Here is a 243,942-nt window from a genome sequence, read left to right on the forward strand (position 1 = left end):
AACATTATATGAAGTGGTCAAAACATTATATGAAGTGCTCACAACATTATATGAAGTGCTCACAACATTATACGTTTTTTGTTGTATGATGAGATCATTCGGTAAACTTCGTTTTTTAGCGGAAATTACCGAATCCATAATAATTGGTAAATTACGGTAATGCCCAGCAAACAAATTTAAACAGTTATTAAAGTCATGTTATCATAAGGCAGTATACAATATTTAAAACTGATTGAAATAAGTAAGGAAAAGATGAAACTAAGAGGTGAATGATTGAAGTAGTTCTGTTCGTCGTAAGAAATACGAATGGCAAAATGTAATTTTGAATTAAATAATAAAATGTTTATTTAATGAAATATCGAAGGAAAATTTGTATGATATATAATTCCTCGAGTTCATTTCCTACTGAAGAACTTTAGCAGGTAGGTGCCACTTTATAGTCCGTACTCAGTTTTAAAAAGCTTAATTACCTTTTTAAAACACTCAGCTTTCTATAACACATAAATGCCATATTACGCTAGAATGATAGAGTCATTTTTGGCATCGATTTTCAGAATTTGGCATTTTTACATGAATAAGTATCTAACAGATATGGAAAATGCAGTTTAAAGCATTTCATTGTGTGTTTAATATTAACTTTACATCAATTATTCCATTTTTTACAAGCTTTTTAGCACGCCAAGTAGTTTGTCTTCTAAGTATGATCAGCAGTCTTATATAGAAATATAAACTTTCATAAGAAAAATTTACCCTTTCAAGACCCAGTTTAACATCTTCATTTAAAGTTATCATCTCTTATGAAAACTGAGTTTGTGGGGATGAATAAAACGTTTACTACGTTTGTTCGTCAGTTTGCACGGTTAATATATATAAAAAAAGTGGTATGCTTGCCAATGAAACAACTTTCCACAAGAGACAAAATGACATCACAGAAATTAACAACTAAACGGCCACAGTACGGCCTTCGACAATGAGCAAAGCCCATACCGCATAGTCAGCTATAGAAGGCCCCGAAATGATAAACGTAAACATTCCTAATTTACAAACAAACGATCGAAAAACTAACATGTATATAACACATTAACAAACGACAACCACTGAAATAAAGGCTCCTCCTGACTTGGGACAGCCACATATATATATACAGAATGTGCGGCGGGTTGTAACATGTTAGCGGGATACCAACCCTCCCTCTAACCTGGGACATTGGCGTAACAGAACAACATAAGAACGAACTATGAAAAACAGTTGTAAAAGGCTTAACTCATCAGATGTGTACAAATATAATAAATACATCTAACAAGAAAATAGAGTGGACGTGGGCGGGTACTTGTATATCCCAACAACAAAAAGACACTATAAGTACTGATCTGAGAGTACTCGCAGTTACTGACAGCTAGTTCAAAGCCACTAACAACTAATAAAAGAAAACATGCATCTAAGTTTTGCATTTAGGTAAAGATTGAAACAAACTGTGAGTAAAAAAGAATGATTTACTATTATTGGATAATAACGATTGCCCATGAAAAAAGAGTCATTTTCAATGCTCTTCAACTTTGTACTTGTTTGGATTTATAAATATTTTGATATGAGCGTCACTGATGAGTCTTGTGTAGACGAAACGAGCATCTGGCGTACTAAATTATAATCCTGGTACCTTTGATAACTACTTGACCTAAATTAATTCTGGTTAAGGTCCATTAAGATACAAAATATAATCAACTACAAGTCATAGAAGTATAATATATTTTAGATCGCACTTCTTTGATAACAATGGACCTCGAAAAAAGATTAAAATTTGTGTTTAGGTCCAGATGATAGCAACAACACATAAAAGAGGAATGCTATTTGTTGCTGAGCACTTCTTTGATTTTATTTTAAGTCCACACAATTTATTTTGTAACAGAAGCACAAAAAAAACGATACTCGTTATTATGTCAATATATAATTGTTATATAATTATATTAATGGAAACTTTCTAGTATTGTTTTACTGTGAATTCTTCTCGTTGTTGTTATTGGCGTTCTAATTCTTCTCCCATACAAGCTTGTCTATAGTCTGGGGATTTCTGTTATTTTTGCTACTAATTTTTTTCCATATCCCATGTTAGAATCAATGTAAAAGGTTGAAAATTTCATATCTGAATATTTTTTTCGTTATCTGGAAAGTTACTTTTGACGATGCATCTTGATTGTTTCTGTGGGGCTTCTTTCTCATGGATATGGATCACTCAAGGGGGAAAAAATGGAAAATTGTCGAAACTGATTTGACTTTTATGTATAGCATAGTCCAAATTATATTCTTAAAAGAATTTAAATTCACAAACTTGTTATTTTGCACCAAACATTGCTGTGACATGCCTTTTTAAAATATGATTGAAAATCGTAAATGTTTAAGTAAAATTCTATTTGCAATTGCTGACCAACATTGATAAAAAAAAAATGCAATGAACAGTATACTTCTGACAGATATCATAGTCAAATTTGGTTCTCCTTGAAAAATACTGGGTCATAACATATCTTAATTACAATCCCGAGTAATCTGAATATATTTATTCAGAAATGCACAATATATGACGTGTATAAATCTACATGTTTAAATACGACTGCAAGAAAAAATGAAAGAGAAAAAATTGGTCGTATATTGCTATCACGTCGTCGTCGTCAGCGTCGCCGAAGACAGATGTTTTCCGGATAATAACTTTTGTTTAAGTAAATAGAAATCAATCAAATTTTAACACAAGGTTTATAACCACTAAAGAAAGGTTTGAATTGATTTGGGGGGGGGGGGGCTATGGTCTTAACTGTTTAGGCATTAGGAGCCAAAAAGGGGGTCGAAATAAACATTTTTGTAGTTTCCAGTCATTAAGTGTATGAATCTCTCTGAAATTATACCACAAGTTTCCAAACTACAAAAGGGATGGTTATGATTTGCTCGGAGGGTAGGTGGGGGAGGTGTTATGGCTCAAACCGTTTAGGAATTAGAGGCAAAAAAAGAGGGAAAAACAAGGGTTTCTTGGTTAATGGTCAATTAAGACAATTTGAAACCAGTGTAAGGAAGGTAATCCAAACATATTAAGGTAATCCAGACATGTTTGATTACCTCCCTTACACTGCTTTGAAATTATGTGTAAAGATTTTTTTTTCCCATATCAGATTTCAGAAATTAAAAAGAAAAAAAGTGGGGGATACATTTTTCTTTTCTTGAGGTTGGGGTCAGTATGCAACAGCATAGAATATTGCACAAAACAACAAAAAAAGGAGGGTATTTTTTTTAATTTTTTGAGGGGGTGGTGAAATTCGCAACAGCGTAGTGCAAAAGCAAAAAATTAAGTATAAATTCAAATTATATAACCAATTTTTAGTTCTTTGACTACAGTTATTTTGTGTCAGAAACCTATTATGTGTCAAATATTTAATTACATTCCAAATTCAGACCTGAATCAAGCGTGAATAGTGTGTCCATTTTTGTCCGAACGGTTCAGGGTTGGACCTCTGCGGTCGTTTCCAACTGCGTTCGGCGAAGCAATTTGATAAAGACTTAAATATAATTTTATATACATATTGAGTTGTGAATATGGTGAAACTGATCCTCAAATAAGTTTAAACTGCCCTGGTGTGGAATAAATTTGTGTTAAATTGATCATACTTCTTAATTTACTTATTTCAATCAGTTTCATATATTGTATACTGCCTTAATGATAACATAATATAATAATAACTGTTGAAATTTGTTTGTTGGGCATTAATTTACCGTAATCTACCAATTATGGATTCGGCAATTTCCGCTAAAAACCGAAGTTTACCGAATGATCTCATCATACATCAATCTCATCATACATCAATCTCATCATACATCAATCTCATCATACAACAAAAAACGTATAATGTTGTGATCACTTCATATATTGTTGTGAGCACTTCATATAATGTTGTGAGCACTTCATATAATGTTGTTACCACTGCATATAATGTTTGGACCACTGCGTATAATGTTGTGAGCACTTAATATAATGTTGTGAGCACTTAATATAATGTTGTGAGCACTGCATATAATGGTGTGAGCACTGCATATAATGGTGTGAGCACTGCATATAATGTTGTGAGCACTGCATATAATGTTGTGAACACTTAATATAATGTTGTGAGCACTTAATATAATGTTGTGAGCACTTAATATAATGGTGTGAGCACTGCATATAATGGTGTGAGCACTGCATATAATGATGTGAGCACTGCATATAATGATGTGAGCACTGCATATAATGTTGTGAGCACTTAATATAATGTAGTGAGCACTTAATATAATGTTGTGAGCATTTTATATAATGTTGTGAGCACTGCATATAATGGTGTGAGCACTGCATATAATGTTGTGAGCACTGAATATAATGCTGATCATTATCATATGGCAGTCATGGCGTTTCATAGTTTGAAAATCAAAAGTTTCGATCTTACTGCAAAATTGGAAATAAATTTGGTTCACGATTTTATAGTTTTGGTAAGAATGGACATCTGATCGATACTGCTAGACAAAAATAGTCCAAAGAGTGATAAACAGAACAAGAAAAAAGTCTTATTTTGGTCTAGAACGTAGTATAATTTATGAGTCTCGAACTAATTCGGCAGGCCCTTTCTTTCCAAGGAATATTCTGGAGGAGTGTCTCTGCTGATAATTCTACAATGCTTTTGTTTGGACCGACTGCGTAATTTTTTTTTTTTTTATTTTTTTTTTTTGTGAGTTCCTATTTTCGATGCTCTTTAAGTTCCATTCAAATAAAGATATTTTATCCGGTGCTCACCAGTTTGAAACACGTGCGCACGACTTTCAAAATGATGCATATAGCATTTGAATCGTGCGTATGACATTTTGAATTCAGTTCACGACTCTAAAACTTGTGTCCACTTCTTTAAAAAATGATGCATACGCCTTTTGAAAATTTGCGTAAGACCTTTTAAAAAGTTTGAAAGTCGTGCTATGAGCTTCGAAGTCGTGTGAACAAGTTTAGATATATCGTACACACGAGTATAAAAGTCATGCGGGACAATGTAAAGTTGTGTGTGCATTATTTTTCAAATTGGTTAGCACCCTATGTAATCTCCGGCAAACAAAAAAGGTTGTATACATATCTCTTTGAAGACTCTGTTCTTACTTAATACTCATTTGAAAACAAATCATAGATGAACTTTGTGTTTGACCACTATACTGCAGCTGCCATAAAATCACAATTATCTTATGCATTATATTCCTAATTAACACGACAAACTGCAAACAATTCGTTTATACTCCAAAAAAATGTTCGATTTCTGATATAAAAATAAAAAGATATGTTATGATTGCCAACGAGACAATTAATTTTTCACAGAAGACTAAATTGCCAACATTACCAACACCACCGCATAGTTAGATATAAAAGGTCGAAAAAATAAAAATGTAAAACAGTTCAAACGAGAAAACTAACGGTATGATTTAGGTACAATACAATGAACTAAAACCTAATATAACATAAAGCAACAAACAACAAACATCGAATAATAATATGCTCATATAGATCAGTTGTCTGATGAATGCGCTTACAAATATTTGAACCTCGTGATAATATTAATTGAAAAGAATATAATGTTAAGATTTTATTTTCTAGATGTGTGCGTTCATAATCACTTATAGTCGTAACAATGTTTTACTATATAGTTGACTTGTACCAGTGTTTTTATATATAATAGTGGTAGTATAGAATGTCTCTTATTGACCTATCATGGTGCTTATTACTTTTTACATTTGTTTATTTCTCCAGTTTTCATTTGTTTCTTTTGTTCTTGTCTTTTCTTTATGCATTTTCAATGATTTGTTTTTATAATAATCGAAGTTGTCAAATTTTCTCTATAGCCTACAAACCTAGGACCAGCATAGGAGAGCAAACGTTCATTGATTTCCCATTTTAAGTATAAAGTCTATCTAAGTAACGTTTTGTTAACATATTTAAACGGAATATATGTGGACAAAACGTTACTAAGTGTTTAAATGTATCAACATATGTCAAAACTCTTCCTCTTCCTGGTTTCTGTTTGCGCATTGTCATATTTTATACATGCTTCACATTACAAAAGGAAAAAATTGAACACCATACTTACAATGTCTGGAAACAATATAAGACACTTACCTCATGTAAAAGCCAACGTATAATAGCAATGTTTGAACGCACTTAACTATCTTCAGTTCCTATTTAACCAACAAATACTGTGATAAGTATAATTACGGACGAATGTTTGGTTAAACATGCGTTGCTTATGCATTATTACTATTTAAGCAAACAAATTGGAATATTAATAGACGCTTGTTTTGAATATGCATTTACAAAATCTTTTGTGACTATTTCCTTTCTCAAAAGACAATTTACATGTTTTTACCATTTACATATGAACACTTTAGTCAGTGATGAACATGAACATTAGTTTACTCTTATAAAGCAATGATTTTCTTTTACGAAGCTATCCTTTTCCTTTATACAATAATATAATACTCTATATATTACCAGAGAATGTACTGACAGGTACATGTACGCAAATAAAATACGTTTTGTAACTACCCTTTATTTCTATATTTTTGTAGCACCAAGTGTTTTTTACCGTTCAAAAATAAAGCCATCACAATTATTTATGAATAAACGTTATTTTAGTGAAAAAGTCATCTTCGAGTTCTTTTGAAGTGTAAACATCGGTACGATATTTTTAAATCAGTTCTTGACCTCATGTATAATTTAAAAATTTTAGCTCCACTTTGACTTTGATTTATATTTCGAGACACTGTATGGTTATACTATATATGGACATAAACTCTGCTCTATTCTTACCCAACACTTTGAGCCGGATTGTTATCGTGCTAGGTCACAAAGTAACAGCCCATAGAATACATGTCACTCATTCAGCGTACTTACTAGAAAATTTGCAAATATATTTTTTCAAGTCTTTAATTGGACCCGGTCTACACTGAAGGCGAGAACTCTACCATAAGACCAAAGAGGTAGAGGAGAGATTTAGAGCATTTGTGGGTTTTTGTATAAGAAAAAAAAAGTTAGGGTTCACTTGATGAACCTATTTATTTATTCATGTTTTGTAAAAGCAATACAGAAAAAAAAAATTGATTAAAAAAGTTCTATGAAATAATCAAAATGCTTGAATTTCAATTATTTTACTGTTTTAGTACACGCTTAGCATACTAAATTGGCCTATCTATGAGTATAAATTGTGTGCCACAGAGCGATTGCTATAATCATATGAGTCTTTCTTAAGCAAATAATATTATATATAATTTATTTACTAACTGGTAATGTGCAGTTATCTTAAAAGTTTACTATATTTACTGTTAAGTTTGAGACACAAGTTTTGTATACTTCAAGACAATGAAATAAATGATCTTCAATATATTTTCTACAGTGTTGAAAGTTATTTTACATAGTATTTTATTTGGCCTTTCATAGCCGACTAAACTGTATTGATTGTTATCATTGTTGAAAGCTATAAATATATACTACCATTTCATTTTAACTCTCGTGGATAGTTGTATTATTGTCAATCATACCACATCTCCTTATTTTTATATGTTTATTTCATAAGTTTACACAAACATTGTACTCAGACAGACGATGCACTTCATCTGTAAAACAAATCGAAATATGAAGCTATTTTAAGCTTTTTGTTCTGATTTAAAAATATATTAATACACCATCAACATTGTTTCCAAATTTGGTCCCATTTTATTATTCGTCAAATTCAATAATATAAAACCTTGTACAAAATCAGACACAACCAATCAGCTGCACGTTCGGTAAATCTGTCGTTTAAATGTGTATATAAAAGGAAAATAAACTAAAAAAACGACTAAATTGGGGATGACTATGTTGCTGTTGCTATATATTTCATCATTCTTACTGTTACCGTCACATTGTCATCAGATACAGGAGGAAAAGTTTACAATATGGCAAGGGTATCAATTCAACAATACGATGGTTCTAGATCTCCCGTTACTAGGGAGAAACATGATTGACTGTGTATTTAAATGTCTCAGAAGTCAGCCTTGTAAAGCAGTGAGTTATAACGACTTATCTAAGACGTGTGACTTTCATGGAACAGAACATTCAACTTTAGTAATTACAAATGTTACAGATGAAAACCAGTATTTGGTAATTCCAAAAGGTAAGCAATAGTAACTTCAGTAAAAGTACAATCTGAATAAAATATGATATACTATAACAGTGTTGTGTACTCAGATATAAAGTCAGATTTGGTGTAATTCCAAAAGGTAAGCAATAGTAACTTCAGTAAAAGTACAATCTGAATAAAATATGATATACTATAACAGTGTTGTGTTCTCAGATATAAAGTCAGATTTGGTATTCAAAGGAGAACATTGGAAATATAATTTTATATATTTTAAAGACAATATTTGACAAATGTTTGTTCTTTAGTTTTTATTTAAATACTTGCATTTTCAGATTAATCGATATTTGATTTTGGTGCATTTAAATGTACATGATACAAGCTAGAAATTCTTTAAAATGTTTTAATAGGTCTCTAAATGCGCTAGTTTTATTGTTTCATTGTTTAAAGAAATTATAACTTTTGGAAAGCACTTACTTGAGCTTTTAAGAGGGGGGCAAGGGGGGTCCCAATAACAGCAAAACAGCAAATTGATTTGGCGTATAACAGATAACAAGGAATTAAAATGGACAAAAACAGATAACAGTAAATGAAATATTAAGTCGGGTCATTGACAGATCTAGTATTTCTTATTACGGGTTTAAACCTTTGTAATGTATTCCATTTTCTATGAACATGTTCTTAAAATTATGTATCTAGAATGTGTTTACTACTCAGTATATTTTTATACGCTCGTTTACGGGACGTATTATGGAATACTGTTGTCCGTCTGTCGTCAACATGTCAAACATTAACTCCAACACTCTTTAACCAATTTGCATAAAACTTTGGAAAAATGTTTATATTTTTGACGTGAGCTCCCCTTCGTTTTTTTTTTTTTATATAAATTTCAGATTTAAAGTTTTTGAGTAATGGGGTTTTATTTAATAAAAATGGTGTTTTTTTCAGTTTTCTGATAATATCTCAAAAATCCTTTCACAAATTTGCACGGAATTTTGGTGAATTGTTTATATCTATTGACATGAATTTTTATAAATTTTAGATTTTACGTTATAGCTATTGTTGTAAGCGCCCTTTCTATTTTCATTAATTTTAGATTTTATGTTATTGAGTTGAGGGGTTCTATTCATTAAAAAAGGTGGTATTTTCCAGTTTTCGGACAATAACTAAAAAATGTTTCAGCAGTTCTCATGAAACTTTGGTGTATTGTTTATATATATTGACTGAAGCTCTCTTTAAATTTTTATAAATATCTGATATGATCGACATAAGGAAGTTATCGAATATTTCAAAAAGGGCAACGGGTGTATCATGCGCTCATGGCGTAGCTGTTTATTTGTTATAGAATACTTTTTTTCAGCATTTATTTTAAACAGTTATAGAGACTCACACATGTTTATAATTTACATAGTGTGTAATAAAATTGAGAATGGAAATGAGGAATATGTCAAAGAGAAAAAAATGGTATCTAGTAAAAATTCAAGGGCAGTGATGGTATCAAAAGCAGGTCCAATTGACATATAGTTCTTGTGTTTGTTGCTACTAAAAAATGACCTAAAAGAGGTCTTAACGCCTTTAATATTAAAATAATTCGAAAAATTATTCAGGAATAACTTTATGTTTTGATTTATATTATTGATACAAATCAAAACATCGTGTTATTCCTGATTAGTTTTTCTAATTACTTTATTTAGGTGTTGAGAAACTTTTGTGACCCCACAGTTTAAGTGTCTTTAACAAGTACATAGTGAGCAGCGGTCGTTACAGACAAACGTTCACCTAATCGGCCCCAGTCAATGGGATAAATTAAGGTCGTCAATCAATGGCCACAGCTACACTGTTTTGAATATGATTCTAGTTAAGTAGGGGAACAATGGCTTGAAGACAACATAAATCTTTGTTTGTAATGAGCTATGTGCAATTTCGGAACCCAGTACATGGTTGGAACTTTCATTGTACAATGTGTTTGTATGGTTCTGCTTGAAAAGAATCACAGAGCTGAGTCAATGTACCATACTAAATAAAAGGTTAACTGTTTGTAAGGACCTAGTCCTTAATTGAGATTCTTGTCAGATATTCCTGGCCATATGTTTTCCTTTTTGTCATATTAAGAATTGTTCTGATTTAATATGTTGGTACGGGAAACAAGGAACATTATACTCATACAAACAAATAAGATATTTCTAAATGCATGTTCCAAAAAATGGAATTTATAACAAAGGATAATCTTAAGATATACTGGAATTGTCCTGGACCTCACTTCTGTGATGGGTATATGTTAATGGAATCCTTCTCCGAATACGGGACCAACTTATTATTAGTGGTAGACCCCAATGTCCAATGATCTTCAATTTCTACCGAAAATTTGCTGGAAAAAAATACTAACATTCCAATTTTCAATAACAGTAAACAGCAAATACATTATCACAATAACAGATAACAAAAAAACCAAAAGCCCAATAACAGCTAACAAAGAATAAGACAATAACAGCTAACAGCAAATATATTTTCAGAATAACAGATAACAAAGAATTAAATTGCCCCATAACAGCATAACAGTTAAACCCCTTGCCCCCCTTCTTTTAATAAACCAGATTGCAATGCTAACTTAGATTACTTGCTACACCGTTTTAGCTGGATCAACTTTTATTTACCTATTTGAAGTTATTTTCTTTCAGAACAATAGGTCATTCTCTATGAGAAACAACCCGGACGATTCCATGTTTCAATGAAATATGCTTCAAGTCATGAAATGATAACCTGTGTGAGGATTTTCAAAATCTTATTGATTCATATCCAATAGATAATCATACTGTGACCTACATGTATTGGTATTCAAAACAATACGTTAAACCATTTTCTTTTTATTATGTTTAACAACAACTGGTCTTCTCCAGTATTCGACAATTTAAGTATGTTTTAGAACAACTCGATTTTCGGTCTACTACTCTAAAAATCGTCACAAATATAAAAAAAAATATACTTTACAACAAAGCCAGTGTAAATATAAAAATTAAAAAAAATGTCGACCTTTTTTTCATATCTCTTGATTTTTCTCGAACTTCATGGCCCAAAACGATATATTTATATGCCATATGCTTGTTAAAACATTATATGAACATCACTCTGTAGTACAGTACACATACAGACCACACGTTTAACTCTTTATCTTTATATTCTCTCATTATTTTGTCGTATGTCAAAATATGAAAGTTAAACAAAATCCCTTTAAAAGTCGGCACAAAATAACAATCCAGATAGATTAAGATAACATCGAATAGTTATCTAACCATATAGTATTCCAATCGAGTTCATCACCCTTTCATTTTTGTTCGGTAAGTGAAACAAATAAAGTGTATATTAACCATACTTATTTGTAATGTTATTGACAAGTTATGAATAGCAATGCAAATAGTGCATTCCAAAGGAAGGGTAAACTATTTTGTTTTCGTGAAGCTTATTCGCTTATCAATTTGACCGACTAAACTGTAAAGAATGTTTTCATTGTTGAGAGCCGTACGGTTGTATTTAATTTTTAGATTTACTTTCTTTGAACTCTGGTGGATATTTGTGGTATAGGCAATTATACCACATCTCCAGCAGTAGTTTCATCTACATATTCTGTGTGAGTAATTTGGACAGAAACTGGAAATAAACTATAGAATGAATATCACTTTTATAGACGTGTCTACAGCAACAACGGTTGCTGTAGAATCCGGAACAACTGACGGGACACATGAATCAAATATGTCAACCACAAAACAAACAACAAAAGCTGCTACAGAGATTGATGACACATCGACCTTCACAAATAAAATCACCAGCAAGGAAACGAAACAAGTCACATCTTCTACCTCAACAGGAAAAACTACAATACTAACAACAGAAGCGACGACAATTCCGTCACAACAAATGAACTGGACAGTTCTTGGAGGTACTACACATATAGGAATCGAATATAATTCATTAAATTTAAAGATAGAAACCAAAAACGAATCCAGATTAGTCTGTTTCTTATATTGTCTTCTGTAAAGAAATTTAAATGTTTCTAATCTTGTCTTCTGTAAAGAAATTAAAATGAGGGTCGATTGAGAAAAATAATTTTACGATAAATGAGATTACTTTGATGTCGTGCATTTTAAGTTTTTAACCATAAAATTTGTTTATGAAACAAAATTTTAGCATCACCTGCATATGTTATACTTTGTACACATCCCCTGGTTGAAACGTATTCTAGAAATAGCATTTGATGTAATGATAACTGCGTATTTCTTTCTCTCGGAGCTTATATTATTCATATTTTTAATAACATGAATTCTTGCAAAAAAAACCATTAAAGATACACAGAAAGAGCATTGAACGTCATTTTCATGATACATTACATGTGTAATATAGAAATTAAGGACTTTCACTCAGACAATACGTTATATAATAAAATAAATACTTCGTCCTCGGTCAATATAGTCTGAACAGGTCCATTTTGATCTCTTCGAAAGTTCATAATTGATAAATAATACATCATTGCATATTATTGATCAACAAAAAAAGTTTCTAAAGGAAGATAATTTCGTAATCAAATATAAACTACCACCACACTTAAAAATTAGGAATCTTGGAAATTGAAGCTCTGTTTTTTATTTTCTTTCTGATGTCAACGCGAAAAAAGAATGAATTTATCTTCACCTCACCACATACAATAATACCATAAGCATCATAGCAATCAACAGTAACAGTTTAGTTTTTTCTCCAAGATATCTATAGATATTTCTGAATATCAGATAGCTTTGCTTACAATTAAACCTTTACAAAGAAAACTAAAAATTAACCAACAGCAACCCAATTAAACATTTGGGTGAACAACAGATGCTACAGAAAGGTCAGCTGCCCCAGTTCTTCTTCTAATATTTGTCACTTCTGTTTGATAAGTCCGCCTGTAACAACTGACTAGAATATATCTGTTGTCTTAAGGATGTACACCTCTGAGGAACCAAAAATTTCTAGAATTAAACTTTTTTTCTTAACCTGATTTTTGGGTTTATAAGACTCTAACAAAATGATTGGTGAATTCTGTGTAAGTAATTTGGACAGAAACTGGTAATAAACTATAGAATGAATATCACTTTTATAGACGTGTCTATAGCAACAACGGTTGCTGTAGAATCCGGAACAACTGACGGGACACATGAATCAGATATGTCAACCACAAAACAAACAACAAAAGCTGCTACAGAGATTGATGACACATCGACCGTCACAAATAGAATCACCAGCAAGGAAACGAAACAAGTCACATCTTCTACCTCAACAGGAAAAACTACAATACTAACAACAGAAGCGACGACAATTCCGTCACAACAAATGAACTGGACAGTTCTTGGAGGTACTACACATATAGGAATCGAATATAATTCATTAAATTTAAAGATAGAAACCAAAAACGAATCCAGAGTAGTCTGTTTCTTATATTGTCTTCTGTAAAGAAATTTAAATGTTTCTCATCTTGTCGTCTGTAAAAAAATTTAAATAAGGGTCGATTGAGAAAATAATTTTACGATAAATGAGATTACTTTGATGTCGTGCATTTTAAGTTTTTAACCATTAAATTTGTTTATGAAACAAAATTTTAGCATCACCTGCATACGTAATACTTTGTACACATCCCCTGGTTGAAACGTATTCTAGAAATAGCATTTGATGTAATGATAACTGCGTATTTCTTTCTCTCGGAGCTTATATTATTCATATTTTTAATAACATGAATTCTTGCAAAAAAAACATTTAAGATACACAGAAAGAGCATTGAACGTCATTTTCATGATACATTACATATGTAATATAGAAATTAAGGACTTTCACTCAGACAATACGTTATATAAGAAATAAATACTTCGTCCTCGGTCAATATAGTCTGAACAGGTCCATTTTGATCTCGTCAAAAGTTCATAATTGATAAATAATACATCAGTGCATATTATTGATCAACAAAAAAAGTTTCTAAAGGAAGATAATTTCGTAATCAAATATAAACTACCAACACACTTAAAAATTAGGAATCTTGGAAATTGAAGCTCTGTTTTTTATTTTCTTTCTGATGTCAACGCGAAAAAAGAATGAATTTATCTTCACCTTACCACATACAATAATACCATAAGCATCATAGCAATCAACAGTAACAGTTTAGTTTTTTCTCCAAGATATCTATAGATATTTCTGAATATCAGATAGCTTTGCTTACAATTAAACCTTTACAAAGAAAACTAAAAATTAACCAACAGCAACCCAATTAAACATTTGGGTGAACAACAGATGCTACAGAAAGGTCAGCTGCCCCAGTTCTTCTTCTAATATTTGTCACTTCTGTTTGATGATAAGTTCGCCTGTAACAACTGACTAGAATATATCTGTTGTCTTAAGGATGTACACCTCTGAGGAACCAAAAATTTCTAGAATTAAACTTTTTTTCTTAACCTGATTTTTGGGTTTATAAGACTCTAACAAAATGATTGGTGAATTCTGTGTAAGTAATTTGGACAGAAACTGGTAATAAACTATAGAATGAATATCACTTTTATAGACGTGTCTACAGCAACAACGGTTGCTGTAGAATCCGGAACAACTGACGGGACACATGAATCAAATATGTCAACCACAAAACAAACAACAAAAGCTGCTACAGAGATTGATGACACATCGACCGTCACAAATAGAATCACCAGCAAGGAAACGAAACAAGTCACATCTTCTACCTCAACAGGAAAAACTACAATACTAACAACAGAAGCGACGACAATTCCGCCACAACAAATGAACTGGACAGTTCTTGGAGGTACTACACATATAGGAATCGAATATAATTCATTAAATTTAAAGATAGCAACCAAAAACGAATCCAGATTAGTCTGTTTCTTATATTGTCTTCTGTAAAGAAATTTAAATGTTTCTTATCTTGTCTTCTGTAAAGAAATTTAAATGAGGGTCGATTGAGAAAAATAATTTTACGATAAATGAGATTACTTTGATGTCGTGCATTTTAAGTTTTTAACCATTAAATTTGTTTATGAAACAAAATTTTAGCATCACCTGCATACGTAATACTTTGTACACATCCCCTGGTTGAAACGTATTCTAGAAATAGCATTTGATGTAATGATAACTGCGTATTTCTTTCTCTCGGAGCTTATATTATTCATATTTTTAATAACATGAATTCTTGCAAAAAAACCATTAAAGATACACACAGAAAGAGCATTGAACGTCATTTTCCTGATACATTACATATGTTATATAGAAATTAAGGACTTTCACTCAGACAATACGTTATATAAGAAATAAATACTTCGTCCTCGGTCAATATAGTCTGAACAGGTCCATTTTCATCTCGTCAAAAGTTCATAATTGATAACTAATACATCATTGCATATTATTGATCAACAAAAAAAGTTTCTAAAGGAAAATAATTTCGTAATCGAATATAAACTACCACCACACTTAAAAATTAGGAATGTTGGAAATTGAAGCTCTGTTTTTTATTTTCTTTCTGATGTCAACGCGAAAAAAGAATGAATTTATCTTCACCTCACCACATACAATAATACCATAAGCATCATAGCAATCAACAGTAAGAGTTTAGGTTTTTTCTCCAAGATATCTATAGCTATTTCCGAATATCAGAAAGCTTTGCTTACAATTAAACCTTTACAAAGAAAACTAAAAATTAACCAACAGCAACCCAATTAAACATTTGGGTGAACAACAGATGCTACAGAAAGGTCAGCTGCCCCTGTTCTACTTCTAATATTTGTCACTTCTGTTTGATGATAAGTCCGCCTGTAACAACTGACTAGAATATATCTGTTGTCTTAAGGATGTACACCTCTGAGGAACCAAAAATTTCTAGAATTAAACTTTTTTTCTTAACCTGATTTTTGGGTTTATAAGACTCTAACAAAATGATTGGTGAATTCTGTGTAAGTAATTTGGACAGAAACTGGTAATAAACTATAGAATGAATATCACTTTTATAGACGTGTCTATAGCAACAACGGTTGCTGTAGAATCCGGAACAACTGACGGGACACATGAATCAGATACAACCACAAAACAAACAACAAAAGCTGCTACAGAGATTGATGACACATCGACCGTCACAAATAGAATCACCAGCAAGGAAACGAAACAAGTCACATCTTCTACCTCAACAGGAAAAACTACAATACTAACAACAGAAGCGACGACAATTCCGCCACAACAAAAGAACTGGACAGTTCTTGGAGGTACTACACATATAGGAATCGAATATAATTCATTAAATTTAAAGATAGAAACCAAAAACGAATCCAGATTAGTCTGTTTCTTATATTGTCTTCTGTAAAGAAATTTAAATGTTCTTATCTTGTCTTCTGTAAAGAAATTTAAATGTTTCTTATCTTGTCTTCTGTAAAGAAATTTAAATGAGGGTCGATTGAGAAAAATAATTTTACGATAAATGAGATTACTTTGATGTCGTGCATTTTAAGTTTTTAACCATTAAATTTGTTTATGAAACAAAATTTTAGCATCACCTGCATACGTAATACTTTGTACACATCCCCTGGTTGAAACGTATTCTAGAAATAGCATTTGATGTAATGATAACTGCGTATGTCTTTCTCTCGGAGCTTATATTATTCATATTTTTAATAACATGAATTCTTGCAAAAAATCCATTAAAGATACACAGAAAGAGCATTGAACGTCATTTTCCTGATACATTACATATGTAATATAGAAATTAAGGACTTTCACTCAGACAATACGTTATATAAGAAATAAATACTTCGTCCTCGGTCAATATAGTCTGAACAGGTCCATTTTGATCTCGTCAAAAGTTCATAATTGATAAATAATACATCATTGTATATTATTGATCAACAAAAAAAGTTTCTAAAGGAAAATAATTTCGTAATCGAATATAAACTACCACCACACTTGAAAATTAGGAATGTTGGAAATTGAAGCTCTGTTTTTTATTTTCTTTCTAATGTCAACGCGAAAAAAGAATGAATTTATCTTCACCTCACCACATACAATAATACCATAAGCATCACAGCAATCAACAGTAAGAGTTTAGGTTTTTTCTCCAAGATATCTATAGCTATTTCCGAATATCAGAAAGCTTTGCTTACAATTAAACCTTTACAAAGAAAACTAAAAATTAACCAACAGCAACCCAATTAAACATTTGGGTGAACAACAGATGCTACAGAAAGGTCAGCTGCCCCTGTTCTACTTCTAATATTTGTCACTTCTGTTTGATGATAAGTCCGCCTGTAACAACTGACTAGAATATATCTGTTGTCTTAAGGATGTACACCTCTGAGGAACCAAAAATTTTTAGAATTAAACTTTTTTTCTTAACCTGATTTTTGGGTTTATAAGACTCTAACAAAATGATTGGTGAATTCTGTGTAAGTAATTTGGACAGAAACTGGTAATAAACTATAGAATGAATATCACTTTTATAGACGTGTCTATAGCAACAACGGTTGCTGTAGAATCCGGAACAACTGACGGGACACATGAATCAGATACAACCACAAAACAAACAACAAAAGCTGCTACAGAGATTGATGACACATCGACCGTCACAAATAGAATCACCAGCAAGGAAACGAAACAAGTCACATCTTCTACCTCAACAGGAAAAAATACAATACTAACAACAGAAGCGACGACAATTCCGCCACAACAAAAGAACTGGACAGTTCTTGGAGGTACTACACATATAGGAATCGAATATAATTCATTAAATTTAAAGATAGAAACCAAAAACGAATCCAGATTAGTCTGTTTCTTATATTGTCTTCTGTAAAGAAATTTAAATGTTCTTATCTTGTCTTCTGTAAAGAAATTTAAATGTTTCTTATCTTGTCTTCTGTAAAGAAATTTAAATGAGGGTCGATTGAGAAAAATAATTTTACGATAAATGAGATTACTTTGATGTCGTGCATTTTAAGTTTTTAACCATTAAATTTGTTTATGAAACAAAATTTTAGCATCACCTGCATACGTAATACTTTGTACACATCCCCTGGTTGAAACGTATTCTAGAAATAGCATTTGATGTAATGATAACTGCGTATGTCTTTCTCTCGGAGCTTATATTATTCATATTTTTAATAACATGAATTCTTGCAAAAAAACCATTAAAGATACACAGAAAGAGCATTGAACGTCATTTTCCTGATACATTACATATGTAATATAGAAATTAAGGACTTTCACTCAGACAATACGTTATATAAGAAATAAATACTTCGTCCTCGGTCAATATAGTCTGAACAGGTCCATTTTGATCTCGTCAAAAGTTCATAATTGATAAATAATACATCATTGCATATTATTGATCAACAAAAAAAGTTTCTAAAGTAAGATAATTTCGTAATCGAATATAAACTACCACCACACTTGAAAATTAGGAATCTTGGAAATTGAAGCTCCGTTTTTTATTTTCTTTCTGATGTCAACGCGAAAAGAGAATGAATTTATCTTCACTTTACCACATACAATAATACCATAAGCATCATAGCAATCAACAGTAAGAGTTTAGGTTTTTTCTCCAAGATATCTATAGCTATTTCCGAATATCAGATAGCTTTGCTTACAATTAAACCTTTACAAAGAAAACTAAAAATTAACCAACAGCAACCCAATTAAACATTTGGGTGAACAACAGATGCTACAGAAAGGTCAGCTGCCCCTGTTCTACTTCTAATATTTGTCACTTCTGTTTGATGATAAGTCCGCCTGTAACAACTGACTAGAATATATCTGTTGTCTTAAGGATGTACACCTCTGAGGAGCCAAAAATTTCTAGCATTAAACTTTTTTTTTTGATTTTTGGGTTTATAAGACTCTAACAAAATAATTGGGGAAGAAAAAACATATGGTGGTTCACTTCTTTTTTTGCTACGGCCCTTTGAAAATGCCCAATTTTGATGATTTTCCCATTTTTCATCGATTTTTACCTATTTTTGGGCTATTATCGTGAAAAAAAATCACAGTTCCACAATTAAACTTTTTTTATACTTTCTATAAAAATGAAGTGGACCAATCTGAATAAATTTTACTTAAAAAAACTTTAGGTAGGTGTTTATATAAGAAAGTTTTATCATATTTTAACGCTTTTTTGTGTAAAATTTACCATGCTGTCAATTTTGTACTTTTGTGATTTTTTTCAGTTTTAAGAACAAAATGCATATTATTTCAACTTTTTTGTATCCTTAACCTATTTTCTCAAAGTTTTGGCTAAAAATACCTTACTCATTGGTCGTAAAATTTGAAAACTGGATTACTCATTACCATTCATTGTAAATACACAATTTTTTTCACAGAGGTATGTTTGATTATAATATTTTTAAAATTCATTGATATTTTCCACTTGTATCACATGTTTTGGAAATAATTCAACGAGATTTCAACGAGACTGAACGAGACTGAAAAGTCAGAAGAATACATCCTTAAACACAGATTTAACACAGTTTAAATCATAAGTGATTCACTGGTTTATTTTCTAACAAGAGAGGTCCGTAGAGATTGCAAAAAACATAGATATGAAAATTGAGAATAGCACACCATTAACCACATAAAAGTAAAACAAGGTACTGAGAAAAAAGGGCCGGTAAGAGAATCTCCATTGAAAAGTACTCCTAGTAATTCATTCTTGTATCTGTATGCATGTGTAAATCATCCTACAACAGCTAGCTATTGATGTGATCAATTAATTAGTTATCATTATCAGAAATCAAATTAAACCCCTAAATGTATTTATTCATGCAGCGGATGATTGTTACTTGACAACTAGTTCAGAATATAGTGGTACGATCAGCTACACAGTCAATGGAATTCCATGTCAGTTCTGGAACACTAATACTCCACATATTAAAGGCTTTCTACCTGTAGGCGAAACATCACACGATACAAACTATTGTAGAGAATCAACTAATTATGATAAATCTTTAATAGGAGGTTTATCATAACAATATAGAGTCAAGATTCGACTGATTCGGTTTTTTTTTGATAAATTATTTCAACTGATGAACTTTTGTCTAGTGGATACACTTAAAACCCAGGCCAAAAACAAGGAGACAAATAAGTCTGGTCGTTTCCAGATTCTAATTATTCATGTTGGACCTGCATTATTTGATGCGGACACATAATTTCATTGAAATAGTTATTCAACAATCAAAATAAACTTGTACTTGAGAATACCTTTGTTTGCATACTATTTGATTTTTAAAAGGTTTGTCCAATTAATTTTAACAATGATAAAATAAAGAACAAGACAAGATAGTGTGAATACTATCTATTTTCTCCTTACAGCGGCTGATTGTTACGTGACAACTAGTACAGAATATAGTGGTACGATCAGCTACACTGTCAATGGAATTCCATGTCAGTACTGGAACAGTGATATTCCACATACTAGACAATTTAATCCTTTAGACACAACAGCGTACGACACAAACTATTGTAGAGAATCATCTAATCGTGAAGGTGGTCCAGGTTGTTACACTTCTGATCCAGCTGTCCAGTGGGAATATTGTTTTATTGTGAAATGCAAGTAACTTATTTTTTCTCTTTAAAATGCTAATGAAAAAAATAGCATACTACGCAGATATAATTATATATAATTCTATGATGCAGATTATTGTACAAAATGTATATTTTGCGCCTGTCCCAAGTCAGGAGCCTCTGGCCTTTGTTAGTCTTGTATTATTTTAATTTTAGTTTCTTGTGTACAATTTGGAAATAAGTATGGCGTTCATTATCACTGGACTAGCATATATTTGTTTAGGGGCCAGCTGAAGGACGCCTCCGGGTGCGGGAATTTCTCGCTACATTGAAGACCTGTTGGTGACCCTCTGCTGTTGTTTTTTATTTGGTCGGGTTGTTGTCTCTTTGACACATTCCCCATTTCCATTCTCAATTTTATATTGATTTTTTGTATTTATTAGAGAATTGTTTTTACGTATTTTTGCGAAATTTTATTATTCTCTATTTCATGTGCATTAAAATAACGTATAGGTATATTTCAATAGTTGAACATAACATGATCACACATTAACTTATTTTCCCATGTATATTTCAACTATATGATATAAACCTATGGATGAAAACGTTATCATATAGTTTTCGAAAAAAAATATATTGTTTTCTGTTTACGTAATTCACGAATATTTATATCTATAATAATAAAATTACGAGGTCCAATTTGTCAGCCGTCATCACGTAAAAACGACGTATCAAAGAATTCAACTTTATATATAACTAATATAGTACAAAGGTGTAGATTAAAAATTGCACCACTCCAGGCCCTTTTGTTTTCCACGTAATTAATATTGCCAATAATTAAGAAGTTCCGGGTCGAGTCCGATATCGATATCAATAGTATATTCACCTGTTACCTATTACCTTATCTGTACGTTCAGCATCTGACAGGCGCACCAACGAACGGTGTATTCAGGATTAATATACTATATACACGGGTAATAGTCACAGGGTTGACACTACTAAATTGTCGAATTGTTACCTATTATAGTATTTTAATCAGTAAGACTTTCTAAGATAACAATACGAATACTAAAAATCTGGACTAAAAATAAGGCGTATAGGTACAGTTTTCAATTTGTTAGCGGGCATGACGTAAAACAGCGAATCAAAGAATTCAACTTTATTTATAACTAATATAGGACCAGATATAGGACAATGCTGTTGATTCAAAAATACTCCATTCCAGGACCTTTTGTTTTCCAAATAATTAATATTACCAATAATTGATAAGTTCCAGTTCGACGGGTTCAAACAGAAAGATTTGAAAGCAGAGAAAACTGTGTATCTTATAATCGGCGCGATATCACGGGTGTGTTCTAGTATAATTTATTGTTCAGAAATGAAACTAACCAACACATATTTTGTATTGTCAGGTGATGCTTGTGGTGTAGATGAACGACTCCCTGTAGTACCGATTGGAACAAAGTCTCACTTCCTCCCCAGTAAATTCATCGGGATGGTGTTCACATGTGATACACTAACACCAGGAACTTCTGTAGATCATTGTCCCGTGTCGCAGTGTGGTTCAGATGACCAGTGGACTACTGACTATTCTGTTTCATGCACAGGTACTTTTGATATTTAAAGGGGCACTAGCTTCGAGATATATCAAAATTTGAAATATGATTTGATTGGTGTTCAATAAATGAAAGTGAAAAAGTGAAAAATATTCGCTTAAAGTAGCCAGTATGGTTAAATTTTGTCAAAATTGTTAACGAAATATGCATATAACATTATGTGCAAACACCGATAACGTTATGTACATACAACTATATCATTATGTGCAAAGCCTTCTAACGTTAAAAGCAAACACCTATTACATCAAGGGGACATAAGCTGTCAAACAGTTCTACGGAATCCCTTTATGGCCATGTTAATTTACCTTTAACAATGTAGAATAACAAATTATTAATTTGAGATAATAGATTATCAATTTGATATAACAGATTTTCAATTTGATATAACAAAGTATTAATACACCTTATCGCTATCGGGAAAAACAGTCATTTATACAACTTCCTGTTTGGATCAGGCCGCCGAAAATAGAGGTCATCAGTAGTGAGCTGAGGGAGGAAAAACCTTAGAAAGCGATCATCATGAAACTTTGATAGAGTATAATCCACTTTTTTCTAAATTAAAATTGAAGTAAAAAAAATGTTTTGTTTGAAGTATTTACGGTAGTTTAAACAGGTCTCATTAAAAGTAACATGCATGGAGAAATGTTTAAACAGGGTCCCAGATAGCTTCAACTGGATGAAAAAGTTTTGTAATTTTAGAACTTATCCGGAATGGAATAAATAGCGATTAGGTGTATTTGATTTAATTGATTATTAATTTGATATAACAAATATTAAAACTTCTTCTGCTACTAACAAATATTAAAACTTCTTCTGCTACGCTCGGATATAAAGTATATATGCAAAACGAAAATTAAACTCTTTATCGAAAAAAAAGAAGATGTACTTAGTTCTACTGCTCTAAACGAAAGGTGTGTTCGATTCCATATATACTAATCTTATTATATCTTGTGTATAAAGTAGTGAACAATATGTTATTTTAAAAGAAAGAACACCAATATATTTTTTTTTGTAATTATAATTTGAATCTATGTCTGTGCATATAATTTAGTTACATTAGTAAATTACCAAATATATTATGCTTCGTAAAACATTAGTGCTCACCACATGTGCTTTATCCTTTTTTATAATCCATATATATACATAGGCAGAGATATACATATATAAATTTACAGTGATTGTATGCTTCTAAAAATAGATTAGCATCCTGTAATTATACTGAGGAGATGAGTAGATGATCATTTCTGTACACTAAAAAGAATACTTCGTGTATTGTATCAGAGATCCTTGTTTAATTCCTACGACAAGGTAACACCTCCCGAAACGAAAGCTTATTTTTATAAGCTAGAGTTAGAGGAGGGGATAAGGTCTCTGCGCTATGCTAGGCGGTGTTTTCGTAGAAGTTAGAAATAAAAAGTACAGGTTCCAGCCCCGGCGCCGGGGAGGAAGTTACGAATCAAATCTACTCTAACATCGTTAGGATGATTTTCTAGGCACTTTATACATATTCTAACGCCTGGTATTTCTTAATCATAAGAAATCGGATGGACAAGGTATAACTTGCAGTTGTCACTACACATAGGCAGAGATATACATATATAAATTTACAGTGATTGTATGCTTCTAAAAATAGATTAGCATCCTGTAATTATACTGAAGAGATGAGTAGATGATCATTTCTGTACACTAAAAAGAATACTTCGTGTATTGTATCAGAGATCCTTGTTTAATTACTACGACAAGGTAACACCTCCCGAAACGAAAGCTTATTTTTATAAGCTAGAGTTAGAGGAGGGGATAAGGTCTCTGCGCAATGCTAGGCGGTGTTGTCGTAGAAGTTAGAAATAAAAAGTACAGGTTCCAGCCCCGGCGCCGGGGAGGAAGTTACGAATCAAATCTACTCTAACATCGTTAGGTTGATTTTCTAGGCACAACTCGTCTAAACATCAACCCAATCTGTAAATTTGCTTTCGCAAATTTTTGGTTCTTCCCTCGCCGGGATTCGAACCCATGCTACTGTGATATCGTGACACCAAATCGCCTGCACTGCAGCCGTCCCGCTAGACCACACGACCACCTGGGCTCTCAAAAAAAGAGCTTTCGCTGGCCGTGTGTTACCTTTCCTCGTCAGTTTTAATCTAGGGGCGTACTACAGTACATGATATATAAGGCATGAAGATGTTATTGTTACAGATCAGCTAAATTATCTATAGTAAAGGATCCTACAAATTAATGTAATATACAGTCACAGAAAATAATTATATTTATAAGTACGTCTGAGTCAGTGACAACTCTACAACACATGTATCCATCGGATTGCCATCAATAATATATTAAAGAATAATTTTAATTTCTGTTCAATCACATCAAAATTCTTCAATTCAAACTATAACTTATTTTCGCAATCAAATTTTAAAGTTTTTCCAGTTTTAATCAACACATGTTTGTTCAGTGAACCGGATATACGATAGTGATGTTATACAGTGATGCTTATCAGGGACCGGTAACAAGGAGCATTCTTATGTCGTTCGAACGTCTAACGAGCGTCTTAAGATTTAAGAGTGTAACAAGACCCAACCTCAGACCTATCTTAGAATGATTGACAGCTCTTAACGTTTTGAAAACGTGAATGATTTAAGAACGATTCTTAAGTCTACCTTTAAGCGATCTTACTAATTCCGGTAACACAAACTCATTCTTAAATTTTTGTCAGTTATTAAGTGTTCTTAAAACAAACTTAGCGACTTAGAAGTGTACTAAGAACAATTCGCTTCTCTTGGTATTTTTTGTAAGAGTGGTCCCGACTACTCTTAGCTGCACATAAACTTGTTAATAATAGAACAACAAGTTGCTTTTTAAAAAAAAACCTAAGAACGTTTTTATTCTAATTATTAATTCAATTGGATAAGGAATTATATATCAGTGTTATCTTCGCCATGTGTGTTGAGGATTAAATTTTCTTTTTATTGTAAATCTTTACAATTTTGGAATGTTGAGAGACTGAGTGTCAAATATAAAGCAAGGAGAAAAAATAAAGATTACCAGACGTATAATTTCTTCAAGAATAATAATAATTCAAAACATGTACCTTCTTCCAAAAATTCATAAAATTAATCTAGAAATTAGAAACGAGGCATTGCGAACTGGTCAGGTAGCTGGACACATTGATGTTCGTTACAAACCACGAGAAATACTTACTTGATCTATTAATCATAAAATCGTTATTGAAGAGGCATAACTTTATAGTTCCCCAATGCACTGATGTTTACCGTTATTGTGCCCTACAACTTTTTCTTCCTCTCGTTTGTTACTGTACAGTATCTGTGAGTTTTCCCAGGAGGATATGATTTTATTATTTTCAACCTCATCGACTAGTGTCTCTTACTCATCAGATTAAAGTTTGGTTTCATTGGCTTGGTGGGCTGTCTCCCGATCGATATTTTATTCTGAGCCATGCTATTATGAGCAGTTATCAAAGGTACCAGGATTATAATTTAGTACGCCAGACGCGAGTTTCGTCTACATAAAACCCATCAGTGACGCCATCATATCAAAATATTTATAAAGACAAACAAGTACAAAGTTCAAGAGCATTGAGGATCCAAAATTCCAAAAAGTTGTGCCAAAAACGGGTAAGGTAACGTATGCCTGGGATAAAAAAAATCCTTAGTTTTTCGAAAAATTAAAAGTTTTGTAAACAGGAAATTTATAAAAATGACAACATTATTGATATTCATGTCAACACCAAAGTGTTGACTACTGGGCTGGTGATACCCTCGGGGACGGAACGGAACGTCCACCAGCAGTGGCATCGACCCAGTGGTGTGAATAGTTATCAAAGGTACCAGGATTATAATTTAGTACGCCAGACGCGCGTTTCGTCTACATAAACCCATCAGTGACGCCATCATATCAAAATATTTATAAAGCCAAACAAGTACAAAGTTCAAGAGCATTGAGGATCCAAAATTCCAAAAAGTTGTGCCAAAAACGGGTAAGGTAACCTATGCCTGGGATAAAAAAAATACTTAGTTTTTCGAAAAATTAAAAGTTTTGTAAACAGGAAATTTATAAAAATGACAACATTATTGATATTCATGTCAACACCAAAGTGTTGACTACTGGGCTGGTGATACCCTTGGGGACAAAACGTCCACCAGCAGTGGCATCGACCCAGTGGTGTGAATAGTTATCAAAGGTACCAGGATTATAATTTAGTACGCCAGAAGCGCGTTTCGTCTACATAAGATCAAAATATTTATAAAGACAAACAAGTACAAAGTTGAAGAGCATTTAGAATTGTTATAGAAAGCAAGGTGAAAATTGTGACCGTTTTCATTTTTAAATCAAGAGTTCTAAATGATGAAGTTGCAATCATTACTTCCTCAGAATTCAGATTTTTTTTGTGATTTTACTATTTGTTAGAAGGCTTCAGACAACAATTAATCCCCTTTGGTAGTGGTTTAGTTCCCATTTATTATGAGGCATTTCTTCCTATTCTGTCTACTGTTTGCTTTGAAATTTTTACTATTCAAGTGCACGTGTTCCTATAAGTTGCATATATATTTTACAATAAGTAAAAAAATGTGGGGAAAATATAGTTGAAAGTGAAATAATTAAGTGATTTGGCCGAAATGAAAGTAGAATAGAAAATTCAAATTAGCCTTCGTAATTTTTTCAAGATTCAAATCCTACCATTGTGATATTATTATATATTTTAATAGGGCTCTCAAAAGAAAAGAAAGAAACAAACCTTGATGGATTGTCCTGGGACAATCATATTTTACTAGAATAATAATTTTCTGTAAGCAGTTAAATTTATTTCATGTTTGAAGCGGTGCTGACTGCAAATTTAAATTCCAGTTGATTTTTTTATCAAAAATGCATTGAAGCAAGAATTATTTTCCTCAAGTTAAATGGGTAGTTGATTGTTGTGCGCATTTTATCGTTTATAAAACGTTTGTATGATTCATTTAAGGCCATTCTAATTTCTTTGCGAGGAAACGAACACGGAGACACCGGAAAATTATTAAGAACTCGTAACCTGAAAACTATGTCGATGCTTAAGGGGGAAATAAGATCGATCTAAGAACAACCTGAGGGAGCTTTGATTTACACTCATTGAAAAATTGAAACATTGAAACATTTTATTTCACTAAAGGCCTCACATGAGGCTCTTTGAATGATCTTATGATTATCTTATCTTCCCCTTAATTCAATACTTACGATCTCTCTTAATAAAATTTCTTGTTACCGGCCCCAGGTGTGAAAATCAATTGTATTGGTTATTCAAATATAATTATGTATGTAAAACTATTGTATAAACTCATTTGATATTTTCCCTGGTCAAATGAGGCTGTTAAAATACAGGGCCCCTAAGTATGCCACCTGGGCAACTTGCGTATTTATATATCAAGGAATGATTGAATAAAATATTTGTTATCGTTAAAAAAAAATTGATATAACAAATTATTAATTTGATATAACAAATTATCAATTTGATATGATAAAACAAATAATCAATTTAATATGATATAACAAATTATCAATTTGATATATCAAATTGTGAATTTGTCTACCGATAGTATTATTTTATTTTATTTTCTGGTACATTAAAAGATTGCGGAACCCAATCTTTCTTGTTTATCTGACATTCAGTGACAAATATCTAATGCAAATTCAAAACTCAAGTTACAGGTTTAATGTTTTCATAACCCACCCTCCTCCCCTTTTCACTTTATTTGGCATAGTTTTTGGGAACTACTTCCTCAATTTCGTATATATGTGACCTTGTGGCTTAGAACGAACAAATATAAGAGAGAAAAGGGGGCGTATTTAATCAATTTCTATTGCATATTTTAAAGTCAAAACGAATAGAAAAGTTTTATTTAGACATTGGTGTTTCTAGAAACATAGGAACATGCAAGGATAAAAAAAATCTTCACCCCTCTTAAAAAAAACCGGGCATGTTGTTTTATTAATTTTGATAGGAATATAAAAGGATTTACTAAACATCCTTCAATTCATCATTGCATTTGCAAAATTGTTTCAAAATATCTTTTTTTGATTTTGAAAATTTTCATTAAAAATAGAGAAACATGCGCGAGATTATGAAGGATTAAGGACTTTTAATTTATGTTGAACAAATCACACGTGTATAATCTGAGCAGCTTAATAACGTTTAGGTCTATATCTCTTAAATAAACTCATCATAGATACCAGGACTAAATTTTGTATATACGCTAGACGCGCGTTTTGTCTACAAAAGACTCATCAGTGACGCTCGAATCCAAAAAAGTTAAAAAGGCCAAAAAAAGTACGAAGTTGAAGAGCATTGAGGACCAAAATTCCTAAAAATTTTGCCAAATCCAGCTAAGGTAATCTATGCCTGAGGTAGTTAACAGTTTAAGCGTTTCTACGGAAGCCTTTCAGGGCAATGCTAATTTACTTTTTACAATTTGATGTAACAAATTTTAAATTTGATATTATGAATTATGAATTTGACATAACAGATTATTGAAATGATATATCAAATTATCAAATTGTTAATTTGATATAAGGAATTATTAATTTGATATTACAAATTATTAATTTGATATTATAAATTATTAATTTCATATTACAAATTATTAATTTCATATAACGAATTATCTATTTGATATAACAAATTATCCATTTGATAAAACAGATCATAATTATTTGATATAAAAGATCATAATTATTTGATACAAAAATTTATTAATTTGTTATAACAAAAAAGGAAATTTGATATGTCAAATTACTTATGCATGGATTGGGGTTATCCCCCTTCTCTATTTGACATAACGGATATAAAAGTGAAACGCTTAACCTGTTAAGAGATATATGCACAAATGAATTTAGCTTATGCTTCAGTGAATTTAGCTAATGCTTCAGTGAATTTAGCTTAAGCTAAAATGAATTTTTGCATTGCTAAATATCTAAAATTATCATTCTATATATACAACGTTTGACAGATTATACTCGTGTAGTCTTTTTTTTTTTTACAGAAATTGAAAGTCAACAATCTTCAAAAACTCACGCATGTTACTTTATTTTTAATAAAAAAAATCCAAATCAATAATATATGTTGAAAAACATTTTTTTTAAGACAAATGCAGTGATGAATTGAAGGATGGTTAATTAATCCTTTCATGTTCTTATTAAATTAATAAAGCAACATGCAAGTGTTAAGAACTGGAGGGTTATAGGTTTCATAAAAAAAATGATGCTAATCATTAATATAACAATTTAAAAAAGTAGGACTTAAACTTTCCCCTTGTCTTACACCTCTAATAATTGGAAAAAATAAAGAGTGTTCATTACTAATCTTCAGTGCAGACTGGGATAAGCTATACATATTTTTCAAAATAGTATACAATTTCACACCAACGTCATCACTTATCAATTTATACAACTGGTCATTATTTCAAACAGAGTCGAAAGCAAATCTAAAACAACTTTATTAATTTTGCTAACTTTGTTAGTTGTTAATGTCTAAGTCATTTTGGTCTTTTGTGGATAGTTGTCTCATTGGCAATCCTACCACATCTTCTTTTTTATATTGTCTTATTTTTTTCTTAATATTTGGTGACAAGAGTTTTTAAAATAAATATGCTATCAGACGTTCTATGATTTGAACAAAATCCAAATTGATGACTGGGGAACTTATATTCGCAATGCTTTATTAATTAGTCTTTTATTTAAATAGAGCTATATACTTTTGATATACAGTTTAAAATAGAAATACTTCTATAATTGCATATGTCTTCTTTATCTCCAGACTTATAGATGAAAACAATAAAAGCTTTCCTCGCGCTGTTGGGGAAAATTCCAGCTGATAAAATAACATTATGAAGTTTAACTATGGCTGTAACTGTTACAATGCTACCACATTTTATAATTCCATTAGATATTAAGTCAGGTCCAGTGCTTTTCCCTGATTTCAATAAATTTATACAGTTCTTTATGCCCGCGTCACACTGTCTTGATTTTTATATACGATGGACACCGGAATGCGAAAATTGTAAGTTCGTACGAAGTTGGTCCCGATCTCGTTAAAATACCAAAAAGTGACCGAAGCAAGTACGATGAATAACGAAGTCTATACGATGGTGCCGAATGTATATACGATAGCAAACGATGGACATACGAATGTTAACCGAAGACGGGTATTTAAGCTTCATATCTCAGCCGAAGTCTACACGATGGATCACGAAGGCTAAACGATGGATTACGAAGGCTACACGATGGATTATGATAATGGCGCGACGGCCATACGATGTCTAGTAGACGATGCATTTAAATTATATGACAAAGGCATCACGCGTTATAAATTGTTTGATCAATATTGAATATATATTACATTGTACATTTAATTTCTGGTTTAATCATAAATCATATCTAAAGACAATATTAAAGGTATTTCCAGTTACTGAATGTTTTGGTTGATTTCTAAAAAAATAGTTTATGTATCAAATATGCATATATTCAATTTACCATTTTCTGCATGTGTCATATACAAACATAGTGTCCATATTTGTCCCCAATATGTTACATACGAGGGGATGCTACGCTCGGTATTGCCTTGTTTGAACTGTATAATGTGTGCACTATAGTACGGTGGCTTTGTGAAAAAATGTGCACATACTGCTACAAGCATGAAATTTGGCATAGACCTTCCTCAACTATTTCTCTTTCATTTCAGATAGGGAGGCATTTGAAAAAATATGTCTCACTTCCGGTAAAATTCAAAATGGCGGACTTCATACTTATATTAGCCCAATTTCAAACAAAGGCTAGTATGTGAAAAGGTGTTATTATCATGCTACTATCATAATATTTGGTACAAACCTTTGTTTTGTACTACTTTTGGATATATGATATACATACGATGTCTTCAAAAAACCTACTTCCGGTAAAATCCAACATGGCAGATATAGTACTAGAATAAGCTTATTTTTAGGGAGGGTAAATGAACTGTGTTTTAAAGTATTGGTACTATCAGTATATTGTGCAGGAACCTTTCTTTGGTGCTTCTCATGGATACAATGTATAAGACATATGTCTTTAAAACCCTTTCTTCCGGTGAAATCCAATATGGTGGACATAAAAATATTGACAGTTTTTCATTTTGATATTCAACTTTTTTCAAAATATAAATAAAATGTTTTTTTTAGCTGGTCATTAAACTTTTGGCTTCAAGTCATCCTCAAAACCATTAATTCTATTCTGCTTCATATTTTTAAATACAAAATAAACATTCCGGTAAAAAAAAAAACAATATGGCGTAAATAACAAGGATGAGTCCATATATCTTCCATGTAGAGTTTTGGATAGATTGATTAAAACAAAATAAAATCACTGAAGTTCTTAAACATCTTTAGAATGACTTATTTATGGCCGCAAATACATGTTTATTCACAATCGGAAATTTTATTTTCCAAATTTACAGAGTTCGTGGTATTGTTTCTTATATCTTTAATGTACAAGCTCCGGATAAGATGAAGAGGCCTCACAAAGAGTTGTCCAAACGGGTTCCCATGGATCATATTTTCCCCTTCACCATTCATAAGAGATTGACTAGTTAGCATAGGAACCAATACCAAGCTTGTTACTCATTAGCACCCGCCATGGTATATTGCACGTTTTACTTGCTGAAAAAGACTAGACCGAGTCGTGGGAATAGCCTCAATAAGTATTTCCTCTTCCAAAAACACATTTTTCTTGCTTCGTTAATCCCATCTGATAAGTTTGTTCGATCTCACAACAAAGTCACGTATCGTTCTATCAATGACACAGAACATCCTGAGCAATTGTTGCCACAACTACCTTTTCCTCAAAATTCTATTGAGCAAGCTGTTGCGAATGAAAACTTAAAAGTTCTTTCTTATTGTCGTAATCTTGTTTTGACTCTGGATTCGTCTGTGTATTCCCTTTCCCCTAAATGTAGCTCTTGCTTCTTATAACAAATGCTCATGACATTCTATCTTACTTACCTCGAGATGTATTTCAAGTTTATCACAATATTCACATTATGAGACGACAATAGAATCATGGTGCATGTGTCTGATGCAATGAAACACGAACTTGCACCTGGCAATGAGTGATTACACACACTTATTGTGATCCATGTCTTTACCAGTTGATATATGGTTCTCTGATTGCTTGAAAAGGAAAAAAAGACTGCGTGGGAGACATTGATGGCAGTTGAAGATGTGACTTTGGCATAATGAATGATGATTGATCAGCCTAAATCACCGAGTTTTAACTGTAATCTCACACAAACTTATCAGATGGGGTAAACACGGTTAACGAATCAAGAACATAACTATTTCCGCAAAAGGGAATACTAATTGAGGGTATTCTCTCAACTTGGTCTAGTTTTTTCTGGCATGTAAAACGTGCAATATAATAAAGGCAGGTGTTTAGGGAGACGAGCTTGGAACTGACTCGGTTCAGGCGCTAATGGATGGCGAAGGGACAAAGAGGATAACTCTTTCTAAGGCCTCATTATTTTGTCAGAAGCTTGTACATTGTGGATGTACTGGGGAATGCGGTTCAAGCATAACCCGTACCTAGGCCTACAAATTTTGGAAGACCTCAAATGGACCACCCACATATTAAACGTGGCAAATGCCAATTCAACACTAGGCTTTCAAAGAAGAAACATGAAATACTGCCAACAAGATTGCAAAAAAAAAGCTTACATTGATCATCAATGGAATATGGAGCCATAGCATGGGACCCCTACACGGTAACAAACATAAATAAGCTAGAAATGATTCATCGTCAAGCGGCAAGATTTATCACCATAGATTACAAGTTAAGAGAGGACGGATGTGTCTCCAATATGCTTGCCCAACTGGAACTACAAGACCTCAAGACAATTGCAAGACGAACAAGCTAGAAGTTGATATTTATGTACAAAGTGGTTTAGGGGCTGATTCCCGCTATTGAACCAGAAAAATTTCTCACAAAAGCACGTCCTAAGAGAAACGTAATTGCCAAGAAGTTCGAAGAATACCACGCAACAAATATTGTGGAAAAGCAAGAAAAGAATCACTCTAAGTGTTTTGACATTCCACTAAGCAAAACACCACAATACTCAAACTCATTCTTTGTAAAGACAGCGATCGCGTCGAATCAGCTAGACGACACTGTAGTGCGCGCATCAAGCGTAGAAAGCGTCAAATCAACTCTTACGCCTCGTCAATAAATAGGCGGCGCACTCTCAAACCGTTATATTAAAGCCAGAATTGGTATCGACAACGTATTCATAGAGATACAGATACATAGGATGTCGCGGTCGTTGTTAATGTGGAATATCGGGTCTCCCGTTCACTGCTTTGCTTGCATGTGGTGGTGACTGTGACTAAACATGTATTTTAAGCAAAATAGTAGTAATTTGAAAAAATGTTTTAATACTTCAGTAATTTTATTTTGTTTTAACCAATCTATCTTAAACTTAAATCCAAGATATTGATTGAGGACTCATTTTTGAAATTTACACCATATTGGTTTTTTTTTTACCGGAAGTGTGATTTAAACATTTACAACAGAATAAAATTAGTGGTTTTGAGGATAACTAGAAGCCAATATTTTAATGACAAGCAAAACAAAAGAACAAACAAAAACATTTTCTTTACATTTTGAAAAAAAGTCAAATATTAAAATAGAAAATTGATATTTCTATGTCCGCCATTCTGAATATTACTGGAAGTAAGGTTTTTAAAGAGATATGTCTTATACATTGTATCCATGAGAAGCACAAAAGAAAGGTTCCTGTCCAATGTAATGATAGTACCAATACATTAAAACACATTTCAATTACCCTCCCTAAAAATAAGCTTATTCTAGTACTATATACGCCATGTTGGAATTTACCGGAAGTAGGGTTTTGAAGACATTTTATTATATCATATATCCAAAAGTAGTATATAACAAAGGTTGGTACCAAATATTATGTTCGTAGCATGATAATAACACCTTTTCACATACTAGCCTTCGATATAGGACTGATTTAAGTATGATGTTCGCCATTTTGGATTTTACCGGAAGTGAGACATTTTTTTCAATTGCCTCCCTATCTGAAATAAAAGAGTAATAGTTGAGGAAGGTCTATGCCAAATTTCATGCTTGTAGCAGGATGTGCACAATTCGTCTGAAATATGCTTGTAGCTGCCGGACTACTAGTCTGAATAATCACCCATAAATATGCCCATGTTTACTGATCTATCTTAAAAGTAAGGTAATGGGTTCGTTGATCCCTTTTATTCAATAAGAGCTTTTTCCAGGAGAATATCATAATAATTTAGACAAAAGCAAGGATGTGGGAAAAGCAACAAATGCGGCAAAATATGACATATAGAAAACAAAATGGTTATGAAGTAAACATTCGTGTGACAACAACGATTACATAAAAAATCAGAATAATGAAGAAAAAGTTGGTTTCCATATATACGTGTACCTGCAGTGTTGGTGTACGAGGCGCGTTTATGATTTTCATTATATTACTTGATATGAAAAATTGACAAACAATAATATTTTACTTGTAAAAGTAAATCATGAGCCTGTAATAGCTACTCTTCTTGTTCCAGTTGAATTAATAGAAACAACGCTGTCGCCTTTAATTTTCTCATAGAATCATATGATATGAGCTCCATGTTTTGTCAACGTCTTTCTTAACTGTCGTATTAGGCTGACCATTGCATATCGCGCATGGCACTTTACATATATTTTAGCGCGAAAATTAACTTACATTTAGCTGGATTTATTGCCGTCGTAGTTCCATCTTGTCGCCTTCGTATTTTTATTCGATGGCAACACGACGGGATTACGAACACTCAATATCGGACGCACCTTCGGGGATTTTTTAACATGTTAAAAAATTTAGAACCCTTCCCGAAGTTGTCCCCGAAGGCTAGAAAAAAGTGTCCGATGGTTCTACGATGGTTAAAGATGGCACTACGAATGGATACGATCAGTCCCGATTTTGAAAATTTCCATAATCGTGTTGCCATCGGCGTAAAAATCGGGACAGTGTGACGCGGGCATTACTGCTGACATTGAAAATAGACTTCAGTACAAATATTATGTTCTAAACTACTCTCAAGCATATTTAAATCTTTTCTAACTTTTTCTTTGAAAGAGTTATCATATTTTCTGCTATACCAAGATTTTGAAAATGTTCTTCATAGTTTTTTTCAGTTAATATTTGAACAATCATCCTGTTTAGTGTATTCATTTTTAATTTTTTAATGAGTTCCCAATATTTGTTGGTGTCATTTTCTTGAAATTTGTTAATGTTTCATATAAGTTCTTTTTAAATATGATTTTCTTTCTTTTTTTAAAGTATTTTAGCATGTGTAAAAAAATTACATTTAAGCTTAATCATCCGTGTTTTTTTGTCTATGGGATGTTTGCATAATTTTTCAATAGATGCAAAATCTAAAGAAAAATAAATCAGGATACTGTTATTTCATGTGATGTTCAGTTTGTTAAAAACACCCTTTCTTAAAGTCATTTATTTTGTTATTAAAATTATTTGACACATTTTGTGCTTTTTTATTCATAACTAAGAATGATCATAAGCAGAGCTGTGTATCTTGTTTTAAAACGAAGTTTGAGAAATATATATTGTTATTGAATTTAACCGCTTACAACTGTTTGCCTCTTGGTTAATTTTATACATTATATTTTAAGTAACAATGACTCTTCATTTCATTTTGTATTGTTTCTTTCGATTCGTTCCAATTACTTCCGTTTCGCACTTTACATGTACCCCTCTCTTCACCCCTTTTAGTTTTTATTATTAGGAGAAAACAACTTTACAAGTATATCATTTAAGATATTCATATAATAAAGGACACGTTTAAAACTATTGCCTTATTCGGTCCAATATATTAAAAATTTTGGAATTTTAATATTTAAAACTTTAATCAAAATTCCCAAAAAACTAATATTTGAAAACTGTTAAAATTTTGAATTGATAAGTGTTACATGGACCGAAATTCTTTATTACCCGTTGTATGTAAAAATAAAAAACCTTCACAAATATATCATATAATATATTCATATAACAAAAGACGCGTTTAAAACTTGACTTGCTTTATTCAGTCCTATTTAATAAAGAGTTAAGACCATCACAATTTACGTTACGTAACGACCATCATGCTCGAATTTTTGAATGACTATTTTACGAAAATTTGAATGTTTATGTGTATCAAATTTCGTTTCAATATCAACGTATATGTGACAAGCGGTTTGGCTCAAATGACCCTTTTACTGCACGAAAATCGGAAAAGAAAAACTGATATCCAGAGTTGACTCCCATTTTCGGATGGTCGTCACTTTAAACTACGACCATCCGCTCACCAACAGTGAACACTGTTATAGTCATTTGATGTAATGTAAACATGTTCAGCATTTTTGATCAGCACGAAATGCTTAACCTAGAAGAGAATAATACAATATATGTACATGACAGCATGAAATCACAATCATGTGTACACCTGGGGTGGTGTTCTCGAAGCTATCTTAGGATTAGGACGTGTCCTAAGTCTATCTTATGACAAGTCTTTGTCGTAAGTCGTGTTCCCGAAGCTCTCTTAACTTATGATATATCTCATTTTTCGTCCTAACTTTAGGACACCCAATAAGGTGTCTTAAGAGCATCCTATCTTCATCCTAGTGTAATAAAGTTTGGATTTCACTTTTTGCTCATTATTTTACGTGAAAATGAACATGAAATGAAACGCACCATCGGTTATTAACTAGTATATAAAGAAATTGTGCATGATTTTAAACTTTAAACCTCGTGTTTCACGATACGATTACACTACAAATTTAATTATCATTTCAAAACAAATTGTTTTCCAGTTTAAATAACAATCTTTTTATTATATAATTACATTGGTAATTATGCATTTAATTCTGTACATGTTATTATAAAATTCGTAAACAATTTTATTAAATAATTTCGTCATTAATAAATGTTTTATCAAAAAATATCTTTCACGATTTAAAGTTTCGACTTAGGATATGTTTAGGACGTCCAAACATAAGATTCGTCTGAGATAGCTTCGAGACACAACTTAAGAGTGTCCTAAGTTGATCTTAAGTCCATCCTAAAATTGGTCTAAGATGTGTCTTAGGACGAATCTTAGGATACTTTCGAGAACACCACCCCTGTTCTCGAAAGTATCCATAGATTCGTCCTAAGTCATAGATAAGACCAATTTTAGCATCGACTTAGGATCGACTTAGGACACTCTTAAGTTGTGTCTCGAAGCTATCTCAGACACATCTTATGTTAAGACGGCCTAAAATATTCTATGTGCGAAATTCTAAATAGTTAAAGTAATTGTTTGATAAAACATTTTGTTAAAGACGAAACAATATGATAAAATTGTTTACGAAATTGTAATAACATGTATTTAATCAAATGCAAGATTTCAAATGTAATTATAAAATAATATCAAAAAGGATCGTGATTTAAACTGGAAAACAATTTGTTCTGAAATGAGAATATTGAATTCGTAGTGTCATCGTATCGTAAAACACGAAGTTCAAAGTTTAAAATCATGCACAATTTCTGTATACGAGTTATAATTACACCTTATGTAAGAATCCTGGGTTTTGATTGGTTGATAGCCAGTATATTTTTCACCAATTCACTGTTATCAAACGAATATCGTTCATTTTTTAACTCCGCCGGGGTATTTGCCAAAAGGATTTGCCTTTTTTACCCTCTCTGCCGTGGTATTTGCCAAAAAATACTCTATCCGACTGGACGCGTGTAACGTCACGATCATCAATGCGTTTTAGAACATTAACATTCGGTGTAATTAAACAGATATATTATGTTCTTGAGGGGTATTTGCGAAAAATACCAGTCTTGAGAATGAATTTCCCTCGCCTTACGGCTCGTGAAATTTAACATTCTCGCGACTGGTATTTTTCGCAAATACCCCTCCTTAGCATGATATATCTGTTTAATAACTCATGATGCGTTTCATTTCATGTTCATCTTCACGTCAAAAATTGAGAAAAAAACATGCAAAAAGTTAGGATGAAGATATGATGATCTTAAGACACCTAATTAGGTGTCCTAAAGTTAGGACGAACAATGTGATATATCCTAAGTTAAGAGAGCTTTGAGAACACGACTTAGGACAAAGACTTGTCGTAAGATGGTCTTAGGACACGTCCTAATCCTAAGATAGCTTCGAGAACACCACCCTGGATTGTTGATTCGGCAATGAAACATTTGTATGAATGTTCACAGGACATTTGTCTAGAAATAAAATGGAAGCTGTTTAAAATACATATGCATTCGCACCAACGGTACATGATCTTCAACTTTTTCTACAAGAAGCGGATAAAAGGCTATAAAAACACTTCCTTTTTTTAATGTAAAAACTAGCAATAATTTTGGATTTCTGGAAAATTGATTAGAAATGTATGATTAAAACTATCACAGGAAATTTTAGTGAAAGTAACTTGAACCTTACCAATACGCTAAAAATTGGTTTTATTGTATAAGACATTGCAAACCAATTTTGGCCGTGTCAATGAAAGTATCCTAGGATATGTCCTAAGATATGCCTTAGGACATTATTTAGGATGATATTAGGACGTGTCTGAGACATATCTTAGGATGTAAAACAAAAATTATCTTAGGACAGTCGTAACTATGATGGTCCTAAGACCATCCTAACACATTTATTCAATTGAAAAAAATATGTAGGGAATTCAATGACATATATTTCATTCACTATATGTGTTAAGGCAGAAAGACTCTTTTATGGAAAACAATTTATGCAAAAAAAAAGTTTTAACGTAATACTTGTAATTAACGTTATTATACACGACAAAAAAATATAAATGAATTGTATACGACAACAAAACTAAATAGTCACACAACTTTGTTTATAAATGAGATATTCGATTCGTGATGGAATTTATGTTAGTATGTAAATTGTTTTGTCTTTGGGTCCACTCGATTTCATTACATGTATTGAATAAGGATTAAGAAAAAGGAAGTAATTTCCCCCCACATTTGAATTAACATAGCACCGTTTGGTTAAGTGCAAAAAATGTTACTCGTGATGATAGTATTTTTTAAGCAAAAAGGACAGCCCCATTTATTCCATATAAATGTATGAGCGTAACGATATGACATCGTCAAACATACTTTTTTGGAGATTTTCTCTTGATGTCCATTTCATATAGAGTTGTGTACAGAAAAGCAATTTTAGTTAATAGTAAAGCATTTCACCAAATGACTTGTTCGCAATATCTCAATGTAAGTTCTAGCACAACCACACAAATGTCTTGTAATATGCTTATCATTCCCAAAACTCAAACTAAATACTATGAACGCTTTTATTTTTATATCTGGAAGTATTTTAAATAACAAATTTGTCTACAAATTGAAAATAATGTAACACAATTGAATCTTTAAGAAATATTGAAAAATTTTGTTTAATTATTTTATTTTTTATAACATTATACTAGTTTATTATTTTATTAGTATTTTTATTAATGAATTTATGCCATATTTGTTGTTTTTATTTCGTTTTAGGACATCGTAACTTTTAGGACTATCTTAAGACACCTATTTATATATCCTAACTTTAGGACCAAATTTAGGACATATCTTATTTTAGGACACCTTCGTTAACCCCTGACTTAGGACTAAGACGTGTCCTAAGACCGTCCTAAGACATGTCCTAGTCCTAGGACAGCTTCGTTGACACGGCCCCTGAGGTTTTGATGAGACATGGGGAACATATAAGTCCAAATTTGTTTAAAATCAACTGTATCCCTAATGGTGTTTGATCGGCTTAGATTAATATAATAGATCGTAGTAAACACAACTGTTATTTTATGTTGATGATGTTTTATTACACAAAGGATGTATAAACATACTAAAATTAATAACATATTGTAGTGTACAAAATAATATACACATGCAAAGTTTTGTTTGCATGTCACCTTTAATGGAAATAAAATTAATAAACGGAGTAAAATAAGAGTTATACGCTAAATTGTTGTTGTTCTTTTTATTTATGACAGATGAAGATTGTTACACTGATAGCTCTAAATATAAAGGAAAAGTCACCTGTACGGTTGGTGGTATTACATGCGATGTTTGGACTAAATTTGGAGCAATGCCAGCAAGTCATCGAGATAAGAGAACAAACTATTGTAGAGATCCTGACAACACAGGAACTCCTTGGTGTTATACTACAGATCCTGATGTACGCTGGGACTACTGTCCCGTACCAAAATGTGAATAGTTTATATATATATATATATATATAAATATATATTTATATTGTACATTTTAAATTATGTTTGCTGTTATATTAGTTTTGTTTTTACAAATGAGTATATTATTTTGTATATATTTAGAAAGAAAAACTCACTTCTGATACATTGTTTATTGCAAATTATTGTATTATTCGATTCATTAAAAAGAAATAATGATTAATAACTTATTAAAGGGATCATTTCAGTTCAAGTGGGTTTTTTGTCTTTAATTAGTTATGTATCGTTTTAAGGGTGCATACGGTCCACGTGGTTTTTGTTTTTTTTTTCTTTTGTCGTCTTAATCGATTTGTTTGATTTCAGCATCGGTGAACCTCTGGGTTTTTTTGTAAACTGCGAATGCTTGTAATTTGGTACACTAGACCTGCATTTCGTTCACAAAAGACTCGAATCAAAATGGTCGAAAAGTCAATACACTAGCGAAGTTAAAAAGCATTTAAACAGAAAATTCCTAACATTGATATAACTCAAACAACTAAAAACTACTAGTTACATGAGAACACATTTGCATAGTAATTTTGCAAATTCAACATTTTAACATACTTATGAGAAACTGACCAATCACAACATGCACCACAAAGCATTACCGGCTTGAACAGGTTTAACACCGACAACACTATTATTTATGCGGAGTCAACAGAAGGGTTGCAAAAGGCTCTGAATAATGGTTCTTATTTTGACCTATTCCTCGGAAATATGGGGGTTTGAAAATAAAAATAATACTGACAAATTACATCTACAGTTCTGTTAGCGCATTTTGGGGGTGCGATCTTCTACGCCAAATTTTATCAGTCAGGATTCTACTTCGTCAAAATGATCTCCCCATTACGCCAGTCTATTTTCACAAGCCATTGTAGGGATGACGCGCTGACAATTTTGCTCTTGAAAACCGATAAATCTATCCACATAGCACCATTACGATCCTTATATGTCAGTTGTATTTTGAATGACAAATGTATCTACTAGCTAATGAGCATCAGTTTATGATCTTGTTTGCATTAATTCAACTTAAAACTATTGTCTGATCGGTTGTCAGGCGGAATTTTCGAAAATTCTTAAACATTTAAAAAAATTATAATTAAATATTTTGTAAAAGGGCAGACTAAAATTTTTCAGTGGTTAAAGATTATAAACCCTAAGTATCACGCACAAACCAAAAAATGTATTTTCGAAGATATGCATTTTCATCATCCAACTTAAAAGACTGTCGTTAAGTACTTTTAGTAAAACAATAGCTATTCGAACACACCTACTCTGTTTTTGTGATTCAATAGGTAGGTATTTCACTCGACCCATATATTTCATCTTTTCGTACTGTGATTTTTTTAATGTTATAAAGTCAACCTGTAGCTTTGATATATAAAAATGATAGAATCTGAAGCGAGATGATGTATCAAATACTCTTGCTTTGTACGTTTTAAAGAATAAACAGTAACCTCAAACACGCCCTAATATAAAAAGGTGCACTCGATTTTCGCTTTTCGATACACTTGTTACCCATTTTTTAAAATTTTTTCTTGAGTCACATAATGGAAGGGCAGACACGAAAATTACTGAACTAATAGATTGATATGTTCATCGTCCGTGGTATTTTTTTTTTAATCGGAGGTTATGCATTTTCTACATCCAACTTGATAGATACCCATGTCGTCGACTTGATATCTAACTGTCCTGCATAACTTTGTAATAGATAAATTGAAAACTTATGCAAATGGTGTTTTTAAAATAATTCGTAATTGAGAAGAAAATTGTCGTTTTATTTGTTTCTATTAACTTTTAAAGTTTTTGTTACTATAGTAAACATTACAGTACGCATTTATCGCCTTCTATAACAAAGAGCATCGATTCTTTTGTTCGATTTCAACTGGGTTTCCGCCTGTTATGGTGTATGGAGAACTTAGAAGATTTCAACTTGAACTGCAGATCAAGTTAAAAATGGTATGTTTTTGGCACATGCTTGCAACAGATGATACAATGTTGTCGGGTAAACTGTACAAAATACTTTGGTACATGCATTAGCATGAAGGTTGTGATTTCAAATGGTTTAACTATGTAAAATCTGTGTTTAATGACTGTGGCTTTTGTGAAATATATAATATTCCGGAGCAAGTTGATTATAATTATATTAAAACTGATGTGAGGCAGCGTCTCCAGGACCAGTTTATTCAAAAATGGTTTTCTGATATAAACAACTCATCAAGGGGGGATTTTATTTGCACTTTAAAGAAGAGTTTTGCTTAGAACCATATCAGTAGTATAGTGCGAGGAGTATGAGCCCTATCAAGGTGGACGTCGGACGCGAGACGTTATAGTTTGACCTGCTCGCGGACGTGAACACTATATTTGGGCCTTCGCGCGGACATCGGGCCACTAACTCCATATTTGGACCTGAAATCGGGACGCGAGACGTTATAGTTAGACATGCGCGCATACACTTACGCTACATTTGGGCCTCAGCACGGATATCAGAGTTGGACTTGACATGGGGATGCATATCTAAGGATATGACTCACACGAACACCTTATTTGGGTGCAGAGGCTATAGTTGGGCTTAGGCGCGGACGCTATACCTAAATATTGGACCAAGCTACCCTCCAAGGTGGACGTTACGTCACACCCTTAAAAGTGGTGTTCGGATAAATCTCTCTCATACTTCCAGATACCAGATCTGGTTCAGGACTTGAGACCTGCTACATATTCATGTAGGTGGTTTAAGATTCTTTTCTTTTCCTGTTTTATTGTCTATTTCTTTCTTTCTTTATTTTTTTGTATCATAATTTTTTTTTTTGTATTTAACCAAATACGGCTACGAGTCTGCTGTCATTCTTAATCAAGTCAGTGGATGAAAAGGTGCTGATAATGTCCTTCATCTCCAGTTCTCGACATCTCAATTTGACGTATTAATACAATACAAGCCACAGGTATTTGAATCATTGGGTTGAATTTGATTGCCAACCACACAGTATTCCGGTCCATTCACGATGAGTACATTTCTAAAATAGCGTTGGTACGTTTCCGGGTATCGTCCTAAGGAGTCGAAAAATTCGGGTGGACCCGATGCGGGAAAATGAAAAGCCACCCAATGACTCACTCCCCTTTTGGTCACAGTTGTCCGTATTGACTACAAACGTTCTAGGCCTGTCGCTCACATAGCTAGGCAAGTCTTCTGCACAGCACACGGTCACGGACAATCCGCTCAAAGCATCCTCTACATCTTTCCCGGTCATCGGAAGAGCAATGCTGTTTTTCTTCCCACACCCTTGCTGACTATGGGTTTCCAATCCGCGAAGGTGAGCAAACACTACTCCACAATCCCGACAGGCGATGAGATCTTCTCGTCTTTCAGCATCGTCCTACGATGCGTCTGTTGTCTCGTCGGCCATGTCTTCGTCTGACGAGACCGAACTTTCGTCTTCGGAGAGATGGGTGTCCTCCTTCTTTTCATCATGTGTCTCTCCTTGACCGATCTGCAAGACCTCTGTGCGTAATCTGGAGGCTTCCGGGTTTCTAGCTTTTAGGTCAACCAGAAGGTACCCGAAAGGTGTCCTCGTTGCCTCTTCGAATTTCCGGAGAAAGAAGTCCCCTCGAGAAGGATACATATGTCGGCCCAGCGTCATGATGGGTTGACGATCAATGGGGTTATTAAAGAGAACGAGGTAATGACAGTTTCGTCTCTGGGTGGGGTCTTTGCCAAAGTATAAATTCTGATTCAAAACGACGACCGATAAATTTCTATGGTGACTCCCTTCCGTAAACAAATCATTTATTCTGGAGTCTTTGGCCGAGGTCGACATGAGATCATCTAATAGGATCATGTTTCGAATGTTGGGATCGAAAAAATCGTCCCATTCGAGATCAAAAGGAATTCCACGAATGAATTCAACGCGTAGAAGCACTGTTCGTTGTATTTCCTCGTAAAGAAGTTGCCACCTTTTATACAACCAAACAATTCTTTCTGGACTGGGACTACACAGTCTTTTTATGTGTTGAAGCACATCTTTCATAAAATGAGTTTTTCCGCAGGAGGTGGGACCGGACACGATCATGGTAAAAGGGTGTCTAAACACGAAAGCCTCCTGCTGCTGCTGCTGCTTTTGCTGCTGTTGCTGCTGTTGCTGCTGCTTTTGCTGCTGCTGCTGCTGAATAACATCTGGCTGGTATAGTGACTCAAGGGAAAAATGCTTACTTCTCATATGTCTTTGAAGATCGTGCGGCCACACATATACTTTACGGCAAATATTGAAATTAAACATACTCGTAATGTCCTAAATATGAATGTGTAGTTTCCTCTTATAGATTCTTCCTACGAAAATGTAGCAAGAGAAATACGTGGTCATCTTTTAGACGACATATTTGCAAATGATCGTCTCTCAACACAAATTCGATGTGATACAATTCATTCCTGGTGACCGGAAAATAGATTGGTTTCTCAAACGTCACGTCCGTTATATCTTCATTCAATAACCGTATCGACTGAAGAATAGGGAGAGCCGTTTCCCTCACGTACGACTGGTGCACAAAATCGGAACAGAAATACATACGTCTCGTTGCGACTTCTAATTCCGGTATGAACAACACCTCCAATAATGCACATTCCCACGATCCATCTAACGTATAGCGTTTGGGCAGTCGCACTTTGAAATTGCCACCTACATTGTTTGCAAACGTTGAAAGCGAGTCTTCGCTATTAATAAATAAACAAAACTGGTCCATAATATTCATTTCATTTTAACCTTTAGTCTCTCTCTTATAGCTTTATTCAACCCAACCCCGTAGTTAAGAAATAAACGTAAAAAGTAGTTGGTTGCTGAACGTCCAGTGGCAAATATTTCATGCAATTTAACAATAAATACAATAGGTATAGGTCTTGTGATAAAGCGAGGGAAATTTGGACTACCGGTAAATGAGGATACACTGGATAGAGACAAATCGTTTTGTGGATAAATATATTAGTACAGTAGACGAATTTATATAGCTTCTATACGATTGAAAAAAAATATAAATACAACTTTTATGGTTTCTGTACTCGTCCTGACCTATCTCTCTTCCTTAACATTTTGTTATCTTCAACACAGTTTTATTTATAGAGGAATATATAGACATAGAAATTGTTTGATTGGACCGTATGCTAAGAGCCGCCTACCTACAGAGCCAGTATCGTCTCATTTAAACAGGTTCAAACCGGTTCTGGTTTCTCTGCACAGACATAATTCCTTCACGTGCACAACAACTAAAAGTATAAGTAGAGAGAAATCTTACAGCATAGGCCTACTTTTCATATTTGTTTGTATTCTTTTTTTCTTTTTTCTTTTTTATTTAAGCAGCCCTTAGTTCTTTATTCCTCATAGTTTAGCAGCCGTATAATTTATTTCTCTATTCCATACAGATTAACAATTTTTCCCTATTTTTTTTTATAAAAAAGAATTATCATCTTTCTTTATTCTTTATTTCTTTATTTGTTTGTCCATTATTCTCTATTTTTAAGTCTCCCAAACAAAGTTTGGAGACATTGTTTTTGCTCAGTTCTTATTATTATGGCACCCTAAACGGAGTTTGGGTGACATATTGTTATTCTACGTTTCTTTTTGTTTTTTTTATCTTTATTATTTTTCTTCCACACTTTTTTGTCCAGTCTGGAACTCTAATATAAATGGACCAAAGAAGATGGAACTATACCATAATGTTAACCACCATGTGAGAGGGGGAGGACAGGGTTAAGGGAGAAAGGGGGTGGGAGAAAGAAGAGGAAGGCTGGGAGAAAGGAGAAAAAGTTGGAGAAAGGAGAAAAAATAAAATATCTCTCCTTTTAAAAAATGATCTAATAATTTCAAGAAAAAACATCTCAAAAGGAGATGTTTTATTCTAATGGGAGAAAGGAGAACGGGGGTAGGAGAAAGGAGAAGAGGGGTGGGAGAAGGGAGAAGGGTACCCCCTGTCCTCCCCCTCATGTGAAGATTTGCTTTTTGGGGTTGGCACTTTCAAGATGTCCGCCGTTACCATGGAAACGGAACAACTGTGAAAAAAATCACTTTTTGGTTTTGGGGAATAATTTGGAGATGCTTCAACTCAGAATCCTTATATTTTAACACAATGTAGGTGCCAGCCATATACAGGTGTTGGATGATTTTGGTACTTATTGGAACTACTATGTTGCCATGGAAACAACACCAAAATTTTCAAAAATATCAAAATGCTCCAAACTTTATGAAACTTCACAGTAACGATGAGCAACATTGGCAGATGAAGCTTTTGGAGTTGGAATTTCCAAAATGGCTTTTGTTACCATGGAAACTGCAAAACATTTCAAAAAAATAAAAATGCTGCAAACTGGATGAAACTTTACAGAAATGGTAACTGGCATTGGCAGAGTTCCATTTTAAAGTTGGAATTTTCAAAATGGCCGCCGTAACCATGGAAAAAGCAAAAATGTCCAAATTATCAAAATGCTGCAAACTTAATGAAACTTTTCAAAAATGATAATTTGCATGTGTAGATACACTCTTTGACTTTGGAATTTTCTAAATGGCTGCCGCTCGCCTGGCAATTGGGGAAGGGTGCCATCCGCTATTGCTTGCAATGGCAAATCTAGTTTTTATTCTTCTTCTTCTTCTTTTTCTTCCGCCACTTTTAAAAATGAACTTGTACGCAGCGTTTCTCCAAAACCGCTTGTCAGATTTACTTAGGGGTTCATAGAATGTTAGACTAATATGTCTAGGTGAGCCATCAATCTTTCGTTTGTGCATTTGGGTTTATTAAGGGGTATTTTTTGGGGGGGGGAGCAGAAAGAAGGGAGGGGTTTACTGTAGAACCCATGGGATTTTTCTTTTATAAATTTTTCAAATGATTATAACTTGAAAACTGTAAGTGATAAACACACGCAATCTTCAGAAATGATCATAGGCCAATAAAACAAATCACATGAAATATAGGGTGAGTCCCTGGGGGGAGGGGTCATCCCCATGCCCTTCAATTTGAGAATATGCTATTATCTTGTAAACAGTCAAGATTCCCACCCCTAAACCATATATATTCTTGAATAGGACGACAAAACAAATCAAACGTAATTAAAGGGAAGTCCTTAAGGGTCACCCCCACCCCGTTCAATTTGAGAATGTACTATTATCTTGTAAACGGTCCAGATCACCACCCCTAAACCATATATATTCTTGAATGGGACGATAAAACAAATCAAATGAAATTAAATGGAAGTCCCCGGGGGTCACCCCCACCCCGTTCAATTTTAGATGGTGCTATTATCTTGTAAACGGTCCAGATCCCCACCCCTAAACCATATATATTCTTGTATGGGACAATAAAACAAATGAAATGAAATAAAAGGAAAGTCCCTAGGGGTCACCCCACCCCCTCTTGTTTGAAATCTTGTAAACGGTCAACATCCCCACCCCTAAACTATATATATTCTTGTAAGGGACAATAAAACTAATCAAATGAAATTAAATGGAAGTTCCTGGGGGTCACCCCCACCCCGTTCAATTTGAGAATGTACTATTATCTTGTAAACGGTCCAGATCCCCACCCCTAAACCATATATATTCTTGTAGGGGACAATAAAACAAATGAAATGAGATAAAAGGGAAGTCCTGAGGGGGTCATCCCACCCCTCTTGTTTGAAAACTTGTAAACGGTCAACATCCCCACCCCTAAACCATATAGATTCTTGTAGGGGACAATAAAACAAATAAAATGATATAAAAGGGAAGTCCCTAGGGGGTCACCCCACCCCACTCTTGTATGAAAACTTGTTAATGGTCAACATCCCCACCCCTAAACCATATATATTCTTGTATGGGACAATAAAACAAATCAAATGAAATGTAGGTAAAGTCCCTGGAAGCCACCACCACCCCCTCCTGTTTGAATAAATGTAAATGGTGGAGATCCCCACCAATAAGCCATATATATTCTTGTATGGGACAAAAAATCAAATAAAATCAAATCAACATGGGACCATATGAATGGCGAGTTATAGGAGCTTTGTTTGGGAGACTTCGTAACAGCATCCTGTTACAATTACTTCTTGTTATTTATATTCTTTATTTATTTATGCCCATTATTATAAACTCCATTAAAACCTCGTATATAAATATAGATAGATTAAATACATTATCCGTGTATTTTTAAAGATAAAAATCAATGACGGCCGTTGACTTTACAATTATATAGATAGGATATAAATGGGAAACAAATTTTAATGACCAGATGTGGATTTTAGTTAATCATTTGGGGTGAAATTTTAATGATACTAGAACACACCGGTGATATCAAGGGTCCGTGACTGAATTAAAGTATATAACTATGCGCAAGCCTTATTTTATTATTAGTATTGTCATCTGATAAAGTCATGTCGATTATAAGATACACAGTTTTTCTCTGCTTTCAAGTCTTTCTGTTTGAACCCGTTGAACTGGAACTTATCAGTTATTGGTAATATTTATTATTTGGAAAACAAAAGGTCCTGGAATGGAGTATTTTTTAATCAACAGCATTGTCCTATATAAGTTATAAATAAAGTTGAATTCTTTACTTTGCTGTTTTACGTCATGCCCACTAACAAATTGAAAACTGTACCTATACGCCTTATTTTTAGTCCAGATTTTTAGTATTCGTATTGTTATTTTAGAAAGTCTTACTGATTAAAATACTACAATAAGTAACAATCTGACAATTTAGTATTGTCAACCCTGTGGTTATGACCCGTGTATATAGCACATTAGTCCTGAATACAACGTTTGGTGGTGCGCCTGTCAGATGCGGAACGTACAGATAAGGTAATAGGGAAACGGTACCATTTATTCTGCCATAGGCGACAATATTAACATTTTCTAAGTTTACAACTTTTTAAGATAAAAACTTGGATAAAACAGTTATATGTTGTGTTAGTACTTTATTATTGTGTTTTAAAAATTAAAGCCAAATAGTATCATGACCAACTTCCAACGGAGCTTGTTTATGTTATCCATGCCCACCGTCATTTTGCACCAAATTTATGAAATTTTGCAAGTCTTTTCGAATAATTCTCTAGAAAATATTTCAATAGGTTTTAAAATTTATATTGTAAATATACACACTGCAGTTATTCATAGATAAATAAAAAAATATATTGTACCCTTACATCCAATCACAGCGCTCCTAATTTGACTTCCTTCACCTGCCTTGGGTACACAAAAGGCCAACCTAATGCTGGGAAAATTAAATACTACCGTTTTCCCTATACTGTGACATAAAGATATAAAGAATTCTTATGACATTATGATTGCAATACCGGGCTATTATGAAAACCTTGGCTATAATAAATACTTGTATGTCCCAATACTTAAAGAAACATAGATCATTTTATGTCCCCACCCCCACATGCTGGTTTGCCTCATTCTCTACTTCTTTCAGAAAAGCCTAAATAAACAACCTGTATCCAATCATATCTTATCTTATTCAAAAAGAATGATAAATAGTTCCATTTAAACAGATAAAATGGACAGTTCCATTCAATTTGTATTCATTTTATCAAAAATTTACAACAAATGCACAAATTCAAGATTTTTCATACTAATCTCCATTCCATGCTTTAGTATATGCCATATTGTGGTTAAAAATTTCAGAGCTTGTTATAAAATCTACTATTCTGTCTTGAGATGATGAAAACAAAGATATTAGACACTTTAAACATTAAATATGCAAACTACTCAGCTGTAAAGTTGCATTTGTTGCCTGTATTAATCAATGAAAAAGCTGAATTATGTCCCTTGGGAGTATTAATTTCCACCAAAAGTCAATTCAAACAGTAGGAAATGAAAAATTATTTATGTCTGATATAATAAAAGAAAGAAACTACAAAATGAAGCACTTTTGAAATATTTGCTGCATGAATCATCAAGAATGTGAACAATTCTTTACACAGGAGAGCATAAATTCTATGTAAATTTAGCCTCAAGTGGGCCTCTTTTTTTCTAAGATGAACAATTCTAACACTGAAAATGCTTCCAATGTGACCAAATATTGCCTAATTCCATAAACAGTACAAACTAAACCAGACAATTTCCCATTTTAATAGATTATGTTTACAGAAATACCCAAGTGATACATTTAGGGAATTACGCAGCAAAAAAGGCAAACATTTCAGTAAAAAATATTTGTCGCGACTTGAATTCTGGTGTTTCCAATTGAAAAAATCATTGCGAAAGGTGAAATCAAATACAAAAGTACTATAATATGGTGCATTTTACACAATATAGTTAGTATTGACATCCTAGAATAAAGTTTTATATCATTACCAATCAATTTGACCTATCATGATGACTCAGCACTTTTCTCAACACAGTATTGTTCTCAGTGAAAAATTTCTATTCTTTGTGATAAAAATCAAATCTACTAATCAAAAGCTTCAAAATAGTATAAAAGAATTGAAGTCTTAGTGACTTTGATTTCCCTTGCTATCTTCAGTATAGGGAAAACGGTACTATTTATTCTGCCATAGGCGACAATATTAACATTTTCTAAATTTACAACTTTTTAAGATAAAAACTTGGATAAAACAGTTATATGTTGTGTTAGTACTTTATTATTGTGTTTTAAAAATTAAAGCCAAATAGTATCATGACCAACTTCCAACGGAGCTTGTTTATGTTATCCATGCCCACCGTCATTTTGCACCAAATTTATGAAATTTTGCAAGTCTTTTCGAATAATTCTCTAGAAAATATTTCAATAGGTTTTAAAATTTATATTGTAAATATACACACTGCAGTTATTCATAGATAAATAAAAAATATATTGTACCCTTACATCCTTCTTCTTCTTCTTCTGTGTATTAGCCTCCTTTAAGTAGGAGCACCTCCGAATGGAGTATATACCCTTAATGTCTTATTAAAATTTGTAAACACATTAAAAATATGTACAGCACATGCATATAAAAGAAAGAAAGTGTTTTTTTTTTTACATGGCCTATATACAGGGACTTGGGTGTTTTTAAAACTATCTCATCTCATGTTTATGTTAAAAATCTGTTATTATTGCTTTATATAAGTCTAGAATAAAAGTAAACCATTTATTGTTAAGCGATAAAATTAAGTAAAATATGATCAAATGCGCTAAAAACTGGTTAAATCCGTTGTAATATATTAAGACATATAAGTAGCAATTTCATACTAATGTAAAATACCTAATGGATTTGGTGAATCTTACATTTATATAGACCTTATAATAGTAAAATTGTACAATTTAAAATAATAAAAGATAATTTTTTTTTGTTTTTTTTTTAATTAAGGTGGTTTGGGATGTTAACTGTGAAGATATTTCCTTTAACATATATATATCTTATATTCACTTTATTTAAATATTGCAGACTGCAATTTGCAGTAATTATAAAATAAAATAAAATAATTTGGCATCAATAGTGATTTTTAAATGAGATTAAAATAGATTTTAAAATATATGCACTTAATATTGTTTCTTTTCTTTGTTTGTACATTATGTACATTTATATATTTTTTTTGCATTATATACTTTATTTTTCATATTTCACACTCGGTGCCGGGCTTAATGTCTATATGTATCATATTAAGGCACTACATTCTGTTGACTGAATTTCCTCATATTGTCCTGATCCATGAATACTGTTTATTATGGAATTATTCATATACTTATCATTCTGTCTATTCTTATTCATTCTTTTTTTCCAGAACTTTCAATCTGTCCATATGTAGCTGAAAAATCAAGTTTCTTGTTTTGTTTTCAATCACGTTCACTAATTTATTAGAGTTGTTGAGTACTTCTTTATATTTTGTACAGTCTACTATTAATTGAGAGATTGCTGCCTTGTTTTTAAAGACATTGTTCCAATTTTCTGCAGTAATCTCATAGGTGATGATTTCTCTTATTTCTGACAAGTACTTTTCTCTTGTTGTACTTAGTATTGGACAAGTTGTTAGGAAATGTGTCACATCCTCAATACCACTGTAACAAAGTTGACAAGTTGCTTCCACATTGTAATGTGTGAATTTGTGTTTATCCACTTGTAGTATATATGTCCCAGTCATTACTCTTGCTTTTATGATTGCCTTTCGTAGTTCGAATCGTGGAAGCTGTTTAATATTCCAGACTTGATGTGGTTTGTTTGGTTCTAGATTGCTTGTATTAAGGAATGCTAGGCTTGATTTGTTTTCTGCATCAGCTAAGATCTTTTCATTCCAAAATTTATCCACTTTTGTCTTGATAGAATTTTTCCAATGCTCTTTCTTTGGTATGTTATTTTGTAATTGGGTGATGCTTGGTAGCCCATACATTTCTAGTATATTCCTTATTCTTGTAAAAAAGCTCTTATTGTTGTCAAAATTTGTAGTTACTTGTCTGGTTAGTATTCGATGTATTTTATCATTTCCACAGTTTAACAGAGATAAAAGGAGAGATAGACATCTTTTGTGTATTTCTGCCTCTATCGGTAAGGCTCCTAGTAAAAGCAAGACTGCTGCGTTAGATGTTCTTTCTGGTAGGGATTGTATATGCCTGAGATTTTTCCTGTGGAATTTTTCAAGTTGCTCAATATTAGCCTTTGGCATGGGTAATACTTCGAGTCCATATATAAGCCTTGGTATAACATATGTTTTATAGATACTGTATGATGTTGGAGGATCTAAACCATTTGTTCCATGGACTCCTGACCCCATTAGAGCATATTTCGTCCTTCTCGCAATTTGTATTCTTTCTTGTATATTGACTTGGCATTCATTCTTTTCAGCTCTTATAATACCTAAATGTACACCTGATTCTGCGATATTTATTTCATTTCCACCTATATTCCACTTAAAGTTGCTTTTTGTCTTTGAGCAGTCAATAATTTGTGTTTTCATTGGATGTATAGTATAATGATGTTCATTGGCATATCTGCTGAGGACATTTAACATTATCTGAAGCTCATTTTCATTGTTAGAGATAAATGCTATGTCATCAGCACATGTTGGAGTGCCTGCATATATATTTCCTAGGTGATATCCAAGAGCATTTTCTTCTAATTCCACAAGTAAGTCCTGGACAAAAACTTTGTAAAGATGAGTGGACAGTATTCCTCCTTGTCTTACACCTTGTTTGATGTTGAATGGGGTACTGATACCGTCTAGCCATTTCACTTTTGATGTCAAGTCATTATAGAGTTCTGTAAGTATCTTCCAATATACTGGATGTATATCCTGATCTATCATCTTGTCCATAAGAATGTAATGCTGAACTACATCAAATGCAGATTTCACGTCCAAAATATTAATAAAGAAATTTTCGGATCCTTTTTTTTCCTCATACCTGGCTTCTGATATAATTAGACTTGCCATTATTGGTGATAAACCTTTTGTGAAGCCAAACTGGAGGTCTGTTTTAGATTCTAAATTCAGCTTGGTTAGGAATGAGTACTCAAAAGTTTTTCCTGTAACTGGTGTAACTGTTATGCCTCTATAATTGCCTAATTCAGTGGAATCTTTATCTTTTTTAAGCACTGGAGTGAGTATACCAGATTTGAATGAGGTTGGAACTTTCCTATATACATGTAATAAGATGTTGTTAAATATTGATTTTAAAGCTGGTGTTATAGTTTCTTTTGCATTTTTTAAATATTCTGCTGTGAGTCCATATTCATCCGGACTCTTTTTGGTGTTAAGACAATCTATCGCTTTCTCTATTTCTAATTCTGTAAACAATTCTGGGATATCTGTACATTCATGTAGGGCCTCTTGTATGCAGCTTTGTCTAACTTTACATAAATTCAGATAGTTACAGTCGTACTGTTCTTCTTTTGGTATGCTTAGGTCTTCATAGTACTGTGCAAAACCTTTTCTTTGCTCTTCTGGTAGGAACATGTATTCACCTTTGATTTTGATGCAATTTGTTGTTGTACGGTTGTTATTTCTACCTCTGTTTATTAGCCTATAAAATAGCTGTGTGTTGGGATTGTCTATTATTTGCTGATAAAGTTTTTGTCTGTCCACTGCTTGCTCTGCTCTAAGTTTGCTTCTTAACTTTTTTTTCCTTCTTTAACTCAATTGCTAAGACATGATCTTTTGTTTTTCCAACACTCTGCCATTTCTTGTATATTTCTCTACATGCATTTAAAATTATAAGCACTTCAGGAGAGGCTTTCCATTTTGGACCCTTTGTTTGCAACAATTTAGTTGGAATTGTTTTTTCCCTGCTTTAGTCATTGCTTCCATTAACATGTCTAACTGTATGTTTACATCCTTTTCAGTCTCTATGGAGGTTATACTGTTTTGAATGATACTATTATAACCCTTTTTGTCAATTTGTTCCCATTGCATTTTGTACTTTGCTTTATTGTTCTGTTGGTTTGATTTTCTGATTTTTGTCATTTGAGAGGCTATTTCCATTTTAACAATTGTGTGTGCTGAGGTGTTTGCACAACCTTTTTCTTCTATTTTATAGTCCATTACCAAATTTTCATCTTGAACCAGAATGTAATCGATTTGGGATGAGGAGTTGCCTGCATGATGGAAGAATGTTTGAGTGTTTACTAATTCTACTCCAGTTGTCAGGTTCATGTTCTTGGCAAATTTCCTAAGCATTTTGTCATGTTTGTTAGTTCTTGAAGTTTGTAGTGTTCCATTTAAATCTCCAGCTAATACAATTTTGTGCGTATTTTCGTATTTTTGTATTATATCGAATATAATGTCCAAACATTCTGTATATTCTGAAAGAGAGTCAGAATTATGTGTTGGCATATATGCATTGATCAGGCAGATATCCTTAGTTGCTGTTATAATAATTGCTATTATCCTTTCGTTTCCGTCCTTCAGTTTCTTGATTTTACTTGACCACTGAGAGGGCCACAGAACAGATACCCCTCCTCTTCCTTTTGGCAATTTAAAACTATCCAATGGGTCGTTTGTATCGTAACACCTTGTATGATCCTCCATTTTTGGGAGTAGTATCTTTATTTCTTTCTTTTGAAAATCCCATAAAAAATGCTAATGTAGACATATTATTGTTTCCGAAAGATCTAACGTGTGGAGATATGCAATATTGGTCTTCAGTCCTTCAATATTACATGTTATAATGTTGATGTTTTTATCACATGTTCTTTGTCTGTTGTTTTGTGGTGGTTTATTTCCGGGGGCCATCCTCTTAGGCTGTTGAGACGAAAATGGTACTCCTTTGTATTCATGCCTAATTTCTGATCTTCTTCCTGAGTCGTCATGCTGTTTTCATGAATTTCCCTATTCGATATGGGCTTGCTATTGGCTTCTCTTATATTTTCCTCCTCTGTTTGTGTACTAATTTGTTTCTCTTTTCCTTTTTCCTGATCACTTAGTCTTTCATTTCTTATTGGAGATGATTTCTTGTTCTGATCATAGAAATTGTTATAAGAAGACGTTTCATTAAGAGTTTGATGTTGCTGGCAGTTTCCTTTTTTGTGGTCAGTTTTTGAATTTTGCTGGTAGCTATTTGTTTTATCATCCTTCAATTGGTCATTAGGATTTCGTACGAATTCTTCTCTCATGGTATTGTTATGTGGAACAGGTTCTTGCTGTATTAACTGCTGCGGTTTTATCCGTATTTCATCTCTGTTCTGTGACATATGATGAGGGATTTGTTGTCTGTTGATAGTGACTGGTCTGCTGTATTTAGGAGGATGAGGCAGGGTGGCATGTGTATTCTGCGTTGTAGCATTCATTGCACTGAGGGGATTGCAGGTTCCTGTTGGTATTCCATACATTATGGGGAGATGATATGCTGATGGTATATTCATTTGCCTTTGCAATGTCAGTGGGTTTGGTGTTATATGCATAGAACTGTGTGTAGGATTTAGATGCACATTCTGTCCTAGATTTGGTGGTATATGCATGAAGTTTTGTGATGGATTGGGTGATATATATACATGCCTGTTTGCACTGGATTTGGTGGTAAATGCATGTAGTGCTGCGATGTATTTGGTGTTATATGATGCACAACTCCTGGTATACCTTGTGGTATATGCATAAAGTGCTGCATTGGGGTTGGTGGTATCTGAGGTACAATTCCTGGTATGCCTTGTGGTAAATGTGTATAGTGCTGCATTGGGTTTGATGGTATATGAGGTACAGCTCCTGGCACACTTTGTTGAATTCCAAATGGGTGTGGGCTGTAGTTCCTTATTTGTAATGCCATCTGTGTAGTTATAGCTGTTTGCATGCACATATTCTGGATCATTTGGTTTCTATTGTTTTCAGACGGTTTTCCATTATCATCTCTTTCATTTGACTTTGCAATTGTTGACATGCATGTTGAGTATTACTTTGTTCATTTGTCTCTGTGGTGCCGTGAACTGATGGTTGTTCATTAATCTTGTTTTCCCCTCTTTGAAAACAATTGTGTCCAGCACTGTCTTCATATGTTTGATCTCATTTTCTAAATTCAGTATTCTCGTTTTTTGAGCTGTTATTATTTCTTCCTTGTCATTCTTGTTTTTAGTTCCTTTATGGTTTTTCTTTACTCCTTGTTGCGTAGGGGTTATCCCATGTCCTTGTTTTGATGGGTTTCCATTTGGTATACATGGCATAGTTAAATTAGTGTCTATTCTCTCTTTTATTCTTTGCTCATTCTTTTCTGATTCTTGATTTTTATTGTTTTTTATACCAGTTGGCATGATTGGTATGCATGTTTTAAGTTCTGTTTCTTCCATATCTTCAGGTTCTATTTCTCTTTCATATCTTCAGGTTCTATTTCTCTTTCATTTTCACCCTGATATTCAGTATGTTGCCTCTCATTTTGTTTCTCTTCTGTACTGTAGACTTCATCTTCCTGTACCATTGGTTCAGATTCCACTAGATTCCTTGCATCATAGAGAATATCATCGTTACAAAGGGTACATATATAGTCTTTGTGTATAAATTCTTTTTCTCCAGTTTTACTAGTAAGGTTTTCACATTGGAAGTGATACCAATAATCACATCTATCACATCCTATTCCCTCCTCTACGTATTTGTTGCAACATGGACATATAAAATTGTCAGGTGTATTATTTGTATCTGTTTTCAACGGAGAACTACTTGCCTTGTTTATTTCCTTTATATTTTGATTATTCTTAATCGTTTCCAGTATAGCTTGGTTTGTATCAACATTGTTTATTTCCTTTACTTTAAGTGGGGAAACGTATTCCTCTTCACAGATTATTTCCTTTACCTGATTTTCATTTTTATTCTCTTCCTGTTTTATAGCTCTATGTATGGTATTTGAGGAGGAACTTTTTAGCTGAGATAAATATGAGTGAATGCTGTTGTTAAGAATGTTGATGTCTCTATATTTGGTTCTCAATTTCTCACAAATTTGGTCAAATATATTGTTGATAAAAATATCAATCCTGCTTCCATTTACATTGATTTTACAGGTTGTATGATATAAGTTGATTGTAAATTTTAATAGACTACCAGCATCTCCGTTCAGTTTTTTGTTATACACTTTATAGCATGAATCCACTGTTAACCCTGATTTTTCTATTCCATCCTGGATTGGTGAGGTTACTAAGGTCTCGGTTATTTCGGGTCTTTGTAAAATGCTTAGTATTTCATTTTTCATCGTTTCATATGCTCCAGTGCTTAGTTCTATTACAAAAAAAAATCCTGGTTTTAGTTCAAATCTCAGATGTTCTTTTTGACATGCGTTAATTTTTTTCTGAATAGCGCTTTCCCTATCTAGCGTATATGATCTTGAAGTAATTTTACTTGGACGAAGATCTCCAGTGGAAAGGTTCTTTCTGAATTTCTGTACCTGCATCTTGTACACCTTTAATAATAATAGCCAGGGAGTAGTTTTATGTTATATGACTGAAAGTATTTGTATCTTTTAGAAAGAGAATTTTATTGCTAGCAGACAACCTATGGTATAGCGCGGACAGCTCACACTGACCTGTTGTCCTACTAGCAGAGTCGAAATAATATTTCAATGGTATAGCGCGGACAACCCACACTAACCTTATATAGTACCGGATTTGATAGGCACACTGAATTAACCTGTGGTATAGCGCGGACAACCCACACTAACCTGTTATCCTGTGTGATGTCTCAAATTATCAGTCTAATACATCCAAGTACTCCCTAACTATTATTATTGATGTCGGTATCGTTGTCTTCTTTATCTTTAGCCCAACAGTCTCTCGTTATCTGTCTGGTCAGTTTCATAAGCCAGGCCTTTGTAAGGTGTATGTTTGGGTGAATTCCGTCTTGTAGCAGGCTTAGGTTGTAGAGTCTTCTGCTTTTGGTTTCACCGTGTCTATTACTGGTTGTTTCTCTTTGATACGTGCGTTGTTGTCTGGTTGATGTTCTGTATAAATCGATGTTGAAGTTTGGTGAAAAGTGTTGGTTTTCTTGGTTGATGTTCCTTATTGCTTTATCAACCTCAAGTAGTTGATGTTCTAGTTGATGATCTTGATCACGGAATGTTTCTGGATTTTTGTGCTTATGCGCTTTATTCCATGCCTCAATTGAGAAATATGGTATTTCAACTATTGTTGCTTGACTTCCTGGTGATAGCCCCTTCAGTATTTGTATTATTTCTTTGTAACTTTTAACTAAGTGCTCAACCAGTTCTTCTGTATTTTGATATTTAAGCGTTATGTATTTGGTTTTTCTGTCAAAGGCAGTAAAATCACATGTCCCTATTATAATATATAACCAAATATTGCCTGTTATAAGTTGCACTTCTGTATCAAGGTTTTGCTTCAACCAGTCTAACGCTTGAACGCCTGTTCGGCCTCCTCTACACCACCAATGTATTTCAGAGTGCAATGGGAGGGATGCTTGTTGTCGTAGTCTCCCACCTATACTGTTCCCTATAACTATCGGTCTGAATTCCCTCGGTGTTGTGGGAATTTGGATAGGCCTTTTATAGGACTTCTTTAATTTTGCCAACGACATACACTCTGCTTCTTACTTTTCTTTTATTTATATATAGAGATATATGTATATCTAATGAAGGGTTTATTCACCCAACACACGAGTCTGATTTAAATGTAGCTGTTTAAACTATAAATACAGAAAATTCAATGTGAATGTAATTTCTATTTTATTTTGTTTGGATATTTCAATTATAATATAAAGAAATATGTAATGAAATGATTTACCTCAATTAATTAATCACTCTTAATCAAGAAATAAGTTTATATTACCAGAAGGTTAGTTAAAAAAAAGAAAAAGAAAAAGAATCCGGCCAGGTAAAAAAAAAAAATTTCGGATGTCAGATAAAAATGGCGGGTAATCTGAAAATGTTTACGACGAACACCAAATCTTAACTTTAAGGTTTTATATTTTACAATAGTGGACCAATGTGAATGTGAAATATGTGCTGTACAATATTATATACAATGTGTAACTTAGTGATGCCAAATATTAACAAAAACAAAATATTCTCTCTCTGCTAAATCTTCACTTCCACACTTCTTTCTTCACTTCAAGCACTTCCCATGACATTGACAAATTCGTCCCTCCAATCACAGCGCTTCTAATTTGACTTCCTTCACCTGCCTTGGGTACACAAAAGGCCAACCTAATGCTGGGAAAATTAAATACTACCGTTTTCCCTAATAGGTAACAGGTGAATATACTATTGGTATCGGTAGCGGACTCGACCCGGAACTTCTTAATTATTGGCAATATTAATTACGTGGAAAACAAAAGGGCCTGGAGTGGTGTCATTTTTAATCTACACCTTTGTACTATATTTTATATATAAAGTTGAATTCTGTGATTCGTCGTTTTTACGTGATGACGGCTGACAAATTATAAGATACACAGTTTTTCTCTGCTTTCAAGTCTTTCTGTTTGAACCCGTTGAACTGGAACTTATCAGTTATTGGTAATATTTATTATTTGGAAAACAAAAGGTCCTGGAATGGAGTATTTTTTAATCAACAGCATTGTCCTATATAAGTTATAAATAAAGTTGAATTCTTTGCTTTGCTGTTTTACGTCATGCCCACTAACAAATTGAAAACTGTACCTATACGCCTTATTTTTAGTATTCGTATTGTTATCTTAGAAAGTCTTACTATGTAAAATACTACAATAGGTAACAATTTGACAATTTAGTAGTGTCAACCCTGTGGTTATGACCCGTGTATATAGCATATTAGTCCTGAATACAACGTTTGGTGGTGCGCCTGTCAGATGCGGAACGTACAGATAAGGTAATAGGTAGCAAGTGAATATACTATTGGTATCGGTAGCGGACTCGACCCGGAACTTCTTAATTATTGGCAATATTAATTACGTGGAAAACAAAAGGGCCTGGAGTGGTGTAATTTTTAATCTACACCTTTGTACTATATTAGTTGGGTGTCATCCTGGTTTGCCCACTTTTAATTACATGTATATGTAAACATAGAGGGAATTGTTGTTTTAACAATTATAGTTTATTTCTGAATTATAGTCATATTTTTTACCTTATATTTTACCTGTAAAATTTAAAAAGAATATTATATTCTGCTATTAAATCAAGGAAAATGTGCAAAAAAATTCTATATTTAATATATATTTGGCAGGATAATGTATTTTATTAAAAAAAATAGGGAAAATGTGTACTAAAATGAATAAATATTTCAATTTATCAACAAATATTTTTAATTATTGGTACATTCTGAAAAAAAGGTGAAAAGTAAAATAATGGAACTAAAGATTAAATAGAATAAATCTCATTTAAATATCTTTAAATTTACTCAACTTATTTTTTTTTTAAATTTCAATACAATACAATGTTTCAAAATTAAGTAAAATATAAAATTATCCAATAAAATTTAACAACTAGAATATAAATGCAACTGTTCAGTAGCCATTGATCAACAACACCAGTTACAGCTGCAACCAGAAACACTATCTATTGACTACGAGACAGCAACCAACAACGCAACACAAGACAGTACATGTATGTCCAGGGGTAACCGTGAAAGGCTGCTTCTTCCACTTCACCCAGTGTATATGGCGAAAGGCACAGAAATATGGACTACAGTCCTATTATAAAGAAAATGAAGACAATACTTAACTGATACGACGAGCCGCAGTACTACTGGTACCTCTTGTTCCACCCCACCTTGTTGACGATGTTTGGCTAAACACTTTAGAAGACATTAGAGAAACTGAAAACATACCCGCTACAAGTTCATTTACAGATTACGTGACAGAGTTTTGGGTTGAAAACTACCATTTTCTATGGAACCACTTTTACACAGAAGGACCCCGCACCATGCACAAATCACCTGGAAGGATGGCACAACAAACATAAGAAGCGACTCAAACACGCCCACCCAAACATCTACGAGATCATTGAGCTACTGAAGAAGACAAAAGCACTAACAGAATGCAACATTATCCAGTATGCAGCCGGAGGAACCCGCTCACCTTAAAGACGACCATACAGAGTTATAGACACCAGACTCATATACAGATACCAACAAGGACCCATCAACGTGGTAGATTACTCTGACGCAACATTCCATCTTCTCCATTTGAACTGAACAATGAAGTGAATTATTGTTAATTGTGACTTTGCAAATATATTAAATGTTTTGTTACTTTTGATGTATATATAAAAGATTGTATTTCTCATCATTTTACATGTAGTGCCCTTATTTACTTTTCTGTGCTTAATTGATTTCCTTATGCAATGCATTTATAAAATTAATTAATTTATTAAATAAAGTTTGCAAAAGAGTACTCAGTGTATAAATGAAAATCATTCAGAAACAAATGAACACAAAGACACTTTTATAAGTCAATATCATTTTTTTTGTTATTTGCTGTATATGTATGTTGAATTAATTGATTTAATTGATATTAAATTACTGAGAAAAAATATTTGATTTTTTTATAATTTGCTATACAATAAAACAACCTGAATATTTGCAAAACACTTACAAACTATTTACCTAAGTTGGAACAGACTATACAATTGTATGCTCATTAAACCTTTTGTCTTTTTTGTTTTCATAACTAATAGATAATTGGTAGAATTAAAAGTGGGCAAACCAGGAGTAAACCATTAGTTGAATGTAGGACAGAAAGTCACAGGACAAAAAGTCACAGACAAAAAGTCACGGACAAAAAGTCACAGGACAAAAAGTCACAATTCATTTTTTCTGACTATTTTCTTTGAATAAAAAACGCTTATTTCTACAAAAATATTATTGTATTTCTCTTGAACTATTGTATAAAATCTAACTTTGTAAACAAAATTTATCAAAAAATATATCAAAGTAAATCAAATAACTGTTATAAAAACAAAATGTCAAAGTGGATTGGCACTTAAATGGCTTCATGGTGCCAAGAAATCTTTCTTTTGCATGATTAAAATTAAATAAACCTTCATTTTTTCAAGTATAAAGACACATTTCTTAAGCTTTAATATGAATATATGTATTAAAAAGTAAATATTTCAAGATATTTCTCTTCTATATTCAAACAATTGTCAACATATTATTTGTGACTTTTTGTCCTGTGACTTTCTGTCCGTTTACCTATTAGTTATATATAAAGTTGAATTCTGTGATTCGTCGTTTTTACGTGATGACGGCTGACAAATTGGACCTCGTAATTTTAGTATTATAGATGATATTGAACATAAGTGGTTCAAAATGATTTGGAAAGCAATACTACTGAATATTTACGGCTTATAAGATAAGTAATCTAAAAACTAAAGATAATTACTTTATATGACAGACGATATTTTTATAGTTGTTGTCCGTTAATTAAAAACAGACAAAACACTGTACACCTGTAAACATGTTATTGAAAGAAAGTGTATTTATAAAGATACTTATTTTAATCACCATTTGAATCTGTGCTTTATCTCTTAATCTAATTTTTTGAGGTGTCATTTTAATCAGGGCCATATGATATTAATTAAGTGGTTGAAAGAAATCGAAAAGCAATACTACTGAATGTTTGACTATTAATAAGATAAGCAATCAAAAAAAAATAAAAATAAAAAGATAAATATTTTATGAATTGATATCAAACATTTGAATCCAATTATCTTTACACGTGCATCTATTTATAGTACCGCCTACTAGATTGATTGACAGTTTATTAACGATGTTGGGACGAACTATTCTAATTTCGTCAATATCAGTTATGCATGACTAAAATATAAGTTTTATTACAACAACTGTATTTGGTCTCGAATTAAACATGCAACCAAAAACTGTAATGGAAAAAATTTAAAATGTAACAACTGTGGTGGTAAACATCAGGCAATAGATAAATCATGCCCCAAATATATATTCCAAAAACAGGTGTTGGAAAATATGTATAGTTACAAAATGTCATTTGACCAAGCTAAACAAAAGGCACAGCAAAAATGTGAAACCATACCTAAAATAATTAACTCTCCAGTGTCAGAGGATGAAACCATACCTAAGATTATTAGTACATCAAATGTCACACCTGGTAAATCATACGCTGACAGTGTTAAATCAAAAGTAATTAACAATGACACGGATGTAATTAGCGATAATGAAGCCACTATGTCACCGGTAGATAATCCGGAAATAAGCGTAGATAAAAATTTAAATATTGAAACAGGGAATACACAAATAGAAGATCAAACACCCAGTATTCCTAATAAAGATAGAAAAAATATTTCAGGGATCCGCAAAACTATAATTGAACCACCTAGTCAAGACGTAAGTGATTTAAAAAAAACTGGGAAAACCTAATCACAGAGATACGGAATATAGCGGACAAACAAGGGGATATCTCTGTTCCCATCATGAGACTCTTTCAAAGTTTTATCAGAGAGCAATTTAGAAAAGAATTAACGGTTGACGTCATTTAAAGAAATTATAAGCAACAATCAATCTAAATAATTAAATAACCGTAATGGGGCTACACATTTTACAGTGGAATGCGCGATCACTTTATGCGAACGCAAATTCCCTCAAACATTACTTAGACACACATAATAACCCAGAAATTATTTGTGTTCAAGAAACTCGTTTTAAAGATAATAGGTACATAAAACTACAAGGCTACCACCCACCAATCATTCGAAATAGAAAGATACCGATTCAACCTAAAGGTAAAAATAAAAAAGAAACCTCAAATAGGAGGAGGAGTAGCAATTTATGTTTCGATTCAAGTTAATTTTTCACAACTTAATTTTAATACTGATAACATAGAAGTAGTAGGCGTATCTGTAAACTGTCAAAATAATAAGATAAATATAGTTAATGTGTATAGACCCCCTAATCAAGATATTAAATTTGATGAATATCAAGAAGTTTTGCATAACTTATCAGATAATATAGTGCTACTTGGAGATTTTAATAGTAACTGTAGATCCTCGATGTGGGGGTCTAGCACAACAGATAGCAATGGTAACATAATTGAAAAAGTCATAGACCAAAATAACATGATAATTTTAAACGACGGTACAGGAACATATCAAACTGTAACAGGCAACCGAACACAAATAGATCTAACATAGTCTCCGCATCGTTAGCCAATGACAGTCAATGGTCAGTTTTAGATGAGCAACTAGGTTCTGATCACTTCCCAGTACTCACCGTATTAAATGCAAAACCGGTTAAAAATAAAGTATGCACTCCACAAAGATGGATGTACGATAAAGCCGACTGGCACAGGTTCACTACTCTCTGTAAAGAAATAAATATAGATAATATAAAACATGACGATATTGAAATCTTTAATCAAAATCTTTGTGAAGTGGTGACTAAAATCGCAGATGAAACAATCCCAAAAACTAGTGGTACTATACATACAAGAAAACACTGTCCCTGGTGGAACGATGATTGTACAAATGCCAAAAAAAATAAACGTCATAAACATAGAGTATATGATAAATCAAAATCTGAAGAAAATCATGAATTATATAAAACTGCAGTCAAGGAGTTTAAACGTGTCACAGATAAGGCAAAAACTGACTACTGGCAAAATTTCTGTGATACACTAAATTATAAAACTAATGTAAAAACAGTTTGGAACACAGTTGAAGGTCTTAAAGGGGCAAAATCATCCACCCTACCTACACTTATTAATGACACCAAACAAGCGGTATCTAATGTAGATAAAGCAAACATGCTCGCCGGAACTTTTGCAGAAGCATCTAGTGATAGTAACTTAAATCCCAAATTCAGAACTCATAAATTAAAAACCGAAATAGAAAATCTGATTAATAGGGATGATGATGAGCAACATAATAGGTCAAAGTTTAATATACCATTCAGCAAAAACGAACTTTATAAGGTGCTTAAGACCAAAAAGACAACTGCGCCCGGTGATGACCGTATAACATATGAAATGTTCAAACATATGCCTGAAAGTATGATCGATATTATGTTACAATTAATAAATAAAGTGTGGGTAACTGGTCAACTTCCCCACAGCTGGAAACATGCAACTGTAATTCCAATATTAAAACCTAATAAAAATAAATCGGACCCTAAATCCTACAGACCGATTTCTCTTACATCAAATTTTTGTAAACTAATGGAAAGCATGGTTAATGTTAGACTTAAACATCTTCTAAATCAAATGAGAGTGGGTGCATACGTCAACGAGAAAGCAATCAAATTGTTTGGCAAACGTCAATGAGAAAGCAATCAAATGAGATTTGATGTGTATGTCATCGAAAAAGCAATCAAATGAGATGTGTTGTATCTGTCATCATATGATGAGGGATGAGGTAACTACGAGGCAACGCTAAAATTTGCTCTGTTAGAAAAGAACGTTTTTACGTGAAAAACACTTCTTAAAAATCAGAAAACCAGGTCAGTTATTTAACTATTTATAGTATATCGTTGTGTTTACGCTACAAGTTCCAGATTGTGCTAAAACGAACGTAATATTGAAAATACATGAACAACGATTTTCTACTTTTCTATGAAGCCATTGTTTAATTGTTGTACCGTGGTAACGTCTTAGCGACGTAGGAATAACTTTTGAAAATTTAGATTTCCTCTCTATTGAATATTCAATATTTTAAACTTGAGTGAAAATAAGAATAACTACTAAAATGTCAGAAGCGCCTGATCTAACCATTGAACTGTTTGAGCTGTTAACAAAAATAGATAACCGATTAACCGTGATCGAAGCCCGAACTGATAGAATAGAAAATATCGAAACAGCGCTAGGTCAGTTAACTAGGAAAGTCGATACAATGAAAAGTGACATTATCGAACTAAAAACGAAAACCACTGATCTGGAGAAAAATGCCGATTTTATAAGTAACAAATATGAAGAATTACGTGGTGAAAATTCTGCTCAAGATAACAAAATTAGACAGTTGCAGAAAGATGTATTGGATATACGAGATGCTGAAAATAATACAACAGATTTAAAAGAGAAAATACTAGATCTACAATGCAGGTCTATGAGGAACAATTTGGTATTTACAGGTCTGGAAGAGTCTGCAGAAGAAAACACCAAACAAGTGCTGCATAAATTTATTAGGGAAGAACTCAGTATAAGAAAAGAAATTCAACTTGGAACCGTTCATCGATTTGGACAAAAAGATAACAATGGCAGGCACAGACCTATTGTGGCGAGCTTTATTTTTTACGAAGATCTACAAACCATATTATATTCCGGACCAAAACTAAAAAATAAACCAAACTTTGGCATAAATACTCAGTTCCCAAGAGAGATCGAAGAGAGAAGAAAAAAATTGTACCCCGTGATGAAAGAGGCAAAGAAAAAAGGAAAAAGAGCATACATGATAAAAGATAAGCTGTTTATCGAAGGAAATCTTTTTAAACCGGAAATTAAGAAACAACCACCTGGTGAACAAAAAACCCAACAGTCGACTTCCCTCTCAGGAACAACACAAACAGATAACAGGAAATCACAAAAACGAGCAAGACATGGGTCAGAAGCAGAATCATAGGGGCACGAAGAAGGAGTAGCTGATGAAAATGAAAAAAGATGTAATTGTGTGTCTATAAACAATAGTTTTTGTAAATTAAATATTCTTAGTTTAAATGTCTGCGGCATAAAGAAACGACTACAATATCCTGAATTTATAGAATTAATCAATCGTTATGATATAATATGTCTCCAAGAAAGTAAAACTGACAATTGTGATGAAATTTCCGTACCTGGCTATATCAGTAAAATGAAAAACAGACACGATATGACATTTAGAAAATCTGGTGGACTTATGGTTCGTTATAAAGAAAAATTATGCGATCATATAAAATTCCTATCGAGTGATAGTACTAATGTTATATGGTTTGAAATCTCATCTTCATATACTAAACTTGATGCTGAAATAGTCATTGGGTCTGTTTATATTCCACCGGAAAACACAAAATATAGTTCACCCGACGCCTTTCGCGAAATCGAAACTGATATTCTAAAATTTTCAACTAAATGCAAATATATGTGCTTAAATGGCGATTTCAACAGTAGAACATCGACTGATGCTGATTTTATCCCAACTGATGGAAATGATATTTCTGACATTCTGAATTTACCGGAAATCGCAGAAAACGACACCTATAAATTCGAAATCTACAACATACCGATAGCAAGAAATAATAAAGATAAAACAAAAAATAATTATGGGAAACTATTACTTGATTTATGCAAATTTACAAATATGTCTATTATAAACGGCCGCATAGGAGAAAATATGGCGGGGGAACGGACGAGCAAAAATGCTGCAGTTGTTGATTATTTCATAGGGTCGCTAGATTTTATTAACATTATCTCAAATTCGAAAGTTTTAGATTTTAGTTGTTTATATTCCGATATCCACAGCCCTATAGATATAGATGTCGACATAAATAAATGTACATGTGAATATGGATCTGTGCCGATTAATTCGATGAGCGGAGAGAAAATAAAGAAATGGGATATAAACAAGAAAGAAGATTTTATTTTAAATTTAGACAGAGAAAAGATTTCTGAATTAGAAAACTATCTTGAAGAAACCAAATCTTTTCCTGCTGATTCGAACATTTTTAACAAAGCTGTAGAAAATATTATGAACATATTTGTTACTTCTGCAAAGAAAACATTCGGAACATTAAAAAACAAGTCAAAGAACGAAAATACCCCTCAGAGTACAAGATCACAAGATAAAAAACCATGGTTTAACATAGATTGTAGAATTGCTAGGAAAAATGCGAGAAAATACAGAAGAAAATATAAATTAAACAAATCCATTGTAAACCAAGAATATAAAAAACGCAGTGAAAGACAATTACAAAAATACCATGAACAGAAATATAAAAAAGTATAGGAAAAATGTGCGGAATGATATGAAAAATATGAAAACCACGAACTCAAAAGAGTACTGGAAAATTCTAAATGGAGGCTCTAGGGAGAAACAACCAAATATTTCAATTGAAAAACTTTATGATTTCTTCAAAAATTTAAATCAAGGAAATATAGAAGAAGAACAAGAGCTAAACCACGAAGAGATTGAAAGAAATATCGAAAATAATTTATTAAATGAAATGATTACGCCCGATGAAATAATAAAAAATATAAAAAACTTGAAAAATAACAAGGCAAGCGGTGATGACCTGATTATAAACGAATTCTTCAAAGCTACGTGTGCTTCAACAGAAATCATTAATATCTTTGTAAAGTTATTCAATCTTATATTTGATACAGGAATCATACCAGACAGTTGGTTATCTGGAAATATACACCCTTTATTTAAAAATAAAGGAAATCAACAAGATCCGCAAAATTATAGACCTAGCACTATTCTTAGCTGTTTTGGAAAACTTTTTACGTCCATCCTAAATGAACGATTAACGAAATATTTCGAGAACTTTTCAATAATACATAACAATCAAAGTGGCTTTAGGAAAAAATATTCAACAACAGATAACATATTTATATTACAAAGTCTCTTCGACCTAGCTAGATCGCAAAAGAAAAAGTTATTTTGTGTTTTTATTGATTTTGCCAAAGCGTTCGACACAGTTTGGAGAAACGGCCTATGGTTTAAGATGGCATTGAATCACATTGATGGAAAAATGCATACAGTAATACATAGTATGTACAACAATATAAAATCAAGAGTTATATACAATAATCAAAAATCTGATTTTTTCCCATGTAACACTGGAGTTAGACAAGGGGAAAATCTTTCCCCTCTATTATTCTCTTTATATATATCAATGACCTCACTGATTTTTTGCTATCACATAATGTGAAAGGTTTGTCATCAATATCGAACTCCCTTGAAACTAGCCTCAATATCTATTTAAAGCTGTTCATTTTATTATATGCCGATGATACTGTTCTAATGTCAGAAACAAAGGAAGACCTTCAAATGCAATTAAATTGCTTCAGTGAATATTGTGATACTTGGAAACTTAAAGTAAATACATCTAAGACTAAAGTTTTAGTTTTCTCTAAAGGAAGACAGCCTAATAATATTAATTTCATTTATGAAGAAAATGAAATTGAAATAGTGAAAGAATGTAACTACTTGGACTATTGTTAACAAGATCCGGATCCTTCAATACAGCAAAGAAAAGACTATCAGAAAAAGCAACAAAAGCTATGTACAACGTTATTAAAAAAGGGAGGCAGTGTAATTTATCAATTGAATGCCAATTAGAGTTATTTGACAAACTGGTGAAACCAATTCTTCTATACGGATGTGAAGTATGGGGATTTGGAAAAAATGACATTATTGAACAAGTTCATCTCAAATTTTTAAAGCATTTACTACACCTCAAGAGATCTACCCCAAGTATGATTGTGTACGGTGAAACTGGACGTTACCCATTGGAAATAAGCATTAAATGCCGAATGATAACATATTGGTGCAGGCTGCTTATAGATGAAAACAAGTTATCATCAATATTATACAAATTTGTATATTCCCGATATCACACAAACAATGATGATATTTTATGGATAAAGAACATTAAAAATATATTGGACAATGCCGGATTTTCAAACTTATTTTATAAAATACAGACCTCACCAAATGGTTACCAAAAAGTATCAAACTTAGATTAATTGACCAGTTTAAACAAATTTGGAACTCAGCTATTCAGAACACATCAAAATGCATTACATATAGGCTCTTTAAGGAACATTTTGAATTTGAGAATTATTTCAACATCATAAATGACCGAGATATATATACACTTTGTAAATTCCGAACATCGAATCATTCACTGCCAATAGAAAAGGGGAGATGGTATAACATTGAAAGAAGTGATAGAAGATGTTCAATATGTACAAAAAGAGATATCGGAGACGAATACCACTATATTTTTGTTTGCCCGGCTTTACAAGATGAAAGAAGAAGATTTATTCCAAATGGACTAATAACAAGACATAACATTTTTACATTCAACAAACTGTTTAATTCAAAAAAACCAAAGACACTAAGAAACCTCTGCAATTTTATAAGATGTATTAATAGTAAGCTCACTCCTTCTTAACAACCATAATTTATTTAACATACTTATAGAAAGTATTTCTTTATACAATTTTAGCTTTTACATTTGACTATACAAGTCTATATATATATTCTTTTATATGTTATCTCATGCGAAATTTTGAATTTTATGCATTTTTAATGCATTTTTTATTTTTATGTATACTATTTCTTTTTAACTTCTCTGTAACCTTTGTACTTGCATGGTTTTATGAGAATAAACTATCTAACGGAGAAAAATGTAATAAATGAAACACAAAGTGGGTTCCGTGAAGGTCGCTCCACATTAGACCACTTACTGCGACTTGAGACAGACATTAAAAAAGCTAAAGTACGTAAACAATTTCTATTAGCCATATTTCTCGATATTGAAAAGGCATTTGACTTAGTATGGCGTTATGGTCTACTAAAACAGTGCAAAGATTACGGTATAAATGGAAGGTTATTTAACTTTATAAAAGACTTTCTGCAAGATAGAAAAATTCAAGTAAAAGTAAATCAAGAATCCTCAGACGAATATGATCTTAACAATGGTATCCCGCAAGGTAGTGTCATCAGTCCCACATTATTTAACATCATGATTAATGATCTAGTAGGTCTGGCAAAAAAAACCGCAGTAATGTCACAATTTGCTGACGACAGTGCTATGTGGTACCGAGGTGGAAATATTAAACATTTAACAAAGAAAATGCAAGAAACCCTTAATAACATAAGTGCATGGTCTAAAAAATGGGGTTTTAAAATATCTAAAACCAAAACAATAGGAGTAATATTTGGAGATCGTCATGTTTATTCAGTTAACCTAATGCTAGATAACCAACCAATCAAATTCCAGAATCATGTCAAATTTCTCGGTCTCATATTTGATAGAAAGCTAACTTGGAATAAACACGTAAACTACTTACAAGAAAGATCTAAAGCAATATTAAACGTTCTAAGGTATGTTCAAGCAAACAACTATGGCATGGGTACTGATTCTCTTCTCATGCTATATAAATCACTTCTTAGATCGGTTCTTGACTATGGTTGTCAAGCGTTTAATTCAGCATCTATAACTGTAAAATCTAAATTAGATATAATACAAGCTAAAGGTCTTCGCATAGTGTTAGGGGCCCATAAATCGACCCCGTTAGAAACAATACTAGCCGAGTCTGGCGAAATGCCATTACAACTAAGAAGGGACCACCTTTCTCTTAAATATTATGCTCGTACTAAACAAAATCCACCTAATCCAGCCAATCAATTAGTAGATGACTGTATTGAATATCAAATTTATAATCATAAATGGAATGAACATAACATACCTTATGGATTCAGAGTCCAAAATCTACTTAAAGATAACGAACTAGACAAAATAAAGTTGGTTACTAAAAATATTCAAGACCCACCACCAATGGATATAGGTCAAGCAAAAACATCCAGTTACATAAAAAACAGCCTCAGTAAAAAAAGAAAATCCGCATATCATTAAGACTAAAGCGTTAGAGTACATCGATTATGCATATAAAATCATTTAAAAATTTACACCGATGGCTCAAAAGACCCAGCTTCGGGTAAAACTGGATATGCCTTTCTAATACCATCAAAGTTGATTGCAAGCTATAAACGAACGTCGGACAATCTTTCCGTTTACACCACAGAAATGACGGCCATTTATCAATCATTAAGTGGGTGTTCTCCGATCAACAGTCAGGGCAAAAAGTTGTTATTCTAACTGATTCATATAGTGCAATCCAATCTATAAAAAATAATGCATCAAGTAGATCCGTTATCCTAGAACCAATTCAAATACTGGCTTGTCGTCTAAAACAAAAAATTATAGAAGTAACCATAGAATGGATACCAGCGCATGTTGGTATCCTAGGTAATGAACAGGTTGACAAACTAGCTAAATTAGCGCTAAGTAATGATAAGATTGACCTTAACTTGAGTCTTAGTGCAAACAAATTCATTGCAATAACAACAGCATTATATAAGAAAAAGTGGCAAGCTAGATGGGATAACACATGCTCCCTATGGAGTCGTTCTATAAATTATATATAAATATACTAAATAAATAAATGATTTGGAAAATACATTGAAGGTGTAAAAAGTCATGAGAATTCCGAATAGATTCTAATGTTCCCGTTGAACATAACAGAAAATACATTGTAACCGCAAGTCTCCGAATTAAAAGGTAAAGTAGGTCAAAGACGCTAAAATTATTTTATAACATTAAACATTTTAGCATCGACGGTAAAGGAAGCTATAAGGTATTTATCTTCTCATTTTAATTATTTTGATAAGGAAACTAGATAAAAATAAAGCATCGTATAGATTTTTAAAACAAACCGAAGTATACAGTATATCGAACATCCTTTTATTTAATTCAGTCATTTTGTTTTCTTTTTTCCCCCTTTACTCATCCCTTATTTACGTAAATATGTCTAGATAGTGGTGGATCCAGAACTTTTCCTAAGGGGGGCCCGCTTCAGTCATGCTTCAATGATTCCCTATATAATCAACCAAATTTTTCCCACGAAGGATCCCCCCCCCCTGGATCCGCTCTTGGTTCCATCTTGGTTCTATTCTAGATCATTCTAATGTTCCCGTTGAACGTAACAGAAAATAACCGCAAGTCTCCGAATAAAAAGGTAAAGTAGGTCAAAGACGCTAAAATTATTTTATAACATTAAACATTTTAGCATCGACGGTACGTAAAGGAAGCTATAAGGTATTTATTTTCTCATTTTAATTATTTTGATAAGAAAACTAGATAAAAATAAAGCATCGTATATATTTTTAAAACAAACCGAAGTATAATACAGTACATCGAACATCTTTTTATTTAATTCAGTCATGCTGTTTTCTTTTTTTTTCCTTTACTCATCCCTTATTTACGTAAATATGTCTAGACAGTGGCGGATCCAGAACTTTTCCTAAGGGGGCCCGCTTCATTCATGCTTCAATGATTCCCTATATAATCAACCAAATTTCCCCCACAAAGGGTTTGGGGGGCGCCCCCTGGATCCACCTATGCTAGAAGTTTTAAAACCACCCAATTAGGACATGTTGTTTATATGGCTAACGATATGTGCATCTAGCCACTTGACCAGTTGACGACTTGCATATATATTTGATTGCACATTTATTATCAAGTTCGACTGAATTTATTTAATGGATTTTTAATAATGTCAGATTTGAAAGAAATACATGTGAAGTATATGTTAGAAATCTTTTTGTTCAAAACAGAATGTTAAAAGACATATAAAGGAAAGTTATGATCAATAAGTTGGTAAGCTTTAATTAGTTGGAAAAAAAGTTATAAATATAATAAAATGTATAATTATGTACAATAAATTGGCAAATTTGATACTCATGCAGTCGTTGTGAAGGGCATGCATATAATCATTCGGCCAAAAAGAAAGAAATCAAGATTAAGATTGAATATTATTTTTATGATAAAATTAATTGTACATGTGTTAATGACAGTGCTAGTGGGATATGTATCACCAGCACAATAGTAAGAACTTCTGTGTTGGCGCCATGATTTAGGAACATAAAGAGTTACACTAGTCCGTCTGTCCCGAATGTCCCATAAAAACGGGTTCTGCTCTTCTTACTTTAGTTTGCCTCAATCAAATACTTCAAAACCTAAACACAATATATAAAAGGAGCTGATGCATGAGTGCCAATGAGAACTCTCCACAAGAGACTAAATGACACAGACATTAACAATTATACAATGTAGCCTAGGTCACCAACACGGTCTTCAACAATGGGCAAGGTTCATACCGCAAAGTCAGCTTTTAAAGGCACCGACATGACAATGTAAAACAATTCAAACGAGAAAACAAACGGTATAAGTTATGTACAAAAAATAAACGAAAAACAAAATAGGCACGTGCATATAAAATAAGGCGGGGTTAAACATGTTAGCGGGATCCCAACCCTCCCCCGTATGTGGCATGAGTGCCAATAAGAACTCTCCACAAAAGACCAGATCACACAAACACTAAAAACTATGGGTCATATGCAGCTTTCAACAATGAGCAAAGTCAATACCGCATATAGTTATCAATAAAAGGCACTGAAATGACATTGTAAAACAATATTCAAACGAGAAAATAAACGAACAAATTTATGTAAAAAAAATGAACGAAAAACAAGTATGTAACACATAAAAAACGACATTCATTGAATTACAGGCTCCTGACTTACCACAAGCACATACATACCGAATAAGGCGGGGTTGAACATGTAAGCGGGATCCCCACCTCAACACAAAATCAAATTTGAAATTTTTAAGTGTCACTTTTACCGTTCAAGAGTTATCATGTCCCTTTAAAAAATATAAGAAGTGCTGACTATTTTGTTTCCTTTGTCTTAAATAAGGATCAATAAGTCTGACTCAATCAAATGTTATGAACCTTATACGCGATTCACATTACCCCATAACACAGATCTGTGAAGCTCAATATTGGGTCACGATGGCGTCACTGTTCATGTTTGTTTTATATGTAAAAAGTTGTGGTACGATTACCAATGATACAAATGTCAACCCGGAGCCTTGAGATAGGAAAACTGCTAAATCTATTGTTTCTGTTCTTTAACTTTAATTTGCCTCAGCCAAATGTTTTGAAACTTATTCACAATGCTTATGGTCACAAAACGGTCAAAATTACGCGAATCCTGCATCTATATGTGGAAGTTTACTCATTTTTTTCACAAGCAGGGGCATCTGTGATTAATAGACATATTCTACATTTACTTCAGTAATCAGCTTATTTTCTTCCATTGAATTCTTTTTTTAAATAAACTGAACTTGCACATTTTTTTTCAGGATCTCGGTGCAGTTTGGTAACAGACAGTGATATCAAGTTAAATGTGACCAACTTAACAAAGTGTTTCACTAGATTGAGCTCTCTGTCTATTAAAGTGTACTTTAATGGTTCTTAGCATTGAGTTCAGTTTATTGATATGCGTATACCTTCTGTGTGAATTTTTATGATGTAAAAGCAGACTATTCATACCTACATGTCCATGAAATGAAATCTAAGGTAAAATGATTGAAACATTTTGCATTATCTATCACAGCTGGCAGAACATGATGCTACTGAAGCAGTAAATTTTCTTAATTGATATTCACGGAAATTAAAGGATTTAGTTTCATCTGAACCAAACATTCTAAAAAATTGAGAATGGAAATGTGGAATGTGTAAAAGAGACAGTAACAATGTCAAAAGAGCAGAAAGCAGTCAAAGGCCATTTATGAGTCCTCATAGCTGACTATGCGGTATGGGCTTTGCTCATTGGTGAAGGCCGTACGGGGACCTATAGTTGTTAAAGTCTGTGTTATTTTAGTCTTTTGTGGATAGTTGTCTCATTGGCAACCATACCACATCTTCTTTTTTATATCTTCAACAAAGCGAGAAAATCCCTCTTCCAGAGGCGGGCTTCAGATGGCCCTTAACAAAATGTGTACCAGTTCAAACTTCAAATTATAAAATCAACTTACAATTAAAAATATACAAGACTAACAAAAACCAGAGACTCCTGACTTGACTTCAAGGTAATCATACCAAGAGACACATCCAATATGCAAAGGTCAAGAGTCAAAAAGTCATAGTCTGGTCAAGAGATTCTTGTGAAAAAAAAAGGATTTTGATAAAAGGGTCATTGTGGTACACTAAACTAACAATATATCTTATGTATCTAATATATCTTAGAAGATGTGGTACGAATGCCAATCATACAGTTAATTCTCCATTTAATTCAAACAAAATATACAAGTTTTACATTGAGGACAAAGGTCAAGCTCACATGAAGTTTCTCGTGCCAATAGACTCATATAGAAAACCTAGGGCAGAGACAGAAACACAAGACATATAATAACTAAACTCAATTGAATGGAAATTGTATTGCAGGTCACTACAATTGCCTTCAACAAAGAATATAAACTCTCGCAACAAAGCAAGATTAACCCCGGGCCCGTCTTTCACTAAAGTTTGAGCAGGATTCTTTGCAACGATTATCTTAACACATATAATTGAGAATCGAGTCGTGCAGTTATGTCAAGAAATTAAAACGGTAAGATTAAACATTAAAACAGTAAAAACTAGCCTAAGGGTTTACCATTAATTTTTAACCCAACCATATGATAGTACTATGGTAAACTTATGGATACACATGATACAGTCATGAAATTGAATATTTGAAATAGTACGACCAGAACAATACAAGACAGAGTTGTAAACAAAAGAAAGTAATGATGCATATCGAATTTTAATTCCAATGCACAAATTAGGAACCGTAGTTTTCATTCAATTTATTTATCTAAAATGTACGCTTGGGTTAAACAATGGAAATTAACACTGTATATTTATATAAACGATCAATCTTGTAATACAGTAAATAAAAAACCCAACTTTTATCAAGGTAATCGTTATCATGCAAAAACAATAACTAGACTTAGGTTGGGCACTACTTTATTACCTGGTCAACTAGGCCAGTACATACGCAACGTCTCTCCATTATGTAATACATGCGGCATTAAAGAGGATATAGAACACGTACTAGTAAACTGTATTAATCATTCACAATCGAGACAAAATTTACAATCAAACTTGGATAAGGTTCAAATACAAAATATTAATACCAAAATATTACTAGATCCTCCTAAAGATAAACAGCAATATGTCTGGTCGTGCTTGGTTCAATATTTAACAGAAATTGATTACCATAAATTTATATAAGTATATAAAAAAAATAAAATAGTAATTAAATAATAACTAAAATACACTGCAAGAGTTATCCGGGTCAGTGACTCAGAAATGGAGTCAGGCCATAACCGGCAATTAAAATTCAATTTCCGCTCCAGAAACAGTACGTACTAAAGAAAAGATCGTTAAGAAGACCAACTACACTGCAAGAGTTATCCGGGGTCAGTGACTCAGAAATGGAGTCAGGCCATAACCGGCAGTACAGAAGGCCCTTCAAGACGACTTAACAAATCATCATTAAATAGACAATACACACTGCAAGAGTTATCCGGGTCAGTGACTCAGAAATGGATTCAGGCCGTAACCGGCAGTAATAATTAAACTTTTACCACAAAAACAGTACGTACTGAAGAAAAGATCGTTAAGAAGACCAACTACACTGCAAGAGTTATCCGGTGTCAGTGACTCAGAAATGGAGTCAGGCTTTAACCGGCAGTACAGAAGGCTATTCAAGATGGCTCAACAAAACTTCGTTAAGAAGACCAACTACACTGCAAGAGTTATCCGGGGTCAGTGACTCAGAAATGGAGTAATGCCATAACCGGCAGTACAGAAGGCTCTTCAAGACGAATTAAAATCCAAATAAATAATAATATATTAAAAAAAAAAAAAAATCTCAGCAAATGAAATAATTTAACATAATTAAAATTAGTTAAAATATATGTAGGGATAAGTTAGTTAAACTATTGAAATTATGCTAACTAAACAAGAACTCACGATAACCTTTGGCTTTTTTTATTTTTTCCAAATTCGCGGCACCCAAATTATTTTTGTTTCTAATTTTGGTCCTTATTTAAATTGTTCATTTCATTGAGCCGCAAGTCAAATCTAAGACTTAAAAAATGGTACTTCGCAAGATCTGGTTTGCGCTAACCCAGTTTTAATTAGTGTGGGGCGCTGTCTTCCTGCGGATAGCGTTCCAGTGTACTAGCACTATAAAGTCCTGCAACTACGGTAGGCTAGCACAAAGCAGTAAAAATTTACATACACCCTTTGGTTTTATATTTATTTTATTTTATTTTATTTTACCTATCATTTTTTTTAGTACATACAAAACAACTCACTAATTATTTTTGCAAAACTCACATACACAAATTTAGGCTTATTTCGGTTTATACAAAATATTTGGCATATAAATTCACATACACAATTTGGCATATCAAAATTATCCGCTCTTTACTTGGCTGCTGGTGTACCAGGACAACGTTGCTGCCGTTCACTGCTGTTTGCTTAGCCTAGCTTTCCTCCTGTTCCTACTTCTGATGGCACCATGTTTATTAAATATTTATTAATTTATTTTTTTTATTTATTTTTATTTTTTATTAAACAAAATTATCTTATATTAATTTATTATATTTATTTTTATATTCTTTTCTTTATTTATTTACGTATCTAAAATTATTTTTTTTAATTTATTTATTTATTCAAATTTTTGTTTATTTAAAATTTTTATTAAACTTATTATCATTCTAAATTATTTCAATTACCACATGGTAAAAATTAAATTATTTAATGCCCAAAAAGGCGCAAGCCAGGGCCGACCGTGCAAGGGCTGTATAGCCAATCAAGGTCGTTAAAAACTTCCATTTGTTGTCATGCATCATCACGTCTCAGCCATTACAGCTGAACGGACGTGCTGGCCAGCGCTCCTTTACCCGCTATCTTCGACGAGGGTTTACGGTTAGATGATCAACGACTTACTACTTTTAAGATGACAGAAACCAATCCATGCCGTACAGATAGACGTAGTAGTTGTCGTACCCGCGTTAACATGCACTCCAAAACCATTGTATCATGGGGAGTGTTATGCCGATTAACGTCCGAGGGCTGTATCATAGGCGTTGGGTGTTACGACCTTCATTTCACTGCCTCACGGCTTTGGTCCTGATAACGCTTCCTGTCATCTTTAGAACTACTGTTGTGATCCGAGCATATAATTAATAATATAAGAACAATATATATGAAACTCACCAGGGTTTATTCAGGTGATACAGCAATTATACATAAAATACAGTAATACTAGAAATAATCAATGCAATCAATAATGTCAATACATGTGGTTAAGGTGAAGAGTTCGGAATCTGTGTTCTACGTCACGGATACATGATAAGGCACATATAAAACATGGACTGGTTCAGTACTGTATATTGGTGTTCAGCACCACAATCGCCCCATCTCAGTAGAACCAGACCAGGGGTAAATGAAACGACTAGAAATAACGCACTGTCTGTGAAAAGTAATCCATATACATGAAATAACGTCGGAATAAACGAGGTTTCATATTACACACATTTTCATACATAAATCCATACTTTAAAGTTCTATATTCCTTCTACATACAATTTAAGTAATTGAGTTTATGAAATACGCAAACTTAACAGTCATAATCCAATACGATAGGATATACACAGTGAAAATACGCAAAATAAACGGTCATAAGAATAAAACATGTCTCTTCCTCTTCTGCAACATAATTCAATTCGAAATAATAGATAGTTTCTGTTCGACACTATTCTCTTCGATTAGGCGATTGGAAGAATTTCAAAGCATTGTCATTTACGGTCCACATAGAATACAGTTCACGGTATAATCTTAAAACTCACACTTCAAACCACGGATAGTTTACTGGACAGCATTCGAACGGAAGTTCTTGATGCTACAATTGGTTTTAAACGAAAGTGTAAAGTTTTTTTCCTAAAAAATGTACATTGTAATCAATTGTAATTTCCATTGTATGTCGGTGCGCCAAAGAAACTACCAAAGCCTCTTGAACTTCACAGCTCCTGCAGGTCGTTTCCCAATACGTTTGCAATTGCTTCTTTAAGTCATGGCGCTTCATCTTGACCTGTGTTACTAATCCACACGCAAAACCCTGATGTGGTCGACTGCTATATGAAGTGATGAATTTAAGGTCAATTGCTGCTGAAATATATGCAGTAAAAGAGGATTCTGTGGGACCTGGGGCCCCTGAAGATCTCTGTTGGAAGACGTCCTTTCCATGTATCTTACGGTTATCAGATGTGTGCACCAAGTCCAATACTGCAGTGCACGCTTTCAAAATATTAAGTCTAGTTTCGGTCATAGATATCATACACCGTTCTAAATGCGTAGTGAAATGGTAGTGTTTGTGACAAAGTTGCAACTAACTGGTTGAGGTCTAATTCCCTTTATAATACATGTTCACGGTTTACAGGAGTGTTTAAAATGCATGATCTGCTTAGTAAAGATATAGCAGCAGTGTCAATTATATTCTGGACTGATATATAATTTACTGCAAATATCAGACCACGTATACCTACAGTCTCAACAACGAGCTCTTGTAGGCTCTCTTTCTCGAGGGTCAGAAGTGAGCCTAATGGCCTGACCCTGTCTTGTTTAAATATTGATCTTCTGGTGTATGCGAGGACGAGGTCCTCTGGAAAGATGGTGATATGTTGGGCTGCTCTTCATAAGGGTTAGGTCTTCTTTTGGGTGACGGAAAACGTGAATTCTGAGGACTCCGGAAATTTGATTGTGACAATGGTTGGGTTGTAGATATGTTACTCCTTCTATCTTTTAATATCTGACCAATGATAGACACTAAGTCTTCAATATTAGATTTTAAAGATCCATCTTCTTTATCAAACCTCTGATTGTATTGCAAGGCCGAGGGCCTCTGCGGAGAATGATCAGAATTACCAACATCAGAAAAGGTAACTTGTCGTTGGGTATATAACTGAGAATAAGACTTCCGGGCTCCATAAATGGCTTTCTGATTAGCTAATGAAGACTTGATCCATTTCAGTGATTCGTTTATAGTCCTTGGATTTTTCTCTATAACGATCCGGGCTGCCTCCTTCTCCTGACATCCACGCAGGAACGCCTCAGTACTTATTTGATCAATGATGTCATTGTTGCTTCGGTAATACCCATCCATTGTCAAGAAATGAACTCGCTCTGCGTATTCCTCTAACTCTCTCCGTCCAACTGCCTGATGTACTGTAGCTGTCTTCTTGCTGCAGAAGCTTCCTCCTTCTTACTAAATCGCCTTTTCATATATTTCCGCAAATCGTCATATCTTGATATATGCGATCGTCGGGCATATTCAAGTGCAACTTCAGACAAGCAATCTAGAAAACGGCACGTTTTCTTTGCGTCATCCCAGTTACGGCGATTTGCAGTTCTTTCAAACTGGTAGACAAAAGCTTCCCAAGATAGATTACCAGAACCAGTAAAGACTGGCATCTTCGGCAGTTGTGGACTTTTGCTTCGTTCTCTAGCATGGGACTCCTTCCAACGGGATGATTCCCTGTCTATCGATTCATCACTTGATGAAGAGGATTCCCTCTTGCAGCGCTTTCTGCCCCTGTCTCTGTGCCTTTCGTGTGTAGCTTCACTTTTAGTCTGATCAGAAGTGTTGTTCACAGACTGTACATGGGAAGGCATAACTACTGGAGTATTCAAATGTACTGGGATTGAAGGAATGTTTGAAGTGTCTTTATTTGATCCTGGATGGAAAACTGCAGTAGACGGTACAGTCGATCCGTTATTTTGTTGTGCTCCCGGTGGTGGCACACTGTAAGACCAAAATGGTGGCATGTTAGGTATCGCGGAACCTTGAACTATGATTGGGTTATAAAATGACGATGGGGCCAAAGGCCCCTGTCCAGTGTAACCCTGCGATACATTGTTATGTATTTCATGAGTTGAAGTATTCGAAGGGGAGGCCAAAGGCCCCTGTCCATCTTTAGACTGATTGTCAAATTGTACATGCTGAATGAAGCTTGGTTCAGACTTCATTTCCAAAGTTGACTGAACGGGCACCATGTTAGAAGTAACCAAAGAGGGAGCCGATGGCCCCTGTTCAACATGGATTTCAGTGTTGGGTTTCACATGGTTTAGGTAAGCCGCTTCAGTTGCAGTACTTACTTTCAGAGTGGACGCTGCAGATGCATACATATCGTCCTGTAGACTTGTGTTGGTAGTGAATGACTCACCTAAACTAGAAAGTGCAGTTGGTTTACTAATTGGTGACACCTTGGAAAAGTCTGGATATGTTGCTGAACTAGCTGGGGTACTAAATGTTTTGGGTTTAGTTCCAAATTGTTCCTCAGCCTGCTGGTTTTTCTGGGCTATCAAAGTATCAATTGTCGCGCCAAAAGCACCAAGTTTCTTCTCTGATTGTTCAGCCTGTTCATGATGATTATCCTGCAATAATGGCAGTGGGTTTTTAAACTGAATGGTTGACCCCATTAATTGAGTTTGCTCCATTTTAGTCATGCGAGCACATAAATCATCAAACGTCTCCGTCATGTTGTCAATTTGGGAGGCTTTCTTGTCTACCTCATGGAGTCCTGATGTGACATAAGCAATATCCTGCTTGAGTTCCTGTCTACTTTCTGCTATCTCATTGTGCAGTTTCTGGTATAGGAATAGCATGCCAGGTTCAATGAAATATTTCTTTAGCGTTGATTTTGGCACACCAGTAATGCCGGACACTGCATTCAAGTCTATGAAATGTGAGGCATCTCTAACCTCAAGTATCTGTATGGCCATTTCATTGTCTATACCCTCAACTGATTGAAGTTGATCCAAGGTGGCATCCATAAGTATAATAAGTTTTGACATTTTAAAAATTTGGTTAAATTGTATGGTTTGTTATGGTTGTTATTTCAAACTGCTAGTAAACTGTTTCGTTAGTATGTTGTCTATGCTTTATTTGTGCACGAAACGGTGCTTGTCATCAACCACGATGCCTGTACTGTAGTTGTGCACGAAACGGTGTTTGTCATCAACCACGTGCCTGTACTGTAGTTGTGCACGAAACGGTGTTTGTCATCAACCACGTTGCCTGTACTGTAATTGTGCACGAAACGGTGTTTGTAGTAAACCACGATGCCTGTACTGTAGTTTTGTCAGAGCATGCGCAGAAATCCAACTTCCGTCCTGCTTAATTTGGACAAGATACAGCTAATGGCTATTCAAAATGGCGACTCACTAAAACGAGAAACTAGACAAGCATAAATTTCAAACAGTGAATATGATGTGTAGTACTGCCTGAAAAAGTACTAAAACTTTCCAAAATTGATGGAGGTTTTAATTTAAAATATAGCCTGGCTATAATTTGCAATAATTGAAAGCAAATGGTGTGAAACGTACCGTGCAGAGCGGTTGTTTCAAAATTAACAGATTCGAGCTGTCGACGACGCCAATGTTGTGATCCGAGCATATAATTAATAATATAAGAACAATATATATGAAACTCACCAGGGTTTATTCAGGTGATACAGCAATTATACATAAAATACAGTAATAATAGAAATAATCAATGCAATCAATAATGTCAATACATGTGGTTAAGGTGAAGAGTTCGAAATATGTGTGCTACGTCACGGATACATGATAAGGCAAATTTAAAACATGGACTGGTTCAGTAGTGTATATTGGTGTTCAGCACCACACTACGTCCACGATTCATCTACCAGTACTCCCATCATCGATGCTAGCGGGCTGCCAAGCTGACCAAACTGACCCTGAAACAGCCGTTAGTGAAGAATTAACAACAAAATAGTCAACAAACCAAACACAACTCACCAAAACCAAGATGGCGGCCAACATATTGCGTCCTCCACTACTTGTTCCTGACCCACGGCATCAAAATATGTTAAAGCTCACCAAACGCCTTCCGGCATCGAGCCGACCGTGCGAGGGCTGAAAAGCCAGTCAAGGTCGTTAAACACTTCCATATATATATTCTTACAGTTGTTAAAAGCATGTCTTAGTAGTAACTATTTTAAGAGGTAAAATTTTCTTCTTCAAAATTATTACAGACTTATTATTAAGGGGTTGAATTGAAAGGGTTAGTGTTTAGCTAATTAAAATTCGCGTCCGTTTTGGAGGGTATACCGTACACTTTTAAGGGTGTAACGTAACGTCCACCTTGGAGGGTAGCTTGGTCCAATATTTAGGTATAGCGTCCGCGCTTAAGCCCAACTATAGCCTCTGCACCCAAATAAGGTGTTCGTGTGAGTCATATCCTTAGATATGCATCCCCATGTCAAGCCCAACTCTGATGTCCGGGCTGAGGCCAAAATGTAGCGTAAGTGTATGCGCGCATGTCTAACTATAACGTCTCGCGTCCCTATTTCAGGTCCAAATATGGAGTTAGTGGCCCGATGTCCGCGCGAAGGCCCAAATATAGTGTTCGCGTCCGCGCGCAGGTCAAACTATAACGTCTCGCGTCCGACGTCCACCTTTATAGGGCTCATACTCCTCATATCTGTTAAAATTTAAGGCGGGGTCATAGAGTAAATATATATTAATTAAGGGTATGTAATACAAAGTTTCCCATTGAAACAGGAAGATGGAGAAATGTACCACGAAATGAGAGAATTTGTCCACTTTCTAAAGCTGTTCGTGGGATGTGTACCACTATATATAAATGTACCAATTCTGAAGTTAAAGATTTAAGGGGGAAGTTCATACCTCCATATTATTTAAAATATCGAAATGTTAAAAAAGTACTGGGCATGCTTAAATATTGTAATAATAATGTGCTGTCTAAGCTGTCAATTTTTATTCAAAAGGTAGAAAAGATGCTTGTCTAATTCAAAATTGCAATAAACAAAGATTTATTTCTGAAGATGTATAATTTTAAAATGTATATCAGTAACTGTATGTATTATGAAATATCTTGTGATTTATATTGTGTATAATATTCTCCTGTTACCGTCTTCTGTGGCTAAGTTTTCTTTAATAAACTATGAAACTAAACATCATTTCAAAATAAAGTAAAATCACAAAAATACTGAACTCAGAGGAAAATCAAATAGGAAAGTCCCTAATCACATGGTCCAAGGACACAGTTTTTTTTTATTTTTTATTGATCTTTTTGGTGTTCAAGCTACAGTGCATACATACATACATACATTTTTACAATATATAAGTGATTGACATATGGCATAGTCATACTATTGATATTTTACGAATAAGACATAGTAAAAACAAATACAAGTAAATGATGTGAATAATCGGTATATGATACAAGTAAAAGATACTTTGGAATACATTAAATATACATGATCATATCGAGAATAAAATTTAATTAATAATTTCCATAAATTCCCCCCATCTGTCGACAAATGACTCGTGCTTGTCTTTAGAAAGATATAAATATTCTAATATCTCCAGACGTCTTTTCAAAAATTTGAGAAAAGATTGCACAGATATAAACAATCTATCTAATTGTGTGTACTTTACATAATGAATGTAATATTTTGCCTGTAAAATACAATAGTTTAACACTAAGTTATCAGAATTCAATATACCAAAAATGACACTGTCTTTATTTAAAAAAAATTTTACTCCAAAAACTAAATGCCACCAATTAGAAAATTCTCTCCAAAATCGTTTTATTTCTATACATTCAAAAAATTTATGCTCTATAGTTTCTATTTCTTTACAACTTGCACACTCATTAGTTAAAGAAAGTTTATATTTTTCAAGGAGATAATTATGTGAGACTATTCTGTGTAACACTTTATATTGAAAAGCTTGTAGTTTGCTTTCAATAGTACATTTAAAAGCTAGTGAATAAATATTGTTCCACTTTTCGTCACTAATTTCTATATTAAAACTTTCTTCCCACCTTTGTTGTGAAATAGGAGAAACACTTACCCGATCGATAAAAAGTGAATATACATCTTTAGTATATAATTTGCTAATAGGCATTTTTTTATTCTCATGCTCAAAAACGAATCCAAAAGAGTTGCTCTTAGGTGACATGTGTTGTTGTAATAACAAATCTTTCCAGTCACGTGGTATAGCAAGTTTAATAGAAAGAATGTCTACAAAAGTAACATTCAAATTATATTTTTTGTTAATAGCGTCATGAGACAAAAATTCGCCTTTATCATCTACAATATCATTAATGAACCTTATGCCTTTCGTGTACCAAGATCTGTAAAAAATACTCGTTCTGTTAACCTTGATAAACGGATTGAACCAAATAAATTCTTTTCTAACATGAAATGCATTTAACGGGATGAAAATACCCTTGAAACGTTTCCAAGCAGATAGCACTTCTATATAAAAAAGAGGTGCTTTTAAATTTAAAAACTCAAATTCACATCTGCTCATAAATAAGTCCTCTAAATCAAAAAGGGAGAAGAATGCTTTGGAAACATGTTTCCATTTAGAGTCATGTTCTGACAAAAATCGTTTTACCCACATGATACGAAAGGATAACAGCTGTACTTCAAAATTTGGTGCTTTCAGTCCCCCCTCGCTAGGAGACTTTTGAATAACTTCCGATTTAACTTTCGGAGTACTATCATTCCATAAAAAGTTATTAATGTCCCTTTGTATTTTAATTACATAAGATCTTGGTACATGTGTAGATGAAATGACATAAATAAGCTTCGATATTGCAAGTGATTTAAGAATTACGATTTTACCGATCAAGGAAAGGTTTCTGATCTTCCACATTTTAATGATTGATTCCATTTTTTCTATGCATGTATCTAAGTTAGAACAAACCATTTCATCAAAAGCGTTAAATTTTAAACCTAAGGTTTTAAAACCATCTGTCCATTTAATAGGAAGGGAACCTTCTTTGTTAAATTTATTTCTTCCAATCCATGTTGCTTCGGTTTTCGAAAAATTGACTTTTAACCCTGAACACTTCTCAAAATCATTAAAGGAATCTAATAAAATTTGCGCAGAAAATACATCTTTCAAAAAACAAGTGGTATCATCAGCCAACTGTGAAATTTTTATTTCAGTATCCCCAATTTTTATACCTGATATATGGTTGTTCTTACGAATATTTATTGCCAGCAGTTCAACGGCCAAAATAAATAAAAAAGGAGACAAAGGACACCCTTGTCGAACACCTCTCTCAATTTTGAACGGACTAGAACTAAATCCATTATTAACGACAAGACTAGATATATTTGAGTATAAAGTTAAGACCCATTTCCGGAACTTGCTACCAAAATTAAAACAAGCCAATGCTTTTTGAATAAATTTCCATTCTAGCGTATCAAACGCCTTTTCGAAATCGACTAGTAATATAAGCCCTGGATAATTTTTTAAAGTAGTAAACAATATAATATCAGCAATTAGTCGTAGATTTTCACCAATATATCTACCAGCCACATATCCTGTCTGATCCGGATCTATAAGTTTCGGAAGAAATAATTTCATTCTTTCCGCAATAACTTTGGCTAATAATTTGTAATCAAAATTTAAGAGAGAAAGAGGTCGCCAGTTCGACAAGAGTGTTCTATCTTTATCTTTCTTTGGAATAAGAGTCAAAATACCCCGTCTTTGGTCTATTGAGAGAGTTCCGGTCTCGAAGGAATATTCATAGCTTTCCAAAACATATTTTTTTACATCAATCCAGAAAAATTTGTAAAACTCAGCGGTAAGCCCATCTGTACCAGGGCTTTTATTATTTTTAAATGTTTTTAAAACTTTAACGCACTCAGATTCTGAAATATCTGCATCGCATATATCCTTTTCCAGATCTGTTAGCTTAGGAATAAAATTTAAATCAAAAAAGTTAGAATCACCTGAATATTTATCAGGGTCTTCTTTTGATGAGTACAGATTTTCGTAGAAATTTCTCTCTTCGTTTAGAATTTTTTCTTGTGACAATATTTCAATGTCGTTTACAACTAATTTGTTAATACATTTATTTTTATAATTACGTTTTTCTAATGATAAGAAATATTTTGAATTTCTTTCATTGCCTTCGCAGTGCTCGGCATGTGATCGTATAATAGCCCCTCTTGTTTGATTATTTACTATTTGCTCTAAATCTTCTTTAACAATATCTAATTCAATTAAAAGTGTATTTATATCTTTATCTAAATATGTACGAGAGAGATTTTTCTGAATTTCGTCTTGTCGTTTTTTTAAACTGGACTCTCTTTCCCGCAATTTCATGTTTTTATATTTGGAATATTTGACGGTTGCGCCCCTTATTTCACTTTTAATGGTATCCCATTTTAAATTTTTATTTTCTAAATTTTGATATTTATCATCACATTCTGATAAAGTATTTTTGACTATATCCACATAATCTTTGTCTGTCAATAAGCCCGAGTTGAATTTCCAGAAACCGGGACCTCTCTCACTAAAGTTTTCGCCTGACAGTGTCAACTTGATAAGACTATGATCAGATTTTATAGACGGAACAATGGATGTTTTTGTAACACTGCTTGACAAAAAATTCGATATCAACCAAAAATCTAAACGACATTGTATAAGCGGGGTTCTTTGACGCCAAGTATATAATCTAGAGTCAACATTTTTTGTCCTCCAAATATCACATAAGTCAAACTCTTCTATAAAATCTTCTAATTTACTCGTATATTTGACAGGTGTGTTATATTTTGAACCACCCATTTTGTCTAAAGATGGATTTAGTATCGTATTAAAATCTCCACCCAAAACGAGATTTTGTTCTAACTTTTCATTTAATAAAATTTTTAATTTTTCAATATATTCAATTTGGTCATTTTCAAAGTTTTTGGTCGGTGCATAATAATTCACAAAAACAAAATCTGTGTTATCAATTTCAACAGTTAGAATGAGATACCTTCCGTTTTCATCTGCAATTTTTTCCTTTAATATATAATCTGTTGAGCTGTTAAACAAAATAGCAACACCTTTAGAGTTATCGTCCTTTGTTTTTCGTTGTAATATAGTCCCTAGTGTAAACAGTGTATAACTTGCATGTTTTACTTGATACACTTTCCCAATATATTTCTTGATATTTAATAAATGCATGAACTATCAAGTACGGGGGTGTATCTACATGTTAAAAAAAATGGGTGCTGGCTGAATCTTTATGGTAAGTAGTGATTTGGTCCAGTTCAAAAAGGTCAAATTTTATCGCGTCTGAAGCTGTCAAACTGAATTTTACACCCCCTTAACACAGAATTGTCAATGTTTTGAGTTAGAGCTGGTAGAAGTTTCTATAATTTTGATATAATTTGTCTCACTGCTAGTACACTACACTGTAAAACTCTTTTTGAGAAAGAGCAGGTGCGATTTTTTTAATTTGAATTTATTACATCAGGAGACCAACTGTAACAACCCGACAATACCACAGATACAGGTTTTCCAGAGTCAGCACTTCAACGGATGCCTATAAATACAATTTCATTCCAAGAACCATTGTTGACTGGAACCAACTACCTGAATGAACCATCCAAGCTCCCACAACAGTCGCCTTCCGGGTCTGTGTGTGGCAGTTCCTGGCGTAACTATTGATACCCGATTTTAACCCTGTACAGTTGTTGCAAACATCACATAATTAGTTCTTTCCACTTTTCTGTGGAAAGACCTATTGTTTTTCTTCTGATTATTAGGTCTTTCCACTTTTCTGTGGAAAGACCTATTGTTTTTCTTCTGACTATTTTTTTTTTCTTCCGCCTAATTTTGTTCTTGCGATAAATATTTGTTTCGCAATATGTCGCATAGATATTTGGTATATGATATTGAACAGTTTATGCGCTTTTGAAATTAACCCTGCGTAACCGAATATTTTTCTTTGTAGGAGTTATCTCCCCAAACTCTGTTTTTCTTGTGATCACGACTCCTTCACAACCGTAAAAGATTACGACAAATTTATTTTATAAAATTGCTCGTTATATCCTTCGCATGATTTGTCCAATTTCGACCGAAGCAATATGAACGCTCCATATGAGAGTTATTTCCCCTTTTGTATTTGAAATTTTGAAATGTATTTTAAACTGGAACACCATAAGTGATAGAGACCTAGGATATTTTGATTTGAGGTCCTTGGTCCAAAAAAATGAAAATTAGGTCAAGGTCAAAGGTCAAGGTCATATTCTAACTTTTGAATTAGGCTTATTTCCACTCATTTCCAAAAACCGTATAAGATATCGACAAATTAATTTGACTAAATTGTTAGTTGCAACATGTCGTAACTTAATAATTTTAGTTGAAAGGGTGCGTAGACAATGAATGGGAGTTTTTGTCCCTATCATATCTAAAATTATGTGTAAAGTGATATAACTTATTAACCATACATATTAGAGACCTAGGGTCTTTTGATTTGAGATCCTCAATTTGTGACCTTGAAATTGAGGTCAAGGTCATAGGTTAATTTGACGTTCTAGATTTTGACCTTTGCTTTAAATTCATATCTATACATAATCAAGCCATATGAACTGACATTTTAGACTGATTTTTAATATTTTAATATCAAAATAGATATTAACTGGTGGAAAGACCTTCAATTGTTCTCTGAACAATTGGTTTTTTTTTTTTTTTTTTCTTCTGCCTAATTTTGTTCTTGCGATAAATTTTTGTTTCGCAACTACTTCGTAATGAAGATGATGATGACTGACACTTGTACAAAGATTTGCGCCCTTTCCAGTAGTTGATGAACATTATACTATGATGGTGACGGAAATAAAACAGGAACTATTTATACTGAAATATTGAACTTATGATTCGAATGAACTACTTGTAAATATATCCAGATATTGGACTAGATGAATGTGATGAACTTATTATATTATGATATTGGACTTATAGAACTTTATAAACTTGGATATGTGGTGATGGTTACCGCAAACCTCAAAATAGCTATTAAAACAACCTACAGGAAGAAAAATACCGTATTTTATTGAACTTTCGTTCCATAAGTATGGGAGGCATAATATGTAACACAATTGTGTTTCATATCATTAATTATTATTATTATTACCGGAGTATTAATTAGGAAATTCATTAAAAAGGAATTAATTACAGCATAACCGAACAATTCAATGACATGTACCCTTTGGACACTTAATAACGATCTGTACGAATATTATAAACATATAACCTGCAGCCAATAAATGACCATGTATACTGTGAAATAACATGTATCCTTCAGGGGTTAATTGCATAGTTTGACATATAACCACAGACTAGAATTATTCAACATGCAGTGCAATACGTAACCGGCCATCAGCTAGGGGCCAATGTTTATGGACCACTGGACTATATAAGATCCAGATTTGGACTTGGACAAAAAGGACAGATTGGTACCGGAGATTCCGCCAAGGTCTCCCCCCTCGTGGGTAGGCTGGAACATATGCGCTTAATATCCAAACGTATTTCATCAGGATTGAAACTATACGATCACGTGCCCGTGTGAGATATTGAACATTCGAACAATTTAACTTTAAAGACAGTTTGTGAACATTTGAACATTTGAACTTTAGAATCTTTCTTGACTTTGTAATTACGTAATGAAATATATTTATCCATTAATGACTTCGTCACATCCTCAATCTGGAGCGAGAGTCGCGCTGGACCCTGGACCTACCTGAAATAAAATAAAAACTTTCCAAACTAAACATGAAACTTCTCCGGTAACATAATAATATAGACCCTTTACAAAAACAAACAAACAAACAAACAAACAAACACCCCACCCCACCCCCAATCAATCATTTTTAAAAGGGGGAAAGACCGTCTACAATTGATTTTTGAAAGCAATTGATTTATATTTTTATTTGTTTTTGTTCCTGTAAATACACAAAGTTTGGTATTTATAACTTGGCGTGTACTGGTTGACACACGCGCACAGTATATTTGCGTTATGGAATATCCGACTGCAGATTAACCACATAGAAGTAGAAGTAGGTCACCGTACGGCCTTCAAAAACGAGCAAAGCCCATACCGCATACTCAGCTTTAAAAGGTCCCGAAATGTAAAACATTCAAACATATTCTATGTTAACCACCGACGGAAGGTATAGACAAATACTGGTGATAGACGGTATATACATGTAGGAGCACTATATTGTATGTTAACCACCGACAGTCGGTATAGACAAATACTGTTGATAAACGGTATATAGGAGCACTATACTGTATGTTAACTACCGACAGTAGGTATAGACAAATACTGTTGATAGACGGTATATAGGAGCACTATATTGTATGTTAACTACCAACAGTAGGTATAGACAAATACTGTTGATAGACGGTATATAGGAGCACTATATTGTATGTTAACCACTGACGGTAGGTATAGACAAACACTGGTGATAGACGGTATATACATGTAGGAGCACTATTTTCCTCTACCTACCGTCGGTTTTTTACATACAATACAGTACTCCTATATACCGTATATCAACAGTATTTTCCTATACCTACCGTCGGTGGTTAACATGCAATACAGTACTCCTATATGCCGTATATCAACAGTATTTGTCTATACCTACCGTCGGTGGTTAACATGCAATATAGTCCTCCTATATACTGTCTATCAACAGTATTTGTCTATACCTACCATTGGTGGTTAACATGCCATACAGTACTCCTATATATCGTCTATCAACAGTATTTGTCTATACCTACCGTCGGTGGTTAACATGCAATACAGTACTCCTATATACCGTATATCAACAGTACCTGTCTATACCTACCATCGGTGGTTAACAAGCAATACATTACTCCTATATACCGTCTATCAATACTATTTTTCTCTACCTACCGTCGGTGGTTAACATATAATACAGTGCACCAATATACCGTCTGTCAACATTATTTTTCTATACCTACCATCGGTGGTTAACATGCAATATAGTGCTCCTATATACCGTCTATCAACACTATGTTTCTAACCTGTTTCTATACCTACCGTCGGTGGTTAACATGCAATACAGTGCACCTATATACCATATATCAACAGTATTTTTCTATACCTACCGTCGGTGGTTAACATACAATACAGTCCTCCTATATACTGTCTATCAACACTATTTTCCTCTACCTACCGTCGGTTTTTTACATACAATACAGTACTCCTATATACCGTATATCAACAGTATAATTTCCTATACCTACCGTCGGTGGTTAACATGCAATACAGTACTCCTATATGCCGTATATCAACAGTATTTTTCTATACCTACCGTCGGTGGTTAACATGCAATACAGTACTTCTATATACCGTCTATCAACAGTATTTGTCTATACTTACCGTCGATGGTTAAAATATAATACAGTACTCCTATATACCGTATATCAACAGTATTTGTCTATACCTACCGTCGGTGGTTAACATACAATATAGTGCTCCTATATACCGTCTATCAAGAGTTTTAGTCTATACCTACTGTTGGTAGTTAACATACAATATAGTGCTCCTATATACCGTCTATCAACAGTATTTGTCTATACCTACCGTCGGTCGTTAACATGCAATATAGTCCTCCTATATACTGTCAATCAACAGTATTTGTCTATATCTACCGTTGCTGGTTAACATGCCATACAGTACTCCTATATACCGTATATCAACAGTATTTTCCTATACCTACCGTCGGTGGTTAACATGCAATACAGTACTCCTATATGCCGTATATCAACAGTATTTGTCTATACCTACCGTCGGTGGTTAACATGCAATATAGTCCTCCTATATACTGTCTATCAACAGTATTTGTCTATACCTACCGTTGGTGGTTAACATGCCATACAGTACTCCTATATATCGTCTATCAACAGTATTTGTCTGTACCTACCGTCGGTGGTTAACATGCAATACAGTACTCCTATATACCGTATATCAACAGTACCTGTCTATACCTACCATCGGTGGTTAACAAGCAATACAGTACTCCTATATACCGTCTATCAATACTATTTTTCTCTACCTACCGTCGGTGGTTAACATATAATACAGTGCACCAATATACCGTCTGTCAACATTATTTTTCTATACCTACCATCGGTGGTTAACATGCAATATAGTGCTCCTATATACCGTCTATCAACACTATGTTTCTAACCTGTTTCTATACCTACCGTCGGTGGTTAACATGCAATACAGTGCACCTATATACCATATATCAACAGTATTTGTCTATACCTACCGTCGGTGGTTAACATGCAATATAGTGCTCCTATATACCGTCTATCAACAGTATTTGTCTATACCTACCATTTGGTGGTTAACATACAATACAGTTCTTCTATATACCGTCCATCAACATTATTTTTCTATACCTACCGTCGGTGGTTAACATACAATACAGTCCTCCTATATACTGTCTATCAACACTATTTTCCTCTACCTACCGTCGGTTTTTTACATACAATACAGTACTCCTATATACCGTATATCAACAGTATAATTTCCTATACCTACCGTCGGTGGTTGACATGCAATACAGTACTCCTATATGCCGTATATCAACAGTATTTTTCTATACCTACCGTCGGTGGTTAACATGCAATACAGTACTTCTATATACCGTCTATCAACAGTATTTGTCTATACTTACCGTCGGTGGTTAAAATATAATACAGTACTCCTATATACCGTATATCAACAGTATTTGTCTATACCTACCGTCGGTGGTTAACATACAATATAGTGCTCCTATATACCGTCTATCAAGAGTTTTCGTCTATACCTACTGTTGGTAGTTAACATACAATATAGTGCTCCTATATACCGTCTATCAACAGTATTTGTCTATACCTACCGTCGGTCGTTAACATGCAATATAGTCCTCCTATATACTGTCAATCAACAGTATTTGTCTATATCTACCGTTGCTGGTTAACATGCCATACAGTACTCCTATCTATCGTCTATCAACAGTATTTGTCTGTACCTACCGTCGGTGGTTAACATACAAAACAGTACTCCTATATACCGTATATCAACAGTACCTGTCTATACCTACCATCGGTGGTTAACAAGCAATACGGTACTCCTATATACGGTATACCGTCTATCAATACTATTTTTCTCTACCTACCGTCTGTGGTTAACATATAATATAGTGCACCTATATACCGTCTGTCAACATTATTTTTCTATACCTACCATCAGTGATTAACATGCTATATAGTGCTCCTATATACCGTCTATCAACACTATGTTTCTAACCTGTTTCTATACCTACCGTCGGTGGTTAACATGCAATACAGTGCACATATATACCGTATATCAACAGTATTTGTCTATACCTACCGTTGGTGGTTAACATGCAATATAGTGCTCCTATATACCGTCTATCAACAGTATTTGTCTATACCTACCGTCGGTGGTTAACATACAATATAATCCTTCTATATACCGTCTATCAACACTATGTTTCTATACCTACTGTCGGTGGTTAAGATATAATACAGTTCTCCTATATACCGTAAATCAACAGTATTTGTCTATACCTACCGTCGGTGTTTAACATACAATACAGTCCTTCTATATGCCGTCTATCTGTACTATTTTTCTCTACCTACCGTCGTTGGTTAACATATAATACAGTGCACCTATATACCGTATATCAACAGTTTTTGTCTATACCTACCGTCGGTGGATAACATATAATATAGTGCACCTATATACCGGATATCAACAGTATTTGTCTATACCTACCGTCGGTGGTTAACATGACATATAGTACTCCGATATACCGTATATCAACAGTACCTGTCTAGACCTACCATCGGTGGTTTACAAGCAAAACAGTACTCCTATATACCGTATATCAATAGCATTTGTCTGTTCCTACCGTCGATGATTAACATACAATACAGTCCTTCTATATACTGTCTATCAACACTATTTTTCTCTACCTACCGTCGGTTTTTAACATACAATACAGTACTCCTATATACCGTATATCAACAGTATTTGTCTATACCTACCGTCGGTGGTTAACATGCTATACAGTACTCCTATATGCCGTATATCAACAGTATTTTTCTATACCTACCGTCGGTGGTTAACATGCAATACAGTACGTCTATATACCGTATATCAGCAGTATTTGTCGATACCTCCCGTCGGTGGTTAAAATATAATACAGTACTCCTATATACCGTATATCAACAGTATTTGTCTATACCTACCGTCGGTGGGTACCATACAATATACTCCTCCTTGATACCGTCTATCGACAGTACCTGTCTATACCTACCATCGGTGGTTAACAAGCAATATAGTTATCTTATATACCGTATAACAACAGTATTTGTCTGTACCTACCGTCGGTGTTTAACATACAATACAGTCCTTCTATATACCGTCTATCAACACTATTTTTCTCTACCTACCATCGTTTTTTTTACATACAATACAGTACTCCTATATACCGTAAATAAACAGTATTTTTCTATACCTACCGTCGATGGTTAACATGCAATACAGTACTTCTATATACCGTATATCAGCAGTATTTGTCTATACCTACCGTCGGTGGTTAAAATATAATACAGTGCACCTATATACCGTATATCAACATTATTTGTCTATACCTACCGTCGGTGGTTAACATACAATACAGTCCTTCTATATACCGTCGTTCAATACTATTTTTCTCTACCTACCGTCGGTGGTTAACATATAATACAGTGCACCTATATACCGTATATCAACACTATTTTTCTATACCTACCGTCGGTGGTTAACATGACATATAGTACTCCTATATACCGTATATCAACAGTATCTGTCTATACCTACCATTGCTGATTAACAAGCAATACAGTACTCCTATATGATACCGTATATCAACAGTATTTGTCTATACCTATCGTCGGTGGTTAACATATAATACAGTACTCATATATACCGTATATCAACAGTATTTGTCTATACCTACCGTCGGTGGGTAACATACAATATAGTGCTCCTTTATAACGTCTATCGACAATACCTGTGTATACCTACCATCGGTGGTTAACAAGCAATACAGTACTCCTATATACCGTATATCAACAGTATCTGTCTATACATACCATCGGTGGTTAACAAGCAATACAGTACTCCTATATGATACCGTATATCAACAGTATTTGTCTATACCTACCGTCGGTGGTTAATATATAATACAGTACTCCTATATACCGTATAACAACAGTATTTGTCTGTACCTACTGTCGGTGTTTAACATGCAATACAGTCCTTCTATATACCGTCTATCAATACTATTTTTCTCTACCTACCGTCGGTGGTTAACATGCAATACAGTGCATCTATATACCGTATATCAACAGTATTTGTCTATACCTACCGTCGGTGGTTAACATACAATACAGTCCTTCTATATACCGTCTATCAATACTATTTTTCTCTACCTACCGTCGGTGGTTAACATATAATACAGTGGACCTATTTACCGTATATCAACACTATTTTTCTATACCTACCGTCGGTGGTTAACATGACATTTAGTACTCCTATATACCGTATATCAACAGTATCTGTCTATTCCTACCATCGGTGGTTAACATATAATACAGTACTCCTATATACCGTATAACAACATTTTTTGTCTATACCTACCGTCGGTGTGTAACATACAATATAGTGCTCCTTTTTAACGTCTATCGACAATAACTGTCTATACCTACCATCGGTGGTTAACAAGCAATACAGTACTCCTATATACCGTATAACAGCAGTATTTGTCTGTACCTACCGTCGGTGTTAAACATACAATACAGTCCTTCTATATACCGTCTATCAATACTATTTTTCTCTACCTACCGTCGGTGGTTAACATATAATACAGTGCACCTATATACCGTCTATCAACACTATTTTTCTATAACTACCGTCGGTGGTTAACATGACATATAGTACTCCTATATACCGTATATCAACAGTACCTGTCTATACCTACCATCGGTGGTTAACAAGCAATACAGTACTCCTATATACCGTATATCAACAGTATTTGTCTATACCTACCGTCGGTGGTTAACGTTTAATATAGTGCTCCTACAAAATGTATATACTGGCTATTAAAATTATGTGTCTATACATACTGTCGGTGGTTAACATACAATAAAGTGCTCCTATAAACCGTCTATCAACAGTTTTCATTTATACCTACCGTCGATGGTTAATATAACGTATTATATGGTCCGTATTATATAGTGCTCATGTATACCGTCTGTCAAAAGTATCTGAATTTACCTACCGTTGGTGGTTAACATACAATATAGTGCTCCTAAATACCGTCTATTAACAGTATTTCTTTACTAGAACACACCCGCGAAATCGCGGGCATTCATAGCGTGGTTGAAATTATGTATAAAGTGTTGTAGGAAGAATTTTGTAAAAGATTTAAAGACTTGAGAATTTCAGGAAAAGTATCAAAAGTCATAGGTACTTCGGGACAGGAAAATTAATTTTTTTATCCCTCCTCCTTTATTTCCAAAATTCCCTTTTTTGTTTTCTAATAATTTCATTATGAACATACATTTAGTATATTATAAACATTCTAGTCAGGAGCCTGTAATGCAGTGGCTGTCGTTTGTTTATGTGTTGCATATTTATTTTTCGTTCATTTTTTGTACATAAATAAGGCCGTTAGTTTTCTCGTTTGAATTGTTTTACATTGTCATTTCGGGGCCTTTTATAGCTGACAATGCGGTATGGGCTTTGCTAATTTTTTAAGGTCGTACGGTGACCTATAGTTGTTAATTTCTGTGTCATTTTGGTCTCTTGTGGAGAGCTGTCTCATTGGCAATCTTACCACATCTTCTTATTTTTGTGATCAATGATTTTTTGTAAAAGATTTAATGACTGGAGAATTTCAGAAAGGTATCAAAAGTCATAGGTATTTTGGGACAGGACAATTGCTTTTCTAGCCCGGGTCCTCATTTTTTTTTCACCCAAAATTCCCATTTTTTTTTTTTAATTTCTATTGATTTTTTATTACACATGAATAATTTTAGCGCTATTAATATATGTATATTATGTACAGTGTCATCCATGACTATAAATAAAGTGGATTTGCTTTTTACTTTCATTTCTATTCATTTATACATTATACAGACCCTGTCATTAATAAACTCCGTGACAGCCGTGGATAGTAAACTTGAAAATGATATCAGATAGAAAATTCACTCTATTTGTAGTATATGTATGTTCAAAGTATACAGAAAAACGCAAACCGGAAGTATAATTTGATTTAAAATTTCGTCCAATGACGGAAAGAATATCCGGATGCCTTTGGGTGTCAGACCACCAATTAAAAATCCCTATCTGTTCAACCAAATTTTGCAATTTTCACAGCTTTCTAAATATTTTACCTTAAGTTTAACTTCAAGGAAACCAGGTATATCCTGAATTGTACATGTATCACCTTCCTACATGCCAATTTTCAACCAATGTTTAAAGTCTTGTAACAAATTTCTGATTTTGAAAAGACAGGTACTACCAAAATAACTCCCGGTTTTCTGGAAATCTTAAATTAGTGTACTATGTAGCGCATTAATCCTGAATTTTTAATGCAAACTCATAGACAAGTGAATTTTGGCTCAAATGGTCTAAATATATTTCCCTTTCACCAAAAGTTTCATTTCTGCAAATTTGTTGATTAGTTTAAGTAAACAATGACATCAAAAGCACTATTTTGTGTCAAAGTAGGACTACTTTTACATACGTTCTAAATTGGAGGGAGTAATTGGTGGTCTGACACCTTTTGTGTCAGACCACCAATTAAAAATCCCTATCTGTTCAACCAAATTTTGCAATTTTCACAGCTTTCTAAATATTTTACCTTAAGTTTAACTTCATAGAAACCAGGTATATCCTTTATTGTACATGTATCAGCTTTCTACATGGCAATTTTTACCATACCTTTAAAGCCTTCTAACAAAATAACTGACCATCAAACAGAGGTACTCCAAAACAAAAACCTGGTTTTCTGGAAATCTAAAATTAGTATACTATGGAGCGCATTAATCCTCAATTTTTAATGCAAACTCATAGACAAGTAAATTTTGGCTCAAAATGATCTAGATATATTTCTCTTTCACAAAAAGTTTCATTTCTGCAAATTTGTTGGTTAGTTTAAGTAAACAAGGACATCAAAAGCACTATTTTGTGTCAGAGTAGGGCTACTTTTACATACGTTCTAAATCGGAGGGAGTAATTGGTGGTCTGACACCTTTTTTTCTCGTTTTTCTCCCAAAATAACTCAATCTGAATAATCTATGAATGGATGACAAATGCGACTTTGCACTGTACACATGGGACACAGAGGCATGATGATTGATTTATTGTGGAAAGAAGAGAAGCGACACACAAAATGAGGTCTTCTCGTTTAATAGTATAGATACCTATCGTCGGTGGTTAACGTAAAATATAGTGCTCCTTTATATACCGTCTTTCAATAGTATTTCTTTATACCTACTGTCGGTGGTTAACAAAGAATTTAGTGCTCCTATATACCGTCTATCAACAGTTTTTTGTCTATACCTACCGTCTGTGGTTAACCTACACTATAGTGCTCCTATATACCGTCTATCAACCATATTTGTCTATACCTACCGGCGACTGTTATCAAAACAAACTATGTTCAATCGGCAGTCCAAAGTTTCGTATCTATACTTCACTCTGAATGACCGATGACATTTATTTGACCAGTAACATTCCCTATTGTATTCATTATTTAGTTTTATCCCTGAACTTGTCTGAAATATTTTCGGCTGTACTGATGGCAAACAACAATCAATCAATTTCTTAAAGTACTTCTTAATCTAAATAATATATTATTTTTTTAATCTAACCAGTAATATGTGATCGGTGAATGTACGTATGACAATTACGCCAATTTTGAAAAAGCATATTTTTTTTCATTTGCGCACATTGACATTTTTTAATTTGCGCCAAATTGATTCGAAAGGTTAGGTCTGATAAATTTAGATGATAAAATTAAACTTTTTAAACCAAGCGCAGCAGTTCAATGAACACAAGCTACAATATAGATAAATGTGTATACGGGTCATTTTCAAAAAATGTCGAATTTTGAAATTGAAAAAATTTATTAAAAGTTACTTATCCAAACAACCCTCTACATAAGCAAATCAAAACAAACAGTACTTTAAGAGATGCAATCTTAATGATGTCATACAAGAATATCTTGAAACATTTTGTGATCGGTGGTACAATATTTTAAAATTGAGAAAGGAAATGGTGAATATGTCAAAGCGACAACCACCCGACCATAGAGCAAACAACAGCCGAAGGCAACCAATGGGTCTTCAATGTAGCGAGAATTCCCGCACCCGTAGGTGTCCTTCAGCTGGCCCCTAAAATATGCATAATAGTACAGTGATAATGGACGTCATACTAAACTCCGAATTATACACAAGAAACTAAAATTTAAAATCATACAAGACTAACAAAGGCCAGAGGCTCCTGACTTGGGACAGGCGCAAAATTGCGGCGGGGTTAAACATGTTTATGAGATCTCAACCCTCCCCCTATACCTCTAGCCAATGTAGAAAAGTAAAAGAATAACAATACGCACATTAAAATTCAGTTCAAGAGAAGTCCGAGTCTGATGTCAAAAGATGTAACAAAAGAAAATAAATAAAATGACAATAATACATAAATAACAACAGACTACTAGCAGTTAACTGACATGCCAGCTCCAGACCTCAAATAAACTGATTGAAAGATTATGTCTTCATCATATGAATATCAGGTACAATCCCTCCCGTTAGGGGTTTAGTATCATACTATCATAAAATATATGAGAAGAACATAACCCGTGTCATGCCAACAACTGTTTTTTTAGAAATAAATGTGTTTAGTTCCGATGCAAAGACCCTATCAGTGAATCAATGTTAAAGCCAAAATATGCAATCTTTAATGACCTGACAACAGTATCGTAACTATATCCCCTTTTAATAAGTCTATTTAAAGGTTTTGTTAGTTTCTGAGGAGAATACTGACATTTTTGTGCTTTATAAAGAATATTTCCATAAAATTTTGGATGTGAAATACCTGAACGTATAAGATGTCTGCATGTTGAGTTATATTTACGAATTATTTCCTTATACCGGTGATAAAATTTAGTAAATGTTTTGACCAGTTTGTGATATCGAAAACCCTGGTGTAATAATTTTTCAGTAATACATAAATTTCTCTCGCTAAAATCTAATACATTGTTACATACACGAGCGAATCGTACAAGTTGAGATATATAAACACCATAAGATGGTGACAAGGGAACGTCACCATCTAAAAATGGATAATTAACAATAGGAAATGAAAAATCATCTCTTTTATCATAAATTTTTGTATTAAGCTTCCCGTTTATGATATAGATATCAAGATCGAAGAAAGGGCAGTGGTCATTGTTATCGTTAGCTTTATTTAAAGTAAGTTCTACAGGATAAATTTCTTTAGTATACATACTGAAGTCGTCATTATTTAGAGCCAATATATCATCCAAATATCTAAAAGTATTGTTAAATTTTTGTATCAAATGTTGTTTTGATGGGTCTTTGCTAATTTTAGTCATAAATTGTAACTCATAACAATACAAAAACAGGTCCGCAATAAGTGGTGCACAGTTAGTCCCCATTGGAATTCCAATAACTTGACGATATACGGAATCTCCAAAGCGAACAAAAATGTTATCAAGTAAAAATTCAAGTGCATAAATAGTATCAAAGCATGTCCAATTGACATAGTTCTTTTGTTTATTGCTACTAAAAAATGATCTAAAAGAGTTTGAACATATGTACTCGCATTCCGACTTTTTAAATGCCCAGTTAATTAGGGATGTGAATTTTTTCTTAATAAGAATATGAGGCAAAGTGGTATATAGGGTAGAAAAATCAAAACTTTGAACAGATTCAAAATCACCAATATATGCATGCAATTTATCAAGTACTTCCAACGAGTTTTTGACACTCCAAAAGTAATTAATTCCACTATTTTCAAAGGCCTTATTTGAACAATTTATTATCAGGTTTTTTATTGTACCAAGTGTACTAGTAAGTAAAACAGACAATTTAGTAGTTGAACAATGGCTGGAAGATGAAATAAATCTATATTTGTAAGGTTTTTTGTGCAGCTTCGGAAGCCAGTACATAGTTGGGACTTTCATTGTGTTTGGTTCTGCTTGTAAAGAAGTAGCTAAAAGTTTATGTTTGTTACAGATGTCGTTTTCAGAAAATGAAGTCAGTTGGAATGTTGGTGAATTCGTGATTTCCTTTTGCAGAACCTCTATATAAAATTTACGTCAAACAATAATGATATTATTAGCAGCTTTATCAGCCGGGACAAAAACAAATTCCTTGGCTAGTTCTGTTAGTTTATTTTTGATACGCGAAATAGGGTTTTTATAGTTTTTGTTGAGGGTAAAATGTTCTTTAAAATGTTGTATTCGAATATCAACTATCTTCATTACTGAATTAAAAAAAGAGTCCAAAGATTTTTTGTCAGCTTTTTCCCGTTTTACCCATTTCAAACAGTAGGCGCGGAGTGAGTCGTTGATGATATTACGACACTCATTCCAGTTAATAGTTGACGGGGGACGATATTTAGGTCCTTTACTGAGGAATGATTTTAACTCTCGGTCGCGAACGATGTTAAGGTCTCCTGTTATAACATGGGAAATTGGTCCATAGGTGTATTCTGAATTACTGCAATTACACGACATAGGTGTATTTTCAGTGATATTTACATCTTTACACAATTGGCTATAATTAAACACATATTTTCGGGTAGATTTCTTGTAAATATAACAAATGAGAGGGAGTTCAGTATTATCAAAATATCCAGGAATTTGGTCTTTAACAGAATGGTCGTTAAAAATACCGGCAATATTTACAAAATCAAAACCTTTATTGACATACTTTATTTTAATAAAATGTTTTTTATGATCTTCAGGGCGATCAATTTTTGGAAACAGTTTAGAATAACAATATGCCATTATAATTTGGACAATTTCATACTTAGGACTGTAATATGAAATTGTGTTGCAATCCTCTAAAATTTTATTTAATTTATTTATAGGTAAAGAACAAAGCTTGGTTAACAGATAATGTCTGCCGTTGTTTTTTGAAATGGAAATTAGGTCCGAAATATTTGTATGGTTGGTCCGAAATTTTCTTTGATTGCGATTTTTTCTGCGTCCATGAGAACGATTTTTACGAACAGTTTTAGAAACTATATCCAAAATGTTAACAGAATCGGTTCTTGATATATTGCCAATTCCCATGATATTATCATTAAGACCGAGAGGGTAGACTGTCTGTAATTTTTTAATCCAATTTAATTCATTTATTTTTCGTGATCGTACAAACTTGGAATGAGATTCACCAGGCTGCTTATTTACTACTTCTAAAGGTTGAACTGTTAAATATTTAATAGGATGACTGTGCTTCTTAAGATGTTGATAAATGATACTTTTGAATTTATTGGGTCTTTTAAAACGATACAGGTGTTCTTGCGTGCGTTTAGATAAATATCGCCCAGTTTCACCTACGTACTGAATACCGCATCCCGGTTTGTTTCATGTGAGTAAATAAATAATACTGTTTGTTTTTCAAGTAATATCAGTTTCAAAATTTAGAGAAAATGTGCGACCATTAAATGTGGACCTTACTGTATTGTTGGTGGAAAGACGGGGACACGTAAGTCATTTTTTGGCATGACACTTATCGATAGAAGGGTAATTGTCTACCCTGTTACCATTTTCAAAAGAAATTTTGGGTTATTAAGAAAAGGTTTAGATAAAATGTTAAGCTTGTTTTACGTTACCAATTAGATGGTTTTCAAGAGAATAAACTTCTATATATATATTCATTCTGTAAAATAATAGATTATTTGCCAATTTTCTAGGTTGTACTGAAAAATGGCTCTAAAAATTGGTTTTCAAAGGTTGTAAAAATTACTACCAGTAATGCAAGTCTAAGATAGCAATTTATATTGTTCGGCCTTTTTTCACCCTTTCAAATAAACCCAACATCAAGTAAATCACTCCTAAGTTAATTTACTTTTCTCTTTATTTCGTTGGTAACAGGAACGTACGTTTCTGATATATCACTATATAAAAGTCTATGCTGTTACCTTTTTGTCTATCCTGTTACCGATATCAGTATTGCACCTGCAAATGCTTAATTGGGAAGTTTAAGGCGTTATAACCTGTAGATGAGTTCAAACAATGAAATATTTCATTCGTTTTCCACCTACATGTTAAGATAAAAAATGTAACGACGTGTTTGTCTATAATTGTCTATCCTGTTACTATAACCATAGCAACCACAGTAACAGGATAGACATAACAGGATAGACAAATTTCTTCGTTTTTGATTGCTGTTGTGAAATAACTACTCCCTTTGGTGAAGTGATTATGGTTTTCTATTGTGAATTTGGTTTCCAACACGTTATTGCACTTTTTACAACCATACTGTTGTGTAATTAATCAAAATGGTTGGTAACAGCATAGACATGAAAAAAAGTACGCTCTATTTTTTTCACTAAATGTCTTGAAATTTCTTTTCTGTACACTGTCGTTCAAGAAACGAAGCGTTTTAAATGTAAAGATTACTTTGCATTTTTGAAATCAACACTGACTGATTCAATATTCATAGGGAGAATAATTTAACGACTGATTTAAGTAGCGGTAACAGGATAGACATGAACCTCCTGTACGCTGATTGAATTTAGTTTGTAGATAATATGTTACATACAGTGATAAAGAAGCTACGATTTTTCATTAGAATTATAATTAACGTTTTTAAAAAGTCCCTTTTGCAGATATCAAGGCGATCAGAAAATTGGAAAAAAATCATTTGAAATGTGTTTCTGACAATGTACGCACACAAATTCCCCTAAAATCGGACTTAAATGCAGTTTAATCTTATCAAAATAAATGTAAGGTGTGTTTATTATTAATGTTCTGAATCACAAATCCGACAAGCTTTCATTTAAACCATTACAACTGAAATTTCCATTAGAAATAAAAATTATAGTATGGGTGTACTGAAAATTCGACATTTTTTGAAAATGACCCATATAGACACATGTTGAGCTCATGGGTATCATCATTTAATCACACTTCTGGTACCCGAACATTTACTTTCATATATGGAACCGATGCCATAAAGAAAAAAACAGGCATTAACTTGTAAAAATGATAATCAGATCTCTCAACGTGGCAGCAAATGTATCATAACATGAAAAGTTTTTTTTTAATAAAAAAGGGGATGCTTTATTGTAGGGAAGATATCACAAGGTTGCAGTTCAACAGAAGTGTTGCATGACAATACTCAGTTAAAAAGATTTGTGCATATGCAAATGTGCTTTTTATGTCAAACTGTTACAATCTTATTTTACAAAGTGCTACTTCAAGTGTGATGTACACAGTTTTAAAACTTTTGCAATAAACTTATCCTGCTTTAATCCCCTCCTCCTCCCCGTCACGTGTGAGCAAGTGGCAGGTGGCAAAAGGCCAGAAGGAATATTTTTGTTATTATATAAATAAATTCTATACATTTTATATGCCTCATGACTTGTGTCTACCTGTTAATTTGTGCAAATGAAGAAAATACATTTGGCGCAAAGAAATAAAAAAAAAATAGGCGCTAATTAAGTGAAGATTGGCGCAAATGGAAAAAGCCGAAGCAAATATAATCTTTTCTCGTATCAGATCAAATTGGTGTTTTCTTTCTTTTTTCGTTCAGTTTCATCTAGTCCATTTGTTCATTTGACTCTGCCTCCATCACGACTAGGTTGCATTTTAATTTATGATGTAAAGTCGTTCAGGTTTTTGTTTTATTATATAAAAAAAAGATATGGCATGATTGCCAGTGAGACAACTCTCTAAAAGAGACAAAGTGACACCGGAATTAACTATAAAAAAAAACCTTTAACAGATCACGGTACGCTCACGGTACAGATGTCTGTAAATTCAGAAATTAATGCGAGGTTTTTATTATTGCGACAATAATTAAGGTATCCGGTCGTTCCGGCCCCAAACCGATCCGGCCCCAAGTCAATCCGGCTCAAAGTCGATCCGGCCCAAGTCGATCCGGCCCACGTCGATCCGTCCCCAAGTCGATCCGGCCCCATAATAAAGGTGTCTTCTCATTTATCCAACTTTTTAAAATAAGGCATTTTCATTTAGCCAACTTTTTATTTTTATTAATTATTGGGTTGTTTGTTTTGTAATAATATGGTGTCTTTATAAAATTTGACAGTAAATTTGTTCCTGTGTGTTTTTATATTATCTAAAAAATATTATATAAAAAATAGGCGATAGTAAACTTGTTACATTTTATTTTTAAATAAAAATTAGTTTATATTGAATAATAAATAAATGTTTCATCAGTTATACAGAAGAAACCCACAAATCAGACGCTTTTGATTTTGTTTATATATTTACATATATCTACTAAAACACACCCGCGAAATCGTTTAAATCTGCGAAAATAAAGTGTATTTGCTTTTTACTATCAATTCTTTGTTCACTAATCAATCCACGGTGGTCATTGATATATCATATAGATCCTCTCTATTTAATATACTTAGTGACGGTCACCTGATGAATTTTTGTAAAAGATTTTATGACTGGGAAATTTCAGAAAAGGTATCAAAAGTTATAGGTACTTTGGGACAGGACCATTGTTTTTCTAGCCCTGCTCCTGCTTTTTTTCCCCAAAAAGCACATTTTTTTTCTATTAATTTCAATAATGTAAGCGTTTATCTGTATATTATGAACATTCATTACTAGAAATAAACTTACAATGTAGAGAGTCTTATAACAACAACATGACAACATATTTGTAACGTTCGGAGGACGTGTTTTTCAACAGACTGTCGGCATCCCAATGGAAACAAACTGTGCCCCTCTACTTGCCGACTTGTTTCTTTATTATTATGAGGCTGACTTCATGCAGGAACTTCTTAGGAAGAAAGATAAGAAGTTAGCAAGATCCGTTAACTCTACTTTCCGCTATATAGATGACGTTCTTTCACTAAACAATTCAAAATTTGGTGACTATGTGGAACGCATCTATCCCATCGAATTGGAGATAAGGGATACTACAGATACAGTTAAGTCGGCTTCATATCTTGACTTACATCTAGAAATTGACAATCAGGGTCGGTTGAAAACAAAACTTTACGACAAAAGAGATGATTTCAGCTTTCCAATTGTGAACTTTCCATTTCTAAGTAGCAACATTCCAGCAGCACCTGCATACGGGGTATATATCTCCCAATTGATACGATATTCCCGTGCTTGCATTTCCTATCATGATTTTCTTGATAGAGGGTTACTGCTCACAAGGAAGCTATTAAACCAAGAGTTCCAAATGGTGAAGTTGAAATCATCCCTTCGTAAATTTTACGGACGCCATCATCATCATCATCATCATCATCATCATCATCATCATCATCATCAAATCATCATCATCATCATCATCATCATCATCATCATCATCATCATCATCATCATCATCATCATCATCATCATCATCATCATCATCATCATCATCATCATCATCATCATCATCATCATCATCATCATCATCATCATCATCATCATCATCATCATCATCATCATCATCATCATCATCATCATCATCATCATCATCATCATCATCATCATCATCTTCAAGAACGGTGAAATCAGGTTGAGCATCAGATGAATTAGCTTTTGATTTCTTCCATCTATATTTTCTATTATTGTAATTTCTATGTTTTCTCTTCATACTGAAATTTAGAAGAAAAAAAACAATTTTACTTACTGATGTTTTGTAACATTACGAAGTTTATCTCTGATTTATATACTTGTTACCTATGTAAATGACAAATTGGTGCCATTCATAGCAATGAAACAGAATCCACATGATATATGCGACCATTATTTGATAAAATTAATATTACTTTGATATTACACTTTTTGAAACCATTTCTATCAATTTTCAGATTCCATTGTCTAAACTTGTTCATGTGTTGTCTCCATATATTCTAGCCACCAATCTTGAGTCTATCCCTTTATTCAGATAACACCCCATATAGCAATTAAATTATGCTTGTAATGTCATTCATAACTCTTAACAGACCAATTAACAGACCGAGTTTTATACATCCGACCCATTAACAGACCACATTTTTATCAAAAATTGATTTATGTCACCAAAATACAGTTTTTCGTGTAGATTTTTCACATATTGATGTTAATATGGTAAACAAACATAATGCCTGTCTTTTTTTCGATGTTCAAAATATTGCATGCAAGTAAACTCAACCAACTTGTCATTTTTGTGTACATTTTGTGTGTGTAAAATGTGTATAAATTTACTGATGAGTAACTCGCCTTTTCATTTTATAGATCGTTTATTGAAGCTAGAAAAAAAATAATTACACCACTGGATTCAGTATTCCAAATCGTTTTGTCAGACATGAATAGTTTTTATGATATAAATATAATTAAAAAGTTATACAATGAAACATACTGACCTTGCAATGATTTTCTCGATAACACCTGATTAACAGACTTTAGCCAACCCGATTAACAGACCAACCGCCGATATAGCCGCATACTCAATATAGATTAACCGACCAAACTCTCGGTTAGCCGAGTATCGGCCGTGAAAAAGTGTCCGATCGATGATGGTGACAACAGGTCAGTGAAGTATTGGAGTACCAATTAACGAACTATTTTAAATCCATACGAAAATTAGTGTTATTGTGTCTGGTTGTATTGCAGTTTCTACATTTTTAAATTATGAAGTTATTTTCCATGATAACTTTTACTTTGAATTTCATGGCGATTTTTATTTTATTCAGTTCACACACAGAATAGCTAAATAAATATTTACAGTCCAACGGACCTATAAAATTTAACGCATAATAATGACTTGATTAATTAAATTATTAGTCTATAATTGGTTTGTTTATTCAACAGTTGGCTGATGATTGTGAACTAAGGTAATGCCACTCGTAATCACTTAATTCAATCCAATGCTGATTAATTAAAGTTACGTAATCTGTTTTTCAACAAGGTCTTTATAGTTTGATCTTCTGGTTCTTCTTATTTTGACAATATTTTGAATAGTGCATGTAGTGTGTGGATAAAAAAAAAGTCATATGAGTATCCATTATTCTTTATTGCAAGAAAACAACAAAACAATGACATTTAATGCACGTTTTCACTCTCTAAAATATAATATCAGCACTCTTTTATAGAAAGGATTCGGCAAATCAAACAACATTTCTCAATTTTAGAAATTTTAAGAACTTAAAAAGAAAACTAAAGTTTATATGTATCAGCTTGGGGATCGGCATGTTTAATGTTGATGCCTGAATTCTTTTATATACGTTTTAATATAATTATACCCAATAATCTTGAAAACTTGTAATAAAGACATAATCAACCTAGTTGTTTTATACTTATCTAAAGAACATATTTTTCAAAGGCCTTTTTTACTTTTTTTACCGTACACCTTTAACATTATAATAAAAATAATAAACATTTCTGAATTACAATTAATATATATTTCTTTTTATTCCTTAGTAATAATTTTTTTATTGGGGCCGGATCGACTTTACATATATGGGCCGGATCGACGTGGGGCCGGATCGACGTGGGACGGATCGACTTGGGCCGGATCGACGTGGGGCCGGATCGACCCGAAAGCATAATTAAGACTCGCATTTTGAAATATTAAGTTTGAATTGATCAGGATTTTTTCTTAATCGTTGTAATCAAAATCTCATTACAGGCTATAATGACACTAATCGCATTAAATATTTAACAATTGCACGCAACAAATTTACATTCAATGACTATGAATTTGATGTATATTTGACAACATCAGTTCGTAAAAGTTGCAAAAAAATCTATAATTAGTGTATTATTCTCCCAAGTTCATTTGAAAAGATATAATTCCTCTATACAAATGGCAAAATCTTCCATAAAATATCCAGTAAGTTGGATAAACGTTTACCAAATCATCCCAATACAGTTTGTTTTATATATTCACTTTGCTATTCCGTTCGTGCTGTGGAGGTTAAAAGTATGATATTTTCGCTAATATAAACAAACACGTCTGTTCAGCCATAACTTTTAATAACAACTCAAAGAACCCACGGCGACGTCACTGAAGTCGCCAACGTCGCCAATGGTAATGTACAAACTTAGGAACGTCGTAATCCAGCGGTAATCTCGACACGTGCACAGTGATATAGTTCATTTTGCGTCATCCCATATTCTAACAAAGGGAGATTATCTCAGCATCACCGTTACATTAGTAATAGCTATGGTACAGAAAATAGTTAGCTCGAACTGTATGATCCTGTGTGAATAAACATTAAACAGTATCAAAACAATTAGTGCATTATAATATCACCAAATAGGCATGCAAAAAAGAATCAATAGGCAAAATATGCTTGTCTACCGTCTAATTTTAATTGCTAATATTTACTGTATTGTACATAGCTAAATTACATTCAATTCAATTCAATTTTATTTATTTTTTAATTTTCAGCAGAAAACAGTATTTCTAACAATTAAATTGAATTAATTTGATATGACGTTGACACACGGTAATCACTCTCATGTTTTTATTTACATCGCTGTCAATCATCCGGTAAAGATGAATATTCGTTACTAACCTCGGTAGTTAACGTCCCTCGATGGTTAACTTTAAGTGCCTACATAAAAACAAGCACGCTCAAATCAAAATATAAAAATATGTGAGTAAAAGTTAACATGACAAGCAAAATTAACAACCTTTGATCTCGAATGTATTGGTAATAAATTGATGTATTTTTATGGGATAGCTCCTTCCATAATCCAAATGATATCAGATAATTATTTTTTATAAGATAAACCCTTCCGACCTCACTTAAATCTGAGACTGTGTTATAATAGTCTCAGCTAAAATCTAATGCCAAACGCTAGAAGTACAAATGTAATACAGGTACACCTTTCTTTGATCATGGCTTTCAAATGTCTAAATTTAAGTGTTCCCGTACATTTTTTGCCTTTATAAGACAATTAAAATGCTTTTGTAAAACTAGTTCTATTTTCCCTTTTTTTTTTAAACAAAACATAAATAAATCATAAGAGTGTATATCATTTTATTCCGAAAACTAAATTTAATTCCCATACTTTAACCGGTTCATTTTTTAGTTTAGTTACTTATTTGAATTCAAATAAAATAATAGCATCAAATATAATATAATTAAATAATTCCACGGCGATTCACTTGTATTTGTCAAAACCTTGAAAATCAATGTATTTTAAATTTGTGTATTAAACGGGACCTCCTGTCTTGTAATCCACTGATCCGAATAGACAGTCGCACCTGGCACGGAGTGCCCTAGAGGCCAAGCTTATTACCAATCTGCAAATAACATTTTACCTTCACAAGTATTGTCGGAGAATAATACACACATCGCATCAACCTAGTAATAACGTAGATAGTAAAAGGTCAATAAGCGTAAACCTATATATTGTCTTAAAACAGTTTAAAGTTATATACTTCAATTTATTCACTTTATCAGTATGAAAGCATTGATAGCATTGGCTACTATGTTGATATTTTAACAAGTTTTCTTTTTTCTTTTAACATCATAAACTCCCTATGTAAATTACACCCATGTAAGCATCTATTATATAGGTAATTTTATTGTCACTTGCATGAATAGGAAAAACACATCATTGACACATGTAAATAAGATAAGCATATGATAATAAACCAGTTAAAAAGCAATATCTGTATATATAACTTTAAAAGACACAACAAAACCAAAAAGTACATATAATAACAAACATACACATAATTTGCTGTACATAGTTGTAAAGAAACAAAAACAAAAAAAATTATCCACAAAATTACCCTCATATATACTCTAATATCATTAGAGGTGTTCCTGTCTATAGGAAGCTCATACAAAGAAGAAGAAAGCATATATTAAAGCAAAATAATAATAATAAAAATTTCTTGTGCTGTCTACAAAAATAAATCGAAATATTTAGGGAAATATAGAAAAATTATCTCTTGAATGTGTCCAACTGCACGTCTGTGCGTTTTATTTTCTTATTATCGGATGGTTATTAGATATAGCATTAGTCATCGGCGCGCTTACGATTACGTTAAAATATAGTTAAAAACCAATAAAATTGAGAATGGAAATGGGGAATGTGTCAAAGAGACAACAACCCGACCAAATAAAAATCAACAGCAGAGGGTCACCAACAGGTCTTCAATGTAGCGAAATATTCCCGCACCCGGAGGCGTCCTTCAGCCCCTAAACAAATATATACTAGTCCAGTGATAATAAACGCCATACTAATTTCCAAATTGCACACAAGAAACTAAAATTAAAATAATGCAAGACTAACAAAGGCCAGAGGCTCCTGACTTGGGACAGGCGCAAAAATGCGGCGGGGTTAAACATGTTTGTGAGATCTCAACCCTCCCCCTATACCTATAACCAATGTAGAAAAGTAAACGCATAACAATACGCACATTAAAATTCAGTTCAAGAGAAGTCCGAGTCTGATGTCAGAAGATGTAACCAAAGAAAATAAACAAAATGACAATAATACATAAATAACAACAGACTACTAGCAGTAAACTGACATGCCAGCTCCAGACTTCAATTAAACTGACTGAAAGATTATGATTTCATCATATGAACATCAGGCACAATCCTTCCCGTTAGGGGTTTAGTATCATACCATCATAACATATATGAGAAGAACATAACCCGTGTCATGCCAACAACTGTTTTTAGAATAAATGTGTTTAGTTCCGATGCAAAGACCTTATCAGTGACTCAATATTAACGCCAAAATAAGCAATCTTTAATGACTTGACAACTGTAACAGTATCGTAATTATATCCCACAATATTTTATAGATTCTTGCACCACACAGTTTGACCTCCAAAACTGTGTCTCAGATTTTTCCTATTGTATTTCATTCTCTCATAAATCTTCAATGAACTTTGCAGAATCAATTCATAAGAGAACACTAAATTCAATTGGGTATAAAATTTGTTCTATTGATGTTTTTGGAAATCTGAGACACAGTTTTGGAGGTCAAGCTGTGTTGTACACGAATCTATAAAATATTTTGGGATGCTATGAAGAACAAAGACGCTAAATTCATTCAAGTGTGAACATCACAATATAGCAACTAATTACATAATAATTAATTATGTAATAATTATGTCATAATGAAATTATCACAATTTGAAAGATTAATCTTTCTTCTTTCTTTTGGTACCTCATTTGTAAAATATAAAGAAGGATGAAATGAATACATCAGTTTAAAGTTGTCTGATTGGGAGTGAAAAAATCTTTGTATTGTGCTATCTTAATAAGTCTATTCAAAGGTTTTGTAAGTTTCTGAGGTGAATACTGACACCTTTGTGCTTTATAAAGAATATTTCCATAAAAAATTGGATGTGAAATACCTGAACGTATTAGAAGTCTGCATGTTGAGCTATATTTACGAATGATGTCTTTATACCGATGATAAAATTTAGTAAATGTTTTGACTAGTTTGTGATATCGAAAACCCTGGTGTAATAATTTAGACTTTTAATGATTGTATTTTAAATCCCGGCATGTAAAACCCAGGAGAAAACGTCACGACCTACAGAAAGTAGTTAATATTTTTTCATTAATTATTGAATTTCTCCTTTATTACGGCACGTATAGCGATAAAACTTTGTAAATATATATATTATGTCATAATGAATATATTTAAACCATAAGTAAAAAATCGAAATTTCAGATATTTCTCAAAATTCGGATTTGTGATAGTATTTTCCTTTCGACAGAAATACATAACATTTTTGTTTTATAAGACTAACACAAGCTAGCTGTCTTTTTGTGAAATTCTTTGTAATTTCTTTTCAACATTAGTATCCTATAAATTTATGTATTTTGTTTTTAGAAATAACTCATATTCATCAAATGTTCGTGAATTTAGAAAAAAAAAAAGTTCATTTTTGCTGTATATTTTTTTCAAATTTAAAAGTATTGCGTTTCAAATCATGATTTTCCTATGGATTATCTTATTTACAAATGACGACTCAGTGTATGTTCCAATCGTCTTTAACACAATCCCATCCTCTGTTTCCTTGAATGGTTCCTACTGATAACACTTATTACCGGGTTTGTGCCCACTAGTTATTAAAGGTACCAGGATTATAATTTAGTACGCCAGACGCGCGTTTCGTCTACATTAGACTCATCAGTGACGCTCATATCAAAATATTTATAAAGCCTAACAAATACAAAGTTGAAGAGCATTGAGGATCCAAAATTCCAAAAAGTTATGCCAAATACGATGGACGCCATATTTGCAGCAGGATCTGTTAACCCTCCTTAGCATATGAGATAACCCCCGTTTTTATGCAGTTCAGTCTTTAGTTTTCTATGTTGGGTTTTGTAAACTGTTGTTGTTCTTTTTTTCACTAAGACATTGGCAGTTTATTTTCGATAATGAATTCCTTTGTTATCTGTTTCCTGTTTTGTATAAATCAGACTGGCCTTCTCAGACAACACACAATGTCATTTGTGCGCGTGGGTTGAGACGCAAACACATATTGTGTATAGTAATTTTTTCAAACATGAGGGTGCACGTACATTACACTTTTACGTACATTTGTTATTTTTCAATTATATCTGCACGACAGATGTTATCGTATGTGTGTCTGGTTGGAGGAAAAGGAGTTTTCATTGGACGGGCGGTATATGAAGCACAATCTGCTAGCCCTGCGAGATCACCTCGCCTGAGAGTGAGGCTCGTGTTGCTAAGTTTTCAGTTTTCTGTCTTGGGTTTGTGTCTTTGACTAGTTTTTAGTTTGAACATATTTTATTTGCTCAAAGCGAAAAAGGATCAGACACAAGTAAAACATACTTATAAAGTCTTCTCCACAATACAATATATATAACAATACAAATTGAACGTGAGCATGCATCATATAATATAAACAACATAAATATAACTTATCTATACTGAAAAAAGTAGAGGGAATGAGGAAAGAACGACAGAGATTAGGTTGATGATGATAATGATGATGATGTGTGTTTTACCTATGTTGATACTATACTACGAGGAATCGTTTTGATCTCTTTATAAAATTGAATACTTGTTTAACAATTTGCATATTTTGATCATAGGAAAGAGTGTCTTTTCCAAAAACCAGTAGTGTTAAGTCCAAATCGCAGCCTTCGGGAAGCCAGCTGAGACCATTAAACAGAATAGCCCTTTCATTTAGATAGAAAGGACAATCAAAGAAAAAATGGTGCATGTCCTCAATATCCAAACCACATTTACATGTTGGATCAGATATAATGTTAGCTCTAAACAAGTCACAATTCAAGAACGATGCCGAACATCTAAATTGGGTTAATATTATGTTCAATTTTCTTGGACCATATAAATAATGTTTTAAGTTAGATTGATTCTCATTTCGAATGTCGTAGTGTTTTATTTCTACTTTGAATTTTGATAACGAGTCTACATTTCGAACTGATATGTTCAAATTATTCCAAGTTTTACATATTACATAGTTTTTACTCTATAAGAAAACAGTAAAATCACAAAAAAACGGAACTCCGAGGAAAATTCAAAAAGGCAAGTCCCTAATCATATGGCAAAATCAAAAGCTCAAACATCAAACAAAAGGATAACAACTCTCTTATTCTTGACTTGGTACAGGCGTTTTCTTTTTGATAGAACTAATTTAAGAAAAAGATCGATATTTAACATTATTTGGAAGTTCTTTAAAATTTTCTATAATCCACATATGTTAATACCACAACGTGAGTAAACATTTTCATCCTCTTACACGGTGGACAGAATTTTGTTTAATCTAATTCCTTGGTCGAAAATGCAGATGAGCCGGCAATGTACTGTTGTTTGTACGGAATTTTGTGAAGCTTATCCAATACAAACAAGGTAAGTCTTCCGATTTGTTGTTCAGTGCTATGTTCATTGAAATTATGAAGGACTTGTGATTCGTCAAAATCTCATCCTTGACACTCGATATGTCTTTGTATGTGGAATTACCTGAGTGTTCATTTATTCCTATTCTTTTACAAGACACTCGTAGTAGTTCGATTTACATACAAAGACAATATTATTTGAAGCTTTGTCCACAGGAACAACAACATACTTATCGTGAAGAGATGTTAGACATTTCACGGCAACTTTGTCTCCGAAAACGAACTTTGCTCGATCATTCACACAGTTTTTCAAATTATGAATACGACGTTTTACCAAAAAAATACGACGTTTTACCAGAGAACATAATGTTTTAACCCATTCTGACACAGTGTCCAGTTCAACTTCTTCTCGTTTAACCCGTGCTCTGGTGTAGTCCTCATGGGAATCCATAATAATTTTGAAGTTGTGGTTCCAATTAATGTGTTGGAGTTCTCTGAACTTAGGACTATGTGAAATCACCTTTTGGAAATTTCATGTGGAATTATGTTTGGTTCCCAGTAATTACATGGCCAGTGGGGCTGTAATTATAAGCCTAATGCCAGAGGGTGTTTTATGTATTGTTCTAAATGAAGGCCGTACGATGCTTGTTTATAATTACATATTTTGGGTGCAATATTGGTGCAAAAAAAAACCGCTTCTTCCAGTGGAACGATAATATTTCCTTAGCCTTAGTGGTAATAATAGCTTTTAAGAACTTGGGCACTTTCTAACACTACCACTGAACCAACATACACTGCAAACTGAAGTACTTTCCTTATGAAATTGTCAGAAATTGTCATAAATAAATTTGAATATGTATGTTGATCGCTTACTTTTTCTGTTATAAACATAAGGCCACTGGTGTTTTGATGTCTTTTATCAGGCAGTGTATAAAGAATTAAAAAACAAATTCATTTTCACCTGTTTGTTAACTGATATATTTTTCTATACCGGATTTATTCCTTAGATTGGGAATATATGGTCAGTAGAATGTGTAGTCATGTCCACTTACAAAAAAACAACCTTTTCCCCGGTAAAATAAATACTTCTGTTTCACCTGCCAACTTGAGACTGTGAATCAGAAGTTAATACATAATCCATAAAGCCATGTTACGACCTCATCATCGTTTAGGACAGTGTTCAAAACATTCAGAATAATAGGACTAAAAAGTCGTCAATTATCTAAAATAGATAAGAAGCAGTGTCGTCAGGTCATTTGAAAACAATCTTGATTGATGTTTAAGTAAATGTATGAACATTGTCGATATTCGATTATCATTGTCTGAAAATGATTAAGAACTACATATATGGGTACAAGATACACCTATCTTAGAATAGGAAACAAGCTCCAAGTACTCGCAACGAGTGTTGTGTTCGTGTCGCCACAAAGCAGCCAACAATGTTGTGGTGGGTTTATGTTCGTCTTGACTGACACGCAACCAAAAATGTGAGGTGGTATGACGTAAACATTACTCGTAAGTTCTAAAAAATTAATTCATATATCAATATGCATTGCGGTCAGCGCGCTCCGCAAAGACTCATCTATCAATCAATCTTGTCATTATCACATCTAAGCATAATGCTTCTTTTGAAAATTTAAAAGTCCGAACTATGTTATTATTACCTACATTACACAAGAGTCCCTTAAACTATCGTTTCATCTCGACCTCATATAAGTGTTCTACAACTAATGTTTTTAAAACAGTTAAGAACATATCAATAACGTTTTGTAAAAAGCATATGACAATCGTTGAATTAACATTGTAAAGAGTGTCAAAAATTCTGTTGATGTTTTAGATTTAGTTTAAACATATTTTATTTGCCAAAGTAGCAAAAGGGATTGGACACAAGTTATAACAACATTAGAGACGTCCTCTCCCAATATAAATATAAACACAAAATACATTAGATAATGACGAAAAAACACAGTAAGAATGCATGTATTTACATACTACAAACGAAAATTAGAAATGAAAATTAAAAAAAAAATACAATATAATAAGGAATAATAATGAAACAACTGGACTGGAGTGAAAGGTTGTAAAGTAGAAATTTAGAATGTGTATTGATTGTTTTAAATCTTTGTGTTATTCTCATATAAGACTGTACGGACTCAAAAATGTCTTTGTTTTGCTGAAAAGAAAGGTCACCGTCACCAGCTAATAGAAGCTCAATGGATATAGCATATCTTTCTAATTTTGAAAACAGTATTTCTCTTGCTTCGTTGTGAAAAGCACACTCTATAAAATAGTGTATACTATCATCAACAGGCTGGCCAAAGCTGCATGCGGGACTGGGTTTAATATTAACACGATGTAAATCTGAATTTAGAGAACTGCACATATTTCTCAAACGTGTATGAATGATATTAAGTTTTCTATCCCCACAACTAAAAAAGGAAGGTGGCTGTATCCATTTAGACTTCATCTTTCGTTTGAAAATATTTATGTGGTAGAGTGTTTAGCATTAATATTTATTTTCTTTTAGAATAATTAATATTAATTAGTAGCTTTATTATATGTATATTAAGAGTTCATCAATTCTTCTATTCTCTTATTTCTTCTTAGTACAGTTCTACTCTATTTTTCTGGTTCATGAGTCAGTCAGTCATGTGTCATATTATCTTGTCTACTATTGGTCACAGTCATTGAGTTCATAGTTTTTTGCCACTCTTTTTGATATACCTTGAGAGAAAGCTTTACATGTAGCAGCCATATTTAAAATAGTTATATAGTTTATATTCTGGACACTTATTCCATATTAATCAGGTCAGTTACTAATATTTCTAAGTCTTTAATATTTGCACAGTATTCCTTTAGTTTGAATCTGAGAGAAAATGTATTTTGAATAAGTCAGAATGATTGTGCATGAATGATAGATATTTTATTTATGGCTGCTACATGTAAAGCTTTCTCTCAAGGTATATCAAAAAGAGTGGCAAAAAACTATGAACTCAATGACTGTGACCAATAGTAGACAAGATAATTCGCCACAAGAACCCTGATGGTTCAATATCTAAATCTGATGGTAATATAGATGACTTTGTTTGCTGCGTGATAGCAGATGTGGAGTGGTAAGGTAGTTCTTTGGTTGTCATAGCTTTGATGGATATCTGACTGTTTGGTGGTATAATGACTCTTTCATATTCAGCTGATTTAACTAATGCTAATCTGTTTTTCATCTTTTTAAGTTCTTTTTCTCTCAATAGTATACATCTAAACGAAGAATACCAGGGTGTTGTTAAATCTGATGTCTGAAGAAATCGGTTGCCAAATCTATCTTTGTAATCATCCATGATGGTTGTCAGTATATTTGTTCCCAACAGAACTGGAACTTTGGAGTGATACGGACTATCAGGTACAACAAGTAGTATGGTTGGATAATGCTGATCGGTTTCTTTCAGTTGAATGTTGGCCTCAATATATCCATGGTACGGTAATGAATTTCCATCTGCGCATTCAATGCTGATAATCTGTTCTAAAGGTTTGAGTGGTGTGTCAGTAAAGTGTTGAGTGTAGAATTCATGAGCTATTGTTGAAACAGTGGATCCTGTATCTAGAAGAGAAGAAGTTTCAATGCCATTGATGATAATTTTTGATTCTGTTGGTTGTCCACAAAGTCCTGGTGGTATTGTTGATTTGCATAAATTCTGTTGTATAGGGCTTTGTATGTTCATGTCGATCGGCTGCCCCTTGTCGATGACATCATCTAGTTTAAAGGTTTGCCGTTGACATCAGTGTTGGCTCGGCATCCTCTGGCAATGTGCGAGTCTCTTCCACAACGGTAGCATGTAATCGGTTGAGTAGACTGATGTTGATTCTGACCAAAACCTCTGCCATTACCTCTACCATAACCTCTGCCATAACCTCTTCCATAACCTCTATCATAACCTCTATTTCCTCTACCACCTCTATTATATCCTCTACCTCTAAACTGATTAAAAGTCTCTTGGCACGGTTGTGGTTGTGTGTCTTGTTGTTGTTGATTTGATTGATCTTCAAATTGTTGCTTATTATGTTGTCTAGATTCTAAGTGTTCAAGTCGTGTGTTTATCTGCTTCAGTGTTGTAACAAGTTCAGATTCCTCCTCTTTCTCATTCATGTCATTAGCAATGGCCTGTTTTGATGTTGCTTTCACCTTTGGTAGTTCATCCAGATTATGTTCTTTCTCAATCTTTCTCAAAGCTACACGCAAATGATCAAATGTCTTAAAGCGTTCCTTCTCATAGTGGCTAATATGCTTTATATCTGGTCTAAGTCCTTTCCAAAGCATGTCATGCATCATGGTATCTGCTTGTGGCTTACTGACTTTCCCTGAATGGATGGCTTTATCAAGTATTCCTTCCAAGCGACAACTCCATGCTGAAACATCCTCGGTTTCCTTCTGCTTTGCATTGTAGAAGTCACCCATGATAGTTTCTAGTTCATCTACATTGCCAAAAACGCTTTCCATCTTGCTCATGATCTCAGTTAATGATGCATCTGTTCCTAAACGCATTGCTACTAATCCTGCTTCCCCACGCAAAGCTCTACGTATGGCTTGGATAATAGCTTCCTCTGAGTGGATCTTATCCTTCATGAGTCCAAGTACTTCATATTTCCAAAGTTCGTATGTTGTTTCACCTCCTTTCTTTTCACCACTACCAGAGAAAAGGTTGATTGTAGGCGGCTGAGTATAATGGGATGACGTTGTTGTTGATGGTTCCTTCTTAATAGGTTGCGTCTGTTTTCCCATCTGTAGTGTTTCTAATGCGTAAGCCTCAATCCATTGTTGTAATGCCTCAGGTGTATCGGCCTTTGGTTTTATATTCATTTCCTTTAAGGTGTCGACAAGCTGTTGATATTCCTCATCGGCCATGATGTCAAAATATGAATGAATGTATAATAAGATATCCTATATCTACAAGAAATATAATAAATATTAGCACCTACAAAAAAAACAAAGTATCTACAATAAATAAAGAAAATATGAGTATCCTACAAGAAATAGCAAATGAATGTTAATCACCTACAATAAAGAATGTGATTAAATTCCTAAAATGAATATCAAATGTATATATTACGTACCTAAAATTAATATGATACTAGAATTAATTACCTACAATGAATAAGAAATAATATTAAATACCTTCAATGAATACAAGAATTTGTTAAGTACCTTCAATGAATACAAAAATTATATTAAGTACCTTCAATGAATACAAAGTAAAGATAATGAATAGCTGAAATCAATACAAATGTATTTGACAAACCTATATAAATCTATCTGGTAAATCTATATAAATTTATCTCATACTCAAAATTAGTCAAAGTGAAAACAAATATCTGGTAAGCATATCCTGAAACACAATGCAATATGATATAACTATATGTATCGCTAGCAATCTAATATATATACTATATGAACAGCACTGAAAATTAAAGTAAAGATTAGTTCAAGTCCAAATATGAAACAAAATATCAAAATCTGAAATTTAATAATAATTAATAGATCTGAAATATCAAAGTTAAGTATTAAATCTGGTACCAAGTAACTAAACAACTGTAAAAGAAGTTATGTGTAATGATTAAATACAAGTATCAAAATACAGGGAAAAAAATAAAGTCAACTATCTAATAGTAATCTGAAATTATAAAGTACAATTAATTCCAAAAAAAAAATAATAACCTAAGTACGATAAACACAATATGCAAAGAAAGACAACTCAATAATAGTGCAGATTATCTACCCTGATGAAAAGTAATAAATAAGTATACACAAGTATGAATATATATGAATATGACACAAGTACTATATATAAATAAATATGAACAAAACTAAAGTAAAGATTAGTTCATCAATAGATTAAAGTAAAGTAGATAGAATATAAAGTAAAGTTAAAGTACAAGTATAAGTATACGATAAACTAGCTCTTTTCTGTAAGAATACAACCAATACTATTTAAGTGTATATTATAATTATATGAATTCAATTAAACTCAATTATAAACCAAGTCAGGATTAATTACTACATATGTCCAATTGTATTACGCTACTCATTCATAGATTTATGAATGAACTACAATTTCTTACTATAATGTTTACATGTAATAATTGACATACAGGTAACTACTATTCACGAGACACAAACAATACATATACTGAACTAAAATTAAATAGACAAACACAGACAATACAGTTAACTAAAAATACATGTAACACTGATCTTACCATGTATATGGTACAAAGGTCTATCTCCTATTTGGAAACATCACCAGATTAATATAATGTGAGGATATTCTGGTCCTGTTAAAATACAAATATAACCTACATAAGTCTAATGAACTAACTATATCAGCATAGCATTTATATAAACAATAAGTAAAATGTTCAGCAAACATTACTTTGGACCTTTTATAATAATAAAATAACTGTACCAATACATGTATCATTAATATATCTTTGATATATTATTTCTCTGAGTTCATGGAAATACTTCTTTAAAATAAAATATCTATCATTCATGCACAATCATTCTGACTTATTCAAAATACATTTTCTCTCAGATTCAAACTAAAGGAATACTGTGCAAATATTAAAGACTTAGAAATATTAGTAACTGACCTGATTAATATGGAATAAGTGTCCAGAATATAAACTATATAACTATTTTAAATATGGCTGCTACATGTAAAGCTTTCTCTCAAGGTATATCAAAAAGAGTGGCAAAAAACTATGAACTCAATGACTGTGACCAATAGTAGACAAGATAATATGACACATGACTGACTGACTCATGAACCAGAAAAATAGAGTAGAACTGTACTAAGAAGAAATAAGAGAATAGAAGAATTGATGAACTCTTAATATACATATAATAAAGCTACTAATTAATATTAATTATTCTAAAAGAAAACAGATATTAATGCTAAACACTCTACCACATTTATATTTTTGGACGTACGTATGTCGGGGTTAAGGCTATTCCATTCAATAGTAGTGGATGGGAAAAAGGATTTTCTAGTTATGTCTTGTCTATAACCGGGTACTACATAATTATTACTGTTTCGCAAATCGTAGGTAGATACTTGACCAACAAGCGGGGGCATTAAATCACAGAGATGATCAGGGGCAGTCCCATTATGTAAAGAATAGAACATATTGAGCTTTCAGGACTTTCTTCTGTCCACAAGCAATTGCCAGCCAGTTTCAAAATCTATAGCTTCCCGACTAGAAAACACGGGCAACCTCCCTGCTTCTAACTGAACATGTTCTAAATTGTCGGCTTCTTGTTGAGTACAACCATCCCATAACTCACATGCATATTCCATAATGGGTCTTATAATAGTTAAATAAGATAATTTCTATTCAATATATATTTCAATTTTTTAAGAACATTTAATCTTGTGCTTGCACACTTTAAAATGTTTTCTATATGTGTATGGAATTTACCATTGGAATCAAAAGTAATCCCTAAGTGTTTATGACAGGAGACAAATTCTACTGATTGGTTTTGAAATCCTATTTCAATATCATCTGGGGAAGTACGGCAAGACCATACTGAAATTTGTTCTAAATCGCCATTTAAGACATCCTCTATAGTGTAAGGGTTATTGCTAGAATAAGAAAGAGATGTATCATCAGCAAACAATCGAGTTAGACTTGTCAAATTATCAGCTATGTCATTTACATAAATAAGAAATAGTAGGGGACCGAATACAGAGCCTTGCGGAACTCCTGCATTAGTATTACTAAAAGTTGAATAGGCATTTGAAACAAAAACGCTTTGTTTTCTATTTGAAATATAACTTTCAAACCATTTATACAGATTTCCATCAATACCTTACGCTTTTAGTTTTATTAAGAGGCCACTATGCCATACCCTATCAAAAGCTTTCGAGATAGCACATAATATAAGAGATGTTATACAGCGATCATCAAGTGACATGCATATCCTATAGTAAATTTCTATTAGCTGGTGAACGGTAGAATGACCTGGAATAAAACCTGATTGAAATTTGTATAATATTGTTTGCTATTAAGTGATTAAATACATTTTTGAACACAATTCTTTCAAAAACTTTACCCACTGCTGATAATAATGAGATTGGTCTATAATTGGAAATCAGTGATTTGTCTCCGGTGTTTTAGATTATTTACGTGTTTATGATTCGGTGGACACTTTTGACTTTTTGAAAATATATCTGTTAAAACTTAAATGTACGGAGCCCCTCAAGTGCCAAAGATGAAATTTAGAATATTTGTGCGCGCGACTTTAAATCTTGTGCGCGCGACTTTAAATCTTGTGCGCACAACTTTAAATCTTGTGCGCACAAATTTTAATCTTGTGCGCAACATTTTTAAACTTGTGCGCACAACTTTAAATTTTGAGCGCACAACTTTAAATTTTGAGCGCACAACTTTAAATTTTGAGCGCACAACTTTTAAACTTGTGTGAACAACTTTTAAACTCGTGTGCACACAACTTTTAATCTTGTGCACACAATTTTTAATCTTGTGCGCACAACTTTTTAAAACTTGTGCGCACAACTTTTTAAAACTTGTACGCACAACTTTTTATAACTAGTGCGCACAACTTTTAAAAACTTGTACGCACAACTTTTTATAACTTGTTCGCACAACTTTTTAAATCTTGTGCGCACAACTTTAAATCTTGAGCGCACAACTTTTAAACTTGAGCGCACAACTTTAAATCTTTAATGGTTCAATTGCAAGTTATATTTGAAGAAGCAATGTTTGGTTAGGTAAAACCGGATATTATGGATCATATCCTTTTAGTACCGGACTCCATGTGAGAATGAAGCTTTGTTATGTGCTTTGGAAAACTGTGCAGAGATCGACAAAATAAACCTTGCAGATTTTTTTGATAGCTACTCTTGTAAAAAATGGGAAAACCTGACAATTGCAACCTTTTACTCATAAAGGAAATTCCACATTAAGAACTAGTTCAGCAACAAAAGTACATTGTTCGGACTTGGGAACCTTGATCAATCCAACGAAACAACAACAGCTTTACAATACGGAAAAAGCGACTGAAAAGAACGTATTGGGAAGCCTTATATTTCTTGAAAACATTTCTTCTGCTGATAGAGATGCCATACAGTACTTGAGAAAGTACATCAAAGAAATAGTCCAGGCCAAATTAAAATTGTTTTTATGCTTTTGTACAGTGTCTGACTTAATATTAAAAGACCTAGCAGATATCCCATTCAGTTTGTTTTACAAGACGATCTTGTTCATGTGGGCAACTTTTGGAAGTAACAAAGAGCTACGAAAATTATCCCTCATTTAGAACAGAATTTAACGGTTTCTTATCGATGATATTTGGATAATGGACATCATTTAAAAATTGAAGTCTTGATGGATACATGTTTGCTTGCATATCAAAAGTTATTTTTTTATTTTTTTTTTATTTATGTTGATCATAATTAACTCTTTTTATTCATAGCCTAGTTAATTTGTACCAGAAACAGTTACACGTAGTTAAATTCATTATGTGAAGAAAATCATTAAAAAAACTACCCTCAACTTTGATGTATGTCTATAATGATACGAGACTATGTTAGGGTTTTTGATTGCATGATTACATGATAACAAGGGCATTTTGAAGCTGATTATTTTATCATAATGTGTTATTTTTAATGAACGATTGGTTGAGTTAATTCATTGGTGTGATAGTTTTATAACTCAAGGAAATGGTTTAATGACTACCAACGCACACCAATGAGTAATTATATGATTACAGACACACACCCCTACACAGAGATTCGATAAATCTACATCTGTGTAAAGTAGTTTGGGCGATAAGGATCAATTTTGGGGGCCTTTTATAGCTGACTATGCGGTATTAGCTTTGATCATTGTTGAAGACCGTACAGTGACTTATAGTTGTTAATTTCTGTGTCATTTGATCTCTTGTGGAGAGATGTCTCATTGGCAATCATACCACATCTTCTTTTTTATTATTAATGTGCTGGTTAGTTTTGTGAGCTAAGAAGGGTGCGTAGCTATTATATTCCGACAGTCCACAAGTCCGACTTCCCCATTTGTCAAACAGTCTATTTTTCCGACACCTCCTTTTATAGTCTACAGTAAAACAAAATGACCAAAAAGACTGTTTTTGGCTCATTAACCCCTTCTTGTTCTTCCAGAAATATTTTGACACGTAAACACATTGTGTCTATTTCATTTTTATCTTTAAATGAAAGTGAAGGAGAAGGAATATGCAGTAATGTCAAAAAGACAACATGCATCCCCTAGGAAACTAGACATCTGGAGTTCACACTTGATCTCCAATAAAGTTGGAAACCATTTACCATATGACGAGCCTTAAAACATCTCCTGCAAAATATACAAGTGGATAAATTGGCATACATAGCAATTAATCTGAAAAAATGTCGAGCAACAACATTATCTAAAGAGACAATCACATGTCAATAACCACAAATTTCTGACTTGGCACAGACGAAAATTATTTGCGGAAGAGTGAAAATAGTTTGTTCAAGGGTTTCATGTAAAAACAAAACAAACCAAAAAACGCACGAACACTCAGAAACAGTAGAAATTAACCGGAATGTACTAGTATTCAATTCCTCCAAAAGTACTCTAACATCAATTGATAGTACCGAAAGACAAGCAAACTCAATATTTACAATGAATGCTCGAAGTTCAGGACGCAAATACTGATAAAGTACTGCAAATTTAGAAATTATTGCGACGATTTTATTGTATTATAAATGCGAATAATGCAACAAGATGTTCGTCGCATTTATAAAAACTCGTATTTTGATTTTATCAGTAACTATTTCAAATAACATTTACTGAAATTGCAATAAAAATATTAACTGCAAATGTTGGATATGCACGCATTGATTTCTAAATTTCAGTTCTTAACAATAGATATAAGAACATGTGGTATATGGGTCAATGAGACAACTCTCCATTCAAGTCACAGTTTGTTAAAGTAAACCATTATAGACAAAGTACGGTCTTCAACACCGAGCCTTGGCTCACACCGAACAGCAAGCTTTAAAGGGCTCCAAAAATGACTAGTGTAAAACCATTCGAACGGGAAAATAAACGGTATAATCTATTAAAAAAAAATGAGAAACGAGAAACACTAATGAACCACATCAACAAGCGACAACTTCTGAACATCAGATTCCTGACTGAGGACAGGTCCAAGAAAATGCAGCGGGTTTACACGTTTAAATAGGTACCAACCTTGACCCTTATCTGAAACAATAGTGTAACATCACAACATAGAAAGACACACTATAAATGGCTGAACTCAATCAAAAGACATATTAACACTAGTGAACATACACTAAACTAATAAATTTGATATATGATACAATGTAAATACAAAATCAATAAAATAAAATAAGGGGTGAATAAATAAAGGCAACAGTAGTATACCACTGTGAGATGTTAAACAAGATAAAAAAAAAAACAATAACCTTGAACAAAAAGCCGCCATATATAATAATATACACAGGTAAATGAAAATAATTTTGTGGTAAGGTATACAAGCCGATATAACAATTGTGCATATATCAGTCGCAAAACTTTAATATTTATTTCGTATTCAGCATCAAAGACGATGACATTCTCTTAACGGCCTTTTTCATACAATACCTCATATATGCCAGTTTATATAGAGAACGTTACAGACATCTTCACATGCTTATTATTTATTTTTACAGATTTAACATGTTATATTAAAATTAAGGACTAAAAAAATATTATCTCGACATACGTTGTTATATATATATATATATATATATATGGACCTGCTAAATCAAAATATAAACTTCGGACTACGTTCTTTGCCGATATAGCTTCCAGCAGGTACATATAACAACGAATTGACCTCGTCAGAAGTCCATAATTGATAAGTAATTGATGGCATTAATATTTAAGGTCGAGGTTGAAGGCTGTTGATCATTATACAACAGATTAATATTTTTCAACATCAAAGGAAAAGGTAAAAGAAATGACACTGTCTGTGAAGCTTAATGCAAAATATATGCTGGTTCTAGAGACCTAGAGGATTTTAATAGCTTTTCTCCAATTAGAGCCTATTTCAATCTTAGGACTTCAACTGCTTGCAGCTCAGAAAAGATATAATTTATTCATAATATATATTCATATACTACGTGTATACTTCGTTTGAGATTCTACTTTGCGGGCTAGAGGTATAGGGGGAGGGTTGAGATATCACAAAACATGTTTAACCCCGCCGCATTTTTACGTTTGTCCCAAGTCAGGAGCCTCTGACCTTTGTTAGTCTTATATGGGATTTTAATTTTAGTTCATTTATATGTTTTGGAGTTTAGCGTGGCGTCCATTTTCACTGAAGTATTAAACAATTTTATTAAGGGGCCTGCTGAGGACCACCTCCGGGTGCGAGATTTTCTCGCTGCATTGAAGACCATTGGTGACCTTCGGCTGTTTTCTGCTCTTTGGTTAGGTTGTTGTCTCTTTGACATATTCCCCATTTCCATTCTCAATTTTAGTCATTCAAGATTTGACTGCATTATCAATGGTGGTTCTAAAGCATATTTTAAAGCTTTTTTTTTACATTAACGAATATTCTAAGCTTTTTACTCATAGATGCTGGTCCAGAAGATTACTAGGCATTGATTTATATAAATTTGAATATGTATGTTCTATTCATGCTTCATGCAAAACATGACTGCCTCATCATTGCTGGCTCGTGTGAAAATATTTTGCATTTGTCCAAAATAGAGTCTTCTATCCTTTTGATGTTTCGTGCAAAATATGACTACATTGCTACTGTTGGTTCATAAAAACAAGACTTTTAAAAAAGATCAAATTAAAGGTAATGTTAAACTTTGGACCCCAGTTGCTTGGACCCCTTCGAACCCGGACCTTCATTAATACAAACTTCTAACATCATGCTTTCTGATGAGTCAGATACTATGACTGCCTTAATTACTACTGCTTGTTCATAAGTTTTTTTAATTTTAAGTTAACCTCAAGTTCTTAGACCCCACAGGCCTATTGACCACCCCTAGAGAAAAAGCCACGAATTCCCTGCGATATACATTGTACCAAGGATCATCCCTAACAAGTTTGGTCCGAATTGGCCCAGTGGTTTCAGAGGAAAAAATTAAAATGTGAATTGGGGACGGGCGGACGACTGGCGCTTAGTTTAAACATATTTATTTATAGTGGATTGGAAAATAAGTTATTACAACTTATATTAATCCCTTTCCACTTTGCCGTTGAGTTTGCTGCTTTAGCCTGCTCTTTTTCGAAATCTACATGGTTGTCTTTTACGTGCAAGAGATCAGCCATTTATCGTACCCTTCCGACGGACTATCATCGTTTCTCAAGACCATACTCGCAAATGGTGTCTAGGGAGAGCCCAAAATTCTGTTCCTGAAATTTTCTCCCCGGAACGGGGATCGAACCAGGAACCTTTGTGTTAGTATTCCGATGCGCTAACCAATACACCACGGCTCTCACGACTGGCGCTTATTGATGACAATAGCTCACATGATCCTACGGCTAACAGCTTTAATATTCAAATAAGCTACAATGTCAGAAAATGTAGTATAATATGTCTATCCCTAGGATTTATTCCCAAAATAATATAAGTAAAAATCAGGTCCATCCTTTTTTTAATTAACTGGTAAATACAAGCAAGTATATATATATATATATATATGACTAACAGTTATGTTGACAGTTTAAAAAGTCAGGTTTACTAAAGTTGTGAGCACAAGTTTACAAAAGTTGTGCGCACAAAATTAAAAATTGTGCACATAAGATTAAAAGTTGTGTGCACAAGATTTAAAGTTATGCACACAAGTTTTAAAAAGTTGTGCACAAGTTTCTAAAAGTTGTGCGCACAAGTTTACAAAGGTTTTGCGCACAAGTTCAAAAAAGTTGTACACAAGTTTCTAAAAGTTGTGCGCACAAGTTTACAAAAGCAGTGCGGACAAGATTGAAAGTTGTGCGCACAAGATTAAAAAAGTTGTGCGGACATGTTCAAAAAAGTTGTGCGATCAAGTTTCTAAAAGTTGTGCGCACAAGATTTAAAGTCGCGCGCACAAATATTTTTAATTTCATCTTTGGCACTTAAGGGGCTCCGTTAAAATGAACCCTTGTTTTAATCAAATATACAAATATGCAAAATTATCTCGATATGTTAAATACCCATTGGTGGCCTTGTGTTGTTTTGTGTTCTTTGGTCGGGTTGTTGTCCCTTTTAAGTCATATGAAACGTCAAATTAAAACAAACATATGCATATGTATGGAACGCCATAGCTGTCTTATGTGGAACTATGATATTACGTTATGTTGTTTTACTATTACTTGATGATATTTTGTCTTTACTTCATATGGTTTTGACATTACGTAATGATGTTTCGATCTTACACAATATGGTTTCGTATTGACTTAATGTAGTTTTGTCATTACTCGATGTGGTTTCACCATTATCTAATGTGGTTGTGTCATTAGTCAATGAGGTTTTAACATTACTTGATGTGAATGTGACTTAACGTTATGTAGTTGTTTCATTACATGATGTGGTTTTGTTATTTCGTAATGATGATTTGCCTATTCTTTATATGGTTTTAACATTACGTAATGATAGTTCAAAATTTGACGATTTTACACTACATAATGTGTTCGTTTCATTCTTTGATGTGGTCTTGTCATTCTTTGATGTGGTTAATCCATTACTTGATGAGGTAAAACCAAGTGACAAATTCGGAAAACCCTGTTCTAATTTTAGATAGATTTCTATATGTCGTTTGTTTTATGAAGGGCGTAAAAGGGGGTATCTGCACGGAAGAACGTGAAATAAAATTGACATTTCACGATGAACGAATAATTAAAAATTTCTTGCACGTTGATCTTTTTATCGATTTCACGAAACACGGCGAAAACGAACCTTTTTCACGGCTGCACGTGAAATAAAAATGGCATCACATTGCACGAAAATAACCCTCTACCACAACTATCAATTCAGCTAGAGTTCGAGTGGTTGTTCAGAGTTATTTGGAAAAAAATGGGGAACGGCAGACAATAATAAGAAAAAGTACTATAACGTCTACAGTATTTCGGACATAATTGGGATATCCACAAACCACTTGGTCCTGCTGTTTTTTCCCCTTAGTTCTCAAATGGAAACAGTATTATAATAAATATGTAAAATATTCCGCGGAACCCTGTGTCTCGCCTGATATTGCTGCTGTCATTTTAAAAGCGTAATACTGACCGGCTGTATATTTATAGGTAAAAAAACAAATTTTTTTTTTTTTTTTCTGTAGAAGCTTTTTCTTGATATTGAGGGAAAACACCTATACTAGTTTTGAAGGAGGTTTACACATTTATTATGTCAAAACAGTTTAATTCGGTTATATTTAACTAAAAAAAGACTGTATGGTTCTCAACAATGAGCAAAACACGTACCCCGTAGTAAGCTATAAAAGGTCCGGAAATAGAAAAAAAAATGTAAAAACTAGAAAGCTAACGATCTAAACGATGGACACGCCGACGCCGCTGTTGACGTTTTGTTGTGTCCTACTGGCGCTACATTGGTGCCGCAGGCTCGACACAAATCAAAGACGTACTTTATTGTTAACACTAATTGAAAAAAAAAATTGGAATATCTGTTTCACATGTGAAGACGGATATGTTCTTGTTGTCGTTACCATAATACCGTCATCTTGTGCGCAACATTTTTAAACTTGTGCGCACAACTTTAAATTTTGAGCGCACAACTTTAAATTTTGAGCGCACAACTTTTAAACTTGTGTGCACAACTTTTAAACTCGTGTGCACACAACTTTCAATCTTGTGCACACAATTTTTAATCTTGTGCGCACAACTTTTTAAAACTTGTGCGCACAACTTTTTAAAACTTGTACGCACAGCTTTTTATAACTTGTGCGCACAACTTTTAAAAACTTGTACGCACAACTTTTTATAACTTGTTCGCACAACTTTTTAAATCTTGTGCGCACAACTTTAAATCTTGAGCGCACAACTTTTAAACTTGAGCGCACAACTTTTAAACTTGTGCACACAATTTTTAATCTTGTGCGCACACCTTTTTTAAACTTGTGCGCACAACTTTAAATCTTTTATGGTTCAATTGCAAGTTATATTTGAAGAAGCAATTTTTGGTTAGGTAAAACCGGATATTATGGATCATATCCTTTTAGTACCGTACTCCATGTGAGAATGAAGCTTTGTTATGTGCTTTGGAAAACTGTGCAGAGATCGACAAAATAAACCTTGCAAATGTTTTTGATAGCTACTCTTGTAAAAAATGGGAAAACCTGACAATTGCAACCTTTTACTCATAAAGGAAATTCCACATTAAGAACTAGTTCAGCAACAAAAGTACATTGTTCGGACTTGGGAACCTTGATCAATCCAACGAAACAACAACAGCTTTACAATACGGAAAAAACGACTGAAAAGAACGTATTTGGAAGCCTTATATTTCTTGAAAACATTTCTTCTGCTGATAGAGATGCCATACAGTACTTGAGAAAGTACATCAAAGAAATAGTCCAGGCCAAATTAAAATTGTTTTTATGCTTTTGTACAGTGTCTGACTTAATATTAAAAGACCTAGCAGATATCCCATTCAGTTTGTTTTACAAGACGATCTTGTTCATGTGGGTATCTTTTGGAAGTAACAAAGAGCTACGAAAATTATCCCTCATTTAGAACAGAATTTAACGGTTTCTTATCGATGATATTTGGATAATGGACATCATTTAAAAATTGAAGTCTTGATGGATACATGTTTGCTTGCATATCAAAAGTTATTTTTTTATTTTTTTTATTTATGTTGATCATAATTAACTCTTTTTATTCATAGCCTAGTTAATTTGTACCAGAAACAGTTACACGTAGTTAAATTCATTATGTGAAGAAAATCATTAAAAAAACTACCCTCAACTTTGATGTATGTCTATAATGATACGAGACTATGTTAGGGTTTTTGATTGCATGATTATATGATAACAAGGGCATTTTGAAGCTGATTATTTTATCATAATGTGTTATTTTTAATGAACGATTGGTTGAGTTAATTCATTGGTGTGATAGTTTTATAACTCAAGGAAATGGTTTAATGACTACCAACGCACACCAATGAGTAATTATATGATTACAGACACACACCCCTACACAGAGATTCGATAAATCTACATCTGTGTAAAGTAGTTTGGGCGATAAGGATCAATTTTGGGGGCCTTTTATAGCTGACTATGCGGTATTAGCTTTGATCATTGTTGAAGACCGTACAGTGACTTATAGTTGTTAATTTCTGTGTCATTTGATCTCTTGTGGAGAGATGTCTCATTGGCAATCATACCACATCTTCTTTTTTATTATTAATGTGCTGGTTAGTTTTGTGAGCTAAAAAGGGTGCGTAGCTATTATATTCCGACAGTCCACAAGTCCGACTTCCCCATTTGTCAAACAGTCTATTTTTCCGACACCTCCTTTTATAGTCTACAGTAAAAAAAAAATGACCAAAAAGACTGTTTTTGGCTCATTAACCCCTTCTTGTTCTTCCAGAAATATTTTGACACGTAAACACATTGTGTCTATTTCATTTTTATCTTTAAATGAAAGTGAAGGAGAAGGAATATGCAGTAATGTCAAAAAGACAACATGCATCCCCTAGGAAACTAGACATCTGGAGTTCACACTTGATCTCCAATAAAGTTGGAAACCATTTACCATATGACGAGCCTTAAAACATCTCCTGCAAAATATACAAGTGGATAAATTGGCATACATAGCAATTAATCTGAAAAAATGTCGAGCAACAACATTATCTAAAGAGACAATCACATGTCAATAACCACAAATTTCTGACTTGGCACAGACGAAAATTATTTGCGGAAGAGTGAAAATAGTTTGTTCAAAGGTTTCATGTAAAAACAAAACAAACCAAAAAACGCACGAACACTCAGAAACAGTAGAAATTAACCGGAATGTACTAGTATGCAATTCCTCCAAAAGTACTCTAACATCAATTGATAGTACCGAAAGACAAGCAAACTCAATATTAACAATTAATGCTCGAAGTTCAGGACGCAAATACTGATAAAGTACTGCAAATTTAGAAATTATTGCGACGATTTTATTGTATTATAAATGCGAATAATGCAACAAGATGTTCGTCGCATTTATAAAAACTCGTATTTTGATTTTATCAGTAACTATTTCAAATAACATTTACTGAAATTGCAATAAAAATATTAACTGCAAATGTTGGATAGTTATCAAGGAATCGCAAAAAAAAAAATGCACGCATTGATTTCTAAATTTCAGTTCTTAACAATAGATATAAGAACATGTGGCATATGGGTCAATGAGACAACTCTCCATTCAAGTCGCAGTTTGTTAAAGTAAACCATTATAGACAAAGTACGGTCTTCAACACCGAGCCTTGGCTCACACCGAACAGCAAGCGTTAAAGGGCTCCAAAAATGACTAGTGTAAAACCATTCGAACGGGAAAATAAACGGTATAATCTATTAAAAAAAAACGAGAAACGAGAAACACTAATGAACCACATCAACAAGCGACAACTTCTGAACATCAGATTCCTGACTGAGGACAGGTCCAAGAAAATGCAGCGGGTTTACACGTTTAAATAGGTACCAACCTTGACCCTTATCTGAAACAATAGTGTAACATCACAACATAGAAAGACACACTATAAATGGCTGAACTCAATCAAAAGACATATTAACACTAGTGAACATACACTAAACTAATAAATTTGATATATGATACAATGTAAATACAAAATCAATAAAATAAAATAAGGGGTGAATAAATAAAGGCAACAGTAGTATACCACTGTGAGATGTTAAACAAGATAAAAAAAAAACAATAACCTTGAACAAAAAGCCGCCATATATAATAATATACACAGGTAAATGAAAATAATTTTGTGGTAAGGTATACAAGCCGATATAACAATTGTGCATATATCAGTCGCAAAACTTTAATATTTATTTCGTATTCATCAAAGACGATGACATTCTCTTAACGGCCTTTTTCATACAATGCCTCATATATGCCAGTTTATATAGAGAACGTTACAGACATCTTCACATGCTTATTATTTATTTTTACAGATTTAACATGTAATATTAAAATTAAGGACTAAAAAAATATTATCTCGACATACGTTGTTATATATATGTATATATATATGGACCTGCTAAATCAAAATATAAACTTCGGACTACGTTCTTTGCCGATATAGCTTCCAGCAGGTACATATAACAACGAATTGACCTCGTCAGAAGTCCATAATTGATAAGTAATTGATGGCATTAATATTTAAGGTCGAGGTTGAAGGCTGTTGATCATTATACAACAGATTAATATTTTTCAACATCAAAGGAAAAGGTAAAAGAAATGACACTGTCTGTGAAGCTTAATGCAAAATATATGCTGGTTCTAGAGACCTAGAGGATTTTAATAGCTTTTCTCCAATTAGAGCCTATTTCAATCTTAGGACTTCAACTGCTTGCAGCTCATAAAAGATATAATGTATTCATAATATATATTCATATACTACGTATCTTCTTCGTTTGAGATTCTACTTTGCGGGCTAGAGGTATAGGGGGAGGGTTGAGATATCACAAAACATGTTTAACCCCGCCGCATTTTTACGTTTGTCCCAAGTCAGGAGCCTCTGACCTTTGTTAGTCTTATATGGGATTTTAATTTTAGTTCATTTATATGTTTTGGAGTTTAGCGTGGCGTCCATTTTCACTGAAGTATTAAACAATTTTATTAAGGGGCCTGCTGAGGACCACCTCCGGGTGCGAGATTTTCTCGCTGCATTGAAGACCATTGATGACCTTCGGCTGTTTTCTGCTCTTTGGTTAGGTTGTTGTCTCTTTGACATATTCCCCATTTCCATTCTCAATTTTAGTCATTCAAGATTTGACTGCATTATCAATGGTGGTTCTAAAGCATATTTTTAAAGCTTTTTTTTTTACATTAACGAGTATTCTAAGCTTTTTACTCATAGATGCTGGTCCAGAAGATTACTAGGCATTGATTTATATAAATTTGAATATGTATGTTCTATTCATGCTTCATGCAAAACATGACTGCCTCATCATTGCTGGCTCGTGTGAAAATATTTTGCATTTGTCCAAAATAGAGTCTTCTATCCTTTTGATGTTTCGTGCAAAATATGACTACATTGCTACTGTTGGTTCATAAAAACAAGACTTTTAAAAAAAATCAAATTAAAGGTAATGTTAAACTTTGGACCCCAGTTGCTTGGACCCCTTCGAACCCGGACCTTCATTAATACAAACTTCTAACATCATGCTTTCTGATGAGTCAGATACTATGACTGCCTTAATTACTACTGCTTGTTCATAAGTTTTTTTTAATTTTAAGTTAACCTCAAGTTCTTAGACCCCACAGGCCTATTGACCACCCCTAGAGAAAAAGCCACGAATTCCCTGCTATATACATTGTACCAAGGATCATCCCTAACAAGTTTGGTCCGAATTGGCCCAGTGGTTTCAGAGGAAAAAATTAAAATGTGAATTGGGGACGGGCGGACGACTGGCGCTTAGTTTAAACATATTTATTTATAGTGGATTGGAAAATAAGTTATTACAACTTATATTAATCCCTTTCCACTTTGCCGTTGGGTTTGCTGCTTTAGCCTGCTCTTTTTCGAAATCTACATGGTTGTCTTTTACGTGCAAGAGATCAGCCATTTATCGTACCCTTCCGACGGACTATCATCGTTTCTCAAGACCATACTCGCAAATGGTGTCTAGGGAGAGCCCAAAATTCTGTTCCTGAAATTTTCTCCCCGGAACGGGGATCGAACCAGGAACCTTTGTGTTAGTATTCCGATGCGCTAACCAATACACCACGGCTCTCACGACTGGCGCTTATTGATGACAATAGCTCACATGATCCTACGGCTAACAGCTTTAATATTCAAATAAGCTACAATGTCAGAAAATGTAGTATAATATGTCTATCCCTATGATTTATTCCCAAAATAATATAAGTAAAAATCAGGTCCATCCTTTTTTTAATTAACTGGTAAATACAAGCAAGTATATATATATATATATATATTACTAACAGTTATGTGGACAGTTTAAAAAGTCAGGTTTACTAAAGTTGTGAGCACAAGTTAACAAAAGTTGTGCGCACAAAATTAAAAATTGTGCACATAAGATTAAAAGTTGTGTGCACAAGATTTAAAGTTATGCACACAAGTTTTAAAAAGTTGTGCACAAGTTTCTAAAAGTTGTGCGCACAAGTTTACAAAGGTTTTGCGCACAAGTTCAAAAAAGTTGTACACAAGTTTTTAAAAGTTGTGCGCACAAGTTTACAAAAGCAGTGCGGACAAGATTGAAAGTTGTGCGCACAAGATTAAAAAAGTTGTGCGGACAAGTTCAAAAAAGTTGTGCGAACAAGTTTCTAAAAGTTGTGCGCACAAGATTTAAAGTCGCGCGCACAAATATTTTTAATTTCATCTTTGGCACTTAAGGGGCTCCGTTAAAATGAACCCTTGTTTAATCAAATATACAAATATGCAAAATTATCTCGATATGTTAAATACCCATTGGTGGCCTTGTGTTGTTTTGTGTTCTTTGGTCGGGTTGTTGTCCCTTTTAAGTCATATGAAACGTCAAATTAAAACAAACATATGCATATGTATGGAACGCCATAGCTGTCTTATGTGGAACTATGATATTACGTTATGTTGTTTACTATTACTTGATGATATTTTGTCTTTACTTCATATGGTTTTGACATTACGTAATGATGTTTCGATCTTACACAATATGGTTTCGTATTGACTTAATGTAGTTTTGTCATTACTCGATGTGGTTTCACCATTATCTAATGTGGTTGTGTCATTAGTCAATGAGGTTTTAACATTACTTGATGTGAATGTGACTTAACGTTATGTAGTTGTTTCATTACATGATGTGGTTTTGTTATTTCGTAATGATGATTTGCCTATTCTTTATATGGTTTTAACATTACGTAATGATATTTCAAAATTTGACGATTTTACACTACATAATGTGTTCGTTTCATTCTTTGATGTGGTCTTGTCATTCTTTGATGTGGTTAACCCATTACTTGATGAGGTAAAACCAAGTGACAAATTCGGAAAACCCTGTTCTAATTTTAGATAGATTTCTATATGTCGTTTGTTTTATGAAGGGCGTAAAAGGGGGTATCTGCACGGAAGAACGTGAAATAAAATTGACATTTCACGATGAACGAACAATTAAAAATTTCTTGCACGTTGATCTTTTTATCGATTTCACGAAACACGGCGAAAACGAACCTTTTTCACGGCTGCACGTGAAATAAAAATGGCATCACATTGCACGAAAATAACCCTCTACCACAACTATCAATTCAGCTAGAGTTCGAGTGGTTGTTCAGAGTTATTTGGAAAAAAATGGGGAACGGCAGACAATAATAAGAAAAAGTACTATAACGTCTACAGTATTTCGGACATAATTGGGATATCCACAAACCACTTGGTCCTGCTGTTTTTTCCCCTTAGTTCTCAAATGGAAACAGTATTATAATAAATATGTAAAATATTCCGCGGAACCCTGTGTCTCGCCTGATATTGCTGCTGTCATTTTAAAAGCGTAATACTGACCGGCTGTATATTTATAGGTAAAAAAACAAAATTTTTTTTCTGTAGAAGCTTTTTCTTGATATTGAAGGAAAACACCTATACTAGTTTTGAAGGAGGTTTACAAATTTATTATGTCAAAACAGTTTAATTCGGTAATATTTAACTAAAAAAAAGACTGTATGGTTCTCAACAATGAGCAAAACACGTACCCCGTAGTAAGCTATAAAAGGTCCGGAAATAGAAAAAAAATGTAAAAACTAGAAAGCTAACGATCTAAACGATGGACACGCCGACGCCGCTGTCGACGGTTTGTTGTGTCCCACTGGCGCTACATTGGTGCCGCAAGCTCGACACAAATCAAAGACGTACTTTATTGTTAACACTAATTGAAAAAAAAATTGGAATATCTGTTTCACATGTGAAGACGGATATGTTCTTGTTGTCGTTACCATAATACCGTCATCTTTTTCCCGAAAGTGAACTACCAAATAAAACCAAATCACTGTGTTTGTACTTTTACAAATAACACGACGGTTGCCACATGTTGAGCAGAATCTCCTTACCTTTCTAGGGCACCTGAGATCACCCCGATGGATTTATATTACCAAATCATACCGATCTATTGAGTAAGCCAATTGAAACTGTTTTGTATGCCCCCGCAACTGAAAGTTGTGGGGCATATTGTTTTACCCCCTGTCAGTCCATCCGTCCGTCCCATTATGGGAACATAGTTATTCCGCATAACTCCTCCAACAGTTTGAATATTAGGAAGTTTTCTCTTTATATATATTGAAGGTGTGCATGTGGTCAGGGTTTTGATTTTTATTAATATTTGCTCTTTTGGTAGATGAAACTTGAACTTGGTCATTTTTGTGGTAAAAACGGTTAAATGTTATAGTCATTTCAAAATAACACTTTGCATCTGTGGGGGCATCAATTGTGTCTTCCAGACACAATAATATCTCAAAGAAAGTCCTACATTGACTTTTTTATAATACAGTTACTTTTGAGTGGAGTGCAGGGTCATCACTATGTCTAATTTACATTATTTTCACATGTTGTGCTGTTACACTACTGTAGCAGTCCGATGTAAGGTTAGGATATAGCGCTAACATACATGTTAAACTCCGCCAGGTGCACTTTTTTTTATGTACCTGTCCCAAGTCAGTAGCATGAAGTTCAATTGTTGTCGTTGTATCATGTGTGTTATATTTGATTTTTGTAGATTGTTTATTTATAGATTAAAATGTTATTTTTTTTCAAATTTTCCCATAATGTCCTTTTGTAGCTGACTTTATGGTGTGTTGAAGGCTGTACGGTTGCTATATCTGATTTATTACATCCACTGCATTTAAACTCTGATTTATAGTTGTCTCATTGGCAATAACATTAAATTTAACTTTATTTCAACTTCTATGTTGCGTTTTGTATACCGTAACATTGTTTATCTTCTCTACGCATACCCCAGAGCACTCTTCTCGGAAGCCCGAACAAAAGCTCTTGTTCCGCGATAGAAAATTTAAATACGAACTCAGATAAGATAGCTCGAATTTCAACTCGAAATCTTAGTTAATCTAAATGAGACTAAAATTCGTATCTTACTCAAACTCTACATCATAAAGTGACTCAAATTCAAAGTAGTAACTAGAACTCTACCTTTGAATGTGACTCAAACTCGAAGTTCAACTCGAAACTCAAAGACAGCTATGGCGTTCCATATATGGGCGTTTTTCAATAAAAGCGTTCCTTTCAGACCTAAAAAAAAATGGAAAATCAACTAGTCTAAAATTTATTTTCAAGAGTTATTTTGAATACTTCTATTATAGACCTGTTTGTAAACAAAAAGTGCAATCTTAAACATCTTTAAAATGATATTATTTTCATAATTTGTGTACTGTTTCGTAGGGGACTTTTGTCCCCTACGAAACTGCTTTTAAAAACACATATTTTTGCAATTTTAAATGTTTCCTATAGACATTCCAGTTTGTTTACTTTATATACTAGAAAAATCTCATTTTTTTCTGAATTGGAGAACCATTTTTTATCGATAAAGATTAGACAGTACTTCACATATGAAGGTACAACTCATGTTACGTAGTGGACATTTTGATGCGTTTCGTAGTTGACAAAACCGTTTCGTAGTGGACAAAAAGTTTCGTAGTTGACATCAACCCTATTCTATGTTAATAAAAACATAATAAAAATTACATGAAACTAACCTTTGTTATTTGCTTTGCACGAATATAATTGAAAAAAGAGTAAAAAAAGACTGCATGGTAGTGGTAGTGTCCACTACGAAACGTTTTTCTCCCAAACTTGTTTCGTAGGGGACCGTTTCGTAGGGGACGTATTCACATGTTTTATTTTTTTCTCACAACCCCTATATTGCAATAGTAACAAGACTGACTGTATTCATCAAAGCGTTATCAAGCTGTACACTGATATTTTTTTCATAATTTTAAAACCAGTTACTGAAGGAGATTTGACCCGTTTCGTAGTGGACATTTACAAAAATACGGTATCACTCTGGTCCATTTGATGTGCTCAATTTTTCTTACCAACAGTTTAATTGCCGTTATAAAAGCATCACTTCTTTTGTAAGACCCTTATGTTTATATCTCTTGCAAACACAAAATTACATTGATTTTATAAAACTGTTTATAAGCAAGTTTTAATGGCTTCGTTTCGTAATGGACATTGTGTTAGGGACACACCTTCTAAAATAAAAAAATCCTATGTTAAAAGCTGTTTATTAAAATATGTTGGCTCTAAACATACTTTTGAATTATTAAAGAACTTATATTAAGTAAAATTTATGTTTATTTTTTTACAATATTTTAGAGTATGAATGTTGAACAGGCGGTCTAGGGACATGCCATTTTGGTTGTTTTGGACCATTCAGGAATCAATATCTTATCAATCCCTCTAAAAAATAAACTGTTTCTTTGCTTAAAAATGTTATATCTAATTCAGTGTACTGACTGCACAAAAAAATTACTTGCAAAGATCAAACACATTTTTTTAAAGTGGCTAGGACAAGAAAGTACGTTTTTATTGAAAAACGCCCATATATGTTTTTTTATAACAAAATGGTTAGTTATAATTATTAAAATTATGTACATATACTTTTTTCTGAAGAAAATTCTTTAGTTTGTTCACATTTAGAAGAAGTTTACTTTTTTTTTAATTGCTTGCTTCCAGGAAGCAATACACCTTATCGCTATTTGTCCGCCATTACTGGATATCACACAGGTTCCCGTAAAATTTTGACGTCACAATACAAAATATCTGACGCCACAATGGATAAGTGATTGTTGTATGCGTCAAAGGTTCAAGCGGCCGGGTCAGCTGGGATTATCGATAAGTTGTATTCGCCGACATATTTCCGTATTCAAAGTGACCAGATTGAAAAAAATACACGTCCTCAATATTCATGCTTCTTTGTTGATTGTTTACTATAAGGTGACAATCGGTAAACTGCGGCTTCAAAACACGACAATTAATTAGCGGCCATATTTTTAATTCATAACAGACAGAGAAAAAAAACAAATTGACGTTTATACTATATTTTTGCGTTAAAAATGATAAAATCATGCACAGAAAACTACGCTGATGATATAAACATACATTGGTTCAAGATCAAAAAAATCAAAATCATGCAAGTAGAAATATGAAACAGATTTTTGATAACTCACAGTTGTAGAATAACAAATTGTCCAAGTACATATACGTACTAATACCAAAAATCCATATAAATTGCAAAAATCTCAGAAAATCACAGAGCGAAGAAAAGTTCGTCCATTACAGGTCACGTGATTAACATCTAGATTTGGAGAACCTGATATCATCCCCATTTATTATTATTAAGTCTTCTATGTTGTCTTTTGTGAAGTCTTGTTCCTTTTTTGGATATTTTTTTTGGCGTGGAATTGTCAGTTTGTTTTAGTCTTTATAGTTTGAATATTCCTCTAATATCTTTCGACTCCCTTTTATATCTTGTTATGTGGTATTGGTTTGCTCATTGTTAAAGGCCGTGCAGTAACCATTTATTGTAAACCTTCAAAGTTATTTGGTCTTTGGAGTAGTTTTCTTGTCATTGCCAATAACCTTGTGAACTTTTTTCTATCTGAAACGGTCTTTTTCAAACTAATTCACCGCGGTTTATTCAGTACAGCTCAATCGCTTACAGTCAATCAAGATCTATGTTCAGACTTATTATTTGCTTGTATACATCAGCAAACTAAATATTTAAACAGGTGCTGCACAGTACTGAATTGACTGCACGCGAATTGTAAGAACAGTTCTCAGATTTTTGCAGTAGATATTTCTGAAAATTAACAAAAATACTGAACATCACTTTGAATACATTTTTTTCTGAATTTTCAGGTGATGTTTAGATCAAAATAACCATTTCAGATCAAAATTCGTTTACTAGTGAATAACACCACCCTTTTTTTGTAAAATACATATGCATGGCTTGAAAATGTTATATTGTTACATATTTTGAGTATAAAGTAAACTTATTAGCAAATGTTCAAATAAATACTGCTTCTTTTACACAACTACGCCAACTATGCTTAATTTTAATCTGGCAAATTATTTTTCAATTTTGTTTCTTTTAAAAACGGTGACCTACTTCTAACAAATATATGTAATACAAAACAGATATGATATAAATTAATGTTATAACGTGAAATATATTTTTTTATATCTGAGATTACTAGTACCTTTTTAAAATTATCGATATATAACATTGCTTTATGAAAGAAATTTCACTGTTCTTTTTTACCTCTGACATCTGTCATCATAGGTAAATGTCACTGAAAGTGCATATGTATTGTCTTTTAATAAATAAAAAAAAAGATAAAAGCATCTATGAATACATCACCTAATTATATTTTACTTATTTTCTTTGATTTTTACAACGTTGAAGTAACGATTGTGGATGTTTAACCCTACATTTATAAGTCAATAAACTATAATTGTAGTAGGTGATGGGTTAATATGTATAAAAAATAGTTAAGTTCTTTAAAAACTTTGATATTGTTGGTAACTTTTAAATGAATAAAGTGCTATTTGTTCATGTTTCCATAAAGCTTTTAAAGTAATTTATTACAAAGAATGTTGTTAAATGGTTTTCTTTTGTATGTTTACGTTTATGTGATAGACGACAATGCTGGAACAGAAACCCGGAAAAGGAAATGTTTTTATAAATTTTTAAACGGAATATACATGGACAAAGCTGTACTTATTAGCCATTATTTATCTTATATATATACGTTAAATTAAATGAGTACAAGAAATCGATGAAAATTTTATCTTCTATGTTGGTCCTAGATTCGCAAGCTATAAAAAAATTAATGACTCGACCAAATTGACCAACGAAAAGACGAAAACACAGTTGTTATCTTCTAGAAAATTTGATTGTTTTTCATTGTTTTGTAATCGTATGGTCAATTCGTTTTCGCTTTTGTCTTTTCAGAATACCGAACAATCCTACTGAATATACAATGTGGATTCGATCAATTTTAACAATAATGAATTTATAATTATGTCAATTTATCGACATAGTTTCTTTCCATTTTCTGAAATTATTTACAAACCAAACACTGTTTTGGGGGTTAAAGTACACATTTAAAGAAGGGTTTAAGCATATTGTAGAGTAGAAATCTAGGGTACATGTATTTTATTGTGACGTGCTACAGACATGTAAGTCTAGTACATAGACATGTAAGATATTTTGATTTATGTTTTTTTAATTGGTATAAATAAAGCACATTGTTTAATATTCTGTATTTTTATGAAAGTCTTATTATGTAGGAAACTACGGAGTCCTGCTAGGGACATTCAAAGAAAAACAAATATATTGTGCGCACAACTTAAATAAATTGTGCGCACAAAATAATATATTGTGCGCACAATTTAAATATATTGTGCGCACAACTTAAATATATTGTGTGCACAAAATAATATAGTTTGCGTTAAATTCTTTGACCTTACACATGGTACGGATCTTCAATGTCTCCTTTTTAAAGTGACAGAATGGAGAAATGCATAAGGTTTTCTTTTGAAATAGGTCTAGAATACATGGCAATATTCATCACTGCATTTGTATCAACTCCTGACAGGAATACTGAAGAAATTACGTTTATTTCGTCTGACACTTGGTTTACCAACAAATGCGTTGGAAGCCTCCACTTTATATCAGAGTTTATTGGAACGGTTTGAAACAAACTTGGCAAAAGAGCGAGGAAACTATCGAACTTCTGTAGACTTTGATACTATGGCTTTACCTGTTTTCTTGTAACAAATATAAAAACTAGAGGCTCTCAAGAGCCTGTGTCGCTCACCTTGGTCTATGTGCATATTAAACAATGGACACAGATAAATTCATGACCAAATTGTGTTTTGGTGATCATGATGTGTTTGTAGATCTTACTTTACTGGACATTCTACTTGCTATAATTTTCTCTATCTATAATGCACTTGGCCCAGTAATTACAGTGGAAAATATGTTCTTATCGATTTTTGGAAAAGATTACTAAGATTTAAGAAAAATGGTTAAAATTGACTATAAAGGGCATTAACTCCTAAAGGGGTCAACTGACAATTTTGGTCATGTTGACTTATTTGTAGATCTTAACTTGCTTAACATTATTCCTGTTTACAGTTTATCTCTATCTATTATAATATTCAAGATAATAACCAAAAACTGCAAAATTTCCTTAAAATTACTAGTTCTGGGGCACCAACCCAACAACAGGTTGTCTGTTTTGTCTGAAAATTTAAGGGCACATAGATCTTGACCTGAGAAACAATTTATCCCCTGTCAGATTTGCTCTAGATGCTTTGATTTCAGAGATATAAGCCAAAATCTACATTTCGCCCATATGTACTATTTTTAGCCATAGCGGCCATCTTGGTTGGTTGGCAGGGTCACGCCTCACATTTTTAAAACTAGATACCCAAATGATGATTGTGGCCAAGTTTGGTTAAATTTGGCACAACAGTTTCAGAGGAGAAGATTTTCTAAAAGAATACTAAAATTTTAGAAAAATGGTTAAAAATTGACTATAAAGGGCAATAACTCCTTAATGGGTCAACTGACAATTTTTGTTCTGTTGACTTATTTGTAGATCTTACTTTGATGAACATTATTGCTGTTTACAGTTTATCTCTATCTATAATAATATTCAAGATAATAAGCAAAAACTGCAAAATTTCCTTAAAATTACTAATTCAGGGGCAGCAACCCAACAACAGGTTGTCCAATTTGTCTGAAAATTTCAGGGCAGATAGATCCTGATCTAATAGATTATTTTACGCCATATCCGATTTGCTCTAAATGCTTTGGTTTTTAGAGTTATAAGCCAAAATCTACATTTTACCCATATGTTCTATTTTTAGCCATGGCGGCCATCTTGGTTAGTTGGCAGGGTCACGCCACACATTTTTTAAACTAGATACCCCAATGATGATTGTGGCCAAGTTTGGATTAATTTGGCCAAGTAGTTTCAGAGAAGAAGATTTTTGTAAAAGATTACTAAGATTTACGAACTAGAGGCTCTAAAGAGCCTGTGTCGCTCACCTTGGTATATATATGTGAATATTAAACACAAGAAACAGATGGATTCATGACAAAATTGTGTTTTGGTGATGGTGATGTGTTTCTACATCTTACGTTACTGAACATTCTTGCTGCTTACAATTATCTCTATCTGTAATGAACTTGGCCCAATGAAAATTGTTAAAAATTGACTATAAAGGACATTAACTCCTTAGGGGGTCAATTGACCATTTCAGTCATTTGACTTATTTGTAAATTTTGCTTTGCTGAACATTATTGCTTTTTACAGGTTATCTCTATCTATGATAGTATTTAAGATAATAACCAAAAACAGCAAAATTTCCTCAAAATTACCAATTTAGGGGCAGTAACCCAACAACGGGTTGTCCAATTCATCTGAAAATTTTAGGGCAGATAGATCTTGACCTGAGAAACAATTTTTCCCTCATGTCAGATTTGCTCTAAATGCTTTGGTTTTTGAGTTATAAGCCAAAAACTGCATTTTACCCCTATGTTCTATTTTTAGCCATGGCGGCCATCTTGGTTGGTTGGCCGGGTCACCGGACACATTTTTTAAACTAGATTCTCCAATGATGATTGTGGCCAAGTTTTGTTTAATTTGGCTCTGCTGTTTCAGAGGAAAAGATTTTTGTAAAAGTTAACGACGACGGACGACGACGGACGACGACAGACGACGGACGACGACGGACGACGGACGCAAAGTGATGGGAAAAGCTCACTTGGCCCTTCGGGCTAGGTGAGCTAAAAAGTACTTTTAATTTTTCACTTATGCATTATACTTTATGTCTAATAATCTCAAGATTTTGTTTATGTTGATTGACTGTTACTCAATTCACGACTTTGATTTTATTACCCTGTTCGACGATAGAGATGGTCATTATATTTAAAAGTCTTTACTTCCGTTCATTCGTCCGTCTCTGTTTATTGTGAATGTTTTGGTTATAGTTCATGATGAAGTTTTAGTGTCACCAACTTCAATGAATTATGTGGTTTCTTAAAAGGTATCATTGTAAAAGTGTAGAGTAAGTCAAATCCACTGAAAACTGAAGACACGTACAAGTTGTTTTTTTTTTTTTTTTTTTTTTTTTTTTATTAAAGATGACTATGTTTGATCATGATTCAGTACGGTTTTGACCCAAAATGTACTGTTCGTTATTGAAATGTGACGGTGTGTTCAGTCTAAGAAATTCAACATGAAGTTGTGATCAAATAAAGATAAAACTGGGTACATATATAAAACAGAAGATGCAATATGAATGCCAATGAGACAGCTCTCCATCCAAGTCGTAATTTATTAAAAGTTAACAATTATTGGTTATAATACGGTCTTCATCACGGAGAGTTGGCTCACACCAAACAGCAAACTATAAAAGACCCAAAATGACTATAATAAAACGATAAACAGATATGAACCCCACCAATAAACGACAATCACTGAATAACAAGCTCCCGACATAGAACAGTATGCTTATTAGGTCTTTCCACTTTTCTGTGAAAAGACCTATTGTTTTTCTTCTGATTATTTTTTTTTCTTCTGCCTAATTTTGTTCTTGCGATAAATATTTGTTTCGCAATATGTCGCTTAGATATTTGGTATATAATATCGAACAGTTTATGCGCTTTTGAAATTTACCCTGCGTAACCGAATACTTTTCTTTGTAGGAGTTATCTCCCCAAACACTGTTTTCCTTGTGTCCACAACTCCTTCGCAACCGTAAAAGATTACGACAAATTTATTTTTTAAAATTGCTCGTTATATCCTTCGCATGATTTGTCCAATTTTGACCGAAGCAATATGAACGCTCCATATGAGAGTTATTTCCCCTTTTGTATTTGAAATTTTGAAATGTATTTTAAACTGGAACACCACAAGTGATAGAGACCTAGGATCTTTTGATTTGAGGTTCTTGGTCCAAAAAAATGAAAATTAGGTCAAGGTCCAAGGTCAAGGTCATATTCTAATTTTTGAATTTGTCTTATTTTCACTCATTTTTATTAACCTTATAAGATATCGACAAATTATTTTGTATAAATTGTTAGTTGCGACATGTGGTAACTAAATAATTTTAGTTGAAAGGGTGCATAAACAATGAATGGGAGTTTTCGTCCCTATCATATCTTAAATTATATGTAAAGTGATATAACTTATTAACCATACATATTAGAGACCTAGGGTCTTTTGATTTGAGATCCTCAGTTTATGACCTTGAAATTGAGGTCAAGGTCATAGGTTAATTTGACGTTCTAGATTTTGACCTTTGCTTTAAATTCATATCTATACATCATAAAGCCATATGAACTGACATTTTAGACTGATTTTTTATATGTTCATATCAAAATAGATATTAACTGGTGGAAAGACCTTCAATTGTTCTCTGAACAATTGGTTTTTAATTTTTTTTCATTTTCTTCCGCCTAATTTTGTCCTTGCGAAAAATATTTGTTTCACAATATGTCGCTTAGATATTTGATATATGATATCGAACAGTTTATGCACATTTGAAATTTACCCTGCGTTACCGAATACTTTTTTTTGTAGGAGTTATCTCCCCCAACACTGTTTTCCTTGTGTCCACAACTCCTTCGCAACCGTAAAAGATTACGACAAATTTATTTTACAAAATTGCTCGTTATATCCTTCGCATGATTTGTCTTATTTTGATGGAAGCGTTATGAACGCTCCATATGAGAGTTATTTCCCCTTATGCATTTGATATAAGTGATATGCATTTCTATCTTGTAAACCATAAGTGATAGACACCTAGGATCTTTGGTTTGAGGTCCTTGGTCCAAAAAAATGAAATTAAGGTAAAGGTCAATTGTCAAGGTCATATTCTTATTTTTTGAATTTGGCTTATTTCCAATCATTTCCAGAAACCATATAAGATATCGACAAATTATTTTTCTAAATTATTAATTGCGACATGTCGTAACACGTAAATTTTGATTGCAAGGGTACGTTGAACGTAAATGTGAGTTTTCTCCCCTCTTGTATTTAAAAATACGCGTATGGTGATATAACTGATTAACAAAAGATAATTAAGACCTATGGTCTTTTGATTTGAGGTCCTTGGTTTATGACCTTGAAATTGATCTCAAGGTCATAGGCTAATTGGACGTTCTAGATTTTGACCTATGCTGCAAATTCATATAAATACATCAGAAAGCCAGGAACTAACCTTTTAAACTGATTTTTCCTATTTCAATATCAAAATAGATCTTTACTAGTGGAAAGACCTTCAATTGTTCTCTGAACAATTGGTTTTTAATTATGATTTAATTTTTTAAGCGTTGTATACAAATGTTTCAGGTCAAGTTATAGTTTCATTCTGATTAATAGAAGAGAGGACAAGAGGTCACTTATAGTATCTATTTTTGATCGATTTCATTATAAAGTATGTTGTTCGTATTCATTATGAAACTGAAATGTTACAAAAAAAATTAGAAATAGTCAATGAAATTTCTCAGTGGAATATTTTGCAAACAAAGGCAACAATTATGATTTTTTTTTTCGAAATATGGTCCGTTTTGGGGAATCATTTATTCAAAACCTTGTGGCCCGACTGTTCGCGATCGATGTGATTGCCAAAGAGACAACTATATATATATACATATACACCATAGCTCATACAAATACGGGTTATATTCTTCTCATATATTTTTCTGATGGTATGATATTCAACCCCTAACGGGAAGGATTGTGCTTGATATTCATATGATTAAAACATAATCTTTCAATCAGTTTAATTGAGGTGTGGAGCTGGCATGTCAGTAACTGCTTGTAGTCCTTCTTATTTTATGTATCATTGTCATTTTGTTAAGTTTCATTTGTTACCTATTCTGACAACGGACACGGGCTTCTTTACTGTCGGTATTGCTGTGTGTGTGGGTTTTTTTTATCTGCATTGGCTAGAGGTATAAAAGGAGGGTTGAGATCTCACAAAACATGTTTAACTCCGCCGCATTTTTGTGCCTGTCCAAGGTCAGGAGCCTCTTGCCTTTGTTGGTTTTGTATGATTTTTAATTTAAGTTTCTTGTATATACTTTGGATAGATAAAGGAAGAGGTGGTATGAGTGCAAATGAGACAACTCTCCATTTAAGTCACAATTTATAAAAGTAAACCATAATTATAGGTCAAGGTACGGTCTTCAACACATAGCTTAGGCTCACAACGAACAGCAAGCTATAAAAGGTCCTTTCAAACGGCAAAACCAACGGTCTAATTTATATAAAAAACGAGAAACGAGAAACAACTATAAAGTTTAGTATGACGTCCATTATCACTGAACTAGTCCATATTTTTGTTTATAGGCCAGCTGAAGCACGCATTTGGGTGCGGGATTTTTTCTTGCTGTATTGAAGAATCAAATGTATCTGAGAAACAAACCTTATATGATTTGCGCGCCTTATAATTTTTTTGTACATTAAATACAGTTCAACTATACCTTGGTCATCGTATCTGAAAAATAGACTAATTCTGAGATATTTAACATTAACCAATAAACCATGAAAACAAAGTCAAGGTCAGATGATAGCAACCAGCCAAATATATATACATTACAATCATTCCATAAAACAAATACAGTTAATTTATGCCTTATAGTATCTGAAAAACAGACCAAACAAGAATCCAATAACATGGACCAATGAACCATGAATATAAAATCAAGTTCAGATTAATATAATTGCAAGATAGACAATTTCACCATACAAACATTCCATACCCCAAATATATATCTAACTACATGCTTATAGTATCCCAGAAATATGTACCAAAACACAAACATTTTACTTTGCCGGACCACTTAACCCTGAAAATGATGTCAAGGTCAGTTGACACCTGTGAAGTGGACATTTAGACATTAAAATCGTTCCATACAACCAAATATAGAAGAACTATTGTATTTGGTATCTGACATTTTGTCTAAACCACGAACACATAACACGAACACGTAAAATGAGGTCATGGTCAAGTGAAAACTGTTTTCCTAATTTTGGGAGCACACCACATTATTTTAGTGCGTACATTATATTATATTGTGCGCACAATATGTTTACGTTGTGCGCACAATATATTTAAGTTGTGCGCACAATATATTATTTTGTGCGCACAATATATTATTTTGTGCGCTCAATATATTATTTTGTGCGTAATATATATTTTAGCTGTGCACACAACATATTTAAGGAAAGGAATGAGATTTGTTTGAGAAATACGAGAACACATAATGATAAATCTATTAGTTGAATATAACTTTGATGATTATTATATACCTGGTTTTGGTTTCCCCATCATACAAAATCCACAAGATTGTCTACATATTCTTTGAGCTTCTACATTGTTCTGATTAAATGTTGATTCTTCAGCAACAAGCATAGCACAGTCATCCAACAAATCATAGCAACTTTCTGTGAACAAATGTAATCAAGATCGATTACATAGCTTATAGCAAAACACTCATCTTGAACTAATGAATACTACTTCTAAACATCTTATAGTCGTGGAGATATCACTACTATTCCTTTTTAGAATTACATTTTTTCTGATTAAACTCTTTTCATATTACAAAATGTTTAAACTTGTTTAAAAGTGTGGAAACATTTACTTCAAATGTAAAAAATATCAATGTCTCTAAAAAATACCATTAGTTTTTTGTTCATTTAAATGAATATTCTAACAAACAGATGTATTGCTGTATCAAATTGTTTATTTCAAGAAAAAAATAGACCGATTATTTTAGCCATTTATAGTCCGAAATTATTTTGTCAAAACTTTATTTCTATAAAGTCTCATCTATTCATATATTGTTTTTAATATTTACAGTATTGAAATGATTAAAACTTCTGATAAACGCCATACTTAAATTAAATAATTAACTGCACTTTCTCAACCACGATTAAATTTTACATAATGCATCTTTCTGCTCTATAATATATATTTGTTTCCTCTTTACACAAGATAATCATTGATTTCAAATTTCATAATAATTTCTATGATTTCAGTTGAAATAAGTCAAAAAGACCATCTTTTAACCATGTAACATCAGATTCCTCATAGTTGATTTGATTATGCTTTTAAAAGTCGAAAACGATTTTGTTTTCCCCATTTTTTTTTCTTCATCTATTTATGTTTATGGATGTTACCTAAACTACATGGATCACAATAATTTCTGTTACAATCTTCATAGTGAGTATAACACCATGGTTTTGTTCCACTTCCTGGATTTCTACAGTAATTGTCAACTAAATCATCGTCCAAATCACTAAATATAATATAAGAAGTACATAAGTAATTAACACTCATTATGTGTTGGTGAATACATATACACTTCAAGAACAATATTTAGGATATAGAAAAATTAGATACAAAATAATAAGAAATCAAAAGCTATTCTGTAATTCTTATATATTACAGTTTTAACAAAGCGCAATATGTGCAAAACTAAACAATGAAAATTTAATTTTTTCAATTGAGTTTTCAAATTAGCAAGTCTACTAAACAAAATTAGTCTTTAAACGACAGTGAAAACTAAACAAAGTACCAATACGTTTACAAGAATCAAAACATGAATCTTCATGATTTGTTCAAGAAAAAAAAACTTAAAGGTATAAGAAGATTGGTTATCAATGCCATTTTCCAATTTTATAATTTAAAGAGAATGTATGGGAAATTGGTTAAAAGAGATTAGATTTAGTGTTACTTATAATGGACGACCGAAACATAGAGTATTACCCAGAATCAAATGCGTGATGAGGACAGTTTTGTACTCTTGTCCAAGGTAAACATGATTCAAACGTTCTTGTGACATTGACAGTGCCGCGGTAATCATCGCCTTTACCAGTGTAGCACATGTCTTCGTCTGTTATAAGAAAGAGAGGATGATTAAAAATCATGTCTTTGTAAAGATCTTCGTAAGTTTCCATCCGGCCTATGTCGTTCTGCCATGAGTAGTTTAACTATTTCAAAAGCTGTGTGTGTTAATTGACACTTGTCTGATAAAGTTAGAAGTTTGGGATATTTTGTAGATCTAAAAATGTTCATATGCATAAATTGTAACATATTGTAATAATGTTCATATTAGGTTTTAATTATCGTACAACGAGTTGACTTGCATACCGCATTCAAGGGAAGAAAAAATTGCATTGCGATAGCGGTGTATGACGTATTAGCGATGTCCTTTTTAGATATTTATTCCTTGTAATTCAAGACAATTAATTTCATGTGTCAGTTTGATTGATTTAATTTGGTTAGTTGTGTTGTTCTCTAATAATGTATGTTTACATAGATATAGCTGCTAGATTCTTATTATTATCATATTCGATTTGTACGGCATAACTCGTTGTTTGCTGTGACTATGAAACTATATCATAATATAAAAATTGGATTTCGCCTTTCATTTCATAACAAAACTTGTTTAAGATCTTTTTAGTTCCTTTGAAAGATTTTACTAAGTATGTTCTTAACATGTTCTAATGTACTTCAATTTTATTCTATTTATGAACAACTTATTCATCATTATCAGGGACCGAAATCTATTTTAAATCTAATCGATATTTAAATGCAAAATATAGAATATACTTACCAGTAATCAATGACACAGAAGCTTTAAAACCATTTCCTGTTCCTGTTAACCCGGAAGATAATGTTAGACCAATATAATTAACTTCTGAGATAATAACAGAGCTAAACCTTCGTCCACAATAGCTACAAAACATTTTCGCAAAATAAATTGTATCTTTATTTATGGATGCGTTATTCAAATATACGTTGCTTCCAATATTGTTCGATCTCATTTTCAACAAGACAGTAGACTTCCGGATTTTATTATATATCAGAATTAACTTGCTAACACGGAAACAAAATGTAAGAAGAAAAACTATTTTGAGATTTACTGCACAAGTTGGTTGAGTAAACATAACTTTATGTTAACATTTTGCTTTTTGTATCAAAATGTTTAATCTATTTAATTTCTGTAAGAAGTGATTCAAATGTAGTCCAAAACATTTCGCATAAAATAAAACGTCTCATACAAAACAAAACACAATAAAAAAACACATTTTGCTAAAAACAATATTTACTTGACTCCTGGATGACCTGGTAGTGTAAACCGTACTTCTAATGAATCCTCGCATATGGGAAATGAACTTTCACTATCAAAAGTGGACTCAATGTCAAATTTATCAAATGCCAGCTTCAATTTGGTATTTTCAGGACTCTGAAAGTAAAAATATGTTAACCCATTCTACTTACAGTTTATTTGCTATAGAACGGTTTATTAAACATGTTTATCATTGAGCTCTGCAGCTTACCTCTTGTAGGTACACAGTTCATCTTTTCTTTTTTTTTTTTCAAATATAAACCAATATGAACAATTCTGACAATGCTACTCCTTTTTATCCAGGTGGATGGTTGAGAAAAAAATCGGTATTTTTGTGAAAAGAATGTTTTCAATTATTTGATATAAGCATGTTATAATTGTTAGACAATTCAGAAATTTCACATACAAACGAACGTGTACTTGGAGTTCTCTTAGAGTCAATTCAATATCACGTGAAATAACTGCTAGTATGTACAATAATTACTACTGTTAAACATACCTTTTTACGTATGTATGTTATGATATACAATTAACTTAATACTAAACTGTCATCATAGTTCTCATAATTTTCTACAGTTGTGTAAGTTAAAAGTTTTATCTTTATTGTCCAGCTACATTGTTGCTTAAAATTACAAGCTTGTGGAAAGTTTGGAGAACTTATGATGGCCTTCGGGTTCTTCTCTGAAATCGTGAATATGCCACCGCAATCTAAAATGTGATATAAATGATTAAACCCGTCATATGACTATATCTGTATTATAAGTCAGTAATTTTCACGCCCATTATATCACCTGTCTTTTTTGACATGATGTTATAGGGGTTATTTTAGTGTTGTTGTGGTTATTTTGGTATTGTTTTTGTTTTAAGAAACTTGTTCGTTTCTGTTCTTTTTATTGAACAATTTAAATGAACAATGTATATTTTTGTAAAATAGACATGGCACCATCCTATGAATAAAGGCTGTATCATTAACTTTTAATAAAGGATGTATCATTAACTATTAATAAAGGATGTATCATTAACTATTACTAAAGGTTGTGTCATCAATTTTTGATAAAGGCTGTATCATCAACTATTTTTATGTTTATATAAATGAATATTTTCATTAACCATACTTATCATATATTTGATAGTATGGAAAAACAAAAGTAAGTAACAAAATGCAAAACATAAAGGTTATGAGTAGTACTATAATTTTCTATATCTTTATTTCTGTCATTATCTTAACTTTGTTGCATTCTTATTAAAAGAAAACACTATTTTTATATACAGAACTAAAGATATAAAAGCATACCGTAATTAATTGGCCAGTAGTAGCAAACATTGATAAAAACGGACGTTTTCCTTGCTATTCGGGAATTAGGTGCTAGCCCAGCAATTAGGACTCTGCTGCTACCCTTCAGCATGAACCATTGCTTTTCTGCTTTCATATCTTAAATTGAAGAATTAATATATAAAAAATCACAAACAAGCACACATTGTTAAACAAACAAAAATAAATTCAAACTAGAAAGATGACAAATCGTGTGTTGCTACACTTTGCTATACTTGAGGGACTGCGAAATTTTGACATTCAAATAGTGGCAAAAAGCTGTTTGTTTGTAAAATTTTCTTCTTTTAACATTATGTTGCTCGTTGAAACATTAAACATCACCTACCTTCGTTACAGGTGTAAACCGGATTGTATTTGTTTACCCTATAAGATTCATTTTTTAATAAAATGAATGTGTGGTCGAAATTATACACCTTCCTTTACCATTTGCACGTACAACAATGCATGTTAGTAAAACTTGATGATGCAATTAAAAAAAAAAGCATTTGGTTATAATCAGAGTGGTCTAACATACATGATCCGTTTATGCTCTGTAAAAGTAGTTTTTTATTCGTTTAAGCAAATGTAAACTAGTGCATTCCTTATACGATATTTTAAATTTCTACCAACAATTTAACAAAAGCCAAACAAGATTACACAATTATATAATGCAAAAACGCAAAGAATAAGCACCACTACTACCTCTACCAAATCGGAACATATTTCATCTAAATGACATATATAAAAGTCATATACTAATATTATAAAAAGATTCTGAGAAACAATCAATAAAGTAACCTTTGACCTCTTGACATTCACTATCTGTAGGAAATAATGTGAATGGTTCTTTAGTCGGGAGATATACTGGATCTTTCCAACTCCCATCCTCTCTACAACAGAAATGCCATATCATGGAATCACCCGTAAACTTTCCGTCCGGTATTGGTTTCTTAATTATCTCCACATCGCCATTGCCAAACTTTATGAATCCCTCAGTGAATCCTTTAATAAATGTTACACAACTATGTTTTAAAAAGATGGTTTCTGTCGTTTTTAACGTTTTTTGCATACTTTTATTTATGTTTAATACTACTTCTTAATATGTAAATTATGTACTGATAATTGAAGATGAAGGTATGCGTGAATGTGTCAGCAACCCAATGGAATGATATACGAGAAAAGACGCTTAGGTCTACTGTCAGCTTTAAATTATTTGTTAATAAAACTCTTCAGTCGGAAGCTAATGTCGATTAATATTAGCACAGAATGGCATATTCACCGTTCGTCAATGTTCTGAGGTAAAAGGAAAATAATTTTAATCTCACAATGATTTCTTTATTCATGTGAACATCAATGGTATTCAACTGTTTTTAACTAATTGAATGTTTCTGGTGCATAAAGTCTAAATAAGGGTTAATTTTCATTAACATTATGATGTGAAATATGATAATATTGCTTTCCTAACATTTCTTTTTAAATTTCAACTCAAAATACATGATACAGCTATATTAAGGTGTCGATAAGGTCCTAATATGATCCCTTCTTTCAGCTGAAAATTTCAATTAGATGTCTAGACCATTTTCATTTTGAATCATAGCAAAAAAGATATACTCGCTTTGAAACGGGTCTCTTCGTTGAACATGTATGATTGAGCGATTGTGTTTCGATTTTTTTTTTTCATTACGAAACCATATGATGTCGCAATTTTTTTATGTCTATCTAGATTCGATGAAGGCAGGTTTGCTTCCACCAAATACTATGGCCAGAAAAATACAGAAAATATGTCAATAAAATCATGTTTGTTATAAGAAAATATAATTTGATTTCAATCTTAGTTTGTCAAACCCTAAGATTAACGTTTATTCAGCCAAAATATAATTGAAATCCGGACAATTTTGTGAACTTACACCTATATTTCGATTAATATTTGCTATGTGGTTAGAAATGTAACGCTCTATGTGAACTGATTTTTTGTCCGTTGATCAACTTGATTTTTTTTTATCATCTTGACACAATGAACTTGATAATTGTGAAAATATCGGGCCATAACTTAACTAACTTATCTTTATAAATTTGAATGTCTGTACAAAAAAACATAACTCAACGTAAATGGCGGGGAAAATACTGACAAAAATATCATTCTTATGATATTTTGAACAACGGTATTTTTGGCATGGGTTTCGTAACCTCATTTAGTGTTCTTATGCAACTTTGTTTGAACAATAATTTGGACCAAATACAAGCCTTGATAGTTTGTGTCCAGGGAACAAATCGGATACAACTCCAGTAATGGAATCTACTTTTAGCTCTTATCTTTGACATTACGTTAGACTCTACAATAATATTTATGACATGATCATTTTTATAAATTAACTGCAAAAGTATAAATTATTCGAAATACTAAGGATTTTCTTATCCCAGGTAGTCAGGATTTTACTTCGTCAGAATTATCTCCCTATTACGCCAGTTCATTTTCACAATTGTAGAAAAGGAAGCCATTGTAGAGATGACGCGCTACCAATTTTGCTCTTGGAAACCGATAAATTTATCCAAATTGCACCATTACGATCCTTATATGTCAGTTGTATTTTAAAAGACAAATGTATCAACTGGCTATTGAGCATCAGTTAATGATATTGTCTGCATTGATTCAACTTAAAACTATTGTCTGATCGGTTTTCAGGGGGAATTTTCGAAAATTCATAAAAATTTTAAAAAATTCTAATTAAAAATTTCGTGGAAGGGCAGACTAGATTTTTTTAGTGTATAAAGACTATAAACCCTAGTTTTCACACACAAAAAATTAAATTTTTTCAAAGATATGCATTTTCATCATACAACTTGAAAGACTGTCGTCAAGTACTTTCAGTAAAAAAATAGCTATTCGAACACACCTTCTCTGTTTTTGTGACTCATTAGATAGGTATTTCACTTGACCCATATATTTCAACTTTTAGTACTGTTATTTTTTTGTGTTGTAAAGTCAATCTGTAGCTTTGATATATAAAAATGATAGAATTTGATGCGATGCGATGTATGAAATATTCTTACTTTGTACAATATCAAGACAAAATATTCAACTCAAACACGCCCTAACATAAAAAGGTGCACTCGATTTTCTCTTTTCGATACAATTGCTACCCATTTTTTGGATTTTTTTCTTGAGTCACATAATAGTAGGGCAGACAAATTTTTGAACTAATAGATTGATATGTTTTCCGTCCGTGCTAATTTTTTCAAAAAAATCGGAGGTTATGCATTTTCTTCATCAAACTAAAAGATACCCATGTCGTCGACTTGACAGTAGGAAACCAGGTTGAAATAGAACAAAAGAATCGAAGAAGAAGGCGATAAATGTTTTACTGTATTGTTTACTATAGTGACAAAATTTTTAAAAGTTAATAGAAACAAACAAAACTGCAATTTTCTTCTCAATAACGAGGTGTTTTATTTGAAAAACACCATTTGCATAAGTTTTCAATTTTTCTAGTACACAATTAAGCAGAACAATTAGATGTCAAGTCGACGACATGGGTATCTTTCAAGTTGGATGACGAAAATGCATAATCTTCGATTTTTTTGAAAAAATTACCACGGACGGAAAACATATCAATCTATTAGTTCAGTAATTTTCGTGTCTGCCCTTCCATTATGTGACTGAAGAAAAAATTCCAAAAAATAGGTAACAATTGTATCGAAAAGAGAAAATCGAGAGCACCTTTTTATGTTAGGGCGTGTTTGAGTTGAGTATTTCGTCTTGGTATCGTACAAAGTAAGAATATTTCATACATCGTCTCGCTTCAGATTCTTTCATTTTTATATATTAAAGCTACAGGTTGACTTTATAACACAAAAAAATCACAGTACTAAAAGATGAAATATATGGGTCAAGTGAAATACCTATCTAATGAGTCACAAAAACAGAGAAGGTGTGTTCGAATAGCTATTTTTTTACTGAAAGTACTTGACGACAGTCTTACAAGTTGGATGATGAAAATGCATATCTTCGAAAAATTCTAATTTTTTGTGAGTGATAACTATGGTTTATAGTCTTCAACCACTAAAAAAATCTAGTCTGCCCTTCCACGAAATATTTAATTAGATTTTTTTTAAATGTTTATGATTTTTCAAAAATTCCACCTGACAACCGATCAGACAATAGTCTTAAGTTGAATCAATGCAGACAAGATCATTAACTAATGCTCATCAGCTAGCTGATACATTTGTCTTTTAAAATATAACTGACATATAAGGATCGTATTGGTGCAATGTGGATAAATTTATCGGTTTCCAAGAGCAAAATTGGTAGCGCGTCATCCCTACAATGGCTTCCATTTCTACGATTGTGAAAATGAACTGGCGTAATGGGGAGATAATTTTGACGAAGTAGGATCCTGACTGTTGAAATCTAATTGTTCTGCTTAAATATGTACTAGACAAATTGAAAACTTATGCAAATGGTGTTTTTAAAATAAAACACCTCGTTATTGAGAAGAAAATTGAAATTTTGTTTGTTTCTATTAACTTTTAAAAAGTTTGTCACTATAGTAAACAATACAGTACACATGTATTGCGTTCTCTAACAAAGAGCTTCGATTCTTTTGTTCTATTTCAACCGGGTTTCCGACTGCAGGCATAGATAACCTGAATCGTATTTGGCACAACCTTTAGGAATTTTGGGTCATCAGTGTTCTTCAACTTTTTTCTTTGTTTAGCTATCTAACTATTCTAATCTGAGTGTAACTAGTGAGTCTTGTGTAGACGAAACACGCGTCTGGTGTATTAAATTATACGCCTGGTACCTTTGATAACTATTAGATCTATGTCAATATGAAAAATACCATAAAACAAATAACGGTAAACAAAAATAAATGAAATCATCCGGTTTTTTATCAACAAAAGGAAAGATTCTCTGATTGTTTTTATGTAATATAAAAGAAAAAAGAAACAATGTTTTTTTTTATTTTCGATTTGCCCCAAAATTGTTCCTTTTATTAGAAGTTTTGAACAGCCTTGCTCCCTTACACAAATTGTGAAAATTTTATTCGTTTATATTTTCATTCTAATATTTCAAAGATTAATGACAATCGTTTAATTCCAATACTATGTTCGTTAAGCTTTTTTTATTTTTTTTGTATTTGCGATTATCTGTCTACAATCGATGAATCGTTTCCAAACAAAAATAAGTTAAAATAAAATTAAAAACTTGTTATAAATAAGGCCGTTGGTTTGGTTTTTTTTCAATTTATTCCTATTTTCATGTCAGGGTCTTCTATAGCCGACTATACGGTATTGGTTTATCTCATTGTTAAAGGTCATAAGGTTGCCTTTAATTGATTGAATCCACTTTATTTAAACTTTGGTGGATAGTTGTCTCATTGGGAACCATACCACATCTACTTATATTAAAATTAGTTATTAGGGGTTTTTTTGGTAGCAGAAAAGTTTCGATAAAAATAATAATAATGAATTTAAAATTTACATGTATCTAAAATATCATTAATTTAAAATCCATGACATAAATGCGACCATTCAGTAATACATTGAAGTAGTTCCGTGTTGAAACCAACATACTAACTGAAGAACTAATAAATAGAAAGACGCAATCGGTGTGTTTATACGAAAAATCCCATTCACCTTAGAATTTTGTATGTATGTATGTATTCATATTTGTACAGATTTAATTTGGGATAATGAATAACAATTTTTTGAACTAATGTCTAACAGTTGAAAACAAATACGTAACATAGTGTTGTAAATAAAGGCAACAGTAGTATACCGCTGTTCAAAACTCGTAAATCCATGGGCAAAAAAACAAATCGGGGTAACAAACTTTAATTGAGGGAAACGCATTAAATATAAGAGAAAAATAACAACAACACAACATTAAAATGTAACACACACAGAAAAAGACTAAGTATTAGACAAAATCCGATGAGAATAACAAATATGACATCAATACATCAATACATGAATTTTGGATAGAAAAGTACCGTGACACGTCTTATAGTAATGTGAATTCACACTCAAATATAAGAGAAAACAAACGACACAACGGAAACAACGTTAAAATGTAACACACACAGAAACGAACTATAATATAACAATGGCCATATTCCTGGCTTGGTACAGGACATTTGTTAAAAAAAGAAAAAAATGGTGGGTTGAACCTAGTTTTGTAGCACCAGTTTTTAAAATTTAATACGCCAGAAGTTCGTTTCGTCCACACAAGATTTACTAGTGACGCCTAGATACAAAAGTTCGATAGTCAAAACAAGTACAAAACTGTACAGCACTGAGGATCAAAAGTTCACAAAGGTTGTGCCAAATTCGGCTAGGGTTTTCTGCTTTGGATAAAAACATCCTTATTATTTAGAACAATTTATGCTTTTGCAAACAGTAAATTTTAAAAAATGACTATATAAAAGATATACATGATAAAACTGAAGTATTACAGAAAACAAAACCCGGATACATTACATAAACCAACACAAAAAATAGACATACCCGAGTTGTTCAAGGCCTCAACGCAAAAAGTGAAAAAAGTGACGTCACATACGGACACAAAAATTACGTCACATTTGAAATTCTAAAACAGCACACAAAAAATGACGTCACATTTGAATGACTAAAACTATTTCTCAAAAATAAGATAGAATTAAGATTGATTTAAGATTATATTTGAACAAAATACTGAGATTACATTTAATAACAATGTCCAGTTTATTTTGAATCTAATTGCAAACGTAAAACATCGTACAAATTACATTGAACAAAATCAAATCTAATAGATAAAGGCAGTGATTAATTTTCTTTACCATAACACATGAAAATAATAGAAAAGACGCCAAGACATTTGACAAAATCCGATGAGAATTCCAAATATAACATCAAAACTAAATACATGAATTAGGGAAGGAAAGTACCGTAACACGTCTTATAGTAATGCGAATTCACACTCAGCAAAACAGTCACAATCGGGAATAAGTCACGTTTGGTAATTAAAAGATTAGACGACGTAATGACAAACCATAATCTACTATGTGGTAAAAATGTCCTAAGCTAGTTTGATCAAAGACACATCGTATGGATCCACCAATTCGTGATGGTGTCCATAAAATTTACGGAGTTTCAATTTTAATCTGTCCTCCTCATAACTTTGTTGGAGCAGTTTCTGCGTAAGGAGCACACTCCTGTATGTGAAGTCCGTATAGTGTAAACAAGTACGAGAATAACGTATCAATTGTGATATGTAAACACCATACCATTGTAAGCCACCATATATCTGTGTAAAAAAAAAGATTATCTCCAGCTGTCCATGTGGCAATGAATGTATTGAATGAAATTTACATATTTGACATTTTAATTGGCGATTCACTTCATAGGAAAAGGTGAGAAAAGAAAACATGATTTATATTCCATGCTGGTGAACCAAAACGTATTAACATATGTATAAGTGATCGTACATTTTCAGATGTCGCTGACTGGTAGCGGGTGAATAAAAAGGGAATCTCGTCACACTTTCAACAGGATAGTATACAGCGAAATATTATTTGAATTGTTAAGCTTGAAAATGAAATAAATAAATTACATAATTTTTTTATGTGTACCGTATCGAAGACTGATGTTCTTCTGAAATACCATTTTTGAAGCATATAATAGACACCCTCCCCCATAATAGATACAATAAATTAACGTCCTACCATATTTGATTTTAAAAATCAATTTAAATCGCTATTTTCTATTTACTATGTTTTTTATTGTATTAATTGAGGGAGAAAAAAACAGTTTAAATAAATTTTTTACACTTTTTTGTTGGATTTGACCTTTTTTTCGTAATTGAAAGATGAACCAGAAATACAGCTTTGAATGAAGAAATTTAAAAAATAAAAATTGTATTTATGATTATATACTCTTTACATGTTAAAGCAGGTCTCACAATTGTCATAAATTTAACATGTTTAAGCAATGACAAAAACAACACTAGTAAATAATTTGTTATTATGAATATTTTAATTGCAGTCCTTCTCTCAAATCTATGCAATTATGGTAATAATCACTTTTTGTTAAAAATACTTCAATATATTGAATAAAATGTTTCAAAAGAACAATCAATTCTCGTATGCTTAAAAAAATACAGATTAAAGATCACTGTTTGTGGAGGTTTCATTTCCAGGGTATCACTAACCCAGTAGTCAGCACTTCAGTGTTGGCGTGTAAATCATTGATTTTACCATTTTCTGAAATTTCTGTTTATAAAATGGTGAATTACTTGAAATTAAGGGTATTTTGTACACTAAGCATCGATTGCACAAACCGTATTTAATTTTCATAATTTTTGTTTCAACTTCGTATATGATTCTGCCTTCAAACTGTGTTGATTCGAACGGCACTAATGAGTCTTATGAAAACAAAACGTCCGTGATCCTAACGAATGATAAGTCTTGTACAAGCCGCAGTGTTATATACAAACTGAAGATTAGATAATGTTATTTTTGTTTTAAAGATTCCTCGATTTCGCTCAAATTGTTTAACATATCGTTTGGAAATTTGGTCAAACTTTTACCAAATGCAGACCACTTTTTCATTCACTTAATTTTGTAAATCAAAAATTGAAAAATAATAGATTTATTGCATGATTCTGTCAGACGTAAGCGATACAATATTTGGATTTTGGGAAAGATATCAGATAAAGATCTCCAAGTTTCTTGCTTTTTTTTTTGGAAAACTTGAGAGAAAATGTAAAAAAGAAAAACGCCCCCTTTTATTATCATTTTAGCAACAAATATACATCGCCCAATCAATTTGACACAGGACGTTTTACTATCAGACAAATATAGATGTTTGATAAGGATTTAATCAATTACGTATGTATGTCATATTTTTATAAAGTAACAGGGAAACTCTTTCTATTTGGAAAACCAAATATGACCACGACTTTCATTTTCAGCTCATTACTACAAATTTAGCTATAGTACTTTAACGATATTTTCTTATTGTAAATTCAGTATTGTTCAGAAATGTTGCTTATGGTCAATTCAGTACTATTCGGTAGTTTTATAGACATACAGATAAAAAAAAACCTGCAAAACGTCCTTAACATAAACTTAACAGATTAAACCTGGCTTAATAAAAAGGTGTACAGCTGTTCACATCAAAATGACAGTTGCAGTTCATGATTGTTTAACTAGTGGTTTGAACGTAGGAATAGGTTAATTGCAAAACAGAACCGATAATTAATTATCAGTACTAGTGTTAGTAATTTAAAAAAAATAATGTACTAAAATATATCACTTCGAAACTACCTACAGACCTAAATTTGAGCGAATTTAAAAATGACAAACATTGCGTTTGCGTGAAGAAATTGTATTTCATTTGTGCAAAAAATCTGTTATTTACCTGAGTATTTAAAACAACTAAATTCATAACTTTACGGGTATATTTTTCCCAGGAGGGGGAGCTATCTCGTTATTTGTTGCCTTTAATTTATTAAAGATACCAAGCTTATAACTGAAAGTATCACAAACGACCATGGACATAAAACCGTGAAAGTGTAATATCTTTTTACCAATATCGACAATTGCTTAATTATGGATTTTGGCACTTGAAGTCATGCTGTTATTATAATGCTAGAAAGATATAAACCCCGTATACCACTTCTATTTTTTGAGAATGTGTATCATTGTAACACTAGTTTTAAGTGTTCATAAATGATTTTTGTTTTCAATGCACGTAACTCACACCCCAAACACAATGACATTCCCATAATAGGGGAGTATCAATCTGTGCTTAAGGGCATACGATACAGTTACAGGGGAGGTAATGGCATTGCTAACGTCAAATATTATTTTCCGACGTCAAACTGTGACATATCGGGAAAAGGTGCATTTTTCGACTGATTATTATATTTAAACGTGTTTAACTTGAAAACGAGTTCATGGACCCCTCTTTTTTAAGAATAGTTTTACCAATTTTCCTGAAAACGTAAATATTGCAATTTAAAAAAAAAGATAAATGTACAGGAAAAATTGACGTTTTTTTTCTACATTCATGAAAATTTGATAAATCTGAGTTATTTGTAAAAATAAGATGCATAAATTTATAGGCCATTTGTATGAAACAGAAGTTACAAATAATTTAGCAAAACACAGCTTGTTATCATCTTTTAAAACAAATAAAGTTATGTATTTCTGTCGAAGGAAAATACGTCTAAAAATCCTAATTTTGAGTAAATATCTAAAATTTCGACCTCATTTTACTCCAAAAGTAAAACATGAATGTATATTTTTTATTCCATATTTCATTAAATCAGGTAAAATAGTTATCAAAGGTACCAGGATTATAATTTAGTACGCCAGACGCGCGTTTCGTATACATAAGACTCATCAGTGACGCTCATATCAAAATATTTATAAAGCCAAACAAGTTAAAAGTTGAAGAGCATTGAGGATCCAAAATTCCAAAAAGTTATGCCAAATACGGCTAAGGGAAATTCATCAGAAGAGAAAATGCTGAAGACACCTGGAAACAGCACCAGATCATTATGTATTGCATCTAATAAAAAGAAACAAACTGAGATTTGGATAGTTCCACTTCAAGGTAAAAATATCTATCTCTTTTGAAATGAAATTTAAAAAAAATATTGTAGCACTGTAGTTAATTAATGAAGATACTATTACGTGTATTTCTGTATTGGCCTTGTTATTGGTCCTCGGTCAGCTGTATTGGCCTTCGGCTTCGCCTCAGACCAATACAGAAATACTCACGTAATAATATCATAATATTGAATCTATAGACGACTTTCCTTTATAATTATATCGTTAAGTCACAATATTGTAACCGACCATAAACTAAATGAAGATATGAATTAGCAATAGGTTATTAAATATGTCATATTCCTAAGAATATCATTGTTTACCTGGTTAGAAGTAGACTACGAAAATTAATATTTTCTCATTATATTTTTTATCACCAATCTAGTTGAAAATTTACAAGAAGAGAGCGATTCGTAATGTGTTTTTATGATCACCCAAAACAATGTCTGTCCTATAGACTGATGAAACCTTACTTAGTAAAACTTAATAAGTTGGTCTTATGTTTCCCAAGCACTCGCTTTAAATCAACTCAAATAAACATAATGCATGATAAGTTTAAGTAAGGCATATGACTTGTGATATTTTGGATTAGGTACGTTTCAATTGTTTTTCGTATATATTTTAATGTTAATTTGTAAAAATGCTGATTTTGTAAAATCTCTAAAACATTTAAGTGTTGTATAATAACTGGACGGAATAGATGATTAGAAAAATCCCTGACTTTGACCTGAGAGTTGATTTAGAAGTTTTTATTCCTTATGATTCACTACTTAGATTAAGAAGGTTTTATTCCTCATGATTCACTACTTAAATTTAGGATATCTTTTATAATAGAATCCGTTTATTTACATAATTCAATTCCAAGCTTTTGTTTCAAGATATCTTGACTACAAATTCACTGTTATATTTATAGGAAACAAATCTATTTTTTTAAAAGATAAAAAATATTTATAGGAAACAAATATATATTTTTTTTTTGTAAAGATAAAAAAAAATAGATTTTTCTTCGGAAACAATTACTTGTTTGGATATAAAAACTGTAAACAGTAATTAAAATATAGATATACTTTGTTAGAAAACGAGGCCCCGGTTTTAATTCTTGTTGTAGATGATTACTAAGAAGCTGCATATGATTAGTAGGCTCGTATTTTTTCTTTGTCATATCTTTTCAAGAACACAATCGGCAAATATTTGTAACTTCGCACGTACACTGTCATTATAACAAATCGTTAAGTATAAGTATCTTTGATGAGTTTACTTTCTATAGTATCGATGACATAAAGACGCACATACAAATATTCTTGTTCTGATATTTTAATCATTTCCGAAACTTTTGTCTTATCATAATGGTGAAAACCATTGTACTACAAGTCATCTATACTCTGACACTTATGATGTTGGTCAATTCTCTACATCACGAAGATTATTTCAATGTTATGCCAGGCCTACCCCCTGGAAATGAATATTTGATAGGCGTCGAATATACAAAGAGTAGTATACGTTGCGCCTCTTTGTGTGGAATAAGCTCTACCTGTGTAACGGCAGTTCTCAATACTACAACAATGATGTGTGGGTTGTATCGTCAATCTCAGCCTACTTCTGCAAACAGTACTTTATCTCAAGATGCAGTTCTGATTCTACAAAAAGGTAAATTTTGAACATGTACATCAACATTGATTCTCTCTGTAGAAGACCGATGTTTTAACTTCACATTGCAAAATATCAAAAAAAGGTTATTATAAAAAGCAATAGAAATACAATTATTAATTCCTATTTGTTATGTGATTTTGGAATTCTTCATTCACTATTTGTATGCATCATTTATGGGCATTATGTTTTCTGTTTTCCGTTCGTCCGTTCGTCCATTCGTTCGTTCGTCCATGCGTCCGATCGACTGTCATGCTTCATGTTAAAGTTTAAGGTTAAAGTTTTTGGTCGAGGTAGTTTTTGATGAAGTTGAAGTCTAATTAACTTGAAACTTATACACATGTTTCCTATGATATGTTTGTTTCTAATTTTAATACCAAATTAGAGAAACTCCTCCCACTTCCCCCATTTTCACGGTCAACTGAACATAGAAAATGATAGTGCGGATGGGGCATCCGTGTACTCGGGACACATTCTTGTAATTATATTTTTTTATAAATTGAAATAAAAATTTCAAATGAATATACTTAGGAGATTGGTCATTGATCGGGGATACATTGCCGAAATTTTTAGTTCAAATTTACTATAAAATGTTTGCGAATGAAACAACGGGTTTCTCCTTTGCATAATGTATTTCAAACAAAAACATACCACAAACGACAATTTCACATTTTGTGCCAAGAGCCAACCAATTATTTTACTCAAGTTTTAGGTGCACTGAATTGTTGTTTCTCGAAGTTTACAAGTAATCGACAGACCTGTGTATTTAAAACTGTCACAGGGTGTTAATGTTATATAAATAATAAACAATCCTATCAGGAGCAAAACATGTATTTTCATAAACATTGAATACTTAACTATAAAGTTATTCTATTAGTCTTTGATGAAAATATTAGCCTAGTAGGACGGTCTATCTAGCCACCTCTATTCGCGATGCAACGATGAACGTTCGGCAACAACTGTACGAGTCACGATGGTTATACTATTGTTGCCTTTATTTATACCTCGTGGCATAGAACAATTTAAACATGTATTATTAACCAACTAAATGCCTTATTACCAAAAGTGACTGTTTATTATTGCGAACCCTATGATAGTTTTCCATAGATTCACCTGCAAGTTACCTGTCGATTTAAACTTTTGTAAGTTCTATTGTCCCATCTTACAAATACAACAGGTATTGTTCTCTGTATAGTTTATTCACCAGGACCTTTAAATTTCTTCTAGGAGAAATATATCACTCATTGATTAATTTACCTGACCAAAAAATTATCTGTTTTTTTATTGAAATACTTCTATAAACTCACATAAACTGTATGCAATATTGTATTTATTCAATATATCATTAATATATTTTCAATCTGTTCAATATAAAATCTGATTTAATAATAAAAAGTTTATTTTAGACACATTTTTTAGTATTTTCCAATGAATTTGCATGTTTTTTTTTTTTTGTTAATTTATAGACTATGTTTATGAAGACTTTAATTTAAAAATAATAATATTCAAGTTTTTATTTATCAAACACACAAAAATATTTATTGAATATTTGATCAGAAATCAACTTTTAATTTTTAAATCATTATTAATATTGAACACATTAAAAACGAGTTTTTGGTATTGAATAAATACAACACCACATGCAGTTTTGTGAGTCCTTTCTTAGTATTGGTATAAGTAATTTTTCATCATTGACAGTTCAATATTTTGTTCAGGTAAATTAATCAATGAGTGATAGATTTCTCCTAGAAGAAATTTAAAGGTCCTGGTGAATAAACTATACAGAGAACAATACCTGTTGTATTTGTTCAATGGGACAATAGAACTGCCAAAAGTTTAAATCGACAGGTAACTTGCAGGTGAATCTATGGAAAACTATCATAGGATTCGCTATAAAAATTATATATTTTCTGTAATGGCCCTGTTTTTCTGTAATGGCCCTGTTTTTTTCTCTGTAATGGCCCTGTTTTTCTGTAATGGCCCTGTTTTTTCTGTAATTGCCCTGTTTTTCTGTAATGGCCCTGTACTAATGCCCAGTTTGTCTGTATTAAGCCCTGTTTGGGTTTTTGATAAAGTTAATAAAACTAAGTTGTAAAGAGTATAATACCTTTTTGTATTTTATTTAATTTAGTAACCAGCAACCAACATTAAAGAACCATATAAAGGGATCACTGTTCATCCTGTTTTTCAACACATATCTCTTTCAACTTAATATCTTGGATATTTGGTATATTTAAAGCTTTATAATGGTGAAGTACAAATTATTTTGTTCAAACTAAACTGTCATTAAAAGAGTAAGACAGTACATCAAGTTAGCAGCAACACATTACAGATTCCTCGACCATTTTTACAGACCTTGGACATATAACAGGGCCATTATAAAAACATCCATTCATTAATACCATAATAATAACTTGTATTTTATATGGTCTTGTTTTCTTATTATAACGTTTTTGTTTATTTGTAACATTTATTTGTTAGAAATTCAAACATAAATTAAGGTGACTCGATTTTTGTTGGAACTTTCTTTACTGTATAAAATGTATACAAAACGATATGTGAAATTTCAAATATCCAGTCATATGTAGGGCATTTATAAGTGCGAGATGAAAACGTTACCACTCACAATTGTGAAATGAAGATAGTACTTTGATAGCTCTTTGTTATCTGAGATAAATACATTACAGCTATTTCCTAATGCATTGTTTGTATAAGTGTTTGCTTAAACTGTATCAAAATATTTTAGCAAACATAAGTCAAAACAAAGCTAGCAAGCCAATACCTTTAAAGTACAATCATCAGAAATTTAGCGATAATGAATTTTTATTAGATGGCGGATTTAGACCGAAACCAAAAACTTTGATTTTTCGGTGACGAGGATTTGCCTTACTTTCTAAGGCATATGTATTCAATAATGGTGTGTCATATGATAGGATATATGTTATCCTACATATAGATCTGTGCAAATAAAAAAGAAAAAGAAAAAAAAAGAGAAAATAGAATTTACTGTATTAACAATAACTGCTATTTTTAAGGATATTTTTTCATATATTTCCTCAGACTTTCACTCAAAAAGTATGCATATGTTGTGTACAAGTTGTAATGTTGTACAAATTATAATTTGTACAGAATTTTTGTACAAGTTATCAGTGTTTTATGACCTGCTGAATAAAATTGGATGATGCAGGCATACAGTCTTTTGCTCCACATATTTCTGTCGATTTTTCACAACTTCATGATACAGTCTAATACTGAGCATTGATACAAAAACATTATAAGACCTCACACAGATTATGTATAGATATGAATATGGTATAAGGAAAAAAACAAAATTAGAATTTAAACCATTCAGGTATTCCCATTTCCAGTTTGATCGCAAGGAAAATAGCACTAAATGTTAGGTTGACGTATATTTTTTTGAATTTAAAACATAACACTGGTACATTTTTATAAGTTAAACTTGTATCACCTGTTGCAAGAAGGTAGGTGTAAAAAATCTTATAACTTGTACAAAAACCCTGTACAAATTATAATTTGTAAAAACTTAAATCTTGTAAACAACACATACATAATATGCCAATCTGATGTCATACATTTGTAAGAGATTCCGCTGATTTAATAACTAATTTCCTTCTGTGAAAATGCATCATCGCATATGCAATAGAAATGAATTGCCCTACACTGAAAATTCAACTCAAGTATTAGTATTCGACAGTAATCATGAATTGCAAAACGATAAAAGCATAGTGGAATTTAATTCAATATCAACAAGCTAAACGACAAAAACCCGTGTTAAGTTATAAAACATCAATAATTTGGTAAAGAGGTACATTGTTGTGCAAATGAAACTTAACTGATGCTTTTGAAACTGTTGTACGCTCTGTTCGTGGACTATTTTCAATATCTCAATATCGTTTCTACGCTGTTACATATGCAAGATATGCAGGTTACATGCACTACAGCTACTGCAATATAGTATGGACAAAATGCTCCACGACCACGGCCTCTACCTCCTGGTCCAAGGTCGTATTTCCGTTAGCAGATAGTATCTGCAGGGAACAGTCATACATCTTAACGAACAGATTCTGCGCTAACCGTCGATCTTCTTTCCAGGTTTCGAAAAACGACAGGTCGCTCAGGTCTGTGATAGGACGACGAATTTCTCCAACTCCCAAAAACTAATTATATCATATGATCTTATAAGTCATTGTAAATCATTTAAGACTGTGTGAACTTTCAGGCTGAAGCTATTCATATAATTCCTTTTAAAAGAACGGCATCCCTTCCGTACGATCAGCCGTAACTTGCAGTTGTTTACTCACGTTGTCAACAGACGACAACAGAACTGTTACCATGACCCAGATACATAAGCGATATATCCCAAGAATATAACAGGAAACCAGTTTTACATCAGTAAAACGTTGTTATTTCTCTTAGTATCGGGATCTACCTAAGGGCATACGATACAGTTACAGGGGAGGTTATGACGTTGCTAACGTAAATTGTTATTTTCGCGACGTCAAACTATAACTTATCGGGAAAAGATTCAGTTTTCGAGTGAATTTTATCATTCAAACTTATTTAACTTGAAAACGAGTTTATGGACCCCTCTAATTTAAAATGCCATTTGGTTTGATTACGCGAGAAGATTATGTGTGCCAATTTTCATGAAAACGTAAATATATAGTGCAATTTTTTTTAATTTGAAAAATATACAGCAAAAAATTATGTTTTTTCTACATTCATGAACATTTGATAAATATGAGTTTTATCCGATTAAAAATTTATGAACTTTTAGAATACTTATAAAATACAGAAATTACAAATTATTTAACCAAATACAATTTGTGTTTATCTTTTTAAACAAAAAAGTTATGTCTTTCTTTCGGCCACAAATCCGAATTTTGAGCAAATATATAAAATTTCGACCTCATTTTACTCAAAAAGTAGCACATGAAGGTATATTTGTTATTAAATATTTGATTTAATCAGGTAAAAAATAGTCCATACGGATATTTTTATCAACATGTAGATACGTAAGGGTTTATACGATTCAAGCGGTTTCTTGTTTATTTTTTATTTTTTGTCGTATTTATTGATTTGTTTGATTTTAAACTCGGTGAACCACTGTTATTGTTATATTTTTTCACTGCACAGGATTATAATTAGGTACATAAAACCTGCATGTTGTCTACATAAGACTCGAATCAAAATGGTCGAAAAGCCAAAACAAAAGCGAAGTTGAAAAGCATTAAAACATAAAATTCCTTATATTTCTGCCAAATAATTCTAAAACAAACTTTGCCCAGTGGTTTGGAATTTTGGGTCCTCAATACTCTTAAACTTTGTACTTGTTTGGCTTTATAACTATTTGATCTACCGCCACTGATGAGTCTTATGTAGACGAAACGCGCGTCTGGCGTATTCAACTATAATCCTGGTACCTTTGGTAACTTTTTACACCACTGGGTCGATGCCACTGCTGGTGGACGTTTCGTCCACGATGGTATCACCAGCCCAGTAGTCAGCACTTCGGTGTTGACATGAATATCAATTATATGGTCATTTTTATAAATTTCCTGTTTACAAAACAGCGCAGAACATATCAATAACGGTTTGTAAAAAGCAAAATCGAGAATTAACATTGTATAGAGTTTTAATTATTTTTTTGACAATGACGGTGTGTTTAACATTGAAATGGTTACTTATGCTTCTAGTGCTCCTATCGGCATTTGACATGTCAATTACTTGTCAACGTTCAGTCACAGATAACTAACGCCTTGCCATATTTCACAATGACTTGATGGAGATGAAATTTTACCTGTACGCGAGACAGGAGGAAGATTATTTAAAGGCATCGAAACAGTGTATTTGAAAAAGTGCAAATGACCTTTATTAAAACGTTGCTTCGCGTGTTTATCAGAATTAAAATATGTTATGGTTATGAATTTTCTTAGTGTATGTTATAGGCAATTCATAACACCAAACATAAATATATTAAGGTGGTGCTTCGCTTTTGGCGGACTGTATATTATTTTATTCACATACGTGACCATTTCAATTTGACATATGCATTATTTGCAGTCTGTTATCGGTATATATAATCCTTTGTAAAAACTTCTATAGACATTCTTTACCTTTTCTATTAATATTCATTTTACTGAGATTTAGCCAAACGTTTTCCCAATTTATATACTCGCTATATAAAAAAAATCCATTTTTTAATGCACTAATTAGGGGTCTCAGTTATGTTTATGTTTTATTAAAGATATTTTGATGTCAAATCTTTAATTTTAAGGCTTTTATATCGGTATACATATTGATTTTGTTATTAATACTGTTATGCACATTTGCGGTCCGACAATCTGTCGATACCTATATTTTGGCATTGAACAATATGACGTTTTTGGTAAATGTAAATGAGTCCAATTAATTTTTATACACTTTGAACTAGCTTTCATTAGCTGCAAGTACTCTCAGATATGTACCTTTTTTCTTTTGTGTTATTGTTTGTTGTTAGAATTTGCTAATCTTTCGTTCGCATTTTAACGGACGCCTCTACGAATTGGTTGACCGTTATTGTTTAACTGTTTCACAGATGACAATGAATATGATTCCGTCTTGTTTTTCCTTGAATGTGACCTATCTAGTTTTGCGTATCACCGGGTTAGGGATACACATAAGCAACACAACGTGTTTAACCTCCTTTCGTTTTTGTTTTTATATTGCAGTGGCATTGTCAGTTTTTTTGTTTTTTTTTCGTCTTTATAGTTTGAATATTCCTCTAATATCTTTCGACTCCCTTTTATATCTTGTTATGCGGTATTGGTTTTTCTCATTGTTTAAGGTCGTGCAGTAACCATTTGTTGTAAACCTTCATCCCTATGTTGTCTTTAGAGTAGTTTTCTTGTCAATGCCAATAACCTAGTAAACTTTTTTTTCGATCTGAAACGGTCTTTTTAAAACTTATTCAACGTGGTTTATTCAGTACAGTACAATCGCCTGCAGTCAATCAAGATCAATGTTCAGAATTATAATTTGCTTGCACACATCAACATACTTAATTTTTAACAGGTGCTGCACAGTACTGAATTGACTGCACGCGAATTGTCAGAACAGTTCTCAGATTCTCGCAATAGATAATTATAGATAGATTGACAAAAATACTGAACATCATTTTGCTTTCATTTTTTTCAGAATTTTCAGATGATGTTTAGATCAAAATAAGCATTTCAGATCAAAATTGGTTTGCTAGTGAATAAAACCATTTTTTTTTTAAATAAAAGTGCATGGCTCTGAAAATGTTATATTGTTACGTATAAAGTAAACTTTAAAGTTCTAAACTTATTAACAAATGTTCATATAAATATTGCTTGTTTACTATTTTGAGTTGAGCGTCACTGATCAGTCTTATGTAGACGAAACGTGCGTCTGGCGTATAAAATTATAATCCTGGTACTTTTGATAACTATTTACACCACTGGGTCGATGTCACTGCTGGTGGACGTTTCGTCCCCGAGGGTATCACTAGCCCAGTAGTCAGCACTTCGGTATTGACATGAATATCAATTATATGGTCATTTGTATAAATTTTTTGTTTACAAAACCTTGAATTTTTCGAAAAACTAAGGATTTTCTTACCCCAGGAATAGATTACCTTAGCCGTATTTGGCACAACTTTTTGGAATTTTGGATCCTCAATGCTCTTCAACTTTGTATTGATTTGGCTTTTTAACTATTTTGAGTTGAGCGTCACTTATGAGTCTTATGTAGACGAAACGTGCGTCTGGCGTATAAAATTATAATCCTGGTACTTTTGATAACTATTTACACAACTTCGCAAAATATGCTAATTTTTAACCATTTATTCAATTATGCTTCCTTAAAAATATCAGTCAATTTAAACGCATTTACATGAAGTCAGCTCAAAATTTCGAAACGATATCGACATTACAAGCAATCACAAATGTCGTTTTATTTTATGAAAAAAAAGAAAAAAATCGAGGTATATGAACTTATGAAAAACTTTTTTTTACTTTTTCTTTAATAGTCGTTTTTAAATTTCTATTCAAAACGGTCTGAAATACTTCTAACAAATGCATGTAATACAAAACAGATATGATATACATTAATGTGGTAAAGTGTATTATATTTTTATGTATCTGAGATCACTAGTACCGTTGTAAAATTATCGAGATATAACATTGCTTTATGAAAGAAATTTCAATGTATGTTTTTACCTCTGACTTCCGTAATCATCATAGGTAAATATCACTAAAAGTGCATATGTATTGTCTATTAATAAAGAAAAAAGATAAAAGCATATATGAATACATTACATAATAATATTTTACTTATTTGCTTTGATTTTAAAACGTTGGAGTAACGATTGTGGATGTTTAACCTTACATTTATAAGTCAATAAACTATAATTGCAGTAAGTGATGGGTTAATATATACAAAAAATAGTTAAGTTCTTTAAAATCTTTGATATTGCTGGTAACTTTTAAATGAATAAAGTGCTATTTGTTCATGTTTCCATAAAGCTTTTGAAGTAATATATCACAAAAGATGGTGTTTAATGTTATATTTTCGTATGTTGAAGCTTATGGTTATACGACAATGCTGAAACAGAAACCAGGAAAAGGAAGTGTTATTTGTTCATGTTTCCATAAAGCTTTCAAAGTAATTTCTTACAAAGAATGGTTTTAAATGTTTTCCTTTTGTATGTTAAAGCATGTGCAATTGACGACAATGCTGAAACAGAAACCCGGAAAAGGAAGTGTTTGTATACATCTTCAAACGAAATATACATGGACAAATAGTTACTTAATTAGTAGCCATTGTATATCTTATATATATGTAGGACTCTAAAATGCGATGGTACTCTAAAGTGCGATGGTCACGCTAAAGTGCGATGGTCTACGCTAAAGTACGATGGTGTCTCACGCTAAAGTACAATGGTTGTTTGTTTGCTAAAGTGCAATGGTATAGCACACTTAAGTGCGATGGAACAAAAGAGAAAGGTTCAAGGGCACTAATTAAAAAAAAATCTTTTTTGCAAAATCTAGTTTGCTAGGATATAACATATAATGCGATAGGCTTTTACTTTACCGGTAGTTCATGTGACTGTTTCTAAATATAGAAGATGACCTAGCAATTATTGCTTAAAAGGTAATTTAGGTGTCACAAAATACTATATTTCCTTTAAATGAATCTTAAACAATTCGATCGTACTGGATTTATTGTTGGTTGATAAACGTCCAGTTACAAATAGTTCATGTATGTTCAGGACGAGGGGCGTATTGGAAAATTGATGTAGCTTGCCGTTTACACCGCCGATTAATGTAAACACATCCCCTTGTCAGTTTCAAATACAAAATTTGGTAATTGTTAGAAAAGATAAAATTTATTTGTACATGCTTCAGTTCAAATGCGAGAGAAAGGGGTTGCTGTTCGAGCTTTCCCCTTTTTCGTAGCGAGTATTAAAACATGTATTTTACTATAATGTACACACTGATATTTTAATGGGCAATTTATGATTTACGCTAGAAAACGTGTACCTTAATTTTACCGACGTTTATACTTTTCAATAAAATCAACAATATTTTAACGTTTTAACATTAATATGCATCTTTTCGCTTCCATTTTTTATTTCATCTTCCAGCATGTTTCATTCTTTGTTTATATAAAGGACTGTTAACGTCATAACCCAACTACGTTTAGTACGTCATTACTTTGGCGGCCCATCTCACTTTAGCGTATGGAAGCATCGCACTTTAGCGTAGACCATCGCACTTTAGCGTGACCATCGTACTTTAGCGACCCCAATGCACTTAAGAGTCCTACATATATACATTAAATTAAATGAGTATAAGTAATCGATGAAAATTTTATCTTCTATTTTGGTCTCAGATTCGCCAGCTATAGAAAATATTGACGTCTCGACTAACGAATAGAACCCATATTAAATTAGCGACAGCAAGAGGGATATCAATGTATTTATGTATGTTGAAAAACCATGGGTAAATACTAAAAACTATGGCCAACATATATACTACCAATAGTCCTGAAAGCAAAACACAGACCACAAAACATTGAACTCTACAGAATGACAGGGAATGACTGCAGTCTTTGGTTCTTTAGTAATAACCGTCATGACCAATTCTAAACAAGAACCTCAATCCACAAATTGAATATTACTTTTTTCTTTAGTTAGAAAGGTAATTTGGCTGCATTTATTGTAACTAACGAAGTAATCGTGAAAATAAGAATACCATATTCATTCTCAAAAAGGAATTGGAAGTGATACCAGGTTGTACTTTTAAAAATAGATCATATACATTGGCTAGAGATATAGGGGAGGGGTAAGATCTAAAACAACCTGTTTAACACCGTCACTCTTTTAGCGCATGTCCAAATTCAGGAGCTTTCTTGTCATTGCCAATATCATAGTGAACTTTTTGCTATCTGAAACGGTCTTTTTGGCAAACCTTTTAGGAATTTTGGTCCTCAATGCTCTTCAACTTCATACTTTATTTGGCATTTTTAACTTTTTTAGATTCGAGCGTCACTGATGAGTCTTTTGTAGACGAAATGCGCGTCCTGGCGTTTATACAAAATTTAGTCCTGGTATCTATGATGAGTTTATTTACAACCACTGGGTCGATGCCACTGCTGGTGAAGATTTATTTCCCCGAGGGTATCACCAGCCCAGGAGTCAGCACTTTTTGTGCTGACATGAATTATCATTGATATGGTTACGTTTATAAATTAACTGTTTACAAAATATTGAATTTTGAAATACTAAGGCTTTTCTACCTTAGGCATAGATTATCTTAGCTGAATTTGGCAAAACTTTTAGGAATTTTGGTCCTCAATGCTCTTCAACTTCATACTTTATTTAGCCTTTTTAACTTTTTTGGATTCGAGCGTCACTGATGATTCTTTTGTAGACGAAACGCGCGTCCTGGCGTATATACAAAATTTAGTCCTGGTATCTATGATGAGTTTATTTTCAAACTAATTCACCGCGGTTTATTCAGTACAGTTCAGTCAGTTTTTTCGGTAGATATTTCTGAAAATTAACAACAACAAAAATGAACATGACTTTGATTACATTTTTTTAGAATTTTCAGATGATGTTTACATCAAAATAAGCATTTCATGTCAAAATTGGTTTACTAAGGAATGAAACCATCTTTTAAAAAAAAATAAAAGTGTATGGCTACGAAAATGTTTTATTGTTACGTATAAAGTAAATTTTAATGTTTCTAAACTTATTAGAAAATGTTCATATAAATACTGCTTGTTTTACACAACTACGCAAAATATGCCAATTTTAATTATTTATTCATTTATGCTTCCTTAATAATATCAAAGTCAATTTAAACGCATTTACATGAAGTCAACTCAAAATCTCGAACAGATATCGACATTACAAGCAATCGCAAATGCATGGCCGACACACGGCTAACCGAGAGATTGGTCTGTTAATCTATATTGAGTATGCGGCTATATGGGCGATTGGTCTGTTAATCGGGTTGGTTATACGTCTGTTAAGAGTAAAACGCTTAAATTAATGTTAAACTGTATTAAATATACAGATTTTTGGCATGTTATAAGAACCAAATCAAAAAAAGAAAAGTGTCTGACAAAATGAAATCTATCATAGAACATTTTGCACTTGTAAAAACATTTCATAGTCTCGGCAGTTTTCAGTAAAACTAAAATGCGTCGCGCAAGCATGTAGTATTAATGCTTATACGCATAGCAATTTTTTTAATAAAAGGCGAAACAAACAAATTTAGATATCATTTAAAGGACAAAAAATAGTACTGTGGTTCTAAAAAAAAAATTAACATTAATAAATATTTTATAATTGTAAAATAACGTGAATAATACCATGTTTTAGTGAAAATTATTGGAATAAAGTCTGTTAATGGGTTGGACAATTGAAATTGTGTCAGTTAAGGGGGTTCGCGGGTCTAAATCAATTATATAGGATTTCTCTATATTTTTCTATAAATGAACTTTATCTTATAGTTAATAGAAAAATAAAATAGAAAAGTGGGGTCACCGTTCATTTGCGCTCACAATCTGCCTTCGAAAGTATCATACATTTTTGTAAAGGTGTTTTTTTTTCTGTTGAAGTAATAGGAGAAATAAAGGTAATATCGAAATAAAAAAAATTATTACAGAAATCGCTAAAATTTTACAACAAATGTGAAGTTGTACAAAAATGTGATATAAGTATTAACAAAATTGTGAAAATGGCAAATATTTACATGGGTTTCATATGTGAAATTGTACTAAAAGGTTATATTTGGAAAGAAATTGTGAAATTAACATATGTTTACATATCAATCTTTATAATGTATATAGCTGTAATTCATGTTCATATACTCTTTAATATTGATCAAATGGTGTGTATATGTTTTATACCTATGATACATGTCGTAATACATCAGCTGTTCATTGTTTATATTATAAACATAGTAACTCGGTTTTTACCGGAGCTATATTTAGTAACACGAACTCCACTATCAATTAACGATAAACAGAACAAGACAATTTTCTGTCTAAACATTACATCACTGATGAGATACCTGAAAATCAATAAACAATATAATACGATAAAACAAAATAATTACTTACCTGAAGAGTACGTATATTGCCCGGCAGTCTGTATTTTGCCGCAACAGCGTACTTTTATATCAGAAAAACAATGGGCTAAGTCTAATCCACCTATAGATAGATACTGTATAGCACACGCCTTTTTGCATTGTATTGAATTGAACGAACCATTTACATTAAGTCGTAAGACTAGTAACACTATAAATGGAATTAAATTTTCCACCTTTAAATCGAATCGAGTACACCTTGTCGATAAAGCATATACTTGCGAATTTTTTTCCATTCAAACACATATATTCAATTCGGAATTATTAAACTATCATGCATTAATTCCTACACTAGCAAATTATCCAAACAGAATTACACCGTGTTTTAAAAAACACATAACATACACGAGGTTCAATACCGGAACAATTGGTTTAAGGTCACACCAGCTGAAAGGTACCTGTTATTATTATTTAGGTTGTAAAAATATGTGTAACAACTATATATTATCTAAAATAATCAATATGTATTTCAAATGTGTAGCAATTAAGTGTTATAAAATAGTTATTTCATGTAGTACGTTTAAATCAAAGAATATTTATAATGTATTTACTATTATAAACTATGACATTTACAAATACAATTAATCTATGTAGTCTGAATGTTAACGGAATTAATTCACGGGAAAAAAGAAATAGGGTTATAGAATGGGTTACGGCTCAAAAAAGCGTTATAACTTTTTTACAAGAAACTCATTTTGATGAAATTATTGAAAGAGAAATAAATAGTAAAACGGAATATGATACTTTTTGTAGTCATGGTACTTCGGCTAGTAGGGGTGTAGCTATTTTAATTAAGAAATCACTGAGCTACGAACTAATTAATAAATTCATTGATAGCGATGGAAGATTTGTACTTATCAATGTGCAAATAAATAATTCAATTTTTACATTTATTAGTATATATGCACCTAACTGTAAAACATCTAGAAATTCTTTTTTCAAAAGAGTCAGTGATAATTTGAAAGAACAGGGTCTAGGTATACCAATACTTGGAGGCGATTTTAATGAGACACTTAACCCAATTGATAGAAAATCTAAACGTCCATGTAAATTTACGCAACCCGTACACGGTTTAAAAAAATTGATAAAAACTAACAAACTGTCAGATGTTTGGAGAAACTTAAATAAATGTAAACAGCAATTCACATGGAGAAGAAGAGACCAATCACAAGCTAGTAGGATTGACATGATCTTCATGGGGTCAGATTTTTTACCACTTGTAGAATTTTGTAAAATTAAACCGGCTGTTATTCGGTCCACTGATCATCAAAGTGAATTTTTAAATTTAAACCAGGGGTATCAGAAAGGGGCAATGGGTATTGGAAAATTAATAATTCAGTTTTGCAAGATAAAGATTACCACGAACTGATTAATAATTTGATAGATACATATGTTTTCGAAAAAGAAACCCTAGATTGTAGATTATTATGGGATGGTTTTAAAATCGCGGTAAGGGAAGTAACAACAAATTATTGTAAAAATAAAGCAAAGTTAAACAAGGGGTGAAGACTTACTTTGGAAAAAGACCTGGAAGAAAAAATTAAAATAAGAGACGAGACGCACATAGATGATAATGAAATAGAAAAAGAAATAAATGATATTGAAGAAGAGCTAGGTAAAATATACGAAGAAAAGGCGAAAGGAGCTCAAGTGAGATCTAGAGAAAAATGGGTAGAGTTTGGGGAAAAAAATAATTCTTATTTTCTTGGGTTAGAAAAAAGAAGACAAGTAACAAAATCTATAAGTAAGTTAAAGGGAGATAATGGGGAAATAATTTCGGATCAAGAGAAGCTCCTTAATAAAATAAAAGATTATTATAAAAATTTGTATAATCAAAATAGTTTAAACAAAGATTTAACTGAAACATATATCAGTGAAACAAAATTAGAAAACAAAGTTAATGAAAATGATAAACTTTTATGTGATGGAAAAGTTACACTGGAGGAATGCACACATGGTATATATAAAATGAAATTAAATAAATCTCCAGGTCTTGATGGACTTACGGTAGAATTTTATAGAATGTTTTGGAATAAACTTAAATCATTACTTGTAAATGTCTTAAATACAGGATACGATAGAAACAGTCTTTCATATTCACAACGTACTAGTATATTAACTTTGATATTCAAAAAGGGGGACCCTTTACTTTTGGAAAACTATCGTCCAATATCTCTTTTAAATATAGATTTTAAAATTTTGTCATATGTTCTTGCTCAACGTTTAAAAAAAGTACTTCCAAAAATAATAAATGAGGATCAAACTGGTTATGTTAAAAATAGATTTATTGGGTTTAATCTAAGACAAATCCAAGATGTTATAGACTATGCAGAAACATACAAAATTGAGGGGGCAATTGTTTTTATAGATTTCACGAAAGCCTTTGGTTCGTTAGAATGGGACTTTATGCTTGGAACTTTGAAACATTTTGGTTTTAATGAATCATTTATTAAGTGGGCTAAAACTATGTATACAGACGTTCAAACATGTGTCATGAATAATGGGTGGGTATCAGAAAATTTCAAAAATTCACGGGGAATTCGACAATGCTGTCCTTTATCAGCTTTATTGTTTGTTTTGGCGGTTGAAATTATGGCTCTAAAATTAAGAAATAGCAAAGAGGTAAAAGGAATCACTGTTAAATTAGATGAAAGAAGTCATAGTATAAAGATCTCGCAATTAGCAGATGACACAACCTTATTTTGTAAAGATAGACACGATGTAGTATCTGCAATGAATGTAATAGAAATTTTTGGCTCGTTTTCAGGTTTATTGATAAATAGAAATAAAACAGAAGGATTATGGATTGGGAAGTTGAAATCATGTAAAGATAAAATAGCCGGCATTAATTGGGGAGATAAACCAATCAAAGCTTTAGGGGTGTTTTTTGGCCATGATAAAGAGGAATGCAAAAAATTAAATTGGGATTGCAAAATAGAAAAAAATGATTAAAATGTTCAAGACGTGGGAAAAAAGAAATCTTTCAATTTTAGGGAAAATACTTATTATAAAAACACTTATCTTGCCTTTATTTACATTCTTGGGAAGCGTTTGCATAATTCCCGAAAATTATATTAAAGAACTAGAAACACGAAGCTTTAAATATATTTGGGATGGGAAGCCTGACAAAGTAAAAAGAAATCTGATAATACGTCCATATGAAAAAGGGGGCTTACAAATGGTTGATTTTAAAAGTTATTTTTTGTCGCTAAAGGCATCATGGGTATATAGACTTGTTAATGGTAAAATTGCCAATTGGAAGCTTATACCTTTTAAATATCTAAAAGTGTCAAATAATATTTTGTTTATATTCAACATGAATTTAAATGATATAAAACATATAGAATACTTCAAATATGTTCCCGAATTTTATAGGGAAGTAATAAAGGCTTGGATTTTGACTGGGGGTGGGCAAACAAAACAACCAGCCACATATTTTGATATAAGAAAGCAAATAATATGGGGAAATAAATTCATTACATTTCATAATGAACCAATCATCTTTGAAAACTGGATAAAGAGTGATATAATATACTTAAATGACATTCCTGACGAAACTATGTTAATATCAGAAAATAATATTTTAAAAGAATTAAAGAGTAAGGTAAACTGGATTGCTGAATTTCATAAATTGAAACAATCTATTCCACATAATTGGATTCATATTGTTAAAAAAGAAAATTCTGTTAAAAGTACAGTAAATGTCCAGAGAAATAAGATCACATGGAAAAATCGTTATTTTGAGACTACATGTTTTTCAAATAAAATGTTATATGATTCACTAGTGAGCAATATAAACGAACCATCAATAGGGATAAACAAGTGGCTTAAAGTTTTATCAATGAAAGAAGCTCCAAATATGAGGTCATTGTATAATTTTATTTTTAAACTTTTAACTGAAAATAAATTAAAAATTTTCAGATGGAAATTGCTACAATTTATTGTACCAACAAAAAAGCTTCTATCACAATGGAAAATAACTAACAATAATATGTGTAATTTTTGTAACCTAGAAGAAGACTATAATCATTATTTTTTTAAGTGTTCTTATTTGACAAGATTTTGGCAACAAATAGATGACCTCCTTATAAGATGTAATATAGATTTTGTGATAAAACTACAACACCTAATATTTGGGTACAAAATCACAGACAACAAGTATTTCTCCATCAATTTTTTAATTACAATACTTAGTTTTTCTATATATAAGACATACTATGTATCTGAACAGAAAACAAAAAATATAGATGTCTACAGAATTTTTGTGAATGAATTTAATAAGAGAGTAGACACAAATAGAGATAAGATAATAAGTCCAATGTTATTAAAAATTAAAAATAACATAACATATGAATAATTTTATAGTAATGTTATTTTACAGTAATTGTATCTATATAGCTAATAAAATGTATAAATGTATATCTAATCAGCTGATTATTCCCTGGGTAGTCAGTGGAGTGTAACAGGGTACATCAAGAGAAGCTTGGAATCTTGATAGTTTTTGTAACAAGCAATTTTTGATGAATAAAATTATTATGTTGTTAAAAAAAAATTTTTACAATAATTTAGTTTAAGTACAGCTTATATGGAAATTATATTAAAAAAGATAGGTCACCGATGAGTTGAAAAAGATATTTCAATTTTAGAGCCAAAAAATGGCATTTTTCAATCAAAGGGAGATAATTTGGAACTTTTTCAATGATGTATACATTTAGAAAGTCATCTTGAGCCAACACGAATTGATTGTTTTGAATGATTTTTGTACCATATGATAAAGTAACAACTGCAAAAGGAAATAAATAAAATTTGTAATGAAAAACAAATGTTTGATTTTTTTCTGAAATTTTTATACCCTCGAGCCTCCTTAAGAGTTATTTAGCCACGACAATAATTTTGCTACCTTTATATTTTCCCCTTGAAAAATTTAAGAATGAGATGTTACTGAGTAAACAAAAATGACAATACGGTGCCACAGTATCCTAGAAAGAACATTTTTATTTTGACTTTCTTTGCATTTTATTGAAGGGTGTGTCACTTCAATATAGCGTGATATGGATTGGCCTCTAGAATATGCATGAATTTTTTATTGACGTTTTCAATCAGCCTTAATTTTTGTGTCTGTTCGAAGTAGCACGTTCTCAATTCCGACTGAAAGTGTCTTTCTAATACAACACAGGGTACATATAACGTGTTCTCGTTCATATATGAACATGGTATTTGTCACTGGACGTTAAACCCTGATTCGTCAGCATCATCCAATTTGTTCTTTTCTTCTATTACTTAATCATATGTTGTTTACAAATCACTCTTAAGGAGTAAACGGAAAGGAGCGAATGCAGCTACATTTGGTTATTTTAAGTTTCAATTTATTTTATTCCGTTTTGTTCCTTTCTACATAAGTGCAGAGGAGAACTACAGTTGTCTATGGTAGCCGGTGAAGTCCATTTCGCCTTTTCGCGATTTCGGCTTTCATATTTTATAGGGCGAAAACGCGAAATCGCGAAGTCGAAAACGAGAAATCGGTTTCGCGTTTTTGCGTTTTCGACTTCGCAAAAAATTTCGCGTTTTCGCCATATAGAATATGTAAGGCGAAAACGCTAAAACGCAAAATGGCATTAACCTGCCACCATAGTTGTCCGCATGTAAACTTCTAGATTTTGTCACCAATATAAGTACATCGCAATCCGTTATTGTTTCAACAGCCATCGGTGTTTCATGTGTGTGTTCTTAAACAAGTATTATTTTTCTCTCGTTTTAGCAATGTACATGTATCACTCTCTACTGTCCTTAAATATATTATTCTATATTCTGCGTTTCCATCCAGATTCTCGTGTATACTAGAGGGTCCGGATTGGGGGTATTGTTTATTTCTGTATTCTTTAAATTGTTATGTCATTTTTCTTTACATTTTATTTATCTTACTCATTATTCTTTCTTTATTTGTCATATTTTGTCATCCCAATATATTTTACTTACTGATGTTAAGTTACATTACGACGTTGATCTCTGATTTATATACTGGTTACCAATGTAGATGACAAATTTGTGTCATTCATGACAATTAAACAGAATCAACATGATATATGCGATCATTCTTGGATGAAATTAATATTACTTTAATATTACACTTTTTGAAACCATTTTTATCAATTTTCAATTTCATGTGTTGTTTCCGTATATGTTATGTTTCATTGCTCATGTGTTGTTTTCGTATATTGTAGCCGCTCGTCTTGAGCCTTCTCATTTGATCCGATAACACCCCGTATATCAATTAAATTATACTTTTATTGTCATTTCATAACTCTTAACAGACCAATTAACAGACCGGGTTTTATACATCCGACCCATTAACAGACCAGGTTTTAAATAAAGATTGATTTATGTCACCAAAATACAGATTTTCGTGTAGATTTTTCACACAATGATATCAATATGGTTAACAAACATAATGCCTTTCTTTATTTGATGTTCAAAATATTGAATACAAGTAAATTTAACCAATGTGTCATTTTGTTTACATTTTATGTGTGTGAAATGTGTATAAATTTATTGATGAGTAACCCGCCTTTTCATTTTATAGATCGTACATCGAAGCTAGAAAAATAATAATTACACCACTGATTCAGTGCATTGAACTGTTTTGTTAGACATGAATACTTTTTATGATGGAAATATATTTAGAAAGTTATACAATGAAACATGCTGAACTTTCAATGATTTTCTCGATAACACCTGATTAACAGACTTTAGCCAACCCGATTAACAGACCAACCGCCGATATAGCCGCATACTCAATATAGATTAACCGACCAATCTCTCGGTTAGCCGTAGTGTATTTTATGATAAGAAAGAAGAACATCGAGGTAAATGAACTCATGAAAAACATTTTTTTTTACTTTTTCTTTAATACTCGTTTTTAAATTTCTTTTAAGAACGGTCTGACATCCTTCTAACAAATACGTGTAATACAAAACAGATATGATATAAATTGATGTGGTAACGTGAAATATATTTTATGTATCTGAGATTACTATTACCTCTTTTAAAATAATCGAGATATAACATTACTTTATAAAAGAAATTTCACTATTCTTTTTCACCTCTGACATCCGTAAATGTCACCAAAGTGCATATGTATTGTCTTTTCATAAAGAAAAAAGATAAAAAGCCTCTTTAAATACATCACCTAAGGATATTTTACTTGTTTGCTTTGATTTTGAAACGTTGAAGTAACGATTGCGGATGTTTAACCCTACATTTATAAGTCAATAAACTATAATTAAAGTAAGTGATGGGTTAATAGGTATAAAAAATAGTTAAGTTCTTTAAAAACTTTGATATTGTTGGTAACTTTTAAATGAACAAAGTGCTATTTGTTCATGTTTCCATAAAGCTTTTGAAGTAATTTATTCTAAAAAATGGTGTTAAATGTTTTCCTTTTGTATGTTTACATTTATGCGATAGACGACAATGCTGAAACAGAAACCCGGAAAAGGAAGTGTTTTTATACATTTTCAAAAGGAATATACATGAACAAAGCTGTTCTTATTAGCCATTATATATCTTAGATATATATATACGTTAAATTAAATGAATACAAGTAATCGATGAAAATTTTATCTTTTATGTTGGTTCTAGATTCGCCAGCTATAAAAAGAAATTGACGACTAGACCAAATTGACCAACGAAAAGACGAAAACACAGTTTAATAAGGGATTATACCAGTTTATATATCCATGATTGCAGTATAATGGATAAACGTTCTACTTCAAAGTTATCTTATTTCTAGAAATTGTAACGGTTATAACAGACTGTTGTCTTTTGATTGTTTTTCATTGTTTTGTAATAGTATGGTCAGTCGTTTTCGCTTTTGTCTTTTCAGAATACCAAACAATCCTACTGAATATACAATGTGGGTTCGCACAATTTTATCAATAATGAATTTATTATTCTGCCAATTTCTCGATATAGTCTCTTTCCATTTTCTAAAAAATTTTACAAACCAAACACTGTTTTGGGGGTTAAAGTACACATTTAAAGACGGGTTTAAGCATATCATTATATTATAAGAAAAAGATATATTTGAGTACTTTTGATCAATTTGCGTTTACTCAACATTGTTATCGAAAAGCGTCTCTGGTTAAAAGTGTTTTTATAAAATCATCAAAATGACGATTTATTTTTAGAATATAGTTTTGTTATGATAAGCAATTAGTTGACGTTCATGTAAGAAATAATTATGATCCGAATGAATATTCTTACGGAACCATTTTATGCAACAACAAAAAGAGAATAAGATGCTTAGCTGCGTTTCGATACAACACACCAAAGAGTAAATACAATTATGGCAAACATACAACCGATAGTCCTGAAAGCAAAACACAGACTACAAAACATTGAACTCTACAGAATGATAAGGAATGACTACAGTCTGTGGTTCTATAGTGATACCCGTCACGAATAACTTTAAACGAGAAGCTCAATCCACAAATTGATTACATTTTTTTTTCTAGTTATAAAGGTATTTTTTCTGCATTTATTGTAACCAACGAAGTAACCGTGCAAATGATAATACCACATGAACTGATAGGACTGCTTTATACCTTCACTGAAAAAGGAATTGGAAGTGATACCTGGTTAGCATAGGTTGTAGACACCGTTAGCCGAAGGGAAAATAATGAATAATCATTGTCACCTAATTCGATAATAATGATAGCTGTTGATTTTCTGCAATAATTTTGGTCTTATTTGCCACATAATCCAAAATTTTCCTTAAATACAATTAAACAATGTAAATCAGCACTTTGATATAGTTTTCATATTGATATATATACAAATTGGATCGTCACTTTTATTCTGCATATTAACTGTTTTAATATTACAGCACTTTGCTACTCTGTTTCAAACAGACTTCTGGTTATCAAAATATTTGGAATCTTGTTTAAACAAAATAGAAAATGTTGAAGTAACTTAAGATTCACAAGCAGAATATAGATATTTAGAAAGACGTATAGTTTAGCCAACACAATGACAGAAATGAAACCGATTTTTTTATAAAATAAACTTCACTTACAAACAGCAATGATCTTTTGCGTATCGGAACAAATTCCACAAAAATCTTACGCCGTACAATTCTTTAATAAGAGCCAGCAATTCTAAATCTAATTTACAAATTTATTCCAGTGTAATATACCTAAATTCATATTGCATATCTAGAAACCAACATGCGGTGGCAACCAGTTATTCAGTTATTATACTAACCCTACCTGAGTTGCCGTATGAAAAAAGAACCGTCATTGAACATTAATATTTGATGCCGTTTAAGTTACCTACGCTCTTGAAGGACTAAAGATCTCATGTGATTTTGTTTCGTTATAGGACGGAAACCTACTCACAAATATAGTTTAAACAAAGGATATATTTATTACTGTTGCAAAAATGTTGATGAAACATTGAAATATTTGTACATCAGAGCAAAGAATGATAATTTTGAACTGATTAATGACAATCATAAAATATATTGTAATCTATTTATATCAAAGTCTGATAATCTATTCAACCTTATAATATAAAATTTATCGCAAAAGTTCTCTAAAGTCAAAAGATAGAACTTTCCTTTTAAAATAATCAATATATTTTATGATTTTCATGAGACTAGTTCAGGTTCTCATTATTTGCACTGATTTTACAAACATTGATGCAAAATTTGGTCCTTGTCTTAATATTCTCTAAAACCAATAGTTTCTTATATAAAATCACACTATGCTTTCATTGGATATTGGACTTAAGGTACTTAACTAATGAACTAAACCAATCAGCATTACGTTTGGTACGTATGTCCTAGGAAGTGTGTATATTATAGAACACAGAATTGAAATCCATAGCATAAATTAAGGATGGCTATGTTGCTTCACATTTTACCATGCTTTCTTATAATGTCACACTGTTACCAAATACAAGAGGAACAGTTTACAGTATGGCAAGGCTATCGCTTAAATAACACCGTGATTGTAGAACTTTCGGTGGAAGTACAAAACATAAATTACTGTGCATCAAAATGTGTTAGAAGTCCACATTGTAATGCAGCAAGTTATAACGACTTATCTAAAGCATGTGAACTTCATAGAACAATTTATTCAACTATTTTTATTACAAATGACACGGACGAAAACCAATATTTGGCCATTCCGAAAGGTAAGCTAAAGTATTCTCAGTAAAACTACAATCTGTTTAAAATTTGTAATTTGTAATACTATGTTCAGATATAATATAAAGTTAGATTCTTTAAATACCATACGAAAATAAATATTTGAAACAATATAACAATTATACGAATAATACGGTATATGGAAAATGTTGTTTTTTTACAACTTTTTCTATCAAAGTAACGCACCATTCTCGGTTTGATGGTTATTAATTTAAATAGGCATGATGAATATTTTTATCGATCAACCTAAGAAAGCTCTTCAACCTAAATTGTATTTTGAAGCTTCATATGTATTTTCGCTCTCAACTTATTTTTTATGAATCAAACTGTTTTACATCCTTAATTCACGTGACAGTAAAAGATGCAAGATTTATAATACTTGTCTCTGCAATTATAGCATGCTATCTTCTTACAAACGGTGTATTTCAAACCATTTGTTTTCTTAAAATTCACAATGTTGCCTTATATGTTGAATAATTAAAAAAAACATCTTTAAAATAGATTTTTTCATAAGAAAAACGTTAGCACTTGAATATGTTTTCTATCAATATAAATATTTAACAATGCATAGGAAGATAGCAAAACCACATTTTAAATCTTAATTCGAAAATTACCAGACAATATAAAAAAAGAAGATGTGGTATGATTGCCAATGAGACAACTGTCCACAAAAGATCAAAATGACACAGACATTATCAACTTTAGGTCACCGTACGGCCTTCAACAATGAGCAAAGCCAATACTGCATAATCAGCTATAATAGGCCCGATAAGACAATGTAAAACAATTCAAACGAGAAAACTGACGGCCTTTTTTATGTAAAAAAAAATGAACGAAAAACAAATATGTAACACATAAACAAACGACAACCACTGAATTACAGGCTCCTGACTTGAGACAGACACATACACAAATAACGTGGCGGGGTTAAACATGTTAGCGGGATCCCAACCCTCCCCCTAACCTGGGACAGTGGTATAACAGTACAACATAAGAACGAACTATAAAAATCAGTTGAAAAAGGCTTAACTCATCAGATGGACAAAAATACAAGTGGATGTGGCCGGGTACTTATACATCCCGACACAAAAAGACACAATTAACAGATCTGAGAGTACTCGCAGTTATCTGACAGCTAGGTCAAAACCACTAACAACGAATAAAAAAAATCATGCATCTAAGACTAAACTATCAACAAAAAATGTAGTTTAAGTAGGCAGTTTTCTCCACCACGTACTACAAGACAAATTAAAGTTAAGCAACAATAACTCCATTATTATTCCAGGATGAACTCGCCACTGTTCAATTTATCAAGCAATATTAAATGAAATGGACAATATTCTGAATTATGTTGTGGGATAGGTCAACGCTAACGTGTGAAGATAAATTGAAGAAAGTAAAAAACTATACATTATATTAAATTACTTAGTGGAGTATATTTGTATGTCTATTCTTAAAGGGATAATTAGCGATTTTTCACTTTTCATCTTATTATGTTCATAATACCATAAAAAACATATTCACCCAGTTTTATTTTGATATGAAATCTAATAAAGAAGAAAATTGGGAATTATTAATTTTATTTTTTGAAACTTCCTGACTTATGTGACGTAGTTTAAGTCTTTGATGCATGCCGGGAGTGAACATATCTCATTTAAGTCTTGTTCGTTAACCATCTAATTACGCGATTTAAAGCGCATCGACGACTTTTGGTGTAGCTATTAACCAACGAAAAATAAGTGATAGCCATGCAACTTTTAAAATTAGATCGTGTGGATATTTTAAAACGAATTTTAATAATAAAATTAATTCATACATAGAACATTTTTATGATTTGTTTTGTACAAATACTTTAAACAAACATATGAAATTGACATGATCAATAGTGTATTAAAAATACATGTTTGTATTCTGACGTTTTTGCTTCATTACAGCAAACATTTTCACTTGCTTGTACGGTGGAAATAAAATGTGTATTGTTTTGTGACACCTAAAGAATGTTGAATGCGTAGGTTAACTCAAGGTAATTAAAAGATTAGCATTATGTAATTCTAATCCTTTGATCCTCATTCAGTGAAATCTATGCGTCACGGTTCACTGGCATTCAGGTGTAAACAACATAATTGTAAACGGGACTCCGACAAAATTTCAGACACATGAATGTAAAAAAAAAAATTAAAATTAATTAACGGGAATAATAAGATCGCATAATAACTGGATAGCTGTTGTATATTTTTATATTTTGCATAAGATCACTTTTTAATGAATTATGACTTTTGATTACTTTAGTAACGATAAAACACTGAATTATTTTAATTGAAGAATTTATAAATAAAAATAGCCTTCTAAACACGAGTTTATGAACTAAAAATTGTACTATTTCAAATAAGGATCGGCAGCCTTAAATATTTCAAACAGATCATTAACAATGCAATTATATATTTTAGTCCATCCAAAGTGATCTTTAATTACCTATTTAGAAATTAATGTGCTCATCAAAATATTTTAAATCTGACTTCAGATATTTAAAAAGAAAAATGTTTAAAAAAATTGACAGGAAATTAAAGGATCTAATTGGAATGGAATCGACAAATTACGAACAGATATGCTTTTCAAGTGTGAAAAACATCAACAAAATTTATACATAATCGGGAATGTCCTTCTTAAAATACTCTTCGTCTAACACCGTAACTATATATAATACTTTAGCTATTTGACCAACGATGTATAAAAAAAGACAACGAATTTAATGTTATCCTTCCCTATTTTTTAATGTAATTATAAGTCTGTTTCAACTGGCAAGAATACCACTAAAGCGGACAAGCAGTTTCTTTAAATTGCTGTCATTGAATATCTAGAGAGAAAATAAATCCCGAAATTGATTTGAAACTTTGATACTCTATAGTTTTCCCGGAAAATATTCACATCCCTCGGTATAAGTGTACTTCCAGTGGCGTATATATTACATGCATTTTGGAACAATTGTGACGAAGACGAATTTCGTCCTTTTTTCGAGAACAATCTAATTGAATTATAAATGTCCATAACTTCGATGAGCCAAATAAAGTTATATATCGACCTGTGTTTAAATCTCTTCTTCTTCTCCTTCTTCGTTTCGTATACAATAATCTATCGACATTTGATGATTACTTACTGTTGGCATACGTGGACTTTTCATTTTACAAAACTTTTACCCCAATTTACGCAAAATATATTATTCTTTCTTATGTTCTATGTATAAATGTATATATTTTAATTTGCGCTATAGTTCCGTAACTTATAATCCAGGCGTATATACGAATGGTCGACAAGTGCGTACCTTTTTTTAAATCAATATATTTCTGGTATGTTCCAATCTGTCCTTCACCATTGACAACGAGTATATATTACATTTTACCAAATTTACTCTTGGATTTTTTATTTTATTTCATCAGATCTGTTGTTTTTTTTGGTATTATTTATATTTTTATAAATAATTTTCTTTTAACCAGAAATGTTATTCATAAACAAGCGGATATGTTTAGTAATGACTATATATTATATCACTTTCGGACACGCAAGATAGAGATGTATATTATACACCTAATAGTTCAAAATGGAAAGTTATAAGTTATCGGCCGTGTACACTTATCAATACACTAAGAAGTGAAACGATGCATGAATTTGCAAACTCGACAGGAAATCGCTTGAATACCTGAACGTGTCACCTCACACCCCCTACAACACCTTTGGGAGTAATACCTTTAGCCATGCGGGTGATCAGTGGAGCGAAGATCCTAATTTATTTGAATAAAGTTTATTACATAAAAGAATTATGAACTAATTAGATTGCCGAAAACAATTAAAGTTTCACGGAAGACTTATTTATGATTTGAAATTTTGACTTTTTCACTAATTCCTATATTATCAGTCTTAAAATAACAGATCATGGTTATTAAAAAAAAAAGAAAATTTTCCGTATCAAGTTAACTAGTCGGATAAAACAACCGTACGATTGACGAGATATCGACACGCAATTACGACTACATCGGGTTACTGTAGTTCTGGTCCTTAGACATATCGCGACTGCAAATCGGACAAGGTGACAAAATGGCCGACCGGAGAGAATTGATACTCTAAATTTAAAATCGATGGTGATCTCTTATCTAGCAGAATAAAACTTTAATACCTATGAATTTGAGCATTTTTATACAGAATAAACATAATATCAATTTTTGATTTTTTTGCGAAGTTTCCCTTTAATAAACTGATAAGGGAAAAGAAATATCATAACATAAAATGGTATTAACTTTACCTCATTAGATGCGAGTTTGAACAAATAATATAAAAAAAGAATTATGTGGTATGGCAAGTAAGAAAACTCTCCAAAATGACGTAAAAGGTAAATAAATGTATCTTAAGAAATGAAAATATTTAGAAATCCGTAACCTCCTTCAACACTTTATTTTCTTCCTTCCGTTTACTATAATGTGTTTTATGTAGTCTGTATGTGTTTGAATGTCCCTCTGATATCTTTCGCCTCTTTTTTTATGAGTTGTATAACTGTAAATTACGAAGAGTATAACCATACCTAGTAAGTAAATCAGAGCTTTGATTAATTCCTGCATTGCAAGCGATTTTCGTTTTACCTATGCGTATTTCATGGCTATCAATATCCGCGGTTTAGAAAATACCAGGAAACTATTAATTGACTAACATTCCGCCAATAAAGGTATTCTCTATGGTCGGGTGGTTGTCGCTTTGACATATTCACCATTTCCTTTCTCAATTTTATTCAATTATTTGATTTTTTTCAGATATATATACCACAACGAATTTTGCTGAGACTGTACAATTTGAAACAACTGAAGATAAATCTCTATCCACAGCCCAAGAAACAGCATTAGAGACTTCTACTATTATTTCACAACAAAAGAACTGGACAATACTAGGAGGTACTTCCTATACAAAATTTTACCATTAGATTCACCAATTATTGCGTCATCGAAAAATGATATACATGTTTCTTTGTTGGACTCATTCCTTCTATTTTGTTCTGCTAGTATTGTTTCTTTATTTCTTTACAGGTTATCAAGCTTATGCTTCTCATAGAACAAATTTAAAAAAAAATGCTTTATATATATAGTGGTGGAAGTATTTGTAACATCCATTAAGTATGACTATGAAATCTAATCATTGTTGGTAGATATGAATTTTCTATGTTTGTGTCTATGTAGGTACACCACTATGAAGTAAACGTATAATTGTATTTTTGTCCATCTGATGAGTTAAGCCTTTTTCAACTGATTTTTATAGTTCGTTCTTATGTTGTACTGTTATACCACTGTCCCAGGTTAGGGGAGGGTTGGGATCCCGCAAACATGTTTAACCCCGCCACATTATTTATGTATGTGCCTGTCCCAAGTCAGGAGCCTGTAATTCAGTGGTTGTCGTTTGTTTATGTGTTACATATTTGTTTTTCGTTCATTTTTTTACATAAATAAGGCCGTTAGTTTTCTCGTTTGGATTGTTTTACATTGTCTTATCCAGGCCTATTATAGCTGACTATGCGGTATGGGCTTTGCTCATTTTTGAAGGCCGTACGGTGACCTATAGTTGTTAATGTCTGTGTCGTTTTGGTCTTTTGTGGATAGTTGTCTCACTGGCAATCATACCACATCTTCTTTTTTGTATTGTTTGTATATGGGAATATTATATGATTGTGCTTATGTAAGCATATAGTATAATTCTGTAACTGCTTTCGTAAAAGATCATAGACGTGTAAGAAGTTTAGTAGTATATATAATGAAGGATGTTTAAATGGATAAATGAGTCCGGTAGAAATAAGGTCATGAAATCGTAAGCTTCATTTAGCAAAATCATCACATTATCTGCATATTACAGCACATTGCAGTAGCTTAAAGGGGAGTTCATATTCATGGATGTTCTTCCATAAGTCCAAAATTGTAAGTTTATTATATCTTGTTTAGTTTAATTTATTTAATTATAGTGGATTGGGAAACAAGTTTTGCAACTTATATTAATCCCTTTCCACTTTGCGGGTGCGAGTGGTGCCTTGTAGAGGCATTAGCCTACTCTTTTTCGAAATCTACAAGGGTGTCTAAAACGTGCAAGAGATATGGCTCTTTCTTAACACGGGTCAGCCATTTATCGTCCCCTTCCGACGGACTATCATCGTTTCCTCAAGACCATACTCGCAAAATATATCTTGTTTCTAACTAAGAAAATGTATATATTTATTTCTACAACCACGCCGACATCATTTATTTATTTTACACAGTTGGAGATACACAACATTGCGATTCAAAATTAAAATATACGGCGAAAATAAATAGTGTGAACAATATTTATTTGCCTCTTTCAGCGAAAGATTGCTATTGGACAACTAGTTCGGAATATAGTGGTACAATCAGTTATACAACCGGTGGTATCCAGTGTCAGTACTGGAACACAGATAGTCCACACTACAGACAGTATTTACCTTTAGACACAACAGCACATGACACAAACTATTGCAGAGAGACCAATCATTACGAAGGTTGTCCTGGTTGTTACACTTCTGATCCAGCTGTAAACTGGGATTATTGTTACATCGTGAAATGTAAGTAAATCTAAATTTGTAATTTTGAAATATAAAAGCATTAAGTATAATTACAATAATATTTTAACAGATTAGGATTATATCAAAATATTTATAAAGCCAAACAAGTACGAAGTTGAAGAGCATTGAGGATCCAAAATTCCAAAAAGTTGTGCTAAATACGGCTAAGGTAATCTATTCCTGGGATAAGAAAATCCTTAGGTTTTACAAATATTTAAAGTTTTATATTCAGGAAATTTATAAAAATGACCACATAATTGATATTCATGTCAACACCGAAGTGCTGACTACTGGGCTGGTGATACCCTCGGGGACGAAACGTCCACCAGCAGTGGCATCGACCCAGTGGTGTAAATAGTTATCAAAGGTACCAGAATTATAATTTAGTAATAACTGAGACATTATAGAAAATTGATTGTTATTTTAAGAGGTTTGTTATTACTAACATTCTGAAGAATCTAAAAAAAATGTCTTATTATTTTTAGCCAACTTTGAGACACATTGTGAAAGTATTAATTCTAGACCAATTACATGGCGAATACGTTATCTTTGCAAGTTCCAACTTTGGGATATAATAAAATGACTGTAGTATTTGTCGGAAAGAGTAAGTGTTGAATTCATAGCGTCTCACTGTTAACAACATTTTTGAATATAAAATTATTGTGATTTAAAGTGATTTAAAACAACACATTTTTTGAATAAACAGGTGATGCCTGCAATGTGGATGAAAGACTCCCTGTGGTACCGACTGACACAACATACCTCTTCCACGTTGGGAAATTCATCGGAATGGTGTTCACATGCGATACACTGTCACCAGGAACTTCTGTAGATCATTGTCCCGTGTCTCAATGTGGTTCGGATGATCAGTGGACGACTGGTTATAGTGTTTCATGCACAGGTACGCTTGATATATAAGTGGAATTATTTTGCCTAACAATCAGTCAGAGATAAAACAGATTTTTTTCCAATCATACATTAAATCTTATACACTGAACTTAACCAATACTAAACTTTACTCCTACCTTGAATAAAACATTAGATAAACATTTTAGAAAATTCACTGCACACTGTTCAATGAGACAAGTGTGCGCCATATATATAATTCGATTTACTAGAGTTTTATGAAAAATTAACCTCAGTTTCACATAGAAATTAAGCCTATACCATATTGACAAATAACAATCACACGATTTAGATACAAAAGTATAATATTTGACATGTCTGTCCAATCATATGTCAAGACTTAAAATATTCCAAATTGTGTCAGTTTTTGGACGAAAGATACCAGAGGGACAGTCAAACTTATTGATCGAAAATAAAATGATAACACCATGGATAACAAAGAGGAAAACAGACAAATAATAGTACACAACAGACAAAAAAGAAACTAAAGAATAAGCTATACAAACCCACCAAAACATGGGGGGATATCAGGTGTTCAGGAAGAGTAAAAAAACCTGCTTCACATGAGGCACCTGTCATGTTGCATATGCTATTACAAACCCGGTAAATAATCTTATTTAAATGCAATATTGAATCGTTCATGGTTTAATATATAAAAAGTGTCTAGTAAGATTGTATATGAAAGACTGAACTGTGATTTTTCTTTTTTATGAAGATGAAGATTGTTACACTGATAGCACTACATATCAAGGAAAAGTCACCTGTACGGTTACTGGTATAACATGCGATTTCTGGACTTTGAAAGGGGCAATGCCAGCAGGTCCAGATAAGAATACAAATTATTGTAGAGATCCCGACAATACAGGAGCTCCTTGGTGTTATGCTACTGATCCAAATGTAGTCTGGGAATTCTGTCCCGTACCAAAATGCTAAAAAATATTCAAACTAAGCTTTCTGTTAAATTAATTTCGTTAATATATTTATTTGGTAAGATTTTTTTTCTTATAGCAAACTTTAAAGGCTGTTGAATTTTATTGGCTTCAATTATTTAATAAGAAGTCATGGTACAATAAAGAAATATAACATTAGCCTTTTTCTACTTATTTATAGCTTGTTCTAATACTGCGCTGTTACAGGTTGCACTTATGTAAATATAGACACTGCAATTTTATCACAGAAAAAAGTAAAATCACAAAAATACTGAACTCAGAGGTAAATTAAATCGGAAGATCCCTAATCACATGGAAAATCAAATGATAAAACACATCACAAACGAATGACAACAACTTTCATATATTTACCACTTTGATGAACTTGTTCCACCTTTATTTTGAAGTTTCTCTTTTATATACCGTTCTTTTATAGGTCACATTTACTACCTTTTTTGCAATTGTCAAAACATCAGGTTATACTACCTATTTTCTTAAGAATTGACCGCTATCCTACTACATTTATACTGGGAACATTCCCAAGTTGTGTTTCTATTAGATGAAACATTGATATCGTATCTGAGAACAAGCAGGTAAAAAAATTATCAATGAGTATCAAATATGTCATGAGAAAATGCGTGGTATGGACATCAATTAACAAAGAGCAACCTTAACCCCTTCATATAATATGTGTGTCTGTTCAACGTCATGAACGTGATTTTCAGTTATTTTCGTTGGTTGATGTCGTTTATTGTTAGGCCGTTAGCTTTTTTTCTGGAATGTTCTTCATTTTGTCAAAACGAAGCTTTTATACTGTGGACTCATTTATTTTCATTGGTACCAATTTTCCTGGATTGAGGAAAACTGAAAATTTGGTGGTTATGCCAAAGACTTCTTACAAGCCAATGTAAAATTTGTTGCACTTTTGAATTCATGATTAACCTGCACCAATGAAATCCATGAAAATTGGTATCCAACGAATATAACTGATTCCACAGTAGTTCAATTTGCCGTGTTGGTTAATACTAAAAAGATAAATGTATAATGTTTCCAATAAGTTTATTATTCTAAGATCGCCGTCATTTAAACTGTCTGATTCCGGCACTTATTGTAAATCTTTATCAGGACATCATTATTTTCTATACTATAGATATATAAAGACACCAGTAGTATACCGCTGTTCAAAACTCATAAATCTATGGACAAAAAAACAAAATCGGGGAAACAAACTAAAACTGAGGGAAACGCATTAAATATTAGAGGAGAACAACGACACAACATTAAAATGTAACACACACAGCAACGGACTAAGCATTAGACAACATCCGATCAGAATAACCAATATAACATCAAAACCAAATACATAGAATTTGGGATAGAAAAGTACCGTGACACGTCTTATAGTTAAGTGAATTCACACTCAAAAATAGGAGAAAACAAACGACACAACGGAAACACAACGTAAAAATGTTACACACACAGAAACGAACTATGATATAACAATGGCCATTTTCCTGACTTGGTACAGGACATTTTTAAAGGAAAAAATGGTGGGTTGAACCTGGTTTTGTGGCATGTCAAACCTCGCACTTTGATTGCACCGTTAAATATAACATTAAAATGACAACATAATAATACAGGACTACAATACAAATAAATAGCAGAACGTATTAGGCATAGAAAGACATGAATAAAAGATAACAAAAGTCATCAGGTTTAAAATTCATTACGTCAAAAACGCGCCTCGTCCAAACAAGACTTACCAGTGACGCCCAGATATAAAAGTTCGAAAGTCAAAAAAAGGGGGACAAAGTTGTACAGCTCTGAGGATCAAAAGTTGATCTATACTATAGATATATGTGTCATCCTGATTCAAAAGAACATTTATTTAGAAAGAGTGGATCACAACCACTGAGGGAAAAATAAGTATTTCTGATCAAGTAATTTTGAGTCTATCAAATATCCTCGTACATGACAGGACTAAACAATGTAAAGATGAAAAATAGCTGTCATAGAACGCTATGAAGAAACTGCTTGCATATTCAAACTAAATAAGTCGGGGAGGGGATGGGGTTGGGTGGAATGACAACACCATGGTTAAAAAGGACAAACAGACAAACAATAGTACTCAAAACACAAAATAAAAAACTAACGGCTATGCAACATAAACCGTACTAAAACTTGGGTGACCTTACGTTTTTATTTTGATAGATTTCCTCCCACAATCCGTTACGAATGTAAGACATAAAAACCAACAGTTTTGACAACAACCTAAAATTGGGTCACATGTTTTTGCTAAATTATACATGTTCTTTTTGACAATTGACACTAAAAAAGCCTTGATGAACACAAAAAATCATTTCATGCAAAAATTTTCTAAAGATTTTTTCCGTATATGACACTTGAATTTTGTGTCTTGGACATGTTTCGTTTCATCACTCGTGACAATAACTATCACGTATAGCGGTATACTACTGTTGCCTTTATTTATATATAACCGCCATATCCAGACTAAGAAAACTTATCTATAAATAAAACATAAGACGCTGCAATGATTTAATGAAATTAACATAATTTACTTATATACAAAACATAATATTCATAGTATCTACAAGACATAGGCTCGTAGTGAAATTATTTTACAATCTTTGTCCTTGTCATTTTTCACAGAAAACACATCACCAATATTCCATTCCGAAGACTTCTTAATTTTTGCTTTGATTTCCTTTTGATTTCCAAAATCACCGTATGTGTACCTTGTTACACATTTGTCAAACGTTATTCCCCCTTTGTTGTCCTTTGGCAGAAAGAATCCTACCATATCACCTTTCTTAACAGCAATTTGCTCCTCAACTGGAACATCTACTGATCTTGAACGATGATTTCCCGTACTGGCTATGACATTTTGTCCAATTAATTTATACCTAAAACATACTGGGATATTAAATCATAACACAATACATAAAAAGCTGTAAGAGAGCAACAATGATTCAACGGAAGTTAAAGACAAACGCACACATTACTACAAAAGACGAAAACACAAAGACACATCTGAATTTAATCATATAGCATTTGAAAATGCATTTGTTTCGCTATTACATGCATATTTTAAACTTAATGACAATGCCAAATTTCGGTAGCGATTTATTCTGCATAAAATGCAACCAAAATCATTCCATTTAATATTTGACATTTGTCATTTTGTTATGTAGAAAACTGTGGTTTAAACTTGGTTTTATAACCATCTGAAACAGACATTATAGGTAAAAATGTCAAAAGCAGGGTACATCAAACAACTTTGTGTTTTTAATCTGTCCGTTTATGGTTGTGGTTTTTTTTTTTTTTTGTTATCTCATTTTTTTTTATATTAAACGGGATCTTTTCCAAAACAATTTCTATAGATACAATTCGTTATTTTAGATCGCAAATTCAGGAAATTTAACCAGGAGACTAAACTATCAACATGATCAAACACTAAGTTATGTTACTTAGCAATGTATCGACATCGAAGAAAACATAAAATTACCATTTAAATAATATCTGATGAATAGGTTCAATTTGTGAATCATCCATATAAGAAACATGGTTTAAATTCATTCAGGCAAAGCTGACTTACGTATTTGACTGTTCAGTTTAGGTCCCTTTTGATAATATCACTCCTGAAGCATTTTTACATTCTCCTGACGCAAGTTAATCTAAAATTGTGAATTGCATGCCCAAAATGCTTTTCGTTTCTATATTAGAATTTTAATCGATAGAAAGATTAAGTTTTAATATATTACATTTGCTCAAAGCAAAACAGGATCAGACAACTTTGACCTATAATGGTTTACTTTTAGGAATTGTGATTTGATGAAAAATGTCTCATTTGCACTAATACCACATCTTCTTATATATATATATATATATATTACATATATGTATAGATTATCACATGCCTTTTTCCATATTGGCCATGGTATCATCCCGAGACAACTATATCGGCCTCTAAGCTTTAGCCGAGGTCCGATATGGGTCGAGGGATGATACCCGGACCAATATTGAAAATACATGTTATAATCCTTTTATCAAATATTTAAGTTCTGCAGAAAAGAGAAAAAAGTCTATCATAACAATTTTATGAAAAATAAAAGGTAAAACCTTAAACATTTTATCACAATCGTGTTGTTAAGGATGCAATGACGTGACGTCATTTGGAATCAGTGCACAATATTCAATAACCTTTTTTTTTGCCCCCGGCAATTTTGGGGTTATTACATATGTAAAACCCGACGCATTCGTAACAAATATAGGATAAAGATAAATATATGATGGTAAATCGATTTCAGCTTTATGTAATACTGTTGTATTGTGTAATATAACCATACAAAAAAAGCATATCCTGTAATTTCACTTACTTATCACGTTTACTGGTAGGTCGCCATACTTGTAAAGCTACTTCACCATTATACACACTATAGAATTCCCATGTTACTAGCTTTCCAGACCTATGAATTCGTAATGCGTCATTATCTGCAGTATATGCCATCCCTTCCCTACCATCTAATGTTCTCTGACGTATCTCTATTCTGTTGTTTGATGAAGGGACTAAATCTTTATCTGGCATAAATATTATTACTGAACTTAATGTAATGAAAATTTCTTTATAAAAAGGTAGATATCCTTGTTGAATTACTGAACTAGTATGTGCTATTTCTCGTTTGGATTGTTTTACATTTTCCATATCGGTGCATTTTGCTCATCGTTGAAAGCCGATCATTGACCAAAGTTTTATGTCATTTTGTCTCTGTTGAAGGGTTGTCATATAAAAATCATACCACATCCTAATCTATGATTTTGCAACCCTTATGTTACTTCTTCTACAACTACTTTATAATACATAAGGTTTCATACTACCAAGCTTGAAACTAAGAAAGTGATTATCGTGAATGTAAAACTTAACAGAATAGCTTTTTGTGTGTTACATTTTAATGTGGTGTATCTGTTGTGTCGTAATTCTCCTCTTATACTTGATGCATTTCCCTCAGTTTATGTTTGTCACCCGGATTTTTTTTTTCTCAATCGATTTATGAATTTCAAACAGCGATATACTACTGTTGCCTTTAGTCTTCAAATATATGAAATCACGGCTTAAATTTCAAGCGATTCTGTTTACATAGGTTAAAAAATCCGTAAATTAGGATATAAATGTTCGGCTACTTTATTTATATTAGTATGAGGATTTTTCCAAAAAGTAAATACTAAAAATAAGTTAACTTGTATGCATTTTTTTGTTAAATCATTCTATGCATTCCTCATTATGATAACATAACGTGAAAACAAAAGAAAACATTTTCTCTAATGTGATTATAATCAATCGAACACATATGTATTTTCCCAATTAAATATTTTCACGAAAAAATATCTTTTCTCTCCAGTTACTCCTGAAATTTAAACTGGGAAATAAAAAAAACGACACATCTTACCTATACAAACCGGTTCATTTCCTGTGAACTCTTTATTAAGTAAGCAGGCCCGTCTAAGATTTCCATTGTCAAGAACGAATCCGTGTTTACATTTGTATTCTATCATTGTACCCGGATGGAGATCCTTTACCTTATTTAACAGTTCCACGTTCTTTGGTGTTGGCGGCAAAGGGCATTTCACGACTAGGAAAATAATAACACAAAATGTACAACATAATCATTCAACCTATAATATAATGTTTCCTGGTCAAAACGTCATTTCATTTTAGAGATTTTAGAACAGTACAGGAACACAGAGATTTAATGTAACGTCTAAGATCAATTAGTTTGCATCTTCGTGTGAGTGTCATATGTAGTTGATAACAGCATATTTACTATATTTACCATATACTCTATTAAGTCTTTTTAACACTGTGATAAAGAAAACGACACATCTTATTATTCAGAAGATGCCACCATTATAATTTCCTAGAATATTAAGTTTTATGTTTTATTATAAAAAAATTAAACTGAGTCAATACTTTTTATCTAGAAGGTGTTTTGTATGATGTGCCTTATAATTAAGCAATGATTAATGATTAACAGGAATTCCTTGTAATTACGTGGTAGACAATATACAATGCCTCAAATGTTTGAAAGTATAACAAGATATACCCTTCTATTTTTCTTTGATCCTTGTGTAGGACACTAACAAGTGTTACTTTTGTTCTTTAAGGCATATAATGATAGGTTATGAAGAATTAAGAAATACTTTTTTACACATTTGCAAAGGCTTAGATGGTGTTGCGTTTTTTTATAGCAAGTTTAAACTGTCTTTTTAAATGAAATATAAAGTATAGTTACCTGATCCGTCATTACAGAGATTACAAGATTTTGGACAAACGTGCCATGCAAAGTCTTGATGTGCTCCACATGCTCCAGGATCTTCTCTGATAAATTCCTCACAGTCATCTCTAGCATCATTACATACTGTTCTATCTATAGATTAGAGTACAGTCAAATATATTCCGACAAAATCTCCATTTGTATAAGGGGCGGTAAGAAAAGTTATTATTATATTCGTTAGTGGTTTTTCAGAGGTCCTACTTTACATTTGAAATAAACTCAGCAAAGATACCAGGATTGAAATTTTGTTCTTGCGCAAGATGCGTGTTTCGTCTACAAAAGATGCTTGAATAAAAGTTAAAAACCCCAAATAAAGTACGACGTTGAAGAGCATTGAGGACCAAATATTTCTAAACGTTTTCCCAAATACAGTTAAGGTAATCTATTCCTGAGGAAGAAAAGCCTTAGTATTTCAAAAATATTCAAATTTTTAGAAACATCTCATTTATAATGATGACCAAATCAATGGTAATTCATGTTAATACCCAGGTGCTAACTACTTGGCTTGTGAAATACTAGGGGAATACAAACTCCAACAGCAGAGGCATCGACCCAGGGGTTGTATATAAACTAATCATAGATTCCAATATATGATACCGAATATTGCTTTAAATTCTATGAAAAAGTAATCAAATATTATATAGCAAACCTGATGGAGACATTTTACAGATAACAGATAGATATTGGACACTGTTACAAGAGATCCCCTTCCACTGCCCGATTTTATCCACATATCCACAACCTTTGTCGTTTCCTAAACAAAAATAAAACAATAAAGAAATTCATCGAACAGTTTCTATTTGAAATTATTAAAACCATTGTGTTCAATATAATTGAATATTATAATTCGACTATGAGCTGTTTCCCTGACAATTAGAAAATATTTAATTTTTTAATAGACTGAATATTATAGTTCGAAATGAGCAGATTTTTTCTGATAATTAGAATACTTCATTTTATAATAGACTTAATATTTAAAATATTTTGGACTAGGAATATATGAATGGCATTATATTTGATAAATGTTCTTAGTTATCTGTCAATATAGATAGTTTTTATTCTTATTAATTGATGTAAGCTCTGAAAAGAATGATAAAAAGCATAACAATATGAATTAAAATTTATTCACCTGAAACCCATTTGTTGAAGGTAACAGTCGTACCATCCTCTAGCCAAACAGAATCTCCTAAACTGTCATCAAACCGTAAACCAAGCCAGAAGGGCCGAACATCAGTTCTGAACAAAAAATTAATCTAGAAGCTTATACATTTCACACATTAATTTCAGTTTGTTGCTCGTTTATCCTGGAATCAACATTATTTATGATCATTCCTGTTCATGAGAAAAACAAAATAAGGTAATAAATCAAAACGGGTTTGTTTTCTCGAGTTATATATACTGGTTAACAAATTAAATACTAGTCAAGGTAAAATTTGGGAGAATGAATTCCTACCTCAAATCCCCATATGAAATATACTGGCCCCATATATATCGTAAAAGGTCACCAGCACATTATGTAACGAGTTACCTTACCGATTATTTAAATATGTGATATTGAGACTAGTCGTTTATGACAGTGACCAAGCCTTCAATATCGTTAGTATTATGAAACTACTTCCATTGGTATAGACAAAAACAAAAATAGTGACTATAACTAACATAACCGTGTACGACGAGAAAATACTCTTTCGACTGTAGGGGTCATTTGGATCTGATGATTTTACGTTCAATCTTCTTACGTTATAAGGTTATTAGTTAATTCAATTGCTTTTTTATATATTTTTCTTGCAGTCTAGTCGGATCTTCTCGCTTTTGTAATAGATTATTAATTAACATGAGGTTCCCTTTATAGCACCTGAGATAACACCAAGTTGATGGTAGTGTTGCTTAGTGATAGTCTATAGTTTTCTATTGTGTTTTGGGTACAATTGTTTGTTTGTTTGTTTGTTTGTCTGTTTGTCTGTCTGTTTGTCTGTCTGTTTGTCTGTCTGTTTGTCTGTCTGTTTGTCTTTGGTAAGACAATTTTCGGTAAATGAGTTTGAATGTCCCTTTGTTATCTTTCTCCCCTCATTTTTAACAATTAAATATTTTTGTGAAAATGTGCAGTAAAAAGTAAAACATAAAAATATTGAACTCAGAGAGAAAATTTCAAAACGGAAAGTCTGTAATTAAATGGCAAAATCAAAAGCTAAAACACGTCAAACGAATGTATAACAACTGCCATATTCCTGACTTGGTACAAGTATTTCTTATGCAGATTTTTTTTGTGAAAATCTTTCAAGATCGGTTCCATGCAGCAATATTTTCTAGTCATACATGTTTTGTAAGATGATGTATTAATATACGATACAATTCAAATTCTATTTTAAGACTTTCGATCAGCGGTATACTACTATTGCCTTTATTTATACACATAAACTACGTACAAATAAGAGCTCAACACTATATTCTATAAGCAACTACTGTCTACTTTGTTCACATGTTGATGATTAATGTCTCTACAGTTATGATGGAGTCCAAAATATTGGAAAATCCAAAACTTAAAACAAAAAATACTCAAAAAGTAGCTTCTGTTTCAACTCTCGTTCACTGTCATCTAAATTGTTATTAGACAATGAACGTAACACCTTAGTTGTATCAAATCTTCGCTGAGTGTAAGATCAGCATTAAGGTAGCACAATACAAAGATTTTTCATCCCCAATCAGACATCTTTAAACTAATGTGATTCCACTCATCTTTCTTTAAATTTTATAAATGAGGTACCAAAAGAAAGAAGAAGGATTAATCTTTCAAATTGTGATAATTTCATTATGACATAATTATTAAATAATTAATTGTTATGTAATTAGTTGCCATTCTGTGATGTCCATACTTGAATGAATTTAGCTTCTTTGTTCTTCATAGCACCCTAAAATTTGTTATAGATTCTTGCACAACACATTTTGACCTCCAAAACTGTGTCTCAGATTTTTCCTATTGTATTTCATTCTCTCATAAATCTTCAATGAAGTTGGCAACATCAATTCATTAGAGACCACTAAGTTCAATTGGGTATAAAATTTGTTCTATTGATGTTTTTGGAAATCTGAGACACAGTTTTGGAGGTCAAGCTGTGTTGTACAAGAATCTATAAAATATTTTGGGATGCTATGAAAAACAAAGACGCTAAATTCATTCAAGTGTGGACATCACAATATAGCGACTAATTACATAATAATTAATTATGTAATAATTATGTCATAATGAAATTTTCACAATTTGAAAGATTAATCTTTCTTCTTTCTTTTGGTACCTCATTTATAAAATATAAAGAAGGATGAAATGAATTACATCAGTTTAAAGTTGTCTGATTGGGAGTGAAAAAATCTTTGTATTGTGCTACCTTAAGGTAACAAAACAAATATCGCTGATTAATTTGCACTAAAAGGGCATCCAAAACTCATAAGTCAAAGAGAAACTGACAACGAAATGGCAAAATAAAACAGATGAAAAGCGTACAAGTCATAAAAATACTTCACAGAAAATAAGACGTAGAAACCCTATCAGAAAAGGGATGATCTCTAGTGTTCTGGATGCGGGAAAGGTTGGTAAATTCTGCATTATATGCAGCATCTGTCATATTGATCATGAAGAGTACTTATACAGTGATCAATATCATTCAGTGATCAATATCATTCAGTGATCAATATCATTCAGTGGAGCCATAATCAAAGAAAAAGAGGAATAAAACATATCTTTGTCACCTTTCAGGCATATATTCAATACCATCAATCAACTTAGGAAAGCGTGCGTAAAACTTTCGATTGGATATTTTGAAAATAATTGAATACATGATAGAGAAACGCAAGTTCCAGAATATTGTATCAATTGGGAGATATCTACTCCATACTGTAATGAATCAACTCAGGTTTATGAAGACATGTTATTATTGTTATGAGAATCATTATATATTTCATACGGTAGTCAATATGTATAGGCTTCCTGCTCCATTTGTGAAAATCATATTTATTATTGCAAGTATAAGATCTGAATGAACTAATTTTTCATTATGATAAAAGAAAAGAAAAAAATTACCGAACTCTGAGGAAAATTCTAAACGGAATTAGCAATTGGCAAAATCAAAATCTCAAACACATCAAACGGAAAGCAACTGTCATATTCCTGACTTGGTACAGGCAATATGAATGAGGCATTACGGCGGCATTATCAACGCTTTCACTATAAGGACTGCAACTTTAACATTGGAAATCTTGATTCAATTGTTTTTTTTATAGTCAGCAACAAAATATTAGGGTCGATGTTGATATACAAAGGAATCATTTGGATTACAGTTTCATATTTTTTTTGTTTTTTTGTAAATAAACTCATCATAGATACCAGGACTAAATTTTATATATAATGTATTTATTATCAAAAAACTATATATGAATAATTATAGTAATTAAGTCCATAGAACATCAGCAAAATCGAGACAAATACACAAATTTGATATTTCAAATCATTCAATAAACGTATGATATAAATAATTATAATGTTAAAAAAGGTAAGAAAATCATATTTATTTAGATCTTTTTCTTTAATCAGTTTGTAATTTGTTGAGTGATAAAAACAAAATTGAAACGACAACTTTTATTCCACAAATTGTCCCATGTTTTACTTTAAATAATACTTCCTTAACCAGGAGGTTCAGTAATCTAATTTATATATAAAGAAGACATGATTATGATCTTTGTGAGCTTGGTAATACAATTCCATACAAATTTGATAGTTAATATAAGTAATTGAATCGTGAGACGATTTTCTATGAAGGTTTTAACATTCAAGGTTAATCTAGAAAATCTCTTCCGACCATGAATTTATCAAATGTGATTTTCATATTCTTTTTAATTATTAATTACATCAGAAAAACGAAAGAGAGCGAATGCTTGGTCAAATGTGTTAGGTGTTAAATACAAAAATACATTACGTTTACGATCAAAATTAACTCAATTACTTTCCTTTAGTTTCTTACTTTCCTTTAATTGACATATTGTATTTCAATGATGTATACTCTGTATCAATCTGTTTTTTTAAATACAATATATAAATGAATTTGGTATAATTAGATACGTAAACAAAGGAAACAATGATGTGCATTTATAAAACTACTATCAATGGCATGTTTAACGATGTTGGTTACTATTCAGAGTTTCGTTAAGTCTGTCACTTTGAAATACCGAAATTCGGTACGATCAGTTTAACACTAGACAACTGTAATCAATCATCAATACCCGCAAAATTACATCTTAAGTAACTGTGCAGAAAAACAATTCAGGATACTGTAAGGGAGGTAAAATAAAAGCAACAGTTGTGTACCGGTATTCAAAAGTCATAAAGCGGTTGAGAGAAACACATAAACTATAAGAGGAAGACAAAGGAACAACAGAAATAAACATCAACATACATAGAAATGGACTATTTGATAACAAGTGCAATAATCGTGGAAACTGTCATGTGAAACATGTAGGTATTGAACAGGCGATAGTCATTACTGTTGAATGCCGCTATAACAAGATTGTCCTTGCGACAAATAACAACGCTGTCTACATGCTACAGTATCATAAACTGAAATCGTCCACTAATTTGATGATCACCAGAAATGAATTTCACACTTTTAGCAGAGACTGCATAGGACTATATCAGCCCAAGATGACCCAAGAAGTGTTAGGTCACGCATAACTACTAAGTACTATAACCTAATCTAAACATAGGTAAATCAACGTCAATGTGGTTATTTTGGAGACATGGAGGGTCTGTACTTTAATCAACTTGCACCGAATTTGGTGGAGTAAAGAATCAAGTTTTCCTATACAAAAAAATACTAGTATTCCACGTACAGACAGAAGCCTATATTTTGGGCACTAAAAATGGTGATCAAAATAGATACTGAATTAACGTCATTGTAAATTGATCATCATTATCGTTTTTGCAATGTAAAACAAATACATTCCTGTTTAAAATCATTTTCACTACAACAAACTTAATTGAAAACAATTCTGTGTATCTTTTTTAAGTGGATTATGTATTTGGAAGAATCATATAAAAATCCTAACATGTTTTCTAAGATGCATATTTAGCAATATACGAAAAAACAATGCAAATGATTATATGTCACCATTTCAAAATAGACACTTTTGGTAGATAAATATTGAAATTTCTAAAATTCTTACCTTAATCGTAATAAAAATTTGAATTCATCTTCATCTTTTATTGATGTCATTACAGCTGAATGACGTTTACAAATCTCGTTAGAAAGTGTCATGTTCTCATATGTGTCAAACCATCGGTAACATTTCCTTTGAAAAGGAAACCAACCATTTGGACATCCTAAAAAAATAGTATAAAAATTTGGAGAGTGACAGTTAGTGGAAAATTAGACTAAAACTTAATAAAATAACGCTTCTGTTTGAAGCAATCACATAGTTCAATCATTTTTTTTTTACCAACGACGCATTATTAAAAGTCATTTTGAAAGAGGAAAGCACTTATCACAAGCAACATAGTAAAGCAGAAAGACACGATTCATGAAAACACTGAACAGAAACAGAACAAAGAGTAAAGAAAATCTCGAATTACAAACCGTGGTTGGACACTATATATTTTTGATGACAGTCAATCAAAAAAGTCGTAAAATTTTCAAAACAAAACCCAACAAATTTACCTAAAGAATTCTAATCATTCTTTTTATCCTTCCTGATTGAAGATCTTATTTGTCCGCCAATGTGACACGACACCCTTCAAGAGACAATGGACCCACTTGTGGATTATTATTTTTTAATGTTTTGTAGAAGCTAATATTTTGTCTTCTTGTCGTTTATTTTTTTCCATGATGTTGTCCTGTCAGTTTGTATTCGACGTATGATTTAAGGAACAATAAATGTATGTTATATTGTTAGATCATTTAGACCAGTTATTAAATCATTGCAATAGTTGATAGAATATACATGTTAATCAAACCATTTCACACCAGAACTACACCTTTATCATAAACTCATACCATAAAGTTAAAAAAAAACTATAATGGTATGATTCTTTATAATAGTCAGATAATTTCTGTTCACTACATGTGAACGTGAGAAGTTATATATCTAAAGTAAACAACGATCGAAATTAGCGTTATTTTAAATCGAACATTACGTGTATCCTGTAGTTTACAAAATGTTTATTTCGGTAACTTAAATTACAAGGACGAATTACTGCATATATCAAATTTTTTTTTACATTATTGAAATTCATTACCGATCACTTTGGAGAAGTAAATTTATCTGGGTAAATTTAATAGAAGAATTTGTTTTGTTCTATTATAAAACAACTGCATATATATATATATACTAAAGAAATGCTGATATAAACTCTTACTTCCACAAACAAAATTTTCGCCAGACCAACTTCCATCTGCCAAACATATTCTTCTCTCAATTTCTATGCCTGTTTTACATTTGAATGTGACGACATCTCCGACTTTGTAACGTCTCCTAATACGTTCTGTACTAATAGCATCATATAACATAGGTGGGGAACGGCATTTTATTTTTGAGACTGAAAAAAACCCACAGTGCATCACATTTAAAATAGCATACATATACATGTATATGTTAATTTTCTTATCGTCCAACTGTTGGTTTTCTATAACGTTTTTGGTTCATCAAATCAAAATCGCTGTCTTTTGAGTGTGTATTATAGGATGGAATCAAGGTACAAAAGTTCTTAATATTCATATCCGAATCGAAATAAATCTATAATGCCATGCTTTATGCCCATTTTTACATGGCTAGGCATTATATTTGTGAATATTTTACAACTCGCTAACGCTTGGCATTAATATATATTGAGAGAAGTATAATGCTACCCATGTTAAAATGAGCACAAAGCATGGCATGAATTAATTATTTCTTATATGATTTTATTGGTCATTTTTGTTATTCATTTATAAAAAAAAATATATCTTAGAAATGTGCTAAAATTATTACTATTAATCTAGGGTTGCATTCGTAAAATAATTTCTCATTTTAGATTTCATATATTTTCAATAGAGTAAAAAAAGACACTCTTCATTTTTCCCCAGTTTGGACATGATAAAAATAGAAAAAAGGAGAGATCTTTTTTTTGTGTGTGTTTTCAAGGATGGGAGAGTGAGGCGTGTATTTAAACGTATGCCATTGAGAAATCACCAAACGCAGCATACTCGATTTAAAAACTTGAAATTATGTTTGTGAAGCTTCGTTTTTTGATAAAAAAAAAATTACCCACGATTTTTGTTTTCTAGAATGGATGTTTAACTATCAATATTTATATTACTCGATAAAAACTGCGACAGAAATATTAACTTTTAGAAGCTTAGATTATCAATAACAAAAGGAAGTTCCTTTGGTGGTCATGATTTCCAAAATAAAACAACATGACGAAATTTATAATAGTCATCAAAGTCATATAACATTTAAATGTTTATCGTTGTACTTCGTAGTTCTGATTGGATGGTTTTTATTGAAAACTATCAAATCAGAACCACGAAATATATGAAATACACGAGGAGTCAAAAAGCAGTTGTTGTAAGATTCCGTTATTCTTTCAAAATTTGATTCAAAAGGAAAGTGTTTTAAAAAAGACGGATCAAACTATCTAACTACTACAAACACTAGAATGTGTACTCGTACCTGATACGCATGCATTTACCTATATTAATTATAGTGTTTTCTTGCAATGAAGCAGCAATGTTTAGTGTAACAAGTATTGACACAAACAAAGGTTATTTTATCGTAAAAACTTCATAAATTTATCAAAACGTTAGATTTTTCATTTTCTTAACAATGATCACTATTTTATATAGCATTAAAAATGAATAACTTGAAATCTACAGAAATAGATTAACTAATAGGCAGACGGCTTTAACATTGACATTAAATCAATGTTGCGTTTTGTTGTTGAAAATCCAATACAATTTGTTATGATTGTAAAATTGACACTTATGTAAAGAATAGATTTTTGAAGACATATTTTAATCGTTTTAAACAATAAATATTGTTTTAATGCATTTGGACTCTGTAATACAGTATTGATGTGGGGGAATTATGGATGAAAAATAAACACGTCTTCTTATAGATTCCTTATGATGAAGGCATGCATTATTCAATATGTGATGTAAAATAAATTACACATGTAACAACATTAATCAACAACTGCCGTGGAAAGAAAAAAGATAATTATATATATATAAGTGAGTCTATTGTTTGGAAAATATAAAACAAATTTAGATATGTTTTTAAACAGTTAAAATATCCATTTGGCCTCATTTTTCATCCATAAATTGACCTGTAATAAGATATTGCAGTATATTAATATCAATTTAACAATGTCCACTCATCATGTCTTAACGCAATTCAGACAATGTAGGAGTCAACGATTTTTTAGTGTTTTTTTTTTTTTTTTTTTAAAGATGTTGTTTAGTCATTTTTGATTTTTGAAACCTAACAAGGAAAGGAATGAGATTTGTTTTAGAATCTTCGAGAAGGACGCATAATGATACATCTATTAGTTGAATATAACTTTGATGATTATTATATACCTGGTTTTGGTTTGCCCATCATACAAAATCCACAAGATTGTCTACATATTCGTTGAGCTTCTACATTGTTCTGACAAAATGTTGGTTCTTCAGCAACAAGCATAGCACAGTCATCCAACAAATCATAGCAACTTTCTGTGAACAAATGTAATCAAGATCGATTACATAGCTTATAGCAAAACACTCATCTTGAACTAATGTATACTTCTTCTAAACATCTTATAGTCGTGGAGATATCACTACTATTCCTTTTTAGAATTACATTTTTTCTGAGTAAACTCTTTTCATATTACAAAATGTTTAAACTTGTTTAAAAGTGTGGAAACATTTACTTCAAACGTAAAAAACTATCAATGTCTCTAAAATAAAAACCATTAGTTTTTTGTTCATTTAAATGAATATTCTAACAAACAGATGTATTGCTGTATCAAATTGTTTATTTCAAGAAAAAAATAGACCGATTATTTTTAGCCATTTATAGTCCGAAATTATTTTGTCATAACTTTATTTCTATAAAGTCTCATCTATCCATATATTGTTTTTAATATTTACAGTATTAAAATGATTAAAACTTCTGATAAACGCCATACTTAAATTAAATAATTAACTGCACTTTCTACACCACGATTAAATTTTACATAATGCATCTTTCTGCTCTATAATATATATTTGTTTCCTCTTTAACCAAGATAATCATTGATTTCAAATTTCATAATGATTTCTATGATTTCAGTTGAAATAAGTAAAAAAGACAATCTTTTAACCATGTAACATCAGATTTCTCATAGTTGATTTAATTATGTTTTTAAAAGTCGGAAACGATTTTGTTTTCCCCAATTTTTTTTTCATCTATTTATGTTTATGGATGTTACCTAAACCACATGGATCACAATAATTTCTGTTACAATCTTCATAGTGAGTATAACACCATGGTTTTGTTTCCACTTCCTGGATTTCTACAGTAATCGTCAACTAAATCATCGTCCAAATCACTAAATATAATATAAGAAGTACATAAGTAATTAACACTCATTATGTGTTGGTGATTACATATACACTTCAAGAACAATATTTAGGACATAGAAAAATTAGATACAAAATAATAAGAAAGCAAAAGCTATTCTATAATTCTTATATATTGCAGTTTTAACAAGGCGCAATATGTGCAAAACTAAACAATGAAAATTTAATTTTTTCAATTGAGTTTTCAAATTAGCAAGTCTACTAAACAAAATTAGTCTTTAAACGACAGTGAAAACTAAACAAAGTACCAATACGTTTATAAGAATCAAAACATGAATCTTCATGATTTGTTCAAGAAAAAAAAACTTAAAGGTATAAGAAGATTGGTTATCAATGCCATTTTCCAATTTTATAATTTAAAGAGAATGTAACGGAAAAAGAGAATAGATTTAGTATTAATTATAATGGACGACCGAAACATAGAGTATTACCCAGAATCAAATGCGTGATGAGGGCAGTTTTGAACTCTTGTCCAAGGTAAACATGATTCAAACGTTCTTGTGACATTGACATTTTCGCGGTAATCATCGCCTTTACCAGTGTAGCACATGTATTCATCTGTTATAAGAAAGAGAGGATGATTAAAAATCATGTCCTTGTAAAGATCTTCGTAAGTTTCCATCCGGCCTATGTCGTTCTGTCCTGAGTAGTTTAACTATTTCAAAAGCTGTGTGTGTTAATTGACAGATTTTACTAAGTGTGTTCTTAACATGTTCTAATGTACTTCAATTTTATTCTATTTATGAGCAACTTATTCATCATTATCAGTGACCGAAATCTATTTTAAATCTAATCGATATTTCAATGCAAAATATAGAATATACCTACCAGTAATCAATGACCCAGAAGCTTTAAAACCATTTCCTGTTCCTGTTAACCCGGAAGATAATGTTAGTCCAATATAATTAACTTCTGAGATAATAACAGAGCTAAACCTTCGTCCACAATAGCTACAAAACATTTTCGCAAAATAAATTGTATCTCTATTTATGGATGCGTTATTCAAATATACGTTGCTTCCAATATTGTTCGATCTCATTTTCAACAAGACAGTAGACTTCCGGATTTTATTATTTATCAGAATTAACTTGCTAACACGGAAACAAAATGTGAGAAGAAAAACTATTTTGAGATTTACTGCACAAGTTGGTTGAGTAAACATAACTTTATGTTAACATTTTGCTTTTTGTATCAAAATGTTTAATCTATTTAATATCTGTAAGAAGTGATTCAAATGTAGTTCAAAACATTTTGCATAAAATAAAACGTCTCATACAAAACAAAACACAATCAAAAACATATGTTGCTAAAAACAATATTTACTTGACTCCTGGATGACCTGGTAGTGTAAACCGTACTTCTAATGAATCCTCGCATATGGGAAATGAACTTTCACCATCAACAGTGGACTCAATGTCAAATTTATCAAATGCCAGCTTCATTTTGGTATTTTCAGGACTCTGAAAGTAAAATTACGTTAACCCATTATCATTTTTCTTTGAAAATAAGATATATATTAGAATGAAAAGAACAATCTCTAAAATTGTTTTGAATAAAGAAACATATTTCACAAATTTAGATCGAGAGGTATTTTATTCTACTTACAGTGTATGTGCTATAGAACAGTTTATTAAACATGTTTATCATTGAGCTCTGCAGCTTACCTCTTATAGGTACACAGTTCATCTTTTCTTTTTTTTGTTCAAATATAAACCAATATGAACAATTCTGACAATTCTACTCCTTTTTATCCAGGTGGATGGTTGATAAAAAAAATCGGTATTTTTGTGAAAAGAATGTTTTCAATTATTTGATATAAGCATGTTATAATTGTAAGACAATTCAGAAATTTCACATACAAACGAACGTGTACTTGGAGTTCTCTTAGAGTCAATTCAATATCACGTGAAATAACTGCTAGTATGTACAATAATTACTACGGTTAAACATACCTTTTTACGTATTTATGTTATGATATACAATTAACTTAATACTAAACTGTCATCATAGTTCTCATAATTTTCTACAGTTGTGTAAGTTATAAGTTTTACCTTTATTGTCCAGCTACATTGTTGCTTAAACTTACAAGCTTGTGGAAAGTTTGGAGAACTTATGATGGCCTTCGGGTTCTTCTCTGAAATCGTGAATATGCCACCGCAATCTAAAATGTGATATAAATGATTAAACCCGTCATATGACTATATCTGTATTATAAGTCAGTAATTTTCACGCCCATTATATCACCTGTAATTTTTGACATGATGTTATAGGGGTTATTTTGGTGTTGTTTGGGTTATTTTGGTGTTGTTGTGGTTATTTTGGTATTGTTTTTGTTTTAAGAAACTTGTTCGTTTCTGTTCTTTTTATTGAATAATTTAAAATGAACAATGTATATTTTTGTAAAATAGACATGGCACCATCCTAATAAAGGCTGTATCATTAACTATTAATAAAGGATGTATCATTAACTATTAATAAAGGATGTATCATTAACTATTAATAAAGGATGTATCATTAACTATTACTAAAGGTTGTGTCATCAATTTTTGATAAAGGCTGTATCATCAACTATTTTTATGTTTATATAAATGAATATTTTCATTAACCATACTTTTCATATATTTGATAGTATGGAAAAACAAAAGTAAGTAACAAAATGCAAAACATAAAGGTTATGAGTAGTACTATAATTTTCTATATCTTTATTTCTGTAATTATCTTAACTTTGTTGCATTCTTATTAAAAGAAAACACTATTTTTATATACAGAACTAAAGATATAAAAGCAAACCGTAATTAATTGGCCAGTAGTAGCAAACATTGATAAAAACCGACGTTTTCCTTGCTATTCGGGAATTAGGTGCTAGCCCAGCAATTAGGACTCTTCTACTACCCTTCAGCATGAACCATTGCTTTTCTGCTTTCATATCTTAAATTGAAGAATAAATATATAAAAAATCACAATCAAGCACACATTGTTAAACAAACAAAAATAAATTCAAACTAGAAAGATGACAAATCGTGTGTTGCTACACTTTGCTGTACTTGAGGGTCTGTGAAATTTTGGCAAACAGCTGTTTGGTTGTCAATTTTTTTTATTTTAACATTATGTTGCTCGTTGAAACATTAAACATCACCTACCTTCGTTACAGGTGTAAACCGGATTGTATTTGTTTACCCTTTAAGCTTCATTTTTTAATAAAATGAATGTGTGGTCGAAATTATACACCTTCCTTTACCATTTGCACGTACAACAATGCATGTTAGTAAAACTTGATGATGCAATTAAAAAAAAAGCATTTGGTTATAATCAGAGTGGTCTAACATACATGATCCGTTTATGATCTGTAAAAGTAGTTTTTTATTCGTTTAAGCAAATGTAAACTAGTGCATTCCTTATACGATATTTTAAATTTCTACCAACAATTTAACAAAAGCCAAACAAGATTACACAATTATATAATGCAAAAACGCAAAGAATAAGCACCACTACCTCTACCAAATCGGAACATATTTCATCTAAATGACATATATAAAAGTCATATACTAATATTATAAAAAGATTCTGAGAAACAATCAATAAAGTAACCTTTGACCTCTTGACATTCACTATCTGTAGGAAATAATGTGAATGGTTCTTTAGTTGGGAGATATACTGGATCTTTCCAACTCCCATCCTCTCTACAACAGAAATGACATATCATGGAATCACCCGTAAACTTTCCGTCCGGTATTGGTTTCTTAATTATCTCCACATCGCCATTGCCAAACTTTATGAATCCCTCAGTGAATCCTTTAATAAATGTTACACAACTATGTTTTAAAAAGATGTTTTCTGTCGTTTTTAACGTTTTTTGCATACTTTTATTCATGTTTAATACTACTTCTTGATATGTAAATTATGTACTGATAATTGAAGATGAAGGTATCCGTGAATGTGTCAGCAACCCAATGGAATGATATACGAGAAAAGACGCTTAGGTCTACTGTCAGCTTTAAATTATTTGTTAATGAAACTCATCAGTCGGAAGCTAATGTCGATTAATATTAGCACAGAATGGCATATTCACCGTCCGTCAATGTTCTGAGGTAAAAGGAAAATAATTTTAATCTCACAACGATTTCTTTATTCATGTGAACATCAATGGTATTCAACTGTTTTTAACTACTTGAATGTTTCTGGTGCATAAAGTCTAAATAAGGGTTAATTTTCATTAACATTATGATGTGAAATATGATAATATTGCTTTCCTAACATATCTTTTTAAATTTCAACTCAAAATACATGATACAGCTATATTAAGGTGTCGATAAGGTCCTAATATGATCCCTTCTTTCAGCTGAAAATTTCAATTAGATGTCTAGACCATTTTCATTTTGAATCATAGCAAAAAAGATATACTCGTTTTGAAACGGGTCTCTTCGTTGAACATGTGTGATTGAGCGATTGAGTTTCGATTTTTTTTTTCATTACGAAACCATATGATGTCGCATTTTTTTTTTATGTCTATCTAGATTCGATGAAGGCAGGTTTGCTTCCACCAAATACTATGGCCAGAAAAATACAGAAAATATGTCAATAAAATCATGTTTGTTATAAGAAAATATAATTTGATTTCAATCTTAGTTTGTCAAACCCTAAGATTAACGTTTATTCAGCCAAAATATAATTGAAATCCGGACAATTTTGTGAACTTACACCTATATTTCGATTAATATTTGCTATTTGGTTAGAAATGTAACGCTCTATGTGAACTGATTTTTTGTCCGTTGATCAACTTGATTTTTTTTTTATCATCTTGACACAATGAACTTGATAATTGTGAAAATATCGGGCCATAACTTAACTAACTTATCTTTATAAATTTGAATGTCTGTACAAAAAAACATAACTCAACGTAAATGGCGGGGAAAATACTGACAAAAATATCATTCTTATGATATTTTGAACAACGGTATTTTTGGCATGGGTTTCGTAACCTCATTTAGTGTTGTTATGCAACTTTGTTTGAACAATAATTTGGACCAAATACAAGCCTTGATAGTTTGTGTCCAGGGAACAAATCGGATACAACTCCAGTAATGGAATCTACTTTTAGCTCTTATCTTTGACATTACGTTAGACTCTACAATAATATTTATTATATGATCATTTTTATAAATTAACTGCAAAAGTATAAATTATTCGAAATACTAAGGATTTTCTTATCCCAGGCAGTCAGGATTTTACTTCGTCAGAATTATCTCCCTATAACGACAGTTCATTTTCACAATTGTAGAAATGGAAGCCATTGTAGAGATGACGCGCTACCAATTTTGCTCTTGGAGACCGATAAATTTATCCACATTGCACCATTACGATCCTTATATGTCAGTTGTATTTTAAAAGACAAATGTATCAACTGGCTATTGAGCATCAGTTAATGATATTGTCTGCATTGATTCAACTTAAAACTATTGTCTGATCGGTTGTCAGGTGGAATTTTCAAAAAATTCCTAAAAATTTTAAAAAATTCTACTTAAAAATTTCGTGGAAGGGCAGACTAGATTTTTAGTGTATAAAGACTATAAACCCTAGTTTTCACACACAAAAAATTAAATTTTTTCAAAGATATGCATTTTCATCATCCAACTTGAAAGACTGTCGTCAAGTACTTTCAGTAAAAAAATAGCTATTCGAACACACCTTCTCTGTTTTTGTGACTCATTAGATAGGTATTTCACTTGACCCATATATTTCATCTTTTAGTACTGTTATTTTTTTGTGTTGTAAAATCAATCTGTAGCTTTGATATATAAAAATGATAGAATTTGATGCGATGCGATGTATGAAATATTCTTACTTTGTACAATATCAAGACAAAATATTCAACTCAAACACGCCCTAACATAAAAAGGTGCACTCGATTTTCTCTTTTCGATACAATTGCTACCCATTTTTTGGATTTTTTTCTTGAGTCACATAATGGAAGGGCAGACAAATTTTTGAACTAATAGATTGATATGTTTTCCGTCCGTGCTAATTTTTTCAAAAAAATCGGAGGTTATGCATTTTATTCATCAAACTAAAAGATACCCATGTCGTCGACTTGAAATCTAATTGTTCTGCTTAAATATATACTAGACAAATTGAAAACTTATGCAAATGGTGTTTTTAAAATAAAACACCTCGTTATTGAGAAGAAAATTGAAATTTTGTTTGTTTCTATTAACTTTTAAAATTTTTGTCACTATAGTAAACAATACAGTACACATGTATTGCGTTCTCTAACAAAGAGCTTCGATTCTTTTGTTCTATTTCAACCGGGTTTCCGACTGCAGACATAGATAACCTGAATCGTATTTGGCACAACCTTTAGGAATTTTGGGTCATCAGTGTTCTTCAACTTTTTTCTTTGTTTAGCTATCTAACTATTCTAATCTGAGTGTAACTAGTGAGTCTTGTGTAGACGAAACACGCGTCTGGTGTATTAAATTATACGCCTGGTACCTTTGATAACTATTAGATCTATGTCAATATGAAAAATACCATAAAACAAATAACGGTAAACAAAAATAAATGAAACCATCAGGTTTTTTTATCAACAAAAGGAAAGATTCTCTGATTGTTTTTATGTAATATAAAAGAAAAAAGAAACAATGTTTTTTTTTATTTTCGATTTGCCCCAAAATTGTTCCTTTTATTAGAAGTTTTGTATTACATTATTACGTTGTGTCGTTTGTTTTCTCTTATTTTTGAGTGTAAATTCACATTGCGATAAGACGTGTCACGGTACTTGTCTATCCCAAATTCATGTATTTGGTTTTGATGTTATATATATATGTTATATTTGTTATTCTCGTGGGATTTTGTCTATATGTGTTACATTTTAGTGTTATGTCGTTGTTCTCCTCTTATATTTAATGCGTTTCCCTCGGTTTTAGTTTGTTATCCCGATTTTGTTTTTTGTCCATGGATTTATGAGTTTTGAACAGCGGTATACTACTGTTGCCTTTATTTGAACAGCCTTGCTCCCTTCCACAAATTGTGAAAATTGTATTCGTTTATATTTTCATTCTAATATTTCAAAGATTAATGACAATCGTTTAATTCCAATACTATGTTCGTTAAGCTTTTTTTATTTTTTTTGTATTTGCGATTATCTGTCTACAATCGATGAATCGTTTCCAAACAAATATAAGTTAAAATAAAATTAAAAACTTGTTATAAATAAGGCCGTTGGTTTGGTTTTTTTTTTTTTTCAATTTATTCCTATTTTCATGTCAGGGCCTTCTATAGCCGACTATACGGTATTGGTTTATCTCATTGTTAAAGGCCATAAAGTTGCCTTTAATTGCTTGCATCTACTTTATTTAAACTTTGGTGGATAGTTGTCTCATTGGGAACCATACCGCATCAACTTATATTAATGTTAGTTATTATGGGGTTTTTGGTAGCAGAAAAGTTTCGATAAGAATAATAACAATGAATTTAAAATTTACATGTATCTAAAGTATCATTAATTTAAAATTAATGAGATAAATGCGACCATTCAGTAATACATTGAAGTAGTCCCGTGATGAAACCAACATACTAACTGAAGAACTAGTAAATAGAAAGACGCAATCGGTGTGTTTATACGAAAAATCCCATTCACCTTAGAATTTTTTTATGTATGTATGTATTCATTTTTGTACAGATTTAATTTGGGATAATGAATAACAATTTTTTGAACTAATGTCTAACAATTGAAAACAAATACGTAACATGGTGTTGTAAATAAAGGCAACAGTAGTATACCGCTGTTCAAAACTCGTAAATCCATTGGCAAACACAAAATTAAACTGAGGGAAACGCATTAAATATAAGAGGAAAACTACGACACAACATTAAAATGTAACACACACAGAAACAGACTAAGCATTAGACAAAATCCGATGAGAATAACAAAAATAACATCAAAATCAAATACATGAATTTTGGATAGAAAAGTACCGTGACACGTCTTATAGTAATGTGAATTCACACTCAAACATAAGAGAAAACAAACGACACAACGGAAACATAACGTTAAAATGTAAAACACACAGAAACGAACTATAATATAACAATGGCCATATTCCTGGCTTGGTACAGGACATTTGTTAAAAAGAAAAAAATGGTGGGTTGAACCTAGTTTTGTGGCACCAGTTTTAAAATTTAATACGCCAGATGTTCGTTTCGTCCACACAAGATTTACTAGTGACGCCCAGATACAAAAGTTCGAAAGTCAAAACAAGTACAAAGCTGTACAGCACTGAGGATCAACAGTTCAAAAAGGTTGTGCCAAATTCGGCTTGGGATAAACACATCCTTATTATTTAGAACAATTTATGCTTTTGCAAACAGTAAATTTTATAAAATGACTATATAAAAGATATACATGATTAAACTGAAGTAATAACTAATAACAGAAAACAAAACCCGGATACATTACATAAGCCAACACAAAAAATAGACATACCCGAGTTAGTCAAGGCCTCAACGCAAAAAGTGAAAAAAGTGACGTCACATACGAAGTTGTAAAAAGGCACAAAATTGATGTCACATTTGAAATTCTAAAACAGCACACAACAAATGACGTCACATTTGAATGACTAAAACTATTTCTCAAAAATAAGATAGAATTAGGATGGATTTAAGATTATATTTGAACAAAATACTGATATTACATTTAATAACAATGAAAATGGCAATACCAATTCTTATATAGCTATGTCCAGTTTATTTTGAATCTAATTGAAAACGTAAAACATCGTACAAATTACGTTGAACAAAATCAAATCTAATAGATTAAGGCGGTGATTAATTTTCTTTACCATAACACATGAAAATAATAGAAAAAACGTCAAGACATTTGACAAAATCCGATGAGAATTCCAAATATAACATCAAAACTAAATACATGAATTAGGGAAGGAAAGTACCGTAACACGTCTTATAGTAATGCGAATTCACACTCAGCAAAACAGTCACAATCGGGAATAAGTCACGTTCGGTAATTAAAAGATTAGACGACGTAATGACAAATCACAATCTACCATGTGGTAAAAAGGTCCTTAGCTAGTTTGGTCAAAGACACATCGTATGGATCCACCAATTCGTGATGGTGTCCATAAAATTTACGGAGTGTCAATTTTAATCTGTCCTCCTCATAACTTTGTTGGAGCAGTTTCTGCGTAAGGAGCACACTCCTGTATATGAAGTCCGTATAGTGTAAACAAGCACGAATAACGTATCAATTGTGATATGTTAACACCATACCATTGTCAGCCACCATAAATCTGTGTAAAAAAAAAGATTATCTCCAGCTGTCCATGTGGCAATGAATGTATTGATTGAAATTTACATATTTGACATTTTAATTGGCGATTCACTTCATAGGAAAAGGGAAGAAAAGAAAACATGATTTATATTCCATGCTGGTGAACCAAAACGTATTAACATATGTATAAGTGATCGTACATCTTCAGATGTCGCTGACTGGTAGCGGGTGAATAAAAAGGGAATCTCTTCACACTTTCAACATGATAGTATACAGCGAAATATTATTTGAATTGTTAAGCTTAAAAATGAAATAAATAAATTACATAATATTTTATGTGTACCGTATCGAAGACTGATGTTCTTCTGAAATACCATTTTTGAAGCATATACTAAACACCCTCCCCCATAATAGATACAATAAATTAACGTCCTACCATATATGATTTTAAAAATCAATTTAAATCGCTATTTTCTATATACAATGTTCTTTATTGTATTCATTGAGGGGGGGAAACAGTTTTAATAATTTTTTTATACTTTTTTGTTGAATTTGACCTTTTTTTTCGTAATTGAAAGATGAACCAGAAATACAGTTTTGAATGAAGAAATTAAATAAAAATTGTATTTTTGATTATATACTCTTTACATGTTAAAGCAGGTCTCACAATTGTCATAGATTTAACATGTTTAAGCAACGACAAAAACAACACTAGTAAATAATTTGTTATTATGAATATTTTAATTGCAGTCCTTCTCTCAAATCTATGCAATTATGGTAATAATCAGTTTTGTTAAAAGTACTTCAATATATTGAATAAAATATTTCAAAAGAACAATCAATTCTCGTATATGTATGCTTAAAAAAATACAGATTAAAGATCACTGTTTGTGGAGGTTTCATTTCCAGGTTATCACTAACCCAGTAGTCAGCACTTCAATGTTGGCGTGTAAATCATTGATTTTACCATTTTCTGAAATTTCTGTTTATAAAATGGTGAATTACTTGAAATTAAGGGTATTTTTTACACTAAGCATCGATTGCACAAACCGTATTTAATTTTCATAATTTTTGTTTCAACTTCGTATATGATTCTGCCTTCAAACTGTCTTGATTCGAACGGCACTAATGAGTCTTATGAAAACAAAACGTCCGTGATCCTAACGAATGATAAGTCTTGTACAAGCCGCAGTGTTATATACAAACTGAAGATTAGATAATGTTATTTTTTTTTAAAGATTCCTCGATTTCGCTCAAATTGTTTAACATATCTTTTGGAAATTTGGTCAAACTTTTACCAAATGCAGACCACTTTTTCATTCACTTAATTTTGTAAATCAAAAATTGAAAAATAATAGATTTATTGCATGATTCTGTCAGACGTAAGCGATACAATATTTGGATTTTGGGAAAGATATCAGATAAAGATCTACAAGTTTCTTGCTTTTTTTCGGAAAACTTGGGAGAAAATGTAAAAAAAAACCGCCCCCTTTTGTTATCATTTTAGCAACAAATATACATCGCCCAATCAATTTGACACAGGACGTTTTACTATTGGACAAATATAGATGTTTGATAAGGATTTAATCAATTACGTATGTATGTCATATTTTTATAAAGTAACAGGGAAACTCTTTATATTTGGAAAACCAAATATGACCACGACTTTCATTTTCAGCTCATTACTACAAATTTAGCTATAGTACTTTAACGATATTTTCTTATTGTAAATTCAGTATTGTTCAGAAATGTTGCTTATGGTCAATTCAGTACTATTCGGTAGTTTTATAGACATACAGATAAAACAAACCTGCAAAACGTCCTTAACATAAACTTAACAGATTAAACCTGGCTTAATAAAAAGGTGTACAGCTGTTCACATCAAAATGACAGTTGCAGTTCATGATTGTTTAACTAGTGGTTTGAACGTAAGAATAGGTTAATTGCAAAACAGAACCGATAATTAATTATCAGTACTAGTGTTAGTAACTTAAAAAAAAATGTACTAAAATATATCACTTCGAAACTACCTACAGACCTAAATTTGAGCGAATTTAAAAATGACAAACATTGCGTTTGCGTGAAGAAATTGCATTTCATTTGTGCAAAAAATCTGTTATTTACCTGAGTATTAACAACTAAATTCATAACTTTACGGGTATATTTTTCCCAGGAGGGGAAGCTATCTCGTTATTTGTTGCCTTTAATTTATTAAACCAAGCTTATAACTGAAAGTATCACAAACGACCATGGACATAAAACCGTGAAAGTGTAATATCTTTTTACCAATATCGACAATTGGGTACAGATGCGCATTAGTTTTTCCATAGGCCGTAATGGTAACGTTTTCTTCTGTTGCTCAGTCCATATCGTTAACTTGGATATGTGTGATGGCTCGTTTCGAAGCTGAGACATTTTGACATATGTGGTTAAATTTTCGGGGTACGAAGTGAGATTACTTTTTCCGTAAATTAGCAAACCCCGAGTATCCTTTTGTGATGCGGCTCCTCATGGTAAATAATCCCATTTTTAACACAAAAAGTTCTTTGAAAATTTAATACTTTGAACACATTTAATAGCTCCATAGATTTTACACATTTATTCTGTGTTCCCCTACTTTCTAAATTAACTCAAATGGTTAAGCTCAGTCACTTGTTTATCATAGAAAAGTGTCAAATATCACTACACAGAGAATTTTTGTTTACACGTGACTTTTGAGTTCCTCATTTCAAGGCGCATTAGGGATCTTGTCCCATATTGAAATCCATACTTCTGATTTTTCCAAATATTTTGATGTGATCTTCATCGGTATAACATTCTGAATAAATCTGTGTATTTTTGTCCATTTCTGAAAAAAAATAAAGTTGTTTTAGCACTATAAGGCAATGACACTTTCGTCGCTATATTCATTTATTTTGAATACAATGAGTATGTATAAGTAATTTCTTCCAGAATACCTTCACTAGTCAAAACAAGGACAAAACTTCTGATTATAACCTCTTATTACAATACACAGACCCTGTTAAAGCATTCTACAAAATTTTCTTGTGCCTTAAAGTGCATTTTGACAGAGAAATTATGCAAAAATGAAGGTTGTATAAAAAAAAACACCAAAATAATTATTCTTACTAGTGGAAATCTGGTATTTAATACTGTTAAAACCACTCTAAACTACTTAGTAATCATCCATATCATATAATTAGAGTACAATATAGTGCAAATTTTCAAAACTTGTCCTTTCACATAATTCTATTTGAGAAAAAAATGTTTTTTACATGTATTTCAGTGAAAACCTTTTATCAGTGAGAAATCCACAAGAGGTCTTAACGGAAACATTGTGACATCACATGTATAATGGCGTCATTAAATAACGACAGATCAAAGTAGTGCTAAATATAGTTTGCAGTGTTACATGAGAAACAGTTGCCGCAAGATTTAACTCGAAATATTGAGTCGTAACGATCTGTAACTAAGCCTTTTCATTTAATACCAAGACCATAGCAACAGTTTTCATATTAGCATATTTTTAACATACCGACTGTAATTTCAATTGCATAAATATCATAAAAAACAATTTAGAGCTTGCCTAATAAAACAAAATGCTTACCAGTTATTCAGGACTTTTTAAAACCTCTAGTTTGCCATCTCAGGTTGAAAATAATGATACGTCTGGAACTGAAATAAGACCAAAAAAATACTCAGGCTTTGTTATCATTTGATTTAAATACATAAGTATTATTGAGAGAGAAAAAAACTTATTCTTGAAAGTTTAATCACAAAGAAAGACAAATGCTTCTCCCTTGTGGCTTAGCCACCTTCATTTAAACCTTTTGTATTAGAAGCAATGGGTAGTAGCTAACTAGCTTAATAATTGAATAGGTGCAGAAATATTGTTTTCAAAAAAGTTTGACCCTCCCCCTTTTTCAGTGCTGAGAAATGACAATATCTTTTGTTTTGCTCATGTGCATTAAAAATAATAATTCATGATTTTCTTAAAGCATGTAAATGTTTTTTCTGTTTTTTATGCATGTGATATCTACTGACCAGGGGTCAAATCATTGGTTCACATGCGATGATGTATCTCACTTTACTCGTATGAAGTGTGTTATCTCCCTTGATTATCAGGTATTCCTGTAGACCAGAGTGATAATTACATAACAAAGACTATATTGTGTCATGTTTACTTACAATTTAATAATATTTAAAAGTTTTTTCTTGCCTTTTCAATGTAGCAAACAAATTCCTTTCGGATCTCTCGGAAGTAAACAAAGTTATGATTGTGCCTAAAAAAAGTGTTCAGCCCCGTGCCAGTAATGTATTTTAAAAGCGAAAATTTCCTTGAGTTTTTGCTGATCTTTATCAATAATATTTATCTTAAACCATTTATGATAACTAGGTATAAATAAAAAATACTAACCATCATTTTCGGTGGTGTACAGGTGAAATCATCCATAAATCAGTCCGACAACTTCTGGAATTGAGCTTCTAAATTGGGTACAGATGCGCATTAGTTTTTCCATAGGCCGTAATGGTAACGTTTTCTTCTGTTGCTCAGTCCATATCGTTAACTTGGATATGTGTGATGGCTCGTTTCGAAGCTGAGACATTTTGACATATGTGGTTAAATTTTCGGGGTACGAAGTGAGATTACTTTTTCCGTAAATTAGCAAACCCCGAGTATCCTTTTGTGATGCGGCTCCTCATGGTAAATAATCCCATTTTTAACACAAAAAGTTCTTTGAAAATTTAATACTTTGAACACATTTAATAGCTCCATAGATTTAACACATTTATTCTGTGTTCCCCTACTTTCTAAATTAACTCAAATGGTTAAGCTCAGTCACTTGTTTATCATAGAAAAGTGTCAAATATCACTACACAGAGAATTTTTGTTTACACGTGACTTTTGAGTTCCTCATTTCAAGGCGCATTAGGGATCTTGTCCCAATTGCTTAATTATGGATTTTGGCACTTGAAGTCATGCTGCTATTATAATGCTAGAAAGATATAAACCCCGTATACCACTTCTATTTTTTGAGAATGTGTATCATTGTAACACTAGTTTTAAGTGTTCATAAATAATTTTTGTTTTCAATGCACGTAACTCACACCCCAAACACAATGACATTCCCATAATAGGGGAGTATCAATCTGTGCTTAAGGGCATACGATACAGTTACAGGGGAGGTAATGGCATTGCTAACGTCAAATATTATTTTCCGACGTCAAACTGTGACATATCGGGAAAAGGTGCATTTTTCGACTGATTATTATATTTAAACGTGTTTAACTTGAAAACGAGTTCATGGACCCCTCTTTTTTAAGAATAGTTTTACCAATTTTCCTGAAAACGTAAATATTGCAATTTAAAAAAAAAAATAAATGTACAGGAAAAATTGACGTTTTTTTTTTCTACATTTATGAAAATTTGATAAATCTGAGTTATTTGTAAAAATAAGATGCATGAATTTATAGGCCATTTGTATGAAACAGAAGTTACAAATAATTTAGCAAAACACAGCTTGTTATCATCTTTTAAAACAAATAAAGTTATGTATTTCTGTCGAAGGAAAAATACGTCTAAAAATCCTAATTTTGAGTAAATATCTAAAATTTCGACCTCATTTTACTCCAAAAGTAAAACATGAATGTATATTTTTTATTCCATATTTCATTTAATCAGGTAAACTAGTTATGAAAGGTACCAGGATTATAATTTAGTACGCCAGACGCGCGTTTCGTATACATAAGACTCATCAGTGACGCTCATATCAAAATATTTATAAAGCCAAACAAGTTAAAAGTTGAAGAGCATTGAGGATCCAAAATTCCAAAAAGTTATGCCAAATACGGCTAAGGGAAATTCATCAGAAGAGAAAATGCTGAAGACACCTGGAAACAGCACCAGATCATTATGTATTGCATCTAATAAAAAGAAACAAACTGAGATTTGGATAGTTCCACTTCAAGGTAAAAATATTTATCTCTTTTGAAATGAAATTTTAAAAAAATATTGTAGCACTGTAGTTAATTAATTAAGATACTATTACGTGTATTTCTGTATTGGCCTTGTTATTGGTCCTCGGTCAGCTGTATTGGCCTTCGGCTTCGCCTCAGGCCAATACAGAAATACTCACGTAATAATATCATAATATTGAATCTATAGACGACTTTCCTTTATAATTATATCGTTTAGTCACAATATTGTAACCGACCATAAACTAAATGAAGATATTAATTAGCAATAGGTTATAAAATATGTCATATTCCTAAGAATATCATTGTTTACCTGGTTAGAAGTAGACTACGAAAATTAATATTTTCTCATTATATTTTTTATCACCAATCTAGTTGAAAATTTACAAGAAGAGAGCGATTCGTAATGTGTTTTTATGATCACCCAAAACAATGTCTGTCCTATAGACTGATGAAACCTTACTTAGTAAAACTTAATAAGTTGGTCTTATGTTTCCCAAGCACTCGCTTTAAATCAACTCAAATAAACATAATGCATAATAAATTTAAGTAAGGCATATGACTTGTGATATTTTGGATTAGGTACGTTTCAATTGTTTTTCGTATATATTTTAATGTTAATTTGTAAAAATGCTGATTTTGTAAAATCTCTAAAACATTTAAGTGTTGTATAATAACTGGACGGAATAGATGATTAGAAAAATCCCTGATTTTGACCTGAGAGTTGATTTAGAAGTTTTTATTCCTTATGATTCACTACTTAGATTAAGAAGGTTTTATTCCTCATGATTCACTACTTAAATTTAGAATATCTTTTATAATAGAATCCGTTTATTTACATAATTCAATTCCAAGCTTTTGTTTCAAGATATCTTGACTACAAATTCACTGTTATATTTATAGGAAACAAATCTATTTTTTTTAAAAATAAAAAATATTTATAGGAAACAAATATATTTTTTTTTTTGTAAAGATAAAAAAAAATAGATTTTTCTTCGGAAACAATTACTTGTTTTGATATAAAAACTGTAAACAGTAATTAAAATATAGATATACTTTGTTAGAAAACGAGGCCCCGGTTTTAATTCTTGTTGTAGATGATTACTAAGAAGCTGCATATGATTAGTAGGCTCGTATTTTTTCTTTGTCATATCTTTTCAAGAACACAATCGGCAAATATTTGTAACTAAGCACGTACACTGTCATTATAACAAATCGTTAAGTATAAGTATCTTTGATGAGTTTACTTTCTATAGTATCGATGACATAAAGACGCACATACAAATATTCTTGTTCTGATATTTTAATCATTTCCGAAACTTTTGTCTTATCATACATTTTTTTTAATGGTGAAAACCATTGTACTACAAGTCATCTATACTCTGACACTTATGATGTTGGTCAATTCTCTACATCACGAAGATTATTTCAATGTTATGCCAGGCCTACCCCCTGGAAATGAATATTTGATAGGCGTCGAATATACAAAGAGTAGTATACGTTGTGCCTCTTTGTGTGGAATAAGCTCTACATGTGTAACGGCAGTTCTCAATACTACAACAATGATGTGTGGGTTGTATCGGCAATATCAGCCTACTTCTGCAAACAGTACTTTATCTCAAGATGCAGTTCTGATTCTACAAAAAGGTAAATTTTGAACATGTACATCAACATTGATTGTCTCTTTAGAAGACCGATTTTTTAACTTCACATTGCAAAATATCAAAAAAAGGTTATTATAAAAAGCAATAGAAATAAAAATAGAATTATTATTTATGTGATTTTGGAATTCTTCATTCACTATTTGTATGCACATTTATGGGCATTATGTTTTCTGTTTTCCGTTCGTCCGTTCGTTCATTCGTTCGTTCGTCCATGCGTCCGATCGTCTGTCATGCTTCAGGTTAAAGTTTAAGGTTAAAGTTTTTGGTCGAGGTAGTTTTTGATGAAGTTGAAGTCTAATTAACTTGAAACTTAGTACACATGTTTCCTATGATATGTTTGTTTCTAATTTTAATACCAAATTAGAAAAACCCCTCCCACTTCCCCCATTTTCACGGTCAACTGAACATAGAAAATGACAGTGCGGATGGGGCATCCGTGTACTCGGGACACATTCTTGTAATTATATATTTTTATAAATTGAAATAAAAATTTCAAATGAATATACTTAGTAGATTGATCATTAATCGGGGATACATAGCCGAAATTTTTAGTTCAAATTTACTATAAAATGTTTGCGAATGAAACAACGGGTTTCTCCTTTGCATAATGTATTTCAAACAAAAACATACCACAAACGACAATTTCACATTTAGTGCCAAGAGCCAACCAATTATTTTACTCAAGTTTTAGGTGCACTGAATTGTTGTTTCTCGATGTTTACAAGTAATCGACAGACCTGTGTATTTAAAACTGTCACAGGGTGTTAATGTTATATAAATAATAAACAATCCTATCAGGGGCAAAACATGTGTTTTCATAAACATTGAATACTTAACTATAAAGTTATTCTATTAGTCTGTGATGAAAATATTAGCCTAATAGGACGGTCTATCTAGCCACCTCTATTCGCGATGCAACGATGAACGTTCGGCAACAACTGTACGAGTCACGATGGTTATACTACTGTTGCCTTTATTTATACCTCGTGGCATAGAACAATTTAAACATGTATTATTAACCAACTAAATGCCTTATTACCAAAAGTGACTGTTTATTAAAAATTATATATTTTCTGTAATGGCCCTGTTTTTCTGTAATGGCCCTGTTTTTTTTCTGTAATGGCCCTGTTTTTCTGTAATGGCCCTGTTTTTTTCTCTATAATGGCCCTGTTTTTCTGTAATGGCTCTGTTTTTTCTGTAATTGCCCTGTTTTTCTGTAATGACCCTGTACTAATGCCCAGTTTGTCTGTATTAAGCCCTGTTTGGGTTTTTGATAAAGTTAATAAAACTAAGTTGTAAAGAGTATAATACCTTTTTGTATTTTATTTAATTTAGTAACCAGCAACCAACATTAAAGAACCATATAAAGGAATCACTGTTCATCCTGTTTTTCAACACATATCTCTTTCAACTTAATATCTTGGATATTTGGTATATTTAAAGCTTTATAATGGTGAAGTACAAATTATTTTGTTCAAACTAAACTGTCATTAAAAGAGTAAGACAGTACATCAAGTTAGCAGCAACACATTACAGACTTCCTCGACCATTTTTACAGACCTTGGACATATAACAGGGCCAAAATAAAAACATCTATTCATTAATACCTTAATAATAACTTGTATTTTATATGGTCTTGTTTTCTTATTATAACGTTTTTGTTTATTTGTAACATTTATTTGTTAGAAATTCAAACATAAATTAAGGTGACTCGATTTTTGTTGAAACTTTCTTTACTGTATAAAATGTATACAAAACGATATGTGAAATTTCAAATATCCAGTCATATGTAGGGCATTTATAAGTGCGAGATGAAAACGTTACCACTCACAATTGTGAAATGAAGATAGTACTTTGATAGCTCTTTGTTATCTGAGATAAATACATTAGAGCTATTTCCTAATGCATTGTTTGTATAAGTGTTTGCTTAAACTGTATCAGAATATTTTAGCAAACATAAGTCAAAACAAAGCTAGCAAGCTAATACCTTTAAAGTACAATCATCAGAAATTTAGCGAGAATGAATTTTTATTAGATGGCGGATTTAGACCGAAACCAAAAACTTTGATTTTTCGGTGACGAGGATTTGCCTTACTGTCTAAGGCATATGTATTCAATAATGGTGTGTCATATGATAGGATATATGTTATCCTACATATAGATCTGTACAAATAAAAAAGAAAAAGAAAAAAAAGAGAAAATAGAATTTACTGTATTAACAATAACTGCTATTTTTAAGGATATTTTTTCATATATTTCCTCAGACTTTCACTCAAAAAGTATGCATATGTTGTGTACAAGTTGTAATGTTGTACACATTATAATTTGTACAGAATTTTTGTACAAGTTATCTGTGTTTTATGACATGATGAATAAAATTGGATGATGCAGGCATACAGTCTTTTGCTTCGCATATTCCTGTCATATTTTCACAACTTCATGATACAGTCTAATACTGAGCATTGATACAAAAACATTATAAGACCTCACACAGATTTTGTATAGATATGAATATGGTATAAGGAAAAAAACAAAATTAGAATTTAAATCATTCAGGTATTCCCATTTCCAGTTTGATCGCAAGGAGAATAGCACTAAATGTTAGGTTGACGAATATTTTTTTGAATTTAAAACATAACACTGGTACATTTGTACATTTCATAAGTTAAACCTGTATCACCTGTTGCAAGAAGGTAGGTGTAAAAAATCTTATAACTTGTACAAAAACCCTGTACAAATTATAATTTGTACAAACTTACATCTTGTACACAACACATACATAATATGCCAATCTGATGTCATACATTTGTAAGAGATTCCGCTGATTTGATAACTAATTTCCTTCTGTGAAAATGCATCATCGCATATGCAATAGAAATGAATTGCCCTACACTGAAAATTCAACTCAAGTATTAGTATTCGACAGTAATCATGAATTGCAAAACGATAAAAGCATAGTGGAATTAAATTCAATATCAACAAGCTAAACGACAAAAACCCGTGTTAAGTTATAAAACATCAATAATTTGGTAAAGAGGTACATTGTTGTGCAAATGAAACTTAACTGATGCTTTTGAAACTGTTGTACGCTCTGTTCGTGGACTATTCTCAATATCTCAATATCGTTTCTACGCTGTTACATATGCAAGATATGCAGGTTACATGCACTACAGCTACTACAATATGGTATGGACAAAATGCTCCACGACCACGGTCTCTACCTCCTGGTCCAAGGTCGTATTTCCGTTAGCAGACAGTATCTGCAGGGGACAGTCATACATCTTAACGAACAGATTCTGCGCTAACCGTCGATCTTCTTTCCAGGTTTCGAAAAACGACAGGTCGCTCAGGTCTGTGATAGGACGACGAGTTTCTCCAACTCCCAAAAACTAATTATATCATATGATCTTATAAGTCATTTTAAATCATTTAAGACTGTGTGAACTTTCAGGCTGAAGCTATTCATATAATTCCTTTTAAAAGAACGGCATCCCTTCCGTACGATCAGCCGTAACTTGCAAGTTGTTTACTCACGTTGTCAACAGACGACAACAGAACTGTTACCATGACCCAGATACATAAGCGATATATCACAAGATATAACAGGAAACCAGTTTTACATCAGTAAAACGTTGTTATTTCTCTTAGTATCGGGATCTACCTAAGGGCACACGATACAGTTACAGGGGAGGTAATGACGTTGCTAACGTAAATTGTTATTTTCGCGACGTCAAACTATGACTTATCGGGAAAAGATTCAGTTTTCGAGTGAATTTTATCATTCAAACTTATTTAACTTGAAAAACGAGTTTATGGACCCCTCTAATTTAAAATGCCATTTGGTTTGATTTACGCGAGAAGATTATGTGTGCCAATTTTCATGAAAACGTAAATATATAGTGCAATTTTTTTTAATTTGAAAAATATACAGCAAAAAATTATGTTTTTTCTACATTCATGAACATTTGATAAATATGAGTTTTATCCGATTAAAAATTTATGAACTTTTAGAATACTTATAAAATACAGAAATTACAAATTATTTAACCAAATACAATTTGTGTTTATCTTTTTAAACAAAAAAGTTATGTCTTTCTTTCGGCTACAAATCCGAATTTTGAGCAAATATACAAAATTTCGACTTCATTTTACTCAAAAAGTAGCACATGAAGGTATATTTGTTATTACATATTTGATTTAATTAGGTAAAAAATAGTCCATACGGATATTTTTATCAAAATGTAAATACGTAAGGGTTTATACGATTCAAGGGTTTTTTTTTCTTATTTTTTGTCGTATTAATTGATTTGTTTGATTTTAAAATCGGTGAACCACTGTAATTGTTATATTTTTTCACTGCACAGGATTATAATTAGGTACACAAAACCTGCATGTTGTCTACATAAGACTCGAATCAAAATGGTCGAAAAGCCAAAACAAACGCGAAGTTGAAAAGCATTAAAACATAAAATTCCTGCCAAATAATTCTAAAGCAAACTTTGCCCAGTGGTTTGGAATTTTGGGTCCTCAATACTCTTGAACTTTGTACTTGTTTGGCTTTATAACTATTTGATCTACCGCCACTGATGAGTCTTATGTAGACGAAACGCGCGTCTGGCGTATTCAACTATAATCCTGGTACCTTTGGTAACTTTTTACACCACTGGGTCGATGCCACTGCTGGTTGACGTTTCGTCCACGATGGTATCACCAGCCCAGTAGTCAGCACTTCGGTGTTGACATGAATATCAATTATATGGTCATTTTTATAAATTTCCTGTTTACAAAACAGCGCAGAACATATCAATAACGGTTTGTAAAAAGCAATATGAAAATCGAGAATTAACATTGTATAGAGTTTTAATTTTTGTTTTTTTGACAATGACGGTGTGTTTAATATTGAAATGGTTACTTATGCTTCTAGTGCTCCTATCGGCATTTGACATGTCAATTGCTTGTCAACGTTCAGTCACAGATAACTAACGCCTTGCCATATTTCACAATGACTTGATGGAGATGAAATTTTACCTGTACGCGAGACAGGAGGAAGATTATTTAAAGGCATCGAAACAGTGTATTTGAAAAAGTGCAAATGACCTTTAATAAAACGTTGCTTTGCGTGTTTATCAGAATTAAAATATGTTATGGTTATGAATTTTCTTAGTGTATGTTATAGGCAATTCATAACACCAAACATAAATATATTAAGGTGGTGCTTCGCTTTTGGCGGACTGTATATTATTTTATTCACATACGTGACCATTTCAATTTGACATATGCATTATTTGCAGTCTGTTATCGGTATATATAATCCTTTGTAAAAATTTCTATAGACATTCTTTACCTTTTCTATTAATATTCATTTTACTGAGATTTAGCCAAACGTTTTCCCAATTTATATACTGGCTATATAAAAAAAAAATCCATTTTTTAATGCACTAATTAGGGGTCTCAGTTATGTTTATGTTTTATTAAAGATATTTTGATGTCAAATCTTTAATTTTAAGGCTTTTATATCGGTATACATATTGATTTTGTTATTAATACTGTTATGCACATTTGCGGTCCGACAATCTGTCGATACCTATATTTTGGCATTGAACAATATGACGTTTTTGGTAAATGTAAATGAGCCCAATTAATTTTTATACACTTTGAACTAGCTTTCATTTGCTGCAAGTACTCTCAGATATGTACCTTTTTTCTTTTGTGTTATTGTTTGTTGTTATAATTTGCTAATCTTTCGTTCGCATTTTAACGGACGCCTATACGAATTGGTTGACCGTTATTGTTTAACTGTTTCACAGATGACAATGAATATGATTCCGTCTTGGTTTTTCCTTGAATGTGACCTACCAAATTTTGCGTATCACCGGGTTAGGGATACACAAAAGCAACACAACGTGTTTAACCTCCTTTCGTTTTTTTTTTATTGCAGTGGCATTGTCAGTTTTTTTTTTTTTTTCGTCTTTATAGTTTGAATATTCCTCTAATATCTTTCGACTCCCTTTTATATCTTGTTGTGCGGTATTGGTTTTCTCATTGTTTAAGGTCGTGCAGTAACCATTTGTTGTAAACCTTCATTCTTATGTGGTCTTTAGAGTAGTTTTCTTGTCAATGCCAATAACCTAGTAAACTTTTTTTCGATCTGAAACGGTCTTTTTGAAACTTATTCAACGCGGTTTATTCAGTACAGTACAATCGCTTGCAGTCAATCAAGATCAATGTTCAGAATTATAATTTGCTTGCACACATCAACATACTTAATTTTTAAACAGGTGCTGCACAGTACTGAATTGACTGCACGCGAATTGTCAGAACAGTTCTCAGATTCTCGCAATAGATAATTATAGATAGATTGACAAAAATACTGAACATCATTTTGCTTTCATTTTTTTCAGAATTTTCAGATGATGTTTAGATCAAAATAAGCATTTCAGATCAAAATTGGTTTGTTAGTGAATAAAACCATTTTTTTTTTAAATAAAAGTGCATGGCTCTGAAAATGTTATATTGTTACGTATAAAGTAAACTTTAAAGTTCTAAACTTATTAACAAATGTTCATATAAATATTGCTTGTTTACTATTTTGAGTTGAGCGTCACTGATGAGTCTTATGTAGACGAAACGTGCGTCTGGCGTATAAAATTATAATCCTGGTACTTTTGATAACTATTTACACCACTGGGTCGATGCCACTGCTGGTGGACGTTTCGTCCACGAGGGTATCACCAGCCCAGTAGTCAGCACTATGGTATTGACATGAATATCAATTATATGGTCATTTGTATAAATTTTTTGTTTACAAAACCTTGAATTTTTCGAAAAACTAAGGATTTTCTTACCCCAGGAGTAGATTACCTTAGCCGTATTTGGCACAACTTTTTGGAATTTTGGATCCTCAATGCTCTTCAACTTTGTATTGATTTGGCTTTTTAACTATTTTGAGTTGAGCGTCACTGATGATTCTTATGTAGACGAAACGTGCGTCTGGCGTATAAAATTATAATCCTGGTACTTTTGATAACTATTTACACAACTTCGCAAAATATGCCAATTTTAATTATTTATTCATTTATGCTTCCTTAATAATATCAAAGTCAATTTAAACGCATATACATGAAGTCAACTCAAAATCTCGAAACGATATCGACATTACAAGCAATCACAAATTTCGTCTTATTTTATGAAAAAAAAAGAAAAAAATCGAGGTATATGAACTTATGAAAAACTTTTTTTACTTTTTCTTTAATAGTCCTTTTTAAATTTCTATTCAAAACGGTCTGAAATACTTCTAACAAATGCATGTAATACAAAACAGATATGATATAAACTAATGTGGTAAAGTGTATTATATTTTTATGTATCTGAGATCACTAGTACCGTTGTAAAATTATCGAGATATAACATTGCTTTATGAAAGAAATTTCAATGTATGTTTTTACCTCTGACTTCCGTAATCATCATAGGTAAATATTACTAAAAGTGCATATGTATTGTCTATTAATAAAGAAAAAAGATAAAAGCATATATGAATACATTACATAATAATATTTTACTTATTTGCTTTGATTTTAAAACGTTGGAGTAACGATTGCGGATGTTTAATCCTACATTTATAAGTCAATAAACTATAATTACAGTCAGTGATGGGTTAATAGGTATAAAAAAATAGTTAAGTTCTTTAAAAACTTTGATATTGTTGGTAACATTTAAATGAATAAAGTGCTATTTGTTCATGTTTCCATAAAGCTTTTGAAGTAATTTATTCTAAAGAATGGTGTTAAATGTTTTCCTTTTGTATGTTTACATTTATGCGATAGACGAAAATGATGAAACAGAAACCCGGAAAAGGAAGTGTTTTTATACATTTTCAAACGGAATATACATGGACAAAGCTGTACTTATTAGCCATTATATATCTTATATATATACGTTTAATTAAATGAATACAAGAAATCGATGAAAATTTTTATCTTCTATGTTGGTCCTAGATTCGCCAGCTATAAAAAAAAAATGACGACTCGACCAAATTGACCAACGAAAAGACGAAAACACAGTTTAATAAGGGATTAAAACTTATATACCAGTTTATATATCCATGATTGCAGTATAATGGATAAAAGTTCTACTTCAAAGTTATCTTATTTCTAGAAATTGTAGCGGTTATAACACACTGTTGTCTTTTGATTGTTTTTCATTGTTTTGTAATAGTATGTGGTCAATTCGTTTTCGCTTTTGTCTTTTCAGAATACCGAACAATCCTACTGAATATACAATGTGGGTTCGCACAATTTTAACAATAATGAATTTATTATTCTGCCAATTTCTCGATATAGTCTCTTTCCATTTCAAAATTATTTACAAACCAAACACTGTTTTGGATGTTAAAGTACACATTTAAAGACGGGTTTAGGCATATCATTATATTATAAGAAAAAGATATATTTGAGTACTTTTGATCAATTTGCGTTTACTCAACATTGTTATCGAAAAGCGTCTCTGGTTAAAAGTGTTTTTATAAAATCATCAAAATGACGATTTATTTTTAGAATATAGTTTTGTTATGGTAAGCAATTAGTTGACGTTCATGTAAGAAATAATTATGATCCTCTCACCATCTACCCATTCTTATATTCGAATGAATATTCTTACGGAACCATTTTATGCAACAACAAAAAGAGAATAAGATGCTTACCTGCGTTTCGATGCACAACACTATGGGGAAAATACAATTATGGCAAACATATGACCAATAGTCCTGAAGGCAAAACACAGACTACAAAACATTGAACTCTACAGAATGACAGGGAAAGACTGCAGTCTGTGGTTCTATAGTGATACCCGTCACGAATAACTCTAAACGAGAAGCTAAATCCACAAATTGATTACAATTTTTTTTTTTTCTAGTTATAAAGGTATTTTTTCTGCATTTATTGTAACCAACGAAGTAACCGTGAAAATGATAATACCACATGAACTGATAGGACTGCTTTATACCTTCACTTAAAAAGGAATTGGAAGTGATACCTGGTTAGCATAGGTTGTAGACACCGTTAGCCGAAGGGAAAATAATGAATAATCATTGTCAACTAATTCGATAATAATGATAACTGTTGACTTTCTGCAATAATTTTGGTCTTATTTGCCACATTATCCCAAATTTTCCTTAAATACAATTAAACAAT

The 243,942-nt window shown here is 32.2% G+C and overlaps 2 protein-coding genes, 2 long non-coding RNA genes and 1 pseudogene across 6 annotated transcripts; 1 reads left to right on the forward strand and 4 right to left on the reverse strand.

Moving 5' to 3' along the window:
* Positions 1-7,893: 7,893 nt before the first annotated feature.
* LOC139517357 (plasminogen-like) lies at positions 7,894-200,917 on the forward strand. 3 transcript variants are annotated; one of them, XM_071308321.1, is made up of 5 exons: positions 7,894-8,192; positions 197,217-197,354; positions 198,785-199,021; positions 199,728-199,922; positions 200,643-200,916. In XM_071308321.1, exons 1-5 carry the CDS (start codon positions 7,895-7,897, stop codon positions 200,858-200,860), a joined length of 1,086 nt encoding a protein of 361 aa, XP_071164422.1. In that variant the 5' UTR covers position 7,894; the 3' UTR covers positions 200,861-200,916. The 3 variants fall into 3 exon arrangements, with proteins under 3 accessions (XP_071164422.1, XP_071164432.1, XP_071164414.1); XM_071308331.1 differs by lacking the exon at positions 7,894-8,192 and adding an exon at positions 169,280-169,530 and having other exon boundaries at positions 200,643-200,917; XM_071308313.1 differs by lacking the exon at positions 7,894-8,192 and adding an exon at positions 192,057-192,407 and having other exon boundaries at positions 200,643-200,915.
* On the reverse strand, positions 124,756-156,528 carry LOC139520724 (uncharacterized). The gene is made up of 8 exons (XM_071313623.1): positions 156,523-156,528; positions 155,957-156,093; positions 155,461-155,582; positions 154,611-154,737; positions 154,022-154,140; positions 153,152-153,286; positions 125,469-125,581; positions 124,756-124,950 (listed from the first exon to the last, which is right to left on the reverse strand). Exons 1-8 carry the CDS (start codon positions 156,526-156,528, stop codon positions 124,756-124,758), a joined length of 954 nt encoding a protein of 317 aa, XP_071169724.1.
* On the reverse strand, positions 156,580-158,216 carry LOC139520415 (uncharacterized). The gene is made up of 3 exons (XR_011663883.1): positions 158,087-158,216; positions 157,271-157,408; positions 156,580-156,684 (listed from the first exon to the last, which is right to left on the reverse strand). It is a non-coding gene; the product is annotated as an uncharacterized lncRNA (long non-coding RNA).
* Positions 200,918-203,404: 2,487 nt separating the features above from the next.
* On the reverse strand, positions 203,405-222,945 carry LOC139498054 (uncharacterized; annotated as a pseudogene).
* Positions 222,946-229,821: 6,876 nt separating this feature from the next.
* On the reverse strand, positions 229,822-231,672 carry LOC139517383 (uncharacterized). The gene is made up of 3 exons (XR_011663135.1): positions 231,532-231,672; positions 230,722-230,789; positions 229,822-229,962 (listed from the first exon to the last, which is right to left on the reverse strand). It is a non-coding gene; the product is annotated as an uncharacterized lncRNA (long non-coding RNA).
* Between the last annotated feature and the right edge of the window lie 12,270 nt (positions 231,673-243,942).

This window comes from Mytilus edulis, chromosome 1, assembly GCF_963676685.1.
Source record: "Mytilus edulis chromosome 1, xbMytEdul2.2, whole genome shotgun sequence".
NCBI lineage: Eukaryota > Metazoa > Mollusca > Bivalvia > Mytilida > Mytilidae > Mytilus > Mytilus edulis.

Coding starts and splice junctions, on each gene's coding strand:
- LOC139520724 (XM_071313623.1), bottom strand. Junction 154,141..154,610: donor CATCACGCATTTGATTCTGG/GTAATACTCTAT, acceptor TATTATATTTAG/TGATTTGGACGATGATTTAG. Junction 153,287..154,021: donor TTGTGATCCATGTAGTTTAG/GTAACATCCATA, acceptor ATTTGTTCACAG/AAAGTTGCTATGATTTGTTG.
- LOC139517357 (XM_071308321.1), top strand. CDS start 7,895: ATGTTGCTGTTGCTATATATTTCATCATTCTTACTGTTACCGTCACAT. Junction 8,193..197,216: donor GTATTTGGTAATTCCAAAAG/GTAAGCAATAGT, acceptor GATTTTTTTCAG/ATATATATACCACAACGAAT. Junction 199,923..200,642: donor TTATAGTGTTTCATGCACAG/GTACGCTTGATA, acceptor TTTTTTATGAAG/ATGAAGATTGTTACACTGAT.